We start from the raw sequence: 203,883 nt of genomic DNA on the forward strand, positions 1-203,883 counted from the left end.
CTAAAAAGTCTGTCCGAATAAGTTTCATATAATGTGATTAAAACAATATAGCTTTGTAGGTAAATATCCCTAAGAGAATTATTTTCAAACACAAAATACTGTAAAAAGATTTATTTAATTGCAGTGTAGTTTTTGTCAAATTTTAAATATTTGATACTGTTTTAATAGAATTTATCATAAATGAATCAATCGATGCATGTTTTTACTTTGGAAGTGCAGGCATAGAAGAAATGAAGCCATGAATCCAGACTATCCAGTGTTGGACTCTTGGGAATTATATTCATAAGAAGCATGAATCAATTGTAACAGTATTAAATAAAAATAAACTTGGAACTACTTATCCTTTGCCCTTTTAGTTACATTAATATTTATTTAAATTAGACTAAGAAATAAGAAATAACATAAACCACTCTCACATAAGAAACAACGATGCTCTTTACTAAAAGGAAGACATAGCAGAAGAGAAAATAATTCTGAAAAAAGCCGAAGTTACTATTGATCCAATAGTACATCGTAATCACACACTAAATCTGGTAGAGACGATAATGCCTCTTTTAGCACCAATAATTCCTCCAAAATTCACTCATCGATCCAACATGGTATCCCCATGAGTTTGATCAAATGAAAATCTATATGCAGTGTGCGGATCCTGAAGAGTGTGTTATTATACTTATAAAAAGAACTAGTGGCACAAAGTTCATATCTTTGCCTTGAGGCTCCACCGATTATTACTACTATCAGTAACCAAATAGACGACGAGTATTTGACTTTCAAGGCTCATTATCAAACATTCCCCTGGACAGAGCATAGACGTCGATAGAATCTCTAAGGCGGGAACATGGGACTAGAGTGGTAGGTGAGGAAAATAATATGTCAAACCAGAATAAACGCAGAGTCGTTATCAGCTCTCAAGATGAAGAGCATAATGGGATCTTCCCTGGCCTAACCGATGCAGATGAAGGGTTTGGCAACTCTGCTCCAGAACATAGCATTGGAGGTTTTGCTATTGGTGTGAATGAAGTCTCTTCCTCAGGTGTTAGAGCGACGAAGAAGAGAATCTCATGGACAAGAAAGAATCAAGGTGTAGGGCAGATGAGCACACCCAAAACAGTTCAAGTATATGGTAATGATAATGTGACTGATGGATATGCTAAGAAGAAAGCATCGAAAGTGAACGAGGTGTTGCCAAAATTTTCCAAACATACTGATGGTTTGATGGTTCACCAGAAACCATCCAATCCTCAGTGACATCCTCAACGACGGCACTCAATTGGACCTGTCTGGGATGAGGAGCAACCTGACAGTTCAACACCTAGAGGAGATGTGTCGTAATATCTTCTAGATTTCCTTTTTTTCTAGAGATTAAAAACTCTAGTAATCACGTTAAGAAGTTTCAGGGATCGTTGGGTTGCGTTCACAACTTTTTGGTGAATGCAGTGGGTCTTGGAGGTTAGCTTTGTTTTGGAGGAAGTAGCATGAAGTGGAGATAATGCATGCTAATAATAGATTTGTTGACGCAAATATGAAGAAAGGGAATGTGAACTATCATATGACTTTCGGTTACGGTGATCAAGTGAGGAAACACCGAAGCATGGTCTGGAATGAGCTCTAAAATAGTGAAGTCAACATGTCAGAAGTTTGCGGCCTATTTGGAGACTTCAATGAGATCATGAATAATGATAAGAAGCTTGGCGGTCCAAATCGAACGAAAGCCTCTTCTTATCAGTTTCATATGTGGCCCGTGGATGCAGAATCAAGGAGGTTCCAAACTCAGGAAATAAATACTCTTAGACAGGAGTACGAGTAATAATTACTAATGGCGTGAAAGAGAATGTGTGGATCCAATGTAGGTTGGACATAGTCTTTTGTAATGCTGAATGGTTTAGACTGTTTCCACGATCGCACATACAATACATAGAGAGATTAGGCTCCAATCATAGACCTTTTTTTCTCAGCATGGAAGTTCAGTTTTGTCTATGATAAAAGATGGCCGGCTCACTCGAAATTAACTGACATAGTTCACAGACATTGGGTCAACAAGAGAAGGTATCATGTTCTTCATATTTCTAGTTTTATCCTAGCCATGAAACATTGGGTCAACAAGAGAATGTATCATTTTCTTCATATTTCTTTTGTTAGTAAAAGAAAAAGCAAAAAGAGACAATGAGGTTGAGTATTTTACTAATCTGTTCCAGTCCTCTAACCTAGTGGAGGCTAAAAGCTACTACAAGTTCTAGACACAAAGGTATTGGATACAGAGGGGATGAATTACCGTCTTACCAATGAAATATCAGCTACAGAGATTCGACGAGCAGTTCAAGCCATTAAAAGCGACAGCTCTTCGGGTGCAGATGGGATGACTGGTCACTTCTATCAGAAGTATTAGCACATTAAAAGACCTGATAACAAACGAGGTACATAAATTATTCAAGAATGGGGCCTAAGAAATCCAACCCGGCATAGATGAATGACCTCCGACCCATTAGCTTATGTTCAGTTATATACAAAATTATCTCTAAAGTTTTGTGTTCTCGACTGAAAAGTATTCTGCCTCAGATTGTGTATCCTACCCAAGGGGATTTCATTGCTTGGAGACTAATTTATGAAAATCTACAAAATGCACGCGAGACGGAGCATGGGCTGAAGACAAATCCGAACTGCAGAGACGATTACATCGCTATAAATATTGATATGTCGAAAGCTTACGACAGGGTGGAGTGGAATTTTTTCTGGAAACTTTGTTCTTGAAGATGGGGTTTCATTCAAAGTGGGTGAGCTGGATAATGTGCTGTGTTCGATCTGTTACATATACATTGATGATGAACGGCCAATCCTATGAACATATCGTACCAGAACGAGAGATCTGACAAGACGATCCATTGTCACCATTCCTATTCATTCTTTGTGCTGAAGCGTTAGTGAATATTATGAACAGAGTTGAACAGAATGGAGACATTACGTGGATGAAACTGGTCAGAAGCTTTCCATCAGTACAACACCTGCTTTTTGCAGACGATAGCTTTTTTTTGTCGAGTGAATCTGAAAAAATGAAATGTTCAAATTTTTTAAATGCATGCGGTTGTATGGAAGTGCGTTTGGGAAGGAGATTAACTTTCAGAAGTCATCGATAACATATGGAGCAGATGTGGATCCGATAATGAGAATACTGATTGCAAAGATTCTTATCATTGACAATGAAGGTGGCTTATGAATATATTTGGCCCTACCGGAGTGTTTCAGTGGATCAAAACGTAAATTTCTTGCATTTATAGGAGAAAAATTAAACAAGTAACTGAATGGGTGGTACATCAAAATGCTTTCTCTTGAAGGAAAGGATGTACTTTTGAAGTCGATTGTGATGGCCCTCTCGGTGTATGTGCTTGTTTCCTTCTAACAAAACATCATTGTCAAAAAAAATAATGAGTGCTATGTCTGACTTTTGGTGGAATGAGACTGGTGAAAAAGATACATTGGTTTGTTTGGAAGAAATTGTGTGAACCAAAGGAGAATGGAGGCCTTAGCTTCCGTTATATCGAAGACTTTAACCAGAATTACTAGCCAATCAAGCATACTTGCGAAGATTTTCAAGGGACGCTACTTTGCTATATTTGCGAAGATCACCTTCCTCCAGAGTGGAAAAGGCTATTGACCGTCTTACGCATGGCAAAGTATTATTTTCAGTCAGGACCTACTGCAGCAAGGCTTGATTAAATCTATTGGAAAATGTACTGATGCATATATGTTGTCTGAGAAATAGATTATGGATGAAACACAACGAAGACCGGTGAACAAACAAACAACTATCGATGTCTCAGTCAAAGTGTATGACCTTTTAGATGGGAGTGGATGCTATTGGAGACCTATTTCTGGAAAATAAATCAAGATGCATCTTCAGACCATCAAGACACTACAAAGGTTCTATTTTCGCCTTGTAAGTGGCCCAAGCATAGAGGACTGCTTCGGCAGATTTTCAATCTTCGGGGTCAGTTTCACTCTGTGGCATTTGAAGGAGAAAAAGTGAAAGCAAATCAAATTGCTCGAGACATTGTAAGAGTTGTAAGAGTGTAATGTGGGATGTATGTTTCCAATCCTATTTGGTTCTAGGTGGCCCCGCATACTACACAATAGAGTGAGAGGCTCATGGAGACAACTAACCTATCTTTCCCTTAAGATGATAATGTTTCATGTATGTACTACATTTCATTAAGCTTTGGCAGATAAGGTTGTTGTCTGGCATATCCTTTTTTTTTTATTGGTTTGAACCTCTATTTAGACGTCAATGATTCTTTAAACTAGTGTTTTTTTTTCGTTCTATTTCATTAGTTCTACTGATGACCACAAAAGAAATCATTGAAACAAAAAAAAAAGAATGAAGGGGAAAAGATAATAAAAATACTTATTTCTTATTGGTTTTTGGTAGATTTGATAAAGAATAGTTTTTCTCTATGAACCTTAAATTAAAAGAAATGAAAAAGAATATTTGAAAAAAAAAAAATTCCTTATAAATGATGCAAAATTTGAAGAAAGAAAAAGAATTACCTATTTTCTCATTCCTTTGATCATCATTTAGAGTTGTTTTTGTTTTTCTTTAACTACTTTGTCTTCTTCTATGAGTGAATATTGTTGTAATTTAAAAAAAGCTATTTCTGTTATACTTCTTTTTATCTACGAAGTCTTAACTAACCGAGTAATCGAATTGATTGTTTCAGCAAATTTGTTTCCAACCACAACTTTTGCTTCCAAAATCTAACAAAAATTCAGAGTATAGCACATGTCCTTAAGCAGTATACCGGATCTTGCTCTTATTTTCTTCTCAGTAGTCGACACTTGTTTTGCTCTTTGGAGGAGGTAGTCTTTCTATCACCCAAATTGGAGAATCATTTAGCCACAGACCCAAACCAGTTTCTTTATGCTTAAAATCCGGAGCTTTTTCATTTCTCTACATTCATCAGAGCTACAAGTGATTAGTACATTGCCATAAATATGTGAAAAAGGATTTGATTCCAAGTTTAACTCATTTTTCTTCACCTTGTTCAATCTGTTGTCCCACCACTTATTCATGTTTTCCACCAAGTCCTTCCATGATTCCTCTCCGGCTTCACATAATTTACAGAAGCAAAGATTAATTTATAAAAAGAAGAAAAACAAACTTCAATTTCATAAGTAAGAGAACTACATCCTTACCCTTTGGTTGTTTTGCATATTTTGACCTGACAGGAACATCGAACTTGAGGTTTTCAAGATCGGACAAGATCTCATTGGGAGCCTTGTTAAGCCAAAGCGCTTCACTCCCGTCTTTCTTCTTGAAATCAGGGTGTCTAGGATTCACCTGCAGACAGATGAATCAAGCAAAAAAAAAGGGAACAACTTTGGCAAATCTATCACAGAACGTAACAAATCTACTTACCGATCCGTTCTGTTTGCTTTCGCGGTAATCACACCATTCATCCGGTTTACCAACAAGCTCCAACCAAACATCAGTCTGAGAATCTCTTTTCTTTAGAAGACTAGCTAAAAGAAACAAGAATACAAATGTCCATCAATTCTAAATAGCCAAATCCCATAAAGAAACATGATCGACACACTTACCAGAATGCTTAAGCACACTTTCTTTTTCTTCCAATGGTGGCAAAACTTTTGGTAGGGTTTTAGAACCCTGGATGTAGTGGAGATCACGAACCATTATCTGAATGTGAAAAAAAAAAAAAAGCTTATAAACAACATTTAAAAAGAAACCACAATCCACTAAACTCGTCTCTGTTATTCTTACATGAACATAAGCTTGATCAGGCTTTGCTCCAGCTATCTCACTAGCGTCTACAAAGATCTGTCCCGTGATATGAACTCGATCGTTTTTCTTCAAATGACAGTTAGCAGTTTGAGCTAAATCCCCTTCAAATATTACTGGAATCCTGACAGTTAAAAATCATTTGAATTCTAAAAAAAAGCTTCGATTTTTTTTTTGGGGTTGAATTAAAAGTTTTTTGAAAGCCTAACCAGAATTTGTGAACTGAATCCGAGTCTTTATCCGAACCGGAACTAGACGGAGGTCCGTGAGTGATGACGGTGCCTGCCCAGAAGCTTCCGTCGGGCTTAGCGTGGAACTCGACGGGTTGGTTCACGAACCCAATCAGATCGGTAGAGTTGGCGATTTTGGGTTGGTACGGTATCTCGGTCGGTTTTGGCCAATTCACCTGCGACACTGACTCAGTGATGATGCTTCCTCCGTGATTACGGCTCTTGCTTTTCTTCGCGGAGAAGGTCGAGTGACATTGCTGAGACAGAACCCATGATTGTCTCGCTCTCGAATTCAACAAAGGTCTTGTGGATTTCGACAGTGATCGTGCGAGAAACTGCATTTTCGCGATAAGATTAAACGTTTTAGGGGGTGTTATTGGTTTGTATATTTTAGTGGATTTAGAAATCCAAACCAAATCAAGTGTTATTGGTTTTATGATTTTAAAATCTATATGCAAATCAAGTGTTATTGGTTATATGATTTTAAAATAGATTTTGAAATCAAGTGTTATTCAATAACAAGAATTTATTTAAGGATTTGATTTGAAACTATATTTCAATGGATTTGTAAAGGGTTTTACTCTCAAAATACAAAGGAACAAATACAAAGGTAAACCTTGTTATTTCCCTTTGATTTGTAATATTAACTTTTAAAAAAACTCTCTCAACATCACAATTTATTTTCTGTTCACGAAGTCATGAACCCCACACCACCTACAGCTACAACATCATCAGAACACAGTAGGCTCTTCTCCATCCAACTTCATCATGACATCCTGAATAATAGGATGAAAAATGTACGTAAAATTACATGTTAAGTAAACTGACCACAATTTTTCAAGTTTTCTGCTGCCTTTGTTAACTTTTGTAGTGCTTGATTTTCTTTCAATATACAACACTTTCTGAATTTGAAATGAGCTAATCAATAACACTCTCTGCATTGGAAAAGTTAAATTTCCCAGATAAAATACAGAAAGGAGATTGTAGTTCAAACAATCCACTATGAATCTAAAAAAGAAGATTGACAGCTCACTGTTTAAAACGAAGATAATCATTGACGTCAGCGACTCGCGTCTTGCACGTTAACCATCTTGTGTTTAAACATTTTAAGAACTTCAAAGAGAGAGGTAGAGAGAGATTCCCTAATTTCTTGTTTGTTTCTGTCATTAAGGAATTCATTTCACGATTCGTATGTCGATCACTGTCTTCGATGATAAAGGGCCATGTGATAAGCTAAGAACCAGGAGCTGCGCCCTTGCTATTGAATCTGCTCTCACTGTTCTCGAAGAAGTTGCTATTGAATCAATCAGCTGTGAACGAGTCGGATGTTGCAAGAAGAAGGGCTTTGGTTCTATCTGTAGAAAAAAAGAACCTATTCACCAAGGTAATTCAATCTTATGGTTCTTCGTTATCTGCATATGGTCTTTTTTTTCTAGGTGCTCATTTTGTATGGGCTTTCAGTTTAATGTTTCTATTCAGCGGGCGTGGTTATTGGCAAGAACTTATTGAATCCATTGTTTGGGCTCATAATAAATTAAAAGTTGCTCCTGCTACTCAGCCTAGAGCCTTGAGCATTGTACAAGGACGTGCTGTAGGAGTAACCCATTACCTTCTGGGTGGAATTGCCACAACATGGGCGTTCTTCTTAGCAAGAATTATTGCAGTAGGATAATGGTTAGGAGGATTTGAAAGGCATTATGGCATTAAGATTTCCAAGGTTTAGCCATGGCTTAGCTCAGGACCCCACTACTCGTCGTATTTGGTTTGGTATTGCTACCGCACATGACTTCGAGAGTCATAATGATATTACTGAAGAATGTCTTTATCAAAATATTTTTGCTTCTCATTTCGCATTTCATGAGTAGTAGATGATTATTGCTACTTTAGTGTTTTCTCTGTTATATCAAATGATTATTGTTATTTAAACGTATCTTTGATTTCTTTCCTCCAAAATGTTTCTTTAAGCCTATGGAGTATACATCTTTCTTCTCATATTGAATTCAAACAAAAACAATACTAATAAGCTGGTCTCATCTCTCGTAAATCCATTTAGTTGACTTATAATAAATTTACTTACTTGATTTTGAAATCTTATTTGAATTCTTATGAAATCCATTTATTTGATTTTACAATCAATGGATTTATCAAAAATTTCCAAATCTGTTGAAATTTCTAAATCCATTAAAATACTAGAACCAATAACCCCCACTTAGGGTTTATGGGGGTTTTCATTAAATCCCTTCCCACTCGGCACCCTTTCCCTTTCGTTACAAAACGCTGTCGTCTCCCCGCAAAATGACATTTTGCCAGTAAAAGAAGTTTTGTAATAAGTGTTTTTTGGCTCGACATCAATTTCATATCACCAAAATATATTGGTACAGACTTTTAGATCTCAACCGAGATTCTACCACATAAACAATGATGCAATCTCTCATTTGGTCTGGATCCAGTGCAGCCTGAAATGCATCATTGTTTTTAGGTAAGACCAGAACAGTAGTAGATGTAATTACAATGGTAGATTTGTTTTTAATTGGCAGATTTTTATAGCAGATTTTTGTTTTATGATGCCAAGTTTATAATATTTCGCAGACTTTCATAATGGTGGACATATTTTTCTCATATATTTTTTTATAATTTGGCAGATTTTTGTGTTCATGAAATAGATCGAGTCTAGGGAAATCGAATAAAAAACGCAAGAAATTGAAAAATTTAGAAAACAAGCGATTTAGGATCAGGGGGTCGAGGAAAAGGGGTTTCAATATGTGATTTTTTCCATCGATGTTTATGAATGATTTTTTAATTGTTACCTTTTCTAGTATATTTTTAATTATTTAGGAATGTTTATTTTAAAAATTGGTTTAGTTTATTTAAATTAGGATATTTTGGATTGTCACTCATATCTTCTATATTTTTTCGTATGTTATTCTACTCATTACTCAAAAGATGTGTGTTATTGTGAGTAATATCCTTTTTAACAATGATTACAAATTCACATTTCGGTTAGGTGGATTCCAAATCTTTCAACAATCAGGTTTTCGGTTAGGGGCAAGGAAATTTGCTACAAATTACAGAGTATTTTTACGGGGCTAATTTATAAAACGGAAGTTATACCGTGTGTCATATTGTAATTTGCTATTTTTGTTTAGTTTCGTCGTGCGAAGACGGAAGAGAAGGTTGCAAATCGAAATCGGATTTGGAGAAACCCTAGAAACCGGCGTGAGAGAGAGAGAGAGAGAGAGAGGTGGAATCATTCTGGGGTCGAGACGATGAAGAGCGACTGGTTTAACTTGCATCAGGTCTCGTTCTCTCTTTCCAGTTTTTTTTTTCCGATCTTTGACATCTTATGCCCCCACAAACTTTGCAGATAGCGAGAAACTCATTCATAGCAACATCAACCGTGTACGCTTCCACCGAATTCAACTTCTCAAACACTGATCGAAGAACCTTCTGCTTTTACGCACGAGGTAAGTGTTGCTTGTGAATCGAGATTGAAACGGAAAAAAAAAACGAGAGATCTGTCTTTAAATAACCGAACATCATGTTCTATTTTTTTCAACTCTACTGATCTCTGAAACTTGTAATTTGTAGACAGATCTGGCTTTGTCGTTTTGAAATCGGAGAAGGAGTTTAACAATGCACTGAGCAAAGCTCGAGGTTAGATCTTTTTCTTTTGTTTAGTTGCTTTCATATTTCATATGATTTTTTGGTTAGTGTGATTGTTGTATCTTTCTTTTCTTCAGATGGATCTTTGCCGTCGGTTTTCTACTTCACTGCTGCGTGGTGTGGACCTTGTAAGTTTATTACTTCTCAGTTTTGGTTCTGGATAGGCTTTTGTTAATGTTGTGTGACTGACCTTTAGGCAGGCTTATCGCTCCTGTTATCTTGGAGCTCAGTAATAAATATCCTCATGTTACTACATACAAGGTCGACATTGATGAGGTCTGTTTACTGAGCCACCAATGCTGTTGTTGTTTTTGTGTTTCATGATCGGAAGTATCTTCTTATTACGAGCATCGTTAACGAAGATATTACTTCTTAATGTATTTGTTAGGGCGGTCTTTCAAATGCTCTTGGGAAGTTAAATGTCTCTGCTGTGGTAAAACATCTTTTCTTCCTTTCCGAATATCTAATCTGTACATTCTAGGATCAAGCATGAATGAAACTATATGAGCGACTAAATCTAATGGAGCTTAATTATTATGATGGTTGATGAATGCAGCCAACAATGCAATTCTTCAAAGGCGGCGTGAAGAAAGCAGAGCTTGTAGGTGCAGATGTCATTAAGCTGAGGAGTATAATGGAACATCTCTACAAGTGAGAGACACACTGTCACATTTTTATTTTTTTGTTTTCTTGCGCTGCGTCCAAGTAATGCACCAAGTGATTACGAACAAGGAAAAAAAAAACTTTGCTACGATCGTTATGGAGACTCACTGTCTCAAGCATTTATTTATCAATGTACATAATTTATGTGATTTTTTTCAAACAAGTTTCATCTAACTCCTCTTCGGTATAGTCTTCTCGACTCTGTTCAGCCAAATTCGAGGTTCCTAGGCTACTCATTCATGAGCCATTCTCAAAGACCAGCCCGACTCTGTTTGGTTCGTTTGTTTTAAAAGTATGGGCTTGCCCAAGTTCTGCAATTCATAACAGTGTTTTGGTCTAATATTAAAATTGAAAAAAGCTGGACTCAAATAGAATGGCCCAGTGGACTCGGGCTGGTCTTAAGAATAGCTCATGAATGTAGCCTACGAATCTCGAATTTGGCTGAAGCGAATCAAGACTATACGTCTATACCGAAGAGGAGTTAGATAACGAGTAGGACCCGATTTGACCGACATAGTACACTGTTTTTACAGCTATAACATTCATTAATCAATGAGATATGAGAATTATTTCTTTCTCTTCTCTTTGTATCATTATGCTTAGGATTCGAGCATACCAATTTAGGGAAACAAAAATTACAAATTCGAAATTGGTGTTAATATTATTGAATTACTGATATACTAAAACTAAAATGAAGTACATAGAATATCTTTTAACAATTTTTTTCAAAAGAACATTGGCTTGTTTTCAGTTTTTTTTTTCAAAACATTTGCTGATAATCTTTCAAAAAAACATTTGCTGATAAGTCAATGGTCTTTCCCCAATCGAATAAACCACTGTTTTTTTGCTTTGGAAATAAAGTTTTCTACAACTATATTTTGATTTTGTAGAAATATTTTTTCTGTGAGTTTTTTAAGTAAAAAAAATTTATGATTAACATATACAACTCTAGATTAAATTTGAATGTCCAGAGCATATACAACCACAACCAATCATCCCGGACGAGGAGAGAGTGAAAAGAAGGTGGGGAAATGGTCAATGCAGAAGGACGATGATTTGGCTCTCTTTTGTTTGTTCAGTACTTTTATCTCAGTCTCCTTTTTTTTTTTTGACTAAAAGTCTCCTTTTATTTTCCAAATCTCATCTCTAAATTTTTCATTTTTTTGCTATTCATAGCAAAACACAATCCTTATTTAAGCTTTAACATAGACTACATTTGCTAGCTAAATGATGAAGTATGTGATAAAACTTATATACAATTAAGTAACTATTCGTGAAACGTAAATAATATCCAACAAAAAAAAAAATTCCTTTACTCTTGATGGTTTTTATGTCAAATGTAGATACCGTGTAAATTTTAATGATCATTTGATTGGGGGAAAGACCATTGACTTATATCACATTCGGTAAAATAAAAGTTAACTATCTTACAATATTTTTTCAGAAATGATATAAATTTTGTATTCCCGTTAAAAAAATGATTTTCTATTTATATATTGATTTTTAACTAGAAAGAAAAAGCTTACATCCGTCAAAATGTTATTAGTTGGTTAGTTACATCATATATTTTGTCATTTATAGACCAATGCTAGAGCAATCAAGGTTGAAGATACCATCCTAAGTGTTGTCGTATCAAATAGGATTATTTCATTCTGCAAATATTTGCGATTAAGGAACGGTACACCCGGTCTCGGACGTAAACGCGTTTAAGATTCGATCCTCTTAATATTATTATGTGAAATTAAATCACATTATTCTATTTATCTAACAAGGATACGGAGAAAGAGTTTATCCCTAGAGTTGTTATTCTAGTAAATTCATCCATATTAAAAAAAAAAATTTCAAAGAAAATAATAAATATATTTGTGATTAAGGAATTATACACTCGCTTTTTCTTGTACTTGATTGAGATATTTATTAGGATTTAATCGATACATGCGACGGATTTCTTTAAACTAACTGCAGTTTTTGATAATTAAACCAAGAACACTGTTGCCATTTGAAACTCTGAACTCTATAATTAAGAAGACAGAACAAGATCGGTAGGAGGTCCTAAGAGGCTAGAAAGACTGACAAGTGTTTTCAATAATGGGAGTGATCTTTTCGAGCAGTGAGTCAGATCCATCTAATGGAGAGGACTATTCTCTCTCTTCTTTCTGTTTCCTTACTCAGTCTCAATCTCAATCTCGTAAAAGGTCCCATCTAAAGAAAGGCTAATAGCTTGCCAGATTCTGCAGGGAGTAAATTGGCCAGCTAGTTTTTCTTTCTATGCTCTCTGTACCACCACCGATCTCTTCCTTATATTACTATGCCTCAATAATACTTTCATGAAATGACATGGGAAACTAATAAGACCGTACATCTTAAGCAAATTATGGAAATGTGAACTTTTCGGCACAATTTAAGAAAATTGAAACCATAACAATTTCTTTTTGTTACAAAATCTACAAGTATTTGTATTTGAAAAAAAAGTATTTAGAAACAATTTCTTAGTGGAAGTACATGAGCACAAATCATTAATATGTTTTTTGGTGCAAATGTTAAAAAATATTATTAATATGTTCTCGTAAAAAATATTATTAATAAGCTCAAACATATTCTACATTAGTCTCGAATAAAACAATTGATACACTACCTATATTTCTTTTTTTAAGTCTCATGCAATATTCTTCTGAAGTATTCACCGAAATAGGTTTCGGAAGTGGTTTTTTAAGTCTCATATGCTTTTTTCCTTGTTTTCACCCTTTTTATTTTCGTTTGCAATGGTTTAGGGCAGCACTATTGAAAATTTCTCAAAAACATCTTTTATCACATATATTGATATGACATTAGAAGAATCTCTCAAAAGTTTTAAAACAATATGTGGTAAAAAAAATAATTTTATCTGAAAAATAACGAGGATAGCCTTCATTAGGCATGATACTTATTATCCAAGATTTGGATTCGATTCGAGATCCGAACCGATCCGCTCCGAAAATCCAGATAATGGCCGAATACGAATCTGTAGTAAAATGTTGGATCCGTCTAAACCGAATATGAATCCGGAGATCTTGATTTTTTAGTTCGGATATTTGGATCCATAATTTTTATTAAGAAATTATTTCAAAAATAGAAATATATATATATATAAATAATTTTATTTATTATATTTTTATTTTTATACTAATATATAAGTATAAATTTATATAATTTTGTAATAGTAAACATAGACATAACTAAAAATTATTATATATACTTTTATTTTAAAATATTTCTAATAATTTATATATTTTTATTTATTTTAAAGATCTAAATTTGGATTCGGATATCCGCCAGATATTACAATTTTTATAAAGATATCTGACATCCGAATATCCGAAAATCTTGAATCCGGATAAAAATAATAAAAATATGATCTACCGGATAAAAATCCGGATCCGAATACTTTAAAATACCCCGAAATCCGATTCGTCCCAGCCGTAGCCTTCATCTCCTTGAAAAAATACTTTCTTCTTAAAAGCTTTTTCGTCAGCTCTTCTTCAAAGCTTTTTGTATCTCTTTTATTGTTTCTCAAAACAGGGGTTTTAGTTTGTAACTAAGGTGGAGTCGTCTGCGTAGAAGGGGTTTTTCTAAAATAATAATAATAAAAGACTTTGAATTTTTCCTTTTCCATATCTTTCTCTAAAATAATTTCATGTCTCCATTAGAGAGTGAAGCCTACACATTAAAAAGCTATCGACATTATGTAGCCATGTAGGTTCCATTTACATAAATGATTAAGTAAATGGTCAAAAGCTTCTATCATACCAAATGCCTCCGCTCTTTCGCACTTTCTTATTATGTTGGAGCAAATATTCCAAATGGAACCCTTATTGCTTGAATTATTTTATAATCAAACCCTATTAAAAAATATGCTAATTTGCGGAAATAAACAGGTTGATAAGACAATGAGAGCCGTTTTTTTGCGTTTCAAAGAAGCGACAAAACTATTCAGATTCAATTTTAACTCAAATAAATATTTAATAGAGTATATAGTAGTCTATATACACAGAAGGAGGACAAATTAATTAGATGTACAGAGAGTTTCTAATATTAGGGGAGATTGAAAGTGATCAGACAATGAGTTGACATGTACATCCCTAAATGGTTGAGCAACTCGAATGGTGTTGGTGCGTGGAGATGAGACAACATTTGATATATTTTTTCTTAGCAGCTATTAAAGGCATGACTGGTTCGAACGCAGCGGTTGCGGAAATTTGCGGATATTGATGGTTACGGTTTCAAGCGTTATATAGCGTTTTGTATGATTGGTATAACGTTTAAAAATTGTTACGTTTACTAGATATTTGTGACTAGTTGATAATGAGATATTGCAGCGGTTTAATAATATATTAATAATATAAATATATTATAACATTATAAAAATATAAAAACATATTATTGTGATAAAATATAATAATTATTAATATAATATGATTGATAATAATATTATGAATATTTATTTAACTTTTAATTATTTGAAAGTTATAATTTTAATATAGATTTTTGAAGATTTATATTAAAAATTTTAAAAGAATATATTGTTTTGTTTTATATATGTGTATATCTTTATATATGTGTGTATATTAATTTTTAATTTTTTTAAAATTCTAATGAATAACTTGTTTAAAGTTTTTTATAAATAAATTATGATACTTTTTGTGAATTTAAATTTATATATAATGTGTATATATTTGTATTAGTAATATTTCTATTTTTAATTTTTAATTTTAAAATATTTAGAAAAAATAATTTTTTGTTTATTATCCATTTGCAACCGTCTACAACCGCAAATGGTAGATGAAACCAGCTTTTGATTTTAAGAGATTCAGAGCGTTTTGAAATGATTTGTAACAATTTGTATAATTGTTTTGAAATATTGTTAACCGGTATAAATCAAAAAAGCTGAATTTACGGGTGGTAGCGAAAAAACGAGTAAGAACTTTAGACCGAGGAGTCAAAGATGGATGGATCTTATGATGAGGAGGGGACTATGGTTACAGACGATGACGTACATTAATAGGACAATGTCTTATTATTATAATAATGGTTAAAAATAGTATTAACGGATATTTAATACAATAACCATTTGTTATATAATATCTCTATCTTGAGTCAAAATAATGGGTAAAATATTTTGTATTATCATTCACCATTTTCTAAGACATGAATAAAACATTCATCGAATAAATATATAATATGTATAATATCCGGGTAATATATAATATACGAATACGATTCTATTCACTTGCAACAGTACGTAACTAAATAAAACATAATATGAAACACTAAATGACGCAAAACCCTAATTTTTACCTTCTAAACAGAAAAATCCTAAAATAAATCGTAAACACTAAACTCTAAACTCGACTAAACCAATTCCTTTGACAAAAACTGTACATAGATCCTAAGCACTAAATTATAATTTCTAAACCAAATCTTAACTATAAACCATAAACATATATTCCTAAAATTTAATTCTACCATAAACACTAATGTATAGAGTTTGTGAATTTTAAGAGTTGATTGATTTTAAAAGTTATGTGGATTGTGAAAATGTATATACATTGACTTATAGAATTTGATCATGATTTTCTTAGATTTGTCTAGCTTTTCATTAATTTGGATTACCAAAAGAGGTTTCATTAAAGAGATACACTTGTTATATATAAAGAATAATAAAAAAATAATTTTTTAAAAAATATTTCGAATTATAGTTTTCAAATTCTAACATTTTTATAAAATTTTGTTTTTTTAATTTTCTTTTTGAAATTTGAAAATGATTTTCCAAACTATTATAAACTTTTTATTTAAAGTTTTTATATATATAAATTTAATTATATATTGAAAATGATAAACATTATAAATATAAATTATGTTTTCAAAAGTGTAATGGTATACAAAATGTAATGAATTATAGATTTGGACATAATTTGGTAAAAGTTGCACATGGATTTTGAAAATCACATGGATACATATGATATTTTGAAAGTTGAGTCTCATGAATAAAAATGAATAGAATTCATGTCCCAATAACAATAGATTTAGTTAGAATTAGAGAATCTATAATAACAAATTTTTTTGAATAACAATGGATTTGAATGGATTTTGAAAATTTTTAAACCAATAACAATGGATTCTATTAAGATTTATGAAATCCAAAAACCAATAACAAAGGAATCTCAAAATTTCCAAAATTCATGAAAATTCATCTTCCAATAACCCCCCCTAAAACGTGACAATGGAAAAACGTGAGTTCAACATTTAACTAATAATGAAAATTTAAATGAGTACTCAATATGTGACGTGACAATGGTAAACAAAATGATTAGTCGGATGTAGATTATGATTGTACACTAACATCATAATTCATAAGGATTAAAATAAAATTACCGGATATTAAATACAATAGCCATTAATATATGAATTAATTGAAAATTTATGGGCAAGATATTTTCGTATGAGAAATTATTTTGTATAATTTTTTTAGTTTATTTTCATAAAAATAGTTTTCAAGGAAAAAAATGACCAAAATAAATTTTATTAAATGATAAAATATGTATTTAGTCTTAGGGTTTAAAGTTAAGTGGTGGGTTTTGAGGATAGAGTTTTAATATTTTTTTTTTAGAAAAAATTGGGCTATTTTAATCATTTTTTTCTTTTATAGCTATTTTTGTGACAAAAACTTAAAAGAAATTATTTAACAGAATTATCCTTTTCGCATTGTAATTAGACATTTTCTAAGACATGATTAAAATATTCATTGGATAAATATATGTCATTACGGAGATAATATATACAATATTAGACTATCCATATTAGTTATAACACACAACACTCTCAACATCATCTTCTCTTTCTTCCACATAATAATTCAACACTCATTTATTTTTTATACTGCACAATAGTTTATTTAATAAAATTCAACACTCTACCCTACCATTTTTATTTTCATATTTTTATTTTGTTCTATATCTTTTATCTTGTAATTACATATTAATAATAACTATTAATTTAAATTAAATTACAATACTTAAGAACTATATAATGATTAAATAATTTATGTTTAATTTAATAATAATTCAATTATCAAAGACAATAAATATAGAGAGTTATTATTAAAAAAATAGAATTATGAAAACTGAAAATTTAATATAATACATTAATAAGCACACAACGCAAATAATAAAACACACATAGTTATTGGGATTTGGATAGTTAAAATGATAGTTTGAAGAATTTTAGGTATGATTAGAAGGGTTTTTGTTGGGATCCATTTTCTCAAAGAAAATAAAAAAATATTGAAACGAGAGTTATGAAAGGCTAAAGATGATTTTTTTTTCTGTGTCCAAATCTAATAAAACAAATATCATTTTATAGAGTATAAAAAATGATAAATGTTGATACAAATAAAAAATAAATATTTTAATAAACAATAATTGAATCAAATAACGTAAAAGAAAAAAAAAGCTTAAACACAACCACTTTCTCTTTGGCCAATGAGATAGTGCTACATCAGACTGTTTCTCTCCTTTTCACTGCTTTTCAACGAGTTTAATCTAATAACGAGATGCTGGGATCAACCACATTAGAAAACACTTCAACAAAACCAAACTGATATAGTTGATTTTCTCTTTTTGACGAAAAGATCTTGGGCCTACAATAAGTTATGTTACTTACTCAAATGATTTCTCTTTATCAATCCATCCTCATGCATTTTCCATAAAAAAGTGTGCCAATATCTTTGAGAGCCTATCTTGCACATACCCATTCAGTGGCGGAGGCAGCATTTCTTTTGACTGGTGTCAATTTGTTAATATAACTATATTTTATAAGGGTCAATGTGATATATTTTCAGTATTTTATCAGATTTTAAAAGGAAAATACATGTAATTTTTTTTTTGGAAAATCCATATGGGTCATCTGACCCCCTTGGTTATAAGGTACCTCCGCCACGGTACCCATTGGCGGAGGTAGGGTGTTAGCAGGTGAGCCAAATGACCTATGCAAATATTATTAAAAAAGAGTTTTACTTGTATAATTTTTAAAAATTTAGGTAAATCTTGTAAATTTTAACTAAATAACTCTTGTGATATATGCCAATTTAGAAATTGATCCTCTTAAAAAAAAATTCTACCTCCGCCACTGCACATACCTCCATACTCACCTGGTTTCAAAAAATTTCAAATACTCAATGATTCAGACAATTTTATTTATTTTTTGAATTATATAAAGGTATCTTGATCCCACAGAAGTGGTTCAAACTAGTTATGTGTTATCACCTGTTGGTTCTCTTTCTCTATCGATGCCGAAATGTTAATTCCTCAGTAACCGGGACTCGAACCCTAGTGACTTCACCATATTGGATTTTTGCTCTCAAATTAATAACCACCATGCCACAAGTTCTGGTTATTTAAACAAATTTATGTTTGTTAAGAAGATAAAGTTGAAAACTTAGTAATGTATCTAATAGATTACTGGACGACATAATCAATAACTGGTTTCAGTAATTCGTAGTTTTTACACTTAGTAAATATCTAGGATATCATCTTTAAAAATCATATAGAGTAAATATTATTTTTATATGGTTATCTAGGACATCTAACTAAGAGCATCTCCAACTCTACTCCATAATTTATTCCAAATTGAAAAATGGAGTTGAAAATGGAATGGAAAATAGAGTGATGACCAAAAAATAAAAGCATTACTCTATTTATGGAGTAATGCTTTTATTTTTTGGTCATCACTATATTTTCCACTACATTTTCAACTACATTTTATAATTTGGATTAAATTATGAAGTGGAGTTGGAGATGTCCTAATATAGCAGATTAAAAATTATATAGCCGATAATAAATGTGACAACTTATATTTTAATTATAAAAAGGGATCATAGTTGTAAGTAGGGCTGTGACTTTGGATATTCGGATCGGGTTTGGGTGAAATCCGTTCGGTCTGGTTTTTTCGGATATATTAATTATCTATCCAATGGGTACTTAGTAGATTTCGGTTCGGATTCCAGATCGGATACCACTGGTTTCGAGTCGGTTCCGAGTACCCGTTTATTATGTAAATCATACATATATTTTTCCCTTATCATTTTATGGCTATCAGGAGAAATTACTCTATTTAATATTTGTAGTTAAAAAGATCCTTTTAGTAGAAAATATCTTCTAGTTAACTTTTTTTTGGGCAATCTCCTAGTTAACTAATTAACTAAAGTTTAGTTAAGAGTAAGTAAGGTAAGATATTGCATAAAAGTTATATAACAATTTATATTATAAATATTTTGGATTTGATCTATGTATAATAAAGCTCTAGTAAAAAAATCATACAATGTTGGTGGTCAAGTGGTAGAATAGAGGTCTATTCATACGTAATTGAATTTAACAATTCTTTTTTCAAATTTATATTTTTAAAACTGAAAGTTTCACAAATCTTTTATAGAATATTAATACTTCTATAGAAAGAAAACAGTTTATATAAATAAGTCTTTAGGAGAATGGTTTATTTACTCAACAAGTGCACGGTCCTAGTGACATTCATCAACAAATATTTGATATTGTAAGAGCATTTTCAGTGCTTTTTATTTTATCTTCAAAATGAACTCTTTAAAATGAAAAAAAAAACAAATATATTCTAATTATTTATAAAACACATCATTGTTTTCCTAGAATATGGACCGCCGGATTATAAATTAGATAACAAATGGGTGGTAGAGATTGTATTGGTAGATAAATATTCCATCATTTCTTTGCATGAATTATGACAACAAGATTAAAGTATGGTGTTTGTTTAAGTAATAATTAATTTATATTTTGTAGTTGTAGTTAAACTAAAAATAAGTAAATGAGTATTAAAAAGAGGACATTTTTAATTTTCATGAATGGTTTAATGTATAAAAATGCTTATAGAGTAGAAAGTGCTTTTTATGAAAGACAAAAATAAGAAAATGTCTTAGAGCATTAGCATCCATAGTTCTCTTGCAAAGAGTCTTTTATAATATTACATTAATTTAGTTTATTTTATTTTTTGATAAATTTAAAGAACAATGCTGACTTTTTCTTGTCAACAAAGAAAAATGCACACAAACAAGAATTTAACAACACTTCAAAGAAAATTCTCAAATAAAGTATTGTGTTATCATCCAATAGCATGTCTCTCAGCGTCCTTATTGCAAAAGTCCTTAATATATATATATATATATATATATATATTATATACATATATATATATATATTATATGCATATATATGTATTAAGGATGCTCATCTCTACTTCATTTGCTATTCTTTTTCTTCTTTTTTCATTATTTTATTATATTTGTGGGAAGAGCATGTGTTGAGAACACAACCAATGCTCATGCTCTATAAACTCTCTGTTATTCAAAAAAAACTATACAACTCTAAAAATAATTAAGCCTCTCGTAGTTTCCCCAATAATCTATATATATGTGTGTGTATATATAAATAAGTACTAACATTAATTTCATTCTTATACATAAATTTATTTATGAGTAATAAAAAAATACAGTTGGTGGTACGTTTCTGTGCAAAATAGCATTTCATTAACAAAAGATTTTAAAAAAACTGATACCTCATGATTTTAGTGATTTTTAGCATCTTAATTTAAATCATATAGATGTGCATTTAGGTAACTACATTTTCATTTGCGTTTGGCAGTGTTTGGAATGCACATTTATAAATTTGGGATTAAATTTAAGAGAATATATCTGCAAAATAAAGATTTGGGTTGAATATGCAAGAGAGAGAAGTGAGAGAAAAAGTAGATCTAAAAATTTGGGTCCGGCGACCGGCCAGCGCATGAGCGTGCGTGCCATCGCCGGAGCTCCTTTCGGTGACCGCACAAGTCTTGGTCTTCGCTTCTATCGCGCTCCTCCTTCTCTCCGCCTTGTCTGAGCTCTGGAATCGGCCGTCTTGGCGCTTCTGAAACTGGAGTAAAGGCGCGGTGCGGTGGTTTGTTCGCTGTTAAGCTCTTCGTCTGTTTTTAGGTGTTTTTTGTCTCCGAGAGACGGAGGCTTCTATAGCTTCGTCTTCGTCGGTTCTCGTGCCTGGAAGACGGTGTTTTTCTTCAGCTCCGCCTTCGTCGGTTTTGTCACCGAAGGGTAAGGCTTCTTCAGTCCTTGCGCTGTCGGTTCTAGCTGGTCATGTCTTTGTTGGACCTATGTGGAGGGCGTTGATGGCCGTCTCTGTTCTCTGGTTTGAGTGGTTCTCGGTTCGTTTGTGGATGGGGTCATCGGGTGTTTGCTCGGATGAAGCTTTCGTTTGTGCGATGAAGCTCTCTGGGAAACGACGATGAAGCCCGGAAGAAAAGTGGTTGGGTCCGTCGGAGGCGTCTCGGTTCTTGAGCTCCGACGGGACGAAGTGGGCGGTGGAGTAGTTCCGGCGACAATTCCAAGAACTGTCGGTCGAGTGGAGATAGAAGCGACGCGTGTCGCTCTGAAGACCCAGATCCTTACAAGCGTCCAGTTCTCCTCGACGGTTTGATTTGCGGAATCGGCTGGTTTAGTCTGATTGGTTTTCAGACCCACCGATTTAGTTTGGTTTGGATCGTTTCCCTTGTTTTGTATTGGGCCTTGTTTTGTTTGGGCTTTTTGTATGGATTTGTATGTGTAATTGGGCTTGGCCCGTTGTTTTATTTAATATAATCCCTTGACGGAAAAAAAAAAGATTTGGGTTGAACTAAAGAACAACTAAAAGCAGAGAAACCTAAATTGCAAATAAAGCAAAGTTGCCGCTTCCAACCAGAGCTTCCCACAGCATGCAGAACAGAACCACGGATCCGTTCCCTTTTTTACAATAGCTGCTGTCTATTCAGATGTAGGGACTCAAGAAATCAAGCTCATCTATCGTTGGAATCAAAATCTGTTATAACAAAATCAACAGCTAAATTTTTTGAAATAACAATTTTCATACACCGTGCCTACTTGAACAAAAAGGTACATAGAATAAATACGTTATTTTTTTTTTTTTTTAATCTAATGAAGATAAGAAAAATAACACATATATCCAATCTAACGATGAAAGGAAAGTTACAAAAAATTTACTATATTACAAAAAATACATTATTTTAATTTTTTTATTAAAGCATTATGTATATATATATATATTTGATTTCATAAATACATTGCCTCATATTTAAAAGTTTGACTAACTCATATCATATAATAAATCATTTGAAATGGAGCAATTTTATAAAAAATAATATACATTAAATTTACTAAATTTAACTTCAACTTATTCATTACGCAATTGAAACACTTCAGCTGTCCCTGTGAAAACCTGTCGTCGTTGGTTCCATCTCCCAATGAAAATACACTAACGACAAGTCCACTTTTTAATACTCCAATTTAAAATCACTATATACTTTAAAAATACCGAATGATGAACACATTATTTATTCATGAAGGGGTCACTAATATATACACATAAACGTAAAAACTCATTTTACATTAGCACAAGAAAAAAAAAAGAAAAAAAATCAATGATAAGGAAAAACGTAAACACATTTAAGGGATAAATTCATAAAACACGATACACATATATTTAATTATTTGTACATATAATGCTTTTTTTGTTGACGTGCATATAATGCTTATATTATAAAGATAATTTGTTTGCCTATGATTTTTTTGTTTTAAATAAATTATGAAAAGGGAGCCCTATGAGGAGCACCTTTTCTTCTGCTACCAGTTGGAAGAACCATCCCAGGCAAGTATTTGCTCTCTTTCTTCTTCTTCCTTTTATCCTTACTACTATTGCTAACTTGCTCCGATTGATCTGAGATTACCACAATATTGTCTGTCTCGTCCTCCATTGTTGATATCTCTCCGAGCTGATCGTGTCCGTCTATTCGCAAACTTGAAAATGTGAAATCTGATTCATCGATTTTATAGAGAATACTTGATAAATCACCTCCTTGATATACTAAGTAATCCACCTACACATATTTTTATGTTTTTCCTCAGTAATAAGGTAACATAATAAGATAAGTCTTATATTGGATATGATAGGTCATACACCTAGGGAAGTGCCTACTTTGTACTTTCACATAGAATTAAACAAATTAATAACACATAATCCAAGGAAAATATAACATGATTATATAGAATGGAAATATTATTTTTTCATCTTTAGAGAAACGATTTGGTAAACAAAAACAACTATCTGCCATCTGGTTAAAAGTTGAAGCAATTACTCTATTCTAATATTGTTTTAAAATTTTGTTAGAATAAAAACAATAAACAAGTGAATCTCATGGATTAATGGGTCGACTATGCCAACTATTTTGTTATAACTAAAACTCCATGATTTTTAACTAGTCAGGAATATATTATTATTAGTACAAATTAGAAGTCTGAAGTTATTTTCTTAGGGTTCAAACAATCAAAAGTAAGATCGTTCCAAAAGGAATATGTTCATTAATTGCAGTTACCTTGCAAGAGAGGGAACAAAAGTGGAATGGTTCCTGGAGGATTCTATCACAGGTAAAGCAAACATTTGAAGTGACCTTAACTCTTGATTGTGGTCTTTGGTTTATGAATATCACTTTGGCACCATTGATTGTATATGGCTGAACATAAAAGAAAAAGTTTTAATTAATTAGTAGTCGACAAAAAAAAAATTAATTAGTAACAAACTTTTCAGCTATATAAAATGAAATTCTGAGAGGATAATTCGCCTGAATATATGAACAATCTATGAGCTTCTCAAGATCACTCAGCCGAACGACGTCTTGGTACACGTATCGTCTCACCTGCCAATTCACAAACCAAGGGCTCATTGGTAGAATATATTCTAATGCGGGTAAAACTATAATTACTGAAAAAACTTTCTCTACTTCCCTAAAGCACACAGCATGGTAACTACCAAGAATAAATAACATTTCATAAGTATTATAATTAGATTTTGGATTTGCACCAATAATTGTTATGGGGAACAGTGGAAATGAATTTTAAATTACTACTTATATAAAAAGACTGTGGAAAGCAGTAGATGTAAGTGAAGGAAAAGGAATTTGGTCAAAGTTTTGATGTTGTTTGAAAGCAACAGCTCAAGAGAAGTTGAGACAATAAATTTAAATGAACCAAGCAGTTTTGAAAAGAGAAGAATAAATATAACAGAAGAAAAGACGCATACTATATATAGAAAGAAACCAAATCCAAACAATAGACAATTCAAGTCCAATACTATCAATGATATATACATACATGATATAGTAATGTTTACATTAAGGACTTTGCTATCAAACCTCTATAGTTTATCAACGTAATTAGAGAAATGATCACGTGTTTAAAGTAACTGAGTCAAATCTAAAGCTCAATTAGAGTAAGATTTTGAAAAGCTCAATTAGAGTAAGATATTGAAAATGCAGAGAAATATAGGAAGATGACTCGAGGTCTTTTTTGGAAGATAGTTTTTGGGGGAGAAGAAAAAGTTTAGGATAATGAAAGCTCCATTTAACTATTAAAAAGACTTGTCATAGTAAAATTCCCATTTCTAAAAGGTCTATTATTTGCATTTAAAAAATCTGAAAAGATGTTGGAGTGTTATTATTAAAGCATAGATATGTGCATGTGAATTGAAGTAACTCATATTAATTACCCGGAGAAATAAAACACCAAAATTTTGGTTTCGGAATTGGGAAAATTCAGAGAAAGTTACCGAGACAAGTTTTTTAAAATAAGAGTTTTACAAAAAAAAAAATTTTTTGACTCATTTAATGCTTTAACTAGATTATGATCTGTCCTTAGAATGGTGAATATATTTTTTGTTTTACATTTTTTAGAAACTTAGTTTTTATATTTGTGTTTTAGTTATATTTATATTTCCTTTTGTATAATATTTTTAAATGAATAGTTAAAAGTTTTAATAATTGTACTCCCTCTGTTTCTTAATAAATGTCATTTTAGAGTTGTGCACACGGATTAAGAAATCATTAAATTTTACATATTTTCTATACAAAAACATCATTACCCATACATTTCAACCAATAGAAAAATAAAATGCAGAATAATGTTAATAAATTTTGCATTGAAATGCTAAAACGACACTTATTTTGCAACGAAAAAAATCTCTACAACGACACTTAATATGAAACGGAGGGAGTATTAAAATAGTTATAGAACACCTATATCAACAGGTTTTAATAAAATTGATTGAAAATTTGATAAAGTTTTACAAAAAAAGTATAGGCTTTGCGACAATCCAAAAATTCTCATGTGAGAGAGATAGAATTGTCTTGAGAAATCGAGTACCAGAAAAACATACGTACACAGTGGTTCTTGTTTGTATAAATGTACGTATAAATTTTATCATAGTTAAAAATCGCAACAATCAGAAACCTGGGTATTGAAATCTCGACGGAATCAAGTCATGGGTCATCCATAGTTCTCCCAAAAAATCACCACGGATCAAAAAAAATTATCGAAGAAACAAATAAATATAACTTCTGAAATATCGCATAAGTACTCGATGCATAGCGTAATTTGTCAATTTCTATATATACCAATGAACATATTATTTTTGAACATTCTGTAAATATCTCATGAAAAATTCTTTACCTGAAGAAGAGGATGAGGGCGATGGGAAGGGAGGCAGTGAGGACAAACACTAAGACAACAGAGCAAGCAAAACACGTTCTTCTCCCTTTTACGGCGACTCTCGTGGATCCCACAGCTCGAGAAGAAAGTTTCCGACATTAATCCTTCAAGCCATGCAGGTTTCGTGGCCGCCACCATCCTCTCCTCCTCATGATCTCCTCTCACCATTTTCGATTTATCTGACAAAGAACCAGATGGAGAAATTACTCAATTTCTAAACCCTATTCTCTAGAAGAAGATAAAAACACTACGAGATTGAGAATTTGACTGCGAGCTTTGGGTTTTGTTTGGTTTTTCTTTACTTTGAAGAGTGTGTGAAGAGAGTATTTATATCATGAGTGGATTGCTGGGTGGGGGGGTGGGGGGGGATGGAGAGAGAATGTTTTTTTTTAATTGATAAAACGAAGTGTTCCAAGAAAGATCAGATCTTTTCTCCAATGGCGAAAGGATGCATATTTTAAGAAAGAAAAGATAAGACTTGTGTGACAAAGTGTGATAATCAAATGGGAAGTAACAAGATTTAAAAGTTTAATCAGAATTTTCCATTGGGCAGAAAACACAGTGACTCAATCTGAATTCTGAACTTCCAAGTTTTTGAGTACCCTCACATGGAATAAAAATGTTATTGGACTGAGATCTTCACGAGGAAGTTATCTCCTTTCTTTGGCAAATTTCTTTTAACTACTATAAAAATTACGGATGTACTTAATATCTCTTGATTTATTTGCGTGTGTGCATTAATTAGGATATGCAATTTAGTGAAAAGACAAACGTCCCAGAGGATTAATTTGTTTAGAGAAACCTCTCAAGGTTAATTTACCTTTTCCTGATGTGTGACTCATGTTTTCCTCCCTTCAATCTATCCAAAAAGAAAAAGAGCTCTATTTGGTAAAACACGTTTTAGAATTCACATTTGGTAAATCTTTTACATCATTTACTTATAAGTCATATCACTTAATGATCTTTAATAGCATAATTACTCAATTTATCACTCCATGTCCATATCTTAAAAGTGTTGAGGATATAAATTTGGAGTACTACATTTAACATTTATATGATATATCATAAGTTGGTTGTAAGATATAAATATGGGTTTGATAAATTTGGAGTGATGCTAAATCATGATTTCGCTGTAAATGATTGTGACCATGCTTGTATATTATTTGCACTAAATTTCTCACTACGAAAAAGAAAAAGAAAAAAAAAATTCTTACTACGTAGATATCTCATATTCTTTTTGAATATCAGCAAAAGTTTTACGATAAGGCACGTTGAGTCATTTGCCTACGTCTTCATTTTTTTGTGCCACCTACGTCTTCATTTACTTTCCACAATGTAGAAGAATCAGCATGATGAAAATTTCCATAATTTTTGATTTTTCTGACAAAGAATGACAAACGGTTTCCAAAATTAAATTCAACCGCATACAAAGAACCTATAAAACATATTTTATAGTTAATGTATTGGTGGATTTGTAAAGAATAATTCAAAATTTCAATTAAAAATGTAAAAAGTCGACTTTACATTAAATCCAATGTAAAAATAACTCCAATGGTTAGTAAATTACATTTACCACTTATAATCAAACAAAAAAAAACTAAATTATCTTTTGCAATTAATTTCTTACTAAATTTCACACTTGACAAAAAAAAGTATATGAAGTAGACTTTTCAATAAGTCTATTTCGTAGTTTAATATAAGAATTTTATTTTAAAAATGTAAATTTAACTTTCTGAAAAAAATACTATAAATCATCTATACAAACAACTTTTAGGTATGTATTTAAAATTTAATACGATTGAATTAGGGCTGGGCAAATAAACCGAACCCAAAAATCCGAACCGAATCCGATCCGGTAAAAATGAATCCAAACCTATCCGAACCCGATATAAATACTGAATGGATCTTGTTTTTTGGTATTTTGGGTTATGGATATTATCCGAACCGAATCCGAATCTAAATGGATATCCGATAGAACCCGGAACATTCAAAACTCCAGAAAGATCTTATACCAAGCATATCTCAATTCTTAATATGTATTCAAATTACATTAAGATATATTGAACATCTAAAATACTTATCTATCACATAAAATTTGGTAGTTCTATTACATGAAGGTTGATGGTTAAATGTGGCTGTTGAATTTTGAAATATGTAGATTTAGATTTTGTTTTCCTTAAACAATGTTTCTCGTTTCACGAGGTCGCGGTTTTTCGTTTTATGATTTCACTTATTTGGTATTCTTTTTATCAATAAATATGTTTCTATTTCGTTTGATTTTGAATGATCATGGTTGATGTTACTTTCTTATTTTTAAATCGATTTTACTTATGTTTTGGTTACAAAAATATACAAATTAGGTATTTGAACCAAAAATAAACCAATTTTACTTATATTTTGGTTACAAAGTAGGTACAAATCAGATATTTTTGAATCGAAGAACCGATTAGGACCCGAACCCGAAAGTACATTGGGTTGTACCTTTGAAGATTTACTAACCCCGACCCAAACCCGATAGAACCCAAACCGGTCCCGAACCAAACTTTAAAATAATCCGAATGAGACTGATTTTGATAAATCCGAAAAACCGAAACCTAATTGAATAAAACTGAAACCCGATTGGGATCCCGAATGCCCATGCCTATTGAACAATTTGAAAGAATAGTAGAATACAGATTTGGTTTGGTAATCATGTTGTACAATGCGTATGGTTTAGTGACAATAAATTATATTTATAGGGTTAAATTTTAGATTTGTATTTTTATTTTATTGTTTTAAATTTACATATAAATGTTAAGTTATGTATATTTTAGAAGATTTTCACATTTGATACAATGATTAAAAGGGATTTTTCCAAAAATGTATCTAAATTGAATTTAAATGCAAAAATATATTATAAATTTAGTCAAATATAAAAGTAACCTAAAAGATATTGAATTTACAACCATGTTCTTATACCAAACCAAAACATGTAATCACTTTTACAATTATAAGTCTGCGCAAAATCTTTTTCAGATTAGTAAAGTTTTCTATGAGAGGACTTCTCTCTTCTCATATATTCAATCTTAAAATAGTTTATAAAATTTATAAAAAAATATTTTGATGGAAAATAAGTTAAAATCATGTAATTATAAAGAATTCTAAATGATGTAAATTTAGATCTACTAAAATTGAATTGTTTTCAACATAGGTTAACATAGATTGGTGAATATATATTGTAAGTTATAATTGTTCTTGGTTTTATAGGGGTTGGTAACATGTGTTGTTGTATAGTTTGTATTATTATGGTTAGATTTTATAATCTTAAATTCATTGATAAAAAATAAATTTGACATATATGTGTTTAGTTTTGTATATATTAAACATTTTATAATTTGATTTTATATGTTTTTTTTGACAACCATTTGATTTTATATGTTTAGTGGAGTGTTTATTGTTATTTTGTTAGTTACAATTAAATTTTAAGATTTAGAAGACTTCTTTGGAAATTTATTGTTATTTTGAAAGCAAAGATAAACACATCTTGAACAACTAAAGTCAACGAGTTTGCACATAAACTCCTGGAGACAAAAGCCACCGGAAATCCAACAGTCTTTGGAGGCAAGGAAACTGATTGTTAATCAATATCTAGAAACAGCATAAAGCAACAATGCTTGCTTAATTCAAACAGAAACAGATCATAGACCAAGAATCACCGAAACATCCTCTGAACAGGAAATGCAAACAAAAAGAAGAGGAGAATAATGATAAATGCACAAAAGCTGACTTTGTTAAGGTTGAGGCCAGAAACTCATTATATTGCTCCAGCAAAGGCGAGGAGCCACGAGCAATCCTTATGGATACAACCTAGGTAGACGAGGAAGAGAGCATGTGTTGACCTAGCGTCCACCCAAGACAAGGAGTAAGAAGAACCACAACTCTGAATCTATACAATTGGAGCTGGAGAATCAAAGCCATAGGCAAGGATTACCACAATCAATGAAGAGACCAATTTGTTGCAACAAAATCAAGGGGGTGTGCACACCTCTTACAACACGCCTCCAAATCTATAATCAACAAGATAAGAGCAAGGACAACCCAGTTCAGTACATGCAAAAGATATTGATAACAATCGTGTTTCTGATTGAAAAGCCAAGAATCTAGAGGGGGAGAAGGCAAGCTAGTCACTTATTTCGCATCTTGTAATTTTTCAAGAGGATATATTCTCAAAGCTCGGCTAGTATTTGGATCAAGCATACATTGACCATCCAAACCAATCTGCTAGCAACAAAAAAGAAAGCCAATTAACTTTAAAAACAGTTTTGTTTTACACAAAAGCTAAAACCTTTGATCATTTACCACTATTAGAGATGTTGATTGGGCGGGCCGGGCGGGTTTGGGCGTGTCCGAATGGGCTTCATTTTTTTGTTGGACATTTTTGGTCAAAGTCCAAATAGAACCATATCCAAATAAGACCATAACCAAATAAGACCATGATTTGTTGGGTTGTCCATGGAATCCATACGCCCATTTAATATAAAAACATAATTTCAGTTCTTTTGATTTTTGCGGGAAACTGCGTTTTTCGGTTTTGACAAGAAATTACGTTTTCCAGTTTTCGCGAGAAATTGTATTTTTTCCGGTTTTGGCGAAAAATTGCGTTTTTCATTTTTTGCGGGAAATTATGTTTTTGGTTTTGGCAGAAAATTATGTGTTTTCCAGTTTTATGGGAAATTGCGTTTTTTGGTTTTTGCGAGAAATTGCGTTTTCTGGTTTTAGCGAGAAATTACGTTGTTTGGTCTTGGCGGGAAATTGCGTTTTCCGGTTTTGGCGGGAATTTGGTTTTTAGGTTTTGGCAGAAATTGCATTTTTCGATTTGGGCGAAAAATTGTATTTTTTTCAGTTTTACCGGGAAATTGCGTTTTCCAGTTTTGGCAGGTTACTATGTTTTCGATTTTGGCGGAAAATTATGTTTTTTGGTTTTGGTGGAAAACTGTGTTTTTCAGTTTTGGTGGAAAACTGCGTTTTTCCGGTTTTAGCGAGAAATTGCGTTTTCCGATTTTGGCGGAAAATTGCATTTTTCGTTATTGGCGGAAAATTGTTTTGCAAAGAAGAATCGAAGAAAATCGTAGAAGAAACGGTGATGACGAAAAAAAGTTATTTGTGTTTTCCCCTAGACATTTAAGTTTATTGGGCCGTCAATTGTCCAAGTGGTTAAACCCAACGTTGTTCATAATGTAATTGGGTTCACCTATTTGGACAAAATTTAATTATGGTCTAATATGGATTTGTCCATTTCGGTCCATATCAATTTGAAAATGAGCCGTCTATTAATAACCCGCCAATTTGACATTGCTAACCACTATCAACAAGTTTAGCATGACAAGATTAAGCAAGCCGACAAAGATTGGAATTAAGACATTGCCTAACAAAGAAAATATGATTTCCGACTCAAGTTCCCAAACCCAAATAAAAGATAAACCAGCGGCTGCAAGGTTTGCATCAACTTTGACCAGCAGCCTCTGTTCTTACACTGAGACTCACAACGAATCATAATCACCAGAACCAAAACTATAATTGTCATACAAGTTCAGTAGTTCCTCACCTCCTTAACAAGCTCTAGTACTCCTGGAAATCCAGGCTTCGCGAACTATATAATCGATAGAAAGAAAAACAAGAATCACACGAAGCCAAACACAACAAAGCTTGAGTTCTTGCTCATACTCTCTTATCATTTTACCCTATCGAGATGTTTCTTTGATCCAATTCTTATTTTTCTGTCTTCACACCGGATCTTCTTCTTCGTAGTTTATGGATCTGCAACAAAGAAAATACACCGATAAAAATCCAAAGAACACAAATACAAAGAGAATCAGGTATCACCTCCTCTAGGCCTGGGCATTTTAACCTGGATCTGAAAACCCGAATAGGAACCGGCCTAGAAATACCCGATCCGAAAATTTACAAGTATCTTTTGGGTCTAAATTTTTTTTACTCGAATAGACCTGGACCCAAAAAGAACCAACCCGAATGGACCCGACCCGATAAAAACTCCCTCGTACCCGACTTAAAAACATGTATATCCATAACTATGATTTTTTTGTGTTCTGTTTTATTTATATTATTTTATGATTTAGTTTAAATATCTTATGTTAACAATATTTATTATTATTTTGTAACATTTTTAAGTAATATAAAATTTTAAAATTTAAAACTTAGAGTTTAAAAATGTTTTATGTTAATTATTAATAGTTTAATTTAAGTTATTTTATAAAAAATTTGATATATATGATAAATATTGACTAAATTTGAGTAAGTATGGGTATGTTATGTCTTTTTCAGATCCTAAATACCTGACCCGATATGGACCCGGAAATTATGGTATTTTACAGGTATTGGAATTACAGATATGAACCGGCCCGGACCTACCCGGAACCGACCCGGAAAGTTATAGGTACTTATATGGATCTAAATTTCCAATACCCGAAAGATCCTGACCCGACAAGACGAATCTGACTTGAAGACCCGGATGCCCATGCCTAGTCCTCTTATTCATGTCGTCGCGTCTTCTTCACCAGCCATCTCTGACACCACTCCGCTTCTTCGTCTGTCGTTTCCTCTTCTTCCTCTTCCCATCTCTAAGTGACGTCCCCTCTTCATCCGGCAGTCACGTCTTCTACTTTCTTTGCCATTATCTGAAACTTATCTCTTCTCTGTCTACTCTCTTTCTTCTCATACTCGTCCCTCTTCTCTTACTTTTGATTTACGTCTGAATTGAAATTCTGAACGGGAAAGAAATCAACAGTATAAAGAAAACCTAGATAACTCAGTAAAAATGAGGAAGAAGAAGAAGATAAAGAAAATGAGAAAAATGTGTAAAACCTAGATCTGAATAGAGTTTGGAGGCAGAAGAAACAAGATAAAGTTTTATTATTTGTTTAATCATTTAAAACCTGAAAAACGTTTTTAGATTTTATTCTAAGAATGAGTGAAAAAATAGAAATATTTGGTTGTCTAATTTTTTTTACTAAATAATTAGCGGGAAAGTAAAATTATTTTCCCGCCTAGACTAAAAATAGTGTTTAAACATGAAACTTATCAATGCCAACATCCTTTGATAGCCTTCACATACAAAACATTATTTTGGTACACTATTTTTACTCACTTCCCTTGTAGTGATCTTAAATTTGATTGTGCAAGATGGTTTGGCTGTTATTAGTGGAGCTTTCGATAAGATCAGAGACAATTTTAACTATATGAAAGGATCTCAGTCTAGAGAAAACATGATTCAAAACTGTATGGAAACAGTTGGAAATCAAGCTGCAACGGATCTGATTTTAGATGTGACAACACGCTGGAATTCCACACACTTGATGTTATCAAGGGCTATTGAGTTTATTGATGCCTTGTGTAATCTTAGAGAAGTTGATAGAAGCTACAAGAGCTTTCCATCTGAGATAGAGTGGGAAAGATCAGAACTGATCTGCAAGCTATTGCAACCATTTGCTGAAGTCACAAAGCTTATGAGCTAGACTTGTAGACATGTTTGTTTCAGACTTGAAACTAAAGGGTTGTAGACTTTTTAGACACTTTTTTTTTGCTTATTACCTATATACTTGTAGACTCTGATCATTGTTTTGTTGATGTTTACATGGTTTTTATTCTTACTTTTCTGAAAAGATGGTTGGTAGTGGTAAATCACCATTAGACACATACTTGGATGAGCCAGTGGTTGATATGGTTACCTTTAGAAGTTTGGATGTTGTGTCATACTGGAAATACAATCCAATCTGCTTTAAAGAGTTCTCATGAATAGCTTGCGATGTCCTCAATATCCTTATCACAACAGTGGCGTAGGAATCATCTTTGAGTATTGGTAACTGTGTGTTCTCAACAAATATAGAAGCTGCATTTTAACCAAAAACGTTTAAAGGTTTGATATGTGCAAAGAATTGGTTGTGTGGCTTTCAAGAAATTGGTGATGAGATTGAGTTTACCTCTTAGGAAGAGAAAAGAGTTCTTTGAGACTTTCTAACGTTTGAGTTTATGTTTGAGACTTTGTTCTTGTGTGAGTTTTTGACTTTGATATGTTTGAAACTTTGATACTTTATGAGAGTGAGAATTTTTCATATGTTAAAAGTGTGTTAATATTTTTTTTGAATTATAAAAAGTATTTTAATATTATGTGTAAGTTTGATTGCATAATCACTTTGGGAATGTGTGGTCATATTTGTCACTTCTAAGTTTTGATCACAGATTCTTCAAAGTGTAGGTTTAAAGTGTAAAAGACTAAGAGTCACCTAGAATGTTAGAATGTTATAATGGTCGCCAATGTGTAGCTTTATGGTCGTACGCTTATGCAAATATAAAGATTCAAATTGTTAGGAAAACTTAGACATTACTTGATTAACAAAAAAATGATAGTTTCAGATTTATAAATTAATTTGAGTACAAATATGTAAATTAATACAAATAAATAATTTACAGATTTTATAAATTTAAAGTGTAAAAATCATTGTGAATGATATGAATATGAAACATATAAATTAAACAAAATATAAATAAATAATTTACAAAGAAAAACTTAATATTGGATGTCTATGAACTCGTTCATTTGAACATGGTCATTATTAGTTTTGACGTCCATTACTTTCCAAAATTGAAATGGTTTAATTGGTCTCTGAATGACTCATTTGACAGTTTTAGCCAAATTCAATAGAATACAATTTACATGTTTCTCACACTTATTCAGATAAAAGGAGATAAAAGATTTGGAGGTAGGGATGTCTTATTGGTTTGGCACAAGAGAAGCAACTCAAGTTAGAAGTTGATAGATTCTTTTTTCGAATTTTTGAGTTTTGATAGAAAAGGGGGAAGATAAATTTTGATTAATTGTTAGAAAAGTAACAGTTGACGTAACAAGTTTTTTTTTCTTTGAATTAAATTTAACATTAAAAAAAGTTAAGTTAGGTTATTGAGTTTGGCCTGCTATATAAAGTTAAAGGAGCGACGAAATTAACAAGAATGTCCTTACACTACAAGAAATAGTTCAAATTTTAACGACTATATCCGACAGAACTTGGTCAGAAACGGGTCTTTCTGTCCAATTTCTAACCATTTTTAGTCGTCAAAAATCGTCCGTCAGAAATATGTTTTGATCAGAAAGTGGTCAATAATTTGTGACCACATATATGGTTAGGAATATCGTCAGTAATGTCATCAGAAAATGGTCAATAGCTCCTAACGACTGCTTGACGAATTTGTGACCACTTATTAATAAATTTATCTAATTATTTATTTAAATTTTATTAATAAGTAAAATTGTATTTAAAATATAAATGACTAATCAAATAAATTTTAAAGTTGAAACCTAAATAATTAACATTGAAATTGTCTTAGCATACTTACATAAAGTTAAAAAAAAATTATAAGAAAGCTAGAATTGCTCGTTACTGAATTTTTAACCACAAAAATGCAAGCAAAATAACTATTACAGAACTATTTTTCAGTGGCGTCTTCTTCTTCAACAAGTAATTCTGGAAATTTGCTCATCTACATGGTAAGTTAGCTCTCTTTTCATTTGTGTTCTGCTTGGTCCGAAGTAGACATGAAACTAGCTGAAGAAGGTAGTTTTCCTGGGTCTGGCAATCTTGCAAATCCAAAACTGTTACCTTTAATTGCACGACTTTCCTATAAAACGAGAAACATATAAGAAAGAACAAAAAACAATTAACAATGAAAGCTAACTTACCATGAAAAAAAAAACTTACCATGAAAACTAGAGTGTTGATCTCTTTGATGTGTAAGAAATAAATCAGTCTTAACTTTACGCAAGTTTATTAAGAAAATCATTTACAAAGCTGTCATTGAAAATCATCCAAATATATAAAAGAAACATTTACCAAAATTGCTCTCCAGTAACCATCATTTGATAATCTTCTCGATAGGGAGATATGCGCCGCTGGAAGTGAGGAAGAAGAAAAATATATTAGGTTAAAGATATCAGAATTTATCAAGCAAGCTCACTATACGACATCGTTTAAAACGAAAGCAATTGATATTATTGACCATTCACTTACCACGATACAAACTGAAAGAAATGGTTAAATATTATAGAAAAATCTGACCACTTCTCGATCCATTTCTGACCATTTTTATGACGATAATAAATTGGTCAAGACTTGGTCACAAATTACTGACCATTTTTGTCACCAGTTCGGTTCGTCAATAATTCCTGACCACCTTTTGTCCATTTTTTAAAATCGTCATGAAATGGTTAATTAACCCTCACTTGAGCTTTCTAGCTTAACAGCTGTAGAATGTCAATATCTTACCACAAATCAGTTTTTTTTAAGGAAAAGCTTAATCAATGGCCTAGCAGTTACGAGTAATATGGCTCAGAGGAAATTTACACAGTGTAGCGATTATCCTAAGAGTGGTAAAGGAGAGGAATAATAAACCATGTCTTAATCATTTTAAGCCCATTTTAAGACATTTACTATATTGTGACATCTAATTTGGCCCAACTGTTCCAAACCAAATAGAAGCCATATAAAATGATGCATAGCGAACAACAATTTTGGTTTTTTATATTTAAATAATTCTATTTAAGAAACAAGTATCCAAACTCTTTTAGATTTAAAGATAAGTTTTGGTAACGAAATCAAACTGATTCCAGGTTGAAATCAGAACTATAAAAAATGAAAATAAGACCGCACACATATTGGACAGTCCTACGTCAAATGGCTAGCTCTCCGTTAAATGGTGGAATTCAAGGAATATGCATAAGTAAATTTAGCAAAAAAAAAATGCACAAGTAAACTAATCTTGTATTGCATTGTATATTATCTAAATCAAACCACAATATTATTGTATTATATAAGGCTATAATACATGTTTAAGGACCGGTTAACCGGAACATCTGCAAATCATATATAACTACGGCCACAGTGATTAATATGTATAGTATATATATACATATAGTGTTCTTTTTTTTCTACTGCTCGCTCCACTGCAAAATCAAAGGTTTATCGCTTATCCAGTCGGTCTTTCTTCACATGCCAGTTGATTGTGTTCATAATCAGCGATACAAAGAACCTCTATACGAGGGGCTCCAGTAGTCAGTTGCACTGTTATCGTGGTAGGCAACTGGGGTGCAAGAAATAGGAACCAAACAAAGGCCTCTACTCTTTAGGTCTAGATGTTTCGGTCCTCTTTTGTTGTGCTCTTCTCTGTCCCATCCTCCCCATGGATCCTAAAACCATACATATACAATTATAATTGACCAGCATAACGTATTTCCTTATTTAAGATGTAATTGGCAAAATATCTATTGATGAGAAACATATTTAAAAGATCCACACCTATTTTTCCTGAAAACGTTACGTACCTTAATTGATGAGTTCTTCATATAAGGAGTGCTTAGCAGCTGCATGATCGTACAAAGGGCAACCAAATTATCGATTAAGATAATCAATTAAGGGCTTGCATGTGCATGCAACAATTCTTTTTTTCGGTGCAAACAACAATCATTATTTTCCTACGTGTATACATTTTACCTACCTTTACTTGCTCTTGATAAAAATTTATATAAGTGATGGCCTCCTGAAGCACAGAAGCAGTATCTGTCTGAATGATTTTCAAAACAAATATTATTTTTTTCTTCATGTGTCAAAAAAAGGAACGTTAAACTAAGGAGCAAAAATGAAATCTAAAAACAAAAATTGAATACTATCCCTTTTTGTAGTACCTTTCCAAAGGGAGACACAATTTGCTGTAGAGTCGTGATCTTGTCTCGAAGCTTGGCTTTCGGTAAATCCTGCCATTTATTTTTTTAAGTAATGTAAAGTAACCTCCTTTTTGTATATCCATTTAAACCCTTTATCAATAAAAATATTTATTTAAACCAATATTAATTTCATTCAAAACCACATTTTCCGTATAGTTTTACTCTTCTTTTTTTTTGAGAAAATATAGTTTTACTCTTGACATAATTAAGATTCACTTGTTATATACTAGTTAACTTAAAATCAATTGATAAATGGATTGGCTCATATCCTTCATATGTTAATTAATTATTTCTCCAACTACCAATGTAAGATTTCATTCATTCATCAGCATTAACGCAAAGAAAACTAACTATCTTTTTGCTTTATAAAGATTTTTGCTTTATAAATATTTATATACATACATATTTTGGGTGCACCCACAACCATAACTATATTCTGTAAGGATTACCTTATCCGGCGAGAGTGTGGAGTCGCGGCCGCACTTGGCCTTTTTAGAGACCTCATCGGAGATTTCATCACATCTTTTCTTCTTCCCGGCGTTTGTTGATCCCAACCTCACAGTCGCCTGCGAGAATAGCTTCCAAATTCGTGGTTAGCTTTAGATGCATAAACTCTAATTGGCAATTTAGCATAGTGCATGTGGTAGAATAACGAAATGTTCGACTAATATGTAGTACTGAATGAAATATGCGAGGAATGAACTCTTATGGTGAATTTGACTCCTAAACTAATGAAAGCATACAGATAACAGAAAAGGATAAATTAAGAAAATAATATCCAAATACCACAAAATTTATGTTAAGAAATTATTTCTAAAGTTCAGTAATATGCCCTCCAAATATAAGTTGTTATAGATAATACCGTACTAAAAGCTACTTCTTAAATAAAAATAAACGTACTTAAACTAATTAGAAATACATTTCTTATAATCATACAACAGTACAGTTGAACAGTTAAAAGTATTAAATACTATTAAAATCTGCATAGAACTTGTAAAACATCTTATAAATGAAGTAAAGGAAAACTTACTAAACCATCTAACATTTTGGAAAAGAAAGAGCATTTTTTCTTTTTAAATAATCAGGTATTCTTAATATCAAATTTTGTTTCAGTAAATATATTATAAAATTTACTAAATGTAATAATAGGTTTTGCCATCAAAATTCTATGAATAAATTTTCACATCCATATACTAACATCCGTCACCAAGCTTAAAGCTGCAAAGGAGATATCAAAACATTAATAAGTCCATTTATTGTAAACTCTAATTAACGTTTAAGCGAACTAGTTATAATTAAATACGCTATTGATAATGACAGAAATCAGGGAAGAAAATTACATAGTATTTGATGATATAAACATAGTTATTATTGTACGCGTACCAGTGATGCCGTTTGATGCTCTTTCTTGCTAAATTCAGATAAGCTTAAGGCTTTAAAGGATGGCTTAAATGACGGATTAATATCCGTTAATGGCCTGCTTAACCTTATATCAAGGAAACTTCTTGAACTTTCTATAGCATCATGAAACAACGAAGCACCACCATTTAATCCATTATTGTAACAAAGATCCTCCTCATTTTTCACTTCCAACTCTTGTCTGTACATAGAAACATCGTCGCTTGTCTGATCAAAGTGATGATGAAGGTTATGGTTCATGTCGGGAGTACTCGGTGGCGCAAGCGACCAGTGTTTGCCTACGAGATCCGTCAACTTTGACAGCCTTTGATCAGTACTTTGATCGTACCTTACTTGGTTTGTGTCGTAGATCCAACCGTTAGCGTTATCGCAGACTGGCCCAAAAGGTAATTCTGATGTTGTTGATGAATTATTTCTTGAAGATGTTATGTGATTATTATGATGATGATGATCCATCATTTGATCTCCTAAGCTTCTACTAGGTCTGTACATTTATAATCATCATAAATCATCAATGCATATGTATGTATAAATTACAAAACTTAGGTAAATATGAGCTCGAACGTTTTAAAACAGAATTATTTATGAATTTATGTGTAGTTTATATGCTACGCCTATATTGTTTTTACTTTCAAAATAAGGAACACTACATTTTAATGTTTTAGAGTATTTCTAGGAATTTGTAAGCATATACACGAAATGATAATGTTCAGTTGCGTTTACGTTTCTGTTCAAGTAAATACAAATAATTACAATAACTCCAACCTTTTTTATTTAATAATACTAAGCTACATATTCGAGTGGCCAATAATAAAAGATGAATCATAAGTGCAAAATAATGGGCATACCCTCACCAATCAAATGTTAAATCATTTGTTGGGGAACAATAATTCAAAAGAGCTACTAACTTACTTTTGTAAACCAACTTTTAGACCTCTCTTTTGTTTCTAATGTTCTTTTATTTTGTTTTTCAGGTTTGAAAGCATTCGTTTTTAAAAATAAAAGTATCTTATATTAAAAAATGGCACTACCTTTGTTCAAAAAAAAAAATGGCACTACCAAGTAGACGATATCATGATGGAGTGGAGCGTAGAACTAAAAATTAAACTAAATTTTGAATCTACAGAACCGTTGGGTAACTGCAAGTACGAACACATAACTAAAAGAGGCATAATACGTACGTAGAGAGACAAATAAACGTATGAATACTTACAAGTAGGCAAGATTCCATAGATGATTATTAGAAGAGACGACGTGGTCTCGGAGCAACTCATGGGAGGTGGAAGCAGGGTGATCCGGAGCCGAGAGAGAGTGACGACTGGATGACTCAGCTGTTAGGTCAAAACGATTTGAAGTGTTTGCCGTTGAGATCGAGAGATTGTCTCCTTCACAACTTGCGTTTGCGTTTGAGTTATTAGTATTGTTACCGTTACTATTCTTCTGGTAAAAAGAAGTTGAAATGGAGCTTGCATGATCATTGTGATGATGTTGAACATCTTCCCACCATGACGAACTTGGAGTACATTCTTCACTTATCATTTTTTTTATTTCTTCAAGCTTTTTTGTTGTTGTTTGTTGTTGGTGAAGAGTCTAGAGGATATGCGAATTAGAGAATATAAGGGTATATGAATATGATACGCTCGGTGGTGGTGACAATATAATATGCGAGTGGGGTATGTCCACTAAGATACATTTAATATTTATATACAGATTTATAGAAATGTCTTTAAGCCACCGAAGATGTTGCTATATGCGGTCTGCGTAAGATCGTACGTCAATTGAAGATGTATTTAACCTCTATATGAACTTGTTACATTTTTAAAGGTTATTGGGATTTTCTTCAGTAACTCCAGACCGATCGTGAAATATGTTAACTACTGTTATCATCAAACTATTATAACGTATATTTAGTAGGAATCAGAATTTTGGCCTCGAATCCAAGTATCCAGCATCCGTAACTCAACTGGTAAATCACGACAGAGAAGAGACCAAAATACCCACTTCAACAGCTTTTATTTCCAAATATTTTGCTAGAATCTATAAATAGTTTGGAACCAATTAGTGTTCCTGAAGGACCTGAACACGTTTTCTTCTGAGAGAGAGACACTTTCAAAAGCTATAGGTGAATATTGGAATTGATATTTAGTCACTTATAAACCACAGCCCGCCTACTCCCAAGATACGCCTCCACCACAGCAAGAACTAAGAATTATCCTTCTGCAAGCTATAAGAGCAGCTCCATCAGAAGGTTTTAACCGGGGTTCTAAACAAAAAAACTAAAAAAGAAATCAAAAGAAATTAAAATTTAAAACCGGTTTTGTAAACAGAGTTTTAGGAGACGGTAAGAGCCCATACGTGGTTGAATATGTAAAACAAAAGGGAAAAGGGTTTTCTATCTCTCTCTTTCTCGCATTTGATAAAAAAAATTCTCTATCCTCTGTGGTGTGGACGATCTGGGCGGAGGTGGAGGAACGGAGGAGGAGATCTTTCCAAGCAGCACACATCTTTTCAAACATGTTTCTTTCGTTCAAGTAATTTCTTATAAGTTTATTCCGAGAGAAGCCACTTATTTAGCTGATTCCTTGCTACACTGGTTTTGACCAACTCTTATTCTTTTGCTCTCCAGCTTTAAGAAAGATGTTCTTTTCCCGACCGAAAGTTAATTAAACGAATTGATTGACAAGTGACAACCAGTTTTCAGATGATGAAACTAGAACATACTTGATATTTTATTTGTGTAAAATTAAGGAACTTGAGATGACATTCATAGACGAAGAAAAAATACGAACACTCAAATGATAAATGATAAAGAGTCTTTTTTTTGTCAATTAATGATAAAGAGTCTAAGACCACATATATGTTGATGTGTTTGTACATGCATGTCGTCCTAATACCATTGTAACTTTGTAAGAACTGAGATTCTCATAGTAAATACCAAAAAAATACTAGGGCGAAGGACGAGGTGTAGAGGGCAATAGGGTTTAATTCTTATACTTCTTTATTGGTGTCCAATTATTACAAAAAGTGGACACATGATGCCAAAAAAAAATTAAACTAACTCGGATATGCTAATTAAATATACGAGCGTGATTATTGATTAATACGTTATTATCTTTCTCATAACCAAAAGTAAGGGGCAATATTGAATATTAATGTATAATTTGTGAGGTTTCAATTCACCGAACAAGGAAGCACCCATTTTTCTTGTCTTACCACACGCCCATGTAATTGTTCTCATTCATATCTTGTCAAAACAGTACAACTAAAATAGCCTATCAGTATTAGTTTGGTTCTCCAACATTCTGCTATAAAAGTCACGAGCCCAAATACTTATTAACATGCTTTCATTATAAATAGGAGTGTTGCGTAATAGTATTGACTTGTATAGTAAAATAACAATCTGGTGCTAGCTTGTTTTGTGACACGAAACCTAGCAAAAAGTGTATCAATTCCATATTGGCCCTAACTTTTGTTTTGTTTTTTAAGATAATTTAAAGTATGCATCAATAATCACGCCTGCATAATTAATCTATTATTGTTCCTTGGTGCGCTATTTATTTTCTCAGGCATTCATCCCTTTTAATCCGACTCCAACTCCACTCCAAAAGTTTCTTGTCTTTTGTGATATCTTTTTTATTTTCTTTTGCATATTCTAGTAAATATTAATTTAGAAAGAGATTGAGTGGGCAAAATTTCTGAGGTTGACTTTTGTTAAATTCATTATCATTTATATTTGACTCTATATTTGTAGTCAATAACCAATCGATAGCATCACAACCTAATATGTTTTTTTTTCTTTAGGCCAAAAGTTTAACTGATATAATCAATTGGTATTTTTGTTATTTATACTTTTGTTATATTACTTTACGGCCTGTAAATGTGGTGGAAGAGAGATTAGGTCAGCTATAGAAGTGTTTATACATAAGCCCATTCTATATTGGGGTTTGATCACTCCTTCGAAGCCCATTCACATGAGTGAAAAATTTGTTGTTTCTGTTTTTTTTTTCTGTACCGCATGAAAACAATAGTTTTGGTAGGTCAGAACAACTCCAATAGTTTATCAAAAAAAAAAGGAACAACTCCAATGAAAAGTTCTCACAGATGTTCTCAAAATATTAAAAATAAATATTAAATAAAGTATCATTTTAAGTATCTTAAAAACATGAAAATTATTTTTCAAAGTATCTCATTCAAAATATTTTTTAAAAGAAATTCTCATAAACTTGAGATATTCTTAATAAAAGAAATATATACATTATGTATATATAATATACACACGAGAAACTTATTTTGAGAATTTCTCACTGAAATCGCTCTTATTAGAATGTTTAAACTTGTTTATAATTTTTGTTTTCACTGAAAAGACTGATTTATTGGCTTAGATAGAGAACATATCAAAAGTCCCAAAAAGAGACAATGCTCAGAAAACTTAGTATCAAACAAAGTTTATAACAGCTTTGAAACAAAGAAGTAAAGAGAAAAGATTACTTATAGTAGACAGTGATAGCTGATCTCTCCACAAAATATGATTGGACTGGCTTTTAGGAAATGTTTGCTGCTAAATAATATAGGACAATTAGCAAAAAAATCTATAACTTAAATTTGAATGCAAATTTATATTAAGTTCAATCAAATGCAAAAAAAGAGTATTTAAAAAAGATAGTGAAATTACAACTATCCTTTTGTGACTCAAAAACAATTTGTACACACTTTTACGGATATAATCCTAGGAAGTTTTCACGAGACTGGAAAGTCTTCACATGACAATGAAGTCTTCTAAGAGAAGATTTCTCGATAAGTCAAATCATGTATTTATCATAAACTAATTTACAAAATTTTGAAAAATATATTTTGATATAAAATAAATTTAAATCATGTAAATATAAAAAAATTCTACATCATTAAAATTAAAATTTAGTTAACCTATTTTCATATATATGATTGAATATATTTTATAAATCATGATTGTTGATTAGTTAGTGTTTGGTAAAATATGTTCAAGTAATGTTGGTATTATTCAAGTTATATTTTGGAATCTTAAACAAATTGAAATATAAATTTTTAGTTTTGTATATTTAAACATTTTATAAGTGGATTTTATGTTTAATAAAGTGTTCTTTAATTAAACTATTCGATTTTAAGGTTTAGGGGTAGAAGACTTCTTAATAAATCTACCAAGAAATTACGCACTAACAGACTTCTTTAAAAGTTTTATAAAACATTAGATAAATTTTGGGTTATGAAAATTTTCTAGAAGTCTGCTAAACTGTAACCCAGTTGGGATTTTTGATTACTTGTATAAAGAAAATTTTCACATTTTCTATATCATCAAATGGCTGCAACAAAAATGTATTTTTCTCTCTCTTTAAAACTCTCTTACCTTTTTATAATATCTTTGAACTTAAAAAAATCTTTTATATCAATTATCATCTCTTTGTCTCATGTCTTTTTCACCGCTCTATCTTTTTCTTGGAGGTTTTCATTATATAGTTTTCATCTTTCCCTCCTAAAAATGTATATCTATAAATTTTAGAGGTATACTTTGTGTGTTATATTTGAATAAAATATATATTCAACCTGATGTGATGGGTTTTATTATTTAAACAAAAAATAATAATTTTTTTTGAAGCAATTATAACATCTTTAGAAGTGATGGGTTTTTCAAATATAAAGACAATATATCAGACTTTTGACTCCATTAGAAGACTTCTCTAGAAGTCTGCTAAACTGTAATGCATTAGCAAAACAAGTATGATATGCAAACTGTCAAAATTGGTAAGATTTTATTTTTCACCAATTATTTTTGTGTTGTGTGTTAAATCCGAATAAATTTATAGTTTCAACTTAATGTGATTGATTTTTTATTATTTTTTCTTAAAATAAACTTTCATGGTTTATTTTTCTCTCTTAAAAATTAAGATATAGATCTTTAAATTTATATATTTATTTGTCTTGTGTGTGTTAAAACTAAATAAAATATAAATTCATTATGGTTATATATATATTTTTATTATTTTAGTTATAAACTTATACTTTCAAACAATATAAAGTATATTTGTTTTTTTGTCTATGTCATTCAAATAAAAAAATATATGTGAAACTTATTGTAATTTTTTACATGTTATATAAGCTTAAAATACTATTTTCAAAGTTTTTCGTTTTGAAATAATTTTAGACATTTTTAGATATTTATATTTTCCAATCTAAGGACTACATATTTGATTTTACTACCAAAAGTTTAAGTTATGATGCACTATTAGACTTCTCGAATCCGTCTTATATAGAAGATGATCTTAAATATTTTGGACAACGGTGTTCTTAATCATGTTTCACTTTCAACTATTAGATTTTATTTTAGAAATCATGTAAAGAAAGGTTTATATAATGTTGTGAAACAATACATCCACTTTGTCTCCAATCTATTAAAAATTCTTTATCAAATATTTTGTTCATTTACTCTATTTTTTTTCAAGTTCTTGTAAGCATAAACTATTGTTTTCAAATTCTTGTAAGCATAAACTATTGAGACTAATGAGAGAAATATTTAAGATAATTTGTTTGTGTTTGTAAGAAATGAAATAAGAATCTGTATAAATTTATTTCTAGGGCATTTGAAGCTTGATTTTGGTTGTTAATAGTGATTGGTGATATTGAAGACAATTATAGTTTCGTAAACTAATGAAAAGTAATCAAAAATAAAAAGAGTTGATATTGAAGACAATTATAATTTTCTATGCCATGTAAAATTAACATATTTTGTGAAAATAAAATAAAAAATAACAACATTTTTGTAAATTAGTTAGAACTTTTAGTGTGAATAGAACAAAACAAAAATTCAAAAAAAAAATTGTATTTGACTATAAATTTTATGTCATTTTGAAAAGTTTCTAATAATACATCACATGAAAATGCCATCAACAAAAAAAAAATCGTTAGTTTCTTAGAAGACTAGCACATCCCACAAAAAATTCTCGGAAAATAACTTTTTTTTCGTAGTTCTTCTTATTTTTATTGTTTCAAATTTTTTGAAAAAATCTTATGAAGCCGAGACTAAAAAACATTTTTTTTTTCTTTTGTCGACGACTAAAAACAAATTATAAATTAAGATTTTATCTTTAAATAAAATATTTTTAAAATCACCTATTTTACATGGCATAGAAAATTATATAATACTTTATTAGTTTCTGAACTGAGAATAGTAAACTTTTTTATATAGTCCAAACTAAATTATGACTTATCCACCTAACTAACTTTGATGTAACAATTGATTAATCAACTCTTACTAACATTTAAACGTATTTGGATATCGTCACCATCTCCAGTCTTCTAGTTAAGATCACAAGCAATTATTAAAGGATTTATAACATTAAAACTAAGTTTGTTTTTCAAATAAAAACTTCTAAACTAAGTATGTAATGTAAAGGCCTTCAAACTATTTCTTTTTTAACATTTAAAACCTCCAAATTAATTTTCTTAACGAACAAAACCTACTGCACCAGTAAATCTTTAGTTATGAATTTTTACACTAACCAAACTTAGTTGGGAGGGTTTTGACATTAAAATTCCAAAGTATTATGTAAAAAAATTTCAACTTAAGTTTATAAAATTATTTTTAAATAAATAATGCAAATAGATGAGTTAGTTTTGTTTTAAAATCCACACAACATGTTTATAAATTATATGTTTTTTGGATCCAAACCGAATCCGATATCATATGTATAAATATACCACTAAATATCAACATATGTTCTTGGATACCCAAAACAAATGAGTTCCTAATATGAAAAAGAGGTGAATAATAGGAAAGTTTTTCTATCTAATTGGAACATATTGCTCCGGCTGTTCCCGCTGCTGTGCAGTGAATAGAGCAGCTTATTGAGCAGTTTGCTGCTGTGCTTTGATGGTCTGATGTATTTGTTGTTGCATCAGTTGCATTACTTCAGTGAAATCATCCTGATGGATTTGATCACATGGTGGTGTTGGTCGGCCTTAACTGTTGATTGTTCTGTCTTTCTAACCTTGCTATCTCCTGATTGGTAAGCATAACTAATTCTCTTTGTGCGTTTCTCCAAATATGTCTACTGGTCATGCACCTGTAGCATTAGCTGCAACAAAAAAATAAGGTTAAAGCAAGTTAGAGGTCTTATACTAAATAAATAACCGAAAAATAAACGTAAAAAACTGGTCTCCAGCAACGGTGCCAAAAATTGATACACTAAAATTGTGTATTTTCACTGCAAACTAACAATGTAGATGTAGTATTTAAGATTTAATTGTAGAGGACCAATTTACACTTTATCTTTATGAGATCAGTATTAAGCTAAGAAAATATGGGGTTTCAATTGATTACGAGAAAATTAACAAGCAAGCAACACGAATGAATGAGGTTTTTCAGATGATTAAAGATCTAGGTTCAGGGTGATTCATTGGGATACTTAGGACCATAAGCAACACAACTATTCAGGAAGACAATAAGAGCCAATTTGGAACTTGAACAACAAGATTAGATAAACCCACTATCGTGGTGTCTACCAATTTATCAAGCAATCCTAATATATAAATTGTCGTTTGGATTAGAGAATGATGACAAGAATTAAGCTCAGATTAAATTGGTTCACGATTTGCCTTAATATCAGCTTTCGTTGGCTAAGTACAAATCGTCTATCTATACTTTTTCTAGTAACCTAAAACATTTTTGATGATTAGATCAAACTTGTAATCAAGTGCTAAATAGCCAGTTTAACATAAGCAGTAAAAATAGCAATAGAAAGAGATTTCAAAGAATAGTAATCTTATTTGTGACTACTAATTGATCCATGATCACTAACATCCAAAACCTAACAAACTGACTACTCAACAATGAAGTAAGAAAACACAGAGATAATAGATGAAGAAAACATGCTGAATCAATGAATAAATAAGATAGGGTTCAGGATTCTTCTCAAGAGTGTAGAGATCCTTCTCCCTTTTACAAAGTAGCCAATCCCAACAATGGAGTCTTAGGGTCTGGTTTTTTGTGTTCAAAATAGCCTAGAATAATAATAGAAAATATGAAGAGAATATATCTAAAGGTTCCTGGCAGCCCAGAGAGAAAATTAGGATGATTAGGACAAATCCCGAAATAACTTATAGTTTCCTTAAAAATCTCTGCCGATAGGTACTCGAGAACAGCCATCAAACTGCTTTACTTGAAAATCTTCAAATTGCATTATTTTCTGTCTCTTTTGTTCCAAGTGGTCCATCTCCCATCCAGTGCAACTCCAAACCTATAATGACTCGAAAATGACTAGAAAGATTCGATAAAGACTTGAAAACCAATTAGAAAACATGTATACAAGATGTCTAAAACACCATATATCACAAAACTTGTTCATTATTTCTAAGTCACAATTCGAGCAGAAAATCCGAGAATCCACTGAGGTAAGGCAGATGATTACTAGAGTTGTTATGGGTCTCTTTAAACCCACTAGTTTAGCTCACCAGAGCAAATTACATATTATTTTATGCGAGTGTTAAGTTGGAATTGCAGAGGTATGGGAAGTAAATAGACAATTAGCTACTTAAGGGAAATATGGCATAAGCATAAGCCAGATTTTTTGTTTTTGTCGGAAACAAAACAAGATTTTGATTTTGTTCAGGGATTTCAAGCTCATTTTGGATTTGACAATTTGGTTACGGTGGATCCAATTGGAACGAGTGGTGGATTAGCTCTTTATTTTAATAATGAGTATCAAGTCAAAATTTAATATTCTAGCAACCGTATGATTGATATAGAAGCGGAGGCACTAGGGAAACGAATCTTTATGACATTTGTCTATGGAAAACCAGTCCAAAAATTGAGGGAACAGGTTTGGGAACGGCTAACACGATATGGACTCGCTCGAACGGAACCTTGGTTCATTATTGGCGATTTAAATGAGATTACGGGTAATCATGAGAAAGAAGGGGGTAGTATAAGAAGTCAAGCTTCTTTTGTTCCTTTTAATGACATGATCAGGAACACTGGTTTAGTAGAATTTCCAGCTCGGGGAAACAAAATGTCTTGGCAAGGAAGAATGAATAAGGTGATGGTAAAATGCTGGTTGGATCGTGCATTAGCAAACGAGGATTGGCACACACTGTTTCCTTGTTCATATACTGAGTATCTAGGATTAGTGGGGTCCAACCACAGGCCAATTGTGGCTTTCCTTGAGGACAAAGTGCAGAAACGAAAAGGACAATTTCGTTTTGACAAAAGATGGATCGGTCAGGATGGATTGAGGGAGACTATTGAGAGGGGATGGGATGACACTTCAAGGAATAATGTAGGAGGAAGTGCGAGCAATTTTGTGTCAAGAATCATAAGTTGTAGGCACGAGATTTCAACATGGCGCAAGAATAATCCTCCTTACGGGAAGGAAAAAATTGGCGAGCTTCAGAAGGCGCTTGATGAGGTACAGACGGATAATAATAGTACCCAAGAGGATATATTAAATATATCTAAGAAGTTACAGAAGGCGTATAAGGATGAAGAAGAATATTGGCATCAAAAAAGTCGAAACACATGGAATACAGCGGGGGATTTAAACACAAAATTCTATCATGGCCTAACAAAACAGCGTCGTGCTCGGAATAGGATCGTAGGACTTTATGATGAAAATGGTAATTGGGTGGTTAAGGATCAAGGTTTGGAAAAAGTTGCAGTAGATTATTTTGACGATTTATTTCACACAACATCTCCGACCGAGTTTGACGGTTTTCTGGAGGAGGTAACACCATCTATTACCCCTCAAATGAACCAGCGATTAATCAGATTAGCTACGGAGGAAGAGGTTCGTCAGGCACTCTTTATGATGCACCCGGAGAAGGCTCCGGGACCGGATGGAATGACAGCTTTATTTTTTCAGCATTCGTGGAATATAATCAAGAAGGAATTATTGGATTTGGTAAATGATTTTATTACTTCTGGGGAACTGGATACAAGGTTAAACATGACTAATATTTGTTTAATCCCGAAAACGGAGAGACCTACAAGGATGAACGAAATGAGACCTATAAGTCTATGTAATGTAGGATACAAGATTATCTCCAAGTTATTATGTCAGAGGTTGAAGGCGTGCCCCCCATTGCTTATCTCAGAAACTCAGTCAGCTTTCGTGCTCGGCAGACTGATATCGGATAATATTCTGATTGCTCAGGAAATGTTCCATGGATTGAGAACAAATAAGGCATGTCAGAACAAGTTTATGGCTATTAAGACGGATATGAGTAAAGCTTATGATAGGGTGGAATGGAGGTTTATCCAGGAGGTCCTTTTAAAGATGGGATTTGATCATCATTGGATCAAACTCATAATGGAATGCATATCATCGGTACAATACAGTGTATTGCTGAACGGTCAGCCAAGGGGAAATATCATTCCAGAGAGAGGACTTAGGCAAGGGGATCCGCTCTCACCGTACTTGTTTATCTTATGTACGGAAGCACTGATTGCAAATATTAATAAGGCTGAACGAGAGAAACAGCTGACAGGAATAAAGGTGGCCAGGGCCTGTCCATCTATTTCCTACCTACTTTTTGCTGATGACAGCCTTTTTCTGTAAGGCAAAAAAGAGGAATGTCAGGTAATTATCAGGATTCTAAAGGAATATGAGGAGGTATCGGGACAGCAGATAAATTTTGATAAATCCTCAATTCAGTTTGGGCACAAAATTGGAGAATTGGAAAGACAGGAATTAAGGGATATACTTGGGATACAAAATCAAGGCGCGATGGGATTTTACTTAGGAATACCTGAAAATTTGAGTGGCTCAAAAGTTCAGGTATTCGGTTTTATTCATGAACGCCTCAATGATAGAGTAAATGGTTGGACCTTTAGATTTTTTTCTAAGGGAGGGAAGGAAGTTATCATCAAATCGGTAGTCACGGCATTACCAAACCATGTAATGGCTAGTTTCCGCATTCCAAAGACATTTATTAAGAAAATTACGAGTGTAGTGGCAAAATTTTGGTGGAGTCCAGGAGGCTCAACTAGAGGTATGCATTGGCAATCTTGGGACAAAGTATGTTTACCTAAGGAAGAAGGAGGTTTGGGCTTTAAAGACTTTACGGATTTTAACACAGCCATGCTAGGAAAGCAATTTTGGAGATTAATAGAGAAGCCTCAAACTCTATTTTCTCGAGTTTTCAAGGGTCGATATTTTAGAAATGCATCACCTTTGGAACCGATTCGTTCGTACTCGGCGTCCTATGGATGGCGAAGTATTGTTTCTGCTAGATCTCTGGTAAGCAAAGGACTAATCAAAAGGGTGGGATCAGGATCAACCATATCAGTATGGAATGATCCCTGGCTCCCATCCACCCGCCCGAGACCAGCCAATAAAAACCCCCACAATCTTTATCTGGAACTGACGGTAGACTCACTCATCAATGAAAGTTCGAGGACTTGGAATATTCAAACGATTCAGAGTTTGGTTGACCCTGAGGACGCTAAAATTATTCTAAGTATCCCGTTAACGGATAGGGATGGCTGGCATTTCAATAACAATGGGAGGTATACAGTTAAATCTGGTTATAAGATTGAAAGGGTATATCCAGATAGAGAGCGGGCTTTACCAGAACTAGGACCCTCCATCATCCCGTTGAAGGCGCAGTGTTGGAAAATAAAATGTCCACCTAAAATGAGACATTTTCTATGGCAAATGCTTTCTGGATGTATAGCGGTGAAGAAGAATTTAAAAGCCAGAGGAATAAATGGAGATACTATCTGTACGAGATGTGGAGACCAGGAAGAGTCTATCAATCATATTTTCTTTGAATGTCCACCAGCGGTTCAAGTTTGGGCGTTATCTAGGATTCCATCAATCCGACAATCTTCCCCAGCAACTCATTATTTACAAATATAGACCATTTGTTCTGGCGGGTAACACCAGTAATTGAAGATCATCATTTCGCATGGATATTGTGGTACATTTGGAAGGCAAGAAATTGTAAAGTCTTTAGCAATTTGGATATTGATCCACGGGATACTCTTCAACTAGCCGAAACGGAGTCCCGACTTTGGAAAGACGCACAAGATACCCTTACCCAAGGAGTTGAAGTTTCAACGACATCAGCTATAAATCAGGTTCCACTAATTCCAGGCAGGTGGTGTTTCTCGGATGGATCATGGAAGGTCAATGAGAGTTTTTCAGGTCAAGGATGGTATAGTACTTTGGAAGGTTTTGATGGGTTAATGGGGGCTAGGAATACGAGAGCAAGTCTTTCTCCTCTGCACTCAGAGGTAGAGGCACTGATTTGGGCAATGAAATGTATGAGGAATTTGAGGCAGTATAATGTTACTTTTGCAACGGATTGTTCGCAGGTGGTGAAGATGGTTTCGAAACCAGACGAATGGCCAGCTTTTGCAAATTATTTGGAAGATATCAGAATTCTGAGAAGAAGTTTTACTTCTTCGGAGGTGGTCCATGTACCCAGGACAAAGAATACGAAGGCGGACTGTCTAGCACGTAGTGCAAGAAAGCAATCGTCTTACGTTGTCCATATGGATAGAGATCCCCAGTTTGGTTAACAGAGTCAATATGAGTCTGTATTGTTTCTGACACAAAAAAAAATCCGAGAATCCACTCCTCTGCTCGCATTAGTTGCAGTCACTCCGCCACCATCTCAGCACACATTATGTCCACCTGCATTCTCTTCTCTCCTACAAGATTTTGATGATCTATTTCCAGACGAACTTCCATCTGGCTTACCACCTCTATGGGACATTCAACATCATATAGATCTTGTGTCCAATGAGGTTCTACCAAATCGCGCACACTATCGTATGAGTCCAGAAGAACATGAAGAGCTTTGGCGCCAATTTGAGGAACTCCTCCTCAAAGGTTATGCTCGAGAGAGCCTGAGTATGTGTGCTGTCACAGCTTTACTTATTCGGAAGAAGGACCGTTCTTGGCGCATGTGTATAGACAGATGAACTATCAACAGATTAACAACTCGATACATGTTTCCGGTACTGAGACTTGGCGATCTTTTAGATCAAATTGGGAAAACATCAATCTTCACCAAATTAGACTTTAAAAATGGCTACCATCAAATTCGAATTTGTCTAGGTGATGAGTGGAAGACTGCACTCAAAACTCATGAAGGATTTTTGAGTGGTTGGTCATGCCGCTCGACCTCTCTAACGCACCTAACATGTTTATGCATGTCATGAATCAAGCCTTTCGACCTTTATTGGACGAGTTGTGATTGTGTATTTTGATGACACCCTTATCTTCAGCACTACGTTAGAAAAGCATCTGGTCATCTATGTGAGGTCTTACTCGCCTTACAAAAAAACATGTTTATCGCAAAACAAAAGTGTGAATTTGGAGCGCCAGAAGTCATGTTCCTTGGCTATGTCGTTTCTGCGACGGGCCTCCATGTGGACCCACAGAAGGTTGAAGTCATTACATCGTGGCCCAGGCCTAAACAAAATCCGATGTCCAAAGTTTTCATGGTCTGGCTTCTTTCTACAGGTGTTTTGTGCACAACTTCAGTTCTATAATAGCACCAATCATGGACTGTATGAAGGGTGTTCCTTTACTTGGACAAAGGAAGCAGACATTGCTTTTGCAGTCATCAAAAGAAACTCACATCGGCACCCATATTAGTCTTGCACAGATTTTATTCACCCTTTGAGCTGCATTGTGATGCTTTGAAGCTTGGTATTGTCGCTGTATTAAGTCATCACAGTCTTCCTGTGTCAATCATTTCTAACCGAGTCTCTCGCTTCATTAGACATTTTTGGAGGTCTTTGTGGAAGCTTTTAAAAACCAGCCTCAATATGAGTTCAGTGTATCATCCACAAACGGATGGTCAACCCAAAGTTATCAATCGTTCCTTAGGAAACATGTTGCGCTGCATGGTTGGCGATAATATCAAGTCCTGGGATTCTATCTTTTGTCAAGCTGAGTTCGTCCATAATCACGCTCATAACCGGAGTCTTGGTTTCAACCCGTTTAAAGTTGTGTATGGGTTTTCGCTGTGAGGACCATTGGCATTAACGACTCTCCCTCAGGTTGGCGAGTTTCATGGTCGGGCGGTGGATCTGTTACTAAGCTTTCATACGTCCATGCTTTAGCACATAATAATTTGGAGGCTTCTACTTTGAAATACAAGGAGTTAGATGATAAACGAGGGCGTGAACTATATTTTCAGGTTGGAGACTATGTTTGGGCCATTCTCACTAAGGAAAAGTTTCCAACCGGCCAGTAAAATTGAAGCCACAAAAGATTGGTCATGTTGAAGTCCTCGAGAAGATCAATCCCAACGCATACAATTTACGTCTACCATTTCACATTTATACCGCTGACGTTTTTAACGTGAAGCACCTGTTCTCTACGTAAATATGATTATTTTACCGACACTTATCTTATCCTCACACGTAGAGGACCCGTGTTTTTAAACGACATATATATTTTTGTTTTAATTAATTTTTATATTTAAATTTTTTATAATTATATTTATGTTTAATATTAATTTTGATTTGATATAATACTCATTTAAATAAAAAAATAACATTTATCAATAGATTATGTTCTTTTTTAATAGAATAGAGTCAATGTTCCCAAACCATGTGATGAAGACAATATATTCCTATTCCACCAAACTCATAGTTCGTATAAAATATCAGACACATCCCTAAGCGACGAGTTTTAAAGAAGATACTAGAATTTGATTCGTCTTTTGAAAATACGAGTATATTTATATTTTAATATTTTTTAAAAAAATAATTTTTATATTTGATTTTTTGGTAACCATATTTATGTTTAATATTAATTTAATTTGATAAAATAATAACTTAAATAAATGAAATACATAATTGGAAATAACATCTATCAATAGGTCATATTCATTTTTAATAGAATACTAGATTCTGATCCGGTCTTCAAAAGACATATATAATTTTTTTGAAATTTAATTTTCATATTTGTATTTATAATCATATTTATATTTTTATAATCATATTTCTGTAAAATATTTTTCTTAAATGATTAGTAAGAAATTTTAATAATTATACTATAATAATTAGACTAAACCATTATCAATAGGTCACATTCATAATATAATAGAATATTAGATTTGCCCTTTTAGAGAGTTTTTGTTAAAAATATTTTTTGAAAATTTGATTTTTATATTTATATTTTGTATAATCATATTTGAATTTAATATTAATTTAATTTGATATAATAGTCCTTTAAATAAATGAAATATATTATTTGGACCAAACATTTATCAATTGGACATGTGTATATATATATTAGGCCTTAGACGCATCTGGATATCCGAGATATTTGAGGTACCCGGATCCGGATTTGTATTGGTCGGATCCGTGACTTTGATATCTGGATTCGTGCATTCCGGATATCCAGGTATCGGATATCCGTTAGAAATTATGATATCCGCGAATATCCGGACTCGGATCCGGATCCGCAAAAATAATTTAAAAAATAAAAATATTTTTTAAAATACAAAAAATCTAAAAATATAAAATAAATTATTTTTTACAAAATTTGTGAATATATTTATGCATATATTATTATTAAAATTAAAATTTAAATATATGACTAATTTTATTTATAAATATTAATCTATCAAATATAGTTGTTAATAAATTTAAAAAATTAATATATTTTATAAATACGGATTCGAATGCGAATATCCGGACTCAAAAATTAAAATATCCAGATTCAGATTCGGTTTTGACAGATCCGAGATTTTACTATCCGGATTCAGATCCGAATATCCTATTTTTGGAGCGGATCTGGAGTGGATCTCGGATCAGATCCGAATCCCGAATAATAAGTCTCAGGCCATATATATATATATATATATATATATATATATATTTGATTTAGAAAATCAGTGTTTTCAAATAGCTTCCAAAATAGGAAATCGACAAAAAACACTGAACTTCGGGAATTGCCAAAAGAAACGTGGACATATGGACTGGTCAAACAAAACACAAACTTTACATTGACTTTAGAATTAATTAACAATGTTTTCGTTGACTTGCCAATTTAACACGCCGTCAGCAGATTTAACAGAAAAAAATGACATCGTTAAATGTTGGTGTTAAGTGAAACGAAACGACGTCGTTTTAAAATGAGATAAAACGACGTCGTTTTACATGTTTGAAAATAAAATCAAGTCGACCACTGGGTTCTAAACCAGGTTATTTGGATCAAATGATAATGTACTTTACCACTAAGCAGTGGCTCAATCAATGAAGTTACTAACACATTTAATTATATTTGGTACTAATTGAATATAAAAAAATTATCTAAAAACTTAAAATGATTTTTAAAATTTTTAAAAACTGAAAAATTAATTCCAAAAAAAAAGAAAATTTTCATTTTTCGGATTATAAAAAAAATTGAAAAAAATCCAAAAAAATCCAAAAAGTTATAAATATTTCGAATCTGAAAACATATAATCAGAAACTATAAAAAAATAAAATAATAATAATAAATTATTTTTTATAGTTTCTGATTATATGTTTTCAGATTTGAAATTTTTATCACTTTTTTTGAATTTTGTTTTCGAATTATTTTATTTTTTGAATTTTTCTTTTAATAATTTGAAAAATGAAAATTTTCTTTTTGGGCATTTTTAAAAAAAATAATAAAATAAAAAAAAATTATTTATTATAGATTCGGATTATTTTCAGATTCGAATTTATTTTTATAACTTTTTTTTGCTATTTTCGATTTTTATTTATTTTCAAAAATTTAATCCTAAAATGATTTTTTTTTATTTGTTTTTAAAAATGAAAATTTTGGAAGATTTTTGATTTTTTAAAGGAAAAATAAAATTTTATTTTTTAATTTCAGTTTCAAAACTAATTTTATAAAAAGAATCTTTATTTTCAAATTTTGGAATTTTAAAGACTTTTTAAATTTTTAGAGAATTTTTATATTCAAAATCAATACCAAATAAAACTAAACGTGTTTGTTCCTATATTGAATGATCCACTAGTCTAGTGGTAAAATATCTTGTTATTTGATTCAAACAACCTGGGTTCAAACCCCGTTGTCTACCAATTTTTATTTTCAAATCGTGTAAGATGAAACGACGTCGTTTCACTTAACACCAACAGTTAACGTTGGGTTAACGTTGTCTTAACTCTTATTTAACGGTGTGCTAATTTGGTCAGTCAATCATAAGTTTCTTAATAATTTAGATAAGTCGATAAAAGTTCAGAATTTTATTGATCAGATAAGTGTATAGGTTTCTTTTGGCAATTCTTGAAAAGTTCAGTGTTTTTTTGGCCGGTTTCCCCTTCCCAAATTTGACTTTAGTGAAAATAATACGAGTTCAATCTTGCAATTTAGTTAAGTCTACACACATCTTCCCAACTAACTTTCATTTCCATTAATAGGACACAATTCCCCATTAAAAAATAAATAATTTTTCCATCACGCAATTAAACGTTCCCGTCATACGACATGTCGGTGATTCACGTATTGTCCTATGTATTAACAAATAAATGGCCAAATAGCACTGCCAGGTGCGTGCATACATGAATCCACATATCAGGAAATTCATTTTTTGTGCAACTATATATCATAAAATACTGTCCACTATAAAATGTAATATCCGTCTATTGCGGATGATGTTTGATTTAAGAAGTGTATTTACAGAGAATGACAAAATCTTCAGTAACAATGACATGATTTTTTTGTTCAAGTGAACAAGTATTATCTTAAACATTTTGGTTGATTTTTGACTGTTAGAGAAACTGTGATTTTCTATTATAGTGTAGTATTTTCATCAAGGCTTTCAACTTATCGAATAAAAATTGACAGAGTTAGACAAAATATTGTGGTATTAAAAAATAGGGATCTAAATCTAAATAATTTTCTCTCTCTAACTCAAAAATAGTTTCATTTATATCTAGTTATCCTATTCAAAGAGTTTTTTTTTCGAAGAATATCTGATTCAAAGAGTTGTTTTCTACTTTAACAGAAAACTTTACATTTCTATCTTATGAACATGAAATTTTTGGTTATAAAAATCGAAAGATTGAAATTTAGGTGGAACACCGATATGTCCAGTGTTCAAATCCTTGCTTACTCGTTTTCATAGTTAAAGAACACTAGTGCCTTTTAAAATTAGCTCGAAGCCTAATGAGGACTAAGGAAAAGAAGGAAGTCTTGGAGTCCAGCTTTACCAAATTCTAACACTTTTGTTTGACAGATAAAAGTATTTCAAAAGATATATTATTTTATTTGGCAAATGATAACAGGATATACGGCTTTAACGAGAAAATTGACACGCTCGAATATGAAATGCTACAACTATAGTCTTAGATATGAAGAATCAGAAAGGACTGTTATGCATCCCATATTTGAATGTCTTCCAATTTTACAAGTATGGTCCCTATCAACAACACTGTCTAATTCTAATATTTTTCTGCTACCGAGTATTTATGTCAATATATATTATCTTTCTGGAGAAAAAATAGCATTGTTGAACCAAAAATCGACAGCGATCCTTATCCCTAGATAATTTGGTATATCTGGAAGGTTCAAAATGATAAACTATTTAGGGGGATAGAAATTGATTCTTTGGAGCTTGTCCGATATGCGGAAAGTAAATGTCAGGTCTGGTTTAATGCAACTGAGATGGTATCACCCAACACACATGATCATAGTGGTGAGGAACCCCAAGTCATAAGATTGGATAATCTATATATGGTAGATGGTTCATAGACTTTCACAACACAATTCAGTGGTTGTGGTTTGGTTTGGAAGGATAGTATGGGAAAATCTAATTTACAAGGACGTGAAACTTAAAAATGTGAGAGACTATTTTATATTCAGAAGCGAAAATACTGCGATGGACAATGGAAAATATACTAAAACATCGTCATATTAGAGGTTTAGGACAAATTGCAAGGATATGATTGTGATGATAAAGAAGTCTCAAACGTGATCAAGTTTTGCAACATAATTGAAGACGATACAAACATTGCAGATATGTTTTTCGGATTTCAAGATATCTCATATCCCAAGATCACAAAATAGAATTAAAGACTCTTAAACCAAAACTCTGAGATATTTTTATAAGAAACTTTGTTATATTAATTATTTTATTCATGTTTGGTTATCAGACCACATCAAATTTGAGTAATAAATAACCATTCAATGTAAAAAAAAATTATTGCCTTGTAATATCAATTTAACTTGTTTGGTAGAATATTGTTTGTATGGGAAACTATATTTCTGCCAGCTTTAACTCCTAAGGATTTTATATATCTTATGCTGATTTTATATTTTGTTTTTTCAATGTTTCTGATAAAAAAATTCAGATAACAAAATAAGTAAACATGCGACCTTTAACCAGAACATAATACCCGAACAGGATTCGACCCAAAATGGACTAGTTCAACTTATTTTCAGAATTTATGAATTTAAGTGTCGATAAGGTCAGATTTGGTTTTTACCCAGCACTGATCATGTATCCATTTAAACTGAAATTTATGTTTAAAACCATAGTATTAAGCCTCATGAGGCCTCATGAGATTTGAACCTAGATTGGAAAATGAAAGTACAACCGTTTTTACCAGTAAATCACTTTTGTAACAACTTTCAAACTATAAATATAGATATGATTTGCGTTCTATTTTTTTTTCTAAAAAATCAATAAAACATAATTTTGGATTAATACTTTTATATCAGATCCGACCTGAAACCGATCCAGATATAAACTGAAATTTAATCAAGTATCATTTATATATATATTTTCGAGATATCCAGAACTCTACCTGAAACCAATCCAATGACTTTTAAACTAGAAAAAAAGAGAAAAAAAAACGTGAATCTAAAATTTTAAATAATTAGAAGAAAAACGATATATAAAACCTGGTGAGTTGGGGTATGCACAAATATGATATTCAGATTTTTGAAGGTATTCGTGATCTAATCTATTTCGTCCAAATAATTAGTTATACAATATGATTCTATCCGCAGTCATCTAGATGTTTGGTGTCTCTGGTATCTGTTATATTTAGATTTTTGACCGGATATTCGATTTGATCTTTAAAAATAAATGAAAATTAGAAATAAATAAAATATCTAAAATAATAGAAAAATAATATTTATTACAAATAATTATTTATTTATTTTTAAAATTCGAATAATAATTTAATAAAGTTAGTAAATAAAAATATTCTAGAACTTATATAAAACATAATATATATATATATATATATATATAATTCTTTAAATATACTCATATATCGGAGAGGAAATTCGTTTATAAAGATATTAATAGTTGTGATATTACATATTTGTATTTGATTTGTTATGTGAGTTACGAATATTCAGTTTTTTAATTGAAATCGAAATGAATTACGAATAAAATTAAAATTTACATATGTTTTGCCAACCCATCAGTAAGCAAGGCAGAGGTGATAGAGCCAACAAACTGTCGGAGGACTCTGACAAAATGCATGAAACTACAAAAGGGTAAACGAGTAATTACATAAACTCCAGTTGTTTCACGTCGATTTGTTTTGTTGATTCTTTGTCTTCTTCGCCACTGTTCTTGGCTCGTGTTTAAAACCATTCCTCTTCTCTCCTTCCCAAAATAAAAACAGACCAAACGTCTCTAATCCTCCTAACCTTTGTTTTGGAATTAACTTTTGAGAGATCTAGAGAGAGAGAGATGAGAGACCCGTCGGTGGAGAGAGAGAATGGAGCATCGGATTCAACGGCGGCGACAACAACAACAACGACCACGGCAGAGATAACTTCTCCTCCTCCGATGAATTCACCGCGTCAAGCATTGATTGAGAGATTAAAAGATTACGGACAAGAAGATGTTTTCGCTCTTTGGGACGAGCTCTCACCGGACGAACGAGAGTTCCTCGTTAGAGACATCGAGGTGTGTGTGTATCGGATCTTATCCGTTAGATCAAATCTCAGATTGGTATTAACAAAAAGAATGTTTTAGTGTCACTATTTATAACTGGTTCTTCATTTGGCTATTTTCCAGAGTTTGGATCTTCCAAGAATAGATCGGATCATCAGATGCTCACTTCACTCTCGAGGTTTTCATCAGTTCTCAACTCAAACTACATGCATTGTCTTTTTCGATTTTTATATTTTGTCATAAATCTCTGTTTTTTCTATTAGGTTTGCCTGCGGCGGCGATAGAGCCGGTGCCGGAGAATTGGGTCTCGACGGTTGATGGAAGAACAATGGAAGACAGAGAGAAGTGGTGGAAGATGGGATTAAAGACTATCTATGAAGGCAAACTAGGAGTGGTACTTTTGTCTGGTGGACAGGTACATCTTGTCTTAATCTTTTGTGTTACTTTTTATTTAATACAGCATTGATGCTAATTTTAATTAGTTTAGTTAGGTGCTTAAGATTAATGAGAGTGCCTAATGATTCTCTTGTTGATGGGTTTTCGAATAATGCTTACCTACTTGAGATTAAGACGGCTTTGGTGCGGTCTTTACTTTTAAATAATTTATATACTCTGAAACGGAGAAAGTGTTATTTAGGGGTTATTATAGTGGCAATCATATGAATAATTAGAAACATATATCACTGTCGGTGGGTTTTAATTTTTTTTTTATTAGGTAAGTTGAGTAATGGGGATGTCTAGGAGGAACCTTGCTTAATTACTGTAGAAGAATTCAGACGGATCATGAATGATCACGTGATCTGAAAATATGCTTTTTATAGGATTCCGTAACTTCAATATATAATAAGTTTTCCATATTAAGTTCCTCTGTTTCGTGTGATGTAAGGAAGGTCGAAAATTTCTGATTTTAGACATGTGAGTTGCTTGGAGGAGATTACTTCATTTAATAACTTGAGAATATGTTTCCTCTTTATACTCTTTTTTTTGGACAAATTTTTTCCTCTTTATACTTTTTTTTTTAATAGATTCCGGTTATCCTTTTCTGCCACATTGTTGTGTTTTTGTTAGTACATTCTTCAAATTTCAAAAGTTCTGCTATTGGAAATGATTTTACTATGAAACTATATGACAGGGAACAAGACTTGGAATTTCAGACCCAAAAGGATGTTTCAGTGAGTGCTTCTTATTCTTCACAGTAACAATGCTTGTAGAATTCAGAGCAACTGAAACAGTTTCTTAGAATGCACATATTAATATGGTAGTTATTGACTTAAATTCAATCGCAGATATCGGACTTCCATCAGGGAAGTCGCTCTTCCAGATTCAAGCAGAGAGAATCTTGTGTATCCAAAGACTTGCTGCTCAAGTAGTGGGTGAAGGTTAGACTCATGCCTTCTTTTACAGTCAAATGTTTCTTGTACCACTACACCATATTTTAAAACTCTTTTTGCACATATGCCTTCAGGTCCAACTCGTCCGGTTACAATACACTGGTATATTATGACTAGTCCATTTACTGATGAGGCGACTAGAAAATATTTCTCCAGCCACAAATACTTTGGCCTTGAACCAGATCAAGTAAGATATATGCTTCTTAGTTGTATGCATTTTTCCTTTCATACTGTGTCTGACCAAATGTTGATCACTTGACTACAGATAAGTTTTTTCCAGCAAGGTACTTTGCCTTGCATTTCAAAGGATGGAAAGTTTATCATGGAGACACCTTTCAGTGTATGTACATAATAAGTTGTTTTGTCTTCCTGTTATCTTACGGTTAGTATATTAGTCTTTATGAGTTTACATACATATTATCAGCTAGCTAAAGCTCCAGATGGTAACGGGGGAGTCTATGGAGGTATGTTTACTAATTGATTCTTGTCTTTTGCTTTAATACATTTGTTATTTTTGCTAATTATGATCCAAAATTTTACAGCTCTAAAGTCTTCAAGGTTATTAGAGGATATGGCTTCAAGGGGGATAAAATATGTGGATTGCTATGGTGTTGACAATGTCATGGTTAGTTTTCTAGCCCAGTCTTGAGTCTTTATAGTTGCTTAATTTTCCTCAACTCTGTCTCTTGGATATAAAATGACATCTTGGAAGCAGGTTCGAGTAGCTGATCCTACATTTCTAGGGTACTTTATTGATAAAGGTGCTGCTTCGGCTGCAAAAGTTGTGCGGAAGGTATCTAAGATTATACATTTTCTCTGGCTCAGATAGAATTTAAGACAAAATTCCATAATATTTCCTGACTACCCAAATGTTTTTTGTATGATAATAACAGGCATATCCTCAAGAACAGGTTGGAGTATTTGTTAGAAGAGGAAAAGGTGGACCGTTGACTGTAGTTGAATACAGTGAGCTAGATCAGTCAATGGCTTCTGCTATTAATCAACGAACAGGACGTCTTCAATATTGCTGGAGCAATGTAAAAACCCTTTCTCCCTCTAACATCATCATCTTATAAATTTCACAGCTCATACCAAATTGAAAAGCGCTTATAGAACGTTTTTGTTTTACATTTTTGTCATCAGGTGTGCTTGCACATGTTCACTTTAGATTTCATTAATCAAGTCGCCACCGGCCTAGAGAAAGACAGCGTGTAAGCTCTACAAATACATTCTAAATCTCACAATCAAAACGTTATTATGTGCGTATTAAATGTGCTGGTTTTGGCAGCTACCATTTGGCCGAGAAGAAGATACCATCTATGAATGGATACACAATGGGACTGAAACTAGAACAATTCATTTTTGATTCCTTTCTGTATGCTCCTTCAACCGCACTCTTTGAGGTAAACTATGTCGTTCATTTACACAAAACCATAAACTAAAAAAACAAATATTAAAGTTTGGATTGATGAATGTGTAGGTGTTAAGAGAAGAAGAGTTTGCGCCAGTGAAGAATGTAAATGGGTCCAATTTCGATACACCCGAAAGTGCGAGGCTTTCGGTTCTAAGGTTACACACACGTTGGGTTATAGCAGCCGGTGGATTTCTAACGCATTCTGTGCCTTTATATGCAACTGGTAAAACTCCAAAAACATATTCCCATTATAATTTTTGTTCTTTACGTATATATTTTTATATATTTATTATAATCTAATATGCTGCAAAAATATAAATAAATAAGGTGTTGAGGTTTCACCGTTGTGCTCGTATGCTGGAGAAAATCTTGAAGCTATTTGTCGTGGAAGAACCTTTCATGCACCTTGTGAAATCTCCCTCTAATGATTTTATTTTTGTTTGGTATTGAATGTCTTGTTCTTGTTCACATGTTTTTCTTTTCTTTGCTTTCATTTTTTGTTTTTGCTTTCCGGCCGGTTTATATATAAACTTAAATCTTCCCACGAGAGAGGACTTGGTGTTTTGTATCCATTGTAACATATCTAATAAAAATTTATGATGGTTTTTAAAACTTTTATGTATAGACTATATAGAGCTGTTTTTTTGTTTTATCGTAAGTCAATATCTCACATAAGAGTCCTCAACCAATACGATTCGGCTAAATCCAGTAGAAAAAAACTGTAACTAATTTTTTCAATATATGATTTAAGATAAGCAATTAACTACATAGGGCCGAGACTACTGCGAGAGGCTAGACACACGCACACGCACGCACTACTAGGATATTAGAGATATGTCGGGCCGGAAGATGTGTATCTTACGGACCAAGATTGTGAAGCCCGTGAAACCCATGACGACCTTCAAGACTAAAAGAAAAGACTTGAAGAGCAAGTTAACCTCAAGATATTCTTAGCATATTTCCCTTAAGTGTTTAGGAAATTTAACATTATCTGGTGTTAACATTATGTTAATTATGTTAATGTTATCGCTATATATATTGTTCTCATATTAAATACAATACAATAATAAATCTATTCTATTATATTTTACATGGTATCAGACCGGTCAATCCTTGTGGATCAAAATTAAATTAAAAAGAGCCACCCGATGTTGGGCCACTCTGTGGATGGTATTCCCACAGTTGTCCACGCATGTGCGTGAGAGGGAGTGTTGATGAATAAAGTCCCACATCATTAGTTGGAGAAATAATTAAGTAATATATAAAGGGTTAGGGCCAATCCACTAATTGCCAATTGGTTTTAAGTTGGAAGCCCATAATTACTTTACATGGTATCAGAGCAGACGATTCTTTGGGATCGAAATTAAAACTTCCGCTTTAAAGCTTTGATGGTGTTCATCGGTGGTGTTGACGATGAAGACGGTGAAGATGATCCAGATGACGATGTTGATTCACGTGAAGTTGGTTTTTTTAAGTCCACGTGATTTGCTACTTCTTAATACTATTATTAGGTTTTTTTTTGGGTTTAGTACGTTACCTAGCTTTAAGTCAAAGGTTTTTTTTTTATATTGGTTTTGGTCGGCTGAGTGCAAGAATTTTCAAAAGTCTCGATGGGTTTATGGGTTTGTGATTTCACATGAGTTATTTTGTTTTATGAGATTTATTCTATAGTTTAGAATATTTCATAGTTTGAGATTTATTGGTTATAGTTTAACCATTACGGGAGAGTTCTAGTTGAACGCTTAAATTCTTAGGTCAGTTTTTAGTCCGGTTCATGGACTGTCCAGGTTAAGGACGATTATTTCTGGAGCTGCAGTTGCGCCCACGGGATGTATTCCCATTGTCAAGACCAAAGAAGAGCTGAAGTTTTCATCTCCTTGTCTAAAGTTGAAGTCTATTCCCGGAGGAACCTACTGATTTTTTTTCCTCGATATAGTGTTCACGACATACGTGGTTTGCTTTGTGATTGCAGATTTGCGTGTTGCATCCCACGTTTGTCGTGCGGAGGAGTATTAGAGATATGTCGGGCCGGAAGATGTATATCTTACGGACCAAGATTGTGAAGCCCGTGAAACCCGTAAAAGGAAAGATTTGAAGAACAAGTTAACCTCAAGATATTCTTAGCATATTTCCCTTAAGTGTTTAGGAAATTTAACATTATCTAGTGTTAACATTATGTTAATTATGTTAATATTATCGCTATATATATATGTGTCTTGTATTCTCATATTAAATACAACATAATAATAAATCTATTCTATTATACTTTACATATTGTGTGCTTCACAAATTGGGTTCCGAGATCTCCTGTTGACGCCAGCAAAGAAATGGTGGGCGATGGACAAGTCCTCGTCATCCGAGAAACCATTATGAACTACGACCGACGAAAGCATGGGAGTAAAAATATTGGTCAACTCCTCATCAACATGAAACGCCATTGGAATTTAATGGGAAACATCAAAAAAAGAGTACCGGCAACCAAAAAAAAGAAGAAAATAACTCAGGGAAGCAAGAGAAAACATAATGAAAAAGTAAACCACCTGAACAAGTTAAATAAAGAAAAAGGAAAATCCAAAATATGAGGAGCAGAATGATTGCAAACAAAAAACCGATTCACATTTCAAGCAAGAATGTCTCGACCCCCACCCACATCAATCAAATCATAATAAACTCGTTGAAACGGAATCTCAAACCAGGTTTTGAAGTTTGTAAACCATGGGCGATCTCTATTACTTGTTTAAGACGTAGACGCTGTATTGTAGCCAGTACCAAAATAAAGTCACTTGTGCTTGTTCATCTACAAAGTAAAATAAAATAAAGTCGAATAATATCAGATCACTGGAATAATCTGTTCAGAAATCAAACCAAACCGAACGGGTCACTACAACCCAGATCATTTAGACTTGACGCATTAATAAATTTTGTAACCGGAGAAAACCAGACCAAATTACTCAAAAACATTTTTTTAGCACCAAATCTCACGTTTTGTACCTTAGGTCAGCGCTGCACCAAATCTCAACGTGTATCCTCTCTCCCTACCTTTAGGATCATGGATAGAGGAGGAGAAATCTCAGATTCCATCCCGGATGATCTCATCGTCGAGATATTCTCGAGACTGCCTGCAAAGTCAGCTGCGAGGTTTCGTTGCTTGTCGAAGTTATGGTATTCCATGCTTCACCGTTCATATTTCACCGAGCTGTTTCTGACCAGGTCACGCACTCGTCCACGTCTCTTATTTGTCTTCGAACTATCTGGTAAGTTCAGCGTCTACTCATCGCCCCAGCTTCAGAATCCATATAAGAAGTCTTCTCTTGTAGCCCCGGTCGATTTAGATATGATGTCCCTTGACTTTGATGGCTTCACCTCTGGTTTGATCTATTTCTCTAGTATGTATTTCTGGGACAAGAGTGGTCTGGATCTGGAGAGTTCAAGGCCTGTGATATATAACCCTAGTACGAAACACTATGTTAGCTTACCTAAACAACCGAGAAGTAGACACCGCAGATACATGGGAAGCTTTTTAGGGTTTGATCCGATTGACAAGCAATTCAAGGTATTATGGATCAGGACGACTGGTATATCTTCTTATAAAATTCTGACATTAGGAACTGGGAAAATGAGGTGGAGGAATATCCAATCCCCCTTGAACCATGAGGCTTATAAACCATGTCTATGCATCAATGGGGTTTTGTATTACTTAGCTTCAAGCTCGAGTGATTCGTCTTTTACTCCTTTGTTAGTTTGCTTTGATGTTAGGTCTGAGAAATTCAAGTTTATTGACGCTGAGTTCTTTGCTTATATCCGCACTCAATTTATAAACTACAAAGGTAGATTTGGTGTGACTCAATGGAAGAATGATGGTGAGTTGCGTGTGTGGGTCTTAGAGGATGTAGAGAAACAGAAATGGTCCAAAAATGTATACACATTCCCGGCTATTAATGAAATTGTTGGTGTCGCTGGAGCAACATCTACAGGTGATATTGTTTTGTCGATGAGATATCGTACATCTAAACCATTTTATGTTTTCTACTTCAATCTCGAAAGGAACACTCTCCAGAGTGTTGAAATCCAAGGTTTTGGAGAATGCGATGATGAGAATAGTTATAGCGTTAATGTCTTCGTGGACTATGTAGAGGATCTTAATCTTAACGATGCCAAATACCTCAATTCGATCAAAGGTCAAAACCACAAAGAAAACTCTGCAACTACGCTATCTTTGAAGAACAAGCAGCAGACAACCTTCCTGCTGAACAAGTTACGTACAAACTATTAGCAAAGTTGTAGTGAGGACATGTGCTGTGAATTGTTGTTTGACTAATCTGATCTTGGAGGCCAAGTGACATTCATGCATAACAACAAGTGTCTAGCTGTTTTTGGCTGTGATTTCTTATTTACAGATTTGGTGTGAGCTATTTTGTTTTTTTCTGGTTATAATTGTGGTGCTACTAAGGAACTGGGAGCGAAGTAGCAAACTAGTATTTGTTTTATCTTACATTGCGCTTCCTATAACGCGTTTTTCATGTTATTCGTGTTTTTAAGACCTCTATAATATTCTTTTTTTTTACTTTGTTTATATGAATTTACGACAGAAAAATAACCATCGTCCCAGTCTCCTACTTAAACAAATCTCATCAGAATAATTGGATATTTCAAGCTGGAGTGTATTTGTTAGATAACATTTACTAGGTTTTTCTTCACGTGTGGGAACTTGGATAACCAAAATGCTAGAAACTACACCAACATTGGAGCTCCACATCTTAAAGAGCGTGGTACTTAAAAGGGTACAATCCCAAAGTGATATTCTGCACAAAGCTCATAAAAGGATGTTCCAACCTGAGGAACATCCAAAATGCTTTGATTAATGGGATCGTAAGATAGTATTGATGATAGGAAGAGGGTTTCTCCAAAACGTGTTAATACTATGTGTAATAAGATTCATATCAGTGGTTAAATATTCGGTTATGAGAATCTGTTCGAGAGTTTAGTCATGTCAGATATTCAATCAATCAAGTTGACGGTTGATTTCTATCTTATGTTATCGTCAATATAGATCTAAGCATGTTTCTATAACTTATGTGGTTTATTTGAATTTAAGTTCATGTAACTTATTTGTATTTATTTTTAATTCAAGATGACATGGACACAAATTTATAATTGAAGAAGTGCGCACGAAAAGTTAAATCTGTAATAAGTAATTCTCTCCTAGTTGGTGCATCAGAATTGTGTAGATTTGGCTTCCCCCTACTTTTGTTAGCAGGACTAGTTGCCTTCGTTTTCTCACGGTAAGCAGGGTCCCCTGGGGTCTTGGACTGAAAATCGGGTTTCAGTCATCCACAGTACGTTGATAAGAGAGCTTCGCGGCTTTTATTTGTTTGCTTTGGACGATGATTTTTGGTGGTTTAACTGGGTTGTGTTTTGTGAAATTTGTTCATGTGGTCGTTTGTCTTAAGTTTTGTTGTCTGTGAAAGTTCTTGTTAAGACAAAGCGCTACATGCTCCTCTCAGCTTTGTTTCTTTGTGGGGTTTTTGTATCCACTGACTATTGGCTATGGCACTGGATTGTCCTTGGACTAGTGTCGATTATGTAATCGCCATTTCCACTAGGCCAAGAATGAAATCAATAAAACATTAAATGTAAAAATAAGATAAAAAACTATTCCTTCTTCTTCGATTAGACTTTTTTTCCATTAGGTTTGGCTACACCAAACCTTTCACACATGAACAAAATTCAAACTTAGTAACACTATGAAATAAACTAAGGTATCATAAATCTCATATTACCTAAACATAGCATAGGTTGCAAAGGTCAAAAAGCCTACTTATGAAAGCTAGCTTACCAACTAAAACTAGTCCTGGTCATTTTAAGTATCTACAAACCAGTACTTTCCCCCAGGTTTATATACATCCAAGCAAAACCTCCCACAAGGATAAAAGACTTAATTTTCACAAACAATAATGATCAGAAATTCAGAATAACCAAAACTCAAATATCCTTAAAATCATGGATTAACCAAATCAAAACACTAACAAAGAGTGCTGAGTCTGTACATAAACATTACATTACATTACTAATACTTCATTCAGATTCGACATCTCTACTTCTTCTCCTTCCTCGCCAATCTTACATAGCTTATAAAAGAGACGGAAAAGATATGAAGAAACAGTACCAGAATCTCTTATGCTTCAAATGTCTAAATTCTCCAACTGAATGTTGCTCTTAAGAGGCACATAATCACCAAGATAGCCACCAAGATGATCATACAAAGCCGTCTTATCAATCGCCTGATGATGATAACTCTTGCAAACATAATAAAACACACTCTGAACCAACAAACCCACAAGATTCACCACCACAAGAAAACCAACAAGCAAACCACCAACAAGAGTCCTAGTCAAAGTCCCATACTTCCCTCCACCATGAACCACAATCGATCCAAAAGTAACTCCAATCAACCCACAGAGCAAAAGGTAAACAAAGACCAACCCCATAGCCATCTTAACCTTCCCTTTGAGAAGCTCATAAGCTTTTCTCATGGCAGCGAGTCCATAAACAGGCTCAAGAACAGAGATCACGCTACCTAGATGCCACAACGCAGTGAAATAGACATGAACACCGAAGTACAGAACAGCGATCAACAGTCCGGCAATAACCGCTAAGCCTACGCTGTTCATGTCCAGAGCGACGAAGAGGATCACCAGGAAGACAAAGAAGACGGCGTTGTAAGCGAACATCAAGAGAGCAACCCAGAGGAAAGTGATCAAGAGTCGTTTAAAGACTTTGGGGATGGCGGAGATGGTGGAGGAGAAGGAGACTGGCTTCCCGGTGTAGAGAGAAGCGACGGTGAAGACCACGGCGGCGGTTGAGAGGAGAGAGAAGGCGAAGAGGAAGATGAGGTAGCTGAACTGGAAGATGAGGAGCTTGGTCCAGTCGTGACGGGAACGATCCGAGTTAGGAGGGTCGGAGGTGTCGAGCTTGGCGAGAAGAGGCTGGGTGAAGAGGGAGTGAGCGAGGATGGCGAAGGAGAGAGGGAAGATGAGGGATAAGGTGATGAGGTAGAAGGTTCTTGGAGATCGTTTCTTGATTGAGATGGATTCTTGGAGGAGCTGAGGAATCGTCAAGAACTGGAGCTCTTCTGGCTGGAGATCCATGGCGAGTTGTTGGAGATCTGGTGAGAGCTAGAGAGAGAGAGATAAAACAGAGGAGAGATGATTATACACCGACGGGTCAATATCGAAATATTGAGAGGCAGATGAGTAATCAAGAAGATGAAGACTTTTCTTGGAAACTTCTGGGAAACTCTTAAAACACGTTTAATGTTTCTACCACTACTTTTTAACTAATTCTTTTTGTTGTCTTTTTACTTTAATTTTTTATTTAATATAGTTATTATTAGCTTTATTTATGGTAAAATATGTAATAACTGGTCAAGTCTTATTCTATGAGAAGAGTTCTTTTTGCATGATGCTGAGACGCAATCTTGGAAACAGGCTTAAGACTTTCACATTTTAAGTACTTACTTTTTAACATTTAATCCTTATTTTAGGTCTGTTCGTTTGGTTGCCGCTGGTTTCTGCATCGGCGTCAGCGTCGGCGTCGGCGTTGGCGGCTGAGTCAAACTTGTTTATCTGATGTTCGTTTCATAGACGCCGACGCCGACGCAAACGCCGACGCAGATTGTTGTTCGTTTCAAAGACGCAGGAAATTGACGCCGACGCCGACGCATGAAGCAGAATTAAGTGCTGTTCGTTTGATAAAAGCTGCGGCTATTATCATTTTATTCATATTTTATTTTTAAAAATTTGTAATATTGTCTTTTAAATAAATAAAATGTAGTTTAAATATATTTACATCCATAAAAATATTATGTTTACTTGGTAATATTTTTTTGGTCAAATATACAAATATAACAATATTTTGTCATAAAACTAAATCATACATTTAATTTTCGAAATTAGCACTTCAAACAAATAAGGCAAATATGTGTTACAGATAAAAAAAAACATGAAATTAAGTTGGTTGATAAAAAAATATTATTCACTTTATTAAAAACAAATTAAATTTGACTATTAATAATTATATTTCTTTATTTTACAGTTGATTATTTAAAAAAATCATTAATCCCTCTAATAATTAAGTATAGTTGCAATATTAGGATAATATTAAATTTAAATTTAAACATAGATATAATATTCAAATTGTATATTAAAATTCTAAAACAACATTTTATGTAATAAACAAAAAAAAATATGTCAATTTTTTCTATTTGTGAAAGTAAGTAATAATATTTTTTGGATTTTCTTGCCTTGTGCAATCGGACTATATTCTGCACTGCCTCCAAGTGAGAAGTATATAAATCCCTTGGAGTGTGTATTGAAATAAACAAGTTCAAAAAGTTGCAATATAATTAAACTTGATCAACATGTCAAGAAAAACATGTCAAGAAAATTAAATCTGATATAATTATTTTAATTTAATGGTTTAAAGTTCTAATTGTTTGTTTGTTTTTATGTTTCTCTTTTATTTATGTGTAAGGTTGTTCATATAACATATAAAACGATCAAAACTACGAGGATAGAAGTAAAAATGATGTTAAAAATAGAAGTGAAAAGGATAGTAAAAAAAATAGAAGTAAAAAGAAGAAGAAGCATATTGTTGGTTTAATTAACTAAGTCTTATAAAGTATAAAAAATAGAAGCATATTGTTCCTTTATCAAAGTGTTTTCATAGATTGAAAAGAAGGCAACTTAACTAAGTCTTATAAAGTATAAAAAATCTCTTAACAAGTAAATTAAGTTTTTTTTATAGGTTTGTATTATGATTACTAGTCTATCTTCTAGTCTTTTTTTTTTTGATCAAACAGTCTAGTCTATAGGTTTACATTTATAGGAGATTGACTGGTTAGTTTCTTCCACTGGATCGCAGGTGGAGAAATATCTGATGGTCCAATCGTTAAAAGTCGGTATCAACTTTATAATACAAAAGTTGTAGCTTCATGAAAGAAAAGAATTTTTTACATCTAAAAACACTTCTATTTACACCTATTTACAACTTCATAATACTAAAGACACATTTTGATTTTCTATTTACACCTAAAAACACTTCTCATATGTGACACACATATTTTATGTGGTTTGTCTTTTATATCCCTAAACTAAACTAACTATACATAATTATTTTATTGGAATTTTCTCATTTTCATACATATAAAATAAACACAATTGATACAATAAATTATATTTTTTTTCCATATTTTAACATCCACTTTCGTATATGTATTTTATATATTTTAACAATTATATAAAATACTTCAACATAAAAAATATGGATGTGGATGTTAAGATGTAGGCAAACTTTTTTGTTTTGACTAGGCATGGATATTAGGAGATTGTTTGACTAACAAGTAAATACTCACACCACCGGAACAAAACAAAAGGGTACAAATATATATAAACTGTTAAAAGATAAAAGATAAAATAGTGATTATCCATTTACTCAGATATTTTACTTGAAGTAAAAGTATCTTGGAGAAAAAGTAACGTGGAGAGAAAGGACATTATCTCTTTATAATTTTAATGTTTTCCTCTTTGGTTTAGATTTAAGGTTTTTTCTTTTACGTTAGATTTATGATTGATTGCTACTTGGCCTTTATAAGGGGTTTTAATGATAAAAAGGAAATTAAAGTAAAATCAATACTATTAATTCTTCAACATGTCCAATTGATATGGGTTAGGTCCAATTTAAAAAAGTGGCATCCAAATATAACTAACTAAAGTAATCGTATAATAATAATAAGAAAACTGCATAACTTAATATATAGTCAACCTCCATAACCACTAAATTCTATTTTTAAGAGCTACAAATATTGCAACATAAATGTACGAATATATATATTTTTGTTTCATTTTCTTTACTCTTTTACTTCACCTATTAATTATCCTATATCTAATTCCAAAATCATAGTATTTATTTAACAACCAAAAATATTCAGGAATCAAAATATAACTTCCTTCTACATATACGATATGGACTAATATACTGTATTTATGTATTTTTTCCTTACTCCTATTTTATAAAATATAGAAAGTGGATATGTATGTATACATGTAGGTTTTCTATGAAAGACTCATGTGCTTGAACTAAATTTTACAAAATATTAATAACTTTTTCAGTATTTAAATGTCTATTGTAAATAATAAAATTAAATTTTAAATCTAAAATAATCTAAAAGTAAAACATAAAATTATAATTGATAATTGATAACAAAAATAAACTAATACCAAATCATAACAATTAGATTTGTTAATAGATTCATAATCCACAAGATCATATATATATATTTTTTATATAAAAACCAAAAATCTAATTTCCTAATTAGAATACAAACATATTCCAATAATATAATTAAAAATCTAAAAGGTTAATAATTAAAAATTACGTATTGGTTTAACCAGTGGTTCAATTGGTTACCGAGTTTTGAGTTTTAGCGGATTTTCATGGGTTTTACCGGGTTTCCGTGGGTTTTACCGAGTTTCGTGGGTTTTACCAGATTATTAAACAATGATGTTTTTCCTAACTCAAACTGAATTACATACCAGATCCACGGGTTTGCCGGTTTAATCGCGAATCCGGATCGGTTTCAAAATATTGTGTACAAGTGTATAGTTATATAACATCACAAATTCAATATAATTATCAAAACTTTTAACTAATAATTTTTAAATATAGTAAATATGATTATAAATAAAACACAAATAAAAAATTAAAAACAAAAAATATACCCGCCCTCTGAAGCTTGAGTCAGAATCTAGTAATTCTTAATTTGTAATCTGTGCTTGATGATACAGGAAGCTTACAACCAGGGGAAAAAGGGAATTCAAGCTCATACTGGTATTAATTATATTCATTGATGCATTCTTACTTTCACTTTCACGATTATTATCATAAAACTTCAATCTCAGAAATTTTTACCTGATTAAATCTCTTCAATCGCAGAAATCAATAATCAAAAATCTCAGTCCGATCCTCGTGGAGTGGTCCACCTTAACCAACTTCCTTCGTCAACAGGCAGTTCAGTTCCTGTGCAGGGACTTACAAATCATCCTCAGCATAACCAGATGCAGCGACCACCAAGTTCTTTTTCTATGTATACCAGCTCCGGTAGTTTTCACTCATTCCCGGGTCCAAGCACCAATGTTTCTGGTTCTTCTTTGAGACCACACCTTCATGATTCCCATATGAGACATGTGGCACATAACCAGACTGTGGGATCAACTGGTCCTGGAGCACCTCCCCAGTCTACCACAAACATGATGACTATGCCTAAGTTTGAGAGACCTGCTTCTGTTAATGATCCTAGTAGGGTTCAGGGCGGCGCTTTCCAGAACAGCTCATCGTTGCCTCTAAATTCTGCACCTAGTCAAGGATCATCACTGTCCCATGTGAAGCAGGAAAGTTTTGAACAGAATAAGGCAGCCCCAGGGACTTCGAAGGAGGATTTAGAGAAGGAGTCCTCTAGAATGGTTTTATCCGCACCTAGAAACATGGACCCTAACACAGCAGTAAGAGAGCTTATTTTATATATAGATTTCTGATAAATAAAAGTCCTTTTCAAAGACTCTGTTTGCCTCTTCTTTTGGAGCTTTTGGGGCAACCTTGGGTTCTTTAAAAGCCTTGCATATGTTCCTTGGTATTTTCAACAATCTTGAAATTTTTTTTGTGTCCATCAGATGAATTCTCGTGGTCCGTTGGGTACGTCACAAGCAGGTTTTAATGCTAGGATGCCACCCAAGAAGCAAACTGTCGGTCAGAAGAAACCACTTGAGACATTAGGTTCTTCACCGCCACCACCAAGGTAATTGAGCTGCTGCCTTGATCTATCACTCATGTTTTGAAAGAGGGAATTATTATTAACAGCTTTCTTAAGTCTCTTTTTTACGTTATCCATTCAAAACTATAGTTGGTGTTTCGTTGTGTGGATTTTACAGCTTAAAGAGCTTCTCTTTTTTTTTTTTTTTGGTTCTCAAATATAAAATTATAACCGTAGTTTTTTTGCATGGATCAACTTGCAGCAAGAAGCAAAAAGTGGTACCGAATTCTGTGGATCAAAGTATTGAACAGCTCAATGATGTCACTGCAGTCAGTGGTGTCAATCTCAGGGTGAGCTTTGCGTTTCCTGACAGCTTCAGTTTTCACTTTAAATCTGGTTGTGTAGTACTGAATTTTGCAGTCTGCATTGATTTTAGGAAGAGGAAGAACAATTATTTTCTGGGGGCAAGGAGGATAGTCGTGTTTCTGAAGCATCTCGTAGAGTTGTGCACGAAGAGGAAGAAAGATTTATTTTGCAGAAAAGTCCACTGCAGAAAAAGCTGGCAGAAATTAGTTGGGATACTTCCTTTTTTTCTTATCTCTTACATTCTAGGTTGCTGAATTACTTGGAGAAGAAACTTATATATGTTTTTTTCATATTTGGCAGTGGCGAAAGTTGGGCTAAAGCAGATAGGCGTTGATGTTGAACGGTGCTTGTCTTTGGTACAACTTCGTGTGTATATTGTTTGCTTACTTGTGGTTTTTTTTTTGTACCCTTTTTTTTTGACGCATTTGCGCTCTCAGTGTGTGGAGGAAAGGATGCGAGGACTATTATCTCATATCATTCGGTTGTCAAAGCAGGTCAGTCTAACTCTTTCTTTGGATCTAATCTTTTCTGAAACTAACAGTGTTTCTGCAGCGGGTTGATACTGAGAAATCTAGACACGGGACCTTCATCACGTCAGATATTCGGCTACAAATCAACGAAATTAACCAGAAGGTGAAAGAGGAATGGGAAAAGAAACAGGCTGAAGCAGAAAAACTTAAGAAACCAAGCGAGGTATTTTCTGACCTCATCATTATCTATTTTCTTTGTTTTAATATATTGCATACAAAGTTTTTTTTTTTTTTTTTTTTTTGTCATTGATGCAGAGTGAAGAAGGTGATGGTGGAGTGGATAGTGAGAAGGAGAAAGAAGACAACCGTTCAAAGGGTTTGAAGGTATGGAGAAATTAATAATCACAATTTGTAGCCACATTGTATTTTACCTTTTGCAATGTTCGTTGAAAAGTAGTTTTGAATATGTGAAAGGGAAATAAAGAGGACGACGACAGAATGAGAACGACAGCAGCAAACGTTGCTGCTCGTGCTGCTGTTGGAGGAGATGACACGTTTTTGAAATGGCAATTAATGGCAGAAGCTCGTCAGAAGTCTGTATCTGAAACTGGAAAAGACGGGAATCAGAAAACTACTTCAGGTGGAGGAAGAAACTCCAAGGAGAGACAAGATGGTGGACGTCGGTTTTCTGGACCTGGTGAGTCTTAACTCTACTTTTACCGCTTTTAGTTTAAAAGAGCTTTTCTTTGCCAAAAAACACATTACTCTTTCCCTAAGGTAAAAGCTTTAAGGTTTTGGTCTTATATAATAAGCTCTGGATTCGTATTTCCAGGTGGTCGAAGATTAGGGAAGAACCAAGTTCCATGGCTTCAACCAAAAGTGGTGAGGACAATATCGGCGAAGGATGGGGTTGCTGTCCTGGAAAGAGAGCCTCAGATGTCTAAATCCACTTTAATGTATCGATTAATTCAATAGAAAAGCTTCACTGTCACAGAATCATTATATTTGCTTGTTACATGTGTTTCAATTAGGCATATACATTTTACCCTGTATCCGGTGTTGGACCATGATTTGACCTGAGATCATGTCAAGACCGTAAGATCGACCAACTTTCTAGTGCTGGTTATTATTATTATTTTTTTGTCAACCTCATTGTCTTATTAATTCCCAAGAGTTAAATGAGTACAAATAAGAAAGAAAAATAATTGGGCAGTTTTATATTTTTTATTATATAATAAAGTAGTTTATGCTATCAACATAGTTTTTTCTAGCTTTTTTTTTTTTCCTTCTTTTCCTAAACGAGATAAGTCAGTTTGTAACTAATTTTTTGGTTAACTAAAAATAGTGGGTCCCATGTATCTTTTTTTTTCATTTTTTCTACATGAATTTTTTGTTCTTCTTTTTATAAAATGAATGTTGTTTTTCTAGAATTTTTTTCTGAAAATATGTTTATAATCTATCTTTTGAGATCTGTCAACCTATAGTTTTGAGAGCCGTCGCTAAGGAACATCAAAGCTCGCTCATGTTGTACACATGTACACGCTTGTTCTGTGTACACTCTAGCAAAGTTTTACAAATACACCAAAAAAACTTTAAAAAACCAACATCAAGAAATGAGGTTTATAATCAGAGCATTACACAACCCAATAAAAAATGTCATTAATATCTATGTTTGCAAGTTTTTAACGTGTATAGTTATATTAATTATAATTTTAGTGTACATAGTGATGTGTTCTATTTTTATAGGTTTTAGCTATTTATTTTAATCATTTTGTGTGTAAATGTTGCATTTAGGTACAAATAGAAGTTTCATGTGTACATTAGAAGTTAATCAGTGAAAATTTAGTGAAAATTTAGTTAGGAAACTATACCTTAGAAGTTATATCTTAAAAGTTTTAATGATATACAATATACACAAATGAAAATGTGCACATATAAACATATAAGCATATAAATATGTACACATGTACACATATGTACACATATGTACATGTACATATGTACACATATGTACATGTACATATGTACATGTGTAATAATTATAAGTCTTTACTATAATGTCCATATAATGATTTTTTTATTAAATTAATCTGTAACCGTTTATAATTGAAAATTTTGGCGAATTTGAATTATAAGAGTTTAAATTACTTTATTTTCCGGTTTTGTGGAAAATATGATTTTACGCCAGATTGCTTTAGTGATATACAATGTACACAAATGAAGATGTGCACATGTACACATGTACACATGTACACATGTACACATGTACACATGTACAAATGTACACATGTACACAAGTTTACATGTACACATGTAAACATGTACATATGTATATATTACGAGGATATTTTTGCAATTTGGAAAGTTAAAAATCGAATAGTAAATTTCCAGAAGTTCAAAAACATGTTCGTGTAATCATGGAATGTATGGTCTTTACAATTAAAAAGCAAGGAGTCAATTTGAAAGAGATATATTTGCAAATCGAAAATCATGAGAGCATAAATTAATATATTTAAAAGTTGAGGGATCATATATGAAATAAAACTAAAAGTGGAAAAAAGAATAAAAATGAGATTAAAGAGAGAGAAGAGAGAGAGAAGGAAAAAAAAGAATTAAAATTGTGGAACCCATTTAGTTGCAAGAGTAAATGTAGTTAGTTTATACTTTCCAAAAACTACTCTAAAAGCAATAACCGCCCTATATTGTAATAAAAAACTTAATACTGCCATATGATGAAAATAACTCTAAGAAAGAGCAAACACATATTATACACAGAAGAACACGTGGAAGCTCAACAACAAAAGATAAAAATCGTGTCAAGTTGAAGACATGCATCTTGAGAGGTTCATCTCCGCCGGCTTCGATCTTCATCTCCGGTGACACAATCAATCAGCCGTCGTATTCACTAAACTCAATCTTCGGCCATCAACCCTCTTCTAGTCGGGAACTCATACATCACAAATTGTTAAATTTGCGAACACCGAACACTTAATCGATTTAACGGAGATTCTTTGCCGGACTATCTTCAACAAATACCAACTCTACTGAAACTCTCATGCGTCAATCAAGATAATTCCAATACCTTCATCCTCTTTTTCGTCCGAAAAACTTTACTCCCCACCATAGACAACAATTTTTAAAAGAGAAAATATCTATACTCGTAGAAAACGATTCTGAGAATAATTGGAAAACTAAACATAAAAAGAACAGAACATCTCTGTTTGAGGTCAAAGACCCAACAAAATCGCTGAACGAAGAGAAATCCAATAAACAGAAAAAGAAAATCTCGGAAGAAAAAATTCGATCTAGGATCTAAATATATTACAAACAAAAAAGGTTAACATGATTTCCCCTCCCCTCTCCTACCCCCGAATGATCTGAGTTTGATAAGAGAGGTGGAGAGTGTAAAACCTAGATACGCCGAAAACACAAGACACAAAGTAATTCGAAGAACACATATCTCTTTTATTAGAAATTCTTTACATAATTTTTCACAGACTTGTTTGATCTGAAAAATTACACAACTCGACACTGACCGATTCCTAACTCGTAGCTTGCTTGACTCAACACCTGTTGATCAAATCTTTCAACTCACTCAGCTATGAAAACCCCAAAACATATTTCTCTCTAAGAATTACAACATCAAAAGCTCTAACCCTAATCTAGGAAAATTCAAGATATATATTAAATAATATTTTTCTAATATTTAATATAATATTTCATATATTTTAACATCATCCAATCTTCCTATTTATGATCTAATAATATTTTTTAAATGTTTATTTCGTCGACCAAACATATGAAAATATCCTATATCATTGCATCTTGTAGTTTTCTTTTTATTCTCCAAAGCGTGTGTCACATATAGTTCTCCATGTGTAACACATGTACATGAACCAAAACTCCACCACTGCAGAAACTTCTCAAGCTCCAAGTTCTTCAACTTACAGTTTCTCCCTTTTCCACTGAGTTTTACAACTCAAACTCAGTAACCTCTAAGCATAATATGCATCATACATCCCATTAAAGCAATTTTCAAACTCCCCTAAATTAAGTATCATCTCCCCTGCTTGAGTGAAAATCTATGTGAAAACTTCATGATACTTGTTGGACCATCAAAACTCCCAGTACCTCCCAGACCATCGAACTAGTTCTTCAAGCTCAGTATATTGATCATACATTCGAGTGTATGACACACTGGTATGCTCGTGTGACACACCTTTCGTAAACTTAGGATATAGATTCTTCTTAGTTATCCATACATGTCCATACCTTTTGGGTTCCACGTAACAAATATTCATCCTCTAAGCTCGCTTAATCTGGTTTCTACGAAAATAACATAAAGCAACACTATGTCCGATCTTACCACAAAAATGACAACCACTCCTTCGCTTAGCAACAAATTTTATGTCTTGTATCTTTGTAGTCACAATGTTTGCTTGGGTCTCATCCTTGCATTCAGCTTAAACAACTGGGATTGAGCGCTTTACAAACTTGGTTTCTTCATTCTTCTCAACCGTCTGAGAACTGCTTCCATGATAATAGTGTTTTCCATTGAACAAGAATCAATTCCCACAAGGTGTGCTTTGATTTTCTCTTGTCTCTGTCATTGACCCTGATATTTCTTCAGCTTTTATGAACCTTATCCCTTCAGCTTCGTCATAATTTTGTGAAGTTGACCCTTGATAACCAAAACCCCAACTGATTTTTGGAGACTGTCCGATTGACAAAATATGATCCAGAGTTGCTGATCCAGTGTTCAACATCCTTACTTTCTTGTAGTTCTCAGTAAGTTGTCTTTCTATAAGCTGGCTCTTCTCAAGTTCTTGATTCAGTAGCTGTTTCATCTGATGAAATTTTATTTCAGACTCTTGTTGGATGCGGTTCTGATCTGCAATAACTCTTTTAAGAGACTGAATCTCATCTTCATCACCATTTTCTGTCATCCCACACTTCGAAGCACTCTTCGTATAAGTCTTTTCCATCTGTAGGATGTCGACTTGAGCTTTTAAGATATATTTATCCTTGATGAGCTGTAGGTTTTCGTGACTGAGTTCTGTAAATTGACCAAAGAGTACCTTATACTCAGCTAGAAGATATGCATCTAGATCACTTTCTGTATAACTGTGTGACGCATCTGAACTGGTGTGTGACACACACGACGCACGAAATTCACCTTCAGTGATGTCTTTTTCAGATCCTATAACTCCATGAAGAGACACGAAATTGAGAGCATCTTCTTTTCTTTCTGGCTTTTTATCAGTGCAACTTCTCTTCATCTTTATCTTCTTTGTGTTCACACAATCTGATTTTATGTGCCCATTACAATTACATCCATTACACCTTGATTTATTTTCTCTTGAATGATGGACAATCTGTTTTGACATGTCCAATACCATGACAATTAAAACACACCACTTCCTGTCTTTTCTGTCCTTCTTCTTTTCTAGGCAATCTGTCGTCGGACGTCTTAGACATAAGATCTATGGTTTCTTTAAGTTTCAGAATCATAAGGTGAATATATTCTTCAATTTTTTGAGCTCTTTTTGGATGTCTTCACCAACTGTTTCTCTAGAGTCTTAAGCAGGCTTTGAGAATTTAGATTACAGTTTCATCTCCTCAGCCTTTCATATCCCTATTACCTCAGCAAACTTGAGTTCATCAGTGTTCATCGTCAAAGTTATCACCGCTTTGTGTGCTGTAAACTTAGCAGGTAAACATCTCAAAAGTTTCTTTGATCACCAATTTTGCATCTTCATATTTTTTTACCTAAAGCTTGTGCTTCATTGTCTATGGAGCTGAGCTTGGCACTGAAGTCTCATCATCGGCCATCCTTATGTTTTCCTCATCATTAGCTGAGCTGATTGTCTATTTTTTTTGTTTTTTTTTTGGTTTATCAAAATCAACCCCATTCGAATTATTTGAAAGTTTGATTCGGAACCAGTTTGGGTTCTATCAGGTTCGGGTCGGAGTTAGTAAATCTTCAAAGAGCCGATATAACCCAATGTACTTTCGGGTTTGGGTCCCAATCGGTTTTTCAGTTTAAAATACCTGATTCATACTTACTTTATAACCAAAACATAAGTAAATTCGGTTCTTCAGGTTTAAAATACCTGTTTTGAACCTTTTGTAACAAAAACATATGTAAAATTAATTCAAAAATAATAAAAGAACATCAACCGTGATCATTCAAAATCAAACGAAATGGAACAAATTTATTAAAAAAACAAAATCTAAAACGAAAACCAAGTTCTCATGACATAAAAAACATTGTTTAGTGAAAACATAATCAAAATATAAATATTTTAAGATTCAACAGTCACCTTAAACCATCAACCTTCATGTAATAGAACCACCAACCTTCATGTAATATATACGTAATTAAATGTTCAATGTATCTTAATATATTTTGAATACTATTATTAGAAGTTGAGATCATATTTTGTACAAGATTTTTTTGGGGTTTGAATGTTTCAGATTCTATCAGATATCCATTTAGATTGGAGTTCGATTCAGATAATACTCATAATCCGAAATGCCATAAAACAAGATCCATTCGGTATTTATGTCGGGTTCGGATTGGTTCAGATTCATTTATATCGGATCGGATTCGGTTTATTTGTCCACCCCTAGTTTTGACACCACAAAACGTGGATATGGATTCGGATAACCAAAACCCTCACAAAAAATATTTTGAGCATAGATTCATGTTAACAAGATTTTGAGAATAATTGCTAAATTAGGAAAGTGATGATCTTTGTGGCAGAAATTCTGTCAAGCATCCACACATCACCATCCACGCATTACCAATCCATGTATCACTCTTCTGCACATCACTCATCCAAGAATCACTAATTCACGAATCTCAGTTGGACAAATACGACTACTCCAAACGAGTTTTTTGATATTTGATGGTAAAGCTTCAATCTAATCAATTTTGACATACATTATACTCTCAAATTAGCTTCTATCTATATAGATTTTCTTGTTCATATGCGTTGTTTCACCCACCTAGAACAAAAGCATTGAACTCTACGTCTTTGTCTATCTCACCAACTAATAAAGTTTTAATCTCAGTCTTAAAATTTACAGCATGAAATTTTTAGAATCTTTGTATTTATCCCCGTCCACACGTCATCCGTCCACACGTCATCTATCCATATATGCGTTAAGGGCAAAATTGTAAATAATATATTGCTGGCCCACAATAAAGTATGTCAAATCTAGGAAGTGACACTGACTGAGTGTAATTAAAAGTTACAACTGTCATACGCAAATTCCGAAACGAACCGTTGAAGCAAAAGAAAAAAAAATTGTCCACTTCATTTCATTAAAACCCAATGGGCAAACAAGATTACAGATGGATTTATATAAAGTCCGATTACAAACAAACTCATCCCAAAACCAATTCAGATAAGCTCAAAACACGTGACCTAATCCTTCATCAAGCATGTTCTTCCACGTGTCACTCGGTGCTTATGACGGAAGAGTCGTCGATTGGTTTTCCAGAGGATTCGCCGATCTTCTTCACCGACAAGAAACATAAGCTAATTTCCGACCTCGGCAAGGTTTTCTCCGGTTAATCCGGTTACAACTGTCATCTTGAACTATAAAATAAATCAAATGTTTTTTTTTGATAGATCAAATGTTGGTTATAAGAACGATCTCACAAACACACATATATAGGACACTAGGGCCGGCCCGCCCTACGAAGAGGATATAGATTTTAAAATTATATAAATTGTTAGAGATAATGTATGATAAAAGGTTTATTCTTTAGTAATATAAATATTTATTTTTTGTTATAAAAATAAAGAAACCAAGCGATTTTGTTTTTTTTTTTAATTTCAAGACTTAAATGAATTTAAATAAAGTCGTAAAGAAACTATCGAACTTGTAATTGTAGATTAGTTTAATATATATGAAATAACTTTATTCTTACTATGGTTAATTATTAGTGCTATTAACCGAGAACTTGAGGTAAAATCTAAAGTCTTCCACATCACTTTCATCTATGGAATGCCCCAACAGGAACTTCGATCCTCTTTTTGGAACAAGATCTCCCAGTTAGGTGAACATAGAGAGACTGCCTGGTTATTGTCAGGAGATTTTAATGACATACTGGAAAATAGTGAAAAAGTTGGTGGTCCTGAAAGATGTGAAGGCTCGTTCATCCCATTTCGTAGCTTTGTCTCTCAAAATGGGCTGTGGGATGTTAAACACGCTGGAAACTCACTTTCATGGAGAGGTCAGCGCAGCAAGCATTATGTCCGTTCAAGACTTGATCGCTCCCTTGCAAACTGTGCATGGACGGACATGTTCCCCTCGAGTCGCTGTGACTACCTCCGGTTCGAAGGCTCTGACCACCGCCCAATTGTTACTTTTCTTGACACGTCGAGGGCCAAAAGAAGGCGCTTGTTTAGATACAACAGAGGGATAAAGGACGATCCGGAAGCAAGGAAAGTGATAGAGGAGGCGTGGCAAAAAGATATCCCTGAGGAAGTTGACTGCAAGATAAAACGCTGTCGTTTGGAACTGATCAAATGGTCGAAAACAAAAAAGGAAAACAGTGCAAAAGCAATTCTGGAGCTCCAAACAAGATTGGAAGCTAATCTGTCCTCTGATAACCCCTCTCCAGATTTAATCCAAGAAATCTCTATTGCTCTGGTCAAAGCTTATAAGGAGGAGGAATTATTCTGGCGCCAAAGAAGCAGGATCATGTGGCTTCAAGGAGGAGATCAGAACAGTGCTTATTTTCATGCAGTCACAAAATGCAGAAGATCTTTCAATCGCCTTACTACTATCCAGAATGAAGAGGGACAAGTCTTCCATGAAGAGGCAGCAATAGGAAGAGTCTTTGCGGAGTACTACTCTAAGTTATTTACCTCTAATGGAGCCCATGATCTACAGGCTGTAGAGGAAGCTATCACCCCAAAGATAACCCCTGAGATAAATCAAGCTCTTATTGCCATTCCGGATGACCTTGAGATCCACACTGCAGTAAGGAGCATCCATGTGGACAAGGCACCGGGTCCTGACGGTTTTTCTGCGGGCTTCTATCACTCCTTTTGGGGGGTAGTTGGAGAAGACATTTGCCGGGATGTCCGGAATTTTTTTGTGTCAGGGAAGATGGATACAAGCATCAATGAAACTCATATCTGTCTCATTCCCAAAATCTCAGGGCCAAAAAGTCCTTCGGAGTTCCGGCCAATAGCCCTCTGCAGTGTCAGATACAAAGTCATCGCGAAGATCCTTACCCTCCGCCTCCAACGTTTTCTTGACACCATAGTTTCAAAGTACCAATCAGCTTTTATCCCGGGCCGAGCAATAGAGGACAACATTCTAATAACTCATGAGACTCTTCACTACTTGAAAGTCTCAGAGGCGACAACGCGATGCTCAATGGTGGTGAAAACCGACATGAGTAAAGCGTATGATCGAATAGAATGGGCTTTCCTTGAAAAGGTGATGCAGCGACTAGGCTTTGATCATATCTGTATAAATTGGATTATGGAGTGTGTCACCACTGTCTCTTACTCCTACCTCATCAATGGAGCACCCCACGGACGAGTAGACCCTAACAGAGGCTTGCGCCAAGGCGACCCCCTCTCCCCATATTTGTTCATTCTCTGCACTGAAGTGCTTACGGGTCTGTGTCTGATGGAGCAGAAGAGGAGACATTTTCAGGGACTGCGTGTAGCACGTAAAAGCCCATGGGTGAACCACTTATTGTTTGCAGATGACACTGTTTTCTTTAGCAATACCAGCGTAAAGAACTGTACCTCACTGGTGAGGATTTTAAAGAGATACGAAGCCTGCTCAGGACAGTGTATAAACCTGGCTAAATCAACGGTCACTTTCTCCTCTAGGACTCCGGAAATAATCAAGACTAGAGTGCAAGCTGCCATTGGTATAGACACAACAGGAGGAATGGGAAAATATCTCGGTCTGCCCGAGACCTTTGGTCGTAAGAAAACTGATGTCTTTACAGGGCTAGTGGACAAGATCAGACAACGATCCCACTCTTGGCCGACAAAGTTCCTATCAGGCGCGGGGAAGCATGTCCTCCTGCAATCTGTCCTCTCGGCTATCCCAAATTACACCATGTCTAGCTTTAAAATCCCTATCTCCCTATGCAAGCGAATCCAATCTATCCTTACCCGATTCTGGTGGGACAGTTCCCCGGATAAGAGGAAAATGGCATGGGTCTCTTGGGATAGGATGGCAACACCAAAATGTGTGGGAGGTCTTGGTTTCAAAGACATCGCTTCTTTTAATGATGCTCTCCTTGCAAAGCTAGGATGGAAGATCCTAAATAAGCCAGATGCTCTGCTTTCCCAAGTACTTAAAGGCAAATACTTCTGGGATTGTTCCTTTATGGAGAGTGAACCGAAAAAAGCTTCTTCTCATGGCTGGGTGGGGATTATGGCAGGCAAACAAGTTCTGGAAGCAGGTCTCGGGTATCTAGTGGGCAATGGAGAGAGCATTAATGTATGGTCAGACCCCTGGCTCTCTACCTCCCAACCATTATCACCCTTTGGACCTCCAACTCTTGCAAATCAAAATCTGAGAGTAAAAGACCTTCTCCTTCCTAATACAAATGATTGGAATCTACCCATGGTGCGGCTTCACTTACCTCAGTATGAGGATACCATAAGACAGTTAATTCCCAGCTCTTTAAAGCCCCCTGATAAATTGGTTTGGCTCGGTGAGAGAAATGGAGTATACTCTACCAAATCTGGTTATAAGATGATGAATATCCATATGCCAGTCCAATATCCCCATGGCTTTGAGTGGATGAAGCATGTCTGGAAGCTAGACTGCCCAGCTAAGCTTCAGCACTTCCTGTGGAGAGCTCTAAACAGCGCACTCCCTGTTGCAGAGCTCTTAATCCATAGAGGGATGCCAGTAGAGCCAGCTTGCAAAATTTGCGGGGATTTGGAAACAATAAGCCATGTCCTCTTTTTTTGCCCTTTTGCTTTGGCAACTTGGGAGCTAGCCCCTATTCACTGTGATATTCCTTTTAGTCTACCTCCAATCTCGCTCCAACTCTTGCTGACACAGCTCCCAAACGTCATCAACCTCCCCCCTTCGGGTCTCACCTGTTCCCCCCTGTCCCCATGGATTCTCTGGAATCTTTGGACAGCAAGGAACAAAAGGATGTTTGATGACAAGATTTATACAGCTGAGGAAACTTTATCCAAAGCTGTCAAAGATGCTAAAGAGTGGGAAGCTGCCAAGATTAAATCTGAAGACATAACAATTCCAAAAAAGAGCTGTTTAAGCTCTACTGACCCTTCTCTACCAGTGTGTATGGTTGATGGTGCTTGGAATGCTGAGTCTAAATGTGCAGGTTTTGGTTGGTTGATACAGGATAAACAAGCAAAGTTGGAGATAAAAGGCGCTGCTTCTCGACCTTATGTTGGCTCAGCTCTAGCAGCGGAAGCTCTGGCCATCCGTGAAGCTCTCCAAGTCGCCACCAATGCGGGTCTCTCACGCCTCAAAGTATCATCGGACTCCAGTGTCCTAATTTCTGCCCTGCGATCAGGGATGGTTCTGAACGAGATAGCGGGACTCCTCCATGAGATCAGTCACCTCATTCCTCTCTTCTCTACCTTATCTTTAATGTTATGTCAAGGTCTGTGAACCTTACTGCTGATAGGCTTGCTAAAGAAGCTCTCTCTATTTTAATGTCTCAAAACAATGTATGATTTCTGAAGTTATAAATTCAAGCCTTTGACCAAAAAAAAAAAAATCAATTTTGACATACATTATACTCTCAAATTAGCTTCTATCTATATAGATTTTCTTGTTCATATGCGTTGTTTCACCCACCTAGAACAAAAGCATTGAACTCTACGTCTTTGTCTATCTCACCAACTAATAAAGTTTTAATCTCAGTCTTAAAATTTACAGCATGAAATTTTAGAATCTTTGTATTTATCCCCGTCCACACGTCATCCGTCCACACGTCATCTATCCATATATGCGTTAAGGGCAAAATTGTAAATAATATATTGCTGGCCCACAATAAAGTATGTCAAATCTAGGAAGTGACACTGACTGAGTGTAATTAAAAGTTACAACTGTCATACGCAAATTCCGAAACGAACCGTTGAAGCAAAAGAAAAAAAAATTGTCCACTTCATTTCATTAAAACCCAATGGGCAAACAAGATTACAGATGGATTTATATAAAGTCCGATTACAAACAAACTCATCCCAAAACCAATTCAGATAAGCTCAAAACACGTGACCTAATCCTTCATCAAGCATGTTCTTCCACGTGTCACTCGGTGCTTATGACGGAAGAGTCGTCGATTGGTTTTCCAGAGGATTCGCCGATCTTCTTCACCGACAAGAAACATAAGCTAATTTCCGACCTCGGCAAGGTTTTCTCCGGTTAATCCGGTTACAACTGTCATCTTGAACTATAAAATAAATCAAATGTTTTTTTTTGATAGATCAAATGTTGGTTATAAGAACGATCTCACAAACACACATATATAGGACACTAGGGCCGGCCCGCCCTACGAAGAGGATATAGATTTTAAAATTATATAAATTGTTAGAGATAATGTATGATAAAAGGTTTATTCTTTAGTAATATAAATATTTATTTTTTGTTATAAAAATAAAGAAACCAAGCGATTTTGTTTTTTTTTTTAATTTCAAGACTTAAATGAATTTAAATAAAGTCGTAAAGAAACTATCGAACTTGTAATTGTAGATTAGTTTAATATATATGAAATAACTTTATTCTTACTATGGTTAATTATTAGTGCTATTAACCGAGAACAATGATACGGAATTGTATTTGGTTTGGATTTTAAGACACTACACATATATATATATATATATATATATATATATATATATATATATATATATATATATATAAATAATTATTAAATATGGAATTTAATAGTTTCATTATAATGTTAATAACAATTCCGCATTACTCAAAATATTATACTATTTGAATGTTTATTAAAAAGTACTGGTTTTAATATAAAATGCGAATGATTATTTGTAGATCTTTGTAAAGGAACATGAACCCAATTTTCTAGGCGAGAAACAAAAAAACAAGAGCTGATTTATAGAATCAGAGAAGTGGTAGGCTAATACATGTATTTTACAAAATAGAAACAATATAGAGAAGAATATAATAGAAGGAGATGAAGAAGGCCCATCGGAGGCAATCGACTGACGCGGATGACATTGAAGAACATAATCTTAGCTTTAAAGATAAGAAAACACGACTGTTTTGAGCTTTCGACCACGGAACAAAAAGTGCTGTGACAAAAATAGGATCTACAAAATATAGTTGGGAGTATTGACCCACCAAACATGAGACCCATCGAAGCTTTTACGACCCAACCAAAACTGGAACATTATTGGTGAAAAAATGGCTCGGAGGAAAAAAAATGTATTTCTCTGAATAGCATATACTTGCCTAAACCAAGTCTTTTTATTTTATCATTCCTTGGGAAGTTACAGCTTTGGCCGAGAGTTCAAACAATATCTGGGATAATAGAATAAAGAGCATTGGTCCAAAACGAAAATGATGACATCTCTAGGCTAAAATTAAGTAAATCTGACTTGTGACCACTATTTCTGCTAATGGTTCCATCTTTGCTTGCAGGTATCAGCTCAGCAACTCTTAAGAAGTAAGTTTAACATCATTGACTGAACGATATCACTCCTTAGAACTTCACTTCAGCACCCTTGCCTATAACTGCAGCGAAATATTATGTAAAGTAAGCCATTCATTCCAACATCATTTTACACGTCTTGCTAGGAATCAAAATTATAGATATCAAAAACAACCCTAATTTAAAGGTTTCAACTCTTTAGCTCTCACACTGATAGTTTATTTACTAAACTCTTTGAGTATATGAGACTTACATTGACATCACTTTGCAGGAAAAATACATGTTGAGTGCCTAGACCCATGGCCTCGTAACTCCTGCGGTTTGCTTGAGGAAGCTTTGGTAAAGAAGCTTCTAAGAGTATCACTTCTGGAATAAATGGTTCTGGAATGTATTCCTAATCAGCGAGCTCTTTTTTCCTCATTGTTATTGTTTTCTGATCATCTATACCCAAGCTACAGATATAATAGATATTGCAATATGAATATCAGATAAATCAAATCAGAATCTAACAGATCCCTAAACACACTATTGGATAATCAAATATAATCTGAACAAAAACGAACAGCGCAAAAGAGAAGTAAATACCTCAGAGCAGATCCAAGAGGCTTAACCACCAATGTGATTTGTGTAGACTTGTGTAGACGCTTTTAAGAATATTTGTGATCAGTTTTACGGAACCCGAATTATACTACAAAACCAAAGTATCAAGATCAGACCAACAGAAACAATAACAGAACTCATAAACAGAGAAAACAGAGACGAAGAAAAGGATCACGATCATGTTCATGTTCAAGGATTATATCGCCGCCGGAGAGTTACAGAGGAAGCGAAGGGGAAAAAGTGAAGAGGGATTAGGGTTCGATGCAAGAATATCTGGGCCCATCTGAAGTGACAAACAAAAGAAAAAGCTCAGTACGCAACGTTTCATTAATCCGACGTGGCGGATGCAGAGAGCATGAGTTTCCAGCGTGTCATCTGATGTGGCGCAAGGAGGAGAGAAAGAAGTCTATTTTATATAAATAGATTCTTATACATTCGCTATACTTTCAGTTTTGCAAAGAGAAGTCTAATAAATGGACAAGGTCGGTCATTCATTATACTTTCAACATGTATCTATATATTGTAATGTGCACATTTATATAATAATAAATAATGATTATTATATATTATAAAACTAAACATTCGAAACTAAAATAAATACTGAAAATATAATGTGATTTATCAAAGAATATTGAAGATTACAGTCATTTTAATTCTAAACAAAATTATTTATTATTACAATCTCATAATTCTTTCATTATTTGTTTGTTTATAGTATTTTTTTAATTTATAGTAATTTTAAATACTTCATAAATTAATATAAAATAACTTTGATTATAACTTTCCGTCCATAGGGTTGTCCGACCCTAATTAGTAATGTGTACATGTTTCACCAAAGATTGATGAACTAGCCAAGATAAGTTACGTCCAACAAATTATTGGATAAAAATTAAGATATTTTTAATATATTCGAATTAGTTATCATTTAAATAAAAATATCATTTAATCAAAAATAATCAGATCAAAATTAGGTGATTATTTTTTATAGCTTAATACTTAGGGGATGGGTAGAAAACTTATTAATCTCTATATATGTTTTATAAATTATTTATAAATATTTATAAATAATTAACTAATAATCAGAAAACGAGCACACAAACAAACAAAAAAAAAACTATTTTTGCAAATGTTTCTGAATACAGCGAAGTGAAAGTTTTCCAAGATGTAACTTGATAGAAGCCGAACTAAAATCTAGATAGCTTTGAACTATCCCTCCGTTTCATATTAAGAGTATCTCCAATTCATCCTTATATTTGGTTTTATATGTTATAATAGAGTAAAATCTACTTCATTATACCTATATTGTTTTCCCTAAAATAGAGATTATTATTTCTCTTATATATTTAGGTGAAGAAATAACTATCTTTTATAATAGAGGCATATTTTTTTATTTACACAATAATCTTTTAACTTTTTGTAATTATAACTGAAATACATGTTTATAAAGAAATACACTTTTTAGATATAAAACACATTTTTGTTTACATAATAATTCTTAATTTTTACAGTTATAAATACAATAAAAAGTAATATTATAATTATTTTATTTAGTATTCTAACGTTTTATTTAACAAATGATATTTAAAATTTATATTTAAAACTTGAAACAACTTAATAATCTGGTAAATTGTTTCCGGAGACACAAAGATCGTGTGAATATTTTCCAAACGAAGGGGATGGAGAGGAACTTGTTGATTTGGTTGCATATTGTCCAAAAGAAGTGGATTGAGGAGGAGCTTGTTGATTTGGTTGTTGGTCACTTCAAATACCAGATAATCTTATATAATAAAGTTGAGTTTTTTTTCTCCTTAGGGGGAAAAATGCCATGTAGCATTCTCCTTTTAGTAATTAAAATATTTTCTAACATTTATTTAATGTGTTTTGGTATTAATTGTTATTAAGTGTTAGTTTATTTTTGTTACTGACAATTTATTACAACGATGTTTTAATTTTGGATTGAAAGTTTAATTTATTATGAATTTTATGTCTTGATTATCTTTAGATTTCATAACTCTTATGCTACATATTTTTTTAAAAAAAATACTTTTAAACTATTTCTTGGTATTAATTGTTATTAGGTGTTAGTTTATTTTTGTTATTGACAATTTATTACAACGATGTTTTAATTTTGGATTGAAAGTTTAATTTATTATGAATTTTATGTCTTGATTTTCTTTAGATTTCATAACTCTTATGCTACATATTTTTTTTTAAAAAAATACTTTTAAACTATTTCTTAATATTTTATATGTCAAATAAAAATACAAAAATAGAAATTAAAGTTAATTATTTTCAAAAAAAAAATACCATGTGGCATTCTCCTTTTAGTAATTAAAATATTTTCTAAACTTTATTTAATGTGTTTTGGTATTAATTGTTATTAGGTGTTAGTTTATTTTTGTTATTGACAATTTATTACAATGATGTTTTAATTTTGGATTGAAAGTTTGATTTATTATGAATTTTATGTCTTGATTTTCTTTAGATTTCATAACTCTTATGCTACATATTTTAAAAAAAAATACTTTTAAACTATTTCTTAATATTTTGTATGTCAAATAAAAATACAAAAATGGAAATTAAAGTTAATTATTTTCAAAAAAATTTAAACATAAAATAGATACATATCCAAACTATTACTTTATGTTTGAAAACATTTAAAATATTATCTTTAGTTTTTATATATTTATTTTCATAGCTAATATATTATTTATAATAAAACTAAATCATTTACTAAATCGTGGTTCACCCACGGTTGATCCAATGATCCATAGACCCGGTAAATCGTCTGGTTCAGTGTTCGGATCGGGTGTCAAAATATTGGTTTATAGGAATTCTTTATATTTGATGTTGACGATGGAAAATGGAGCCTCTAAGATTCTCATTCTTTTAACGCAATCGACGTAACCGTCATATAATCAATCTAGAAATTCCAGTCATCCCACTCTAATAATGTTTAGTAACTGATGGCGATTCAAGTCCAAAAGACTAACATTTGGTCTATTGGTATTCGCACATAAACTTTATGGTATCTTCCCATGTTACACTATCTAAGGAAACAAATAACTTCCCTGATGTATGCTATCCGTGTTCACATTTTAAAAAACCGTGAACATGATTAATATCCTCTCAAAACTAAACTAAACAAAAAAGAATCATTACTTCCAATCTGAGAGAAATTTAAAAACGTTGCCTGGTTGCGAAAGTTATTTAAAATTGATGTAAACCACACACCACCCTCACCATTAATCATTCGCACCACACTAACCATTTATTGTCAAAACCATCCCCTTCTTATTATTTGAGGAGACCATTTATAAATAAACCTTTTAATCATGTGTGATTAACAAGTTTGCCATTATTTACTTGGCATCACCACAATCCACCTCACAACCTTTTTTCAAAAACCCTTTCTTAACTAGACTTATTACAGTCATGTCATTGCCTAAAACATATAGTATATCCTTCATTTTATACATCTATGTACCATTATGTCTTTACAATTAATTGTGGAGAAAATCGTATTAATTGTATGACTGTTTCGGAAATCTATAAATGGAATATTCATAAAGGCAACATTGATTATTTGACTTAATCACAAGTCTATATTATTGTTTTCATAGTACATCATAAAAAGTTGACTCGAGCATGGTCATGTTAATTGGTCACGATTTTGTGATGTATCTTAACATAATGTTTTGGTCATGTTAATTGGTTACGTGTGTTGATATGAACGATAATATCAAATCCGGTAGGGTTTTTATAATGTTATACAAAATTAGTAGGATACTATGATATCAATAGTCACAATTGATAGGGTTCTGACTATATATAAACGATTCATATTTTTCTGATATTAAATTTCTTTATGATTCTTAATTATACATGCCATTTTAAGGACTGAAAAATATAAATGATTCATAATTATGTTATATTATAAAACTTTAGTACATGAAATTTATTTTGATGAATATTTTTTGTATTTTATGGAATATGTGACATTTATTTTGGGATAGACAATATACATTATTTTATATTGTAATATCAAAATATCGTATATAAAACATTTTGAGCAATCTTGAAATTTGTAAAATACATTCAAAAAATAATTCTATATTAAATTTATTGCAATCCCTAAAATTTTGTAAAAATACATTTTGATTACAAAATTATCATAAATGGTGACAAACATTAAACTTGGAAATTTCTATAATTTTTTCTGATTAATTTTAAGGCGAATATCATTTTTAATATTGACTTCCTTAATTTCTGCCATATGCATATAATACTTTCTATAATTATCTAAAAATCTACGATTATAATCCTATACAAAATTAATAGGTTAGTCTGATATATATAGTCACAACTGATAGAGTTTTGACTATATATACAATTCATATGTTTATAATATTAAATTTCTTTATGATTCATAAATGATACATGATATTTTTAGGGAGTAGAAAATATAAAAGATTCATAATTATGTTCTTCTACAAAACTTTAGTAGGTAACATTTATTTTAAATATTTTTATATTTTATGGGATACATGACATTTATTTTTGGGACTGAACAATACAAAATGTTCTATATTGTAAAATAAATATCGTATATAAAAATTATGAGCAATCTTGAAAAATTGTAAAATCCATTCAAAAAAAAAATCCATATTAATTTTCTTGCAATCCCTTAAATTTTGCAACAATACTTTTGATTACAAAATTATCATAAATGGTGAAAGATATTAAATTTGAAAATTTATATAATTATTTCCGATTAAATTTAGAGAACTAACCATTTTTAATGTGAACTTCCTTAATTTTCGCCATATGTGTATAATAATTTCTATAATTATCTTGAAATCTACAATTATAATCCTATACGAAATTAATAGGATAGTCTTATATATAGTCAAAATTGATAGGGTTTATGATTCATATTTTATAATATTTAATTTCTTTAGATTCATAAATAATACATGCCATTTTTAGGGACTCGAAAATATGATTATAAAACTTTGGTATATGACTTTTATTTTTATTAATATTTTTTATGGGAAATGATAACAAAGCGGGGGTTAATATAAACTGTTTTATATTGTAAAATCAAAATGTCGTAAATAAAAATTTATGAGCAATCTTGAAACGTTATAAAATACATTCAAAAAGGAATTCTCTATTAAATTTCTTGCAGTCTATTAATTTTTGCAACAAAAAAAATTATTAGAAATTTTTTATAAATGGTGACATACATTAAATTTGGAAATTCATATAATTATTTCCGATTAAATTTAAGGATAACGTCATTTTTAATGTGGATTTCTTTAATTTTCGCCCTATACATATAATACTTTATATAATTGTCTGGAAATCTAATAACAATTAGGGATTTGCAACATTACTTTGTGGCAACATCTAGATATATCAGGTGATGAGAAAAGAGATCGAATCCAACAATCAAACTGTAGCCCCTGGTCTCGTGTTTCCTCGAAACTTTTTAGTAAAAACACTTTTTTATAAATAAAAGATAAATTAGAAGAGGCTCATATGTATTTTGAATTATAATGAATATTAAGGTTCGATAAAGTGTCTATTTTAAAATTTTGAGTCTTAATAAGTCCACTAAATTTGAAAATTCATATTAGTTTCTTCTTTTTTCTATTGTACTTAATATTATTTACTTCAATATATTTATTTTCTTTTACAATTTTTATGTACTTCAAAACCATTATAATTTTAATGAAATATAACGATTTAACTTCAATAATAAGACAATTACTGTTTATCAACCATAATAAGGTTATCTTTATCCGGATACTTCGGTAAGCGTTTTTGTTATTTGAAAAATTCAGTAAATATCTCATTCCAAATTAGTTTTCCTTACATTAATCTGGATATCAATGTTACTTATGCTAATCTATTCTATGTATAATATGTCATTTTCCGTGTTTTCAATATCTATAGATTAAATTTGTAATTTCTTTTATTCCTTTCATCCCGCGCAAGGCGCGGGTAATCACCTAGTTACTAAATACAACAAGTCAGCAAGCCCGAATGTCACATATAGTTAGAAATTGTCTTTATCATGATCGTTATAGATGCTAACATCTCATTTACTAATTAACAAATTGATTTTTTACTAAGAAGATTCGATGAAATTGTTCCATTCCGGTTAAAATAGAAGTTGTCTATCAAATAGAGGAGTTTAGGAACCATTTATAGTTTTTAGCTAAAAACATATTTAGAGTCATATTAAGATTCGTTGATATTTCTAAATAAGGGTGGACAAACAAGAATTTTGTTATGAACACACACAAAATCTTCCATTATAACAAAACTAATATAGAAAATAATTTTATGTTTTGTTATTTTAAGATGCATATTTTTGAGAGACCTTGAAACTAAAGTAACACATACAACTGGCATTCAATATTTTAAAAGTCAATATGGTAAGTTTAAAAATATATATTAGATACTCACCAATTATTTTATCAAAAATTGACACCTCACCCTTATTTTTATAAAATTTATAAAATTTGAAACGTATTACATCTTTCTATTATTTGAACTAAATATATTAGTAAAAGTTTTATAGTTCATATATAGTTATTTTAATAATTAATAATAAAAGTATGTTCTCTATATAAAACATCAACTTTGTTTATGACTATTGGCTTTTTATTCTATTTTTATTAAATCGATTAGTAATAACCACTTATCCTATTCCACTTTGAACTAAACAAATTCAAACAAAATAATGCACTATGGTCACTAACCACTATAAAAAAAGATAAAAATATCATTTTTTCTCATATTTCACATATTTTATTTTTAAGACCATATAATAATATATAAATTTATGTAAAAGTATAACATAAGAACCCGGCGCGTAGCGCCAGAATATCACTAGTAACGAAGATAACTGGTTCCAAAAGTTTATAAGTAGATTCAAAAAAATTAAAGATAAAAGAAGCTCATTCTCATTTCATAATGCATTAATTGATCATTTATTTTAAAATATAGTAATAATGCTGGTTAGGTCATGCTTATTTGTTTTATTATTATTTTTAAAAAAATCTGTAATAAATGTTTAATTTGAATAATATTTTTACTGTTATGAAAAAATCCAAAATTTATGATGAATAGGGTAATCTTCAAGATTTATAAGTTAAAGATATTAATTGTAAAATTAAAAAAAACTTTTAGGAATATTATTTTTATAGGAGAAAATAGAGAAATACATTGGAAAAATCCACTTCTGTTATAGAAGAAAAATTAGAGGAATATATTGGAGATGAGCTAAGAGTCGTTTGAGCTTTTAAATTTGTTCTACTATAAGTTTACATTTATTCTGCATATTTTAAACAAATTTTCTAATTTTTGCTCTTACTTTCAATTCATTAATTAGTAAAATCAAACAAAATTTTATACTAAAGAGGAGTAAAAACAGAAAATTTAACAATTTTCTACTAGAACGATTTTATAGATTCTATTTTCAAATGTAAACACCTTTTATGTCAATTTGAAATTTATATTTGACAAATTTTTTTTATTCGTGTGTAAAAACTTTAAAGTACCTTTATATTAAAACGAAAGGAGTATTAATAATTTATTTAGGGATAAAACCTCGGACACCTCTATTCGTTTGATTTAAAGTTTTTTTTTTTGGTAAAAATGTTTAAGATAAATTTCTGTCTCCTTTAAAAATCAAGGATACAGAGATACAAGCCTATATAACAGAACCTGAAGGTCGTAGTTTGACTTTTTATCTTAATATAGTCTCATTTGTAATTTTAAAAATATTCCATTGATTGCGTTTGTTTCTATATACCAAATTTTATATAATAATTTAATATAAATCTAGAATGTGTAATTGCGAGGTGGTAGATGCCGATTGAAGGACACGAATAATCACGTCGTTTATTGATTTGGTTTTTTTTTTTTTTTTGTAAACTAAAAGACAAAGCAGCCGGAAAAAAGTTTATTGATTTGGTTTGCTTAACGAATCTTATTGAGAAACTACTTGTCAACCAAAAAAGACGAGTGAAGATTTGGTTTCCTCACACTTAATATATATCTAATTATCTCTTCTGATTTCAATCACGGGAGACATTAAAACATAATCACGTTTCTATGGACCCAATTATTAAATTATTTACGTCAAAGAAAAACAACAAAAACAAGGCAAATACCATTAATGGAGTTATCATAAACTCGGAGCATTATACTTGTTTATTTGTATATTTACGAAGGTACTGTTGATGTAGTATCACTTTGTACTGTTGATGTAGTTATTACTTTTCAGGTTTTGTTTGTAAGAAAATTGCATGCGTCTTGTAAATTGGGAAATAAAAATGATCTTACGTACAACTTGAAATGTTCATTTCATATGCAAAACACAACACCGGAGATGACAAATGACAACACATTGGCTCAAGACAAGTCCATCTTCCAACCAATCTTGTCACACCAACATCGATATATTACTACTTTTTAGCGAATCCAATAAATACACTTGTCATCTATCTTATTAAAACAGAAACATTCTGTTGGACCTAACATTTTTTTGTAAGTTTTTAAATTAAATACACTTTTATACTTTATAGTTAAACATACATTTAATCACTAATGTTCATTTCTTTATACTACTATCCATGTTTCCAAACAATATACTTATTTCTTTATACTACTATCAGTGTTTCCAAACAATATACTTATTTCTATATACTACTATCAATGTTTTCAAACAATATATTTTTATACTACCATCAATGTTTCCAAATAATACAATAATTAATCTTAGTTATTTTATATCTATCATTTTCTCTTTAAAATTTTGTAGAAACGTCATAATTTCATAAATTACAAAATAGTGAACTTTAAAATTTCGATTATAAGATTATAAATTATGAAACTATTACAATTTAAATCCAATTAGATTACATATCGGTCATCCATCAGTTCAATCGGTTAGTCTCGGGTTTTAGTGATTTTTAATATGAATATTTTAAAAACATAAATTTAATTGTCAGATCTCCGGATTAACCGGTATAATCACAATCGGGTTGAATTTAAAAATACTGATTTAAATGAAAAAAAAATATTTTAAATACACACTCTTTAAAAATTACCAAAATATTTGTTAAATTATTAGTGAAATTTTTCATCGTAAAATATTCCGCGCTTCAAAAGCGCGGGTCAAAATCTAGTTATTAATTATTACTACAAATATGTTGTAGCCGTAACATGGTCAGTTTTGTGATTAATCATGATAGTCAAAATCGACCGTTATGTTTTGCTTAGAAAATGTGATTAACTACAGTAGTCAATTAATATATAAATTTATTTTAAAGATAATATATTAACTCTAATACAAATTTTATCGAAAAAAACTCGAATACAGTTTCGATCTGGACACATGGATGAATATCTTAGGCAAAAAACATGCATGTTTATCTCGATAATCTTTTTCTTTGAAAGCCATATCTATATAATCTAGATGAAAATGATTTCCCGCTAACTATATTTTTTTAAAAAAACTTTTTTTAATCTAGTTGAATCCAGAAAAATCGTAAACCCGTGGATGGATTTTTTCTCTCGAACATTCAAATAAATTTTAAAGTATAGACTAATATCTGCATTAGGTGAATATAACAATGTTGCTTAATTTTTCATAACAAGAGGATCGAATTTGAAACTTGTTTGTGTTCTATACCGGTCCAATACCACTCAAACACAAAGCCTATTCTCCACTAAGTATAGTTTGTGATTTTTTTTGACATCGAACTAACTTTAGTTTATTATGTTAAAGAAAACTCTAGTTTTTATCAAAAAAAAACTATAGTTTTTCACTCACAATGACCACTACGATGTTGCATATATATATATATATATATATATATATATATATTCTATTTTTGAATGTTTAAATATGAGTGTTTAAATATGAGTTTTAGTGCGAGGAATAATTTATACATATATATATATATATATATATATATATAGGATGCAAGTTGTTTATGTATGTGTGAACATGGTGGATGGATGGTGAGGGCTAAAGACAAAGAAAGAGGAGATGCAATAGGACAGAATACGCATGCAACGGAGATTTCGGATTCGGTCGTATCCTTTTCATTTGTCTCAGCCATTAATTTCCGAAACCCTATCTTCTCTTCCTCATCCATGATCCATCCTTATGTTTGTATCTTCTAATATTATTATATATTAGATAAAATTTAATGATTTTAATGTATACTTCATATATGATACATTATTCAACTAACATTTTCGATATCTAAATGATTCTTTGATCGAAATCCAAAATGTGTATTTATTTTGTCTGAATGGGTTCTTTCCGTTTAAAATGTTGATGAATTAGATTAGAAAAAGTGCAACTATTACAAATCTAGTCATATTTTACAACGCTATTACAAATCTAGTCATAGATTGAAATTAAGTTTTGACATTAAATTATTGTATAAGTCAACTCATGCAGACATATTTTGCAATGTCAAGGTGTTAAAGGTTTCATTATTTATGCCACTTGTCCACATGGTAGTTAATAAAGAATAACCCATTTAGACAAAATAAATACACATTTGTGGTCCTTTTCTTTTGTTGGTAATAATCATATGTGGTCCATTTATCCAAAACAAGCATCTGTCTAATGTGTATTACTATTTAAATAATATATATGTGTATATAAATGTGTGTGTGGGTGTGAAGATGCTCGATTACGATTACAAGTAGAGACACTTGTCCTCTCTTTTTTTTGCCTTTTAATGTTTTGCTCTCTCCTCCTCCTCAAAACCCAACTTCTGATAACTAAAATTTTCACAGGATAGCAATTCATATTCTCTGTATCTTCCCTAATTAAGTTTCGATTATCTAGCTAGGGTTGATGTGAGATTTGTATATCTAGATGGATCTATTTATATGTTGGTTTTGAGAGGCTGAAGCTGCCAGCATGATCTGGTAATCGCTATATACGACATATATACATACATATGCTAATCTACTTCCACATATATCAATGTATCTCTCAAGTTAATATAATCTTAGTGTTCAAAAATGTGTTTTCTAAATCTTTTAGCAAAAAAAAAAAATGTGTGTTTCTCCTCTTTTTCAAAATGAGTGATGTTTCTGTTTTAACTAAAAAAAAAATATTTCTCATATATATATTCATGGATGCATGCATGTATGTGTGTGTGTGTAAGTGTATAGAGATAGTGGTACCAGATCATCCTGCGGCCTCATTCACTCAAATCACCAACAATGAACTTAAGCTTCATGAGAAAACGATTCCAGTTGACTTTTACGACTTCCCTCTGTTATCATTGGAGGTAACAATACATTTGCTTATCTATTTCTACTTCCTTGTAAATCCAGCAATTCATTCTTTTTTTTTTCTGACGAACGTTTTCAATCATTCATGCTTATTGTATTACATCTTGATTCTGGAAATTATACGGATATATGTATCTAATTTTATATGATATATATAAGTATATATATATACGCACATAGTCATATACGATTTAGGTACTGTTTATATATATGATCATGTCCACGAGCTCATGTTTGTTTGGTAGGAACGCGTTAACATGTGACTATGTGTTTCCTTTGCCAAGACTTATGTCAAGCTCTATAATTTTATATTCATATAATAAATCTAGTAATAATAAAGAAGAAGGTGTATTAGTTTGGTGACAAGACTCATCTTATTAATAATTTATATGATTCCGGACTCAGAAAAATACGAATGGCAAATTTTTTATTTTTTAAGAAGTAAAAAACAAAAAGTTGTTTTGATTCTACTTAACAATGTTTAAAACACTGGCAATTAAGTGTGTATTGTTCATTCAATATACGTATGATGCTTCTCACTCTTATCATATCTAATTATTCAACACGTTACTACAATAATTCAAACAATAGGAAAGTTTGCTACAATATTTTGATTTAAGCATTGTGTTTGCTATGCAATGAGAACTAATAGAGCAAACTTGCTTGGACGTATTAATCTGGAGCTTATTTTGAAATAGAGTTTTGGGTCTTATAGTCCCCTACATCTAATAAGATAGAAATGATCATTATACTTGGTTCCAGAAACACCTAAGAACAATCTTGCACACTATTACTATTTTCTTTATTCTTTCTTCTTTGGCACTTGGTTGATCTTTGTATATTGGACCAACGGAAATCAAGTCTACAATATCATGTACCATTGACTTCGGATCAAGCCTTCTATCATATAGGTTGTCACATACGTAACCGATGGTTGGTATAGGTTCTCTGCGTTGATCAGCACGAGAACAGCTCGCCAACTCCAGCTTTTGTTTCCAAGATCTTTCATTTGGAGCTGGAGAACACATGATTGATGGATTGTATTAAGATCATGCATATTATTTTTCCTTAATTATAGATGCATCCTTTATATCTTTTGTTCATTCGTAAGGAATAGTGGTCTGTAGAGACAATAAGTACTACGCCCTTCCGCTTCCTTTATAGTATGTTTTATAACTTTTTCTAAATTATCTATGCAAACTGAACTCATTTTTAATGAATCTTTGTAGTATGCAGCAGTCTTTTCTATTGATTGTATTATTTTTTAGTTATTAATTCACTGCATAAAGTTTAATACGTATGGCTTCATAATTTCAACCCTTTTAACCAAAAAGTCTTAATAAAAACATATGCAGTTGTTTAATAGAAGAACACTATTTTAATCGAAAAAAAAGAAGAACACTATAAGAACATTGTAATTTGTAACAATAGTAGACGGACACTACTTGCAGTTTATGGAAAATGATGTTGGTTTGAGCTACATTTTGGACTTTTTGGACTTTTAATACCAAGATTTCTAACGGAAGAATTTTTTTGTTGTATCTTATTAAATATTAATTAACAATTACAGAAGTAAGAGAAGTGAAAACTACTATATTCAACAAAGTCATCCACGACAAACAATAATTTTTCGACGAATTAATGGCAAGAAATGTGAGTGTATTACTTTTTCCTTTGGAACGCGTGAGTGTATTACATAGAATATAATTAATTAGTTAATCAAACAAATAAAATCATAACGTGATCAGTCACTTAGTAAAACTTTGTTGCTCTAAAGCAATGGTAAGTAAGTAGTCACATCGGTTAAAGGTAACCACTTTTCTTATAGAACCTTGGAAAAATAACCTTTTGCACACTTTATATGTTGATTAAGCTGCCTAACCACCACATGTAATTGCCTTCAAATAATAATTAAAAATAGTGATGGAAATCAAAGTGATATACTATTATGGACAACTCTCCTAGATAAATCTTTTCAAGTTTTTATCACAAAAATGATTCTTAAGAAAGAAAATGACAAAAATATTTCATTTAATAGTTAAAAGATCTTTATATCTTAGATATATAAATCTAAATAAAAAAAATCAGAAAATTTCTTTTTATAGTTTCGAATTATATGTTTTTAAATTAATTTTTTATAATTTTCTTTTTTTCAAAAAAATTCTCTTCAAATTTTTGGTTTTGAAATTCAAAAATGTTTTTTGAAACTATTTATAAAATTTTATTTTCATATTTTAATATTTATTTTATATTTTATAAAATTTTAAACCTCAATTCCAAAATTCCATCCTTTAACTCTAAACCTTAAGATCTAGATTAATTAATCTTAAAGATATAAATGTATATTTATTTCTTTAATGACATATTTTGATCTTTATAGGTTATATTTGTGATAAAAATATATTTTTAAGAGTATCCTATGGTATTTCTCTACTATTATTTTAGAGATTTTCCGAACAATTATTTTGCTTTTCTACTAATATTAAAACAAACCATTATTTTGTTAACATGATCAATTGTGCTTATTTAGCTTATAGAAGATAATACTACATCGCATTAATTTACAAATTTGTTAGATGGATTGGATTCAACTCTTTGCTTGTAGAGTTACTAAGGGCTCACTCATCTTACCTATCTCATAAACGGATGGGTTTAATGTGGCATAATGAATGAGATGTAGGTTTTAGATTATAGAATGTAAACTTGTGGATTCGGCTCCAACAGATCAAATTTTGGTTAGTTAGTTTTCTAAAATTCTGTCGAATTTAACCAATTTTTTTGGTTTCGCTAAATTTTGTTTAGTTTGGTTACGAATTTGTATAGTTTTGAATTAGTTTGGTCAAATTCAGTTAGTTAGATCCCTTTCAGTTTCAGTGCAGAGTTTTAGTTTGGGTTTAATTATTATTTTAAATCAAAATGAATCAGCCGACTGCTGGACTTAACTAGAAGTGTCAAAATAAGTTAGTTCGTTCAACTTATCTCAGCTCATAGTGAACTCAGATCTTTCATGAGTTAGCTCAGCTCAGCTCATTTATCATATGAGCTTCAATATATAAACTCGAACTCATATCATCAATGAGCTAACTCGTGATCTGATATAAAATAATAATAAAAAATAAAAAATGACAAAATAACTTCTATAATTAAATTAAAAACATAAATATTAAATACTAAATAAAAACCAACACATGACAAAAAAAAATCCAACACCTAAAATAAATTAAATTAAAGTAAACCAATGGTCCAAATCCCTATTCTTTGTGATAGTCTTCATCTTAGATATCTTCTTTAGTTTAAGAAGATAAATATGATTAATATATAAATTATTTCTTAAGAAGATTTGGTTTAACATTTTAATTTTAGAAGATGAATATGATAAATATAGAAATTATCCATTTTTACATAAGAAAAATAGAAGTTATCAAAAATAATATATATATATATATATATAGTTGTAAGTATAAAAATGAACAAGCTCATGTTCATTAAACATCGTTCATATAACTCGTGATCTAATTTAGGCTCGATCAATAAGCTCATTTATTAAATGAGCCTAAAATATAGGGATCATACTCACGGAAATTTAAGCTGAGCTGAGCTAGCTCATGAGATATAACTCATTTTGACACCTCTAGTCTGAACCAAAATAATAATCAAAATGTTACTAAAACCAGACTTATATACCAAAATCAATTTTTTTTTATTTGGGTCAAAATCAAAGGTGTAAAATCATCTCCAATAGTTTATTTTTTTTCTTCAAATTAGAATAATTCTATATTAGAGTTTGATTCTATTTCAATGGTATTTTCAGAGTGATGTTTTAAAATATATAATATTTAAGATCAGTGGCATGAAATGGTAATTATTGAAGAAAACTTAGGACTAAATACAAGATGTACTTCTATTTTAATAGATTAGATAATATTTAAGATCAGTGACATGAAATGGTAATTATTGAAGAAAACTTAGGACTAAATACAAGATGTATTTCTATTTTAATAGATTAGATAATATTTAAGATCAGTGGCATGAGATGGTAATTATTGAAGAAAACTTATGACTAAATACAAGATATACTTCTGTTTTAATAGATTAGATTTGAAAAAAAAAAACTAAAACTAAAATTTGATGAATCCCCTAATACAATAAGCGCCACTTTGCGTTGACTGAGCACAAAATGGATGCTAATAAGTGGGCTTGATTCTAATAATAAAGAAATATGGGCTCACAAAACAAAAGCCCAAACCGAACTAATGACATGAAAATAAAAATGAGTTGGGAGAGAGAGCAATGAGACGGAAGATTGAAAAAGCAGAAATGAGATGAGATCTTCTTGCGATCGGTTGCAGGAAGCATTGTTGCAGTGCCATCGCCGGATGCCGGAAGGACCAGCGCGGAGGTCCGGTTGCAGACATCTGAACAAAGCGTTGGCGGAGTGCGTAGTGGGGGAGGCTTGTCCTGAGGAATACGAGGCGGTGAGGTCGTTTTGCTCGAGCGGGGGAACCAGCCTGAAGCGGAAACAGTGCGAGGAGGCTCAGTTCTCCCTTTCTCTCTGTCTTTCTCGCCATCAGCGAGACTTTGAGCAGCAGCGTTGAAGAGACTTGGCATTGTTGCTGCTCTCCTCGAAAGCTTCGTGTAATTTGCGAATTAGGGTTTGTGATTTTGAATTCTGGTTCTTGCATGATCGTTAGATAATTGATCAAGTAATGGTGCTGAGAGAAGCTTTTGCCATATCCAAAAGGTAGAATTTTGGAATTAGACGAAGAGAGGATTTGGATCAAGGTTGAATTGGGTTGATGTAATCTGCAACCCTGAATCACAGTATTCAGTTGTGTAATTGGATGTTGCTTCTGATGAATTTGTATTAATTATAATTTGAGGACATTGCTGCTTCTGTTTTGTGTAAAGACGTTAGAATCAAACGATCTCAACAGGTCTATTGTTTACTGTAATACTTAATGTTCTCCATTGTTGTGAGAGGATGAAGGAGAAACATCACAGTATCCTTATGTTTTAGTATTTTGATTCCTCATGTCGTATTTTAGATTTTACACTACAAATTTTCAATCTTTTGTAATTGTTTCAGATAAACATTATTTTTTGCTCTTTGTATCAGCTTTTTTGTTTACACTTTTTTTTTTATCGACTGGCCAACTTCATTAAATCAAGTGGTCGTTAGACGAGTCGGTTTTCCGACTGATCTATGTGGGTAAAAATATAGTTTCTACTTCTTGCCTCCTTAGCTAAAGCGTCTGTCCGTTGACACTTATCTCTATGTCCATCCACTCAGTCGGCCACGTTGATACAATACAAATAAAGCTAAAAAAGCCACAAAATAGAATTCGATTTTCGAGTGACGAGAAGCAAAAGAGAGAAATGGGAAGGTCACTAATTTTCTCGGGAAGCATGTCGATGAGAATCACTCCCTTGCCCAGATCATCATCTCTCCCTCTGACCAACCCATTTTCATTCCGGACACTAGTAACAAGAAATTTCGGACATGGGTTGTGTTCGAGGATTTCGTCGTCTAACATCTTCAAGTCAACCACCACGACGACGACTCTCCGGACAAAAGCTGTTGTGTCTAATGAAGTTTCTGATCAGAAGCATTATCCTAGAATCGGCGCTAAAACCACCGGACCTATATCGCCGGCGCATCTCCTCCAAGTCGTCGAAGCCGCCGCTAAAACCGGCGCAGAGGTTCAAATTTCATCTCTTTTACACTAAAATTATCCTAATTTATTGTTTTATTGGAGGATTGATTTTGAAAAATTAAACCTTTAATAAAGAGAGTTAAAAAAAATACAAACTTTACTTATTTTGTTTGGCAGGTGGTAATGGAAGCTGTAAACAAGCCAAGGAATATCACTTATAAAGGCCTTAGTGACTTGGTAACTGAGTAAGTACTAGTTTACAATAAAGCGTATAATCTGTGCTTGTTTGAGGTTCTATCTTATGTTTTATCTGAAGCATTGAAAGTGTTTAGTAGTATCTCCTGTTTTTTTTTTTTTGACAGTACTGATAAAGCAAGCGAGGCTGCTATTTTGGAGGTAGTTAAAAAGAATTTCAGTGATCATCTTATCCTTGGTGAGGAAGGAGGTATTATCGGCGATTCTTCTTCTGATTACCTCTGGTGCATCGATCCTCTAGGTTTTTTCTCTCATTGCTTTCTCTTCATGTTATGCGTTTTGATTTAAAGTGAGAATTGAGTAAGGATCTCTCTTCCTTTTATATGCAATAAATAGATGGAACAACCAATTTTGCTCATGGATATCCCAGTTTTGCTGTCTCTGTTGGTGTTCTCTATCGTGGCAATCCCGCTGCTGCTTCTGTGGTAAATCTCAATACATTTGCACAAACTAACTCTCTGTTGATGCTTTGGTTTTAAGTCAAAACAAACAAGTCTTCATGATGGATGTAGGTTGAGTTTGTTGGTGGTCCAATGTGCTGGAACACTCGAACTTTTACTGCTACTGCAGGTACATTGTGACAACTTCTTCTTTTATGTTTCTTATCTTCATTACCTTCTTTATTTAAGATTTGTCTTAACTTTTTTTAGGCGGTGGAGCTTTGTGTAACGGGCAGAAAATCCATGTCAGTAACACCGATGCTGTAAGTAACCCTAATCCGAAAACCAGTTTAGTTTCGGAGGTTGTTGGTGTTTTCTTACTTGTTGGCTGGTTTTGAGTGTAGGTGGAGAGAGCACTTCTTATCACAGGGTTTGGATACGAACATGATGATGCGTGGAGTACTAACATGGAGCTGTTCAAAGAGTTCACCGATGTGAGCCGAGGAGTGCGAAGGCTCGGTGCTGCGGCAGTTGACATGTGTCACGTCGCTCTCGGGATTGCCGAATCTTACTGGGAGTACCGTTTAAAGCCATGGGACATGGCTGCTGGTGTTCTTGTAATATATCCTTCTTCTTCCCAAACCTTACTACTAATGTTGTTAAAGCTTGTTGAATCTATCCATGTCTGAAATTTTTGAAACACAGATAGTTGAGGAAGCTGGAGGAGCTGTGACTCGTATGGACGGAGGGAAGTTTACCGTGTTCGATAGGTCTGTTTTGGTGTCCAACGGCCTTCTTCATTCCAAGGTCTTAAAATGTTTTTTTTTTCAATCTGTAATATGCTTTAGAGAGATTTAAGTCTTAAAACATGTTTTCTGGTTTTATAGCTTCTTGATAGAATCGCACCAGCTACTGAGAATTTGAAGACGAAAGGAATCGATTTCTCCTTATGGTTTAAGCCTCAAGATTATCATACAGAACTTTAAGTCTTTTTTGTCTTTTGAACTGTTTTGTTCAAGAAAGGTATATCATGTTATTGTTTTATGGCTTTACCTCTTTGAGTTACATTATTGTTATATGATAATCGGTGGAATTTGAGTTACAATAGGATTTGTATGATCATGTCCTCTTACACTTCTTGAACAAAGGCTTCATGGATCAACAAACCGGTCTTCCATCTTCCTGTCCACACCTCATAGAGACCAAACTGAAGCTTGGTGTCTTGGTTATCCGCTGTAGGACTAACCGAGATTTCGAACCGGCCATCAGTTTCGTCAGGTATATTGACCGGTTCGGACCCGCGTTTGTTCTGGTTAACAGATTTGATTTTTTTCCACACCGTCTTGCCTTTCCATCCGATTTTAGCAGACATGACGAGTGGGGCTCTGTCCCAACCGGTAGCATCCGGTTTAAACGAGATTTTGAAACCGATTTTGTATGTTTTCCCGGGTTCAGTCCTCTCGAATGAACCGGTTACTTCTAACCAACTCACCATCTTCAGCTCAGCAGGCACCCTAAAACCAACAATCAAATGAATCAGTTATTAAGACTTTTGGTATTAGTTAGTAACCCACAAAGTTGGTTTATCGGTTTAGTCGGTATGAACTGGAAGGTACCCTGGTTCGTTAGGGATAACCCAATATCTTGAGTCACCTCCCCAAACGAAGTTAAGACCACTCGGTTGTAAAATCCATGCTTTTCTATTGGTCTTCACAATTTTAACCACAAAAATATAATATCAAAAACAAGATAAGCATACTTAATCAGAAGTTAGTTTATTTATAGTCTTACATCAAGTTCCATCTTGGAGTCTGCCTTGTAATGCGAACGCTTTTGTGAGGACATTGCTTTGAGAAAGAAAAAAACATACGTCTCGAAATGAGATTTATATACTAGGAAAAAGGAGAAATTAATAATGTACGCAAAATCTTTTAAGTTTCTTCAGTTGGAGGAGGGACAAAGTAAAATAAAAATGCTTGAACAACAGCAAATGAAAGGCAAAGCATATATCCACAGCTTGCTGCACCAGTTAATCTCAAATGCGAATCTGAGAATCAAACAATGTACTTTTCTGAAACCACCTGACACTGTTATTGGTTCTTTAATATATTTAAAGCTCAATTCACTTTGAAAGGTGATGAGTACACTCATTGTTTTTGGTCATCTAGTAGATTGCTTATGTTCATACCATCGTCTATTGTAAAACCGAACCAAAAGTCGTTTATATGAGTTTTCAAGAAGCGTCCCACTGTTTGACAAAAGTACTTTCAGTAAGAAAGTTTGGTTAATCTGAATAAACTGATCTTTGAGCTCCCAAGTAGAAGAATAACAGAAGCTACTCAAGTTTCATTTGTTCAATACACACACAAAAAAAAAAAAGATAAGCAGGCACATAGACAAAGCTTCATTGGCGTTTAATATTTTCTGCCAATCATCAAACACTTGGGTCTCTTCCGGTTTGTTTACGAGCAGCTTTGGAACTACTTATCCTTTCCATCTGAACTAGAGGCTCCAACGAAACAGCTTTTCTTGGGGGAGTCTTCTGTCACTTAACTGACATCAAATTCATTCATCACACCAATTGTGTTTATTATTTGTTTTACTTAAAAGGAATACGAATATTCTAAAAAGATAAGCCAAAATTAAAAAGTTCATCGGATGATTTGTATTTTCTCTTTTACTGAAAATACATTTACACATTCCTTTAGAAATAAAAAGTTTCCAAACGGTCAATAACCACACTATTACAGAACACAGACTTTTAGATAGTGCTAGAATCCGACCGTTGTCTCAGTTTCAATTAACGGTAACATTATCAGCCAATTATTACTTATATATATAAGTCATCTTAAACGCAAGTTCTTTATCCTAAACCCAACTGTCTCTCACTCTTATCTCTCTTTCGAAAATGGAGTCTCAACAATCGAATCTCGAAACACCTCTCAAAACTCAACCCGACCACCATGAAGTCACCGTTTCGAACTCTGAATCGCCGCTTCGACCGCTCGCTGAAACAGTCAAAAATCAAGAATCTCCTCCACGAGCCTCCATTAACGATTCTATGAAGAAAATCGTGACACCGGATCGTCTCAGAGTCCCTGTAGCTTTCAAGCACCCAGAGAGGTAATCTTGATCAAGTGAAAGAACCGGTCTGGACCAATTCAAAACCAGACCGATTAGTACAGTGATCTAAATTTTGTTATTTTCTTTAATTTCTCAGGTACAGAAGTCCAACAGACGCAATGATGTCTCCAGTTACTCAAGGCCTTCTCGCAAGAAGCAGAAAGCCATCCGGTTCTCTTATTCCACCCAGCTTCAACCTATCCAAGGCTTAATTTTTCAATCATATACCAAATTGAAAACCGGTTTTAGCCGGTTGCTGAAGACATTGTGAATTTGTAGCTTGAAGGTTTTGTTGGTTGATGTACGTTTTGCGTTACTGTATTTTTTATTCTCGTGCTCTTTTAATAAGAGAAATTAATACAAATTATCTGATAAGCACTAATGGGCCTAGGGTTATGGTTATTGGGCTTCTGAAGTTATCAAGTCTTTTTACAGTATTTTGTATTTTGTATTGTACGAGAAACATCAATCGAACTACGAAAACTACGATCAGTCAAATATCAGGATGTTTATCCTTCTTCTTCCTCTCTAACTTCTTTTCTAACTCTGATCTTCTCCCCTTTCTATTACAAATCACGATGAACCCTTATCCGTGTTGATCAAAATCCTTTCTCACCGCTGATCCTTGTTGAGGGGTTTCGACTTCGTCAATTTTAACAAGCACTGAGCGCCGTTTTTATGTAAGCTAAACGGCACGCAACTGGTTAGAATTATAACGAGACAGCCGGTGTTCTATAATATTCCCTTTTTCTAAAGACTTAAATAAGACCAGTCTCTCTCTGAGACTTGTTCCGACAAAAAGAACCTCACGCGAACGGCCGAACTTCAGTGTCTTTCGCAATGGCATCACGAGTTTTGTTCTCAAGCCAACTCACCTTCCCGGCGAACCTGCAGCGAGAAACCTCGATTTATTCTCCGTTAACGCCTTCCCGGAACGTTCTCTCTTTCTCCTACCGAAGTCCCGTAGACCGATTCGCGTTGCGGATTCGACCGCTTGTAAAAGCTGCTTCCTTTGCTCCAACCGTAGCAGAGGCTGATGGTTCAGCAGGAAGGAGGAAGAAGCTTGCTGTGTTTGTGTCGGGAGGTGGTTCTAATTTCAAAAAGATTCATGAGGGATGCATTGGTGGTTCAGTTAAAGGGGATGTTGTCTTATTAGTCACTAACAAAAAAGGTATCGCCTTTCTTCTTCCTCTCACACTGATTTGAAGTTTTGATTTGTGAAATTTTGGTTTACTTCAATACCAGATTGTGGAGGTGCTGAGTATGCAAGAAGCAATGGGATTCCTGTCTTAATATTCCCAAAACCGCAACGAGAATCATCTGACGGACTCTCTCCTACAGAGCTTGTCCATGTTCTTAGGTCTGTGATTTCTCTCTCCATGTTTAATTGTATCTTTGTCTTTGATTTGTCTAAACTCAAACAAACATTCGATTTAATGAACAGGGAGTATGGTGTGGACTTTGTGCTGCTAGCTGGTTATTTGAAACTTATACCGGTGGAGCTGGTCAAAGCTTTTCCTAAACGGATTCTGAATATCCATCCTTCTTTACTTCCAGCTTTTGGAGGTAAAGGGCTTTATGGTATGAGAGTTCATAAAGCTGTTCTAGCATCTGGAGCTAGGTAACTGTCCCAAACTCATACTATGTTACGGTCTGTGTATTTCTTTTTCTTTTTTTTTGTTTCTTATCGTTTTTAATTTTGGTAGGTATTCAGGTCCGACCATTCACTTTGTGGATGAGGAGTACGACACAGGGAGGATACTTGCTCAAAGTGCAGTACGTGTGATTGCTAATGATACACCTGAGGACTTGGCTAAAAGGGTTCTTGATGAGGTACAACTACTAGATAATACATTTTGAGCGTTAAGTTTCACAATCCAGAAGATTTAATTTGCTTCTTGTTCCATTTTTGGGGTTAGGAACATAAACTGTATGTCGAGGTGGTTGCTGCCATTTGCGAAGAGCGGATTAAATGGAGAGAGGATGGTGTACCTCTCATTCAACGCAAAGACAACCCTGATGAGTACTATTAGATCCTCCACAAAGTGATCTTTTTTTTGGTTAAACTGAATTGGGTCTCAGATTGGTTTCGAAACAGTGCTTCGCTTCAACCTAGTTTAATAGTCTTCAGGCAGTAGAACAAGTTTTTGTCCAAAGTTTCAGATTGAGAAATGTTTCTGAAGCTAAATTTTTGTTTCGGTTGGGTTGAAATCATACGGAATGAGTGTTTTTGTTGTACAAAACCATCTTTTTACATCTTATTCCAGCCAAATAAGCTCCTATTCATTTTCCCCTAAAAATGTATGTTTTGACGCCTAGGCTCCGTGGCAAAATGGTTAGACCCTTGCGCCATGACGCACTGAAGAGCACCTTACAGTTTCAAACGTTGTCATCATGATCATTGTAACTGAACAAGTCAAACAGGGCCAGAAAGATCTTAAAGCTTCAGTACACTCTCAAGAAATGGCAAAAAGTAGCTAACGCATCAAAGCCAACAACAACAACAATGGCATTAAAAAAGACAACAACAACCTCAACAGATCTAGAGGTGGAAATAAGAGCAAGTTTCTGAAGAGGACATTATCCTCCACAAAATGTAACAAGTGTTCCTAGAAGGCTACTTAGCTGTCAGGTGAGGAAGGAGGACAAGAGATACAAGATACCAAACAGACTACTGACTACCCACCAAGAAACTATAAAGCATGGCCTTGTTGGGCTTATTGCGCTTCCAACTTCAGTCAAAAGTGTACCATGGGCAAACGCTTTATTGATGTCGCCCTGTCATAGAGGCATAAGGTGTTTTGCTCATAGCCATAACTGCCCATGGCGCAAAGTGTGCTTTTAAAACCAAGTAAGGATGTTTTTATTCCATGAAGTTTGATTTCTTCTATAAGAATCAAATTCTGAAACGCAGATAACAGATGCTAGCTTACAAGAAACATTGTTTGATCATTAGATTTGTTCCTAAAAAAGAAACAAAGTGTGACTTAAGATGGAGCGCCAAGATAGAACGCAAGGCGGAGAATGTCACTGAAGATCCCACCGGCTGTGACTTGAGCACCAGCACCAGGTCCACGAACAATCAGAGGCTGCTCTTTGTACCGCTTGGTTGTGAAAGCGATGATGTTATCAGCACCCGAGAGCTGAGCAAACGGATGATCTTTCTTGTACCGTTTCAACTCTACTGTACCCTTTTTCGCTACCGCATCAACAACTCCGACGTACCTCAACACCTACAAACACACATCACATTCGGGAATGAGTTCTTTTCGACACGGTGCATTTGGTATTCCAAATGAGTTTCGATAAGATGGACTACTTACTTCTCCTGCTGCTTCAGCTTCTTGTCTTTGTTTGGACAGTTCTTCGTCAAACTGAGGTAGCTTCTGCATGAACTCTTCCGCTGATGCACAAGCCTGTGATCGAACAATGGAATATAGATTACGTTGAAAGGATTGTCCTTATTGGTTTATTGTTATCATACAGAGACTTACTTGTAGAGGCTTTGGCACAAGACTCTGGACTGGAAGGCCGTCAAGATCCAGTTTTAATCCTGATTCTCTGGCAAGAATCGTCACCTGAAAAAGTATCATATACAAGAAAATTCCGTATTATTTAATTGGTCCAACATAGGTGCATTGACTTGATTTGAGAACAAGAAACCCTACTTTTCTGGCGACATCTGTTCCAGATAGATCATCTCGTGGATCTGGCTCTGTGAAACCTGCCTGCTTTGCTTCTGCTACAACGTCACTGAAGCTTCTCGTGCCCACAAAATTGTTGAAAAGGTAACTTAAAGTCCCACTGCAGCAAGGCATCATCAAAGTAAGACTTAGTATGCAGCTGAGGAAAAACGCCAAAGCTAGCACATTCTTGTGTTGGTATCTAAACAACAGTGTCAAGACAAACAGAAGATACCTGAAAATTCCCTCAATCCTCAGTATTTTATCCCCTGTTTCGAGAAGGCCACGTAAAGTGCTGATAATTGGAAGGCCAGCTCCAACGGTTGCTTCATAGAAGTAATGTGTGTACGATTTTCTTTGAAGATCTCTGACCTTTAGATACTGCATTCACAGGGTTGCGTATTACCAACTAGTATCTCTGATCATCGAACCATGCTACATCAATAGTAGCTTCCTATTGAACAGTGTTTTATGCAAATATTTAACATTACCTGATCAAGTGGTCCTGAGTTAGCCTTTTTGTTTGGGGTGACCACATGAATTCCTCGCAGCAACCAGTCGTAGTAACAACTCGCAATATCAGCTTCAGCCGTACAATCAACCATAACAGAGTTTGGAATGAAATGATTTCCCTTCACATACTGGGTGAATTTCTCTATATTAGCTGATTCTCCCTCTTCTTTCATAAGCTCTCTCCATCTTGATAAGTCGATTCCCCTAGAAGATTATAATTGTGTAAAGAAAAAGCAGTAAAGAAATTTACCTACAAATCACTCTAACAAGTTCATTGACTTACGATTCACTCAGCAACATTTTACTTGAGCCAGTAATCCCTATAACACGCAAGTCAATCTTAAACTCTTCCTTTAGCACTGCAGCCTGTGAAAAAAAAATGGAAGATGAGGTAGTTAGAACCTTGATAAGTATGTCACTAAGATCTCATACATCTACCCACCTGATCTCTAATCTGATCAAGTAAGGTTCCACCGATTAAACCTGGTCCTATGATCCCCATAGCCAATGTGGTTCTCGAAAGGTAAAATCTTGAGTGCACTGCTCTTAATGCCCTAATGCAATCTTCACGTTTGACGACTACTGTAATGTTGAACTCGGAGCAACCTTGAGCTATAGCACGGATGTTGATATTAGCCTGCAGGTATTTAGGGCAAGCAATGTATCAACAAAGCTTCTTAGCAGAGAAATTGGATATGAAATGAATGTTCTAAAAACACTATACTTAATTTACCTTGGCCAATGCATTGAAAAATGTGGCAGAAACACCAGGGGTGCTCGCCATTTTCTGGCCAACTGCTGCTAAGATGCTACAATTAGGGATAATTTCAATCTGAAAAGAAAAGCCATAGTTTGAGAAAGTTAGGTGATGCATAAAAAAGATCCTTCTGCTTTCTATAGGGCCCTGAACATGCGATCATCTAGAACGAAAGTTGAAGGAATAGAAGTTGCTATCTTTTGAAAACACAAAGAGATTGAGGGCACCTGGGAAAGGCGTCCACCAGCTAAAGCTTGACGAAATCGTGAGTTCAATGCTTCAGAAACGGCTCTAACTTCCTTCTCAGGTACAGCAAAGCACACAGAATGCTCGCTACTAGCCTGCAATTATGTAATCTACTAAGAAACAACAACTGACAAGGGAACACAAAAACCGATAAATGTACCAGAAAGCTGAATTAGATTATCCACAGACCTGTGAAATCATAATCACGTTGGCTCCAACTTCCTTGACAGCAGAAAAGATAGCACTTGCAGTACCAGGAACACCAGCCATTCCAGTTCTGCAAAGAGAACAGCAAAGGTTGTATAAGAAACATAATAAGCACCGAGTGTGTAACACAATATCCACAATCAGCTCACCCTTCTACATTCACAAGAGCCAAATTGTCAATCGTCGCAAACCCTTTGACAGGAGCGTCTAGTTTATATCCATCTTCATCTTCAATCTGCCGACATATCATTGTCCCAGGGGCAGAGAGGTTGAAGATATTCCTTATTACAATTGGAATGTCATATTTCATAACTGGAATGATGGTCCGAGGATGTAAAACGTTAGCCCCAAAATAAGACTGCACAGGCACATGAACAAGAAAGTTAGGGTGTAGAACAATGATTATGGAAACGTAGGTAATAGGTATCAAAAACAAGTGTACAAGGTTGCAAATTTACCATTTCCCAGGCCTCTTGATAAGAAAGAGTCTTCAGTATAACAGCGTCACTAACTGCATATAACCATATTTGTTAGCATAATAGTAGAAAAAGAATCTGAGGTGCACCAAACACACCCCTGCCATGGCCCAAGAACTAGTCCATTTCTTGTAAATTGCAACGGTTCCACATACCTTTTCTTGGATCTGCACTGTACACACCATCAACATCTGTCCAGATTGTGAGTTGGTGAGATCTAAAGAGAGCACCCATTATAGCTGCAGAGAAGTCACTCCCATCTCTCTTGAGAGTCGTTGGAATGTTCTCCGGTGTACTGGCTATGAATCCAGTTGCGATAATAACCTTTGACGAGGAGTTGAGAGAAAACCATTTCTCCAGTCTCTTTTCTGATTCCGCAAAGTCAGGATCCACTTGACTAGAGCTATTAGGAACAACAACGAGGACATCCCTTGCATCCATCCATGTGCAGTCCAATCCTCTCTATGAGCAAAACAAAACACAAGCATTTGAGAAGATAAATAGAACTTCATCCCTCTTAGGAGTTACAAGCTACATATCATATATGACTCTTATTACCTTTCTCACAACAGCAGCTAACATCTGAGCAGACCACAACTCCCCATGACCCACGACGAAGTCCGAGAAAGATTCTGTTGCATGACCAGCTGGAGAGATACAAGAGGAAACATCATTTCAGAAGAAGACACACAAAAAAACAAAGTCAGTTACTTTATACACAGAAGAACAACATCCATCCGTACCTATGTAAATGGCACGAAGCATAGCTTTGAGATTGTTAATATCATTATGCAACCGAGCCGAGAAACTAGCGAGTTCATCTCCATCAAGCAACTCAAGGGCCGTAGCTCGGTGCTTCTCAAGAACAGCATCCAAAGCAGAGAGGTAAGAATCATCACGAGACTGTGCTCTGTGAATGAGATCATACATCATATCCGTAACCTTCGCCATTGCTGAGACAACCACCAGCTTCCTCGAGGAAGGATCGCTGACCACGACATCAGCAACGTCTTTGATCCTCTCAGAGTTCCCAACGCAAGTCCCTCCGAACTTGTGTACAGCCCACGAATCTCCCTTGGGAAGGTGACCGTTCTCCACGGATTGATCCAACGATAAATCTAAAAGAAAAAAAAACGCAAATCAAAATCGACGAAACAATGAACAATCAAGAGAATCAATTCAAAAAACCTGTGACGGAGCCAAGGACACGGGGACTCTGCAATTCGCTTCTCACGCGATGACTTACAGAGCTCCGACGCCTCGAGTTTCCGAAGGAGACGCGATTCGACGAGACGAGACGTTTCCCGTAAATGCAAGGAACGCGAACGGTGAAATCTCCAGCCGTCACGGCCGGAGAAGCAGCAATCTTAGCGAGAGAAACCACCGGCATGTTGTGTTTAAGAGTAATGAGCTCTGTGAATACTCACTATCGGAGGTTTCGGATGAGGATTTCCGCCGGAGAAAATTGACACCACCGAGATTCGGCGACTCGGAAACAGTGGCAGTTCAGTAAATGTTGACAAGGAAGTCGACTTGTTTTTTGTTATATATGACTCAACAAAAGCACGATGGCCGAGTGGAGCGCCACGCGTACGTCCTGTGTTGCTTCACTTATGCATCAACGGTTGATATTAGTTTTGATTCTCTAAAGAGAAAAAGACTGCGAAAATGTGTCCATCCATGCCTCACTAGAGTCGCCAAGTAGCTTAAAGAGAAAAACACATGATATTTCTGTTTTTTTTTATATATCTAAGTTTTCGATCCATCAACCTATGGGTTATTATAGAATGTTTTCTCTGCAATAGATAAAAATAAAACAAATAATTACACGGTTTGATGGACAACATAGTAAGAACTTGGAACATCAGATTAGCCACAATTACCAGTAACAAAACTACCTAACCATTATTTTAAGGGAGAATTGGAAAAAAAGAGACACTTTGAATTTTTATTTGTCCATTTAGGATTTTTCATACTTTTGACAATTTTTGACATGTTTTGCCCTTCGTTCATGAAAAAAATAGTAAACATAATTTTTAAAATGTTAAAAAAATATGAAAAGAATAGGAAACATAGGTATGATAATTTATATGTTTAAATTTATTTTTTAAAAAATAGGGAATCATATTTTATTTTCTCTTCTAACCAAAATATAATATACATTCTGTTAGTCTACTTAATCGAGAAAACAAATACTAAGTTTAATACATAGATATATCTAGGGTATATATCGTAAACTAAAGTTTCTTCTACCTTATATCTGAGCTAGAATTAGTTATGTCACAATCTATCAATATGTCTTCAGTGTACCAACAGATATATAAAGACATATAGCGTGAACTCTATGATGTACCTTACTTAGATATTGTGTCATAGACTCTTCTGTCTTTTACATTATGTGACGCCTAAAGAAGAATAGGTGTTACACATGTTGTACTGTATTATGGGTTAGGTATATTACGTATTCTAGTCAAATCCGAAAAATATGGAAACTTCCATTTTCGTTTATAGAATGTTTCTTAAATCTTATACCAAATCTTCCTTAAATCTCGCACTATTTTCTCTCTCATGTTTTTTCTCTCCCACAATCTTTGAATTAATTAAAATTCGAACAACAGTGAAAAAGGGATACACTGTGGTTCGAACCCACCACCTATGACAATTTTACAAGGGCTTTAACCGATATGACACAAAGACTTTTGTTATTTTTGATCCAGAATTTAAATATAGTAATTCACTAAAATATGTTTGGGTTATCTTGTGCTCATTCTCCATCATCCAAATCACCACCTATGATCAGATAGGTTTGATGTTATCCGTAAGGAGCTGAAACAGATAAAGGCTGAACGGGATCAATGGCGGGTCAAGTTCTTAATCGTAAACATTATATGTATTGGGAGAGATTCCTTGAAACTCATAGCTAGATTTGTTGAATCAAGGAGTAGTCAACTAGTGATCATCTTCTTTCTCCCCATTAGATTGATAAGTATGAGTGTTTATGGTGCTATATTCCACCATTCACACGCACATTTTTTTTGTTTCTCTAAGTAACACTTAGGCATTACTCTTCTGTAATAGCATTCACACATCTATTTCAGAGAAAAAGAAAACATCTAGTTTAAAAAAAAAGATATCATTATGACAAACTGTTTCACCTTCTGGTATAATAATCTTACAAAGCAAAAGATTTTATTCATGAAGGAAGGGCATAAAAGCTCAGAACTTTGTGACAAGAAACTTAGAGATTCATCTTTCCAGCAAGGTACCAAGAATGCATGGCAAGGCTTCCAAAAGAGAAGATGTTAGCATGAGAGCCGTGGTTGGTCCTTATTCTTGGACCAACCAACTTACCAACTCCATCTCCAATGTTGTTTTGTCTCTCTACTTTGTGCCTTTGCTTCATCATCTACACACCAAAAAGTAAAAGTAGAGTATTGGTTTACATAGGAACCTTGTATGCATTGTTGAAGATGGTTCACTTACATCGATGGTCATGGGAGTGAAGACGAGCAGATTGGTGAGATTGAAAGCAAAAGTCGAGACAAGGAACCCTAGCTGATATTTCTCCACAGTAGAAGATGATTTCTCCATACTGGATGCAAATTCCCAAACGCAGAGAGTGAAATAGCACAGCAAGAACCAATAAAAGTGAAATAAGCTGGAAACATCTTGTTTTAAAGGTTACCGAACTGATGCCTCGGCAAGTTCCTAATCAATCAAAACACAATCGAATCACACATAAACCCCGAATTTGACACGTCCGATGAAGAGGAAGAACACTTGGATCGAAGAGGAAGATGATGTTTAAGAGATTAGAGACTATGGCCAGATGAAACACCAACGAAGAACTAGGCTGCTCTCCGTTGAGCTTTAAATTGCCATGGAAGAGGACTACGGCGCAGAAGAAAAAAAGACGATGAAGTTAGGGTATCGGCCCCTTTTATCCTTTTTGTATACTTTTAATTATTTTAACTTTTTACTATTTTCAATTAAGTTAAATCATTTTTTAACTTTTTACTATTTCAAATTAAAAATCAATTTCGAAAATTAGAAATTATAATAATAATTTAACATAATTGGTAAATTAAGGGTAGTATGGTATTTAAAAAAATCAAAATCCTATTTTCCAAAAATATCTTCTAAAAATCCTAAAGTAACAAATCCAAGATGAAAGTGTCTCTTATTTCCAATTTTCTCTTATTTTAATCACCTGTTAAGAAAACTAGTGATATATAACATGTTGATCAGCTAGTATATCCATCAAATTTGATTTGGTGTATAGAGTTAGCATCTCTTAAATTTTTGTTTGGCCAAATTTAACATTGGCTAAGGTTTAAAAAGGTCAAGTAAAAAGCTCAATCCAATTCTGTGAGTGAGGTTCAATGTTTGTTTCCTCTGTTTTGTAGATATACAAAATACACAATTCTATCACTTATGGTTTTGAAATTTTATATCAAATAACCTCACAAAAGGGAATCAAATCATTTATACTAATAGGTTTATAAAATCAGAAATAGGAGTACTGAAACAATCAGAGGTGCAGCTCAAGTGGTACAAACCAATGATCTTTTGCACCAATAGGTCGCGGGTTCGAATCCAGCTTACGCCTCCGGTTCTGATTTTTTTCTTTCCTGTAGATGATGATGGATGCTACATATTCCACTCGCCGGCATCAATATCGGCACAGTCGATGTATTCTTCTTCTTCTCCAATTCTCTTCTTAACCTCAAATTTATCACGCCACCGTTCCAATCTCGTATCACTTTTACCTCCTCCGCCATTGCTCCAATCTCGTTCCACCTTAAATCTCACACTCGCTCTCCTCATAGGTAAACGACCGCCGCTTCTACCTCTACAACTCTCAAATCCGGAAGTCTCCTCCACAAAAGTCCCATGGCCAATAACAGAATCAGACTTCTCCCACAGATGACCGGATCTCTCCTCCGCGTATCGTTCGCGGTAGAGGCTAGAGTCCTCCGGGAAAGGCGGAAGCCAAGCTGGGATCGATTTCATCTCATCCCTCGATCGAGCCGCACGTGTCGAATCTCCTCCGTACGATCCGCTGATTTCCAGCCTCGGTAACGGCTTCGCGAAAGGGATCTCGAAAGCGGATGCGACGAAATCGGAGAGGTTACGGAGAACGGCTGATCTGATCAGGCAGTGCGATTCGGTGCTGTGCAGCGTGGATCCGCCGGGGAAACAGTCGGAAGTTGCTAGGGCGGCGTCTTGGAGACCGTTGACGATGTCGAAGAGGTTAGCCTCCGTGCGATTAGCTGAGTTTGAGAACGACGCGGCGAGCTCGGCGATTGATTGCAGGAACTTGGTGGTGATTAGGGTTAGAGTGTTGAGGGTGGAGGAGGTATCGGTTGACGTGTATCCAACGGAGAGGCAGATTTGGCTGACGGCGACTTTGGTGAGGGTGAAGGAGAACTCCGCCGCTGATTGGTCGTCGGGTGGTGCTTCAGAGTTTACTCTGGCTTTACGCCGTCTCTTCATTGGAGGTGGATTTTTAGAGGATCGAGACTCGAGACTCGAGAGAGAGGCGAATTGAAATTGTTTAAAGAGTTGATTATAAAAGAACCCTAAATTCACAAGTTTCGAACCACCGCCCCTTAGGTTAATAGTTTAAAATCTAGCATGAACGAACCACGAAACTATTATAAGCTACTCTATTATTTCGTAGAAAGAAAAGGTAAGTGAATGGGATAAATGAGAAATACCATGTCCGACATTAGCCCCAAGTATTCGGTTTTGGTTTGGTTATTTGGTTTATTGGTTATACTAGATTTTGACCCGCCCTTAAAAAGACGGGTATATATTTTGTTTTAAATTCAATTTTTGATACTTTGTTTTCTTTATGATTATATTTGTATTTTTAATCATGTTTGTATATAAATTTTAATCAAAATATATTTTATTAAATAATAGCAATTTAAAAATTGATCCGATATACGCACGGTTAAGGCTAGATTGCGAGTCGAACTCGCCCCACTGACCCGCCAACCCGTGGGTTTTCAGTTTTATTTTGGTAAAAAAATCTGATCCGCACAACCCGAAAACAAATAATTTTGTATCCGCACCTGCTCTGCTTAATTTTGTGGTTATCTGCGGGTTATATATATATTTTAAAAATCATTATTTAATTTAACTATTATTAAAATATATTTAAAATAAAAAATTTATACATGATTTAAATTTTAAATTATTATTTTTAAACTCCTGTACTTTTAAAAAAAAATATTTACTTTTTTAATTTTTTTACTTTTTAAATACTTTGCGGGTCGACGGGTAACCGCGATCCAAAATTCACCAACCCACACTCACTCCGCATAAAATACTCATAACTCGCACCCGTAAATCGATTTTTCAAATAGTTTGACCAAACTTATGATCCGCTCTTAAAAGAACGGATATATTTTTTGTTTTACTATTGTCTATTAAGTGATATAATTTTCATTTTAAATAAAAATTTAGTTACTGTAATCTATGTTATAATATCCATTGTGTGGATGGACCATAACCAAGTACTTAACCAAGTACTAGACAAGTTCAACAAGTACAAGAGGAAGTTTACATCCGGTTTACTTCCGGTTTATATCGGTCCGTCTACATTCCGGTTCGAGATGAGAAGACTCAGTCAACCTTGTTATCATCACCTTGACCAAGTCTTCATGTATGACATCAATGTAGTCAAGAGTAGTAATGTGTAGATTTACTTCCTTGTAAAGCATTTGTAAATCCTTGTACAAACCACTATATAATGTGGTGTTGGCTAATGAGAAATATACACAACATTCCTCACAATTCACTCTCCACATTTCACACAGATTACAACACGTTATCAGCACGAAAGTGCTCTCCACCTGAGAAGTCTCTCTCCACCTGAGCTCTCTTTTCCGGCCATCTTTTCCGGCCACAAAATCCTAATTCCGGGCGCAACTTTAAACCGCTGTATCTCTCAAACCCTGTGGATCCAGACGACGATCCACCTATCAATCTGAAGGCCAAGACAAGACGAATCCATTGCCGAAGACAGCTTGTCGATCCGATCTCTGACGCGTCTTCAATCGCATAAACAATCCGCGCTGCCGACTCATGGTTTTCCGACCAGCTCCTCCACCTCTCTCTCAACCAGCTCATCCGTGGATCAGCTCTTTCTCATGGTGGTCCTTTCAGATTCATTTGGTGAAAAGGTAAACAAGATCAAAACTTTAAAAATCTAAGGATCTATATGAATCCATAATATTAATCTTGTTTCTATGATCCATTGATCCATAAGAAACTTGATTCTGAATTATTTTGAATCCATAAAAGTTATAATTCTCTAAAGGTTCTAAGTATCTCAAAACAGATTAAAATACCTAAAGATCTATATGAATCTTGTTTATAAAAACCTATGAACCATAAAATTTTGTGAGATAGCTTAAACTATGGATGCTTTGGCCAATTTACCAGATGTGATAAATATGAATGTATAATCTGGCCAAAACAAAAATCCATGAATCCTTTTCTGTGCCACTTTCGGCCAGATCTCCCAAATTCAGTCAACACATCCATAAAATCGAAATTAAAATCATTCATTGCATATCCTTGACCAATAATATTTATTTTGTATCTGTCAAAGGTTTTAAAACTTTTCTAAATGCAAAATCAGATTTTATAGACTGAAAATCGATTTTATAAATGCTTGCTTGATTTTATTAATTGCATATCTTTGACTGAAAATGTTTATAAAAGTTTTATACCATATAGTCTTGATTTTCAATTGATATTTCATAAGATAGAATAAATATGCATGAAATCATTTGATCATATAGGTTGATAATTGAACCAACCTTGAATAGATTTCATATCATATTGAATATTGATCACATAAGTTGATAGTTAATCTTGATCTTTTACCATGCTTGAAATTGATGATTAAATTATATAGTGATCTTGTTGCATACTTGATTGCATCTGTTCATCTTTAATCATCTTGAACCAACTTTGAATGCAATTGTCATATTGCTAAGACTTATTTTATGTTTGCATATCATTGTCAATCCTGATAATAGTTCATATAAATTAAAATGGTTCATATTGCTTGCATCTAAATGATTCTCACTGCTTGCATATAATTAGACCAAATCGGTTTTCATTTAAACTTAGCATGTTTGCTTTGATTGAAATTATAATCCTGTTTAAACCGATCAAACATGGATTAGTAAATTGTTAGATCATTCACATATCATGAACTGATCATTTCCATGCATCTTCTTGTCATATAGTTTTATTAAGAACTAAGCATGCTTGTCTTTATTAAAATATAAGCAGCTTTGAAACCAATTGATTGAAAATCTAATTGAATTTGGTTTAGACATTTTCTGAAAATTATAAATTTTATTGTCTTGGTTTACCCTGTAAAGGGGGGAAGGGATCGGTTATTATTATCCTCTTGCTTTAAGAATCACATTTATATTATTGGTCCAATGCTTAGGACAGAACATACATTTGATTAGTTCTTGATCCATGCATTTATCATTTGACCATTGTGATTAATTTCATCAATCTTGCTTGATCCCATTTAATAAAATGATGATTGATCCTTATTCAAATCTTAAAGGGCTTGGAAACCCTATACGAAATTATATACATATATATATAATCAATCCAGATTTGAATTATGATTAAAAGGATCACTAGATGCAATAATCAATTGATCATTGTCATACTAGATTTTCTTAAAGAAATTATCTTATATGATTTGGGAGAAGCCTTATTAAATCATTATTAAATCATATAAATTAAATCATATAAATTATGGCTTGATGCTTGAAAGCAATGTTAAATATTCAGATGTTGAAAATCATCTTGAAATCTAAATCTTGGTGATTGTATCTAAATTTCTCACTTTTGAGATAGATACAAGGCGATTTTCTTAATCGTACGCCATCACCTTACTGAAAGTCTCATAGATCAATATCTCACTTTTGAGAATCCTCTGGACCTTTGGATAGAACTGAAATCCATATATGATCACCATAGTACGGTGCTATTACCAAAGGCCCTATATGATTTGAGGGACCTAAAGATCCAAGACTATAAGTCTGTGGATGAATGTAACTCGGCTCTATTCATGATAGTCTCAAAGTTGAAACTGTGTGGAGAGAATATCACATATGCTGACATGTTAGAGAAGAAATTCTCTACATTCCACAAGCAATGTTTTGCTTCAGCAAAAATACCGAGAAAAGGGTTCCTCCACATATGCAAATTTAATCTCTTGTTTGTTGCTTGCTAAACAAAACAATGAGTTACTCATGACGAATAGTGAGATGAGGCCTCCTGGATTTTAAGGCATTGCCTAAGGCATATACGGCCACAGAGCCATTTGAAAGAGTCAAACCATGGCCATGTGAAAGGCCATGGAAGATGGCAAGGGTGTGCGTGGATATCACCCACAGTCACTCCATAGTCGAGGCCGAGGCCAAGGTTATCAACCTAGCCGTGGGTATAAGTCCGATTTTAATACCCGTGCCTCGACCAAATCTGCTTGCCATTGGTGTGGGATGAATAATCATTGGGCCAACCGATGTAGAACTCCCAAACACTTTATTGAACTCTACTAGGAGAGCATAAAGGGATAGAACCCTATGGCCCATTGGGTCCATCTAGATGGTGCGAATAATTTCGACCATGAGAATGATGATCAGCTTGAATACGAGACTTCATATTGCCTTAAAGAGGCCAATTAGATTTCGACATCATTTTACTTTGTCTTTGTTCTCTATAGTGGACCAAACTACATTACATTAAGAGACAAAAAATATTTTATTCAAGGTCATGGCTAGTCCAACCTCATGATGCCTAAAGGCATGCATCTTAAAATCTCTAATGCATTACATTCTCCATAAATCAAAGTAAAATTTATCAAAGTTTCAAAGACATTCATATGAATGGTCTATATATATTGAAACTATGGGCAAAGAAAAGAAAGGATTCCTTATGATTTATGAAAATGCCCAAGGCCAAAGGAAAGTTCTAGAGACTATATCTACTATGTCTATAGGCCTTCATTAAGCCAAGATAAATATGATTGTGGGTTAAGTACCCCAAATCACTTTCCAAAGAGTTCAGAGAAGCCTTTAACATATGGCACGACATGCTCGGCCATCCAGGCTCTATTATGATGCATAAAATACTCTTGAACTCATTTGGACATTCCTTGAAAGAAAGGAAAAGAAGTCCGACGAGGGTATTGCCTAAAAGACATTATATTCACCCTATAAGTCCCATTGAATTAAGAAGAAAATATGGTTTCCAACAATGGGCAAAAAGAAATAAGAGTACCTAAATTAAAATCGCCTAAGTGGTCGAGACTACATTCTCTATTGATCTAGAGATCAATATGATATTAGGCAAATAGCCAGGGTAATCATGTTTGATTGACCCACGAAACTTATCACTTAGATGGCATTACCATACTTAGCCATCTGGATTATGATGCAAAGATTTAAAAGAGCACAAAAGCTATCCCATAAGATCTCACGTTTGTGCAATATATATCTATGCACAAGGGAATTTATTGTCCCAAGCACCACGAATTAGACTATGTTCATGAGGAGGAGTGAGGACAAATCCCATGATACATGACCATACTAAAATCCGTGAAACATGGTCCACAACCATATTACATGTTGAATTTATGATATTATAACCATTACCTATAAGGTTCAAAATTCAAAAGTCCATATGCTTGGGGACACCATGAGTTATAAAAGATTAACTTGCATCAGGCCATAGATATTATATCAGGCCATATAAGTGATAATAAATATTCCCACCTCAGACTAATACGGGTCATGAGTCCAGACATATATCATATTAAGATATTATGAATTAAGATATTATGAATAAATCCACCACAAATATATGTGCCATCTAAGATCAAATGATCTTAGAATATCATAAGGAGGATTGGGAATATATGTTGGATATATATTATGAATATATTTTCTCCATAACATTAAAGAAACCTTGAGCCAAAATGGGTGATTTAATCATAGGCCAAGGAACAAGAATTACATAAAGTTTATGAATCCCAATATCCAACATTGAAAGGAGAAAAGTAATAAGCTGGTAAAGAATGGTATCAACCATCATTGTCTTGGCAAAGATCCTCGGACTAGAAAAAGATTTATAGACGTCCATATGCTAAAAATGATAGCAAAATAAAATGCCAGACACATTGACCCGAAAAAGAATGACTATGTCATCCCAGCTTAGCACCACACGGCTTTGCTGTCTTAAAGACACAACCAAGTTGCTACAGAGTCTAATATAAGACCGAATATATGTTCCAAAAGGAACCTCGGAAATTAAAGAAAGATGCAAAAGAAACCGAGGTCATAGATTGTCCAGACAAGGCCGGAATGGCTATGCCTAAGGTACCTACTAATGGGGTTCGGGACACTGAACCTCTTGGTACTGAAAACATAGACATTGATATTGAGATCTCAATTAATTATTTGATGTCTGGAAATGGAAGGAACCATATATATAAATGTGTCGACACATACATGAATAGAAAAAGCGCGAATATGTAGCACATGAATAATGAATCGAGGATCATGAACCCACGCAAGAGTACTCATAATAATGAATAAAGAAAGAAACGTGGGGTTTCTAAAGTGACAAATAAAAGGCGTATTGAATTGGCCATGAATATGTAAACGCCATATGATGCCCAGTGAATAGATAAATCCTGAAAGAAGGATAAAATCGTGAGACAGACCAAGGGAGGTCTATATAATCCAAAGTGGTGGATACTACTACATATGTCACTACATATAATGTCTGGAAGAAATTCAAAAGATGTAGTATGCTATATATGACTCACTGGATGATGATAATATTATTGGTACCTAAAAGGTTACCAAAATGTATTGAGCTCAGAATCATAAGATGAGAAAAGAAGTTCTCATGAACATCATTTTCCTAAAGCTGTCCCGGGATTGAATTAAATTGCTACATATAAGCAAATGAAGAGTTCTATAAGAACAGTTCAAATCAGTCTATAGAGGAATTTTGAATTCCTTATGTTATACTAACCAGCCTAAGATAGGTTAAATGGTTATTCATGAAACCTTAGAAATGTTATAGACCATCACCACAAATTAACCAAATTTGGTAATATTTATGGTTGGTCAAAATTCTCAGCATGAACCAACCAAGCTGTGTTATGAATAAATAAGCTATCAAATAGATAAGCTATAAGATCAAAGTTCATCTTTGAACGAAAAAGGTGTAGGCCGGCATTATGCGTCCATATGCGACCAAACGGGTCCGACCGTATTATAAGATTTGGTCCATGATAAAGCTGTAGATCATGGATGTCATTAGACATAAATTTGAAGATCAATTAAATCAATTCTATGTCATGACCATGTCCGGCCTAGATCAGTCCCATCGTCCATATATATATATGTGTACGAATTGCCGGCACACTAAGACTGCAAAATGTCTTAGATCGATCATAGATTAACTATGGATATAAGGATCATGATCTAACCAACATGACATATGTATAAATTTGTCTATGGAAAATAATATTATACTCATGAAGCTAAGGCATGTCCATAAGTCCTAAAGAGCTAAGTAGCTCATACTTGATATAATGATGATCCATATTATATAAAAGATCTAAAGTACTAGCCGACCAATATTATGGAAAGGCATATAAAAGTGATTTGGTCAAGGACCATAATCAAACGACCAGAGTATAAAATAGTACATTTTATCTAAAGTACTAAAATGGTCGATATCAAAGTGGTACATTTTCTAAAGTACCATCAGGATTCTAAGAGACATGATATGTCCGAACAATACAAGATTGTTCAAGTAAGAATCCATAAACATCTATTCAGCAAGTGATGTTCAAATCAGGGGGAGTAGTATGTGTTGTACTCTTTTTCCTTAACTATGGTTTTATCCCAATGGGTTTTCCTAGTAAGGTTTTAATGAGGCAACATTAAGCATATTATGAACTCATATGGTTATGGCATCCAAGGGGGAGTGTTATAATATCCATTGTGTGGATGGACCATAACCAAGTACTTAACCAAGTACTAGACAAGTTCAACAAGTACAAGAGGAAGTTTACATCCGGTTTACATCCGGTTTATATCGGTCCGTCTACATTCCGGTTCGAGATGAGAAGACTCAGTCAACCTCGTTATCATCACCTTGACCAAGTCTTCATGTATGACATCAATGTAGTCAAGAGTAGTAATGTGTAGATTTACTTCCTTGTAAAGCATTTGTAAATCCTTGTACAAACCACTATATAATGTGGTGTTGGCTAATGAGAAATATACACAACATTCCTCACAATTCACTCTCCACATTTCACACAGATTACAACAATCTATGTTTTGTTAAAAATTGTTAAGAATTCTTATACAGGGAGGTGTTGTTAATCATCCCTTATATATTAAAGGAGAAAACATTTAAAAATTTATAGCATGTAGTTTGTACTAATTAAAAAGTGTTATGCTCAGTTGTCACGTAATTAGAATACTAATTTTGCTTACTTGACGGTTTGAGAATCAATTTTTAATTTTGTTAATTCAAAACTAAATTGTTAGGAAATGTTATATTATATATTATGTCCATTATAAATCATTCATTTATAAAATTGAAATTTATCATCTATTCTTTCTTTAAATAAAACATACGGAATTACCTAACGTGATTAAAATATTTATATGTCAATTAATGATTTTAAAAAATAAAGATTTACTATTAATCTGTATATTTTCTATCATTTTGTTTAAATTTTTTATTATTAAAATAATTACACAATTACAATATTCATATAATAAAAATTTAAATTTTTTGTATATGTTGTATTTTCGATTTTTCAAAACAAGTATAAATTACTAAAATGTTAAAAGTCTCACATAAGTTTTTGTGATCAAGGTTCAAAATTTTTATGTAATAAGATACAATGATTATCAGTTACAAAAAAAAAGAGACAATGATTATAAAACCATATGAATAAATAATTTTATTTTAATAGGTTTTATGTTAGCAAATATATATATTTTATATCATTCATATTAAACTATACATCACATGAAAATACATACTTATATTTTGATATATGCATTGAACAAATATTGAAAAGTTAATATTTTAATTTTTAAATCTTCATTGTTTTTTTTTAAATGATTATAAACTAGTGAAACCATTGAACATCCCACATTAAAAAACAATTCGTTGATGTGAACTTTTCTTACACATATATGCAAATAATTATAAAATCATATGAGTAGAAACTTCTTTTAATAAATATTCATATGAAAAGTATATTATATATCTATGTTAATATCATTTAAATTTAATTATACATCATATACATAGATAAGATTGATTTTTTTTTATATTTACCCTAAAATGATTGCGAATAAACAAGAGTGATCGTTTACTTTATATGCGCATGCAAATTTATTACATAATAGTAACTGATTTCTTAGTTATGTAATATATAATTAGTATTTTATTATTACATAATATGCAGAAAAACATAAAATAAGTAATAAATATAAAATATTTATTCTGCACAAGACGCATATCTTATCTTAAGTATGTATCTCTTTAATAATTTTAAATCTTAAATATTTCTAAATCTCAGGCCAAAAAAGAACAAAATGAGAACAAACTCCAAAATAAATATTTATATCGAGCATTAACCAAAGTGAAAAAGTGACATAAGAAAGAGAAAAAAAATTGAAGATAAATAAGATTGTCATGTGTACGTAAACTTCTTATAACCATAATTAACTTTTAAATTTCTAAATCATGATATAAAACCGAGTTGACATAGTTTCATTGTAACTAAATAGTTGGCCTCGGATTCTTCGGCCTAAACGTTAGGTTCTTATGCTATAAGTGATTTTTAACCTAAAATATTTTTAAAAATAGGATCCGATCATCAGTAAACAAATTATGTAATTAACAAAATTAAAAAAAAATATATGGGCTAAAAATATTAATTCGATCAAGAATATATTTTTTTATTTTTCATACAATATTTCTTAAATAATTTTCATATGAATTCACCATGCTCAAGACGCAGATCTTATCCTATTCTAGTATTATGATAAAACAGAATGGAATTATTTATATATATGATTTCGCATCAGTCAATATTTAACAATTTTTGATCAACTGATCACATAACTTGGATAGTATGATGATTTGGTTACATTAAATATGTATGCTAAGTGTCCACAAATGATGTAGATCAAGCCCACTTAGACATGACGGCCATGCCACCGGCACCAAGCAAAACAGCGGCATAAGACTTTAATTGAAGCTTGATGCTCCGTTGCATCTTCTGTCCCATAAAATCGGCAGCGAGAAGGTCGACTAGAGCCATGTAGATGAGTAGTCCAGCTGAAGAAGCGTTGAGAAGTCCAACAGTAATGAGCGAGTCAGGGCTATTCTCTTTGTAAGTTTTAGATAATGCCATACCAAGAGCCACTCCAAAAGGCGTTGTCACCGCAAAAAAGAAAGCCATCACTCCTTTTTTCAACCACCCGTATTCTGCCTGCGCGTGTTTACAAGTTCTCATCAAATGATTTAGCAGGTTTTGAAGAGACTTAGTTTAGAGAACCATATACTGGACATGATCATGACTAAACCAGACCTAAATAGTTACATGGAAGGGATGAATTCACCTGGAGGATGCAGCCACCAAGACCCATGCCTTCGAACATTTGGTGGAAACAAAGAGCAGCGACGAGGCCTTTGATCGTGCAAGTATTGTTAGTGGCTCCTACAGAGAGTCCTATCACTATCGAGTGCACCACTATTCCTAGCTCCAGTACCTGTTCCATTTTTGTTCATTTCAATTAGTCACTTGTCACAATGTTCAATTGCTCTGTTTTGCTAGTTTTTTTTTCAAGGTATCAAATTTTTAGGCTCTACTCTGAAATAATATTTCCCATTTGGAAAAAATAAAATTTACTAAATATAAATCATAATTAGTAGCTATGTATTGTAGAGCTTTGAATATAGAATGATGGATTGAAACTTTTCTAATGACCAAATTAAATTTACTATTAAAACTAATTGATAAAAAGACTGATAGATGTATGAGTGTTCCAACTTTCCATACCCTTCAACTATATTTTCTAAAACCATTAATTTAGGCAGTTAAACTGTCTAATATTACTTCTAAATTGTGTCATTTAAATTAAAAAATCTCAATCCAGTGCAACCTACTTGTGCTAAACCAAAACCATAAAGAAAGGCTGGTCTGAAAATTGAATCAAACAAAATTAAGCTACTGAAATTAAAAGAAAACAACTATGTTTTTTGTAAAAATAATGTGAAACGATAAGTTTCTTTTGCTAAAAAGAGATTAATTAAATTCAAACTGAAATAGCAAAATCAAAATCATATTATCAAACATACTTGTGTCTATAATCCATAAATAAAGTAAATAAACGAAGTCAAACCCGAGAACCGGGAAAAATGGACATATTAAAGCCATATTATGTGAATATTAATCAATCTAATTCATTTATTATCGGATGTAGATCTAAAATCATTGACTATTTTTAGTAGTTTACTTTAAAAAAAAAAATCCAACACAAATGTTCTCAAGTGTTGGATTAAAAATGGATCAAGATCAAGTTAAGAGGTGTACTTTTGAACTTAAAGAAAAAAAAAGATTGAAGAAATACTAACAATGGCAATAACTCTATACCGCAGGAGCTGTAAGGAAGAACCAAGCTCCTTATCATTATCTCCATGAACGTCATGATGAAGACCATGACCATGACCGTGGCCATGATGGGGTGAGTGAACCTGCACGCGCCCTATCTCTTGGTCAGGAGTCTCAGCTGATGTCACCTCAGGTCGCAAGTCCTTCCTGCCCGACTTGGTGAAAACACTGGTGGTGATAGAGTCAACCATGAGTGTGAATATGGCGGAGATCATAGCGACGAAGCCAGTGAAAGGAAACTTGTGCCAGGGGTTATCGCCAAGACAAGGAGAAGAGAGCATATCAAAAGAATCAGGCAAAACGTGCATAAAACCAGTGGAGAGGATGATTCCAGAGGCGAATGATTTGACGATGAGGAAGTGAGATTTCTCGGGCTGAAAAGCGGGAACGGACCGGGCGAAGAAGGGAAGGCAAACGCCGATAAGGCTAGTGATGAGGATGCTGAAGATTGCTATAAGTTTGAGATCTAATGCTTTGTTTTTGTCGATACATGTGTTGTTGGATACAGGTTTGCAATCATTTTGGGATTGAGATAGAGCTCCGGGAAGTGGCAGATGGAGAAGAGGAGGAAGATGGCGATGGTGACAGAGAAAATGAAAGGACTTTGAGTCTGTCTCATTTTGCGTTCTTGAATGTGATAGAATATTTCTTGTTATCCTTATATAAGGGAAACTTGAAGCATATCTAATCTATTAATTTAGGGTTCTATTTTTATCTACTATTAACAAGTCATAGTAGGACCACTTAAAGAATTAGTCAATATGACATATTTGATTATTTGTATTAACAATAAACCAACTATAAATATATTAACAATAAACCAACTATAAATTTGATTTTTTTTAATTATAATAAAATCTGTTGAGAAAGAATCTAACAAAATCTTAGTTTAAAATTTAAATATTTTTTTATAAATAACACATAAATATATTTCGAAATTAGTAATATAATATTATTATAAGTAAATTTAACTAAAACTTATTATAAAAAAGAAAATAAAAAATTCTTTATACTAACTTTTTATAGATTCTATGATATATTCCGTATTATATAAAAATAGAAGTGCTATATGAATTAAATATTAAAAATATATTAAATAGGTAAATTAACAAAAAAAAATTATTTTATTTTTAACTTAAATAAATTATTGATCATCATTATAATGGATTAAACTTCGAAAACTATATAATACTTTTACATTAAAATAAATGTATTAACATAAGTTAAGATTTTATATTTACAGCCATACATTATCTTTTTTTTTATTTTGAAACTATTAGCAATATATTGCTTAAAATGTTTATATACAAAAATATAATAGTATATAATAACCTTTAGTTCATATACTATTTAAAAATATGAAATTAGTAAAATAAACCTTTAGTTCATATACTAATGAAATTTCAGTAATTCATTTAAAATATTAGTGACAAAAATCAAATTTTAATTATAAATTTTATTTTATTTTAATTGTAACAAAATTTGTTGATAAAAGAATTAAAAATATCACCAAAATTCAAATATTTAATAAAATAATACAGTAATGTAGTACCAAAACAAATTCAAAATTCATGTATTATTCCGAACTCAAATAGTTGTGTAATTTTCCAAAGTTGTCTCGAAAAAATATATTATTTTGAAAATAAATATTCAAACTCAAAATGATAATATTTCAAATTTTACAAAAGACAAAATCATGGATAATAAAGATTAACTTTTTGAAATGTACCTGAAAAAAACTAACTATATATGTTGTAAAAATTTAAAGTAACCTAATGTTTGACGTCTTAATTTAAAAAAAAAAAATAGAACTTAATATCATAACATCCAAAACAAATATCCTATATAATAAATTTAATAAAATAGTATGATAGATACTACTATGTATAAAGTTTACTAAAACAATAGGATTATATTATTTAAAATAAATAAATCCCGTAAAATACTAAAATGAGATATGTTAAAGTATCTAATCTATTAATTTAGGGATTATCTACTATTTGAAGTTCTCATTTAAATTTTGGACTCTTTCATAGTTGTTGATAGAATATATCATGCTTCCTATACAATGCAACCTACCAACTTAAATTAAACCAAATCTTAACCAACATAGATTAGTTAAACCTAACCAGTAACACTTTTATAATATTTTTGGTTAATCTCTTAATATAATTAGATCATATAAAACTGAATCACTCTTAAATCAACGAGTTCCATATCATTCCAGACATAAGAGAAAAAATATCCGACTCATTTACAACGTAAGCATACAAAGACCGTGTATGCTTATGCTCATTGATCTTCCAAAAACCAAATAATTGTGGCATAGACCAACATAGACTCATGATCGTATCACTAACTTTACTTTCATATATTTACTCTTCACCTACATCATATCACAACATACACAGTTATGCAAGAACATGATTTTTTTTGTTCAAACAACCAAATAATGGTGGCATATGGTCAGTAGATTTTTTAAATATGTTTTTTATATATTATATTTTACGAAACCATGTGTATAAATTTTTTTTTTGAAAAAGAGCATAACTATATGTATAAGTTAAAAGGTAAAAGGTGTGACAAAGCAAATTATTATACTAAAAATAAAGAAGATTAAATACAAACTAATAACAAGTACAACACAAATTATAACACTATTAAATTCTATATATATTTAATAAAATATTATACATATGTCTAATATGTATATATATAAATGTTGCACAAAATATATATAATATTATATACACATATTATATATACCATATATTATTAATTGAAATTTGACAAATCAATTTCCGCCCTTTAGGGCGGGTCCTAATCTAGTATCTCAATAAAAGAGAATGTCGACACTAGTGACATGGCTATTTAATTAATTTCAACATGTTTTGTTTAGAAAATATCGAATTGCTAGCTAAAAGCAGCAAGGCATGTTCTCGACTGACGCATATCATCAACTATTTGAATTAGCCCTCCCTTAAAAATATCATAATCAAGAACTTTAAGACGAATTAAGAGAGAACTAGAGTTTGATCCACGCACTCGTACGTATATTTTTTTATTTTTTAAAAATATATTTATCTTGTATAAAAGTAATATATATATACATATATATATATATATATATATATATTAATTTTTATCTGTATTAAAAATTTAATGATATTTTCAAACATAATAATTTTATAATTCATAATGAATAATTTTTTGTTGTTGGACCTTTAATTATATTGTCTATATTTTTAGAACATGACCCATATGTCAGCATAAATGTGTTTATATTTCTTATGGATCAAAGTTTTAATATACAATATTTTTATCTATGGTTATATTTTATTTATACGATCAAATAATTAAATATATTATTTACAGTTTTGTGTTTTATATTATGTAACTTTCGAAAATTTTCTTATATATTTTTGGACCTAATTAATATATGAAAGTCAAAATATCCAACCTGTAATAATGGAAACTTTATCACATTTTTGCATTGATTAAGTAAAATTTATTGGTTAGTTAGATTATATGAAGTATTTTGGATCTCTAATATATTGAAACATTAGATTTAACTAAAATTATTGATTTTCTAATAAATAGCGAATATTATTAAATACTCCAAACTGACCCTATTATTATGGTTTTAAATAAATACTAGATTTTGATCCGCGCTTAAGAAGCGCATATATTTTTTGTTGACCGTAAAGCCAAATATTAAATGAATTTATGTCTATTATTAGATATCTATAATATTTAAAGATGTTCAATTATTATTATTTCAGTCTGGTACAATATTTTCATTGAGTTTTCATATCCGAATCAGACTTGTGGTCGAACCGAGAGATACAGTTACTCATATGTAGTGGAAGTAAGATATAATAAAACGAATATGGTAAAAATATCTTAAAATAAAAAGACCGCTATTAATCCAATGAGAAGAATATACTTTTTTTTTCGTTTTATAGTTTTTGATATATCAATATATATTTGAGTTGTATAAAAATATTTTTTAACAAATGTTATTAAGTTTCTTTATAATTACATTAACTATCGAACCTTTAACTTAAAGTTAAAGATATATAAGTAGCAAACCTTTAAATTTTGATAATAAATTTAAATTTGTTATATGTAGTTAATAGTAAGTTGTTCTAACTTTTTTTTTTTTTTGTCAACTTGTAAGTTGTTCTAACTACTTGATGGTATCGATACAATAGGAATGAAACTTATCGGTGGTTAGGTATCAAACCGGAGCTTGGTATTTTCTGTGGTAGTTGAAAAGTCCTTTTTTTGGAGACCTGAAACATATAAGAAAACAATAATAAGAGATCTGAATATATAATCAAAGTAGACAATCCTAAAAATTTGTAAAAGCCACGTACATGAACACATAATCCATAGTCCAACCATGTTAAAATGTAATACCTTATCATGAGTTGGCGATGAGCATTGACTTAAAAAAACAGGATATGAACCACTTTCGCATTGTTTGGTTTCCTTGTCTCTGAGCCACGGGTTTTATTGTCATGATATTGGTGAGACATGCGATGTTCGTGAGATTGGTGGGACATGAGCTTATATAAGATGTGATCGCGAGTTGATATTAAGGTTGCTGAAATAAATAAACTTTTAGAGGAAGTAATTTAGATTTTTGGTAAGATAATAGTCGCATTTATTAAAAATAAAATTGTAAGGAGATATCAACTTAGCATATTATCAATATATTCTTTATGCAAGATGTGTTTGCTAAGAATTTTATTTTTAAAAAGGTGGTTACAAAGGTTGATATCAGCAACATTGTGAAAATGGTGTATGTATATGAAGTTAATTGTATATATCGTATAACAATATTTGTGATGAACAATGCTGCTATGATCGTGTATATAATGTTTCTTTAGGTTTTAAATAAGTGATTTAGGTACTGAGTTATAGTTTTTTTGGTTTCAGGAAAAGAAGACATGTCAAGTATCGAGTTTGTATCGTATAAGCTATGGTGTCTAAAGTTGATATCTTCATTTACTTGAAACAGAAGTAATACTATGGCAAGGTTAGAAGATCTAAAACAATGGCAGGTTATGCTGTAAGTTAAGCACACTTATATCTTACAAAATGTTGTGTATTAGATGATAGATAGGCGACATGATTGAAAGAGAATGTGAGTTTAAATAATTGATATAGTTGTGCTTTCTTAGATGTTTAGATAGGCGAGATGTTTTGAAAGTCAAAGTGTCAAATGCTGCTAGGGAAAATAATTTATGACATGCGCATGGAATCAATATTCGCTATAGTTTTGTAATAAAATATAGGAGAGAATGCAAATATAATAAAAGGAAAGGGTCACATGCTGTTATAATATATAGAGAAAGACCAAAAATAATAAAATGAAAGGGTCCAAACAACCTTTTTAAGTAGATTTATTAAAACTCTTTCCCTTTTAATAGTATTGAAGTATTGATAGTATCCTATTTATAACAATAGAATCTTTAGTTATGATTTCAAGGAAGGAGTAGAGGGGTGTTTTTACTAAATAGAATTGTTGTATGTGATTAGGAGACTGTCACAATGTTTGTATAGAATATGTAGTGCTTAATGCATTAAAACATATATAAAGAATAATAAGTTAAACTTTCAGTTTTCATAGTGCAGGTATGATATATTTGGTGAAGAAGAAGAGATTAAGAAGAATTATCTGAAGGAGGTCAGCAAATAATCATATGGAAATTTAAACGTATGAATGGGTGTATTATACAGATGGAAGTTCATCTTAATTAAGTAGTAATGATCGAGATAAATTGCATATTAAGTTATTAACAAACGTATTGTAGTGTTTACAAAAAAAAACTAAAACATATTGTCGATGGATCTGTACCTTAAGAGAACAATTTTTATTCATGTTTTGATTGTCACATATAATTTAAAATTTTTAATTGGTGCTATACGATAATTATTGCAACCAACTAAATTTGTTGTGCTTTAATTTAGGAAATAATTTATTAAATTAGACAAAGAATGTTTAAAATTAAACTCATTAATTACTTCAATAGCATTGGAGTGTAAATAACTTGCAAAATTAAGGGGTATTTTATATTTGTACTTTCCTTATAATATATATATATATATATATATATATATATATATATATATATATATATATATATTTGCCTTAAGAGTTTTCTTTAATATTAGTTTAAGAAAAAAAAGGAAGAAATTTCTTTATTAAACTTGTGAATAATATTTCAAACCTTTTAGATTCTTTCGTCTAATCAAAACAAAACCTAAAATGAAATTTCCTTTCCTCAATAGGAACATATTAAAAAAATATTTCATCCTATGCCAATTCTTGTGAAATTCCTTTGAAATCATTTAAGGAGGGTGTATTCAACTAGGAGTTTGAAGTTATTTGTATTAAAATGACAAATTCACTGTTATTCAAACATAGATTTTTAAAAACACTATAAATCTAGTGTTATTGAACTTGACATTTTATAAAACGCTTTGAAATCCACTATTATTGAAAAAAAATTAAGTTAGAGATTTTAGAGTATTTTATGTTTCTAGAGTGTTTGAAGGAAGTTCTTTAGTTATAAGTATACAAAATCAATCACGGTTCAAGAAATGGTTCAAGTTTTGATATTTGATTCAATTAGCGAACTTTTAGACCCAAAAATTGAAGATTCAGTTTAAGTTTTTATTAAATGATCTACAACATCATAGATATTACTTCTTTACACAAAAAAACATCATAGATATTACTGTCAACTAAATATTTTATTTATTCTAAAAAACTACTTCAATAGCAGCCGTACATATTAAAAAAACTACTTCAATAGTTTTTATTAATATTTAGTATAATATTAAATTTTGGAAAAAGTTATATGTGTGCGCCTAATTAACGATTAACATATATGTACGTATACATCAATAGCAGCCGTACATATTGTTATTTCGTCAACGCTTACACAAATCAATAATATGTACTTCGTCAACGCTTACACAAATCAATATTTAGGCAAAAGAAGACAAAGACGTTCCAGCATCAAAGATAATTTAACTCTTTTAATTAAGATTGGTACAAACAAGGACTTAAGACTTATAAGTCTGTTAATAGGGGAGAGAATCAAGATATAGATAAACATAACTAAATGCAAATGGAATACTTAAAAAAAAAGGAAATGGAATACTTCCGGTTAACCAAACTATCAGAATAATTTTGATCCAATTGCTAAGGTGGACACAAATCGAATATCTGAATTTTTAGAGATATTCTTTATCCGATCTGTTTTGTACAAATAATCAATTTCCGATTTGATTAGCCTTTCGAATATTCGGTGTCCGAAAATCGAGAAATTTTAAAATTTTAATAGGATGTTTGATTAGATCCGTACAAATAAAAATAAAAAAGATTTATATACTAATATTTTATTATAAAAAAATATTTACTTTTTAAATTATATTAACTAATATAATAACTTTAATGAATAAAAATATTTTAAACTTATATAATTATAATATTTATATAAGTTATATATATAATTTTTAAAATATATGCATGTAACAGATCAGATCGGATATTCATTCTTAAAAATACTAGTATTTGTTATGTGCTTTGTTTCTTCCAGATATTGCATATTAGACAAAACTAAACAATAAATCAATAATTTCGGAAATATTTTGTAAATTTTTTGCTTCATACAATTATGGATATTCAAAATTTTTGGTTTCAATAGAAAAGAATATGAATCGAATCAAAATTTATGAATATTTTGTCGAGTCCTACCAATTGATATACGTTAATGACTTGTGCATTTAAAAGAGCACTAGATTTATACCCGCGCTTTAAAAAGTGCAGGCATTTGTTTTGTTGACGGTTTCGAGAGAAAAAATTATATGAATTTAAAACTTTTTAATTGGAAAAGTTATAATTTAATTTTTTTCTAATATAATGTTTGAGTTTAAAGTAGTGTTTTTATATTTTAATTTGACCCGTAGTTGAACGGATAGATTTGGCGATCCGTATATAATTAGATTTGTATTTTATGAAAAAAATCTTTAATTTAAAAATCAATAAGCTCAGTAAAAAAACTTGCTACAAAGCCATGATATGATAACAAATGATCCGATAAAAACTCAGAAAATCTGATCATATTTTTAAAGAATTGATTTAAATTATTCATATATTTATTAATACTGTATGAAATTGAATAAATGTGTGATTCTTAAAACTTTGTTGAATTTTTTTATAATGTAGTTTGAAAAATGAATAAATGGTATTAAAAACATAATCTCTTTTTAATTTCATGTATATATTCATGTTTGATAACAAGATTACTAAATAATATCATGCATGAAAATAATATTGAAAAAATAATAATGATATTATCTTGTGAATATGATGAAAACCCAAGGGCAGAATCTAAATTTTTAAAATAGGATTCTGCTTTAATAGTATATATATATATATATATATATATATATATATATATGTCTTGAATAAGCTACGACTTGCCATAATCAATAATTGGAAATCTTTTTATTGGGTCTTAGATCACTGCATTGGTAAAAGTTTTCAAAATGGGTTCTAGACTATATAATATAAGATTTTAATTAAATGTATTCCTCTTTTTTATTATTTGGGGATTATTTTTAATAATTAACCTGACTCAAATGTATGATTAACAGAAATGTCATTATGACAGCTTTATAAGGCTTCTCAGTCTTTTTATTAAAATAGATATAATTTTCTAAAATATTTACAATATAATGTCACTGGATATATTTGTTACATCATGAACTATTACACCTGAACAAAAGAATTGGCCTTTAATAACTGGTTGCCTTGAGTGGACCAAGCATAATTTAAATATAAATCCGACAGTTACATTTTTTGGAAAAAAATATTTTTAGGCCAAAAAATAATAATTATGTTCCATTAAACTAATATCATATATTTTATGTCCGATTACACAAATTATTTTCAAAATAGCAATAACACCCTTAAAATTTTTAATTTTTAATTTTTAATTCGTAATTACAATTAATAAATCATTATAATGCATTTAGAAATATTTAATATTATAATAAAATATTTAGTATAACTAAAATAACTAATAACATAAAAAATCTATTTAAATTGGGGAAATTTTACTTATTTACTAAATTTAGTACCACTTTGCAAATTTACCATTAAATTGTGCATTTTTCAAATTTACCTTGAAAAGCTTAATGACAAAAACCTAAACTATCCTTGTTTTATCTTCTCCCCGATTTTCTTTGGCTCGTGACTCTGAGCTTTTCTTCTCCACCGACTCCAAGCTTCATCTTCATCTTCGACTATGGAGCTTCTTCTTCATCTTCGAATTTCGAGTATGTTCCTCCTTCATCTTCATGTTTCGATTCTTCTAGTTTTATTGTGTGAAGTTTAAAAACCTAGATCTAGATTCATAACCCGAAAATGTCTGCTTTTTCACGACTGGTATGATTCTAATTTGTGATTTATGTTTTTTAATAAAGATTACAGTGATTCTAGGTTATGTTTCTTTATGTCGTATAGAGATAGTGATTTATGAGTTTAGGAATTTACAGTGATATTGATTTAATATAATGATTGAGGATACTGGTTTACGAGTTTCGATCTAAGAGGGAACAATATTCAATAGTTAACTTACATTCAAAAGAAATTTATAACCACTTATAAATTTGGGTTTTATGATATTGTGATAATATATCAAAACACTTTATAAGCTTTATAAAGTAGTATATTTGAACAAGATATATCTATAAAAAGGTTTATAAAACATAAAAGAGTATCTTCACTTGGACATTTAAGGTTTATAAAGGTAAAAGAAAGATCTTATATTAGGTTTTGTAAAAAGGCTGCTAGTTGTATTACATCAATATTTTGTTTAGTTCAAGGTTTTCAAATTGTATAACTCTTCTAGCTAATTTTTTGATATGGTTTCTCTAGTCATTGATACTAAGTTCAAAATCAGTGTCTTATAAAGTATTATAAATTCGTCAACTCAAGACCTTTTATTCTGCTATGTTTTTGGGTAAGATAGATCTTGTTGTAGAATGTCTTCAAAATATAGTGCTTGATAAACGCATTACTATATTATAGGCAGAGTATTAGAAGTCAACTTTCTTATTTTGTTTATAATGATTTATAGGAAGTTTATGTTGATACTACCAAATTCAAAAAGTAGAAGAAAAAAATTGAGAAAGATTTAACATATGATGTGATTGGTAATGTATTGGAAGATCTGAAAATTGGGGATGAAGGAGAAAATTTGAAGAAACGAAGCTCTTTTAGTCTTAATTAATAACAATGGTTCTTCTTTTAGTTTAGTTGATAAAATGTTTTATTTTGTTGTTATTTTTGATAAAAACATCTTTGGTTTTTACTTTGATATTTGATAAGGAAACAACTTTGTTTATTATTCATATTTGTAAAAATAGATTATCCACTATATAAAACTGGTAATTTATAAATCTAATAAAACAATTTTTAAAGGTTTATAAACCATGATAAATTAAATAGTTTATGGGTTTATAACAGTTAATATAGGTTTAGAAATAAATTAAAAGGTTTCTAAATCATTTATAAGAGTATATAACCATTTATAAAGGCTTATAAACATTGTATAAAGGATCTGTCCTCCCTCGTTCCTCCTGTGTATTATGCTGACATGGTCGCATACAGAGGAAGGATGTACCACGAGGCGAGTTCAAGGGAGAAGAACATTAGGCAGCAGCCACGTGGAGCGTCTTCCTCCCTTGCTTCTTCGTTCTCTTCTCTGACTATGGAGGACAAAGCGGTTTTCAAGCTGCACAAAGAGCTGGAGAACGTCATGTTCTTCGTGTGAACAATAAGGTTTGGGGTTATATTTGTGTTTTGGGTCCCTAAGCTGAACTTTAAAATGCTATTATTGAATATCGGAGCAGTCCCAATAACGCAGTTTTACTCCTTTTTCCAAGGAGTTTGTGCGTGAATCTACTTGGGTTTTTTTTTCCCGTTGTTTGGTCGTTGTGTTGAAAATTGAAAGCACTTTGTGTTTGGTATTGTATTGCTCTTTGGAGCGGAGAATACTTATGTCATGGTATTTTATTATAATCAAAAATCTGAGTTTTGTAATTAAGTTCATATTATGCTATCATCTTTGCATTTCTGTTTATGAGTTTTGTTAAAGCTTTAGAATCTTTAGAGATGGAGGAATTATGAGTATGAGGCTTTAACATGTTTGTTTGTGTCTGAATTTGCCTCAGTTATTGGCTTTCTGCATTTTCTAAATTTTAACTTTTGCTAGAGAAACAATATTTGTTTGGTTATGTATGGTAATGACAAAAAAAAAATGGTTGTTGACAAAAAAGAAAAATGGCTTTCTGCATGTGTTACAAAAAAAAAAAAATGTATGGTAATGACCTACAGTTTGATCATGCAATGCCTATCACATTGAGGATTAGTCTACGAGAGACGTGCATACAAAATAACATAATTGAGACTCTTGTTTGCTTTGGATTTTATTCAATTACGGCATGGGCTCTTTTTTTTTCCCGATATTCCATGGGACCATGAACCATGATATATGTTGACTTCATATATATGGTTGTTGATGGTTTTGGACAAATTTTCAAAAGTTTTATTACTGAAAATTAGGATGGGGCTAAAAGGAATCTCATTGATTGGTTGGTTTGTTGCTTTGCGCAAATGTCATATACTACAATCCAAATCTCATCATCAATGTACATTAACTTTTTCTTCTTCTTAACCTGCTATATTTTCAGTAAGATTTTGTCATATGCTTTTTGTGTAAAAAGTGTCGCATGCCGTTTTCACTTGCTGTATACTTCCTCTCTATCTTAAAACATTTTTTTGTTGTACAAAAACTATTATAATTTCAATGCAAAATCAATCTTGCGCTCAAAATTTTGGACATTGGGACGGACATATAGAAAAAAGACTTTTTGATTGAATTTGAAACCTTTGCACCCGCTTACATCCAAAGAATCCTACTACTAAAACCTTGTTTGCTGCAAGATGACTCTATGATATGGGTTATAAAAGGAATGGAGCATACTCAACCAAAAGTAATTACAAACTCTGGAAACTTTACTCGAGGTCCAACAACCACAAACAAGGTCTATGCCGCCAATCGAAAAGCAATTCTGGAAAGACATGAAAGTAAAGGCATCACCAAAAATTAAACACTTTTTGTGGAGGTTCCTTTCTGGAGCCCTTGCTGTTAAAGAAAGATTGCAGACTCGCGGTATTCAGCTGAACAGTACGTGTACACAATGGAAGAAGTGCAAAAAGTATATGTCATGTTCTTTTCCTTTGTGAAAAGGCTCAAGTAGTATGCAAATTATCAAACGTACCATTACCTACATCTGGTTTCTCTGGAACATCAGTTTTCCTCAATCTCTTGCATTTAATGTATGTGGCTTACAACTTGGCTTTAAAAGAAAGTCTCAGAAGTGTGTTTCCATAGGTTATGTGGTTACAACTTGGCTTTAGAAGAAAGTCTCAGAAGTGTGTTTCCATAGGTTATGTGGTCAGGCACAGATCCAGAAATTTACTTAGATCGTGGCTCACACACAATTTAATTATAATTAATAAAATATATTTCTTTTTTTTTGAAACTGAAAAATATATTTCATAGGTATTTAAAATTTATTTTCTTTGCTTTATAATAACATTCTTTCCGTTTTTCATATATGACGTTTTACACTTTTCACACGAAACAAAAAACGTCGCACAATTCCTTTAGCGTCTTCATAAAAAGTAGATGAGTTGTATTTGTTAACTAAAAATAATAATAAAGGGTAAATAAAGTCATTATTACTATATTTTACCTAGTTTTTTTTGGAAAACGTCAGATATATTGAAACAAAAGAACAATTCTAAAGCGTCATTTAAATCCGAACGGATGGAATAATATTTTTATATTAATATTTAGTTTCTTGAAAAATGTGTGACTTATTTGTTTTACAAGTTTTTTCATAATTAGTTGAATTAGTTTTAGTTTATATCTTTAATGTTATTTTTATGCAAAAGATCATCTATTTTAGAATAAAAGAAAATAATTGTAACATCTAGATTTTTTGTATATCAAAAAAACTTAAGAGAATTGATTTGAATGTCTATGTTACTAAAGTGCACTTGTCTTTTTCGGTACATATCTGTATAGAACTTCAGGCGTGTTTGAGTTGGAGTAATAGAAAGATGTGTAACCTATCAGAAACTGATTCGTGATACCGTGCAAGTCAGGCTAAAGCACGGGAAACGATCGTGTGGTGATTGTAAGATCAGTAAGCATGACTTTCAAACTTTCGAAAAATTAATGAAATATTTGTCAGACGGGATGAAATCCACGGACCGAGAAAACAGCATGGAAGAACTATTAGCCTTAGACGGTCGGTATGTTACAATATTAGTAAAAATAAACAATGAGGTTGTTTATTGTGAACAATAAACAATAAACAATATAATAGATAATGATTTTGGCATCAAATTATGTTAGATTATTGTGAAAAAGTCAGTAAAAAGGTTTTTTGCAAATTTTTCTTTTTTTTTTGAAAAGAAATGCATGTAATATTTTTCGACAAAAAAGACGTACGAAACATTCTTTTTTTTTCAACCTGATTATTATTATATTAAAACCATTTGATTACATAGTTCTGCTTAGTTTTTCTAGCATATTTAGCTAAGTGATCCACATACATAAGTTGATTCCTAGGTACATGATGAAAACTAAAATCTTGAGACCTTGACATCTCATGGAAACTTATCCACCGGTGCCAGACAGATATGGTTACTCGGGATGAGAATTAGATACACATATAACCTAACCATACAAACTGATAAATCTGAATTTGATAGGTTTTAAATCTGGGGTACTTAGCACCTTTCCAATCCCGCTATACCACTTGATCACGCTTGTATAGCTTTTTCTTTACATTTGGAGTTATTTTTATATTGAATTCTATGGACCTATTCCTTTCAACTATTAGAGAACATTAACGCACATGCTTACTGGTTCCTGTGATCGCCTCACCTTCATACTCTTGAGGCTGGCCCTGCAAGTCACGATATACTCTATCTGGTGTGAGCGCAACGAGAGAAAGCATGGTACCAGAAACAAATCAGTAGACCAGCTGGCAAGGCTAATAGACAAGACCATAAGGAACCGCATCACTTCCCTCAAGTACGCCCTCAACCCGCGACTACAAGGACTGATGATTCGCTGGTTCGAAGCGCATGACAGTGTAGTTTAATATCTGAGTTTTTGACTTGGCTTTTGTTTCTATTCTTTTATTCTTTAGACAAACTCTATAGCTGTACAGTTTCTCTCTTGAAGTGATCAATAAATTTAACATTTCATCAAAAAAACTATTAGAGAACATTGTTATTTTCAGTTTTATAAAAGTAAAAAATATTAATACAAATTATATTTATTTTTAATTTAAATTAAGGTAAACTGCATTAATGTTATAAATAATTTTATTTATGTCAAATAATATTTGATCAAATATGTGTACTTAATTTAATGAAAACATAATCAATTTATTATCTAATAACTGACCATCTTCTTCTTTATCTGTTTTGTTAGACTTCATATCTTCGTATACTACAAAGAAAAAAAAAAAATTTGATCAACTACAAAGAAAAATATGAAAATCTTTTAAGAGAGATACCAAAAAATAACGAAGAAGACATGGTAGTCGAAGTGATTCACAGGAATCGAATAATATAATCTATAATCTGATTTTATCTTCGTTCGGTTCGTTAGTGTCTGGTTCATGTCCTTTTACAAATTTCTTTTTCTTTTTCTTTTACAAATTACATACACTATATTTTCATAAATTTAACAAAAGGAAAACGTATATTCACTGCCATTTTTGTTTTTTTTTTCTTTTCTCATCCATTGTTTGAAAACTGTAAAACAAAAATAACAAAATTAAAAAAAAAATAGCCTTTTAAATTATTTTCTTTATTTAATTATATCGCTTTTGTTGTTTCTTATGTTATCGTGCAACAGCTGTAGAATCTTTTACATACTTATAATTTTTGTTGTTGAGAAGGAGGATTATGTAGTGTTTCGTTTCGTGTGTTGTTGTTGTTCTCTTCTTCTCCTCCTTCCCCCTTTCACAATCACAATCACGTTGATTAAAGCTAAAGCCTTCGTTGATGCTACTTCCCATTTACCCTTTCTCTCACTCACTCTCTGGCTTTTCTCGCCGTTTCTAAACAACACCTTCCCTTCCTTTGAGACTTTTCTCTAAAAGAGAGAGAGGTATACTTGGCGATTCGGATTTGACTTGGATTGAATCCGAGTTTCGTTGATTTTTTTAATCATTCATTATTATTTTAGGATCTTCCCCGTCTAGGTTTTCGAATCTGCATTTTGTTTAGCTTGAAGATTTGAGATTAGGGTTGGTTCTCAGATTGCAAGCAAATAAGCGTTTTTTTTCGTAAATGGGTTTATGAATCAATTAAAAATAATATTCAAAGATAATTTGTCTCTTCTCTTTAATGCAGAGTTGTTGATTCTCTTTCTTGGTGGCCAAACTTGAAGAGAGTCTCCCCCATCTGTGACATATATAATATCTCTGCAATGCAGACGATTGGTGCCATCAAGTCTTATCATCACCAAGCTCAGCATTTGGTTAACAACTATCTCTTAGCTGATCCCTTTATTCCTTACACCTCTGTTCTCACCGGCATTTTCCTTTGCAAAGTGGTAAAGCTTCCTCCTTTTTTTTTCTCTCTAGATTTAAAGGATAAAGGTAGATCCTTTTTATGATTGTTTGATTAGTTATTCGTATGTGTGTGTTTCTTGTTCTGTTTCAGGTCTATGATCTTTGTCACTTTGTCAGCAACTCACATTCCAAGACATATATCATCCTTACCAAAATTCAGAGAATCGAATGGAACAACCGGTTGGTTTGTTTGTGCTGTTGATGGATTTGTTAACTCTTTTCAATTTGTTGTTGTCGGTTATTGATGTTGTTTCCTTTGTGTGTTTGGCAGTGGTATCTCAACAGTTCATGCTCTTTTTATCTCTGCTCTCTCTCTCTACTTTGTCTTCTGGTCCGATCTCTTTTCCGACAGGTGGCATAACGATCTTGTTGTGTTCCGGAGCTCACGTCTTTCCTCTCTTGGTTTAGGAGTAAGCATCGTTTTTCTAGTCCTAATGTTGACCCTTTTTGAGATGACATTGACACATGTTTAAATGATATATTTGCAGTTATCCATTGGTTACTTCATTGCTGATCTTGGGATGATCTTCTGGAAGTATCCTGCTTTGGGTGGACTTGAGTATGTAAGTATATTGTTCCTAACCAAATCACTGTATTGTGACTGAGTCTATAAAACTAAGATTAGAGTATTTGTAATTTGATTTCAGATTGTGCATCACTCGCTATCAGGGGTAGCTGTTGCCTACTCCTTGTTTTCTGGGGAAGGGCAGTTGTATACCTACATGGTCCTCATTTCTGAGATTACAACCCCAGAGATCAACTTGAGATGGTACTTCCCCCTTTTTTTTGTACCATACAAGATTTACCACCTTATCAATCTTTCTTCTGACCAAAAAGCGGGGGTCTTATGAAGGTACCTGGACACAGCTGGTATGAAGAAGTCAATGGCATATGTTGTCAATGGCGTTTTCATCTTCTTGGCTTGGCTGGTACTTAAGAAATAATCAACACTCTGCTCGTTTTAAATGCACAACATTTAGTGTCTACTTATCACTCTTTTTAACACTTTCTTGTCAGGTTGCTAGGATTCTACTATTCATATACATGTTTTATCATGTCTATCTCCACTACAACCAGGTAAACCTCATAATCCCCATTCTCGGCAGTCTCTTCACTACCTGACTGTTTGATGAGACCTGATTGCATCAAAAACTTTCCTCACTAAATTTAACACACATTACAACGCTGTCAAATTTCCAGGTTTGTTTTGTTTGTTTATGTGATTGGATTCACTTTGTTTTGAATATAGGTTATGAGGATGCACATCTTCGGATACGCTCTGGTATTTGGTGTACCAGCTGCACTAGGTATCATGAACTTGGTATGGTTCGGTAAGATTGTGAGAGGGGTGAAGAAAACGTTAGCAAAGAGATGTGAATGCTGAGATTGGTGAGAGTCCACCTCGCAATGTTGTACCATCAGACCAAATCATCATTTTCTTCTACTTCTGACATATGTCTCTTCTCTCTAGTGTAAGTAGTCTTTTTGTATGATGGAGAAAAACAAAAAAATGAAACGATCCTCTGACGTCTTTGTAAATGATCTCTTTACGTTTTTTATTATACGATGTAACTCTGTTTTCGTTCTAATATCTTTATCCCTAGGGTTTAATGTCTCATACATGAGTAGTTTAATCAGAAAATCGATACAGTAGTGCCAAGATGATTGAACAATTTTGGTTTACGTTTGGAGTGCTGATAACTAGAAGAAAATCATTTGGAAACCGGTTACTATTTTCTTTGGCTCAATCAATAGCATTAACTATGAGATATCCCATTATATTCCATAGGCATGAATACATCTTGATTCCTTATACACATACTACAATCTCTATAACGAGAAATAAACGTAGTTCGCTGGAATATTAGGGGTATTTACACGCGGTTAGTGAGGCCCATCGTGAAATAGATGTGGTGATTGGCTCATAGGCCTATCATGTGACTAAAAGTAGTGTCGCATGGGGCAGTGTCTACAGAATGTGGTAGCAGCCACTTCCTCCATTCGATTGGGGGTGAACTGCGCCTCAGGATGAACTCCGGTGTTGAGAATTCGATTGAAAACTCTCTCAACTAGGCCTCGGGATGAACTTTGAAGTTGAGTCCCGAAGACTGGAAATTCAACCTAATAACAAAAAAAATTTCTAACTAGTCGAGTTACTACATTCCTTGGTTGACTTCAGATCGAAAGAAATCCAGTGAGTAGAAGAGATATTGCAGATAGGCGAATGAATGACTAGCGCCGGAAATGGGCCAAAAAAACATGAGCGCCCCTACAATCTTTCTAAAGAAACAAGCGAGAAACTTAACTTTATAACTCCCAAAAGCTTGCATCCTAAAATCGGAAAGAAAATATTATTTAGAATTCAAACCACATATCTAAGTGTAAAAATCTTTAAACCTTGATCACTAGACCAAGTGCTTCCACATCACAATAATACTTATCTCCAAAAATATTTATTCGTACGTAGATATTAAGTTCTCTTCTTAGACAAAACTTATGGCAATCTACAAATAAAAACAAAGTTATGTAGTTGATTGTAAATATATAATCAGAAATACATTGTCTGTTTTTTGTTTTGTTATATATTTTATTTTCTTTTGTTTATTTAAAGCAGAAAGGAATAGTAATTCGTTTCGTTATTTTTTTGCCAAAGGAATAGTGTGTTCTTACTAAAATTAAACTACTAATTAATCAGAATACAAACGTGACCAATTCTGTAAATATTTGATTAAGAAAAATGCTTAATATAAAGTTAATTAAGTATTTCGAAATTAATTACAAATTAGATCATGATCCGCGCGCCTCCTGCGCGGATTTATCTTTTGATTCACATATTTTATATACATGTATATTATTTAAGATTTACAATATAAAAAAGTTAGAATGATCCGGAACCAAAAAAATCGACCCGGACAAAAAAAAATCAAATACCTATTTAGATGAGAACTCGAAGAACTCATACCTGAAATGAACATATTTATACCCGACCCAGTGAGTTAAATTTCAAACATAATATCTTTTGTTATATTTTTAATTCATTGTTTTGGGTTGGTGAGATTTACTATTTATTCGGAAGATTTTTGGCTAACTTAATGGTATATATTCGTAAGTTTCTTTTTTTTCTGAACATGAAAAAAAAAAAGATTTGGGTCTTGATTAAATTTATCTTATATAACAAATTTCTGCTATAAATAATTTTTATAAAAACTAATTTGTAACAGTAATATCATTTTTGTTATAAATTAGTATATCATGGTTTATAGGTTCAAAGTATATAGTTAGTCGTATAGTATTGATAATATTGATAGATGCAAGTTAATGAATACATATAATATATTGTATTATTAGTAATCTGTCGTATAGTATTATATGTTAGTAGATGTATTATTAATAATCTATCTTATAGTATAATATGCTAGTGGATGTATCTAGCTTATAGTAAAATATATGCAATATAAGGAAATATGCGTAGTGGATATAATAATAAGGTAAGAAGTAAAAAACTATGATAATGATTGATATTAATTATTTATAAAAAGGCATGTCTAATAATAAGTAGATTAATATAGCAATAATTATATAAGGTCCAACTTTAAAATCTACCTAGAAGAAGTTGTAATGTTTCTGTTTTAATAAGATAGATGTCTACACTGAGTTAATAGTCATAACTAGGGATGAACATAATATCAAGATCTAAAACCCAAACCCGAACAAAGTCCAAAATATCTGCATATGTATTGAATTAAATAAAATTGAATATGTGAACCTAGTACCCGATGAATATCCAAAATAACCAAAAATATAATATATATATAACTTGAACTATTGCACACTAACCCTATAAATAGAGTTTCTATAGGTCTGGCATTCGGGGTTCCAATCGGGTTTTGGTTTTGTCTAATCAAGTTCAGCTTTTCGGGTTCATCAAAATCAGCATCATTCGGGTTATATGAAAATTTGGTTCAGGACCGGTTCGGTTTCTATCGGGTTCAGATCGAGGTTAGTAAATATTCAAAGAATCGGTACAACCCAATGTACTTTCGGGTTTTGAGTCTAAACCGATTTAAAAATACTTGATTTGTACCTACTTTGTAACCAAAACCTAAGTAAAAATCGGTTTTTCGGTTTTAAAGTATCTAATATGTACTTATTTTGTAACCAAAACATAAGTAAAATTAATTCAAATATAAGAAACAAATATCAAACATGATCATTCAAAATCAAATCAAAGGTAAACATAGTTATTGCTGGAAAGAAAGCCAAATAAATAAAAGCATAAATCAAAAACCAAGTTCTCACTTAATGAGAAACATTATCAATGAAAACAAAAATCTAAAAACTTTAAGTTTCAACCGCCACCTTCAACCATCAACCTTCATGTAATAGAACCATGAACCTTCATGTAATAGATAATTATTTTAAATGTTCATTATATCTTAGTGTATTTTGGGTACATATTAGAAATTGAGATCATGTTTGATACAAGATTTTTTTGGGATTTTGAATGTTTCGGATTCTATCGGATATCCATTTAGGTTCGGGTTCGGTTCGGATAATGCCCATAACCGGAAATACCATAAAACAAGATACAATCGGTATTTATGTCGGGTTCGGATCGTTCGGATTCATTTTTATCGGATCAGTTCGGTTTAGATTTTTGGGTTCGAACCTTTTTGCCCAACCCTGGCTTTCTGAAGAAAAAAAAGATGACTCACTCATAATTTGATAATTAAAATGATTTATATTATATGTTGGAGTTTGGAGCAACAAGAGAAACATATTCAAATTCCTTCTTCCAAACATAAAATTTGCAGGAAACAGCTAAGATTAGAGAAAATCCAATGTAAACCGAGAGAATAAAACGTAAATTGCGTATGTTAAAAGAGAAGACCGAGTTTGATCTTGTTTCTCAGAAGGTCATCACAAAATTCGGATATTAGGTAATATTTAAAATAATCGAATTCGAAATAAAAAGATTTTGAATCTGATTTGATATGTTAAAATATCCGATCAGGTTATAGATGTATATACCAAAACATCAAAAAATCTGAAATATCTTTTTTTATTAACCTAGAGGTATCTTAGATCCATAAAAGGCTCAGACTAATCCTTTAAACGGAGGTGCAGTCCACGGATAAACCCTTTCTCTGGACATTTAAATGGACTCTAAAACATGGATACATATTCGTGTTAGGTGACAGGAATAATTGTGATTTAGTTTCGCACAGGAAATGGATCAAACCTGAAACATGTTAGTGTCTCAACCACGCTTTCTTACCATCCGACCACAATCACCAAGTCCAAATGTCTTATCTTAACTCGAACTTATATCCTAACGTTCAAGCCTAGTCGTAACCACATACATTTTGTCTTTTTCTGTATATCAGTCTCAATAATCCCTTTTAAATCACATAACAAGATTCTTGTAGATTTGATTTCAGGTACATTTTGGTGTATCGTAACGGACAGGTCTCTATCTAAAATATTTTTTATTTAATATTATGATCATAAAATATTTTTTATTTAATTTTATGATCATTATTTCAACACAGCTCACTTTCACTGTAGAAAAGCTGCATCTGAAGGGTGTGGGGGAGAAAAAGAGGAGCACTTTTGGCCATAGATTACAACAGTATACTTCATTTTCTTTCTAATTACATTATATATATTTATATTGCTTCTGAAATTGGCCCATTGTGAGTTATTGTTGTGACCCCTCATGGGTTCCTTTTATTTCCCTTTTACACTAACAAATAAAATATTGAACTATCGTATTCAAAAGATGGACCTTACGTGTGTTTATAGGATCTGCATTGTCTCTATATCTAAATAAGCATGGTTATTCAAGTCTAACTTTAGACTCATTGTTTTCCATTAAGTACAATTTAGATTTTGAAAGTATGATTAAGATAACTAAAATTCAAACCCTCCCAAAACCCACTATGAGTCTATGATATGAACTTTTAACTGTGGTTGGAGTATGTATGTGGTTTGTGTCTAATTTCTTCATGTTTTCAAATACAGTAGGATGTCTTCTCAGTTTTATAATGTTAAGAGTTTGCGGAAATGAAGGTCTTCTAGACTTTGTTATAAGCTAAAAACAACTATTCACATCGTTTTTCATTTACCAGGATTACTATATTTAATGCATTGAAGAGAGAGAGGGAAGAATGAGAAAGGGAGCCAATAATACTCTCAAGAATGGCCTCCACACTCTTCCCCTTCCTTTGACTGCTCTCTCTGCACACTTTGACCACTTTCTCTCTCACTCAAATGCTTCCCTACGCTCCTCTTTATGCGCGTTCACTCTCACGCTCCGCATTCCCTAAAGCTCACATACACGTAGCTTTTCTTTTTAATTGCATGATTAGGTCCATAATTAGGTATCGACGTACTCCGATATATGTCTTTTAGTTCAAACTAATGCTAAGTTGAGTGGTCACTGCAGCTGTTTGGATAACCTATCAAACGGTCCAAATCAATGATACTTTAATTTGTATGCCCTCTTATCGGTGATCACGAATAGAATGTAGTTAACTCATACATATTTCAAACGATTAGTACAGATAGGGACTTGACCTAATAAACAAGAAGGGTCTTGACCTACTTAAACAAGAAGTTTTCTAAGCACCTTAACTTGGTGTATTTATTCTATAGAAAGATAATATATTCATAAGTCATAACCATATTTTATGAATCAAATCAAAACTTATCTCAAAACATATCGCATCCTTATGATACGAGAATTCTGATTTTAACCAGGTATAGTAGTAATCAACAATCATATTTTAATTAATATTGCATGGATTCACAAATTCATTTACTTCAAAGGAAGAATAAAACTTAAATACCACTTTACGTACTTAAATCACTTCCCTAATCAAATTAACAAATTTATGATATTATGATGGACCTCCTTGCTGCTGATTATTATGGTGAGAAGAAGAAGCCAAAGCGAAAATGGAGCTCGCGAGCTTATTAATGGCTTCCACTAATCCATTCATTCCTTCTCTGTTAATCTGAACATTTGATTCTTCGATCATCAGTCTCCTCTCTTCTAAGCTCATGACTTCTTTATGTCTCCGTTCTTGTCTCTCCTCACTCTCCCTTATCGCGTTTGCGATTAGAGACGCACTTCTGGAAAACGCAGCAGCCACTACAGTCTCACCTTCCTCCGTTTCTGCATTATCTATGCCGGCCCCGCTTGGACCGGCGGTTGTTGTCGGAACTGTTCTCCTTCGCTTCGCCCGAGATGTGTCTGGATGCTCACTCGTATCAGAATCTGAGCTAGTATCCTTTTTCAAAAATATTTATATTTTTAATACAGTCCAAACCAAAATACTTGTCAATATCAGTTATTAATAATGTAATGAAATATTCTTCCTACTGAAAATAATAAAGTGATTATTTATGACTTGCGTAAAATTAAAGAAGAACATTAACTTTATAAATTCAAAAAGAAATGAATTTAGTTGTATATTTGATAAGTTTAGGTTTAATTGGAATACTTATAGTAAATTACATGTCGACGTTTTAATGCTGTCTAATATAATAAAATTGTAAATCTTATTTTGTTTGAAAATTATAAATTCGAACTTGATTAGAGCATAGAAGTTAAAGAAAAGAAAGAAAGAAGGTACCTACTGTGGGCAGTATTGGCTGCGCATGAAAAGAAGGCGGTTGAGGAGGTGACAAAATTAGCGGTCGTGGTTGCAGCGCTTGAGACGGTGGAGGTGGGGGCGGTGGCGGCGGCTGCGGCTGGAGAGGTAATAAAACATGAGGCTGAATCATTTGATGTATCTGAACAAATCCTAAACCTTGTTGTCGTTGTTGTATCATTTTTTGGATTTGTAGTCCACCGCCCGAACTGTTTCCACTTGCTGCTGCAGCAGCGACTGCTGCGGTTACAGTGGTTGCGGCGATCAAAGAAGGGTGCGTTTTACTCTCCACCACATCAAACAGCGCTTGGTATATTTGAGGCGACATGTTACTCGGTAAGTTCCTCTCTTTCCTCTCACTCTTCTCCATCGTCCAATACGTCCCCGTCTCCGCAGCAGCTGAAGATGAAGACTCTGCGGCAAAAGACGACTCTACCCTCCTTCTCTCATACTCTCTTACCTTTTTGTAATCTCTCATGAGATTGTCCCACTTGTCATTACACTGATTCTGACTCCTCATACAACCTTTCCTCCAACAGTAATCTTCTATCCATTTCCACCGTAACTCCGCCGGTTTGTTACCACTACTACTTTGGCTATCATGTGAGTGTTCCGGCGCCGGAAGGCCGATGGACCGCCGCATCCGCCTCTCATCGTCCATCTTCTTGGCTTCAATGAGAACCATCGTCTCATTTAGTGTCCAGTTCCCTTTTCTGTACTCTCTCATCATAACCAGCCCACCACTTTGGTCAGCCATGTGTGTTCTTTAAATCTTGAAAAAAAAATCAAGAACTAGAGAGAGAAAGGGAGAGATTAGTGTTTAGAGAGAAAGAAAGGCTTTTGGTAGGTGTTGGAGAAAGGGGAGAAGAAAGGGATTGTCTTGGGGTGGGGATAGGTGTAGTGTTGTTAGTGTGTGTTTAAGTTTTGGGATACTTTGATTTGATTTTATTTATTTTCATGTGAATGAGAAGACTGGTCAAAATCTTTGTACGTACTAAGATTGTCACAAAGTGCAAAAAAAGGACAATGCTTGCGAAATTGGAAGGCAAGTGAAAAGGAAAAATAGAAAATCTAAGTAGCTATCCCATTCATTCATTAAATTGAATTGTCTCTTTTTCTTCTTCTTTTTCATATAAAATTTTCAATTTATTCATTCATTTATTTCTCTTTGGGGACAGGAAATCTTATGTGAATCTAGCATTTCTAGTTATGTGCAAAAATTCAAATAGCAAGTAAATGGGTCATGTTTCATAAAATCTACACTTCTTTGTTTTTTTTTCAATATCGTATTCGTATCATATATTTTTACTGACTAGGATATAATATTATGTTTTGTAATTGGGTTACGGTAGTTCTCATGCCCCCGTTATAAACACTGCTTTTACGGATCATATAGCCATAGTTGATATTTGACACAATGATGATTTAATATTTTTACTGATTTATGTTGCTTAGTTTTGTTTCGAATTTTCAAAATTAAAAAAGTAATTCATTTAAATATTTTTAATAGTGGATTAGTGACTAAAATACACAATTAAAAAAAAATCATTTAAAAGATGATAAAGTTATATATAATAAATAAATATTTTAAACTGGAATATTATGATTACTAATTACTATTTACTAATTACTTATCATAATTTAATTTTTTAATAATTTAAACTAATTTTTTAAAAGATAATTCTGTCAACACTATTATGCTATAATTTTTATTACTAATTATATTGAACTCGTGATTTTGTACTTTTCTTATAATAATGTGATTTTTATATTTTATAATTATATAATAAGTACTGTTTAAGGTGGTGTTATTCGATCAGTGATTCACAATCCATCTTATTTTAAAATTTTAAGTTCAAGAATTCTAAAATCTCTGCAGTATATCTTAGATTTTGAGTTTACTTATTTATTCATGAGACTCCATAAGAGATGATTTGAAATCAGTTGAAAATACAAAGAATTTGAAAATCCTTAAAAGTTGAATAACACTAGATTTTAAAAATTGGTTTTAAATCTTTCATTAAATAACACTAGATTTAAAAATAGAATTTAAAATCATCATTCGAATAACAGTAGATTGTGTTTAGATTTAAATTCTATTAAATACTTTAGAATTACAATATAATCTATACATGTTTTAAACTTAATATTAATCACAAAATGTAATGATATTAAAATAATTTTAAGGTTTTAAATCATCAATAATGATTATTATATCATTAATAAGAGCTTACAAATCAATATATAAATATCTATATAAAATGTTATAAATATTTATAAAACCATTTATAAAAAAGAATTTCTTGTTATTCATAGGAGTTTACAAAATGTTTATGATGGTTAATAGGTTTTAAATCATCACAAAAAATTTTAAAAACTATATAAAATTATTTATAGGAGTTTACAAAATATTTATAAAATCTTTATAAAATTATTTAAAGTTAAGATTTGAAATTATTGATCATTGATAACAAATTATTTTCTTGAGTTATAAACCCATTTATTAGGATTTATGAAACTATTTATAAAGATTTATGAAACTATTTATAAGGATTCTAAAACTTCTGAGAAATAATTCATAAAAATTTAAAATTTGTAAATATTTTATGTATCATTTATAATTGTATAGTTTCCTTTCTAATAGGTTTTAAATGTTATCAAATCAGAATCAATCGCAAAATATTATTTTCTTACAAGTTCATCATTTTCAAAAACTTTTTTAAAATCTCAAAAAAAAACAAAATTGTTTTGATTTTATGTAAAAGAAAATAACCATAAATTTACATCAATCATAAAAAATCTAAAGAATATTATGAATAAAAAGTATATTCCTAAATTTATGAATTTTTTATATTCTTAACTTTTTTATTAAATCAACAAAATTCACATATATATTGTTTTGTTTCTTTTTAATAATTTTTTTGTGGGTTTATATTTTAGTTGCAAGTGTGGGTCTATTTGTCACATTAGTTGATGTTTTGAATTTTAATAATTTTTATGGACGAAAAATTAATCTACAAACCAATTAAATTATATATATATATATATATATATATATATATATATATGTTCTAACAATAATGTTATAAAACAATTTAATGAAATATTGATTTGTAAAAGATGTAAGAAAATTTAACTAACTACTACATAAATCCTATTTAAAATTTTAAAAATATCAATAAATAAAATATTTTTATATTTTAGCTACCAAAAATTCACTTTCGGTTTTAAAATATTAAAAATATTATCGTAGACTAAAAACACAAAATATTATATTATATCAAAATTTGTACCAGCAAATTTGCGGGCAACCACCTAATTTTAATCGAATGAAAGGAGTGCTACATTTATTAATCAATCAGTTATGGTAATGGCAAAGACATCTATTTCAACTTCTGTGACAGTTGTATAACTTGTATTTTGTGTAACAATATTTGCAACCATAATTGTCTACTTCAGTAAATTACCACACATACTTTCTCATCTGATCGATGTATTTAAACGGCTAAAACCTTTAGAGATTTTCAATCCTCAGTCTATTTCTTACTATAAAATGGATTTAGTATACAAATTATTCCAACATACTCTATTTTTATTTTATAACAGAGTAAAAATGTGGTTATTATATAAATAATATAATGTATTTATTTTTTTGTTCATTACATTTTACTTCAAAAATGAAGTAAAATTGAATTCTATTATAGAATTACTTAATTTTTATAGAAAACAGAATAATATATTAAATATGTTCTTAAAATTTATGGTAATGTGATATACAGTAAATAAATGATAAGAAGAGTAATAAAAAGAGTTAAAATGGAGGACATATATCAAATGTCTTCTTGATGTTAGATTTTTATAGAAGATTGATCCTGAAATTTAAGGGACCGAAAAATGGTATTTTGAAAAATTTCAGCTAATTTTTTTTTTTGTGTAAATTTGGGTGTCTAAAATTTTTTTGGGAAGTTTTGTCTATGTAATTTTTTAAAAAAAGTTAGAGAGCTCAAAACTAATAGTTCATTAGGCTTAACTGATGACCGACCCAGGCTTGACTGATGACCGACCTTGAATTTTGCATCACCTATGGTTACATAAATACTAGAAGATTATATCTTATTATATAAAAAGTATTTAGACCGAGGTAGAGCTATAAATAAGATATGTCTAGGAACGACAATTAGAACAGTGCGATTCGATGTTTCTAATTAGTTTATGACCACATAATATTTCATAAACGGTCTTAACCAACAAGGCAAATGCATGAGTGATGTATCTGTTTTCAAACTTAATCCATTTTTTTACCAGAAAAAAGGAGATTGAAAGATTTTGGAGGCATCCTATGTAGATTTTGGAGGCATCCATTTTAATTAAGAAATTTAAGGAATATATACATTTCTCAAACTTCTAAAAGCTATTGGCTTTCTATGATTGCTTCTCATACTTTCTTTTCAAAAAGCTTTGATTTACGAATCTCTAATTCACGTGCACAAGCTATAAGTAGAATAGTTACCTTTTAATGTCATTGGCTACAACACTTGATAGAGTAGGTGAATGCTTACTTTTCATATTTACATAATCGTAATATAGTTTTTGAAGAAATAATTTTACATAGGGAAATTGTAATATAGTTGGAATATCGTAACATAAAATATAGTTGGAATATTGTATATATATTCCAAACAAAGGGAAATAGTTTTGATTAGATTCTTTTACACAAAGATTTTATAAATGCTGGATGTCTTAGAGCACAATTAACGATGAATCTCTCAACTTTAGTTTCTAAACTATTTTATATAATATTGTATATATTTTAACTATGTCACTAAATTTAAATGTTAAAAGTTAAAACACATCTAACCACTAAAAATGAAGCAACTGTAGAGATTATCTATCATGTCTTCTTTAAAAAAATTATAAAGAAATGGTTCTCAGTTTTGTTGTATCTTTCTCATATTTTTTATTATTCTATCTTTTTACTTGAGAAATTATTTTAAGAAACCATTGCTATTGCTACTCTTACACTACCCTAAACACATTTTTATTTTATAAAATTTTAATTATAAAAAAAGAAATAGGGATTGGAATTTTGCTCAAAATGTGTTCTTTTTTTATAATAGAAGAATACATTGTAACAACATTTCCACCGATCTATTTTCACATATAATATAAATTATTAAAACCGAAATGGATTGAAAATGTTATTAAAGACTAATATTGAAAAATAGACTGTCTACAGGTAACCATATGAGATCATTGTTGATATCAGTCTAATACGATTACTTTCTGTATAGAATGCAAGTAAAAATAACTCTCTTATTACTTCAAGGGAAAACTTACTCAAAACCTCAAAGACTTACAAACTCCCACACGTCATTCATAACTCGATGATAGTGTAGATATATCAAGCTAAACACAAAACATAATATTAAAGATAATGATCCTATTGTTTGTAGATAACTCCTAAAACAACTCCTCATCTTTATCTCCATTCTCGGATAAACTAGGATCTCTTTTAGCTTAAACTGCAGCGACTCTTTAGGCATTATGTATCATCTTCAAGCTTATCTTAACAATCATGAGGATAAATACAAAATTGTCTGTTTTGTAGAGAACCAAATGAGATAAGAGATCTTTTGTTCTTTGCCTATCCATAGACTTACACTCTCTGGTTTGAAGTGGTGGATACGTTGCTGGGGAAGCCTCCTGACCCTGACTGGGAAAGCACTCTCGATCGAACACCTAATAAATCATAGTTTCAGCTACCTTGGCTACATTTTTTTTTAGGTTAGTTTTCCAAGTTACAATCTGCGTATATGGTATGGTGAAAAAGAAATAAAAGAAAGCATCTCAAGAAGCCCCCACAGTACAACCATTTGGATAAGATTATTGACAAAACAGTTCAGAATAAAATTATGACCATGAGATATTGAGAGAAAACGCGTTTGAGGGATCTTATGCAGGAATGGTACCGTGCACATACATAGATTTTAGAGATTTTGTTTTCGGTTTTTAAATTCCTTTATACACAAACATTTTTTCATTGAAGATTAATAAATTTAGCATTTTATCGAAAAGAAAAGAAGTGATTAGATGTCACGATCGATGTTGCATGGTGTAGTACTACATATCATTTTTTCTATGTTGTGAACATTTTAATTAGAAACGAAAGAGTATCATCCTCAAAAGCGACTTTCTCGGCCAAAACGATAATCTAGATACTAATTTGTGTACATCACGTAACTTGCATTGCATGGCGATGGATATTATTGCTCTCACATGGGCAAACCGTTCATCATTGTCTGCAAAATAGGACATAAACAATCAAGCTCCCACGTTACAACTCTACGATACAGAGTTGTAAGTCTTTTTAAAAGGGCTCAAACAAATGATTTCTTAGTAGAAGTTTTTAGTTATTTTTGATTTCTTGATATAGTTACAACACATTTATATGTTCGCAACATTATTTTTCAAAGAGTTCAAATATTTTTGAAATAGTTCAAGCCGTTTTTTCATGAGAATATATGCACAACTGTGATTTATATCCACAAATTTTATATATTGTTCTTAGATATATCTACATTTTTATGAGTATTATTTTCGAAGTAACAAAGTCGATGATAGATCTGTAAAATTAATAAAGAAATGAAAGTTGAACGAGATTAAGGAAGCAGGGATCTATTATCTATGTATCGAAGCTTGCATGGAGGTAGTGGATTAAATCATATGTACTTCTGCATGCATGGATCGTATCCTTTCTGTAAAGATCGTATCTCTTGAACATCCAAAGTTCATTTACTTCTAATAAATAAGTCCAATGAAGTATCAAAAGCATACATGAATCAGTAACAAGACCGACGTTACAACATTAACAATCATTAAAATGGCAAGTGTCTCTTCCTCTCTCTCTCATTATATAGATTTGTTTGATGGTTGACATGCATGACACAATAATTAGCTAGAACGAATACTTTTGTTGTCATACTCCGTTATTGGTATTTTTATTAGCCTTTCACAAAAAGTTTATTGATATTAGTTTTGTTTTTTAAAAAGGCCTTCAAAATACGCAGTTGAAAGTCTGTATACTGTCTAAATTGCAAGGAATTGATGGTAATGAACGTCAAGTTCCGACCATACATAAAGCAAAATATACAGTAGTTAGATAGTATGATTTCTAACATTAGAATAATTATATATATTATGTGTGTGCGCTATAAATTTTGCACTTGAATATCCTTATCAATATTGCTTTTGACTTTTTCAAAAAAAAAAAAAATTGCTTTTGAATGGTGCAAAATATTAGGTGTTCACCACGCGGAATACAGAGACTCGCTGGCTAGCCAAAGAAACAAGGGGAAAACGGTTTAGTGGTGAGATAGGTGACCGTAAAAAGAATAATGTGAGAAATTTGGTGTAAAAATTTAATAGAATTGATTTGGTTATCTATGACATTAAATGTTATTTACTTTTTCTGACATCCGTATAGAATTTTAGAGTTAAACATATTTGAGTTGGAGTAGCGAAAGGATAAGTGATCTATCGGAAAGTGATCTGCGATACCATATGAGTGAAGCCAAAGCAGAAAAAAAATTTGGTGGTGATTGTAGATCAATTGGTAACAATTTATCATGTTAAAGAGTTGCTAAATAGTGAGGTTTTGGATTCGAAGGACGCCAAGCATACCAACAACTTAATTATAGAATCAGTAAAGGCATAATAGAGGGGTTGAGGCAGTATCCTACAGGACTGTGAGCCTGAAATCTATAAGACGGGTAGATCCAAGGAACGAGTTGTTACATATGGCGTTCTTGATACTTTAGAACAAATTAAAGTTGACCAAGACGGTAAAAAACTACAGTAAAAAAGAACAATATGAACAATGATGGATTTGATGAAGGTTGTCGCGTGGAGAAATAAACGGAAAAACAAATGTCCATCTCGTCCAAGGACAGGACACTGAAAAGCCTGTGTCGCCACGTCGGCGTCTCCTTTTCTAGTAATTTAGTAGTGAGCCAGCTAGGGCCCCAACCCAAGTATTTGCTTTGACCAATCACTTTACACTGTTTTTTATTTGAGTTTTTAATTTTGCAAATAGCCATAGAGAAATACTTGGGTTCACCCCTAGAGTGAACCTTTAGGTTCATCCAACCAATAGAATTTCATTATTTCATATTTAATATCTTTTAAAAAAGGAAACAAAATATTGTCAAGTTTTATTATGTTTTTAAAATAAAAAATAAATAGAAAATAATAATAGTGGCAAAAAAAGATTTTATATTTAAAATACCGTCAACAAAACACTAAACCCTAAACCCTAAATAATAACCCTAAACCCATGGTAAACCCTTGGATAAATCCTAAATCTTTTGATTTTTTTTAAAAATATACTTTTAACACAATCAGCAAAACACTAAACCCTAAACCCTAAATACTAAACTCTAGACCCTAAATACTAAACCCTAAACCCTTGGATAAATCTTAAACTATAGGATTGAGAATTTATCCAAGTGTTTTGGATTTACCAAGGATTTAGGATTTACCCAAGGGTTTAGGATTTAGGATTTATGGTTTAGTATTGATTGACGGTATTAAAAAGATATTTTTTAAACGTGTTTTTGTTTGCAATTATTATTATTTTTTATTTATTTTTATTTTTATTTTAAAATATAATAAAACTTGACAATATTTTGTTTCCTTTTTTACAAGATACTGAATATAAAATAACGAAATCTCATTGCCTGGATGAACCTAAAGGTTCACTCTAGGGGTGAACCCAAGAATTTCTCATAGCGATATATGTCTAGTGATTTTGGAGCAAGGTAAATGATTTTTTTTTTGAGTAATTCTTGGGTTCACTCCCTAGGGTGAACCTCTAGGTTCACCAACCAATAAGATTTTAGTTATTTCAAATTTGACATCTTTTGAAAAAGAAAACAAAATATTACCAAATTATATTACATTTTAAAAATAAAAAATAAAGTAAAAACAAATAAAATAATACTAAATGCAAAAAATAAGTATTTTTTCAAAAAAAAAATTAATACCACAAAAAAAAACTAATCTCTAAATGTTAAACCCTAAATCCTTTAGTAAACCTTTGGATAAATTATAAAACTTTGATTTAAAAAAAAAAACTATTTATAACACAATCAACAAAAAACTATACCCTAAATCATAATCTTAAACCCTAAACCTTTGGGTAAATCCTAAACCCTTGGGTAAATCCGAAATTCTTGGATAAATCTTAAAATTTAAGATTTATCCAAAAGTCTAAGATTTAATGTTTGTTGAGAGCATTAAAAATATTTTTTGAAAATATTTTTTTTAGATTAAAAAGTTTTGTTTTTGTGATTAGTATAATTTTTATTTAATTTTTATTTTGAAAGTATAATATAATTCGATAATATTTTGTTTCCTTTATTGAAAAATATTGAATCTTAAATGACACAATCCTATTGGTTGGTGAACCTAAGGGTTCATCCTAGGGGGTGAACCCAAGAATAAGTCTTTTTTTTAAGAAAAAATGATATAATAGCCATATATGTCTAGTGAACCAAAAAGGTCATATATATGTATATTGATGCGTGATAAAAGAGCACTCTCATTGAGATTTAATCACGTGGATTTAATTGATAGAGATTCTCAAAATATAAGAAAAACAAAAATATTATGAAACCAAATACAGTACATGAAAAGAGAAAAAAAAACAAATACAGTACATGCTTCATTGTAGCAGCATACAAAACTTAATATTATAGACCAAAATATAGAGTTTTATTATGGAACCAAGTTGAATATCATCCTTTTCTTTTATCAAAGTTGTATATCATCCTAATCGAGATGATAGGACTATTCTCCAGAAGTGGCCTCTTATCAGTCCAGCTTCTTCCTATAAAAGTATGAAGGCCCAGTGAAAACGAATTTTAAAACAGTTTAATTCAGTAGACTTTCGGGATTAATAGCATAAAGGGCATACTTTATTTCTTAAAAAGCTTGTTGGGTCTACTCCGTAATCAGTCCTAATATATTTATTCAAAGATTAGGACACAATGGACTTTATTTTTGCTTCTGAGAAGAAAGGCCACTCACTACCCATGTGCTTTCGTCTAACATGCATACATGGACAAGTTTGATTGAGGATTGGAAAAGTATTTTAGTAATTCTTACTGAATTTTCAAAAAGTTATATTAACAAAAAACTGAACATGTTTAGAAGATACATCTCAAATCAGCCGGCAAGAGAGAGAGCAGAGAGAATCTTAGAGAGAGAAAGTAGATCCGGTGGCTTCCTTGTCTCCGGCCGACGGTGAGGGCTTCCACAGCCACCGTCGGTCCGGCGTAATCTCGTTTCAGTCTGGTGCCTTTCCCTTTTGGTTTTCGAGCTTGTGTAAAGTTGTCTCTCCTGCGTCTGGCGTCCTCCGCGCGGTGGGCATTCGGTTTCGGTCTCCGCCGTGGCACCTTTCCGTCAAGGGTGAACGGTCGGATTAAGTCTCCGCATCTTCTAGTTTGTTCTTAGGAGACGGCGGTTCAGTTAGGGTTAGTAGTTAGATGTTCCCGTTTGTTGTTGTTCTGTTTTGTTGTTGGGTGGGGTTTCGTTTATGGTTGCGCATATGGTCGCGTGAAGACATCTCTTGAAGGAAGAGAGAGTGAAGAAGATGAAGTTGGTGGTTGAGATCTTGGTTGTGTCCCGAAAAAGCTCTCCGTGAACCAAGCTAAGCGAAGATTACGAGGTACTGGCCACTGATTCCAGCGTCCTTTGGATCTTTTTCAGGCGGCCCCGGCATATCGAACTTCCGGTCGCGTATGCCGGCAATGTGGCAGCGGGGCGACGGTCGATTCGTTGTGGATGCGACGCGTGGCGCCTGGGTGAAGAGGATGCAAGCACGTGGTGTGAGGTTGGTCGGATTTGGTGGGTCTAGCTTTTTTGGGTTTTTGGGCCATGTAAGTGTTTAACGGTTTTTTGGGCTGTTGTGGCATATAGCTTTGGTGGGTCGTTTGTACTGGGCTTTGCCTCTGTTATCTAGGGCCTTGGGCCTTCTTTATATGATATTTCAATTTGCGAAAAAAAAAAAAACTTAACATGTTGATAAAAAGTTTAATGATCTGCAAAAATCTAAACCAATCAAATCACTATCCACCTAGAGTTTGGGACTAATGGTATTTGTTCTGTAAATTGAAGTTTGATTAGATTAGGCTTTTATGATTATTTTTGATTCTTCCAAAAACAGACAAAAACAAAATTGCTGTTTAGAGAAAAAAACACCTTGCCAAAATGAAGAAAACGAGCAGGTATCCGTGTTGTTTATAACATACCTTGGTTATTGTCACAATCTGGATTCAAATTCTTTAGCATGTGTAAAACTGACGTAACATCCCATTTTTAGCCAGTAAAAAAATCCCAATTTTTTTTTTCAAAAAAAAAAATCCCAATTTTTAGTACACTATGATATATATATATATAATTAAAATAATAATTTAATTAATTATATCACCAGAATGTATTTATTTTAATCATTTATTAAAAACTCTAAAATAAACTTATTTGAGCTAAACAATCTAGACATGAATGACTTATTAGAAAATGATATCTGATTAAGGGTGTTTAATCTAGGTATCGGTTTAGTTTTGATTCGGTTTTTCGTTATTTCGGTTTAAAAATATATAACTAGCAAATTGAAATCATATTTACTTTGGTTTGATTTGGTTTAAATACTGTCGATTTTTGGTTTATTCGGTTTTATACCAAAATCCATAAATAAATTTCTTTTATACTATTTTGTTAATTTTACTTTCACTGATTATATATCGGTTTTATTATAACATGAAGATATTTTAGTTTTAAAATACACTATTTTATTTTATTTTACTATTTAAAATAATTAGTAACAGTATGGAGTTAATAATAATAATTATTATAGAATAAAAATAAAAAAAAATTAGTAGCCCATAATATTATTAAATAACTAAATATTAGCACACATATGTGTCAGCTAAAAAGTTAAAAAATGTTTCATTTAATTTTATAAAAATGAAAAAACATTTTAACTTAAAATAAAATATTAAATTACTAAAATAAATATTTTAAGTACGTAGATCATATCAGTTAAATAAATTATGTATATACTATTAATTAAATTATATAATTTACATATAGTAATACTACAATATTTAATAGATCCGTTTATTCGGTTTGATCAGTTTATACACCAAACCATATTCATATACCCTGTTTCTTTATTAATCCATACCACTTTCTGTATTTCGTTTCAGCTCGGTTTTAATTGGTTCGCTTTACCGAATTGAACACCACTATATCTGATAGATAGTGTGTCAGTGGAGGTAAAACATACGTTCCAAAAAACATGTTTTCGAAAAAATTTTGCTTCAAACAATTTTTTTAAAAATATTTTCAATGCATTTTCTATGAACTAATAATTAAAAATTATAAATTTGAAAAATATTAATTGCATTTTTGAAGTATTATTGATTTAGAAATATATAAAAATATAATTACAAATTATGCATCCATAACTAAATTTTAATATATTTTATTAATGTGTTAAAATTCTACAACATGTACTATTTTGAAACAGAGAAATATAAAATTACAGAATTAGTAAATAAATGGGATTACAACCATTATAATAATTTAGCTTTCACAAAACAAACTTAATAAACGTCTCTTAATCTAAAACTTTTAGGTTATTCTCATTTCCAATGTAGGAAAACGATAATTTCATACCCAACATATCGGATTCAATTCATAACTTATATCACCGTGCAAAAATATATTTTAATTTACAAAAATTTCAAATAACATACCTATTGTTTATTTTTTGGTGAAATCATACACTACTCGCCACATCAGCTGTCATGTCATCTTATTTGCTGATGTGGAAGGTATATCAGTCAATTTTCCTAACGAAGATGCCACTTTGTACAATATTTTTTCTAAAAAATAGTCGTTTTATAAAAAATAATTTAAATGTAAACTTATATAAATTTATATTATTTAGTAAAATTAACAAAATTAATTAAATAATAAAATTTTAATTTTATATAAAAGATATATTCATAAATCTTGTATAATAAATTTACATTTTAAATTCTTTAAATGCAGCACTCGGGTATCCGTTAGGTTCAGATATGATTTTTGGATTTTGGTTGTGTAACACATCTTAGGACCCATACTGGTATTTTTGTAAGAATGGATCAGGATCAGATATAATACATCCGTTATGGTTGGTTTTGTATTACATCCTAGAACCAATACCATATATTATTTGGATTTGGGTTATATCAGATCGGTTCAGATAACCCGAAATAAAATCTAAAATTTAAAAGAGAATCGTAAGAGTATATACTTATGAAGCAACAATAGCTTTGAATTTGAATCATTACAACACATATATAACTCTTATAAAGATGGTATTGTCATAGAATCAGAAAATTTACAAATATATCTCTTATAAAAAAATAAAATTTTATTATTTAATTTCTTTTATTTTACTAAATAATATAAATTTATAAAGTTTTACATTTAAATTATTTTTATAAAAAAATTATTTGGTCTTTTAAGAATTTTTTTTACACGTAGCATTCTCGTCAGCGAAATTAGCTGATATAGTATTCACATCATTAAAATTAGCTGACATGGCATCTATATGCATGATGTGATTGATGAAATGTTGAATGGTGAATGATTTCGCCAAAAAGATAAACATGTATATTATTTGAAATTCTCGAAATTTTAGGTATTGTTTTACACAGTGATACAAGTCGGATATTAATTGAACATATCGCTATATATTGGGTATGAAATGAGTTTTTCCGCAATTAACATTTAATCCAAAATACAAGTTTTTCCATAATGCAAAGATATTCTTTGAAGGAAGAGTTAATTAGAGATATCAATACATACAATGGAAAACATGAGAGAAAGAGAAGCAAACAAAACAACAAATATAGATTTGTTTTTTGTTTTTCTAGACATCTTTGGCAATGAGATCGCCGTTGAGTAACGCTCTGTAAGCAGCAACAGGCCAAATGAAACCACGGAAGATGAGACGACTAGCCAAAGGAACATCAATAATGATCTCTTTCATCGCTGGTTTCTTCTCATCACTGATCGCTATCAAGTAGCTTCTCCCAACCCACCCGATCCATCCAGCAATGTAGAGGAAGAGAAGGCCTGGAGTTATGAACTCTCCCCAATGCCGCTGGTCTCCGTTCACTATCAGGTGTGGTAGACCGTCTGCACCACACAGAAGTCCATACTTGCCGTAGTTGTCGAACCTAACAAACATTTGAAATTTTAATCTCATTACCACATCCGTATCATGGCATTTGCCTACTCTAGGACTAGGAGGATAATAGGTGCTACCTCTCTAACCCATGTCCTCCCTATCCTAATAACGAATCTTATGTATATATCAATAGTTTTTTTTTTTTTAACCACGTATATATCAATAGTTTATATGGAATTTGTTTTTTTTTTAATTATAAAAATATTATTCTTAATAATTTTTTTAACAAAATATACCTTTCCAAGTTTTTTAAACATATACATTTCAAAGTTTCAAATTATTATTTTTGTCCTATATAACCTATATAATTGTTGAGCTAGCCTTGAATCATGAATCTAATATGTTACTCCAAAATCAAAGATTCAATTGCAGATGAAATGGAGCAGAATCATCATCATCATCATCCTGAGATCTAAACAGTTCAAGTGCATGTTTGGTAAAGAAGACGAACCTGCGTTTGGTCTTCTCGATCTGAGCGTTAAGAGCAAGAGCAGGAGCACTTTCAGGAGCGTAGAGCTTAAGAGATGATTCAAGCTTCTTGATCTGTTGCTTCTCCCTCTTGGCGAACTGTTTCGACTCCTTGCAAGGGGTCAACCCCGAGATATCAGCGACGGCTGGCATCGGAGCTGAGAGGAGGATGGAAGAGAGAGCCACTGCGGCGGAGAAAGCCTTCATGGACTGCTGTTGCTGCGTCGCGGATTTGTCATCGGAGCAGACGAACCTCGCGGTGGATTTAGGCAATGATTGAGTGAGAGATTTGTTGGCTCTCGGGTTGAGGACGAGGTTCGTCGGGAACGTGAGCGACATGGCTACTCGGGTTTTGAAACTCGTTGAGGGGGAAGTGTGGAGGAGTATAGAGAAGCGGAGAGATGAGAGCTTTAGATTCTTTACTAAGACAAATTGGATTAGTGGTGGGAGAGAAAGATAAGAGAAGATGTCTCGTTTTGATGATGTGGCGTGTAGCTAGTGGTGGATAAGTAACACGTCAATGGATAAGAGATTTTCCCGCGGATTTTGTTCCTTTCTCATCTCATGTTTAAGATATGTGGACTACACACGACTTACCTATATTTATATTCTCAAAACAATAAATAAACTAGGTGATCGACGCGCCTGCGCGGGGTGAACCTATAATAGAAATTATAAATTTTAATGTACAAGAAGATATCGAAAACATAAAACGTGACATATTATATATGATATAGATTAGCATAAGTAATGTTGATATACAGATTAAGATTAATGCAAAGAAAACCAATTTGAGATTAGAAGTTTGATGAATTTTTCGACCAACAAAAAAGTTTAGTGAAGTATCCAGATAAAGATAATCTTATTATGGTTGACAAACTCTAATTGTCTTATTATCGAAGTTAAATCGTTATATTTCATTACACTGGTTTTGAATTACACAAAAATTGTAAAAGAATATAAATAAATTGAAATAAATTCCATTATGACTCAAAATACATATCAACTTCTTTTGATTTATCATTTATATATAAAGAGTGTTTTTACTAAAAATCTCGATGGGACACGAGATCAGGGGCTACGGTTCGGATGTTGGATTCGATCTTTTTCTCATCACCTGATATATTTAGATGTTGCCTCAAAGTAATGTTGCGATTCTCTAATTGTTAGTAGATTTCCAGATAGTTATATAAATATTACTCCCTCTGTTTCAGAAAGATTCATATCCTAGGAAAAAATTGTTTCAAAAAGATACATTTTTTACTTTTTCAATGTATCATTTAATGAAAAATTGCTAAATTTTTAAAAAAATAATTGTGTTTATTGGATTTCTATTGGTTAAAAGTTATGGAAAATTGTTATTCACAAAAACCAATGTATTTTTAATGTGTTTTTTTAATATATGTGAAAAATTAGAATATGTATCTTTTTGAAACATATGAAGTATATGTATAGGGAAAAAGTTAAGAAAGTCCACATTAAGAAAGTCTCCTTAAACTTAATCGGAAATAATTATATGAATTTTCAAATTTAATGTCTGTCACCATTTATGATAATTTCGTAATCAAAATTTTTTTTGTTGCAACAATTAAGATATTGCAAGAAATTTAATAGGGAATTCTTTTATTAATTTATTTTATAATGTTTCAAGATTGCTCATAAATTTTTATATACGAAATTTTAATTTTATAATATAAAATAATTTATATTATCTCAAAATAAATATCATGTATCCCATAAAATACAAAATATATTAATAAAAATAAAAGTCGCATACCAAAGTTTATGAGCATGGCATTTATTTTGAGGTTGACTATGGTTGTGATTGATTTAACTGTAACTAGAGTAAAACATATAAAAAATAATAAAAATCTTTTTCACCTGATTGGTTTATACAATGGCTGAAGTGAGAGTAACATGTTTTTCGCTGATATATTAACGCCATTGATGACAATCAATCAGAGCCTATATATAAGACTATCCTATTAATTTTGTATAGGATTATATAATTGTAGATTTCAAGATAATTATAGAAAGTATTATATATATATGGCGAAAATTAAGGAATTCCACGTTAAAAATGTTAGTTTTTCAAAATTTAATCAAAAATAATTATATAAATTTCTAAATTTAATTTCTGTCACCATTTATTATAATTTTGTAATCAAAAGTATTGTTGCAATATTTAAGGGATTACAATCTTGATTTAAATTTTTTTCAAGATTGCTTCTAATATTTTATATATGACTTTGATTTTACAATAAAAAGCAGTTTGTATTGTCCAGTCCCAAAATAAATGTCATGTATCCCATAAAATAAAAAAAATATTATTTGATGACAAAAAAAAATATTATTCAAAATAAATGTCATGTACTAAATTTTTATAGAAGAACATAATTATGAACTTTTTATATTTTCAAATCCCTAAAAATGTCATGTATCATTTATGAATCGTAAAGAACATGAATACTATAAAAATATGAATTGTATATATAGTCAAAACTCTATCAGTTGTGAGTCTTGTGACTATGTATTTCAGACTATCCTGTTAATTTTGTATAGGATTATAATCGTAGATTTTCAGATAATTATATAAAATATTATATGAATAGGGCGGAAATTACGGAAGTCCACATTAAAAATGATATTCGCCTTAAACTTAATCGGAAAGAATTATATAAATTTCCAAATTTAATATATGTCACCGTTTATAATAATTTTGTATTCAAAAAGTATTTTAGAAAACAAAATAGAGATTGCAAGAAATTTAATATGGAATTCCTTTTTGAATTTTTTTATAATTTTCAAGATTGCTCATAAATATTTATATACGACATTTTAATATTACAATATAAAAAAATTATATTGTCTATCTCAAAATAAATGTCATGTATCCCATAAAATACAAAAAATATTCATGAAAATAAATGTCATGTACTAAAGTTTTATAGAAAAACAAAACTATAAATCGTTTATATTTTTCAGTCCCTAAAAAATATCATGTATAATTTAGAGTCGTAAAAAAATTTGATATTATAAAAATATGAATCATATATATAGTCAAAACCCTATCAATTGTGACTATAGATATCCTACTATCCTATTAATTTCGTATAACATTATAAAAACATTACCGGATTTGATATCATCGTCCATATCAATGCACGTAACCAATTAATATCAATTAATATGACTAAGACATTATGTTAAGCTAGTACTAATTTACAATGGCAAAAAATATAATAAGTCTAGTAAGAAGAAAGTTTTTACATAAAGAGGCTGAAAATAAATATGGTGTTGCCACATAGGAAATGTCATTCTTGTTAATAACACATGAGCATAAGGGATTAATGTCTAAAAACAAAAAATTAAGCCGAATTGTTGAATTATATCATGGTTCTAGGTTTTATCTCTTATCTAATTTCAGTTGTTATATTTTTGTTTTCTTTTCCTTTGCGAATCAATACCATTAAAACAAGATCATTCCTGAATTATACCCTTAATAAATATTTTAAATTTTCCAAAAATGTCCTTAATGATATGAACAAACTAAAAAATTCATTAATGGCATTATGGTCTTTCGATTTTGTGGACCTATTTCAATATTTAGATGGGCTTGCTAACTAATTAAATGGGTTATGTTTTTATATAATCAAATTCAAATTCCATAAACTTTTTAATATCAATACCACAAATTAAAGTCTGCAATAATTTAAATAAGTTGATATTAGAGATTGAAATTCTACATGAGGATGAGACTTAATCAAAAATATTATTGGCCAGTTTATATGTTTAGCAATATTTTATATAAATTATAAATCTTTAAAATTATATAATAGCCCAAGTAAGTATTTCGGATAAAACCAATGTTTTGAAAACCGACCCGGACACTGAACCGGACGATTTACCGGGTTACTGGGTCATTGAGTCAACCGCAGGTAAACCGCGGGTGAACCGCAGATTAATAAATAAATTAGTTTTATTATATAATAATATATTAGCTAATAAAATAAAATAAAAATAAAAATATATAAAACTAAAGTTACTACTTTCTAAATATCTTTAAAACATAAAATAATAATTTGGATATGTATATATTTTACGTTTAATAAACATTTAGAATACTTAACTTAACTTTTTATATTTTTATTTTCATTTAATATACAACTAAAAAAATTATCTACTGGTTCAACCGGTGGTTCAACCGGTACCGGGTTTTGAGTTTTAATTGGTTTGAGCGGGTTTTTGCTGGTTTTTAAATTTTGGGTTTTCTACATTTGTATTTCTGAAAACTAATGAAATAAATATTTTTGTGAATCAAATTTTTTTTAAAAAATATAAACAATAAATAAAACATCCATATACACAAACTGGTAATTTTTTTTGTTCTAAAACTTGATAAATAAAAATTTTAAAATACGTTTTACTAAAAGTATAGTAGAAAATGATTTCTAAAATAAATATGTTCATCTACTTCTTTTAGAACATCCATTCTACTATTTACTAAATTTCTAAATAAGAGGAATGTGCATTCTACTAATCGTAAATGTATCCACTTTCCTTCTGTATGCATTTTCTACTTTTATAAAGTATTCTATATTTCCGGGGAATGTTTTTTCAACAATGTACTCTTACGTCTACTCAAAGTAGAAAATGTTTTCATGATTTTTATTATTCTTTTAACTTTTTAGAAAACGCTTTCTATGGATAAGAATACATGATCTTTTGCGAAAATTAATGAAATTTCAGTTAAGAAAATATTCTAAAAATCTCTTAAAATATTCTTACCTCCTAAAACGTGTTATTGTCGATTTTACTTGTGAAAAAATAATTTTGCATTTTCTCTTCATCAATCTATGATATCTCCATAGTTTGTCTTGTGATTTTCACAAACCCTTGTTCTATTTTTTAAGTTTAATAAAACTAAAAAATTTACAAACGTTTTAAGCTTTTTATAAAAAAATATTTACTCAACGTTTTTAATAAAGTTTTTTTTTACCAAAATCTTTTTGTAAAGTTTTGTTTTTATTTTTATAAAGTTTACAAAGTTTACTTTTATAAAAAAAATTTAAAATTTTTTATTTTTATTAAAAATTTTGATAAAATTAAAAGTTTACAAAATTTTTAAACTTTTTATATAAATAAATCTTTGTAAAATATTTTGTATAAAGTTTGTTTAATTTTTTTGTTAAATTGTTTTTGTAAAGTTTTATTTTTATTTTTATAAAGTTTACAAATTTTATTTTGTTAAAGTTTTATCAAAAATGTTTTAAACTTTTTGTAAAAAAAAATTTGTAAAACGTTTTTTATATATTTTATTTAACTTTTTTATTAAAACAATTTTGTATTTTATAAAGTTTATGAATTTTATTTTTATTAAAAACTTTTTAAAAAGTTTTATTTTTATTTTCCCTTTTTACAACAATTTTAGTTAATTTTTTCAAAATCCTATTAGTTTAATGTATTTAATTAGATTAATCAATGGTTATTTTTAGGATTATGAAAAAATTATATTAAAAAGACGAATAAACTATGGTTTTATAATATATGAACAACCATGCTGAATTTTTGTTCTGTTTTGGCAATTTGACTATGTGATTTAATATCTAAACTAATAACAAATTTGAAATTAACACCTATACTTAGCATAAAAACTTTTAAGTATCTAAAATCAACATCGTGTCGGTAACATGCTGAAGATGGACCAGTTTGTCACTAAGTCAAGTTATATTAACCTAAAGACATCATCTTTTTAGCTGAGAAAACAGAATAAAACACACTTACAACGGGTCAAAAGCGGGTTCCACCAATTATCAATAGGTCATTTTAACCACTTGTGATTGTGGAATCATTGTTCACTAATACAAACAATACAATATAAACAATCTGACCTTGATTTGTCATCTGTAATTCTATATAATCATTGTTAAAAATTTCAGTCTTGTATATATGTATTATATAGTGTATTAATTTTAATATGTTCTCAGAACATATTTTTTATTATTTATTTTAAATTTAAGAGAATTTTAGTTTTTAACACCAAATGAATGTTAGTTTATATCTTTAAAATAATGTATGTTACGTTATCAATCTAATATGATTTTTTTAAGTATAATATAATGTTATTTTATTTTATTTAATATAACAATATTCAAATATATTGTAATTAAATTAGTGTGATTTTTTAAATAAGAAACTAGATTTTGACCGCCACTTTAAAAACGCGAGATTTTTTATTTTAAAATATATTTTTAGAATTGTAAATATTTCTTAACATTTGATCAATACACTTTGAGATGTTTAGATCAAATTTAGCAAAATTAAAATATAGTTACTATTTCTAATGGTTAGGATTTAGGAAAAATTGGTTACCATATTTTGTATAATTTTATTATCTATATTTCTATTAACCGAGATTGTTTTAAATTCCAATGATTGTTACCTAATTTAATAATTAAAGAATTAACTAATAGTGTGAAAAAAACAATAAACAAAAGAGATTGTGTATTTCATATATATTGTCTAGCAAATGGTATAGTTTGTTTTTACTAAATGATATTGATTGATGACCAAGTTTTAAAAATCAGATATTTTCAATATCCAGCGATTTAAAAATATAATTCTTTAAAAAGATCCAGCAGGTTTTTTTATGTCGTTGGATTGTATTATTAAGCCGTTAAGAGTTCTAAACAATGAGAATCAACAAAACAACATAGATCCAGCAGGTTATGAATGATAAAAAAATAGAATTGGTCAAAAAATATATTAAGAATCTAATTAGAAGAGAAACATACTCATATTGAGCTTTGCTAAAAGTTTAAATACAATGTAAATCACAATTATACTTTCATATTACAAATACCAAGATTAGTAATTCAATACTTAGGATACTAAGATCAAATAATGAGATTTAAAAAAAAGAATGTGATTTACATGTTGAACAAAAAAAGAATGTGGTCTCCATTAGAAAATAATATTACTTTAAAAAAAGATTGATCAAGCTTTCTTTTTTTTGTGAAAGAATAATTGAGCATGTTAATGTAAATTATTAAAAAATAATATTTACAGTTTTATTTGAAAGTAAGTGTTCTAAGAAGTGTACTGATTCAACGAAAATAATACTTATACGACTATACTCAATCAAAAAAGTGTACTGACTCCACAAAAATAATACTTATCTTACCATTATACTCAAATCAGTTCTACTGTTATCTGTATAACCCTATGTTATACTCTGTTAAGTCATCGTTATTGTTTGAGGTTTAGGAATTAGTATAGTTACGATTTTTTTTTGGTTGCAACAAACACTTTGATAAATCTAATTTAGGGAATCAATAGAAAACGTTTTAAAATGCTGCAATGTGATTGGTCCTTAAAATATTTGATTCTGATTTGTTGAATATATTAATAAATTAATTAAAATATTCTAAAAATAAAGAGTGACATGTGAATGTAAATTATTTTACAAAAAAATGGCAGAATACTAATAAGGATTATGCTTTTATAGTATATGTATTCTTTTCTTTGTACAATTAAACAATAATTCTATACTAGCACAAATGGTTAATGATGTTACCTATGAGAGACTCGACTTTGTTCCACCACAAAGGTGTTGTTTGCTGATAAAAATAATGCGTTTATTTCATGTTTATCAGCAAAGATTATTGTTTAGTTGACATCCAACAGGTCGGAAATACTTAAAAACCTTTTATTCTAGAGAAATTAGGTTCCATATACCCAAAAGATATATATTTAAGTAAATACTCTAAACACTATTGCTATTTGTAAACCCCAATGATGTCTACCACAATTTTGAAGGTTTCAATCGAGTACATGGCACCACAAGAGAGATCTTTTCAATCCACGTGCTGATAAAATCATATGGTTCATGGATGTTACCAATCGTTTTGGTGTCGTAATTTGAATTTTTTTTTATAGATGTAACCAAAGATATGTGGTTTGATACATAATTTGTAAAATACTTATATAATGTATTGTTATTAACTTATACATGTTTTTTAATTGTTACAAAACATGATGATGCTTCTCAAAATTTGTGAGGAAGATGTTTAAGTAGTTTGGGAAAATAGTAATCATTGTTTCTTTTGTATCTCTCCTAATCCCTTAAAAACAAATGAATTCTTCTTATCTTTTTATTTCTACCTTTATGGTCCAACAAATACTATCTTCTTGAAGAGTTCACCTACAATAGTCTTTATGCCAGCTTGTTTGATGTCCACCACAATTTAAAGGTTTCAAGCGAGTACATGGCACTATAAGAGAGATCTTTTCAATTCACATGTTGATAAAATCATATGGCCCATGGATGTTATGTTACCAACCGTTTTGGTGTCGTAATTTGAAAATTTTGGGTAGATGTAACCAAAAAGATGTGGTTTAATACATATTTGTAAACTTTTTGCATAATGTATTGTTATTAACTGATACATATTTTTTAGATGTCACGAAACATGTTTATGCTTCTTAAAATTTGTTGGGAAGATGTTTAAGTTGCTTGGGAAGATAGTATTCATTCTTTCTTTTGAATCTTTCATAATCCCTCAAACAAAAAAATGGATTCTTCTTCTCATTTTAGTTCCACCATTATAGATCCAACAAATACTAGCTATCTTCTTGACGAGTTCACCTACAATAGTATGTATGCCATTTTGTTACCACAATTTGAAGGTTTCAAGAGAGTACATGGCACTACAAGAGAGATCTTTTCAATTCACGTGTTGATAAAATCATATGACCCATAGATGTTACCAACCGCTTTGGTCATAATTTGAAAATTTTGGATAGATGTAACCAAAAAGACGTGGTTTGATACATAATTTGTATTTTTTTACATAATGTATTTTTATTAATTGATACATATTTTTAGTTTTTACTAAACATGTTGATGCTTTTTAAAATTTGTGCGGAATATTTTTAAGTAGCTTGTGTTAGCTATATATAATTTGTTAGATGCTACAAAATAGGTTATCAGGCTATTGTGTAAAAATAGCTAAACGGCAATCTAGGGATGTGAATTCAGTTAGTTTAATATGGATATAAAATACCAGAACCAAATCGGATAATATGGTTACTTTTGGTACAAATATCCGAACTAGTTTCAGATACATTGGTTATTTAGATATATTTGGTTCATATACATCATACTCGAACCCACCTTAATATGGGAGGACCTGACTCGAAATCCACCAGAAAATTTATAGTAACCAGTGCAGCCTAATTTCAAAACAAACAAATGATACCTGAAAGAAACAGCTCGTACCCGAAAGGATACTTTAATGACCTTGCATAACTAATTTTGTAAACAAATTAAAAAAATATTTGTTAACCATTTTGAATTCTTGTCACAAATTGAGAAATTTCATTCAAACATGTCGATTTTTTATGATTAACATGTAAAATAAATATTTTTGAATTATTTGGTAAACTCAATTAATGAAATAATTGAAAAGAGTGCAAAAGAAACGTAAAAGATGTAATGAAACACTTAGAATGAATAAATTTTGTTTTGTACTTCTGTAATAAATGCGGTCAAATTATTTTGAAAAATAATAAATGAGGTAGTTAGGATTAATTAAAAATGAATGAACTTGGTAGAAACTAATTAAAAACAGTTATATATTATTTTGTATTTCAATTTTAATAGAATATATTTAATTATCTTAACTGCATAGATAGTGTGTGTATGTATATATATATATGTATCAATGGTGTATGAGAATATAACATCAATCTTTTTACATCTTCTTCCGGCCTCTCAATTTCAACTTTTGTTAGGAATTTTTTTTTTTTTTTTAAATGGCATCAAACAAATTTGCTTTCTTCTTGGTTCTTTGCCTATGTGTTCTCTCAACCGCAGGTGACACATTTTTCTAACACAAATCTCCCTTTGTATAACATTATGATGTATAACTATTTATTTATCTAATTTTCTCTAAATTATTTATAATATATATCACTCATTCAAAGGTTGATGTGTTCGCCTGATTTCTAAAAAGTACCATTTTTGTTTATGAAAAATAACTGTTCATTTTCTTTTTCATACAAATTCGTAGAATTTGGAAAAGCAAAATTGTCATTTGGAAAAGAATGCCCAGATCCAGACGGCAAGGACATAAACATGGAGTGTTTTAATTACTGTGTAGCTCTTGGCTTCCTTGGTGGTTCGTGCCATGGCTACAAACATCACTTTATATGCGATTGTTATAATTGATAAAAAAAACATTTCACTGCTTAAAATTCTAAATCTTATGATATTAGTATCAATTCTCATGGATGCATGTTATTGTCAATTTATCATCATAATAAAGAGAGTTCATGGAATATTTTGAAGCCTAAGCATCTACAAATGTGTTGATTTACGAGTCATTTTGCGACCATAATATGTTTTGTTAGCCGATAGTAAGGGGTTGATGTCAGTTTTTGTGCTTTTGTATTTAAGGAAAAAAATTGTGCCTAACAAGAAATTAGGTTTACATTTATGTGTAGTTTTCTAAAATCGTTTTTAAATCATATAGCGTACATATATGGGTGTAGTATCATTTGAACCTTACCATGAGCTCAAGAAGCTATATATATACACTATTAATATCACAGAACATGTATTTTTCCCTATAATGAAAAAGTCGATTTTTCAAATCTGTCCTTAATTTTCGAAAGCAATTTTAATTCTTATTGATGGCATTTTAGTATATTAGTTGTGGGCTTAAAATTTTACATCTATACTATTAAAACATGATCTATTTTTTGACATGTCCATAATTTGTTTTAATATTATAAGATAACTATGGATATTATCTAATATTACGATAGATGTTTAATTTAGTTTTTCATTTTTAATTGTATATTTACTTATTTTTAATTTTTTTCTTATAATTTTAAATATTTATTTTAATTTTCTTGTTTTTATCAAGTAATAATATTATGATACATTTAATGTAATATTTCTATTTCTTATAATGTATGCTTGTTTTATTATATTGTATATTTAATTATAGAAATATTTGGAAATAACAAAAATGTAAAACTATACATTTTTCAGATAGATGTTTAATATATATTTTTTCATTTCTTATATTTTATATTTACTTATTATTATTACTTTCTTATATTGTATATTTACTTATTCTAATATTATGATTGTTGTTTAATGTAATATTTTTATTTCTTATACTGTATATGTATTATTTATTTTTTCTATATTGTATATTACTTATAAAAATATTTGGAAATAATAAAACTGTTAGACTATACATTCAGACATATGTTTAATGTATTTTTTATATTTTTTATATTTCTTATATTGTATATTTACTTTTATTTATTTTTATTATGTTGTATATTTACTTATTCTAATTATTCTGTTTTTATATGTAATGATAATATTACGTTAGATATTTAAGGTAATATTTCTATTTCTTATATTGTATATTTACTTATTATTATTTTTATTCTAATATTAAAATAGATAGTTAATGTAATATTTTTATTTCTTATATTCTATATTTAATTATTATTTATTTTTACTATACATTTTTCAAAAAGATGTTTAATTTAGCTTTTCCATTTTTGATATTGTATATTACTTTTATTTATTATTTTATATTGTATATTTACTTATTCTAATTTTTAACTTTTATATCAAATGATAATATTACGTTAGATATTTTATGTAATATTTCTATTTCTTATATTACATTTTCTTATTGGTTAATTTCTCTTATATTGTATATTTACTTATTCTAATATTACGATATATGTTTAATATAATATTTATATTTCTTATATTTTGTATTTATTTATTATTAATTATATTATACATTTTCCATAGAGATGCTTATTTTAGTTATTTTCCATTTTAAATTGTATATTTTAATTGTATATTTTACTTATTGTATATTTTTCTTGTAATGATAATATAATGAAAGATGTTTAATGTAATATTTTTATTTATTATATTGTATGCTTGTTTTTCTTGTATTTTATTAACTTATAAAAATATTTGGAAATAATAAAAATGCAAAACTATATATTTTTCAGATAGATTTTTTAATGTAGTTTTTGCATTTTTTATATTTTATATTTACTTATTACTTCCTCCATTTCATAATATATAATGTTTTGACATAGTGCACAAAGATTAAAAATTTTATTTTTCTACAAAATATACTTTTAAATATGTATAGTTTAAAATCATTAACCAATTTTAAAACGACTGTAAAATTTAATTGGTTGAAAAGTTTCCAGTGTGTTTAAAGTTAATCTCAAAACTTCAAAACATCTTATATTGTGAAACAACATAAACCATCTAAAATATCATATAACTTGAACCAGATGGAATATTATTTTTTCTTAATTGTATATTTTCTTATTATAATATTAAGATACATGTTTACTGTAATATTTTTTACTTTTTATATTGTATATTTACTTATTATTTATTTTTCCTTATTTATTCTAATTATTTTGCTTTTATATCAAATGGTAGTATTACAATAGATGTCTAATGTAATATTTATATTTCTTATATTGCATATTTATTTATTATTTATTTTACTATAAATATTTCAGATAGGTATTTAATATAGTTTTTCAATTTCTTATATTGTATGTTTTTTTTTCAATTTCTTATATTGTATGTTTTTTTTTCAATTGCTGTTATATTGTATGTTTTTTTTATTTTTTTATTCTAATATTATCATAGATCGTTAAAGTAATATTTTTTATTTCTTATATTCTATATTTACTTATTATTTAGTTTGCTCTAAATTTTTCAGATAGATGTTTAATTTAGTTTTTCCATTTTTGATATTGTATATTTTTGTTTATTTTTTTATATTGTATATTCACTTATTCTAGTTTTTTTATATATTTATGTCAAATGATAATATTACGTTAGATGTTTAATGTAATATTTCTATTGCTTATATTATATTTACTTATTGTTTAGTTTTTCTTATATTGTATATTTATTTATTCTAATATTACGATAGATGTTTAGTATAATATTTTTATATCTTATATTGTATATTTACTTATTATTAAATTTACTATCAATTTTTCAGAGAGATGTTCAATTTAGTTTTTTATTTCTTAATTGTATATTTATTTTTCTTATATTGTATATTTGTTTTTTTTCTATTTTTCTTGCTTTTATATCAAATAATATTATTATGATAGATGTTTAATGTATTATTTCTATTTTTATATTGTATGTTTGTTTCACTTATATTGTAAAGTAATAAAAATGTAAAACTATACATTTTCAGATACATGTTTAATGTAGTTTTTCAATTTTTATATTTTATATTTCTTTATTTTTTTCTTATATTGTATATTTATTTATAAAAATATTTGGAAATAATAAAAATGTAAATTTAAACATTTTTCAGATAGGTGTTTAATATAATTTTCTATTTCTTATATTTCCTATTTACATATTACTTATTTTGTATATTATATATTTACTTATTCTATTTTTTTTATATCAAGTTGTAATATTACGATTGATGTTTAATATAATATTTTATTTCTTATATTTTATATTTACTTATTATTATGTTATTATACAATTTTGAAATAGATGTTTAATGTAGTTTTTCTATTTCTTATATTATAATTTACTTATTATTTATTTTTCTTATATTTAATTATTATAATTTTATAATAGATGTTTAATGTAATATTTTTAGTTTTATTTTTTTATATTTTATATTATTTATTTTTCTATATATTTTTCAAATAGATGTTTAGTTTAGTTTTTATATTTCTTATATTGTATATTTACTTTTTATATTTTTCTTATTTTTTTCATTGCAACTGTTTGCTTGTTGTAAGCTAAACAAACTTGAATTTATTATTCTCAAATCCCTTTTTTTTTCTTTTGTAATATAGAAGTTATGCTTATGATACTCTGGGTTTGCCGAAACATCATATTTCTAATTAGATACTATGTTATTAAATAGTTTGAGCGGTAAAGAACATATCAGTTGTGAACAAATTGTTGAAACCATAGGGTCCATAGACTCCAAACCACTCCTTGAACTTTCTAATGACATCAAATGCTCTAAATTTACACAAGAAAATCCACCAAACAAGAAAGGAACATATTCTCAAAGAATAAAATAAAACTAGACGTTGTGGGAATTGTCGGGCTTGGTGCGAGGAGACAAGGGTGGAGAGGAGGCTGCGGAGATGATTGCACCGGGAGGCGGAGCAGGAGCTCCATACACTTGAGGATTTGTATGGATCTCACGACGGCCACGAGATTTGCCAAGGAAGTAGCAGCCGAATCCGAGAAGAAGGCAGAAGAAAATTAGAGGAAGAGATATGACCACCACCATCCCCATCGATCTTGAAATCTAGCTGATGTCTTCTTTCTGATTAATTTTTTTTTGCTTTGTTTCTTGGACTCTTGGTTTTGGTTTGATTCTACTTCATTCTAGATCTATTTATATGAATGATTTAGTGGGAGGCTCTGGAAGAATCCGATGCTGTCCGGTCCGCAATTGTCTTTATTGCTTAACGTTCGAATCTCAACGGTAATTTATATTTTTTCGTGGGGTTCTTTAATATCATTTTCTCTCTTTTAGTTTTTGTGTGAATGTGTTTCATGAAAAAGAGTAGCTTGGAATTTAAGATGAATAAATAGTTCTATTCAGTTTATTTGAAGAAATAATAAGCTTATTCATTCTAATGCAAATAAATATAAATTTATTTGAAGAAATAAATCTTACTATTATAGTTCTATTCAGTTTTATAACTTCTTTGTATTACTTTTAATACACCGGCAATCTCAATCGGCCTGATCGTATTCGATTTCGATACATAGCTTTGTCCAAATTATATTCGGGCCTCGTTACGGGCCTGTCTTTAATACTATATCCCTATTCACCACATAGGAACCGCTATACGAATCATTTTTCTTGAAATGAAAAGATATTCATCAAAAGTAACCAAATCCAAATAAATATTATTTTTGATCCGATATTGGAGAGATTATTGGTAAACTGATCCAAACCCCATAGTAAATCCAAATTGCAAGTCATAGAAAAGATAAAACTCAGGAGAGAAAAAAGAGCTAACTTCTCAGAGAAGACCAAAACCACCACCTCTAAGAGCAAGGACCAGATGAAGAACAGAGCCTCCCTCGATGTTGTAGTCTTTTGCCGTTTTGTCATCAGCTAGCTGTTTTCCAGCGTAGATGAGCCTGCAAAAAAAAAAAAAAAACTCATGAGAATCAGTCAGTGTTACATGTAACAGCTTAGAAAATGAGCTTGGACGCAGAGCATAATCAAGTAATGGCAAGAACATAAAGAAACACACATTAGAAAGTAGATGCAATTTTCATGAAAAAATCAAAGTTGCATATTGCATAAACCGCAAAACAAAATGTATTAAAGAATATAATCAAGTAATGGCAAAAGAGGATACCTTTGTTGGACAGGAGGGATGCCTTCTTTCTCCTCAACACGTTCTTTGATGCGATCGATAGTGTCGGTAGGTTCGATATCAATTTCGATCTCTTTGCCTGTGAGAGTCTTGACCTTGATCATGGTGCCACCCCTAAGCCTCAAGACCAAGTGAAGAGTGGACTCTTTCTGGATGTTGTAGTCAGCGAGCGTTCGGCCATCCTCTAGTTGTTTCCCAGCAAAGATTAGCCTCTGTTGATCTGGTGGTATCCCCTCTTTGTCCTGCTCACATCAACAAGCAATTCAAAACGAAACACAATCGATCGATCGAGAAATCAAACAGAATCAATCGGATAAGACTAATCTGTGTCTCCAATCAACGAATGATTCTCCGAAAGAAAGTACAGATTCGAAAACCGTAGTAAGAAGTCTACAAGTGAGGAGGAGAGGAGAATACGGCACCTGGATTTTGGATTTGACATTGTCGATGGTATCGCTGCTCTCAACTTCTAGGGTTATGGTTTTTCCGGTCAAGGTTTTCACGAATATCTGCATCCTTCCTCGAAAGATTTCTTTGATTTCTCTCTCTCTATTTGTCTCTGCCTCTGATTCACGACTCAAAGAGCTCTTCTGAATGTATATAGGTAAAAAGGATTTAGGATAAATTCACTTACCGTGATTAGCGTTTGGTCTACGCTATTTCGTATTATCCCTCCTAATTAAATTTGTTCTTTTTTTTTTTGGAAAAAGTTGTACAGTATAAATCTTTTGAGTTCTAACCTATTTATTTATGTTTCTATAATCTTTGAGACTGATCAACAAAAATGGATGACGTACATATACTATTTTGAAGTGATTTTTCGCATTCTATTTCTCAGGTTAAAAGTTATAGCGATTAAATTAGTCATAAAATAAAAGTGATTTTAACTTTATGATTAGATAAATTATTAAGATTATTAATAATAAGAGTTTATCCAAAATCTAAAATATATATATTAAAATATAAAAAATGTTTCGTACATATATTGTGTTGCTTTTTTTGTAACCACTATATATATTGTATTGCTATCTATAAAAATATTCTAATAAAAGAGCTAAAAAGGGATAATTTAAAAAATACTATATTGATAGTTTCAAATTTGAAAATTATATATTTTTAAAACTACACTTTGTTAAATGTGAAAACACATTTTTAACCAGATTAGAATTCCAGTAACTACAATATATATTTGAAATTAATAATGATAATATTATAATTCTATAAAATCGTATAAATATAAATTATCATTTAATATATATATATATATATATATCGTTTAAATTAAACTATGTATAATATAAAAATACATAAATGTGTTAATTTTGATATTTGCATTAAAAATATTGCAACGAAAATTTTGGAATTTTTTGGTTATAGAAAATATACAAATGTTAATAAAATTCTATGAGTAAGAAATCTCAATAATAAATATTCATATCAAAATATACTATATATTTATGTTAATATCATTGAAATTTAATTATATATCATATAAAATAAATAAAATAATTATTTTGATCTATTCACCATTAAAAATATTGTAAATAAATAAGAGGTATTTTTTGTCTATGTGATTACTCTAATCCCATATGTATATCAATTGAGAAGAAATTGATTACTCTAGCAAGTGTAAGATTTTATTGGTTAATATTTTTCGAAAAATCTTACAAGAGATCGTTATATCGAAATTTTATTTATAAGCTATTGAAATTATTTACCGAGAACATGTGTTGCTCTCTTCGGCAAAACACTGACAAGAATAGTGTGGAAATGTTGATTGACAATTTGAAATGGTAAAGTTTTTTAGTAAAAACAATCACTTTTTTAAATGGGTCTAAAATAATTTTTAATGATAAACTAAATGGATCACATACATAATAGTAGAATGTGTTTTGGTTTTAAAATTGTTGTATACCCAAAATCAATATGAACCATCATCACTTTCGTTCAATATTTTGTTATGATAAATATATAGGGTTAGGCAAAAAATTTTGAATTAAAAAAAACCAAACAATCCAATCCGAAGAAGTAGTATTGCACTTTAAACAAAATTGGTTAGATATCCGAACGGGTTCAAAATTTTGGTATCTAAAAAACCAAAATCGAACCGATCCGAACCGAAATATATCGTATATTCGAGTATATTCAAACCAGATTTATAAACTTAGTTATATTAATTATTTTTAAATTTAATATGTGAAAATAATACAAAATATATAAGATATTTTTAATTGTCCAAAATACTTGGAAATATATACAAATAGTTAAAAAGTACATGTTTATAGCTAAACGATATTAAAATACCAAAAATATATATTGATTTCATATCTAAATATTTAAGGTAAACCAATTTTTATGTTAAGTTTAAGTATTTTGCCACACATTATTCAAAATTTTATGTTATATATTCTTTTTATTTTTAGATTTTGAGAAACTTAAACATATATGAACTTAAATTTTTTTATAAAACTAAATGAGTTATCCAAGTCCAAACCGAACCGAACCAGATAATACCTCTAATCAAAAAAAAAAAAAAAATTATTGATAACAAAATATATATTATTTATAATATCTAAATACAATATACTTTGGAAAAAAAACGCTACGCGTAGTGTGCAGATTATAACTAGTTCTTTTATTGTTTTTCACTTGTTTAGCCGTTTGTACTTTGTAAGATGGATTGAAGATTGATCCGTATGACGAGTTTAATCCTGGGTTTTATATAGTTGGGCCTAGCTGAGTATTCTTTACGAACCGATGCGGATCATAATTAGGTTGATTAGATTTGTGTTCTGTTTTGAGGAGAAACCCCGATTGGCAAAAATTTAAAGGGGTTCGGTTTCTCGTTCCCGAATCGATGTGTGCATTTTAACAATATGGGCCTATCCTAAGGTTGGCTAATAGAAGTTCAAACCGAATTTATTTTTTAAAACCCATAAAACAAATAAGGATTTGGGCTGGTGTAAAAGAAGGGACTCGCAGGGGCAGCAGCTTCTCAGCTTGTTTTCGTCCTGAAAAAGTGTCATTGAACAGCAACGAACAAAGTAACATTCCGTATATACAACAAAACGGTACATGAAGTGATATGAATCTCCGCGGGAAGAATCGCATTTTCCTACAAATAGGTCATAGGTGCCGTTAGTTTGGTAAAATGTTTATATAGATACTTCTTGCTATTTAAACTGACTCGGAAAATATATTTCCTTTCAAGCATCAACACCAAGACACATCATAAATAATTTCAATAATTCCCATGGCAGCCACAACACGTGCTAGAAGACAAAAATGACTTTTCTTTCGAAAACGATACATAGGCCACTACTATTAATAATTAGTGCCTTGTTTAAATTTTGTAAGTACAAATCTAATTGTTCACAAACCCTACCTAAATCTTTCTTTGTTTGAGGTCAACGAAAATTAAATGTGTTATACTGGTTTCGTTGAGAGATATGCAATGCCGCTTTTGTTCTTTCCGACTCTTCTGACTTTCTTGTTTCTTGGTAGATGTTTACAATGGTTCAATGTGCGATGGGAACAGAAAACAACAGCCTTTATTTCTTGTGCATCTCAGTTATACAGTAACACGAAGAGGTCTCTGAATGATCTCCCCCCCCCCCCCCCGCCCCCCCAATCGAATAGTGGATCAGTCGATCAGATTATTTTTTACGACCCCCAAAAAAAAATTGAACTCAACCCAAGCTCCTCTACATGCACAGTTCTCTGTTTTAATACACTACAGTATGCATAAAACCTATAGTATTTTTTTTTATTTGGCTTTCATAAAATTTATGGGTAATTAGGTCGACTTTTAAACAAAATTAGTTATTTTCTAATTTAATATGTGCGCTTTTCTAAATGTTGGTTTAATTCAATTAAAATCAGTTACTCAAGCCATATACTATGCAAGCAACATATTCTAGACCACTCCCAAGCCAATATATCTATCTATCTATTACTATAAAATAAAGTTTTTTCTCTCCTGCTGACACGTAAGATGCCAGGTCAAAAATTCAAAGTCTGTGAATGCGACACGTGTCCGTTCACTCAAAACGCGTCATTTCATTTAAGTTAAAATACAATTGGCGTTAATGGACTCCACAAGAGGAGTTGAAATAATTTTTAAGCCCATTTCTCACTAAACCTAGCAATCTCCACCGTATGTGATATTTCGCGACTTCTCTTCCGTTCAGTTCGTCGTCACTGCTCCTTCCGTTTTGAAGAATCTGATGCTTCCCCTTCCCATTAACTACATCAATAATAATTGAAAATACAGTTAGAATTACAATGACTCTCTCTTCATCTTCTCTTGATTTGCTATATATATACGGAGCTCAACCACTACACGAAATCTCGGTCATCTACTCACACCCAAACCACATCACCTATTCCTCAAAAAGGCTCCAAATCCATCTTCCCCAACCTTCCAACTATATTCTCCTATTATGTTGTCCCTGGTGTGTGTATAAGAGGAAGTTGATTTGAAACTGTCTTTCGTCATTTGCTCATTATTTTCTATTTAATCAGATATAATCTATGATCATCGTATATATGTATAATACCGATCTGTCACGAATCTTTTTCTTAATTCTGCATTCATCAGTATATTCATGTATAATCCAATTCTCTCTCGATATTTTCCTCAAAAAAGAATTACTTTGATATTAGTTCCTATCCACGGGATTTTGAAAAATGCAAGATCATGTTCTAAGCAGAATTTTTGGTTTGCAGGAATATGCTATTTAATTGGCAGCAAATCTTTTACCGAAGATGCATGATTATGAAGAAATAAGATTTGTTTAGTGGTTTCGTCCCAATTTGCTACAAGATTAAGTAACATGATTTTGTATTTCTATTGCAGGACTTTAAGTGTGATAAGTCGGTTAGCAGAAGTAATCAGTCTAAGAGCTCAGGTGTTTGGAGATGACACATATTGGTTGCTGAAAATGAAATCTGGTAAAGTAGAAGCAAACTAGAATCAAAGGGATCTTAGGAGACTGAACAGATGTTTAAGACATGGGGAAAAAGATTATGGAGGAAAGACTAAGAGAAACAAAATGATACTTATAGCAAACTTGGGAGTGAAGAAACTGGTGGTTCAGTGGAGAAGGTGAAGACGAATTAGTGGGAAAAAGTTAAGGTGTACCAGGCATTAATGGCTTGTTTCTTTTCTCCATATGCACATTGTTTTTTTTTAAACAGTGTCATTTGAGGTTTTGGTTTTGTTACTGAAAGAGGTGAGAAGGTTCCACATTTCACTTTTTTTTTGTTGTATGACATATTCATTATAAACACACAAACATTGGGTGGTTAAATAAAATTTAACAAACAGAATAAGATTTACAATAAACAAGTATCATCAGATAAATTAAAAACCTATAGTTAATTTGGTTACGAAAATTGCAAAGGCCTTCAAAAAAAAATATTTGTATGAAAAACTTGCTAAGCATAATGGTTAATGACACATATTACATTATTTACATTTTAAATGTATAATTATCCAAAACAATGTAACTAATTAGTACGTCCATAATATTGCTATGCGAAAAAAAATTTGCATCTTCTGATAGAAAGCTATATCGCTTTAGTAGATCACATATGTTTTTAAAAACGGTTTAGTGTTAACTGCACTATGGTTTTGTTGTTTTTGGTTAACATTCATAAAAGTTAACCGACATATTTAAGGGTTAGCTTTTTAAGGGTTCAGATGTTTGTCGATTATATAGTTTATAAATAGGAAATTTAATTGTCGTTTGCTTTGATTTAAAAATAAAATTACATTTTATTTCCATACAGAAAAACATAAAAAATTATTCAAAATAGCGGTTGTTTTTTTTTCAAAATAAGAAATAAGAACTCATTTATGAATACATTCCTCTTGCCAGACTTCTCTTCAGGAAAAAAACCCAAATTAATATATATTCATCAATACATACAAAACATAAAACATTGAATATTTGTGTTTAGAGTTCCTTATTATTAACTATAGTGTATCCTCACAATAATGGTCTGCAATATTCAAACCCAAAAAACACATAAAATTAAATCATATGATATATCATATATATAGGATTAGCATACATATCTCACAAGAACAATTTTTAAAAATATTAATAGGATAGTAACATATAATGTTTAGTAGAATACCGAAAACTGTTGAAATTATTTCAAAATTAATAACCCGCCCGTAGGGCGGGCCAGTCCTAGTAAATTATATAACAACGACAATATGTAATGCATTAATTCATTCCTAATCAATTTCTTATGTGACTGATGCCATGCACATGAAACAGAAGAAGGAAAAAAAAAGAAGTTATACATAGCTTCTATAATGCATGCATGTTGCATTAAGGCATCTTTATCCACGAGAGGCTCTTCTTAGAGCATCCATAATGGTGGATTCCATTGTGGAGTCCTTAGAGACTATTTTAGTATTTTTTTTTTGTTTATTGAATAGTTAAGGGAGTCTTTGTAAAATAAGCAGTCCAATCACTACAAGAAAACATGCATATACCGAGGGAAAAAATAGTCGGTATGTCGTCGGAATAACGCTATTCCGACGACATACCGAGGAAATACGTCCTCGGAAAAAATTCCTCGGAATTTTATATTTCTTCGGAATTCCCTCGGAAATTTCTGACGGAATTCCGAGGAACACAAATTCCGAGGAAATACCGAGGACCACTGTTCGTCGGAATATACCGAGGAATACGTCCGTCGGTATATTCCGAAGACTATTCCGAGGGAAGTAATCGTCGGAAGTTCCGATTTGTACCGAGGGTATATTCCGAGGAATCCTTCCCTCGGAATTTTCAAAAAATTTAATTTAAAAAAAAAAAAATTTTAAATTAATTTTTGAAATTTAAATTTGAAAATATAAAATTTAAATTGGAAACATATTATTATATAAAATTCAAAGTCGTACAAATAAAAAAAACATTTCGAGTTTATAAAAAAAAAAGCTACGGGTTTTGGACGTTCGGGTCTGGCATGGTCGGGAGCACCTCGTTCGGGTGTAACCTCCTCATCATCTCCAACATTTGCTCGTTGAGCTTCTTCTGTGCCTCCCAGCCCGCCTGTTGACTCGCCACCGTGGACTCCAACGCAGATATGCGATCATCCTTGTCCTTCATCTGACCCAAAAGTACTTCTGGATCAACAAAAGGTGGTGGTGCAGCAGAAGACGGAACCGACCGGGAACGACGACCCGAACCGAACAAACGTCCCTTCTTCTTTGGAACCGCCTGAAATAGAAAAGTGCCAAAATTAAATAATAGAAAAAATAAATTGAACATCAAAAAAAGAACTTACCGATTCAACGATTTCGTTGATCCGAACCCGAGGCAAGTAGGTCGAACCCGTGGAATCGTCATCCTCGGTTTGAAGCTGAGACGCTTAAACAAAAAATAGTTTAAATATATAAAAATAGTTTAATAATTACAAAATACTTTTAATATATTAAAATTGTTTAATAATTACAAAATTAGTTTTAATATATAAAAATTATTAAAAATTTATAATTTTTTAGTATACATGATTTAACATATATATATATATATATATATATATATATATATGTATAAAAAATTATAAATCGTTTATAAATAGAGAAAAAAGGTTTATAAATTTTTTAAAACATTTTAAAAAACGTTTTATTATTACTGGAAACTTGGAAAACGTTTTTAAAAATAGAAAAACGCTTTTAAAAATCAAAACATGTTTTAAAAATAGGAAAACGTTTTGAATTTTAACCAAAACAAAAAAAATAATTCCAAAAAAACTAAAACAACAATCAAAACAACAATCCTAACTTAAACTATCCATTCAATCCTAAACTATCCATCTAACAACCTAAAATCCAAAATTCTAATCTCACAAACCATAATCACTCAAATTTTTTGAAGAAAAGAGAGAGGGATAGGTGCTTACATGATTTGGCAAAGAATTGGAGGAAACAAACGGTGGGATTCGCCGGAAATCAATGGAGGAGGAGGAACCGCGTAGAGGAAGAGAGGAGAGGAAGAGAGAAATGGGGAAGAAAGAATCGAGATATCCTAATTTTATGAGGGGTCCGACGGACATTTTCTGTCGGAATTTCCTCAGTATATTTTTAAGGGTCGTCGGAATTTCCTTGGTTTAGATATATCTGATTTTCCCGAAATGTTTGGCGGCTAGGGTTCCCGGGTAAATGAAAAAATTCCGAGGAACAAGGGTTCCTCGGAATATCTTCAGAATATTCTGAGGAAATTCCGAGGAAACAGGGTTTGGGGTTTCAAATTCCAATTTTTTGCCGTATTTCATTTCTTATACAAATGTAATGCATACCATTGAGGATTCTTTGTATAGATGATCATAAACCAGGAAATAACAAAATTTCAAAAATAATTGTAAGTATTCCCTTTAACATTTATTAAAGTGTATAAGTGTTTATCTTATGTTGTGTGGTTTTCGTTCAAGCAATCGTAAAAGTGTTTGTTATTATGTTAAACACCAAAGTTTGACTTCATAATATGGTTAAGACACTTAATGAAGGTTATATACGTGTTATTCAATCCGCAAAACGTTGTTTTCGGTTTAAAACCCCAAGTTCCTCGGAATTTCCTCAGAATATTCTGAGAAAATTCCGAGGAAATACTGAAAATCAGTACTTTCCTCGGAATTTCCTCGGAATTTTCTGAGGAAATTTCGAGGAACTAGGGGTTTTAAACCGAGAACCCACATGTTCCTCGGAATTTCCTCAGAAAATTCCGAGGAAATTTCGAGGAACAATACTTTATAATCAAATCCCTAAATCGAGAAGGTAAATTCCGAGGAAATTCCGAGGAAACCCTAAAGTCCCTCGGAATTTCCTCGGTATTTCAACAAAAAAAAAACAAAAAATAAAGCTACTCTGATTCCGAGTCAATGGCTTCTTTTTTTATGTTTTGTGAAGGAGAAGTGATATCTTGCATATTTGCATTGTTTTATCTATTCGTTCATAAGTATTTGATCATATAGATTAGGACGTAGACATCTTTAGGTCCAAACCTTTCTATGTCTTTATCAGGTGTTATAATCTGTTTTAATGTCCATCAGTCTTGTAGCAGATGATAAAGCTGAATGACCATCTCTGCAACCTTCGTACAATGGTTTCTTTCCAGCATCCAACATATCATAAAATCTTCTAGCTTCTGCATTGGATAAATTTTCCTCTCTAAAATGATCATTTACCATCTGCTCAGTACCTACACCATAATCTACATCCGTTCTAATTGGTTCTTCTAATCTAACTGCCGGCTGAGGTTCGCTAGTACTACCAAATTCATAACCAGTTTCCCCATGATGGTACCAAATTTTGTAACTTCGTGTAAACCTACTCAAATATAGATGAGTCCAAACATCCCACTTTTTAATATTTTTTCTATTTTTACAATTAGAGCAAGGACATCTTAACTTACATGTTTCTGCTTCCGGTTGTCGGCGAACTAACCCCATGAATTCGGTTATACCTCGTTGGTATTCTTTCGTAAGCAATCTCGTCTCCGGATCAATATGAGATCGATCGATCCAAGAACGAAATAATTTGAAGAAGACATGTTTTTTATATCAATTTCGTGATAGTAGGAGATAAGAAGAAGAAATGGAGTGAATGAAGAGGAAGAGGGGTGGCTGTATTTATAGATGAAATCCAGCCCATATACTGAGGAAATTCCGAGGAAAAACTACCATGCCTCGAAATTTCCTCGGAATTTTTAAAATTGTCCAACAGCTATCCCAACGGCTACAAAATGTCCTCAGAATTTTAGAAATATCCGTCGTTTTTTTCGACGGAAATGGTTTCTTCGGTATTCCCTCGGAATATTCCGAGGAAATGTGTTTTCCTCGGAATTTCCTCAGAAAATTCCGAGGAAACCATATTTCTAGGTTTCCTTGGAATTTCCTCGGTTTTTCGTCAGAAAATTCCGAGGAAATCATTTTCCCTCGGAATGTCCCTCAGAATACCGATGTTTTCTTGTAGTGAATGGTGAATTCTTTTTAGAAGTCCTTAGGAAAAAAAAAGTTTGAATACTCTTCCTCTTGAGACTCCTCCATCGACATAACATACATGTATAAATGCTTTGCATACCATTGGCTTACTGATATATGGTGTTTTTCACATCATTGTACATACGTTTTCATTTGTTTCAAGTCACTAATTCGTGTCAGTCTAGTCCTTTTTGACCTTTTACAGGTCTGGAGTTAGCAGAAGAAAGAAGAGAAGGTGCCTGATGAAAAGAAGTCCTTTTGGAGCATTCCTGCGGAGAACACTCAAGAGAACAGTCCCGAGACTGATCTCTCTCAAGCGGAACAAGCAGACGGAGTGATCCGGTGATTGTTCCAGACAAATATGGAAACTCCTATTTCGGGAATTGAAGCCCTGTTGCCCTAATCTCTTTCCTTCTGATTGGCGCCTCCATATAAAACGCCACCTATCTATTTTCTATTTTTTTTACGCTAGTTTTTACAAGAGAACACTGAGTATTTGCGATCTGCAACTTGTAAGGGAGAAGAACCAATCCTCTCATAGAGAAGATCATCTGAACCCTATTGTTTCATACTCTGTTCTTATGCAATTTTATTCAGGATTTATGTCTTTGTCTATGTGCATCATGATCGAGTAGTGACCTTGCTCGCCTAGGGTTTTTAGGGTGTTGAGACATGAGCTAAACATAGATAAGCGATCCATAACTGTTCTTCATTCATACTGTTCTTACTGCTTTCATTAAACTGATCACTTGATGTTAGATCACTAGTTCATCACCTAGTTAACCGCTTAGGATGATAACTTGACATGTATTGAATGAGCTTAGTATCCCTAATCAGCGAAAGTAGATATTAGGGTGGTAAGTGAACTGATCGGACCTGTTCTCTAAAGCTTGCAATCGATCCTCATCCCAACGACAGTTAGGTGGTGAGATCGACCTGCAAAGCGATCACTGCCACGACAGTGGAGTGTTCCAGCTTAGTGATCCGAGTTCTAGAAAGCACTTCATCGCGCTTGAATAATTGTTTGGCTCCAATTCAACACCCAATGAAATACCCTAGGCTAGCTCTTGTTTAATTGAATCAATCTCGTGTTTATTTTGCTTGTTTACTATCGCCTATTTCAACCAAATCATATCTTCTTCTTAGCTTGATTCTGAAACTTATAGAACTAGAGTGTAGACTGGTCCTCTGGATTTGAATCTCAAGTACTACAATTGCAACTGTTAACTTGGCAGTAGCAAGGATTCATTTTTAGTGTATCAAGTTTTGGCGCCGTTGCCGGGGGGGGGGACCAGATTTTTTACCTCTAATTTTCGGTTTCATATCTAGTCTAAGATATCTAACTCGTGTTATTTTCTTTGTTTCAGCTGATGATCCAGGTGCATGACCAGTAGACATACTCGGAGCAACGCACAAGGACCATTACATCAGCTTTCTAACGAGGAACTAGCGAGATTGGAACGACAGAACCGTCAACAGCCGAGATCAACGAACACCAACATGGGTGATCATCCAGATGATCTCACTGCTGCGTTTGCACTCATGCAACAGCAGATGCAGCAGATGCAGCAGACGATCCAAGCGCAGCAAGCTGCTGCCGAGCAAGCTGCTCTGAATGCTGCGAACCAACAGGAGGGAGTGGTCCAGATCGGCCAGAGAAACTTACTGCGTAATCTGCCCGCTACGCGATCTGCCATAACCCCTCCACCGTGCACAAGGCAAGACTTCGAGATCAAGCCAGCCTTGATAAGTCTAGTGCAAAGGAAGATCTTCAATGGGCTTCCTGCTGAGATACCGATGGACCACATCGAGCACTTTGAGAAGATGTGTGGTTTCACTAAAGCGAATGGAGTACCACCCGATTACATCAAGTGTACTATGTTCCCTTTCTCTCTTGATGGGAAAGCTGCTCGCTGGCTTGATTCACTACCCACCGGATCACTCACAACTTGGGAACAAGTCCGAGAAGCTTTCTTAAGCCACTTCTACACGAAATCGAAGACAGCAGCTCTGAGACAGAAGATCGTGACCTTCAAACAGCTGGTAGACGAGCCGTTCTGTGATGCTTGGGAGCGATTCAATGTCTACCGCAGAGAATGCCCACATCACGGTTTTGAGGAAGACTATCTGCTGGGAGTGTTCTACGATGGAGTAGGCTGGGAGTACAGGAACGCTTTGAACTCAGCCAGTAAAGGAGATTTCATGACTCAGTCCACTCAAGGTGCATTCGAATTGATTGAGAACATGGCCTCAAGCTCAGCTGACAATAACCGCGAGACTGATCGCACTCAGAAGGTGAAGAGCATCGACAACAGCAAGATTGATGAGCTCTCTGCCAAAGTCGACCAGCTGATTAAGAGTAACCAGAACCAAGTCTTCATCATGGAAGAATCCCCACAGGATAAAGCTACCGCAGAAGGCACATCAGAGGCAGATCAGTCGGCTGAGGATCAGCATGAAGTGAGTTATGTGAATGGGCAAGGATGGCAGTTCAAGAACTATCACCCGAACCCTAACGTGAGGAACAATCCCCACCTGTTCAATGCCCCTAAACCAGACGATAAAGCTCAAGGGAACCAAGGTCAGAACAGTGGATATCAAAGGCCTTATGGCAATCAGGGAAGAACCTTTGTCCTTAACCCAGCTCAGAATGCTCAGTTCCACAGCCAGAAACAGCCGGTTAATCAGCAAGCTGCACAACCGACTCAGACTGCTCCGCATGATGACATGAAGAGTCTCGCCAATATGATGAGCCAGCTGCTCCAAGGACAGCAGATCCAAGGGAAAGCACTGAACCAGGTCACAAACGACATCAACACCAGGATGAATCATATGTTCAATGACCTGAGTGTGAAGTATGACAATGTCTCAAGCCATATGAGACAGATGGATATTCAGATTGCTCAGACTGCTGAGAACGTGAAGAGACAGCAAGGAACTCTCCCTGGGAAAACAGACAAGAACCCCAAGGAGTGCAATGCAGTAGGGTTGAGGAGTGGAAAGCAACTGCCTGATCTAGACCCCAGGAGATTCACATCGGCTGAGAAAGGAAAGCAGAAGGAGTCGGATCAGCCATCTAAAGCTGTACCCACAGGTGAGGATGATGCAGAACAACCTACTGAGACTGTTCCGACGGAAGCAGAGCGACCCGCTGGGGTTGTTCCACCGACTGCAGCGCCTTCTCCTGCTCGTCAGTATGTGCCAAAAGTTCCTTACCCTGTTCCAGCTAAGGCTACACGCAAGGATAAGGAAGAGATGAAGTGCAGGAAGATGTTAGAAGACCTAACTGTCAAGCTCCCTCTGATGAGTGCGATCCAGATGATACCATCCATGCGCAGCTTTGTCAAAGGACTGATCTCTGGGAAGATATCTGATGACAATGAGTTCATGATTGTCTCTAAGGAGTGCAGCGCGGTGCTCCAGAACAGAAGGATCAAGAAGATGGGTGATCCGGGAAAGTTTGTTCTCTCGGTTCAGATTGGGAGAACACTTTTCTCATGCTCATTGGTCGATCTAGGGTCGAGCATAAACCTCATGCCATACACTGTGGCTAAGCGCCTTGGATACTCGGACTTCAAGCCTACCAAGATGTCCCTAGTGTTTGCTGATCGATCTGTCAAGTCTCCAGTTGGGATCCTAGAGGATCTTCAAGTTCTGGTCGGAAACACCCTTGTTCCTGCCGATTTCGTTGTTCTGGAAGTTGAGGAAGATTCCAATGATCCCCTGATCCTAGGCAGACCATTCCTCTGCACCGTTGGAGCTATCATTGATGTCCGACAAGGGAAGATCGATCTCCACCTTGGAGATATTGTGATGAAGTTTGAGATGGATCAGATGCTCAAGAAGCCGATGCTGGATGGACAAACCTTCACTGTCCAAGAAGATGGTGATCCCCTAGAGCCGCATGAAGGTATGATCGAGGAGATTCTCACCGAGGATCCACTTGAACTCGCCTTAGTCAGAGCTGAAGCCGAGCAAAGCTTGGAGAGTGTTGATGCTGATGCCTATGCCAAGATCCTGGATTCAGCTAGGAGTATGGAGAGGATGGTGGCGAATCTAAGTCTAGGGGAGAACAGTGACTCCAGCACATCAACTGGAACAACCACGCCTCAGAACCCGACTGTTCCGGCAGCTCAGCCCGATGACTCATGGAGCGAGCTGAAAGCTCCAAAGGTAGAGCTCAAATCCCTTCCCAAGGGACTCAGGTATGCATTTCTTGGACCCAACTCCACATATCCTGTCATTGTGAATGCTGACCTGAACAATGCAGAGACTGCTCTGCTTTTGTGTGAGCTGAGGAAAATATCGTAAGGCTTTAGGTTACTCTCTAGCTGACATACCTGGCATTTCACCTGATCTGTGCATGCATAGAATACACCTGGAAGATGAATCGATGACTTCTGTAGAACATCAGAGGAGGTTAAACCCGAATCTAAAAGATGTTGTAAAGAAAGAGATAATGAAACTTCTAGAAGCAGGTGTGATCTATGCGATCTCTGACAGTAAGTGGGTTAGTCCCGTGCATGTAGTACCTAAGAAAGGTGGGATCACTGTTGTAACCAATGAAAAGAATGAATTGATCCCCACTAGAACAGTTACTGGTCATCGCATGTGCATTGATTTTCGTAAATTGAATGCTGCGACTCGTAAGGATCACTTCCCGCTTTCCTTTTATTGATCAATGCTTGAGAGATTGGCTAACACCCTTACTATTGCTTTTTAGATGGTTATTCAGGTTTCTTTCAGATTCCCATCCACCCAGATGATCAGGAGAAGACGACGTTACATGCCCTTATGGAACATATGCATACAGGAGGATGCCATTCGGCTTGTGCAATGCTCCAGCGACCTTTCCAGCGATGCATGATGTCAATTTTTACTGATCTGATCGAAGACATAATGGAGGTTTTCATGGACGATTTCAGCGTCTAGGAAGCTCCTTTCATGTCTGTTGTCAAATTTGTGCAGGGTAACTGAAGCGATGCGAAGAGAAGCATTTGGTGCTGAACTGGGAGAAATGCACTTCATGGTGAGAGATGGGATTGTTCTGGGACACAAGATATCCGAGAAAGGCATTGAGTGGACAAGGCAAAGATCGAGGTCATGATGAGTCTGCAACCACCAACTTCAGTGAAGGAATCAGGAGTTTCTTGGGACACGCTGGTTTCTACAGGAGGTTCATCCAAGACTTCTCTAAGATCGCGAGACCACTCACATCGGTTGCTCTGCAGGAAGCTCAGTTGCCTTTGACAGTGACTGCTTAGCCGATTCCACACAATCAAGGGAGCTCTAGTCAGTGCACCAGTTGTCCAACTCCAGACTGGGATCTCCCTTTTGAGATCATGACAGATGCAAGTGATTTTGCAGTGGGAGCAGTCCTTGGACAGCGTAAAGCAAAAGAAGCTTCACGTGATCTACTATGCCAAGCAGAACTTTGGATGAAGCTCAATGCCGATACGCAACACAGAGAAAGGAGCTCCTTGCCATCCGTGTTCGCTTTTGAGAAGTTCAGATCTATCTTTGTTGGATCAAAGGTGATTGTGCACACAGACCACACGCGGCTCTCAAGTACCCTGCTCACGAAGAAGGATGCTAAACCGCGGCTCTTTAAAGATGGAATTCTATTGCTCCAAGAGTTCGATCTAGAGATAAGAGACAAGAAGGGGGGTTGATAACGGAGTGGCAGATCAATCTCTCCAGGATGAAAGTGTCGGATGAGACAGTTCTTGATGTGGAACAACCGATGGAGTACGTCAATGCGATTGGTCTGCGCAACATGGAGCAGTCGTCCGTGCATTAAGGACTGCCCGCGTAGAAGGAGCATTCGTAGCAGTAATCCAGAAGGAGTACCCGAACCTCCATGGTTTGCTGAGATTGCCAACTTCTTGGCAGCTGATAAAGAGCCCTTGAGGTTCATGGGAATGAGAAGAAGAAATTTCTGAGGGAGGCAAGGCACTACTTCTGGGATGACGCCGTATCTCTATCGGCAAGGCAAGGATGGATCTTCAGGAGATGTGTTCCAGAGGCTGATATTCCAGGAATCCTTC

General features: G+C 32.2%; 23 protein-coding genes, 5 long non-coding RNA genes and 1 other non-coding gene across 39 annotated transcripts; 12 read left to right on the forward strand and 17 right to left on the reverse strand.

Moving 5' to 3' along the window:
• Window positions 1-4,675: 4,675 nt before the first annotated feature.
• On the reverse strand, window positions 4,676-6,394 carry LOC108829882 (protein OSB4, chloroplastic). Its single transcript, XM_018603469.2, has 7 exons — window positions 5,998-6,394; window positions 5,771-5,912; window positions 5,590-5,686; window positions 5,408-5,511; window positions 5,185-5,329; window positions 5,029-5,096; window positions 4,676-4,939 (listed from the first exon to the last, which is right to left on the reverse strand). Exons 1-7 carry the CDS (start codon window positions 6,357-6,359, stop codon window positions 4,814-4,816), a joined length of 1,044 nt encoding a protein of 347 aa, XP_018458971.2. The 5' UTR covers window positions 6,360-6,394; the 3' UTR covers window positions 4,676-4,813.
• A 2,747-nt stretch (window positions 6,395-9,141) lies between these two features.
• On the forward strand, window positions 9,142-10,507 carry LOC108829891 (thioredoxin O2, mitochondrial). Its single transcript, XM_018603485.2, has 7 exons — window positions 9,142-9,314; window positions 9,383-9,482; window positions 9,607-9,672; window positions 9,759-9,809; window positions 9,878-9,957; window positions 10,070-10,114; window positions 10,238-10,507. Exons 1-7 carry the CDS (start codon window positions 9,285-9,287, stop codon window positions 10,334-10,336), a joined length of 471 nt encoding a protein of 156 aa, XP_018458987.1. The 5' UTR covers window positions 9,142-9,284; the 3' UTR covers window positions 10,337-10,507.
• An 11,517-nt stretch (window positions 10,508-22,024) lies between these two features.
• Window positions 22,025-26,327, reverse strand: LOC108829895 (protein RGF1 INDUCIBLE TRANSCRIPTION FACTOR 1). 2 transcript variants are annotated; one of them, XM_018603487.2, is made up of 5 exons: window positions 25,946-26,327; window positions 24,064-24,138; window positions 23,818-23,955; window positions 23,058-23,322; window positions 22,025-22,247 (listed from the first exon to the last, which is right to left on the reverse strand). In XM_018603487.2, the coding sequence occupies exons 1-5, from the start codon at window positions 26,150-26,152 to the stop codon at window positions 22,225-22,227; spliced, it is 708 nt and encodes a 235-aa protein (XP_018458989.1). In that variant the 5' UTR covers window positions 26,153-26,327; the 3' UTR covers window positions 22,025-22,224. The 2 variants fall into 2 exon arrangements, with proteins under 2 accessions (XP_018458989.1, XP_056866361.1); XM_057010381.1 differs by lacking the exon at window positions 22,025-22,247 and having other exon boundaries at window positions 22,800-23,322.
• Window positions 26,328-29,594: 3,267 nt separating this feature from the next.
• LOC108829892 (uncharacterized) lies at window positions 29,595-32,907 on the reverse strand. Of its 6 annotated transcripts, XR_008934320.1 has the most exons (5): window positions 32,447-32,907; window positions 31,569-31,780; window positions 30,152-30,241; window positions 29,955-30,030; window positions 29,595-29,862 (listed from the first exon to the last, which is right to left on the reverse strand). It is a non-coding gene; the product is annotated as an uncharacterized LOC108829892 (long non-coding RNA). The 6 variants fall into 6 exon arrangements; XR_001946091.2 differs by having other exon boundaries at window positions 29,595-30,030; window positions 32,462-32,905; XR_008934318.1 differs by having other exon boundaries at window positions 29,595-30,030; window positions 32,447-32,904.
• Window positions 32,908-35,314: 2,407 nt separating this feature from the next.
• LOC108829893 (uncharacterized) lies at window positions 35,315-36,048 on the reverse strand. Its single transcript, XR_001946092.2, has 2 exons — window positions 35,734-36,048; window positions 35,315-35,653 (listed from the first exon to the last, which is right to left on the reverse strand). It is a non-coding gene; the product is annotated as an uncharacterized LOC108829893 (long non-coding RNA).
• A 724-nt stretch (window positions 36,049-36,772) lies between these two features.
• Window positions 36,773-40,800, reverse strand: LOC108829884 (transcription factor bHLH111). Its single transcript, XM_018603472.2, has 7 exons — window positions 40,384-40,800; window positions 39,135-39,654; window positions 38,201-38,317; window positions 37,713-37,781; window positions 37,526-37,591; window positions 37,353-37,391; window positions 36,773-37,217 (listed from the first exon to the last, which is right to left on the reverse strand). Exons 1-7 carry the CDS (start codon window positions 40,707-40,709, stop codon window positions 37,044-37,046), a joined length of 1,311 nt encoding a protein of 436 aa, XP_018458974.2. The 5' UTR covers window positions 40,710-40,800; the 3' UTR covers window positions 36,773-37,043.
• A 19,919-nt stretch (window positions 40,801-60,719) lies between these two features.
• Window positions 60,720-64,489, forward strand: LOC108829879 (UDP-N-acetylglucosamine diphosphorylase 1). Its single transcript, XM_018603466.2, has 15 exons — window positions 60,720-61,082; window positions 61,194-61,248; window positions 61,334-61,485; window positions 62,203-62,242; window positions 62,357-62,449; window positions 62,536-62,648; window positions 62,727-62,801; window positions 62,886-62,925; window positions 63,004-63,086; window positions 63,177-63,254; window positions 63,355-63,498; window positions 63,605-63,672; window positions 63,750-63,864; window positions 63,942-64,098; window positions 64,203-64,489. The coding sequence occupies exons 1-15, from the start codon at window positions 60,864-60,866 to the stop codon at window positions 64,298-64,300; spliced, it is 1,530 nt and encodes a 509-aa protein (XP_018458968.1). The 5' UTR covers window positions 60,720-60,863; the 3' UTR covers window positions 64,301-64,489.
• Window positions 64,490-66,849: 2,360 nt separating this feature from the next.
• Window positions 66,850-68,312, forward strand: LOC108839121 (putative F-box protein At5g42430). The gene has a single exon (XM_018611949.2). The coding sequence runs from the start codon at window positions 66,925-66,927 to the stop codon at window positions 68,146-68,148; it is 1,224 nt and encodes a 407-aa protein (XP_018467451.2). The 5' UTR covers window positions 66,850-66,924; the 3' UTR covers window positions 68,149-68,312.
• Window positions 68,313-69,862: 1,550 nt separating this feature from the next.
• On the reverse strand, window positions 69,863-71,173 carry LOC130495065 (uncharacterized). Its single transcript, XM_056986069.1, has one exon. It carries the CDS (start codon window positions 71,021-71,023, stop codon window positions 70,058-70,060), a length of 966 nt encoding a protein of 321 aa, XP_056842049.1. The 5' UTR covers window positions 71,024-71,173; the 3' UTR covers window positions 69,863-70,057.
• A 3,537-nt stretch (window positions 71,174-74,710) lies between these two features.
• On the forward strand, window positions 74,711-77,655 carry LOC108858299 (transcription initiation factor TFIID subunit 4b-like). The gene is made up of 11 exons (XM_056989834.1): window positions 74,711-74,762; window positions 74,868-75,433; window positions 75,602-75,726; window positions 75,944-76,031; window positions 76,118-76,253; window positions 76,348-76,403; window positions 76,485-76,541; window positions 76,600-76,740; window positions 76,833-76,901; window positions 76,992-77,214; window positions 77,350-77,655. The coding sequence occupies exons 1-11, from the start codon at window positions 74,711-74,713 to the stop codon at window positions 77,490-77,492; spliced, it is 1,656 nt and encodes a 551-aa protein (XP_056845814.1). The 3' UTR covers window positions 77,493-77,655.
• Window positions 77,656-89,976: 12,321 nt separating this feature from the next.
• On the reverse strand, window positions 89,977-91,022 carry LOC130502305 (uncharacterized). Its single transcript, XR_008940219.1, has 3 exons — window positions 90,757-91,022; window positions 90,425-90,623; window positions 89,977-90,254 (listed from the first exon to the last, which is right to left on the reverse strand). It is a non-coding gene; the product is annotated as an uncharacterized LOC130502305 (long non-coding RNA).
• Window positions 91,023-101,399: 10,377 nt separating this feature from the next.
• LOC130495068 (uncharacterized) lies at window positions 101,400-103,330 on the forward strand. 2 transcript variants are annotated; one of them, XR_008934325.1, is made up of 2 exons: window positions 101,400-101,742; window positions 101,985-103,330. It is a non-coding gene; the product is annotated as an uncharacterized LOC130495068 (long non-coding RNA). The 2 variants fall into 2 exon arrangements; XR_008934324.1 differs by having other exon boundaries at window positions 101,992-103,330.
• Window positions 103,331-106,397: 3,067 nt separating this feature from the next.
• LOC108862873 (uncharacterized) lies at window positions 106,398-107,219 on the forward strand. Its single transcript, XM_056986081.1, has one exon. The coding sequence runs from the start codon at window positions 106,437-106,439 to the stop codon at window positions 106,707-106,709; it is 273 nt and encodes a 90-aa protein (XP_056842061.1). The 5' UTR covers window positions 106,398-106,436; the 3' UTR covers window positions 106,710-107,219.
• A 147-nt stretch (window positions 107,220-107,366) lies between these two features.
• LOC108862871 (phosphatase IMPL1, chloroplastic) lies at window positions 107,367-109,510 on the forward strand. The gene is made up of 9 exons (XM_018637132.2): window positions 107,367-107,814; window positions 107,946-108,013; window positions 108,131-108,264; window positions 108,360-108,448; window positions 108,536-108,593; window positions 108,674-108,726; window positions 108,808-109,020; window positions 109,109-109,210; window positions 109,291-109,510. Exons 1-9 carry the CDS (start codon window positions 107,389-107,391, stop codon window positions 109,387-109,389), a joined length of 1,242 nt encoding a protein of 413 aa, XP_018492634.1. The 5' UTR covers window positions 107,367-107,388; the 3' UTR covers window positions 109,390-109,510.
• On the reverse strand, window positions 109,302-110,300 carry LOC108862872 (protein PHLOEM PROTEIN 2-LIKE A9). Its single transcript, XM_018637134.2, has 3 exons — window positions 110,195-110,300; window positions 110,020-110,111; window positions 109,302-109,917 (listed from the first exon to the last, which is right to left on the reverse strand). The coding sequence occupies exons 1-3, from the start codon at window positions 110,246-110,248 to the stop codon at window positions 109,533-109,535; spliced, it is 531 nt and encodes a 176-aa protein (XP_018492636.2). The 5' UTR covers window positions 110,249-110,300; the 3' UTR covers window positions 109,302-109,532.
• A 964-nt stretch (window positions 110,301-111,264) lies between these two features.
• Window positions 111,265-111,847, forward strand: LOC108861478 (uncharacterized). Its single transcript, XM_018635350.2, has 2 exons — window positions 111,265-111,526; window positions 111,624-111,847. Exons 1-2 carry the CDS (start codon window positions 111,312-111,314, stop codon window positions 111,736-111,738), a joined length of 330 nt encoding a protein of 109 aa, XP_018490852.2. The 5' UTR covers window positions 111,265-111,311; the 3' UTR covers window positions 111,739-111,847.
• A 273-nt stretch (window positions 111,848-112,120) lies between these two features.
• On the forward strand, window positions 112,121-113,826 carry LOC108862672 (phosphoribosylglycinamide formyltransferase, chloroplastic). Its single transcript, XM_056986090.1, has 5 exons — window positions 112,121-112,697; window positions 112,772-112,886; window positions 112,971-113,147; window positions 113,233-113,359; window positions 113,446-113,826. Exons 1-5 carry the CDS (start codon window positions 112,367-112,369, stop codon window positions 113,557-113,559), a joined length of 864 nt encoding a protein of 287 aa, XP_056842070.1. The 5' UTR covers window positions 112,121-112,366; the 3' UTR covers window positions 113,560-113,826.
• Window positions 113,827-114,350: 524 nt separating this feature from the next.
• Window positions 114,351-118,926, reverse strand: LOC108862670 (bifunctional aspartokinase/homoserine dehydrogenase 1, chloroplastic). The gene is made up of 17 exons (XM_018636878.2): window positions 118,597-118,926; window positions 118,152-118,526; window positions 117,967-118,055; window positions 117,564-117,870; window positions 117,391-117,443; window positions 117,082-117,290; window positions 116,915-117,002; window positions 116,707-116,820; window positions 116,456-116,554; window positions 116,165-116,359; window positions 116,006-116,088; window positions 115,701-115,926; window positions 115,445-115,590; window positions 115,195-115,330; window positions 115,021-115,104; window positions 114,850-114,942; window positions 114,351-114,759 (listed from the first exon to the last, which is right to left on the reverse strand). Exons 1-17 carry the CDS (start codon window positions 118,796-118,798, stop codon window positions 114,514-114,516), a joined length of 2,745 nt encoding a protein of 914 aa, XP_018492380.2. The 5' UTR covers window positions 118,799-118,926; the 3' UTR covers window positions 114,351-114,513.
• Window positions 118,927-120,500: 1,574 nt separating this feature from the next.
• LOC130501205 (uncharacterized) lies at window positions 120,501-121,300 on the reverse strand. Of its 2 annotated transcripts, none has more exons than XM_056996131.1 (3): window positions 121,099-121,300; window positions 120,892-121,000; window positions 120,501-120,814 (listed from the first exon to the last, which is right to left on the reverse strand). In XM_056996131.1, the coding sequence occupies exons 2-3, from the start codon at window positions 120,997-120,999 to the stop codon at window positions 120,647-120,649; spliced, it is 276 nt and encodes a 91-aa protein (XP_056852111.1). In that variant the 5' UTR covers window position 121,000; window positions 121,099-121,300; the 3' UTR covers window positions 120,501-120,646. The 2 variants fall into 2 exon arrangements, with proteins under 2 accessions (XP_056852111.1, XP_056852077.1); XM_056996097.1 differs by having other exon boundaries at window positions 121,094-121,300.
• Window positions 121,301-121,750: 450 nt separating this feature from the next.
• Window positions 121,751-123,035, reverse strand: LOC108861476 (transcription initiation factor TFIID subunit 8). Its single transcript, XM_018635348.2, has one exon. The coding sequence runs from the start codon at window positions 122,902-122,904 to the stop codon at window positions 122,059-122,061; it is 846 nt and encodes a 281-aa protein (XP_018490850.1). The 5' UTR covers window positions 122,905-123,035; the 3' UTR covers window positions 121,751-122,058.
• A 9,519-nt stretch (window positions 123,036-132,554) lies between these two features.
• Window positions 132,555-134,804, reverse strand: LOC108859847 (probable zinc transporter 10). Its single transcript, XM_018633755.2, is given in 4 exon segments — window positions 132,555-133,003; window positions 133,134-133,283; window positions 134,149-134,729; window positions 134,732-134,804. Coding segments are annotated over 4 exon segments (1,110 nt in total). The 3' UTR covers window positions 132,555-132,697.
• Window positions 134,805-143,392: 8,588 nt separating this feature from the next.
• LOC130495074 (uncharacterized) lies at window positions 143,393-145,313 on the forward strand. The gene is made up of 2 exons (XR_008934331.1): window positions 143,393-143,545; window positions 144,882-145,313. It is a non-coding gene; the product is annotated as an uncharacterized LOC130495074 (long non-coding RNA).
• A 3,907-nt stretch (window positions 145,314-149,220) lies between these two features.
• LOC108857304 (uncharacterized) lies at window positions 149,221-151,554 on the forward strand. 2 transcript variants are annotated; one of them, XM_018631274.2, is made up of 9 exons: window positions 149,221-149,472; window positions 149,718-149,919; window positions 150,030-150,118; window positions 150,210-150,348; window positions 150,427-150,501; window positions 150,586-150,707; window positions 150,792-150,867; window positions 150,956-151,015; window positions 151,188-151,554. In XM_018631274.2, exons 2-9 carry the CDS (start codon window positions 149,794-149,796, stop codon window positions 151,320-151,322), a joined length of 822 nt encoding a protein of 273 aa, XP_018486776.2. In that variant the 5' UTR covers window positions 149,221-149,472; window positions 149,718-149,793; the 3' UTR covers window positions 151,323-151,554. The 2 variants fall into 2 exon arrangements, with proteins under 2 accessions (XP_018486776.2, XP_056842081.1); XM_056986101.1 differs by lacking the exon at window positions 149,221-149,472 and adding an exon at window positions 149,500-149,611.
• Window positions 151,555-156,655: 5,101 nt separating this feature from the next.
• On the reverse strand, window positions 156,656-158,520 carry LOC108860210 (protein SCARECROW). 2 transcript variants are annotated; one of them, XM_018634113.2, is made up of 2 exons: window positions 157,579-158,520; window positions 156,656-157,196 (listed from the first exon to the last, which is right to left on the reverse strand). In XM_018634113.2, exons 1-2 carry the CDS (start codon window positions 158,351-158,353, stop codon window positions 156,841-156,843), a joined length of 1,131 nt encoding a protein of 376 aa, XP_018489615.2. In that variant the 5' UTR covers window positions 158,354-158,520; the 3' UTR covers window positions 156,656-156,840. The 2 variants fall into 2 exon arrangements, with proteins under 2 accessions (XP_018489615.2, XP_018489614.2); XM_018634112.2 differs by having other exon boundaries at window positions 156,669-157,233; window positions 157,583-158,520.
• A 12,881-nt stretch (window positions 158,521-171,401) lies between these two features.
• Window positions 171,402-172,790, reverse strand: LOC108862656 (photosystem I reaction center subunit III, chloroplastic). Its single transcript, XM_018636862.2, has 2 exons — window positions 172,350-172,790; window positions 171,402-171,887 (listed from the first exon to the last, which is right to left on the reverse strand). The coding sequence occupies exons 1-2, from the start codon at window positions 172,703-172,705 to the stop codon at window positions 171,578-171,580; spliced, it is 666 nt and encodes a 221-aa protein (XP_018492364.2). The 5' UTR covers window positions 172,706-172,790; the 3' UTR covers window positions 171,402-171,577.
• Window positions 172,791-182,182: 9,392 nt separating this feature from the next.
• On the forward strand, window positions 182,183-182,597 carry LOC108834948 (defensin-like protein 34). The gene is made up of 2 exons (XM_018608262.1): window positions 182,183-182,243; window positions 182,440-182,597. The coding sequence occupies exons 1-2, from the start codon at window positions 182,183-182,185 to the stop codon at window positions 182,595-182,597; spliced, it is 219 nt and encodes a 72-aa protein (XP_018463764.1).
• Window positions 182,598-186,357: 3,760 nt separating this feature from the next.
• On the reverse strand, window positions 186,358-186,824 carry LOC108859455 (uncharacterized). Its single transcript, XM_018633358.2, has one exon. It carries the CDS (start codon window positions 186,730-186,732, stop codon window positions 186,514-186,516), a length of 219 nt encoding a protein of 72 aa, XP_018488860.2. The 5' UTR covers window positions 186,733-186,824; the 3' UTR covers window positions 186,358-186,513.
• A 500-nt stretch (window positions 186,825-187,324) lies between these two features.
• Window positions 187,325-188,460, reverse strand: LOC108833626 (ubiquitin-NEDD8-like protein RUB2). The gene is made up of 3 exons (XM_018607037.2): window positions 188,257-188,460; window positions 187,817-188,076; window positions 187,325-187,592 (listed from the first exon to the last, which is right to left on the reverse strand). The coding sequence occupies exons 1-3, from the start codon at window positions 188,347-188,349 to the stop codon at window positions 187,472-187,474; spliced, it is 474 nt and encodes a 157-aa protein (XP_018462539.1). The 5' UTR covers window positions 188,350-188,460; the 3' UTR covers window positions 187,325-187,471.
• Window positions 188,461-199,843: 11,383 nt separating this feature from the next.
• LOC130497956 (small nucleolar RNA R71) lies at window positions 199,844-199,950 on the reverse strand. Its single transcript, XR_008936995.1, has one exon. It is a non-coding gene; the product is annotated as a small nucleolar RNA R71 (small nucleolar RNA).
• Window positions 199,951-203,883: the final 3,933 nt, after the last annotated feature.

Source organism: Raphanus sativus, chromosome 1 (genome assembly GCF_000801105.2).
Source record: "Raphanus sativus cultivar WK10039 chromosome 1, ASM80110v3, whole genome shotgun sequence".
NCBI classification, from domain to species: Eukaryota; Viridiplantae; Streptophyta; class Magnoliopsida; order Brassicales; family Brassicaceae; genus Raphanus; species Raphanus sativus.

Bases quoted from the DNA above. Each gene is read 5' to 3' on its own strand.
- LOC108829882 (XM_018603469.2), bottom strand. From the start codon at position 6,359: ATGCAGTTTCTCGCACGATCACTGTCGAAATCCACAAGACCTTTGTTG. The intron at 5,330-5,407 runs GTAAGTAGATTT...ATCTGTCTGCAG, and splicing joins AAAGCAAACAGAACGGATCG to GTGAATCCTAGACACCCTGA. The intron at 5,097-5,184 runs GTAAGGATGTAG...AATTATGTGAAG, and splicing joins ATATGCAAAACAACCAAAGG to CCGGAGAGGAATCATGGAAG.
- LOC108829891 (XM_018603485.2), top strand. From the start codon at position 9,285: ATGAAGAGCGACTGGTTTAACTTGCATCAG. The intron at 9,483-9,606 runs GTAAGTGTTGCT...TGTAATTTGTAG, and splicing joins CTTCTGCTTTTACGCACGAG to ACAGATCTGGCTTTGTCGTT. The intron at 9,810-9,877 runs GTAAGTTTATTA...ACTGACCTTTAG, and splicing joins TGCTGCGTGGTGTGGACCTT to GCAGGCTTATCGCTCCTGTT.
- LOC108829895 (XM_057010381.1), bottom strand. From the start codon at position 26,152: ATGGTGAGAGGAGATCATGAGGAGGAGAGGATGGTGGCGGCCACGAAA. The intron at 24,139-25,945 runs GTAAAGAATTTT...GTGAATTGGCAG, and splicing joins GCCCTCATCCTCTTCTTCAG to GTGAGACGATACGTGTACCA. The intron at 23,323-23,817 runs GTAACTGCAATT...AAATATGTGTAG, and splicing joins TTTGTTCCCTCTCTTGCAAG to GTGGATTACTTAGTATATCA.
- LOC108829884 (XM_018603472.2), bottom strand. From the start codon at position 40,709: ATGATAAGTGAAGAATGTACTCCAAGTTCGTCATGGTGGGAAGATGTT. The intron at 37,592-37,712 runs GTACTACAAAAA...AAAATCATTCAG, and splicing joins TTGTGTCTCCCTTTGGAAAG to ACAGATACTGCTTCTGTGCT. The intron at 37,218-37,352 runs GTACGTAACGTT...GTATGGTTTTAG, and splicing joins TGAAGAACTCATCAATTAAG to GATCCATGGGGAGGATGGGA.
- LOC108829879 (XM_018603466.2), top strand. From the start codon at position 60,864: ATGAGAGACCCGTCGGTGGAGAGAGAGAATGGAGCATCGGATTCAACG. The intron at 62,649-62,726 runs GTAAGATATATG...ACTTGACTACAG, and splicing joins TTGGCCTTGAACCAGATCAA to ATAAGTTTTTTCCAGCAAGG. The intron at 62,926-63,003 runs GTATGTTTACTA...AAAATTTTACAG, and splicing joins TAACGGGGGAGTCTATGGAG to CTCTAAAGTCTTCAAGGTTA.
- LOC108839121 (XM_018611949.2), top strand. From the start codon at position 66,925: ATGGATAGAGGAGGAGAAATCTCAGATTCCATCCCGGATGATCTCATC.
- LOC130495065 (XM_056986069.1), bottom strand. From the start codon at position 71,023: ATGGATCTCCAGCCAGAAGAGCTCCAGTTCTTGACGATTCCTCAGCTC.
- LOC108858299 (XM_056989834.1), top strand. From the start codon at position 74,711: ATGATACAGGAAGCTTACAACCAGGGGAAAAAGGGAATTCAAGCTCAT. The intron at 75,727-75,943 runs GTAATTGAGCTG...ATCAACTTGCAG, and splicing joins TCTTCACCGCCACCACCAAG to CAAGAAGCAAAAAGTGGTAC. The intron at 76,254-76,347 runs GTTGGGATACTT...CATATTTGGCAG, and splicing joins GAAAAAGCTGGCAGAAATTA to TGGCGAAAGTTGGGCTAAAG.
- LOC108862873 (XM_056986081.1), top strand. From the start codon at position 106,437: ATGAGATCTTCTTGCGATCGGTTGCAGGAAGCATTGTTGCAGTGCCAT.
- LOC108862871 (XM_018637132.2), top strand. From the start codon at position 107,389: ATGTCCATCCACTCAGTCGGCCACGTTGATACAATACAAATAAAGCTA. The intron at 107,815-107,945 runs GTTCAAATTTCA...TTTGTTTGGCAG, and splicing joins CCGCTAAAACCGGCGCAGAG to GTGGTAATGGAAGCTGTAAA. The intron at 108,727-108,807 runs GTAAGTAACCCT...TTTTGAGTGTAG, and splicing joins ATGTCAGTAACACCGATGCT to GTGGAGAGAGCACTTCTTAT.
- LOC108862872 (XM_018637134.2), bottom strand. From the start codon at position 110,248: ATGTCCTCACAAAAGCGTTCGCATTACAAGGCAGACTCCAAGATGGAA. The intron at 110,112-110,194 runs GTAAGACTATAA...AAAATTGTGAAG, and splicing joins ACTCCAAGATGGAACTTGAT to ACCAATAGAAAAGCATGGAT. The intron at 109,918-110,019 runs GTACCTTCCAGT...TGTTGGTTTTAG, and splicing joins GTTATCCCTAACGAACCAGG to GGTGCCTGCTGAGCTGAAGA.
- LOC108861478 (XM_018635350.2), top strand. From the start codon at position 111,312: ATGGAGTCTCAACAATCGAATCTCGAAACACCTCTCAAAACTCAACCC. The intron at 111,527-111,623 runs GTAATCTTGATC...TTAATTTCTCAG, and splicing joins GCTTTCAAGCACCCAGAGAG to GTACAGAAGTCCAACAGACG.
- LOC108862672 (XM_056986090.1), top strand. From the start codon at position 112,367: ATGGCATCACGAGTTTTGTTCTCAAGCCAACTCACCTTCCCGGCGAAC. The intron at 113,148-113,232 runs GTAACTGTCCCA...TAATTTTGGTAG, and splicing joins GTTCTAGCATCTGGAGCTAG to GTATTCAGGTCCGACCATTC. The intron at 113,360-113,445 runs GTACAACTACTA...TTTTGGGGTTAG, and splicing joins CTAAAAGGGTTCTTGATGAG to GAACATAAACTGTATGTCGA.
- LOC108862670 (XM_018636878.2), bottom strand. From the start codon at position 118,798: ATGCCGGTGGTTTCTCTCGCTAAGATTGCTGCTTCTCCGGCCGTGACG. The intron at 117,291-117,390 runs GTAAATTTGCAA...GTGCCTGTGCAG, and splicing joins ATCAAGAGGCCTGGGAAATG to TCTTATTTTGGGGCTAACGT. The intron at 115,927-116,005 runs GTAAGTCAATGA...ATAATCTTCTAG, and splicing joins AAAATGTTGCTGAGTGAATC to GGGAATCGACTTATCAAGAT.
- LOC130501205 (XM_056996131.1), bottom strand. From the start codon at position 120,999: ATGGAGAAATCATCTTCTACTGTGGAGAAATATCAGCTAGGGTTCCTT. The intron at 120,815-120,891 runs GTAAGTGAACCA...TTTGGTGTGTAG, and splicing joins TCACTCCCATGACCATCGAT to ATGATGAAGCAAAGGCACAA.
- LOC108861476 (XM_018635348.2), bottom strand. From the start codon at position 122,904: ATGAAGAGACGGCGTAAAGCCAGAGTAAACTCTGAAGCACCACCCGAC.
- LOC108857304 (XM_018631274.2), top strand. From the start codon at position 149,794: ATGCAGACGATTGGTGCCATCAAGTCTTATCATCACCAAGCTCAGCAT. The intron at 149,920-150,029 runs GTAAAGCTTCCT...GTTCTGTTTCAG, and splicing joins GCATTTTCCTTTGCAAAGTG to GTCTATGATCTTTGTCACTT. The intron at 150,502-150,585 runs GTAAGTATATTG...ATTTGATTTCAG, and splicing joins CTTTGGGTGGACTTGAGTAT to ATTGTGCATCACTCGCTATC.
- LOC108860210 (XM_018634112.2), bottom strand. From the start codon at position 158,353: ATGGCTGACCAAAGTGGTGGGCTGGTTATGATGAGAGAGTACAGAAAA. The intron at 157,234-157,582 runs GTAGGTACCTTC...TTTTTGAAAAAG, and splicing joins CGCAGCCAATACTGCCCACA to GATACTAGCTCAGATTCTGA.
- LOC108862656 (XM_018636862.2), bottom strand. From the start codon at position 172,705: ATGTCGCTCACGTTCCCGACGAACCTCGTCCTCAACCCGAGAGCCAAC. The intron at 171,888-172,349 runs GTTCGTCTTCTT...AATGTTTGTTAG, and splicing joins ATCGAGAAGACCAAACGCAG to GTTCGACAACTACGGCAAGT.
- LOC108834948 (XM_018608262.1), top strand. From the start codon at position 182,183: ATGGCATCAAACAAATTTGCTTTCTTCTTGGTTCTTTGCCTATGTGTT. The intron at 182,244-182,439 runs GTGACACATTTT...ACAAATTCGTAG, and splicing joins ATGTGTTCTCTCAACCGCAG to AATTTGGAAAAGCAAAATTG.
- LOC108859455 (XM_018633358.2), bottom strand. From the start codon at position 186,732: ATGGGGATGGTGGTGGTCATATCTCTTCCTCTAATTTTCTTCTGCCTT.
- LOC108833626 (XM_018607037.2), bottom strand. From the start codon at position 188,349: ATGCAGATATTCGTGAAAACCTTGACCGGAAAAACCATAACCCTAGAA. The intron at 188,077-188,256 runs GTGCCGTATTCT...TGATGTGAGCAG, and splicing joins ATGTCAAATCCAAAATCCAG to GACAAAGAGGGGATACCACC. The intron at 187,593-187,816 runs GTATCCTCTTTT...TTTTTTTTGCAG, and splicing joins ATCCCTCCTGTCCAACAAAG to GCTCATCTACGCTGGAAAAC.